General features: G+C 44.2%; 1 protein-coding gene, 5 long non-coding RNA genes, 1 other non-coding gene and 1 pseudogene across 11 annotated transcripts, besides 1 other annotated feature; 6 read left to right on the top strand and 2 right to left on the bottom strand.

The window, feature by feature from the left end:
* Positions 1-33,834: 33,834 nt before the first annotated feature.
* On the bottom strand, positions 33,835-149,036 carry Hmga2 (high mobility group AT-hook 2). Of its 2 annotated transcripts, NM_001347170.1 has the most exons (6): positions 148,520-149,036; positions 145,819-145,905; positions 135,231-135,281; positions 47,235-47,267; positions 43,193-43,292; positions 33,835-36,863 (listed from the first exon to the last, which is right to left on the bottom strand). In NM_001347170.1, the coding sequence occupies exons 1-6, from the start codon at positions 148,628-148,630 to the stop codon at positions 36,856-36,858; spliced, it is 390 nt and encodes a 129-aa protein (NP_001334099.1). In that variant the 5' UTR covers positions 148,631-149,036; the 3' UTR covers positions 33,835-36,855. The 2 variants fall into 2 exon arrangements, with proteins under 2 accessions (NP_001334099.1, NP_034571.1); NM_010441.3 differs by lacking the exon at positions 43,193-43,292.
* On the top strand, positions 36,701-59,475 carry 1700006J14Rik. The gene is made up of 7 exons (XR_003948966.1): positions 36,701-36,883; positions 42,442-42,591; positions 43,824-43,871; positions 54,632-56,027; positions 56,300-56,423; positions 56,660-56,793; positions 59,304-59,475. It is a non-coding gene; the product is annotated as an RIKEN cDNA 1700006J14 gene (long non-coding RNA).
* Gm40783 lies at positions 36,923-41,273 on the top strand. The gene is made up of 2 exons (XR_872121.2): positions 36,923-40,370; positions 40,858-41,273. It is a non-coding gene; the product is annotated as a predicted gene, 40783 (long non-coding RNA).
* 9230105E05Rik (RIKEN cDNA 9230105E05 gene) lies at positions 62,090-65,360 on the top strand. The gene is made up of 3 exons (NR_040626.1): positions 62,090-62,196; positions 62,333-62,565; positions 63,451-65,360. It is a non-coding gene; the product is annotated as an RIKEN cDNA 9230105E05 gene (long non-coding RNA).
* Mir763 (microRNA 763) lies at positions 120,558-120,677 on the bottom strand. Its single transcript, NR_030434.1, has one exon. It is a non-coding gene; the product is annotated as a microRNA 763 (primary transcript).
* On the top strand, positions 123,571-135,759 carry Gm51785. Of its 4 annotated transcripts, XR_003948969.1 has the most exons (4): positions 123,571-132,726; positions 133,174-133,250; positions 133,551-133,671; positions 134,982-135,759. It is a non-coding gene; the product is annotated as a predicted gene, 51785 (long non-coding RNA). The 4 variants fall into 4 exon arrangements; XR_003948967.1 differs by having other exon boundaries at positions 133,174-133,671; XR_003948968.1 differs by lacking the exon at positions 133,174-133,250.
* A 51,974-nt stretch (positions 149,037-201,010) lies between the features above and the next one.
* Gm34952 lies at positions 201,011-210,612 on the top strand. The gene is made up of 3 exons (XR_380876.2): positions 201,011-201,181; positions 206,634-206,740; positions 210,103-210,612. It is a non-coding gene; the product is annotated as a predicted gene, 34952 (long non-coding RNA).
* Positions 224,525-226,164: an enhancer, noted in NCBI's record as "VISTA enhancer mm569". NCBI's record gives its function as "enhancer in: neural tube[6/11] | hindbrain (rhombencephalon)[6/11] | forebrain[7/11] | branchial arch[5/11] | genital tubercle[7/11]" and the evidence as "EXISTENCE:transgenic organism evidence [ECO:0001131][PMID:17130149]".
* Positions 278,109-278,201, top strand: Gm24298 (annotated as a pseudogene).
* The last annotated feature ends 10,157 nt before the right edge of the window (positions 278,202-288,358 follow it).

Genomic DNA, 288,358 nt, shown 5'->3' on the forward strand with positions numbered 1-288,358 from the left:
ATGTGCTTCTTGTGGCTGCCACACCGAGAGAGAACACAGGAGCGCTGACTGCAAACAAGTATCTCCATGTGTCAGTGTGAGGGAGAGGAGGCCTGAGGTGCTAAGCACCGCCATCGGCATCCCAGCTGCACGAGAGCCCCTCCTCGGATCTTGGCATCCACAGCTGATATCACATTAGTGGATGGATGCTCGTTGGTGTGATTTCCCATAACAACAACACACAAGCCAATAAGGAGCATGAAAACACTTTGGCAGCTGACTCTCGCGACTCCCAAGCAAACGAGTGCAGGACTACCTGCTTGCTCTCTAATAGTATAAGCTTTGGAAGTACTCCTGAGCTAGCAAACATGTCTCGAGGGCTCAATCAGTTATGTCGAGGGGGTGGGGTAGGGAATCACTTAATTTTATGTAGAAACTCAGATGACAATATCTAAGATCAGGTCACACTGTATTTCCTCCAGAAATAGCAATTAAAGTAATAGTGTTCTTATAACGATGGTTATGCTTTAAAAAAAAAAAAAGTCATTGAGCCCAGCAAGATGGCTGAGCAGGCTACACAAACCTGACCATCTGAGTTTGAGTCCCAGAACAAGTGTGAAGGTTAAAGGAGAAGAGACCTGACCCCAGAGTTGCCCTCTGACCCCTAGGACCCGCCCACTGACCTCCATGATGCCCACGTGCACACTGTGGCACGTGAATTGCCCACACCTTCCTTCCTTCAGGTTTCTTTTAAATATAAAACAATGGTTTGAAACATCAGGCTAACCCGAAGAACTGATCGGAAGGACACCGGAAGCGTCCGACCAATTGCTGAGGTTGCTTTTTCGTTCTACGGAATCGTTTCACCGGCCAGTGGTGGGCACTGCAGGCAAGCAGGGTGAGCGAACTGGGCGCAAGGAAGTTGTCAGTGAAAGCTGGATCCGTGAGTATTAAGATGCCCCGTGTTGAGGCAGATTCTCATCTTTAGGCTCCCTTTCCCATAGTTGACCTCCCTCACCCCATCCTTTCTCAGCAGAAAACCTGAAGGGCTGAATTTCCTCTGGACCTCCCCTTTGACCCTCCAGACTTGAAAGCCTACCTCAGACTTCCACATCTCCTGGCCCTTGTCCTTGCTTCCTGTTGCTTGCGTCTGCTTTGTCTCAGGTCTTCATAGTTGTGTGTACAGCACGGTAAATCCTACTCCAATTCCTGATTTCCCCCTTAGCCTAGCAGGTTTGGGTTGTGGATCTTTGACCTTGAACAGTAGCCAGACACACACAGCACTGCACTGGGTGAGACGGGAGGCCCTGGCCTTGCAGCTGGACTAGTCTAAACAAGTCAACTTCACACGATGGAAAAGTTGCCTGACGTCTGTGATTGTATTTGGTTTTCCTTTTGGTGGAATTATGGGGTAGCTTAGTGTTGTTTTAAAAGTCATTAATTGAGAAATGCTCATGAAAGAATAAAATCAACGACTTTGTATCTTAAAAAAAAATAGCAAAACACTAACAAACACTAAATAATTATAAACCCCAAATGGAAAGGTAGACCTGAAGCAAAGAGAAAACACGGTGACCGTCATACTGGGGTTCCCTTTTGTCTAGATGGCACATTTGTCTATTCTTCTTGATAATTCGTTTATTAAAATATAAAAGCTTGGGGGTTGGAGAGATGGCTCAGCGGTTAGGAGCACTGACTGCTCTTCCAGAGGTCCTGTGTTCAATTCCCAGCAACCCCATGGTGGCTCACAACCATCTGTAGTGAGATCTGATGCCCTCACCTGGTGTGCCTGAAAACAGCTACAGCGTTCTCATACACATGAAATAAATAAATAAATAAACAAATAAATAGGTAAATAAAAATTTAAAATATAAAGGCCTAATTTAGAGGCAATGAAATTTACCTTTTGAAGTATAAATTTTTTATGAGTTGGGTAAAATCTATGCTTTCTAGCAGTCACCTTGACCACTGAGACATCATTTCAGACACTCTGCCTCATATAACTCCCACCTCACTTGAAATATAAAATAGTTCTATCGTGTCCCTCATCACTATGTCTCTTTGTAGTCAAATCCCCCCTTCATCTCCAGCTTCAGGCTGTTCTATAAAATATGTGAGTGCTTCAACCACATACAGTTGCCCTGGGGTACTCCATATAGGAAGAACTAGAGGAACCAACAGAAGGAAATGCTGATGCCCTAGTGGAAACGTAACTTTTATTTGCCTGATACACCCTCTCCTGGCACTGATCTTAAATAGCTTTTCTCCTGGGAGTTGGGCGTATCCTACCTTTGACTCATTCTGTCAAATCTTTCTCTGAGTCGTCACTTTTTCTTCCCCTGAAGCAGATGTCATTATTTGGGATTAAAGACATGTACTAAGGGCGTGTCTGAATTCCAGCCAATCGCACAGACCTAGAAAGTCTTTGGATGTGATCAGAGCAACCATGTTGCTGGCTTAAAATTCCTCTACACTCTGAGAACAAATGGGAAAGAAAATATTTTTCTCTGATCAAAGGACATTATACCCTCTGCTAGCATGAGAGAAAGGCAGCCAGGATATTAATGTGCAGGTAGAGTGAAATTGCAGTCTCCTTACATAGTTCTTAACAGTTTAGTTCTTTCTTTCCAACTACAGGCATTTGACTGATTTTTGTGTCTTTATTGCTTTGTCTAGGACAATCATGTTTTTAGTAGAAGTATTAAATGTGGGTGAGGCGAGTGATGTAGCTTGGTTGCTAATGGCCAACTGCGAGAACATGAACACCAGCACTCCTGTAAAACATTGGTGTGCTGGCTTGTCCCTGTAATGGATCCCTGGGCCTTGCTGGTGAGCCAGTCTCACCTAAACAGTGAGTTTCAGAGAGATCCTGTGTCAAAAGCTAAGGCAAAGAGTGATGGAGAGAGGTGGCTGATGGTGCCTTCTAGTCTTAACACACATGTGCATACATGTTTACACATACATGTATACCTATGTGACATAATGCGTGCACATATACACATGAACATATATTTGCCCTCTCTTTGTCTCTCTCTTTCCCTGTTTCTCTCTGTCTATGTCTCTGTCTCTCTCTCTGTCTTTCTGTCTCTTTATCTAATCTCTGTCTATCTGTCTCTTTGTGTCTCTCTGTCTCTCAGTGTCTTTCTCTGTCTCTTCCTGTCTCTGTCTCTCTGAGTTTCTCCAAATAGGGTTTATCAGTGTAGCCCAAACTGTCTTGGAACTCACTTTGTGGAACAAGCTGACCTCAAATATTGATCTGCCAGCCTCTGCTTCCCAAATGCTGGGATTAAAGGTGTGCACCACCATGCCCAGGCAGTTTCTCACTTGTAAGTGTTACATTAGCTACAAGTTTTTCATAACAACCTTTTACCAACTGATGGATGAATCCATTTATTCCTACTTTTCTCTTTACTTGTATTTTACTTATTTGTTTATTTAGTGTGTAAGTGTGCATGCACATGTGTGTGTGTGTGTGTGTGTGTGTGTGTGTGTGTGTGTCTGTCTGTCTGTCTGTGTGTCTGTGAGAAAGAGAGGACAATTTTTGAGAGTTGTTTTTCTCCTTTGTCATTTGGGTTGTAGGGATATTACCACAAAATATCACAGTCTATGTAGTGGAAACAACAGAAATGTATTTTTCTAGGCATCTTAGAGACTAAAAGCTCATGAGCAGGGTGTCAGTTGCTCAGTTTCTGAGGGTCCCTCCTTGTCTTGCAGCTGAGTCTTCTCTGTGTGCATGTGCCTGCTCTCCCTGTGTCTAGATCTTTTTAAACGAAGATAGCAGTTTGACTGGATTAAGGTCATTCAGATACCTCATTTTAACCTCATCGCATATTGCACGAATTTACAAGCCAAATAAAGTCATATTCTGAGTTACAGATTAGGGTTTCAATGCATAATTTTAGAGAGGCCCCAGGATTCAGGCCGCCAAAGCATCATTAGCTGTTGTCCCTCTAATGTCTTCAGTGTCCCCCAAAGTCTCATGTACTGGATGTTTGCTCAACCAGCTCTGGGAGCCCTTTTGTGTGTTGTGGAACTTTTTAAAGGATAGGGCTGGAAAGAAACTTCAGGGCCCAACCTTGGAGTTTTTAAGTTCTGACATTACTAACTGTAGTTTTCTCGAAAATCTGTCTTTCCTTACTAGGCTGCTCATTTCTGTTGCTAACATTTCCCTGTGTTGCCGACTTTGCTCCATGTCCTAAGTTGAACTAAAGTGCTCATGTGTAATCAATCCTTCAGATAAGTGATCGTTTTCACTAGTTAACTTTTACATCTTCCTGCTGCCTTTATTAATTTTGGTCCCTTTGAATCCAGTGCCTGAGGAATCTCTGTCCTTTTGGAGGCGCCATGTTGCCTTGCGTTCTCATATTGCTTGCATCTCGGTGTTGCAATGGATTAAACTTGTTGGTTTGGATTTCTCTTATAATTCAACGTGGGCACATTTTTAAATTAAAAAGATACACTTATTGATTTTGTGTGCCTGAGTGTTTTGCCTGTGTGTATGTAGGAAGGCGTTGGATCACCTGGAACTGGGAGTACATATTTTTTGAACCATCATGTTGGTTCTGCGAATTGAATTCTGAAAGAGAATTCAGTGCTTTTAACCACTGAGTAGCTTTAATATCTAGGTTTTATTAGCTTCATACAAATCATTATGGAGTTTCTTTCTTCTCTAACCTCCGGAACTGAAGGACTTACCGGAAGATAGATATATCTTGGAAAGTTTGGTCAGCTCCTTTGGCTCTTTAAACCATATTGACAGTAGTTTAAGATCCTTTGTTTTATCTCTCCTTCTGTCTCCCTTTTTCTTCCTGTTTTGAAGAGTTCTACTACCTTGCTGCCACAATCTCTTCATTCTTTCCTGGGAAGTATGTAGTTCAGGTTGCTCTGAAATTTTTCATCCCTCTGCCTCAGCTTCCTGAATAACTAAGCTTGTAAGTCTATATAACCAGGCTAATGATTTAAATTTGTGATTTTTGTCTATCTTTTGCGAGCTTAGTAATTCTTCTTGATTGAGTAAGCTTCAAAAAAATTGTATTTGGCTCAGGGTATTCGACATGAAGATAATAGACCACCCAATCACATGCCAATTCTAATAGTGAGTGTTCTTAGTGTGTGAGATATTAAAAAGCACAAAGAGTGTTGGGCAACTGACGAATAAGTACATTCCATTTTAGGGGTACACCTGCGATGACACACGTCCTTCAACGAATTCACACCTCCTAATCCTTCCCACACAGTTCTACCAACTAGAGACTAGACATTCACAGAGATATGCCCATGGCAGCCATTCTCAGTCAATCCACCACAGATGGTATCAATAATTAAGACAAATAGTTACATTCCCTTTTTAAGAATATACCCAAACTTGGGAAGCGATACATACAAATGATAAAGTAGTTGTTGTTTGGGCTATGAAAGCGTATCAATGACTTTGACACTTGGAAAATGTACACCCACTCCTACGTATATATAAATAGTATGCTCCATAATATAACATTAAACAATCAAAAGATTTTCTATCACTTCCCAAGTCACAAGAGAAATACTCATTACTAATAAAGCGGGGAGCGGGGGAGGAGCATACCAAATGGTTGTCTAGTGCCAAGCAGTCAGCCTTGGAAAGGTGCATGCCAGCAACATTGTATAGGCTCTACAGGCTGTATTTGGGAGTATAGGTGTATATACATATATGCATGTAATTACTGATAAAAAGGGACTATAAATTTGAAGGCGAGTGGGGAGTTGTCTTAGTTAGGGTTTTACTGTTGTGAACAGACACCATGACCAAGGCAACTCTTATAAGGACAGCATTTAATTGGGGCTGGCTGACATGACAGGTTCGGAGGTTCGGTCCATTATTATTGAGGCAGGAGCATGCCATTGTCCAGGCAGGCATGGTTCAGGAGGAGCTGAGAGTTCTTCAGTTCTTCATCTGAAGGCCACTAGGAGAAGACTGGCTTCGAGGCAGCTAGGGTGAAAGTCTTAAAGCCCATGCCTACAATGACACACCTACTCTAACAAGGTCACACCTATTTCAACAAGGCTACACTTCCAAATAGTGCCACTCCTTGAACCAGGCATATTCAAACCACTACAGGGGTGTGTATGGAGTGGTTTAGAATTAGGAATTAATTTAAAATACAATCTCAAAGAAAACCTAAGATTGTTGCTTCAATGGGGTAAACGTGGTAGGATTTGATGCTAATAATGGAAATGTTGCTTTTCAAGGGAACACTGATCTTACTGAATTTTTTTTCTGAGCGTAGTTGTCTACCAGTACTGAATACTCGCCTAAAGACTTGGGTAGTGACATGAAGACTTTTGGTTGTTGAATGTTATTTTATGGAATATGTTCTTTAAATATATGTAGAAGTCAGTATACATTTTCCAACATGTTTTCATAGTCCAAACAACAACTATTTTATCTTTTGTATGTATCGCTTCCCAAGTTTGGGTATATTCTTTAAAAAGGGAATGTAACTATTTGTCTTAATTATTGATACCATCTGTGGTGGATTGACTGAGAATGGCTGCCATGGGCACATCTCTGTGAATGTCTAGTCTCTAGTTGGTAGAACTGTGTGAGAAGGATTAGGAGGTGTGAATTTGTTGAAGGAGGTCATCACAGGTGCCCTTTGAAGTTTCAGTGTGAGGCCTAGTCTGTGTCTGTGTCTGTCTCTCTGTCTGTCTGTCTGTCTGTCTGTCTGTCTGTTTCTACTGCTGCCTATAGATGAGGATGAAAGATCTCAGCTACTACTCAGAGCGCTGCCTGTCTGCTTCTTTCCACGATGTTCATGAACTAACCTTCTGAAACCATAAGCAAGACCCCAATATAAGTGCTTCCTTTTATATAAGTTGCTTTGGTCATGGTGTCTTCATAGCAATAGAATGGAAACTAAGATGCCATCTCTTTCCCAATCCAAAAAAAAAAAAAAAAAAAATCTTTTACGAGGCATTCTGCAGTCAGTTGATGGACTCAACAATACAATCAATAATTCAAGTTCTTTCTCTGATGGTCGGCCCAGTTTGTTAACTTGATTGAATTAAAGGTTGGCCAAGACTAGTGAAACACACCTGTGTGGGGGTGGGGTGGGGTGGGAAGAGGTGTTTTTAGATTATTTACAGGTGGAATAGTGGTGGAAGGGGGGGAGACTTGTTTGAGTGTGGGTGGCACCTTAGACAAGCTACTTCCCTCAGATGGAAAGAAGTTTGAGGAGGACACTGTGTGTGCGCGCGTGCGTGTGTGTAACCTCTCTGTTTTCTGAGTGAATGACCTACCCTTGCTTCTGCCACAGTCCTCGGGCACCAGACTTCAGGCTCTTTCACCTTCAAGCTTAGTAGTAGCTGTGACACTCAGGGAGCTTCCAGGCCTTTATCCCCTCTACTGTGACTGCTAAGGCACCTGACTTCTTTGTTTGGGTAGCTATGTGGTTCTCTGTCTCTCTGGAATGTAGGCAGTCATGGTAGAATTATCTAAGACAATCTAACAAGCCCACTTTTATGATGTGTGATACATTCCATGGATTCTAGTCCTTTATAGACCCTTGCCTGGTAGGCATCCTCTCTGCCATCTCTCTCTCTCTCTTTCTCTCCTCCTCTTCCTCCTTCTCTTCTTCTCTCTTTCTCTCTCTCTCTCTCTCTCTCTCTCTCATCCTCCTCTCTCTGCTGTCCTCGGTGGGTTGGCTCTCACTCAGAGCTACAGTTGGAGAATGGATAGATTGTCTTTCCCTGTCTGTCTTCTCAATGTAGGAACCTCATCAGAGCTGATTGACTAGGAAGAGCTCATGATCCCATTCTTAAGTCAGTCACTGGGCAGATGGGCTTAGACCGTGATTCTTGGTCACCTTCTGCATAAACTCCAACGTTAAGTATCTTGCTCTGTGAGTTTCAAGACAGCCAGGGCTATACAGAGAAACCCTGTCTCTGAACCCCCCCCCCCAAACACACACACAAAAAAAGTATCTTGCTCTGGGAGCAGTACGTTGAATAATGTAGCTACTCTGTACAGCCGTTGAAAGCACAAGGACTGGCATCCATGCACAAAGCTCGGGTGGGAGGGAGACAGGGTTAGATGCAGGGGCCATGGTTCTCCAACATCTAGCTTAGAATATATCTGAATGTGGAGATGGAGTCAACTATCAGTCAAACACACAGACATATAGATGAGATTGGCTGCCTAGAACACTCCGCATTCCCAAGCCTATCAAATGCAAGCATCCAGCTGCTGTTCAGGCCAAGTCCTGCAGCCTCCATTCCTCCTCCACAGACACCCACAGGCACTCTGCTGAGGCAGTGTCTGAGTCCCCAGATCACTGACTTCCAGGTGACAACATGAAAGGGGGTGTTAGTGGCCATATGTCCTGTTCCCCACCCTGTCCTCTGCCTTCTGCATAGGAATCAGAGAGCATGCCCCAGGCTTGCGCTGGGAAACTACCCCTCATCAGGAAATACCCCCACTTCTGCCATGTGGGCTCTCATTCCCTTCCTTTGGGGCTCGAGCTCTCCTGCTACACTCTTGTCTGTCTTGATCATGGTGTTAAATAAATCTCATGACTTCATGGACAGTCACTGCCTCTGTGTCCTCTGTCACATCTGAGACCTTTTATTAAAGTATGGGGAACTTGTGGCAGGCACAGGAGTTGGGCTAGGAGAAAGGGGCTGTGCTCCAAGAAATGCTTGGCCCCAGGCTTAGTCTTTGGCGTATTTGAGGCACACAAGAGGAAGAACGGCTTCACAGGCTGGTCACCAGGAACCTGAACATGCTTTTTGTTTTCTTTTTTTTTTTAGATTTATTTATTTATTATATTTAAGTACACTGTAGCTGTCCTCAGACACTCCAGAAGAGGGAGTCAGATCTCATTACGGATGGTTGTGAGCCACCATGTGGTTGCTGGGATTTGAACTCCTGACCTTCAGAAGAGCAGTTGGGTGCTCTTACCCACTGAGCCATCTCACCAGCCCGCTTTTTGTTTTCAAATACAAGAATTCTACAGCATCCCCTTCCTTGGAGGGGCACTTCCACAGTTCAGGACTATCTCTCTCTTAACTTGCAGCTGAGGCAAAGGCCTCTTTACTTCTGCTTGGGTAAGTGTGTCAGTTTTCCATTTAGGGACCACTTGAAGTTGTCTTCCCCAAAAGAATCCCAGTGTCTTAGTTAGGGTTTCTATTGCTACAACGAAACACCATGACCAAAAACAAGGCAGGGAGGAAATGGTTTAGTTGGCTTACGCTTCCAGGTCATAGTCCATCCCTGGAGGGAGTGCAGTACAGCACCTCAACAGGGCAGGATTTTGGAGGCATTTTCTCAATTAGTGGTTAAGGATGGGAGGGCCCACTTTGGGTGGTGTCATCCCTAGGCTGGTAGTCCTGGGTTCTATGACAAAGCAAGCTGAGTAAGCCAGGGGAAGCAAGCCAGTAAGCAGCACTCTCCATGACATCCGCTCCTGCCTCCAGGTTCCTGACCTGTGTGAGTTCCTGTCTTGACTTCCTCTGGTGATGAACAGCAATGTGGAAGTGTAAGCCGAATAAACCCTTTCCTCCCCAACTTGCTTCTTGGTCATGATATTTTATCCAGGAATAGAAACCTTGTCCAAGACAAACTGGAAGTGGGGTATTCCTGTGACAACCTGACCATGTTTTGGGGAGGACTGTGGAAGGACTTTGGAACTTTGAGCTAGAAGAGCCATTGGGTGTTAAGAGCTCTGTGGAATGTTCTGTAGGCGTATGGAAGATAATGTTGAGAACAGTGGAAATGATGGAGGCTTGGCTTGTGAAATTTCAGAGGTAAGATTAAAGACTCTTATCAGGGCTGTTGCTGTTTTGATTGTGATGATTCTGTGCTTTTGGTCAGCTGGGGCTGTGATTAACAAGATACTAGAAGTACTAAGGGGAAACCCTTGCATTAATGGGACGATTGATGCTGGTTAGCTGGAGCTAAGAAACTAGCAGTGATTAAGAAGAGACCAGCATCACTAAGGTGAAATCATCTGGGCAGTGTCTGAGAGCACAGAGAAGCTGTGTTCCAGAGGCAGCCACGGTTGTACCTCATGTTGGCAGCCAGACTTGGTACTGTGTAAGAGTCATCCAGGTGGTACCGGTTTTGAAACATGAAGGGGCAGCACCTGATGCTTGGCACTATGAGAGGCCAGGAGAGGCCATTGGTGAAGGTGCAGCCTCTGTGGCAGTTGAAGGCCCAGGACTGAAGGGGTCATACAGAGAAATTGAGGCTTAGCACCATGAAAAGAGCCTATGAGAGGTTGCAGCAGAAGATAGCAATGTTTTGGAGATGCTAACACCATGAGATGACCACCAAGAACAGCAGCAGCAGTGGAGTACAGGCAGCTGGAGCCTAAAAGACAGTGTGTGTGCTACAAAGGGCAGGGCTGGAGAAGTGACCCAAGCCCATGGAGGAGCCCAGAAGATCATGAGTGGATCCCAGACATTGGACAGTTAGAGTTTGATTTTGATTTTGGATTTATTTATTTATTTTATGTAGAAAAGTATAACAGTGTAACTCATAACTGATGGTTGTGAGCCATCATGTGGTTGCTGGGAATTTGAACTCAGGACCTCTGCTCCCTCCGGTCCACCCCACTCACTCTGGCCTAAAGATTTATTTATTATTATATCTAAGTACACTGTAGCTGTCTTCAGACACACCAGAAGAGGGCATCAGATCTCATTAAGGATGGTTGTGAGCTACCATGTGGTTGCTGGGATTTGAACTCAGGATCTTTGGAAGAGCAGTCAGTGCTCTTAATCACTGAGCCATCTCTCCAGCCCTTGATGTTGTTTTTGATTGTGACCGTGCCCTGATATTTTTCCCTCTTGAAGAAAGAAAGTATTTTAGTGGAATCCACAGTTAAGATTGTAAAAAGATTTTGAATTTCAAAGGAGTTTGGATATTTTAAGGAATTGAACTTTTAATATGTAAAGACTGTGGGACTTTTAAAGTTATTTAGATCTTGGGAATGATTAAGAAAGTAAGGTTTAGGCTTAATAGTGATGTGCTTGTGTGTCTAGTTGAAGAGGGATCAGTTGTACTAGCTGGTTTTGTGTATCAACTTGACACAAGCTGGAGTTATCACAGAGAAAGGAGTCTCCCTTGAGGAAATGCCTCCATGAGATCCAGCTGTAAGGCATTTTCTCTGTTGGTGATCAAGTGTGGGGAGGGCCCATTGTGAGTGGTGCCATCCCTGGGTTCGTAGTCCTGGGTTCTATGAGAAAGCAGGCTGAGCAAACCAGGGGAAGCAAGCCAGTAAGCAGCACCCCTCCATGGCCACTGCATCAGCTCCTGCCTCCAAGTTCCTGCCCTGTGTGAGTTCCTGTCCTGACCTCCTTTGGTGATAAACAGCAATGTGGAAGTGTAAGCTGAATAAACCCTTTCCTCCCCAACTTGCTTCTTGGCCATGATGTTTTGTACAGGAATAGAAACCCTGACTAAAACATACAGTCTTGGATGAGAAATAAGAAAAGAACCTGAGCTCTCACAGCATCGCTGGTATCGATTTTACAAAGAGATTCTTTCTGCCACAGTGTTGCTTCTGTTCCCAGAACTTAGGAGCCAGCAGGCAGGAGTTGTCCCCGCCCACACCCAAGCCCCTGCATGCCACTGGCCTCACTCACAGCTCCTGTGGGCTTGTTTTTATTTTTGTTTTTAAAACCAGGACAGTAAAGTTTCAAAACATACTCTCTGAGGCAAAATAGCGGCAGGAAAAGATTTGTGCTAACAGAGTCAGGCAGGTGGCGCAGCTCATTAGACCTCTTACCCACAGCAGGATGCATATTTGAGAATTACCAAGGTTTTTTTTTTTTTTTTAGAAAGAAAAGTGCACAACTTCATTCTTGTGGTTTTTGCATCCCAATTTCAGACAGGCTTGGACAGATTCTCCCATCTATTCCTAAGTGATGGATCTGAACCGGGTTTCGGAACTTAAGAGGAGAACAAAGACAAAGACAGAAGGCTAGGGAAGATGTGCCGCACCCCAGGGACCACCCAGACAGCCACAGGAAACTGTTGCCACTCACCTTTCAATCCTTTTCAGTTTGTGTCATTTCCAAGGGGGTTGGCGGCAGATTGTAGGAGGCTCCAGCCTGGGGCAGCTTTGGTACTGCAGTGAGTAGCACCCAGAACTGATCCAAACAAGCCCAGCCCTTTTTGTTCTGAGTGTTCCTTGCAAAGTCTGAGGCTGAGTATTTGAACAGTTCTCTCATTAGTCCATGCTGTCAGCCCTGTAAAGAGCCACTTAAGACAGGCTAACTGTAAAGGGTAGGGATTTACTGAGCTCACCTTTCAGAAGAATAAATTCTTGTTTTTTAATTGGATATTTTCTTTATTTACATTTCACATGTTAGCTCCTTTGCCGTTCCTGCCCCCAGAGACTCCCATCCCATACCCCTCCTCCTGCTTCTATGAGGATGTACCTCCAATCCTCCCACCCCACCCCCACTCCCACCTCCCTGACCTCGCATTCCTCTACCCTGGGGCATAGAGCTTTCATGAAACCAAGGGCCTCTCCTCCCATTGATGCCTGACAAGGCCATCCTCTGCTACATATGCTGCTGGAGCCATGGGTCCCTCCGGGTGTACTCTTTGGTTGGTGGTTTAGACCCTGGGAGCTTTGGTTGGTTGATATTGTTCTTCCTATGGGGTTGCAAATCCCTTCAGCTCCTTCAGTCCTTTAAGAGCACAAAGCAGGCTCTGGTGAGGGCCCCCTTTGGTGGTGTCATGCATGGCAAGTGGCAGTGTGGGAAGAGGGGAGGAAACCCATGATTACAGACAGGCCAATGGGAATTCATCTGAGTGGTACCAACCATAGAGTTTTCCAATAACTCTCTTGAGAGAACTACTGGAGACTCAGGAGAGAACTTTAGTCCTTTTTCAGGCCGGTACCCTCAACTGTCCTGAGGACATCCCATTATCCAATCTCTTCAAGAGTCTGCATCCCCTTCCAATCCCATGGCCCTGGGCCAAGCTTCTAGCAAGAACTGGGGCCCCACTGATGTATCAAGTTTAAAACATGATGAGCATCAGACAGAAAGAAAAAAACCATGAGTTAGGTGCAGACAGCAAGCAATCGGCCCGGAACAGGTTTAAAAACAAGGTCAAGAAAAATGCTCAGAGTGTTCTGGAAGGAGACACAGTTCACATTGGCAGTGTGGTGAGAGGAAAAAGTCTACAGAGTCCATCAGAGAAGCAAATCTTAATGTCAGAGATGACACAGTTGTACCTACACATGCATTAGGTCATATGGGCAAACTCGGATATAACCCTGTTGTCACAACAGTGTCTTGGGATTTGTTCCCTGATACTGGCAAAACAGGGTGTGAAAGGACCAAAGGAGTAGCCTCAGAAGGCACAGATGTGTGAACACATTATGTAGGGAGACAATTCTAGAGGATGGCCATTGAGTCAGGAGAAAGAAGGAGGACCCACTGACTGGAAGGTCTGTGATGGGACTTTGTCCTCACTGAGAAGGAGAAGGACTTTCTTTGAGTTTCATCAGAGAATGATTGGTGTGTTATGAGCAGGGTGGCACTCATCCTTTTCGGGTTTCTTGGCCACATTGGTCTTCTCAAACACTCCAGGCATCCCCCTGTCTCATCTGCACTTCACACATGTCAGATGCTGACACTATGATCTTTCTCCGATGCCTCCCTGCACCAATATTAGCTTATTAAAATTGATTTCCCTTCCCTTCCATATAACAGAACCCATCATTCCATGAAGCTTTTGTAGAGGCTGATTGATTTATTTTACTAGTTTACTGGTGTGTGCATGTGTAGGTGTGGATATGTGAGTGCGTGTGTGTGTGTGTGTGTGTGTGTGTGTGCACGTATGTGTGTGTATGTGCGTGTGTGCGCGCACGTATGTAATGTGTATGTATGCAATGACACTCACAGAGCTGACTTCAGGAGTTCATTCTTGCCTCTCACTCTGTTAGAGCAGAGTGTTTCTTGTTGAGCCCACTGTGCTTCGTATTACAGGCTAGCCGGCCTGACCATCTCTGGAGCTAGTCTCCTGTCTCCACTTCCCAAGAGGGAGTGGGGTTATAGACATAAGCCACCATGTGTAGCTTTTTTTTTCCCCTTTATGATGTAGATTATAGAGTTAGGACTCACCATTTAGCTTGTGCATTTTTACCCATGGAGACATCTAGCTTCCTTTACCCGTAGCTTTATGTTGTGGTTGTTCCTACAGACATCTTAGCTTCTAGAAGCTTCTAACTTCTAGTATTAGAAAAAGCTCATTGTGTCTGATAGTCCCCACATGCTAGTGTTTAGGCAAACAAAAATTGACTTTTCTCACCACATAACCCATTGGTTCATCAGCTCATGGTTATTATTTGTGCCACAGAAGAAGAAGTATTTTTTTGTTTTATGAGACAGGGTTTCTCTGTGTAGCCCTGGCTGCCTTAGAACTCCCTCTGTAGACCAGGCTGGCCTTGAACTCACAGAGATCTGCCTGCCCTGCCTCCTGAGGGGAACGCTGGGATTAAAGGTGTTCTGCCTCCTCAGCCAAGGGAGAAGCACCCTTTAACACAGATTCTCACGTCACTGCCACAGTGCGGAGGACAGTCTTTTGTGCACTGGCCCTCAAAGCGTCTGCCTGAAAATGACACACAAAATTCAACACCTCAGTCATTGGTCATAACAAGTCATGTTTAATGCCACAGAGGAAAAGCCATGTCACCACACACCCAGTAGACAGGCCCAGAGACATGTGGCAACTGCACCAAGCTGGTCATAGTACAATAGATAGATTATATAGTTATTTCATTATTTGTCTCCCTCCCCAGAATACACAATGACTTTCTGTGTTTCCTATAGTTTTCCTATGCTGGGAGTGTGTTTGCTGTGCAGTCCGTGGTATGCAGTAAGCACTTAATAAATACGTGTTGAATGATTGAACACACATCTGAGCGCTCTCTCCAGACTGTAACTCCTCCAGGGCATACACAGTGCTCATTTATCTTGGCTTCACCTTTCATTTCTGGACAGCGTCTTGGACCTAAGGGTTCATTAAACATCATCTCAATGGAAAAACAAGCCAGGGTGGAGGAACACACTTCCTTATTTTTCAGAACTCTAGAATATTTTCCAGTTCAGAGAAGACTGGAAACAAAGTAGAATAGTGAAGGGAGACAGGAATGCAAAGGAAGAAAGAAAGAGAGGGGGGGGAGGGAGGGAGGAGGGGGAAAGGGGAAGAAGGAGAGGAGGAAGGGAAGGGAAGGAAGGGGGAAAGGAAAGGAAGGGAAGGGGAGGAAGAAAGGAACGCAGGGGAAGAGAAGGAAGGAAGGGGGAGGAAAGGAGGGAAAAAGGATGGGGAAGAGAAGGGAAGGAAGGGAGGAAGGGAAGGAAGAAGGGAAGGAAAGGGAGGAAGGGGAAAGGAAGGAAGAAGGGAAGGAAATGGAGGAAGAAGGGGAGGGAGAAGGAAAGGAAGGAAGGAAGGAGGGAAGGGAGGGAAGGGAAGGAAGAAGAGAAGGAAAGGGAGGAAGGGGAAAGGAAGGAAGAAGGGAAGGAAATGGAGGGAAAGAGGGGGAAGAAAGGAAGGAAGAGCAGATGAGCGAATGAGTGAACAGGGGACAGGCTGGAGCCTTTGAGTGTAGAGTGAGTGTGGAGAACTCATGTAGACCATGAGGTCATCTCAGTGAAGATTTCTCAAAGGATGCTTGCTGCCTGCCCTTAATTAACACTAATTTACTATGCAAAGCCTTCCATGCTCTTTAGCCCTTGTCTCTGACTTCAAGGGCAGGGGGCAGTTTGAAACCCAGAAAGCTACAAGGCTCTTGGAGATATATTAATCAGAAATCGATCTTCCTTGATTTGTATTGGTCTCTTTGCCAGTTAACTTTGAGTTTCTCGATTAATCAGAAACTTGACCTCAGGGGAGAACTCAGCAGCGGTGACACCGCAGGGTCCAAATGGGAGTGGGGAAACTGAGTCACCATTTCATGACTGAGAGAAAACAGAAGGGAGGAAGATTGACTTTGGGTCATGGTTTCTTAGCACTCTCTAGACCCACGATTCTCAACCTTCCTAGTGCTGCGACCCTTCAATACAGTTCCTCATGTGGTTGTGACCCCCCAAGCATAAAACCATTTTTCATTGCTACTTCATAACTGTCATTTTCCCACTGTTATGGGTCATCATGTAATTACCTGATATGGCCTTGGGCGACCTCTGTGATGACCAAAAGGATGGAGACCCATAGGTTGAGACCCATGATTCTGTAGGCATGTGTATGTAACACAATGGGCAGGTGTCGAAGGTCTGACTCCTCCCTCATGATCCTACCGGGAGGTCTGGGGTGGATGGGCTTCTGTAGAGGAAGGAAGCCATTAGGGACCATGTCCTTGATAAATATGCTGGGACTCCGGCTCCTTTTAAATGCCCAAAAAGCATTTAGGAGCCAAACCATAACAAAAGCAAATGGAACTCTGAATCTGAGGTGTGTCATGATGGATTGGAAAGAAAGTCAGATTTGCTTGCCCTGGAGGCTGTTGGCAAGCATGGCCACTGTTCCCTGCTGGCCTCTGGGTCTCATGTCTGGAGCTGACCCCCGAAATGGCCTGAGCAAGTGAGTGAACCCTCAGCCTTGTTCAGAAGTCCAGTGTTCAGACAAATGCATTTGCCCTAATGTCCCAATTTATGAATTGGAAACGTCATATATGTACCTCCCTGCTACGGAGAGACATGCCCAGACCTATGGTTTGGAAAGAGCTTCCAGGCATTTGGGTGGGCACATGTGTATGGAGGCTAGAGGCTGTCTTTGGCTGTCTTTCTCAAATGTTTCTCTACTGTATGTTTGACACAGGGTCTGTCGTGGGGTCTAGAGCTAGCCAAGTTGGCTACACCAGATGGCCAGTGAACTCCGTGGGAGCACTGGACTTACAGACTCACCCAGACTCCTTTTTCTCACATCCTATAGCAAACGCCTGATCCTAGTGATGCCAACTTCAAAGGAACTCTTCAATGTGGTTGTGTGTGGCGTTTCTGTCATTGGTCCTGTCCTCTCTCATGGCTACTCTACCTCTTAGCTCATCTGCTTCTCTTCTTCCTCTACTACTTGGTCCTCCTAAAGTTTGTAAGAGCTGGTAGTCAACCTCTTAAAATTTAAGTAGCACCCTGTCAGCCCTGCACCTAAATACCTTCAGTAGACATACTACTCCAAGAATCCAATCCATCCTACTTGAAGTCACGAGCTGTCCTCCATTTGCCTTCTCTCCTCACGTCCTACCTGTTGGTTGCCCTCGATTCACTGTGATTCACACACGTGGTCCCTGACTGTCTCTCCAATATTCCCGGCACACACCGCCTTCCCATTAAGCTCTTGTTCTCCTCCGCTCTTGAAAGAGCAACCCCACTGTGTTCCTTTGCTTTCTACTCTCACGTTCTCTTGGCCCTTTTCTAAAACATAACAAAACCAAACCAAAAACACCTTCCTCATCTATTTCTGTATTTTACATTATATTTATTTAAGATATTTATCAACGGGCAGTCACGTCCATCTCAGAAGGCCGGGGCCCCGCTGCCCCTGTCCACAGGGATCAGTAAGAGGGACAAAAGAAGCGAATGAGTATTCATTTCTGAGCTGCCCCCACCACAGTCTAGAAACCAAAGCTCTGGTTTTGTTGAAGAGGCCAAATAGGAGTGATTAGCAGCTCAACAGCCTGTGAGAGAGACTGCTTGAGAAATAATGACCACAGAGAGAAAACAGAGTCACAGAGAGAAAGAGCGAGCCCTGAATACCTAATTGGAGCACTGGCATTTTCAGTTGAGTGACCTGATTCCTTTTTCACTGGCCCCTGTGGTTCACGGCCCCAAGTGTCTGACACATGTGATTGTTCTGTGCTGTGTCACAGCATCCTTTCACAAAGATGCACACATCAAATTTCACCGAAGGATGCAACTTCTAAGGAGAATTGCCCCATGAAGGTGGTAGTAATATGTTAATATTATGTTTGTATAATAAGATACAATAAGATAATAATGGGTTAGTAATGAGTCGAAAACTGTATACCAAGTACCACAGAAAAAATAACCTTAGGAATTAGCTAATCACATGCTTCCCCCTCAGAGCCTCCTCCCCGGTCCTCAGCTTTGTAGCTCTCTCAGCTTCTCCCTGCTAGACTGTCTTGGGAGAAGCTATAGCCGCCTTTTACGAAACCCTGTGCTTCGGCCAGGATTTGCTTTTATTCCGGGGCTTATCCATCTTCCTCTCTGCTGCCTTGACCTAGAATGTTGTTGTCCAGTCTACACCAAAGTGCAGAAGCAGGAGTTAGATGAGGAAGGGGAGAGGAGGGAACTCCACAGGACCGTCCGGTACCCGGCATCCCAGGAGCATCAGTGTAGCCCAAGGGAGATACAGCAATTCCAGATTCAGACTCTCTTGGAGTTTCTGCTGGGGTGAATGGCAGAGCCCTGTCCAGGACTTGGTGATTTCCAGGCAATGGATGATTGGGTCACACGGAGATACTTGTGTGGCGTAGTCCTCTGAACAAGTAAGAAAGAAACATTTTTGTACACATCCCTCTGGAGCCACACAGGGTGCCGTCAGATCTTTTTCTCTATTTTGCATCCAAACTCTATCAAAAATGGTGCTCTATCAAGCAAATGGAATTCTGAAAGGGTCCCAGTAATACTGAAGCCTGCAGCCCAGGCGCCTGTCCTCAGTACAGAGAGGGCAGGGGAGGGGGAGGAGGAGGAAGAGGAGAAAGAGGAAGAAGAGGACGAAGAGGAGGAGTTGTTGAGGAATGGGACAACCTTGTTATTTTAGTTAAAATTGCTTTCTCTGTTTTTGAACCTGGGGCTTCTTGAGTTTCCCATCCAGATAGACCATGGATAACTAGGTGTTCAATAACTGGCGAAGATGACCACCGTCTCAATCGTAGCAATGAATCGCTCCTAGCTTGTAATGAGTCGGACTTACGGGTGTTACTAAACACACACCGTGTCCGAATCTTCTTTGGGCTAAGTTCTTGTGTTTTCCAGACATTGCTAATTATGATGACAATATGGTCTGTGATGAAACGTTAATTAGATCATAAATGCTCAATAAAATGGATTGGTTTCTATAGTCCAGAAGAAGGTGGAGTCCTATGGAAATGGGACAGGGACAGTTTTATTTGGATACCACAAAGGCTTCAGAGCATGTGGCACAGCCCAGAGGAAGCAGTGATAATATTTCTTAGGCTAGATGTGGAGGCAGAAACAAACTCAAGAAGCTGTTAGGACAGAGGTTCTAAAGAAGTGTATTAAACAGTCTCCGAATCTGTCATTTATTTATTAAATCATTCCATCCGATATCACCAACCACCTACTATGTATTGGACACAGTAGGTGGGAATGAGAATATAGAACTGGACAAAATAAATGCATGTCTGACCCAGGGAGCTATAGAAATGAAGACAAAACTACAATGGTAAGCATGATTGTGAACTAGAACCATAAACAAAACAAAACAAAACAAAACAAAACATAGACGAGCATGGTAAGAATAACTTTAGGGACTGGAGAGATGGCTCAGTGGCTAAGAGCAAAGGCTGCTCTTCCAGAGGTCCTGAGTTCAAATCCCAGCAGCCACATGGTGGCTTACAACCATCTGTAATGGGATCTGATACCCTCTTCTGGTATGTCTGAAGACAGCTACAGTGTACTCACATACATGAAATGAATAAATCTAAAAAATAAATAAAACATTTAAAAAATCACTTTATGCCCCGGGACAGCTAACATACTCTGAGGTGTTCAATTGGAGATATTTGAAGGGTGATGTGGAAAGTTGGGAGAAATGTGGTCCAGGCCTCAGGCATAGTGAGGATGAAGCACTTGAGGTGGAGAGGAGTGAAATGTCCCTGGAGGTGAAAAGGGTTGCACTATATTGAGGAGGGTGGTGGCCTAAGAAAGATTTGGTGATTTGGGGAAAAACTGGAGCATTTGAATATTCATGTATGGGCAATAGGAAGCTGTTAACAGGTCCCTCCATCCCTTTCTTCCTTCCTTTCTTTCTTTCTTTTTTTTTTTTTTAAATAAAACAACCTTATTCTAATTAACTCACAAATAGAATCATTACACAGCTGGCTTGAGAAAACCACTTAAAAATTTTTGCCTAGTCCCCAACTCTACACACATTGTCGAACTTCAACCCAGTTAGAATAGCCATTTTGGATCAATGGAGCTTTGCTTAGGAATTTAAGGTCTTCCCTATCAATTACATTTTTAATTAATTGATTAATGTTCATGGCTCTTGTTCCTTCAACGCCCAGAAAGCTGAGTTTACTTATTTACCAATGGGGGGAGGGAGACTATGACAGAGTTGATACTAGAAAAAAAATTACAGTTTTCTATCCTCTTTGATGTCTGACTGATGTCTCTTCATCCTTATCTGACACTACTCTCTCTTGGTCTTTCTAAATTTTAGACTATACCTGCATTTATGCATTTTTACATATATGCATGCATACATTATAGACTAGGACCTCCAGACAAAGGAGAACATGCATCTTTGTTTTAGTTTTCTGAGTTTGGGTCACTCACTTGGCATTCTGCTTCATGCCATATTCCTGCAAATCCTACGATTTCCTTTTTCCTTACAGCAGAATCATATTCCACTGCGTGTGTGTAGCACACTTTCAGTATACACTCCTCTGTTGATGGACATCTGGGTGGGCTCCATCTCCTTGCTGTCTGTCATAAGCTGAATAGAAATAAGTGTGTATCTAGATATTTTCACTATAAGGAAATGAAAATAGCAAAAGGAAGCTAAAACATAGCAAACAAAGGTTTTAGGTGGCATTGTATTCACTCTGTCCTGAAACTCCTTGTATCTCTTTTATCTTGCTAAAGGGTAAATGACCAAGCATCCATACAAAGGAAAACTACCCAGGAATACAACAGGAAGTCAACAAAGTGGATACATTTGTAAAACATCACCAAGGGAAGGAATCCAAACTCAGAAGGGATAGTAAGTAGGAGGGAGTGGGCAGAGAGGGAGGGAGAGACCCTGGTATAGTCTTTTATCAAGTCTCTTTAAGCAACAGCCCTTCTGAGATGTGTCACAGGGAGATCAGTGAACCGGGAGTGAGGAAATCCAGATTCCAGTACTAGACAGTGACAACCATTGGCTCAATATGTGATTTGACACAAATCACTTGAACCTTTGGTACCGCAGTGTCCTACTTAAAATGTGAATAAATGACCCGGTCTACCTCGTGACATCTTAAGATTATAAAAGCCAAATGGAAAGGTTCATGGAGGTGCTTGTGAAAGCTGTTTCCTTCTGCCTCAGCATAGGATCTCTTTCTAACTTAAATAGCTTTCTAATACTTAGGAACCTCTGACTCTGTGTAGCAACGCAAGCCGCAAGCCTCATGTGCTTGGTGACTTAGAATTGTCACACAGTCCAGCTGGCTGCACTACTACGGAAACTGTTATGGAAGTGGACGTTACAGAGGCTCTGTAGGAGTACCCACGTCACCCAGCTAACAACAACAGGTAAAAAGCAGAGACAGAATTTCCTACCACCTAACCAATAGGCCCCTGGTCATATTCTTCATGCTATTTCTGCTTTTCTCAGAAATGTTTTCAATTTGGAACTATCGTGTCCAACTTAGGGTATTATATGTACAGACAGAATTATAGTGCCCATGGCTATGCTTATTTTATATATATATATACATACATAAGACATATGAGAAAGCCAAAGACCTTAAAACTCAATGGTTTGGATCAACCCAGATATAAAAGAGATGGAAAAAGTACAGTGAATGATATCAGTATTCTTATTACCTGACTGACAGCAATTTCAAAAGCTCAGGGAAAATAAGGATTGCTTATTTACACAATAATGTGTATAAACTGAAGATGGCAACTCACTCTGGTCTCCAGAGTGACTGGTATGCTTTCTGGAGGTAAGTGCTGTTTATTTACAATATCCTTTGAAAGAAACTGTCGAAGCCTTAGCCATATTTTTGAACCACTTTCGATATGCCCCGTAATTTCTGATATACATTTTGTGGTTGTTTAGATTTTAAACATGTTGTGATTTTCAATGTCGTTTCCTCTTCTTTTCATGAGTTGTTTGTAGGCACAGTTAACTCAGATGTGAATCAAAGTGTTTCTCCCTCTGGACTGTTATTGTTGGTGTCATAAGTGGAGGGTGAAGTGGCTTTTAAAGCTTAATCTGTATGTAATCGAAGTATGGAGAAATTTTGAGCTTTCCTTTGTGTCGTGGTACATGGTCATTTTTAATCAGTATTTTGTATGTGCTTGTGTAGAGAGTGTTTTTGAGTTTGTAGAATAAAGGGTTTTCTACCGCTGTAATTGGAGAGCTTAACCCATGATGCTTGGTCAGCAACCAAACAGCAATCATCAACCTAGTGAGTGGGTGGAAACATCTCTGTCCCTGGTTCAAGTTGTGGAAACGTGGTATCTTTCCTGAGAACTTTTAAATATGGGTCCTGCTTTCACTGTGGCCCCAAATCACTTCTTCTAAAGCGGTGCTGGGCATTGTTCTTCAGCATATGGCTGTGCATCCAATGGAGGATGCTGCTTGGTCTGCTGAGGTCCGTGGATGCCTCTGGCTCCTGCTCCCTGCTCCCCAGCCCTTAGCCTGCTGCTCCTTAGAGAGTGGACCAGCATCCACAGCCTGGATCATCCAGACTTCTCACTGCTGTTAACTCTTTCCTGGCTGGGCCCAGCTTGGTTCTCTGCCTTCTGCATCTCCTCACTCCAGGCCAGACACCATTTGTCACATCTTAGATCATTGCAGTCCCCCGGTGACTTCATATCTGTTTGGCCACTGCTAACTATGTCCTGTTGGAGCCACTGACTTTTCTAAACTGTCCATCTTAGCGAATCACTGTCCATTGAAGTCAGAGGAGACATCTCACATTGAGTATTTGGTGCTGTGGTCTAGCTCTGTTTTCCCTAGCTCTCTGAAGTACTATCTGTGATCATTCGCATCGCCTGAAAAAAAATCTAGGCCCTAGCCTTTTTGCAATTCCCAGTGAAGTTCTATGCCTTACACCTTAAAACATGATGTGTAATATTTTATAACTTTGGCAGTAATAACATTCATTTACTTTTTAAAAGATTTATTAAGCTGGGCGTGGTGGCGCACTTCTTTAATCCCAGCACTTGGGAGGCAAAGGCAGGTGGATTTCTGAGTTCGAAGCCAGCCTGGTCTACAGAGTGAGTTCCAGGACAGCCAGGACTATAAAGGGAAACCCTGTCTCGAAAAAACAACAACAAAGATTTATTTATTTATTAAATGTATATGAGTACACTGTCGCTGTCTTCAGACACACCAGAAGAGGGTATCCCATGACAGATGGTTGTGAGCCACCATGTGCTTACTGGGAATTGAACTCAGGACCTCTGGAAGAGCAGTCAGTGCTCTTAAGTGGTGGCACATGCCTTTAATCTCAGCACTTGGGAGGCAGAGGCAGGCGGATTTCTGAGTTCGAGGCTAGCCTGGTCTACAGAGTGAGTTTCAGGACAGCCAGGGCTACACAGAGAAACCCTGTCTCTAAAAAACAAACAAGCCACTGAGACATCTCTCCAGCCCCATATATTTACTCTTTAAATGGGGAAGACAGTAAGGTAGTTTAGTGACTAAACGTACTTGACATACAAGCCCAGTGGCCTGAGTTTGATCCCCAGAACACAGGAGGAGAGAACCAACTTCATAAAGTGTCCCTCTGACCTCTGTGAAAGGTGTGTCCATGCACACACATCATGCACAATACTAATAAGTAAACTTTATGTTTTGCAGCGTATTGTTTTAACACAGGGTCTAATTCTATAATTCTACAGCAGTCCCCCTGCCTCAGCCTTCTCAGTGCCAGGATTACAAATGTAAGCTACCAGAACCAGCTTTTGAAAGTAGTGTTTACATAATAATGGAATGATGGAAAAGAGATTACACACACACACACACACACACACACACACACACACACACCCCATCCATATGTGCTTAATTTCTTGCCATTGTGACAAAACACCCAAGGAAAACAACTGAAGAGGGGTGCTTTCTTTCAGCTCAGGATTTCACATGCCCAGTGCCCACAACTGGCCCTGGTTTCTGGGTCTGTGTTGAGGCAGTGCATCAGGTGGGAAGGAGTGGTGGGGTTCACTTCATGGTGGTCACCACTTCATGGTGGTCAGGGAGCAGAGAAATGGGGCCCGATCGATCATAGGGCAAACCTTCTGATTCCCCCAGTGACTCACTTCTTCCAACCAGGTCCTGTCAACTAGTTTCTGCCACCTCCCAATAAAGCCATCAAACAAAGACTTGGTTAATGTGTTTGTCAGGTCAGAACCTTCATGATCATGTGACTTCCACAGGGTCCCACCTCTGACCACTGCACAAGGCACCAGCCTTTAACATATGAGCCTCTGGGGTGGGAAGAATAGTTTATATAAACTCTAATACTTCATATAAACTCCACTCTCCGCACCACACACAGTGAGAGAGACAGAAAGCTAGAGAGAAACAACGACAGAGAATGAGTAATATCTATTCATCTCTTGATGGTCATCTCAGCTGCTTACATGGTTTGTCCACTGTGAATCCTGTCACAGTAAACACGCGTGCATCGATGTGGTGTCCTAACTTGCATTCCTTTGGGTATTTTCCCAGGAGTGGTATGTTTGGTCCTATGATATGACTGTTTGCAGTTTTTCAAGCAACCACAGTATTTTACTTCTATTGTGGCTGTGTTACACACTCAGAAGTGAGAGTTTAAGTAAACCAGCTTCAAGTGAAGGTAGAAGATGTGTTTTGTTTTTTTTTTAATTCCGTAACCTTTCCTTACCTAATTTCATTGTTCTTCATTTTGTGTTTGGAGAGAGCCTCAAACTTGTTCTGTGTGTTTGTTTATGGAGTGTTAATTGTACCTAGGATAGGCACTCAAATTTTGTAACCCTGGGGCTATAATTACCAGTTAGCTATCCCTTTAGGTGTCTCACCTACTAAAACACCACACACACACACACACACACACACACACACAGAGAGAGAGAGAGAGAGAGAGAGAGAGAGAGAGAGAGAGGGAGAGAGAGAGAGAGAGACGGGGTATACATACATGTTTGTGCATGTGATGGGGATTATAATAATTAACACTTCTCAGATTCACGTGTGGATAGTTACTGATAAACAGCAGATCAATGAACACATTAATTTCTTCCTCCTTAGACCCCATCAGAATCAAGATTAGACGATGGGATATATAAGTTGATGGGGGCCAAAGGACTGGAATTGAAACACATACCTCGCTAGGGTATGCATCAGACCTAAAGGCCTCTCAGCCTGCATATGAGTGGAGAAGGCAAAAGCAATCAGGAGGCTCCCAGGAGATGGAATTCCAGGCCCAATTGTGATGAGACGTAGGCTCAGGTCTAAAATCAGGGTGTTCAGATGGCTCCATTGACTGACAACTATTTATTCAGGCGTATGGCAGCAATGTCTGGGAATGTGTCTCAAGCGAGGGGTTCAGGTGACTTTTAAAGAGCCCCAAAGTCTCTAAGGAAAAAGACTTCCACATTCCATTTCCATGGAGAGTTATCAAACCAAATTAGGAGAACCTCCCAGAGAATGGCATGCAAAGATTAAGGTAGGAAAACACACAGAAGCCAGGCAGAGGGGGCCCATGCCTTTAAACCCAGCACGTCGAAGAGAGGACCAGGCAGATCTCTGGTTTGAGGCCAGCCTGGTTCTACTGAGTGAGTTCCAGGATAGCCAGAGCTACACAGATAAACCCTGTATCCAAGAGCAAACAAACAAACAAACAAACAAACAAAAAACACACAGCAGAAAATCCAGGTGCTCAAGAGGATAAAGCATCAGGGTCACCATCTAAACCACAGGGGAACCAGAAAGACAGATGGGAGACAGCAGAGGTGAAGACATTAATAAAGAAACACAAGAAAAATGTCAAGATTAGATAGAAGCTGCTCAAGTACTAGTTTTTTTTTTTTTTTTTTCTGCTTGTGTCTTCCTTGTCAGTGTCTGGCACATTGTGCGTGTGCGTGCGCGTGTGCGTGCGTGTGTGTGCGTGCGTGTGTGTGTGTGTGTGTGTGTATTCGTGTGTGCGTGTGTGTGTCCTGCATCGTGTACTTTTCCACTGAATGTGTGACATTTGACTTGCTGTGTGTTGTGTCTTCGTACTTCACCTTCCCTACTGGAAGAAGGGCATCTTGAAGGTGTGGTCCATCACCAGTTTCTTTCCCAGTGTTGCCCTGGAACATCGGTTCTCAGGCCACAAGTAGTGTCTTTAGCCCCATCTCTCTCTTCTGTTCCTCTGTTTATTTTAGCATATTTCTTTATAGAGTCTGTACTGCCCGCTTTCCCATCCAAGTGACAGCTGTTGATGGCTGAAGATTCCAACTGTATACTTCTATATAAAGATACCTAACTGATATAGGATCAGCCTCTAATTCAGTGGTTCTCAACCTGTGGGTCCCTGAGTTGAGTGGTGTCAGCTATGAAAGATGGCTCGGGTGTCCTAAGCAGTAGCAGGTTAGGTCTATAATGGAGAGGCACGGCAGCAGTCACTGGAGGGGACAGATACTGAGCTAATAACCAACTCAGTTGCATCTGAAGACTAGCATGGAAGTTTGGGCACGGGAGGAGGCAGGCCACTGTTGCTTCTCATTATAAGATTTTTTTTTTTTTTTTTTTGCAAATGGTTTGCTTTCTTTTTCTTCGCCAGATGTGTGTACTGTTGCTTTAAAGGGTGCACACACCTTTGACAACACTGTGTGTGCATTTACTCTAAATATGTCATATCAACAACAATATCAGCTAACATCTATGGAGCACTTATCACAGGCTAGGTGTTGTGCTAAGCTGCCTATGGATTATTGAAGAATATACTACAGATCTGTCCGTTTGCATGCACGGAAAACATCTGGATTTACCCTATGTAGAAGAAAAACCCCAATCTCCAGATATAAATATTCAGCGACATAAACCCAGCTGAATAAGTTCTGCTCATCAATCCTTACAACAGAGGGAGAGGGAGACTCTGTAGGAGTCTCTGTAGGAGCGCAGACAGTCCTGTCAGTGGGAGATGCTGCAGTAGAAAGTCCAGAGAAGGAGAGGAAAGCCGTGCGTGCGAGACTTCATTTGCAAACGTTTGTGAGTGCCATCTGTCTGCCTCCCTCCATCTTTCTCTCGCACAACCAATCAGCTCATCTGGAGGGTACTGACCTCCGTGTCAGGAATCCACTGAGCTCGTCATAGGTGATGCAGCTTCTGACACCATCTCAGAATGTTAGCTCTGATCTCCCCAGCCTGTGCTAGCTTGTGCCTACCACAGCATGGTCATCTGCTGGATGTGGTTGCTCGGGAGCACTGGATCTCATGGCCGTAGTGGTTCATTCCTCAGACAGCCTGAGAGTGTGATTTAAATAACGCTACTTGTTCAAAAGACATTCTTTGGCACAGTTCTTTTGCTTGGAAGCATCTGCTGTTTACAGTGTGGATCTGTTGGGGGATGCCCTTCCCTGCCTCGTTTCTCTTTGTGTGGCTAACCTCTATTCCATCGTCCATGCTTCCGTCTGTGTCCTCCCCACTAGAAATCCACCCTGTCTACATGGACATTCTGCACTCTCCTCAGCTCCTGGCACACAGTACTGACTTGTCACCTCACAGACCTACAGCCACCGCGTGTTTACTGTTACATTTTGTGTGGACACAGAAGCTGGACCGGGCAGTAGTTTGCAATAGTCTAGAGGTCTTTCATTTTTTGACTTCTATTAGCTATGAATTCAGAGAATGGCTCTAGCATGCCCCTCTGGATAGAGGGGGCTGGAGTGGCCACTGAACCCAGGTATGTTTCTTCCAGCCTTCCTTTCCTGATTTTCTTTTCTGTTCTTTTTTGAAAAGTTTTGTTTATTTTATGCATATGAGTACACTGTAGCTGTCTTCAGACGCACCAGAAGAAGGCATTCCATCTCCTTACAGATGGTGGCTGGGATTTGAACTCAGACCCTTCGGAAGAGCAGTCAGTGCTCTTAACCTCTGAGCCATCTCTCCTGCCCCCTCTTTCCTTATTTTCCTTTACCCGTTCAGGATGCTATCTTGACTCTGATTCTTTCATACTCTATCTGCACATTATTCCTCCTGGCAAGACTCTTAGTCTGCCTGTCTACAGCAGTGCCAACAGCATGATGGGTGACATTGTTCGTTCTCATAGTTTTAGTTACAAGCCATTCCTTCTTGACAGATGCTTATTTTCTTGTTGTCTGTGATATCATCCTTCTTGGAAAAGGGTCTTAGGGTTTCTGTAGCTGAGATCAAAACACCTTGACTAAAAGTAACACTGTAAGGAAAAAGTGTATTACATTTTATACTTCCACACCTCAGTCCATCATCAAAGGACATTAGGGCAGGAAAATGGAGGCCCTGAACTGATGAACAGGCCATGAAGCAGCGCTGCTTACTGGCTTGCTCTCTAAGGCTTGCTCAGCCTGCTTTTGTATAGCATCCAGGGCAACCAGTCCAGGTGTGGAACCACACACAGTGAGCTGGGCACTTCCACATCAATCACAAATATGGACCAGCAGTTTGCCTACAGCCCAGTCTGTTGGGGCCATTTACTCACCTGAGATTCTCTCTTCTGAAGTGACTCCAGTTTGTGTTGGGCTGACATATAGAACTAGGCAGCACAGAGATTCTCTTGTGAGTGGTCCGAGGGATAACTCCAATGGGTTCTAAATGGCATAGACAACATGCAGAGGTAAGAGTCCTCTTTCTGTTTCTGTTTGATATTTTGTGGAACTTACTGTTGGATGGTAGTTCTGCTAGCCCTGGTTTCGTGATTGCCAGAATGGGGCTCAGTGCCTGGTACATAGCGGGCACTTACCAAACATTTGCTGGGCATGGAAGCAAATGGGCAAACGCCATTGCCGCTAGAGAGCGGTTCTGCTGTAGGTTTTGCTTGCTGTCCCTGAAAAGTGAGCACTTGGAGGGAAATTCTGTTTATTTACGACATCCTTTGAAAGAAAGAGTTGAAGCCTTGCACACATCTTGGAGCCACTTCCGATATGCCCTGTAATTTCTAATGTTCATTAGTGGTGGTTTTGATTTTAGGTAGTTTGTGATTTTCAATGCCATTTCCTTGTCTACTCATGAACTGTGTGGAGGAGCAGGAGACAGAGCCCATAGAAGGCAATGGGGCTTGGGGAGTAGCAATGGCAATGAGGTTGAAAACGAAGCAGAAACATTTTTGAAGTTTTTGAAGGTCTTGAAGCTGCGAGTACTACATCAGTTAGGCAGCCAGGACAATGTGCTTTAGGGGTCTGGACGGGCAGCACATATTCATTAACTAGTGGAATTGCAGGTTTTATCTTTCATGGCAGTGTGAAATTGGCCAGGGAGTCAGCTGCACACAATGGCTTTATGGCTAAACGCATCCCGTCGTAATAAATAATAGCCATAGATCAGCCTGCCTAGTGCCTGATTTAAGAGACAAGGCCACAGGGAACTCTATCCAGCCTATGGATTTGGAGACTAAGCTGGAGGCGAACGGATAAGACCCTGAACCCCGGGCGAACAGGGGGAATCCTGCAGCCAGCAGGCTTGCTGCCATTAGCCCACCCACTGAGTATGTCAGAGCATGTTACTACTCTTCTTGGGTTCGTTTCTCAATGGGTTATCCATCCAGGTTACAATGCTCCCTCCGTAATGCAACTGAAGATTTCCATGTGATAACACTAGGGGGTGGTGTGTGTGTGTGTGTGTGTGTGTGTGTGTGTGTGTGTGTGTGTAGATTAGGGAGGCTGTCCTTTCAGTGGTTCTCCAAGAAGCCAACTTTGAAAGTAAGGAGGAAAGGCTAGCTTAGATAGGAACCAGGAGGATAACAAATATCATGTAATACTTAGGCCAAACTCTTAGAAGCATTTTACTTGCATTGACTTATCTAATTTTACTAACATTTGATGACGTAGTATGTAAAGGAGTGACTGGAGCAGGCGATTTGGTCTAAATGATCAAGGGTGATGGTTAGACTTCAGTCATCACCTTTGTTTTGCCTTTTTTTTTTTGAGACAGGGTCTCTCTGTAGCCCTGACTGTCCTGGAACTCACTCTGTAGACCAGGCTGGCCTCAAGCTACCTTCCTCTGCCTCCTGATTTTTTTTTTTTTTTTGAAAGGTATTGACTCATGTACACTTCATTATCAATGTTGTCCTTGTTCAGAGCATGACTTGGCACAATGACACTCCATGACAACTCCCCTTTTCCCTCTCATCTCATCACCTAGAGATGCCCATCTCTAATCACTTCATGACTCCTCAGCTTCGGACCTGTCCTAGATCTGACTTACCAGCTCAGCAGAGCAGCCAGTCATGGGTGCAACATGGCTGGACAGGAGTTGTGATCCTAAGGAGTCCAGAAAAAAAAAAACATGGTGTGTAAAAGACTTCTGTTTCTTCCCATCTTTCTGGGTTCTCAGGGCAGCAGCCACAGCTGGACCTCTATTTACCCTTTAGCGTTCATGGTAGTTTTCTTTGAAGGTAGCTGCCTCCGTGTCCTGGGGAGGGTCTGGTGGTTCACGGTTTTTGAGAGTTGTGATTTCATGTTTCCAAGAATATATGTTTAACCTAAGACAAATGCGGCCATGGGATAGAAAAAATCTTGGCGAGAAAATAGGTGATCAGATGACAGGACGAAAGAGAGTGGATAAATGGACAGGTCACATAGGCACAGCCCCACACTAAGCCTCAAGCTTGGTTAAATTCAGGGGAATGAACCGAGGCCCCAGGAAAGCTGGTTTAAGTAAAGACAAGATCTCCACTGTTACGAATGGGTAGTTGGAAGCAGCTCATCGCTGCTTTGAGTCAGGCTCAAAGGAGTAAGACAAGATTTCGAGTATTGTCAACTGGATGCAGAGGGGTTCTTCACACCAACGTGAGGTTCTCAGAGGCCATGGTGGATGTTGTGATAAGGAGAACAGAGGAATGCCTGCCTTAGAATGGATGAAGTCTTGAGTGCGGAGGCCCACATCTACAACAGATTGCAAAATTTATAGACAGCTGACACAGGAGCCGTAGCCCCTGCCTCGACTATGGTCATCACCTATGTGCATCACACACGTCAGAATGATCGTGACTAAAGGGGCTTCCTGCTCACTTTGAAGGCAGACTTTGTCTATCTCAAGAGCCAATGCTCAAGGATAACTTTAGTCTTGCTCAGTTAGGCAGCCATGCTGTACAAATGAGCCTTGAAAAGCAGCTTGTCCCTTGCCCTGGTCTCTTAGGCTTCTTAATCTCCCAGGTCTACGAAGTTTTATTGTGGTCTGGTTTGCATCCCAGGCTTCCACTAGGTGGATCGCTACTGATTTTCTTGTTATTATTCTGTTTTTATTTTTATTTTTTTTGTTTTTCTGAACCACCTACCATTTCTGAATTCACCAGATAGTTGAGCATTTCTGGCTCTATTGAAAAATATACTTCCTCCCTACATCTCTCACACTAGGTGGTACATTGGCTGTAAGTCACTGTCTATGCTAACGTAAGATCTCTTCTGTGGTCCCTTACACTCTTTTCTAAGAGGGCTGGTGACTTTTTTTTTCCTAGTACCAATGGAGAGTACAGGATGCATTCAGTTTTTACAATACCCTCAGTCTCCTTGGAATCCGCTCATTGATTTTTGACACCATGAGCAAGGAAAGAATCTCACTTAACCTTTATTGCCCCAAACAACATTAAGTGCACACAAGGTCTCACTGTTGCTGTGTTGGCTGATTTCTTCAGGACATGATTCTTGGAATTTACAGGTAAACTTGAGTTTCTTCCATATATCCATCATGAATGTGTTTTCATTGTGTGAAGGTAATTCTTTAGTTGAAACACACCTTGTTTCAGAGGTCAGTCACTAAGCCTCACAGCTGGATATAAACATCTTAATCATGCATGTGTCCTCATCTGGAGGCCATGGCTTCTTCCATACTCTCTAGCTGCAAGGCAATGATTCACTTTTCGTTTGTTTTAAAGTAGTTGCTTGTTAGATGCTTCAAAAAGGAGCAGATTAAGTATGGGCTGTGTCACATGCACTGGGCCAGTCTCTGTACTTTGGGGCTGAACTAATGGCAAAGTTAAGCCCTTTAGGAAGAATGGCTTTCATCCTCTGACTCCTTGCAACTTCTTCCCTGCAGTTCACCTGATCCTTTTCACATAGGGTCTGCACTGTAACTATTCCTATATCTACACAATGCTCCCAGTTATATCCTGAAGCAATACATCTTGGTCTGGGACCTAGTACAGCTGGGCACTCCCTAAATATCAGCTGTGAGAATGGATCTGCGAATGAAGGGATACATCTGATTTAAAAAAAAAAAAATCTCTTAGACAGGGTGCGTTCTTGGAAACAACCTTGCCTTTGAAGGAGCCAAATGAAATTAGTAACTGTGGTCGTAGCTCCAACCAGAGGCAATAGCTTTCTGAAAAGCTCGGGACTGGAATGTAGAGATGACCTTGACCTTAGTGAAACCATTCTGGTTCTGTTGGTCTGGTAATGGTTTCTACAGAATTACAAAACCGTTGTGTAGAACCTTTGTGGCTTTTGTTTATTTATGTCACTAACCCTCTGTGTGTTTTCTCCAAATGTTACTTCATGGACAGCTGGCTTGCTGGTTCCTTTTTTCTTTTACTATTACTACTACTACTACTATTGTTGTTATTATTGGGTGTGAGTGGGTGGGGGCATGGTGTGCATATGGTACTGTATAGTGTGCACATGGGTGAATGTATGTGTGTACATGCACAGAGGCTCGAGGCAGATGTCAGGGGTCTTTCCTTTATTACTTTTTACTGTTATTTATTTACTTATTCTATTTTTGAACATTATAAATTACTTTCAATCTATGGATAGTTTGTCTGCATATATATCTGTGTACCACTTGCATACTTGGTGTACAAAGAGGCCAGAAAGACGGTATCACCCTAGAACTGGAGTTATAGGTGATTGTGAGCCACTATGTAGGTGCTGGAAATTGAATCCAGCTCTTCTGAAAGAGAAGCCAGCCAGTTCTGTTTACCTCTGAACCGTCTCTCCAGCCCCTCCACATCATTTTCTTGTGAAAGGGTTTCTCTATGTAACTGATGCCCACTGATTTGGGTAGGCACTGGCCAATGAGCTTTAGGGATTGGCCTGCTTCCCTGCCCCCCCCCCCCCCCGAGTTCAACCCCCAGGCTGGGTTTACAGGCATATGCTACTATGCTCAGCCTTTTCAAGTTAATTTTTAAAATTCTATGTGTGTTTCCTGCATATATGTATGTGTACCACGTGCATGCCTGGAGCTAGAGTAGGCCAGAAAACAGCACTGGATCCTCTAGAATTGAAGTTACAGATGGTTGTGAGCTACCATATCAGTTCTGGAAACTGAATCCAGGTCCTGTGTTTGAACTGCTGGGCCATCTTTTCAGCCCACGGGTCCAGCTTTACATGCGGGTTTTGGGGGTTCAAATTCAGGCCCTCATGCTAAGGGGGCTGACATTTTACCGACTGAGTCATTTCCCTGGTCCTACCCTGTTTCTTTACACAAATGTTGAAGGCACTACTCCTAAGGCTGGGTGGTTTTAAATTACACCCTTTTCTTCCTTTACATTCCTTCTCAGCTGGTTTTTGGTAGAATTCAACATCAGACCAGCCCAGGTAAGTTCAGGCGTGTGGTGCTGTAAAAGAAGTAGACTTTAAATCACATTCCATGTCAACTTGTGCCCAGAGGCTTGGAGTACATTCTAGGGTAGACCAGATGGACTCACTAGCCTCCCCCTCTTGTTTGGAACCAACTTTATTATTTACTTAATAGAAGTGAGACCAAGAAAAGGAAACTGAACACACACACCACGGGGCCCACAGAGGCTGTTATGTTTATTGTGCAGACAGTGATAATCCACTAGAGAAGGTATTGCCACAAGCAAGCCGTCCAAGTACAATCACAGACAGCGACTCTACACAAGGAACAGAGAACGAAGTCAGAGGGCACACAAAGGAACGGGGAGAAAGTTGGATGCAGTTAATCGTCTTGATAAGTTTCTCCTGCAAACATACTTAGCTTGCAGAAATGGTAGAGAAGTTAGATGTCCAGTCTTACTTAGCTGTGACCAACAACAGTAAAAAACAGTCTTATAAAATTTATCTCCCACAAAAATAAACTATATATATAAAAATTTTATGATGTTCTCACTGTTCCATTGGACACAAGCCTTTTTTTTTCTCTTTTTTTTCTTTTTTTTCAGTATGAAAAATGAGGTATACTGGGACTTAAGAGGTAGTAGTGTGTTTTGATTGTACAACATACAGGAAATAAGGAATAACTTCATCAGAGATGGAAATTGCTCGGTGTGCCGAGTCTGGCCAACACGAGAAGCTGCTTCAGTTTTTATGAGCTGGCCAAAATGAGGTTTCTGTAAGGCCCATCCGAAGACCCGGAATGAGAATCTGATATTTATAAGCCACTGTTTATTTGATTATTTAATGCATTGTTAACAGTCATGTTGAATTTTAATCTCTCCATAGCTCCTTTGGCGACTCACAACAGTGAGCCATCTGCCAGTCTCAGAGCGGCACGTGGCCTTTGAAGTAACCTCCCTGAAAACAGCTGGAAGAGACATGGTTGTTTGTTTGTTTCATTTGGCTTCAGTATTAACTTATACTGACACAAGCCACTATGAGAAACTACCTCCTGGCCCAGTGGGTAACACTCTGGAAAGTCAGCACACTTAATAGGAGAGAAAGGCATAGAAACTCTACACAAGAAGCGTCCAAAACAAATCTGCTTGAGACATTTTTTTACAAAAATCACATTGTGTAAAATACATGAAAAAATATCGGTCAAGCATATTCTTCTAGGCAACAAATCTTAGAAATCTATTTTTTTCCTTTTTCATTGCATTAGGCAAAAGGCTGAGCTGGTTGTAGCAAAATTTCAAGTTTCTTTGAAGGTTGGCTTGATTTTAATTCATTTATTTTTGCAAAAGTATGTAAAAAAATTGTGTTTCTATCAAGTGTCTTTTACCAAAAAAAATGTTTCAATGAGGGAGAGGTGAGGTTTGAGCTCCTTCAAACATGGGGGAAGGAAATCAATGAGTGATATAGGCTGCAAGTTCGTTCCTTTGGAAGTGTGGAGGTAGTTCCTTGCAAATCAGGAAGTCCATTTGTTTCAATAATTCATTTGAGGTACAAACTTGGAGACTTATATTTGAACACTACAGATGTGTGTGTGTGATACAAAGTAGTGTCACTGAAAAAAAAATTCTCCTTAAGAACCTAGGAGCAACTTGACTCAAAACTGTTTCAAATTAATGTAACAATCTAGCAGGAAAGCTGCCACAAGCATTTGTAACATTTTAATTAAAAAAAAAAAAAGTCATAGAAACATGCATAGCCTGCTGAGACGGAGTAAGAGTACAGAGAAGAATGGTCGAGAACTGGGGATGGCTGAGATGCCGACCCAGTAAGGTTTGGTTTGGTTTTGGTGGGCTTTTTTTTTTCCTTTCTCTTGCAGGGCTTGTGTCTAGCAGCGTGTAACAAGTGCAGGGCTGTAAATTCACTGTAGCATTCAGAGGTAGTATTGAGGAGTGGGGATTATTGCATCTCTGGCTAAAAGTGCAGCGTGAATGCAGAGATGGCAGTCCGAACCAAGATAATGCACCTCGGCTAGCCATCTTATGTCAAAATGAAAGGTGTTACAGGATGTAACACGCAGGCTTCATCTGAGGTAAGTGGTACTGCGGTCTTTCACGGACACTGGTACACAATGAAGAACAGGGAATATAGAGAGGAGAGAGAGGCGAGGGAGAGAAGGGAGGGAGAGAGGACAGAGAGCGGGAGCTGTTTTTATTATTTTTTTTTAAAAAATAGTGTCCTTTATATAGCAAAAGAGATTTCGGTTTCGCTCCTCCCATGTCATCACTTGGGTGGGTTCATTGGGTACTGTTAACCTTTTCATTAAATTCCAAAACAGGATCATTTTACTCAGCTAGTTATCTCCGATGCTTCAAGGCTGACAAGTGTCATTTATGGCTAAGTGGCTTTTGGCTGTGTAGATTTCCCGAGGCGGGAAAGAGAGCTTGTGGGCTTATCACTCCTGCTGCTGTGTATGAGTCCATAAATGGAGGAGTCAACGGTTCTCGTTTACTTCCCTTTTTGAAAAACAAAACAAAGCAAAAAACGAGCATAACCTATTCTGGTTTGCTAGCTGTATGAAAAGATACACCAGCATTTTGTCTCATTCAGAATTGAAAAGTAAAAAAAGAAAAAAAAATCAAGTAAGTGTCTACAAGATTATACACAAAGAAAGGAGAGTAGTGTCTAGTTCTCATCTTTGGTGTCCTAAGCAGATTTTCTATGATCATGGTGGGGGTGGCATCTGAGTGGACACAGAGTCACACACAATGCTTTTCTTATACGAATGCCCCCGGTCACCAGGGTGCCGGTTTAGGGTTTGCATGTAGTGACTGATTAAGCCCACCACAGAGGTTTTCTTCAACCACACACCCTTGCTTATCAGATCCACAAACTATTAGTAAGTTAAGGAAAAAGAAAACAGTCATTAAAAGTTGCATTGTTAAACTGTGTCCCCCGTGTTTACAGCAGTTTTTCACTAAACCTGGGACTGTGAAGGGATTACAAAGTGATTAATATAGTCCTTCTCAAGGTTATGCGATTTCGCCCACCCCGGCCCCGCCCCTCGCCCAGCCCCGCCCCCGCCCCACCCCGCAGGAAGTAGAAAGACCGTGGCAGTTAAGAATAACTGGTCACTGCAGTGTCTTCTCCCTTCAAAAGATCCAACTGATGCTGAGGTAGAAATTGAATGTCGGCGCCCCCTAATCCTCCTCTGCGGACTCTTGCGAGGATGTCTCTTCAGTCTCCTGCAACACACGGAAGGCAGGTGGGTTAGGCCTTGTTTGGGGAACAATGCTTGCCCAGAGTACCACTCCTGTAACCAGGAGTCGCCTGCACCACGCTGAGCTTGCTTAAGCGGAACATGGTGGGGGACACTGCCTGACCTCTATTCCCAGGCACTCAACCCGTGTCATTGAGGAATCAAGGGGTTGTCTTTTTTCCTGGGCTGTTTTTTGTCACTGTTGACTTAAGGCACCATGGCTGCTGGTCAGCAAATTCAATTGTTTACCGTCAGAAGTAGCCTGTGGGGTCTCTGGAGACTTCACTCACCAAGAAAGAGTTGGTTTCTCCCCATGGTGTGCCACAGTCATCGGGTTTAAAAAGCTGCTCTTGAAAGTCAACCCACCCACCAAATGTTGGTAATGGTAGCTGATGCTATTTGAACTTTTGCTAGTTGATGCTGTTTGGGCGTTTGCTAGATGTGTGTGTGTTTTTTTAGATGGGTTCCTTAGTGTACAGACAAACAATATACCCCTTATATATAAGGCAAGTAGGGGCAGGTTTGGGTCAAACAGGGCTGGTATACAACTCCTCAGCCAAGGCTGTGGGAGAGCGACAGCAGACCCATCCTGCAAGTACATTGCTCCTGAGAGCAGTTTCCTTATTTTTACATTTATTAAAACACATTTTGAGGCAATGGGCTAAGTTTGACATAACTGTTCAATCTCAATACTAAATCCGTCAACATCAGGCAAACATTTAACGGTGGGCCAGCCAAGCAGAGAAAACCTAATATATATGTTTTCTCAGGGCCTCTCGCCCATATAAATCTAACTCCACCCCAGCCCCCCTTTCCCCTCATTCCTTATGGCTCTGGAATTTGTTGGGGTTCCTGCAAGCTGGTGTGAGCTACAAAGTTCTTTTTAACTTCTGCTTATTTAACAAACCTGCAATACCTTTCAGGACATGGGCGGTAAAGCGGAGCTAATAAACATTTCCGATAAAGAGTGTCGTTAGTGGGAGGATGATTTTTATCAAACGCTGCCGGCTGGCTCCAAAGACGGCATGTGAAACAGATCTGGGAGAGGGGTAAACATTTACTCCAGCAGCCAATGAAGCCCCTTTAAGAATGGCCAGCTTACAACAGCCTTCATACTTTAATAGATTTGATTTTCCACATGGCTTCATTTCGTCTGGGTGGCTAACTGACACAATTTATACCCCGCTTCCTTTCCCAGGTCACTACAGTATACCACTCAGTAAAGTATGCCTCAGAGCCCGTCTGTGCTACACAACCGAGCTCCCATTCATTAGTGTCTGAAACACTTCAGCTGTGAAGGGGTTCCTAAATGTTACCATGTGTGACGCTTCTTCGAAATCATAGCAAATCAGGGGAGGGGAGGGGAGGGGAGGAGAGAAGCCTTCATGGCAGGAGGCTCATGCCCTCCCATGAATTCGAGCACGTGCACACACACACACACACACACACACACACACAGAGTCGTGGAGCCTCTATCCTGGCTTGCTACACAGCCCACGACTTCCTTAGTCCTTCACAAGAGGTTTTAAGCATTCATTCTCTTCCCTTAAAGACCGAGGGAGCTGTAAATCCCAGGAATAAACACACATACAAATGAATGGATTGCAGCTTCGGAAGCAGAATCGCAGCGGCATCCAGTCACGGGAGCTCACACCGACTTTGTTTAGTCTGCTTTTGGTTCTGTGGGAAATGTGGAACGCATGAAGCTACCTCCCTTCGCCTCCCAGGCCCCGCCAAACTGTGGGCTTCACATCTTGACGAGGCAACAGGCCATGACCCCGAGATTCTCAACGGAGTCCTGGTTAGAAAGGAGGATGTAGCATGATCAAAGCCATGGGCAGGCGAATGAGAGACAAGCCGAGGATGGGGCGCCCTCTGACCCTGTCTTTTCACTTAATATTTAAATTCCTGAAAGTCACTAAACTGTTTGGCAGATCCCTCCTTTGTCCCCTCCCAAAGGACTCACTTCCCCTTATGACAGGAGATATGGACTCACTTCCCCTTATGACAGGAGATATGGACTCACTTCCCCTTATGACAGGAGATATGGACTCACTTCCCCTTATGACAGGAGATATGGACTCACTTCCCCTTATGACAGGAGATATGGACTCACTTCCCCTTATGACAGGAGATATGGACTCACTTTAGGTTGCTCCTCTGGAAGAGACCACAGCAGAGGAGTAGGTAGCTGTGTCCCACCTCACCCTCTCACAGGGAGCAGATTTAATGGGATGAAGTCAAGCGGAAACCACCCCTGGATGGAGCTATGATTATTCCGTTTCTATCAGCTTGATAGTCTTCTTTCTAGAAACCTAAGTACTTGAAGATCATAGCACGTTCTCAGGCTATGAGCTTACGGGAGGAGACTTTGCGCCAGATGGAATGTCATCAGCCTTGCGGAAGGTTCCCAGGAGCCTTGCTGGACCTGAGCGGCTGGAAATCCCAATAGCCAATCCTCTTAGTTACAACTCAGCTCCAACGGGACAGTCCCTTGATTCTTTTGCTTAGCAGCTCTTAACACAACACGGAGAGTGGCTGTATTTATGTCTCTTTCCGCTGACCTTGAAATTCTTCTGCTTCTAACTATCAATTAGGATTGGGAACTTAACAAGGAGCTCAGGGTGGGAAATCTCACTCCACTAAACGTTGGGTGGCAATGTGGCTCTCATAAGTTTGGCACGGTGGGTTTCTCAGAGGTTTAGTTAGTGGAGAGCGTATTGCTTGGCCTAGCCTCTGCTGGCCTCCCCCCAAAACAATGCCAAGGTTGGCCAAGAGAGTGATACTGGTAGGGTGGGTAGCTCTTTCCAACTCTCACCTTTCTAAGTGACCTGGGTTTTTGCTCCGTGTGTGGCTCTCCCCACCACCCCCACCCCAGGGTGTAAGCAACTAATAGAAGAAAAGAAAAATCGAGTTGGGTACAAAGATATGGTTGTAAAACTGACTCTAGTCCTCCTTTCCACTAAACCTACAACCCATGGCTCCTGTGCTGTGCAAGGGACAGACAGAAACAAGGGGTATCTGGGATAAGTGACTGTCTCTGCTGTCCCCAAAGGGATGATATGGCCACCACAGAGATCAACATCTAGGCTCAATCCTCTTTAGTTACTTAGCAGATGTGGCGGTGGGTTCTGGACCATAGCTTGCACCTCTCCAGATGTTTCTAAAGATGGCTTCCCATTTGCCACCCATTTCCCAAGGAGCATTGACTGCTGTTAAGTTCCCATGACAGCCTTGAAATGCTAAGGAGATTGACATAGTGTGCCTGAGAGTTGCACACACCTCATTAGGGGCTGGTTAATGGACTGGGGAAGCCAAATACCAGCGCTCTGGTCAAGGTTTACCTGTTCAGAACGCAGCTTCTGGAATGTTACGCTAAAACTTTTCGGACTTTTCGGAGCAGATTTGCATGGGGACGTCACTCAGTGAATGCACGAGACACTAAACATGTCCCTGCCATTCACTGCTAATTAGAACAACCAGCATAAAACAGGTGGGAGGAAGTCAGGGAACTATATTTTTGTTATAACTATCAGTTAATTGCACTCATTCTGCCCTGGTTTTCTTTTGTACACATGGAAGTCTGCCATCGCTTTGGAAGCTTGCTGATAAAACCCCAATATGTCCCTCTTTCGTGTTGGTTCGGCACCATGCTCACACCTTTGGGCATGCCTTAAGTGACTTAAGGGGATCGCTTGGTGCTCAGAGTGAACTCTTGGTGTCTATTGGTACAAGCAAGGCTGTGAGCCATATTAGATAAGAATGGAGCTTGGGGCTTAAGTTGGGGGGGGGGGGTGGGGGTGGAAGAGTAGATAGGAGGTCTGTAGTGGAAGAGACTTCCTTGCAAACTTGGTGGCAGGTGACAATATGAATCTTTGTGTTGTGTATGGTAAGGAGGGTGAAAAATCACAGAAGTTCATACTGGTTGTAATAAACCTTTGTATATTTTTCTTTTCTTTCTGTTTTTTGTTTTTGAGCAGGTTTTGTTGGCTAGTTGGTTGGTTGGTTGGTTGGTACAAGACTTTGGCTGCCCTCAAGCTCAGGGATGGAACTAAAGGCACGCATTACCACTACCACCTGGCTGTATATGTCTCTCCCCCACCTCCTCTCTGTGTTGTGTATGTGTGCGTATGTCTGTGCACATACATGCATGCACAAATCTGCATGTGCATGGGCAGGCAGAGGTCAATGGGTATTTGCTAACCTGCTTGCTATAAGAATCTCCAATGACTTATGCCCTCTGAGGCTGTCATCAGCAGGCTACAGTGCCCACTGGACCTTTACCGGAGTTCTAAGGGCCTGAGGTTTGTGTGCTAAGCGCTTTAGCCGCTGTGTCCTCTCCCCAGCTCTGCCCTGAGTGCCGACTCTTTGAATGAAAATACTAAAAAAAAGTCAACAATCGTTGTAGATAGTATTATTCAGTAATTATTAAGTAATTAGTATAATAAGTATCATGCTACTTAATTATTATTAAGTAGTAGTATTAAGTGATGATTCCACAGCTACGGGAGGGTTCGGTGACCCTTTCCTGCCAGGCAGCCCATTCTGTTGGATCCACTGAGGACTGGTTCACAACGGCCAGGCTTGACAGCTCCTTGCTCTTCTCTATACTTAACGTGGGTTGACAAGCGCAGACAATTATTTAGATACGTGATAAATTTGAATTTGATCCAGCTTACATCAAGGTGAGGAGAGAGGGATGACCATCTGTGATGTGAGCAGGAGGACCAGCCAGCACTGCTCTTTCTTGGGCAAGCTAACTCATACAGCTGGGAAACTGAACTAAACAACAATAACGATGACGACAGCAAATCTGTCAAGTCCAGAAATGCTGAATTTGCCTTCCATTGAGGTTTGGAAATTGTCCCCTCCATTCAGGAGCTACTTTATTCTCTGTAGCCAACCCCAGCCTGGAAGCAGCGGGCCTTACCTGCCAATGCTCCGTCCGGAGCGAGGACTGTGGGCTAAGCTAATCACTGCATCTGTTTAGGGTTAACAATCAGGACCATTTTTCTGTGCTCCCCCTGCCCTTCGCCTCCCCTCCGCTGCTAGGCCCTCCAGCTGGGGTACGCACTGGTTTCAGCCTCGCTCTCTCCTTTTCCCTTGACCTCTGCAATGCCAGGGGTCAGAGGTGAAGTCAAAAGAAGTTATTTCCTATACAGCAAAACATCGAAGCCTTCGATGGGATCCTTCGTGTTTGCCACTCGGTCCAAACATTTATTGGCCCACAAAATGTTTTACCAGCTCGGAGGAATGTGAGCAGGGGAATAAGTCAATCAATGCTCTTTATGACTTAGGCAAATAAATTACAGGCTCCCAAGGGAGCCGGCCGGTGACCGTAAGTCTGATTTATTACGAACCGTTTACGGCATTTTGGCCAACGTACCATGTAGATAGAAGGTGAGCACTGGAGGGAGAATGCCTTCGTCCTCCCTCCTCCTTGGTCTGTCTAGACTAAAAGCACCCAGTAAACATGCCTTCTTTGAGAAGGATATGCTGGCTACAATGTATCAGCTTGCCTGTCCCCAAACGAAACCTCTCATTCTGCTCCAAACACTGTTTAGGTTGTCTGTCATGTAAACAGCCTCGAAAACCACCCTTGAAGTTTCTGTGAAAACATTCAACATCTTGGAAGGGGTGAGCGCCACAGGACAACGGGGTTTCCCAGGATTCCCTCGCCCCTGCGCCACACCACACGTGGAAGATCCCCACAGGTAAGAAGTCTGTTTCGAAGTGGAATGCTTTGTTTTAAGCCGTTCAGAAGCTGAACCGTTTTTAGTTCTCTTGATGGGAAGTTGAAAAGAGAAGGTTTATTCCTGTTTCAGTAACTCAGGGGGTGCTTTCAAATACTGAAAGAAGGAATGCTGGGAGAAATTAAACAAAACAGAGCCAAAAAAAAAAAAAAAAATCCCCGTTTTCCCTTTGATAAGCAAAGTCTGGATTATATATAAGGGGCCACTTGTAAGCATGATTCAGTGTATCTGGGAAACAGTAGGACACAGAAAAGCTAGCGGGGCTTTTTAAGAAAGCAGAGCTAAAAACAACAGGAGGAAAAACCGTATCTTCTGTCAATAATAATAACATGAAGAAGAAAAAAAAAAAACCCTATCACTCTTTCCTTCTAAAACAAGTTTTCAATATACGTGGTGAGGACTTATTTCAAATTGCTGAAGACTTTGCCGATTTGTAATCAGCTAGTTTCTAAGCATTGCTTACTTTAGGACTTTAAAATACAGAGTAGAGCTTCTAGTAAGCTTTGTTTTCTGTGGTTTGGGCATTTAAAGGGGGGGGTCACTGTGAACCCCGCAGGCTTACCCATGAGAGTGGAAGCGATGAGCTCCTGCCCATAAGGATTGTGGGGCAGACTTGAGGTTTGTGATTCATGGCACCTGGTGCGTTCTCCAAACTCACCCCCCTGCATAACAGAGCTTGCTGTAAACTTTTATAAACACATGTGCTTACAAACACAAACACAGATGTTGAGAGTTAGCATCAGGCTGAACTTGCCCCTCACAGTGACCTTACAGTGCTTGCTAGTCCCTATCCAGGGGACTGCAAGCACTCTTTACCAGAGAGCATCTGTAATCCAATATTCATGTGACATTCATATAAGGAAGGGTGTTCTGATGGCTTTCATCTCAATTACAGGATTTAGCAATTGCTATACAATTCCTCTGATTTTTTTTTAAATCTTATTTTTTTTTAAATTTTAAAACATTAAAAAATGCAATTAAAACACGAGGTGTGTGTGCGTGGGGGGGATGTTTTTGAATTAAAACTTTTAAACATTTTAAAAATGTAAATCATGAGATATGAGAAACTTAGCAGCCAAATAAAACGAGTTCTAATATAATATCCTCCTTGGGTATTCACATAATTATGCATTTCTCATGCTTTTTCTTGTGAATTAGGGAACAATAATTATTAGGCCATTTTTGTTTCCTAGATGGATACACAGGACAAAGCCCAGGGATGGCCAGAAGGAAACACTCAGGTCGTATGCATGACTATCTCGTTTTACATGTGACACACTTAACTGTGCTAACTGCCACCAGCTCAAGGCGTGAGCCCGAGTCAGTGCACACTGTCCCAGGGAAACGTCATCTCTCTCTCTGTCTGTGTGTATGTGTGGAAGGAAACAGATGGAAAGGGAAGAGAGCATTTAGCTCTGTAAAATTTACATTATCCTCCACGAACTTCCCTGTAGTACCCATGTTTACATAACTCATCACTGTGCCTCAAGACGATATAAATTAGATACTCCGATGAGCTGTGTTCTCCTCGCGGCTAATTCTGTCTGAGCTGCTTTCCTTTAAAGGGAAAATCTGAAGAACGTCTGTAAAGACAGCCAGATAGATCAGTGACGCCTATTGCCTCCCCCGTGACTTCTTTTAGATTCTGATTCCCTGGTGGGTGTGCGTGTGCGTGCGTTTGTGTGTGTGTGTGTGTGAGAGAGAGAGAGAGAGAGAGAGAGAGAGAGAGAGATTTCACTTATATTATCCTTGGTACTTTCCTTTACAGACACACATTAGTGATTTCTACCTATGAGGCAATTGCATATATATATATATATATATATATATATATATATACACACATATATATATGTGTGTGTGTGTGTATATATGAATAAATGTATAGACATGTATATATTGCTATATACACAAAATATATGGGATGTATAGTATATCTTATTCTATACTATATACTGTATACTATATTCTATACTATATATACTGTTTACTATATACTATTCTATATATAGTGTATATAATATATACTATTATTTTCTCTCTCTCTCTCTATATATATATATACATATATATACATACATGTTTCTATGTATATAGCCTACACTGTAATACTCCACTATTGCACATGACTTCCCCTTCACTATAACATGTCTCTACTTTCCCTTACTCCTGACTTTACATCTGCATTGACATTCTGTGGTCATTTGCTCATCCAACAAATGTCCGAACATCTTGCCACTTTTTTTCCTTTCATCACTGAGCACGTTTGTTCTTGGACGCCCATCGGGATCACGTAGACGGCTCATAGAAAATAAATACCCATGCGAAGGTCTCCAAACCAAGTCAACAGAATGGATGGTGTGCGTGGCCAGTGCTCGTAGGCGTTTTGAAACACGTTCTCTAGGTCTGGATTGCAAGTGTATGCCAGTTTCCATGGTATTAAGGCTCTCCCGTAAAGAAACAGAATTCAAAAGAGATGCTCACAGCTGTCCCGGAGTTTAGGTGTTTTGTGTAAGCATATGTTTCTTCTCTCACTGTGGCTACGGTAGGAACCTCACCTCTGCATTTCACCCTTCTCTTAAAACATTGTTTTTTTTGTTCAGTGCGCCTTCCCTACAATCCGAAGAGTAGACTCGGAATCAATGCTTGCAAACCGCACAAGGTTATTAATCTCTAGACTGTGGTACATGCTGAGGCCTGTGATATCCTCTGACTCAAATATACAGCACCAGTCCTTATCCAGCATTTTTCGCATTTTATTTAGTTATACGACACTGGATATTTTTAGTACTGGTCAAATTGTGCTGGGTTTTTAGGTTTGGGACAACAAAGTGATTTTTTGATGCTGCTGTCTTATCACAAATTTGCATTTATCAATAACAATGCATGTACATATTTTAGTCACTCCCCCTGTATCCTTATATGTCTTTGAAAACTGTACTTTTATCCCAAGCAGTAGTGTTAGAGGAGCGCACGTTGGGGCTGCCTGCGTGGGTTTTGTCTAAGCAAAGCACCATTCTTTTGAGAGACAACTTTCTAGGGAAACCAACATCTCTATGGCTATTTTTAATTATGTAAAGGGGGGTCTACATGATGACTTAAGAGAAAACCTCATGACCCATGGGATTATTTAGTGACTTACTTTAATAGGTTCTACCTTCGTGTTCTGCATGTCTGTTCAAATCCAAACGGGAAGAAAAGAACAGGAGCTCCCAGGTGCTCTGCAAGCCTCTGCCACTGAGTTGTAGCCTAGCCCAGGAGAGGGATTCTCATACCTCCTTAGTTTACATTCTTGGAAATTGTGATTAATTTATACATTAGTTATATCTTCTTAAAGATCTCTGTCTTCAACAAACACAAATCCTATGCTTTTATATATACACTGTAGCTTAGACAAGGATCTTCAGGTTCATGGACCAAAAGAAGTAAGGGTACTTTTACCTCAATAGAGTTAGGTCTTTTCTTTTTTCTTTTTTTTTTAAAAGCAAGATCTGAGAGTTCAGGAATGGGAAACATTGACATAATTCCCAGTTGATCACCCTCACTGGAGGTGTTTTAGGATTTCACAGAACAAGTCAGCGATCAGCTATTTTCAGTCATATTATTAAGAGTCATTTACAACTAGTAAGTTATGTATCAAGTCAAAGGGGCTACAGGTGGTCAGGAGGGAAAGACAAAACTTAGCAGTTAAGAATTGGTAAAGCAGCCAGGCGTGGTGGCGCACGCCTTTAATCCCAGCACTTGGGAGGCAGAGGCAGGCGGATTTCTGAGTTCGAGGCCAGCCTGGTCTACAAAGTGAGTTCCAGGACAGCCAGAGCTACACAGAGAAACCCTGTCTCAAAAAACCTAAAAAAAAGAATTGGTAAAGCAACCCCATCATGGTGACGCACACCTTTAATCCCGGCACTCGGGAGGCAGAGGCAGGCGGATCTCTTAGTTCAAGGCCAGCCTGGTCTACAGAGTGAGTTCCAGGACAGCCAGGGCTATGTAGAAGAACCTTATCTTAAAACAAACAAACATACAAACAAAACCAGAACTTTGTAGAAAGACCTTCTCTCAAAACAGACAGACACCAAACAAACCCAAAAGGAAAGTATTGGTAAAACATACAATAAAATTAAAATATTTATTTACAGCCCTGACACAGTTTTATTTTGTACATTACTGATGCTTCTTTGACACCAAAGACCCTGATGGTTTCCTGTTGTTCACGGATTTGTTTATCTGCACACAAACATGGCCGCCCTGCAAGTGGACTCTGGCACTAGAAGTCGGCATAGCAAGTGCCTTTACCGGCTGAATTAGTTCACTGGCCTTGTCTGGAGTTTGTAATAATATAATCTCAGACTATCTCTATCTATCTATCTATCTATCTATCTATCTATCTATCTATCTATCTATACATACACACACACACACGCACACATACATACATATATATAATTCCTGGTTCTGAAGGATACAACAAATGTTCAATGCTTTTTCGACATTGTCATAATCAGAATAAGAAAATGCCAATTAAAGGCTTGGAAACCTTTCTCCATATGTATTTTGCTTGAGTTTTTTTTTTTTTTTGAGAATAATCACAAGGGGGCGTGTCTTACCTGAGCAGGCTTCTTCTGAACGACTTGTTGTGGCTGAGGGAGAAACAAACAAAAGAAGTGGTGTTAGTTTGCAGGGAGACCCAGGGAGGGAAGAACCTGAGTGTTCAGTGAGTTCATTCAGTGTGGCTGGGGACCTGCAAAGCAAGGAGAAAACTGAACACCCCGGAAGTTCATCTAAGTTAGAGAGCCTCCACATGTGGAGGAATGACAGAATAGGGTTAGTACTCATATCGGAATAGGCTTGCTATAGGAATAACTTGGTTTTAAGTCTGCTATCATAGAACTGGAAGAGTTGGAAGACTCTTTACCAAGATAAAGCTTACAAACCACGAAATTCACTCATTTGAAGTCAGTGAATTGAGAGGAATCTTTATTACGCAACTGGTGCATAATTAGCGCCGCAACCTAATTTGAGAACATTTTTAAATTTCCATAAAAGAAACTTTGTATCTATTTGTAGCCACTCCCCATGGCTCTCCACTTTCCTAGTCAACCTCCTGAGCTTAATTTAGCATCAGTCTGCCTTCTGTTACCTAAATTGCCTTGTTTCAGACATTTCATAGTGGAAGAATCATGCAACAGGTGCTTTTGTGTCTGTCTGTCTGTCTGTCTCTCTCTCTCTCTCTCTCTCTCTCTCTCTCTGTTTCCAGGTGAGGAGGGAAAGTCATATGGTAATATTTGAGATATTTGGATTTACAATCACCATGGAAACACACCCCTGGGTGTGTGTGTGTGTCTGTGAAAATGTTTCCGGAAAAGTTTTAGCCAGAGAGAAGACCCGCCCTCGAAGTTGTCACAGCAGCATCCCACTGTCTGTGTTCCAGACTGAAGTACGGAAGCTGAGCAACCACGCTCACCTCTCTGCGCCTCCAAACAGAGAGAGTAAAGCGGCCAGCTGCCTCGGGCTCCTGCCGCCCTCGTTTCCCCAGCCACTACGGAACTGTGTGTCCTTGAACCGTACGCCCACCTACATCCTTTCTGCCTTAATCTGTCAACCCTTTTGTAACAACTCCTATGACGTCAACAGTTAACTGGTTTGTATGGCAAGCAGTACTCCCCCATGTTACTTATCTGGATGCTCATTGGTTGGTGTCTACTTGGGCTGTTTCCACCTCTTGGCTACTGAGAGCATCTCCTGTGAGCTTTCATGGACATATTCCACCACGGTAGGCTTTCATTCATTGTGGGTCACCTAGGAGCGGTGTTGCTGAGTGGTAATGGCAATGCTCCACCCCCACCCGACTTGAGCAGTGGCCGGATGGCTTTCCAAAGCAGGCACACTATTTTATAGACCCACCACTGGTGCGGGAGAGAGTGTTCTAATCTTTTCCCCACGGATGTGCCAGCGCTTGTTAATCGTCTGTCGTTTTTTAAGTCTTGACTTCCAACCGGGTGGAAAGTTAAATGCCAATTTGAATTCCCCTCCTCACTAATTACACGAAACATCTTTCAAGTGCTTACTAAGTAGTCATCCATTCAAATGATTTGCTCATTAAAAAACAAGATGAAACAAAAAAAAAATTTTTTTTTCCAACATTGAGGCCTCTGCTGGCTACATTTTTGTCAATTTGACGCAGGTTAGGGTCATTTGAGAGGCAGAAACCTCATCTGAAAAAAATGCCTCCGTAAGATCAGGCTGTATGCAAGTCTGTTAAGCTTTTTCTTAATTAGTGATTGTTGGGGGAGAGCCTAGACCATTGTGGGTGGTGCCATCCTGGGCTGGTGGACCTGGGGTCTATAAGAAAGCAGGCTGAGCAAACCATGGGGAGCAAGCCAGTAAGCAGAGCCCTCTATGCCCTCTGCGTCAGCTCCTGCCTCCAGGTTCCTGCCTTGTATGAGTTCCTGTCCTGATTTCTTTCAGGGATGAACAGTGCTGTGGAAGTGTAAGCTGAATAAAAATCCCTCCCCGCCCCCGCCCCCCCACCAAGCTTGTTTTTGATCATGGTGTTTCATCACAGCAATAGAAACCCTGACTAAAAGACCTAGGGGTCCTTCTGCTGCTTTGGATATAGTCCTTTCTCAGATCTATAGTTTATTTTCATATCTATATCCATAATATCTATTTCCCCTTTTGAGTGAAACTTCTGAGATCTCTCTGCAGCCTGAATTAATTTTCCAATCAAGCTCCAGAAATTACTGTTATTCTTCAGTGAGACAAAAGACAGATCTGAAGTCCCAGACCTTTGCTAACTCACTTCCTGACAGCAGGGTTGTGTCTGATTATAAGCCCTGTTAATTCCATTTACACATTCCTGAAGTTTGCAAGTATAACCGAGCCACCTTTGACTTAGAGATTCAAGCCAAAGAGATGAAATTGCTCCAGTCCTTCAGAGACACGGGAGGTGGGTTAAACTCACTGTGTTCGGAATACAGAATGTCTGTAAGGGAGTGATGTTTTTCTTGGATCTTGAAATCATTATATAAAATTAGCAGAGTATTTTTTTTAAAAGATGGATGAGATTTTAAAAAGAGATATTTTCACTGTTAAAAAAAAAAAAGTCTGCCTCATGACTTTAATTCACAGCAGAGATAACAGCATCAAAGCCCAGGTTTTGAGATGTTTCCTTTTTTCCCTAGGCTGACTTGAACCCAGGAAGCACAGTGCGCTTCACGCCTCTTAGGAGTCAGAAGTGTGTGCCGAGAGAGTGCTCATTTTCAAAGGGTCGCTTTTAAGTCGAGACGGCCTTTCTTCCTCTTTTCCCCTGCCACTTACACCTGTACTTCTCCTCCCAGACCGTTTCGAATGCACACACATTCTCGAAGGCTGTCTGGCTCCGACCGCTCGTCAGCCCCCTCCTTTTTTGGCTAAGGAGCTCCATTCATGCGAGTCCTGAACAGCGCGTCTCAATGAAACTCCGAGAGGGCTGCCAGCTCGCCCAATTTTCCATGAATTAGGTCCTGACACTTCAGTGAGGAGAAAGACAATCTCTGAACTTTTGCCAGCCTTGGCTCCCAGCCTAGTTCATGTCACAGACCTTCTCCCGGCTACACTTAGACACAGCACTTCTTACTTCTCAGGCCACCAAACAAACAGACCCTTGAATGCCTTCAACGCGGGTTGCGGTTAAGGCCGCTGGGATGTTTTCCCAGCCGTTGGCACCCATTTGCTCCAGACTGTGCCCAGAAAGTTTTGTTGTTGCTGCTGCTGCTGTTCTTCTTCTTGTTATTTTGTTTTGTTTTTAGTTTTATGAATGGCTCTGGTCAGGAAAAACAGACCAAATCATAATATGACCGCCATTCATAAAAACAGAAAGGAAGTAAACTGCCAGCTGGATGCTTTCTGGGCAACAAATCGCGCCCACTTCTTTCTTATCTGCCTTGGAGCATCACTTAGCTCAGAGCTAAGTGTTGAGACAGGGAAGCAGACACACACTGGCCACTCCATCTTCCTCAGGACTGAGTGATAACTCTGCTTATTAATCTCTAGAGTGGATAGCTTTATGTTTTCATAAATCTTGATAAATATATAATATGCTGTACACACACACACACACACACACACACACACATCCTACAGAGAGGTAAAAATCCTTTATCCCTTGTCAAGGAAGGTATACTCCTCGTTGTTTTTATTTTCTCACCAGGAAACTAAGGCATAGAAACTTTAATCTCCCTGAGTTTATTTCTGAAACGGAAACAAACTGAACCCATTCATTCTCTCTCCTGAGGAAACCCCTTCACGTCCACAGACTAGACAAAGCAGTCTAGTCCAGGGCCAGCCCCAACGGAACAGCTGTGCTTTCTGGCCTACTTGGGGGTGGGGTTCACTGTGGGGGCCAAGCCCTGCTAGGTCAGCTCTTTCTTAGGGGCCGATGCCAATAGTCAATGATGCCAATAGTCAGTAGGAGCTGTCGAGGCCCAGGTAGACCAGTTCCCTCAGAATCTTCTCCTTCTAACAGTGGGAGATCTCATAATGATTGTTTTCCTGAAGAGGCAGCAACCTGTTTCAACTCCAATGGTTCTGTTTCTACTGAGTGTGTGCACACAGCAGGCTTGCTCAGTGCGGGCAGCTGGCTGGTCTTCAGCCTCTCCCTGCATGGAGAATTCACCACAAGAGACTGAAAGAACTTATTTGGGTTCCCTTCATTTAAACTTCTTGCATGTGAAGTCTAGATGCATGGGTATGTGTGGCATATATATGTTCACTGGTATGTGCACATAGAGTCTGGATGCATGTGTGTGTGCACATACACGTGGAGTCTATGTTCATCTGTGTGTGCACATCCATGTGTGTGTGCGCACATGGAGTCTAGATGCATGTGTATGTGTCGAGACACAGTTGTATCTGTGTTCACCTGTGTGTGTGTGTGTGTGCACATGCACATGTGTGTGTGCACGTGGAGTCTAGATGCCAGCGTCGGGTGTCTTCTTCCTCAGTAGTTCTCTGTCTAAATAGAGTTTTTTACACTTACATATTTTATGTCTGCATTCATTCACAGAGGCTCATGTATGGCTGCCATCACATAGATAGGAGTCCAGAGGACAACCTGTGGGGATTGGTTCTCTTTTACCATGTGGGTTCCATGGGACTCGGACTGTCCATCTTGACAGCAAGTAGCCTTTATTCACCAGCTACATGCATTGCCAGCCCTCTTTCTGAGACAGGGACTTTCAGTCAGCTTGGAGCTCACTTATTTGGCTGGGCTGGCTGATCGGCCCATTCCAGGAATCCATCCATCTCTGCCTGCCCAGCGAGGAGTTAGGGTCGTGAGCCAACATACCTGGCTTCTATGTGATGCTACTGGCCCTGAAGCTGGGACCTACCTAAGCTTGTGCTTCAGTTGCCTTATTCACCAACCCATCTCCCTGGACTCCACTCCAAACTTCTAAAATTCAGCTCATGAAGAAAATAACCTTCACCATCGCCACCAAGAGCAGCATCGAGAAACTTAGAAGAAATGCTTTGTATTAATGGGACATGATCCTATCAAGACAAGGAGGAACCTCTCTAACCTTCAGTGTACTGCTGCACAGGTTAGCTTATCCAAGGCTAGGTCAACCTGAACTCAAAGCAAATCACTGTCTTAACGTCCATATGAACAGCTTGGGGTCTGAAGCCCATGACACTGTAGAGCAGATATGAAAAAGGAAATAGCATATTTTGGGGATTCTGAGAGCCATGAAGCAATAGGGCAAAGTAATTACACCCACACCCCCACCCACACCCACACCCCGTGACACAGGGTCTCACTATATACCTTTGGTTGGCCTGGAACTTGCTACGAACACCAGGCTGGTCTTAAACTCAAGAGATCTGCCTGCCCCTACCTCTCAAGTGTTGGGATTAAAAGCAGACACCACCACACCTGGCATATGTACGGTATTTATGAGAGGAAATAGTGTGGTTATTTTCATTATATTTTACTTTCCATAAAAGATACAGAGTCAATTCTTGCTTCATTGACCAAAAACATTGTTTCCGGTCTTACACTGAATCATGTAACATTTTATATTATTTACCTATTTTTCTAGGGTTTTTTGGGGGGTGGGTGGGTGGGGTGATGACAGGGTCTTATGTAGTCCAGGATGGCCTCAAATTCACTGTGTAGCTGAGGCAGGTTTTGAATTCTACCATGATAATGGGCGTGCTGGGTGACATCACACCCAGCTCTGAAATGGCTTGAGAGAGTCATTGGGCTACCTAAGTATTTCCTAGAACAGGTGGTCACAAAAACTGAATTTTAAAAGCTGAATGAATCATAGTTTTAGGGATAACCTCCCACGTTCTCAAGATCTACAAAGGGATGGGTGGTTTATGAGGTAGGAACCCGGTGGCACTCACCAGACCCCTCTCTCTCCTAGACCCCAAGATCCAGTACTCTCTTCTCGGCACCGGCGTGCGGCTGACTTCAGCTGCAGAGCCATTTTCCTTGGAGGAAGCTTAATATTCAATCCAAGCTATTCCCGATCGAGTTAGCTTACGTCGTGAAGCATTTTCAACACTGGTGGAAGTGAATCCTTCCTTTTCCACATTCTCACGCATCCTGGATGCCTTCTTGTTGGTCCTTCCCTACTGTTCTGTGCATTCGTGACTTTTTTTTTTTTTTTTCCTGAATCCGTGAATTACGAGGTCTCTGTCCCTATTTTAGAATAGGGACATGTGGCTGGCTGGCTTCCCAACTTACTCAATTCCAAACCCAAGTGGAACTTTATGTCAACCCCAGAATTATCTACCTCAGCTTCTCCAGCGGGCTCTCGGTCACACAACAACTACGACGAAGTTTTAGCTTAGGACTGTTTAGCCTTTTCTAGGGACATAGGTCTGAACCCTGCTTCTGCACGTCACCAAACAAGAGCATCTTTAATTATAACTCAGGTGAGGTAATGTCTGAGGTGACTTAATTTTGTGTTTCTACAGCCCAGATGGGAGCAGTACAGTACGTATTCAATGAAGTGATTTAATACACAGGGGCCCGGCATAAGTCTCACAATGGCTGTCTGAAGTAGGAACATTGAGTTTCACACGAGTAGGTGAGGTGACCTTCAGGAAGCTACAAGGTCACTTGTTAGGAAGTCCCAGCTCTGGCCCAGAGTACCTAGTCTGCGTCCCCACTAGATCTCTGTACCACATGGCCCCAGAGGGAGGCCTTTTGGGTAATCATTCCGCTTACCCCCATGCATTTATTTATTTATTTATTTATTTATTTATTTATTTATTTATTTATTTATTTTAAATGAAAGTCAGTGTTTTGCCAGCTTGCTTGAAAAGGCATCATTTAAAGAATATATAACTAAAATATTTCTGGGACAATCGCTTCATGAGGGCAAAAGATGACCAAATGAGAAAACTGTATTTTAAAGTAACAATTTTTTAAAGATCAGGATTAGGAAGAACGTCTCCAATATATTTTAAGGGCAAATCAGCACTAGAAAAACCAATCTTTTATGGTAACTGTTTGGCTCAGAAAAGTGTTTTTTGTTGTTTTAAGTTCAATATGTCAAGCCAGGTACACGGGTACATGCTTGCAATCTCAGAACTAGGGAGGCTGAGGCAGCCAAGATCCCGAGTTTGAGGCTAGCCTAGGCTACATGGGAAGGCTCAAGTGTTTCACAAATCAAATAGCATCTTGTTTCTCCTTAGACTTCGAGGAAAGTAGACATCAAATAGGCTCTACCGATACCCCTCTTAATCCTCGTCTATCATAATGTTAATTTTTATTCCTCTTTTATTCCTTTCAAACGCTAAAGTATTCAGATAAGGCTGCAGATGCAAAGGTACCTGGGATAAACGCTAGTTACTCATTCCCTTGTCTTATTTTTTTCTTGTCACTCGCTCTCATATTTGACTATAGAACAAATGAGAGCTATACATTATTATGGTGCATACGACACAGGAATGTAAGACGTAGCCTCAACAGCGATGGAGTTTATAATCTTATGTTATGTTTTATTGGCAGGATGAAGATGCTGGCCTTCTCTACGGATGCTGTACAGGTTCCCGTACAGCCCATCCATCTCTATCTTCCCACTGTTCTCCCCTCACTCCCATGGCTCCCTACTAAGGAAATTCATACATTTCTTGCCTTTAATCCCTTGTCCTGAGTGGTCTCTGTGCTCACCGCCTGATGCCGTTGGGACTGTGACCACCCACGATACTCAATTTTCACCCATGGTACATTGCTTCGCTACACGGAAGAAGTTATTTAGAACAGCTCATTTCGAGCCTGCTTATACATACAATGTTTATGCATATTTACATCAAGGCATGATTACTAGTCAGAGATCTCAATGCTGAGCATTTCTTGCCCAGCTGGAGAGAGCGCTACGTTCACAGCTCAAAACAATCCACGCCCCTAGTGCAGAATGAGATTGGCCGCAGAGACTCGGTCCAGCCACCTGACCCAGCCTGACACATTTTTGTCTTCTGTATGGAACACATTTTCAGAAAGGTTTCTATGTAATGTCTAAATCCTCTCATTGCCTGGAAGAAAATTTTTCTTCTCCAAAGCAAAAAAGCCAAACCTCTGTGGCCTGAAATGTCCAAACGTTGAGATAAAATAACATTTTCTTCTTTTTAACTTGATTCCCTCAGGTATTCTGTTATTGTAATAGAAAGCTAACACACTTTTTAGATATGATTTTATCTTTTATATATCTCTTTATCTTTTTTCTTATAAGTCAGTTCATGTGATGAAAGCTAACAAGAATTAAACCAAGATATAAGAACCTAGATAATGAGTTCTGATGAGTCTCAAGTAAATCAAAGAAAATGACTGTAGGCTTTTAGGAATACAAGGAGACCCCAACTCCAACTGACTAGCAAGGATATAAGTTTTTGAATATAGCCAGCGCCGTGATGATACACCTTCCACAGTGGTAAATTCTGGGAGTCAAAAGTTGCTCAGAGTCCGTCTTTCTACCCTGTTATCTTACGTCCCCCTCCCTTCTCCCCCTCCGTCCCTCCCTCTCAGAACCACAAGAGTGAGAGGTGTTGATTTAGTAATGAAATGTTCAGCCAAACAGTGGTTCCCAACCTTCCTAATGCTGCGGCCCTTTAATACGTTCCTCATGTTGTGGTGATGCCCCCAACCATAAAATTATTTTTGTTATTTCATAACTGTCATATTGCTACTGTTATGAATCCTAATATAAAGGTTTGATGTGCAGGGTATCTGACATGAAGCCCTCTGTGAATGAGTCATTTGACAGCCCCACCACCACCACCACCACCACCACCACCACCACCACCACCACAAAGGAGTCAAGACCCACTAAGCCAGAGGACGAAAACAAACAAGCAAGCAAGCAACACTAACACACTCTTCCTTCATGCTGAGCAAATTTCCCTGTCAGGTAACTGGACCAGTTCCAGCAAGTTAACCCATCCCCGATTCTTGGAAAAAGATCACTTTGTGTCACCAAACCAAATGACAATAAGGAAGGGAGACAGAGTGCCAATGGAGTTTGGCTTCAGTTAATTTGGCTTCCACTGTGCTGGCCTGCCCGTGGTGGCTGATGGGAACCCCTTCCTGGCTCTGAAATCAACTCGCACAGACTTTCCCTTGGATGTTGCCTTGCTCTGTCCGATGAGGCAGCAGCACAGTCCCTCTTTCTACAATGTACAGGCATTACCTGCTTTACCTTACGGTGAGATGGCTCTCCTGGCTCGTCTGAGCTATCCCTGGAAACTGCTGAGTGCATTCACTTGGTCACGGACTGAAGAGTGAAGGAAGCCATTCCTGACACCCAGTGAGTGACAGTGCCACTGCTGCCTAAATACTGGCTGTGACTCATTGTCCCCTTCAAGGAATCCCAGAGATGATGGGTAGTAAATAGATAAATAATGCTAGCCACACTCAATCTGACAGTGCCGCCAGGCTTTTCCTGGGAGCCAACCGGAGTTCTGCTCAGTTACACTGAAGAGCAGAACCCCAGGGCGCGCAGGGGCCCCTCCGAGAGGGCAATAACCGCTCTCTTTGTTTTAGGATGCTCTTCCGACTCCCTGTCAGTTCCGCCAGGAGGATCCCAACTATATGAACAAGCTGTCTGTTGAAATGAGATGCTTGTCTCCCTACAGATGCAGTGGTGTAAAGTCCTTGGCTCTAGATAACACGCTTTGGTATGTCTGGGCTTGCTGCCACCTATGTGTATGCACCTCTGATCTTGGGAGGGAATGTCACTGCTGTAACATTTTTTTTTTAAATAAATTTGCTCTTTCAGGATGTGGAAGCCAGTCAGTCAGGTGGAGCTATTACAAGGCAGCCTTTTTGGGCCTTGGGGTGGGGGAGGGATTCCCTCCAAGAAATTTAATATAGTTTGGAGGTTACAGTCTCCTGGTACCTGGGGAGTTCTGCCAGGAAAGGACTTTCAAGATAGCGTTATAAGATACGGTTTGGGAATAAGATAGACCAAAACTGGGGTCTGGGACTCACTCTACGCAAGGAGTTGCATGACTTCTTAAGCAGTTTAAATGTCACTTTCCTCATCGGTGTAACATGGATGCCTCGCTGAATTGTTGGGGGTAACTAAATTAGAAGTCACTAAAGTGCACAGAGCAACTGCGGGCGGTAGGAATGTAATAAACACCACTTAATAGCACTGGGGTGGGCTGCGCTGGTAGCAGCAGTGGCAGCAGGGGCAGCAATAGTGTTTATGATTTCATTGTTCAATATCAAAGACCTTGGTGGCACCCTTGGGAGCGATCACAGGCCTCTGCACTATGCACTTGTGGTGCACACGGTCCTGTAGTTTGCCGGTCTGTCACTGGAGTCTTGTCATTGTGGTGGCCTTGAAGATTCTGGCTTCCAGCCTTCCAGGAATATCCTTGGCCACCAAAACAAGAGTGTTTCGTGTGCTTTGTTCAGCTCCGCCCCCAAGCCCCACACAAGACAATGGAAGTTTCCTTTGTATCGTGTGATTTAAAGTTCACAGGCACACAGTTCACAGAGATGTTATCTAGACTGACTTCCTTCATCCACCACTAGCATGGCTATTTTAAGTACCTGATTAGTGGATAGAGCTGCCCTCCCCAACCGATCTTAAGAATGGGGGGAATCATGAATGGAGTATGCACGCACGCATAACACACACACACACACACAGACAGACAGAGAGACGGCCCTTGCATTCACAGTTGTCACAGGAATCATGGTTAATAGTGGCTTACAAACTACCTCTGACCCATGGGTTCTGTTTACCCATGGATCTAGTCAGTAAACATTGAAGTAGTATGTACTGGGCATGGATGAGAATTCCTTAAAGCTTTTTCCTAGTATTGCTGTAATATGACACTGCATTAAGAAGGTAGCCCCTTAGTACTCAGTGGCTGCCTGCAAGGCTCAGCTTTAAGTCTTTCCTGTTCTCCTACCTGTGAGGCTCTGGGGAGGGGGAGGGAGGGGTGTTTCTGGGAAAGAGAGGCAGTCTTTAAAGGCTCTGGGGAGGGGGAGGGAGGGGTGTTTCTGGGAAAGAGAGGCAGTCTTTAAAGGCTCTGGGGAGGGGGAGGGAGGGGTGTTTCTGGGAAAGAGAGGCAGTCTTTAAAATGTACCACTGTAGGGAATTTCTTTAGAAAGAAGCTTGCAGTTTATTGCATTTGTGGATGGAGAGATGGCTCAGCCCTCAGGAGCACTTATTGCTCCTGCAGGGGGCCTGGGTTCAGTTCCCAGTACCCCCACCAGGGCAGCTCACAACTGCCTATAACTCCAGTCCTAGGGGAGTGGACACCTTCTTCTGTGTTGCTTTCTGCTGGGATTCCTGTAAAGGGAACAGCTCTTTCCCCCAGTCTGCTCTGCAGTGCCCTTAAGTCCTTCAGAGAACAGCTAGTTGCTTAGTTGCCTCAGAGTGGCTGGGTCTCTCTCCTGACACCTGTATGGCTTTCTCGGGCTCCTTCAGGAGTCAGCTAAGAGGGTACAAGTTAGTCCTGTGACAACTGCCAGGCTGCAGGGTAGGGTGTACATTTCCCAGTCCTTCGCCCGATATGTAGATCACATTCACTTACAAAGCTCCGAAGCGCTCCCCAGTTTTGCTCAGCATGCATCTGTGCACGCTGCATGGCACTGGGGAAAACGGGGGCATGACGAAGCATGATTTGGTAAAAATTATAGGGGCCAGGGTTCTTCTGAAGGCACGTCTTGCATTCTCCGGTTATGGCCACCACATATTAGATAGTAAAACACAGGAGTGTAAATGTGCCGGTGGGCTGCATGGAACAAACCATTCGGTGGCATGCGCTCCAGTAGTTCTCTAATGAGAAGCCAAAACATCAAAGGATAAGAAAGATGCTAACACTAGTAAACAATGTGACCATTATTATAATGAGGAGAAAGGACTGAGCACAGGAAATGGCCACCAGACTCCTGCAATGCTTGTTTTACCCTCTCTGTGACTTTTGAATGCTCAGAAAGCCACCACTGTTGAGAAGCTGTAGCCCGCTTATTTGGCTGTGTGGGGTAGCAGATCGCCCAGAACGCTCACTTATCTAAATCAGGATTGAAAATGCTCATAGCACCTTCTCTTTAGGAGATGTGAGGATTCTCTTCTCTCGGAAGGAGTGCCGTGAACATATAGGTAATTTTAGAAACCATGTGTGAGAGAAGAATTTAGGCAGCTGACAGATACTTTGAAACCATCCAGGAATAACAGTGCAGCTCAGATGGATGTTGGAAAAGAGATACTTAGAAACCATCTCGGAACGAAGAGGCTGCTCAGATGGATGTTAGAAAAGAGGCTGAAGGATGGACGTGGTGGTTGATCCCCAGGGTCAGCTGGACTGGAGCTAGCATCACCAGGGAAACGTACTTCTAGGTGTGTCTGTGAGGGTATCTCCAGAAACCTATAATGGGGAGGAGGAGTACTCTCAAAGTGGGTGGGCACCATTCTCTGGGCTAAGGTCCTTGGCTATTCAGAAGGAGGAAGAGAATAGGAGGACCTCTCCTTCCATCTCTCGGTAGCAGTCAAGACAGTTCTCCTTCATGGGCCCTAAGCTGTTCCTTTCGCTTGAGAACCTGGACCCCCAAAGACAAATTTCTACCGAGAGATCAAGAAACAGTTAAGGAACGAGGCTAATTAACGCAATATTTAATTAGCCGAGCCAAGGGCCAGAGACTCAGACAAAGCTCAGTGTCTTGGATTTGTTAAGCATTTTAGTCTGCTACTGACGGTGTCAATCTTCTCCCATCAGCTAATAGGTCCCACATTCAAAATTGTAGAGGGGATGGAAAACTGTAGATGTTTAATTGGCAATTTGTATGCTAAAAACGCTGTGAGCATTTGGACACACTTGGGGATATATGGAGACCTCCCTGCCCACAAACACGTATATTCATAGACACATAGCTATAAACTCAGTTAGCTCCTGGCTCCCGTTCTTGTAGCCCTTGATAAACAGGGGGGTTATAATCATATAAAAGGTCTTTATAGGAGTGAAACTCTTTCAACATTGGATTGCTTTATATAGTTGGGAGACGGCGGTTTAGGAGGAAATAAAGAAGGAAATTCCAAAACGTGAATGGTATTTAAACCTCTTAAATTTTTTTTTTCCTTCAAAGGAAGAGAAAAAAAAAAAAAAAAAGAACAAAATTATGTTTTCCTATCCAGCGCAACGGTATGCAGAAGGACCATGGGCAAAACAGTAACTTTGCAAAGAATAAATAGAAGAACTCAGTGCCTCTCACCCCTTTCATGGAACATGTGGGTAAAAAAAAAAAAAAAAAAAAAGGAAAATGCAGTAACTATAAAACAACCTTTCTTTGATGCTGAACAAAAAGCAAGCTTGAAAATTTTAGGGCTACTGTGCAAGTGAGTGAAAAATACAGATGTCTTTCCCTCCAGTGCAGCTCCAGTCTGCCATCTTAGCGGCCCCATGCCTAACTCTGTATGCAGATGGTAAATATCCAAACACCCAGTTAACAGCAAAGCTCAGCAGTAAACCTTAAAAAATATACCTTTTCCCTTCTTTTTTTTTTCAAAGTCTCAAATAATTAGGGCGCTCCCTTGTTCAATATCATCATTCTCGCCCTCCCCAAGTTACAAAATTCAAGGTGATACATAAGAAAACTTAGGTCATCTTTGTAAAAAATTAAGATACTGATTATTCAAAATATAGAACTTTGATGGCGTCTTCATTTTCCAAAGTCAGTTTCTAATGTTGATTCCCCCAAAGGATCAGAAGCAATATATTAAGGAAATACCACCTAATACTTGGAGCTTGCCCAGGAGATTTGCATTTCCACGTTTCATTATTTGAAAGGAGGAAATGGCAGGCGGCTTAGCTATTCCAAGGCACAGAGTCCCAGTGGCTGCAAAGGAGCTGGCAGGAGACACAGTCAGGGTCCCTTTGGGGGCTGAGTGTCACAGATGTTGTAATTTCAGTGGGCAAAGGCAGAGTGCTTATATGAGCTCTGGTTCCCCCAAGTTCTCCACTGCCCCCGTTAGAGCTGGAAGTGAGCCAGCCCTGCAGAGGGCAGGTGTGGGCACATTTTTCAGTCTTTTGTAGACAGTCCCGGAAGGACAGAGGTGGTAGTCTTGGCCATGCGCTTTGACTTAACTCCAAGAGTGAAGAGGAACAAATTGGAGAACGCCCGCCTGTCTAGAGGTCAGTAGACCCCTTTCAGAGTTTTATTTACAAACCAAATAGGAGTGAAGATAGATTACTTCCTACTGTCCAGCCACAGGAAAGAAGCGTTTGTGCAGACATTAAGACGTACATCAGAGGACAAAGGAGTTCCTGGAGGCGCCTTTGTCTTAGAAGCATTCAACTAGGTCAGGACTCACAATACCTTGGGCTCTGAAAATGGTCTCTGCCAGTTTAGCTTCTCTGAACTGTCACACACACACACACACGCACGCACACACACACACACACACACACACACACACACACACACACACACGTCCACCTTTCGAGATTTCCTTCCACCTATGGGCCTTACTTACTGTCACAGAACAATTTCTGTTTCCTACCAAACGCCATACACTTTTGTGCCTGCTGCGACATCCTGACACTTTACAGAAGTTCATTTAATGGATCAGTGACTTACTCGGGCAAGGGCAGACAGCCAGTTTTGCTGCCGGTTCAGTGACTTGACTGAATAGTCTCCTTAAAGTCAACTTTCAGCTGAGCTTTGTATAAAGTGGACTCGAAACAGGTATTCCCCAAAGTGCTCGACAGAAATGACTTGAAATACCTCGAAGATTGCTTTCCCAGGGTGGATTAGCTATTTCAGTACACATCCTTTTAGAAAGATCTAACTGAAATCGATTTTGTTTTTGTGAAAAGGGAAAAAAGAGGAGAGGAGAGGAGAGGAGAGGAGAGGAGAGGAGAGGAGAGGAGAGGAGAGGAGAGGGGAGGAGAGGAGGAGAGGAGGAGAGGAGGAGAGGAGGAGAGGAGAGGAGAGGAGAGGAGAGGAGAGGAGAGGAGAGGAGAGGAGAGGAGAGGAGAGAAGAGAAGAGAAGAGAAGAGAAGAGAAAAGAGAAGAGAAGAGAAGAGAAGAGAAGAGAAGAGAAGAGACGAGAAGATCAAACCAAGGTGAGTCTTTAAATTTAGCAGCATCTTCCCAGGATCTGAGAGGAGGTAGGAGAAGGAAAAGAATATGATCAAAATGCACAGCATCAAACATTTTTCTCATTCAAAACAATGACCAGTGTCTTCCATTCGTCTTCAGATGTGAAGCTCTGTGGTCAGTGAGCTCTGAGAAAGAACAACAATCATCACTGCTTTCCATAGCCAGTGTGTGGCGGGCACCACACCTCCACAGGGAAGACGGGAGACCTGAGGTGGCCTTGTCAGAGTCCCTCACAGGGCCCCCTGCCCCGACTATGGACACAGGAAATGGTTCCAAGAGCAGAGAAGTGTAGCCCTTGTGGGCTCAGTGTCCAAGACTATACAAAAACTCGGGTAGGTCCCTGAATGTCTTGATTTAGGTTCTACAAGTTTGCTGTGCACGGTCCAAGTTTAAATTTTTAAAAATTCAGAAAATGAAAAAGCTTAAAGTAAAGGAGGGGCTGGGTTGTTTGCTTGGAAGGTCAGAATGTTTGTGAGTGTGACCTGTTGGGAAGGGAGGGAGGGAGGGAGGGATAGAGAGAGGGACAGAGGGAGAGAGCAAGAGGGAAAGAGAGAGCAGAACTGAGAGGGAAAGAGAGAGTGCTGGAAGGGGGGAGAAAAAGAGAATGGGGTCAGGGAGGAAGAGGAGGATATAAATGAATGGAACCCAGTGAGTTCTAGGGTCTAAGTGCAGAATCAGAAGACATTTGCACTGATCTAGTAAAGACATTTGGAAAGCCCACATCACAAGGAAAAAATCCCAGCTTCTAACTCATTTTCTGCTCCCAAGTCTCTCGGAAGCATTAAGCAAATCTCTTAAGTTCTCTGATTTACACTTCTCCCGTGCAAATGTGCAAATGGAGATCACTTTCAAATTCTGCCAAGTACAGCTTTTTGTTTTTTAATTACCAAATCTCTCTCTTACCTGGCCACTTCAAAGGGCTGGTTGTTTTCAGTGTGCTTTATATACTGAGCAGCAAAGCAGGAGTCATAAGGTATACAAGCTGTTTGGGGAACACCCCATGTCCATACAAAATCATGGCCCTTTTAAGGGCCTTAGATGGTACCTCACCAGACAACATTTTGAGAAACTGTCATGTCCCCCCTCCACCCACCATGGGAACCACATTCAGTTCCTCAAAGTATGGTACCTGGTAACCATCTTGAAGTGAGGAAAGAGGAAGCCATTTGTAAAAAGTAAATTTTTTTAAATTTAAAAAAAATTTTTTTTCTTTTTAGGTCTGGATGAGAAAGGCCAGTTCAAAACCTGTGTGCTATGTGCTTCTTTTAAAATTAGTGACAGAACTCAAACGTGCTGAAAGAGAGCCACAGAGCAGCGCAGTTACTCCTGTAAGAGAAAGGAACCCTGGTGATGCTCACTCAGAAACTGCCATGACACACCTTGTTCACATTGCAGTCAAGCAGCAATATTAACCACAGTTAACAGTGGCCAGCGGTGACCACAGCAAGGGCTAGAGGCAAGAAGACCTTTGTTTTCTTTCTCCTGGCGCTGCAGCTAGTGGTCCCCCAAAAGCCCTTCCTTTGTGATCTTTGTAGTAAATAAGACTATAAACCAGCGTCCGAGCTGATTGAAGGTGGGTTTAAAGGGCAAGAGAAAATGGTGGTTGTTTAATGATTAAACAGACACTTATTACTGAACATTTCGGTCGCTATCTTTTAAAGTTTTAAGTCACTGCCCGTACGGAACGTGCCAACTGTGGGCAGATGGGAAAAAAAGAAAGAAGGGAAAGAACCCGTTCACCTTGTGGCACACACGGAGGTAAACGGGTGCTGCCGCCTTAAATCTCAAGGGTGAGCCCCGCTCTCCCGAGCCTCGAGCCTCGGAGGAGCCCTCCACTTCTCTCCCTACCTCCCAGGAATTGATTCTACAAAGTTAAACACGCAATTTGTAAAGCTATTGAGAAGTAAACTTGTCCGCAGTAACTGGAGGAGTTGCCAAAGGCTGATAAATCTTCAACCCAGAGGAGGAAACCCCATGCTGCTCGGAAAACAAACGGCGCCCTGGCTGCAGGCCGCCCCTGTGGCTGCAAGCAGCCCTGTTGTTCCCCTTTGCTTGGGAATTCTAGGGGCGAAAATTCACACTTAAAAAATTCAGCACTTCCTTAATAAACAGCGTGATTTAGTGGAGATGCTGATGGTCCTGGGTTAGCATCCCTGAGAACGGAGAAATTATTTTGGGCTGAGCAAGTGCTTAATGAGAATAGAGGCTGTGTTGCTCAGAGTTGATCATATATTATCCTCTGTAATTTCTTCCCAAAATAGACTTAATGGAAAGAGGATGCATAATATCCCCCTTCTCTAAGGAAGCGCCTCCCCACCCCCCACCCCCACCCCCTACAACAGTCTTTCTAAAAACAGCTTTATGGGCCTTCAGTCAATAATAGCTCTGTTTCAGCCCCTCTCACATCTTACTTCCGCCATGCAGGAACTCATGTGGCGACAGACACATTCACCTCCAGGTGGCACAGAGCTGAAAACGCCCAGGGTCTGCAGCTCATGGCCTCCTGCAAAAATCTACCGGATGCCACATGCCTCGATCTTCACCTGAGCACTTTATAGTGGTTTGCATTTAACTTCTCTTCACTCCACAAGGATAAAGAGTGAAGAACTGTGTGCCAGCCTAGGATTGATCTCCTTTCAGGGAGCAATCGCTAAATGCCCCTACTGGGTCTGATGCTCAGACCCAAAAGGCAGATAAGAACATAGGCACAGAGTGGGAACTCTGGCGTCCAGACTGCTTCAACTCAGTCTCAGCCACGCAGGTGAGATTGGGGTCGGGTGACTTTCCCAAGGACTTGGAAATGAACTGTTCTAGGGGGTCCTGTGTGTGTTTCCCTCAGTGTAGTTCCGAAACCACCAGTAGGGCATTTTCTCCAGCTGCTCAGATCTAACAGCATCCTGAAGGCGGATCCAGTCCCGGTGATGAGTTGTGATGACTTGTGTAGGAATGTTTTGCAACTTTGTAGACACATTCTAAGTACAAGGTATAACCTGCTGGTAGTTAGACTCCAAAGCAAGGTGGCAAAGGCTATCACTTAGAACACACCGCTGCGTTTATATCAGAAACTGCAGGAAAATGTACCTTTGAGCAGTAACATAATTAATTAAAAGAGTTAGAAGTTTTTTTCAAAGGATTTTTAAAACTTCACCTTTGGGATTAGGCGCCCTGGGAAGACCAGGGTTTAATAAAAGACAGTGGGCGGAAACTTTCAAGGAGAGCCTTCGAGGAAGCTTCTGGACGTTCTCAGCGGCCAAAGATAAATGACATTCTTTCTTTCTTCTGTTAAATTTTTACCTCAAAACACATGGTTTCTCCCTTCTCTGATACGTTTATTGCCAGGGCCACTCTAGAAATCACACAGGATGGTGGGAAAGTCACAGAGTGGGGGGAGAGACCTGTGCCCAGAGACCTGGAGAAAGTTGAAAAAGAGGAAAGCAGAAAACACACTTGTAGGGAGTGAAAAAAAAAAAATCTATGTAAGAATAAAGTCTGGAGGGTACAGAGGGCAGGAGAAAGTCCATCCTGAGCCACCCAGCCTTCTCCTCTATCCCAAAGCGAATACCTTCTGCCAAACGACAGATTTCTGACTAAATGGACTCAGAGGCCTCTATCCCCCCCCCAACCCCGTGTGTGTGTGTGTGTGTGTGTGTGTGTGTGTGTGTGTGGTGTGTGTGTGTGTGTGTGTGTGTGTGTGTGTGTGTGTGTGTGTGTTGTTAAAGTAGGTGAGGCAACTAAAGGGACAACTAACTGGTAATTATAGCCCCAGGGTTATAAAATTTGAGTGCCTGTCCTAGACGAAATAGGCATCCCATAAACGAATACAGGGAAGGAGTTTGAGGTCCTCTCTCCAAACACAAAAAGAACAATGGAATTAGGTAAAGAAAGGTTAAGGGTTTTTTTTGGGGGGGGGGGGGAACCCTTTTAATACCTTCCTTTGAAGACGATTCCCTTAGAAACTCATTTCTGAGTATGTAATGCAGCCACAGCCTGAGAACCTGCACCTGTCATCCAATCCAACAAGCCACTCCTGGGAAAAGACTCTAAGGAAGGCAAGTCGGGACACCGTGCGGATGCACGTGTGCTTACTGTGGACAAAAACATGTAACCAGCGGAGATGAGCATCAACAGATGAATGGATGTTCCATATTCTCTCTCTCTCTCTCTCTCTCACACACACACACACACACACACATAGGGTGGTGGTATCTCGGTCTCTCTGTCTCTATCTCTCTCTCATACACACACACACACTCACTCACTTACACAGGATGGTGGTGGTATTGAAGAACTCAGAACTTGGCTCAGCTGTAAAGAATGGAATTATGTAGAAAACTGGATGAAATTGAAGATCATTGAGTTAAAAGAAAAGAGCTAAATCTAGAAAGACAAATATTACAACAATCAATCTATTATCTATCAACCATCTATCACCTATCATCTATCTTTATATCAATCCAGCTGTCTGCCTGCTATCTATCTATCAATCTATCTATCTATCTATCTATCTATCTATCTATCTATCTATCTACCTACAATCTATCCACCTATCTCTCATTTATCTAATCATCGATCCCTCTGAGCTTGGAAGGGGGACTGTGTGGGAGAAGACAGAACTAGGAGAGGGTGGCGAGGAGAAGATGCCATGTGTTCTCTCGTGTGCAGGTCTTAGGAACTCTCTTTATGAATGACCATACTTTTATTTACTGCTTGTCTTTTCCCTGACTGGGCCCACGTTTGCCAGTGTGCCACCCAGACAAGCTTGCTACCGTCCTTCCAGCCAGTGGGGGTGTACAGCTTAACCTCAATTCCCAACTGGGGAAACTGAGGAAGGAGTATGGGACTCCACTTCCCAAAGCCAGGCTTAGAAGAGCAAGATGGAAATACACATTCCAAGCCACGCCTTTCCCTTTTCTCCTGCCCGCCCCCTCCTCTTTTCTCAAGAGCATGCTATTATATTTTAGTATGCCCTTGATATTTTCAAAGACTTGGCGTATCCCCAGATTCCCAGCCTCTAAATTCATGAATCCAGGAAATATTTTGTTCAGTATATGGATTTCTTTTGAAACCATATTACTACCTAGAGGCACAGGTTCCCTGTACATACCCGCACCAGGAGTCAACAGTCCTTCTACGCAAAACCAGGATTCATCATCGTTCTCTTAATAGCTACTTTTACAACGAAAGTTTAAAAGGTGACTTTTGTCTCCTGAAGGGCGTTACTATGTAAAACTCAAATTAGTGACTACCCTGAGCTCTGCTGAGATGTGCCTACCGGAAATGTGTTGAGTCATAAATGAAATTATTTTCTGCCAAATATGAGCATTCAAGAGGCTTAACTTCCTGCCTGAAAAAAAACCCAACAAATTACCAAATGCCAGGGACAGCAGGGTCCGTCTTTAAACACTGAACGCCAGTTGCCTGAAGTGTGGTGCTTTTTGTAAGCTGTTCTGAATTCTTTGCAGACGTGGGGTAGGTAGTATGACAATGTTAATCCACCCATGGATGAACAGCAGATCTGAAAATCCTCTAATGAGGCAGCTGTATTTTTATTTACTATTATTATTAATTATTAATAATATAGCTGTTTTACCATTAACATCATGTGTATGACCTGTGTTTTAGTGTTATCAGTGGAATAACTACTTTTTATTTTTTTAATTTTTTGAGAGAGAGGTCTCTAGCCCAGTCTGGCCTTGGATTCTCTCTGTAGAAGAAGAGGATGGGACTTGAGCCTTTGGCTTTCCTGCCTCTGCCCCCTGAGTACTGAGTACACTTCCATCTCCTGAGTACCAAGTATACTACCAACTCTTGAGTACTGAGCACACTACCACACCAGGGTCATAGGCATCTTACTCCTCACTAGTTTAATGATGATTTTACCTTCCAGGGTTAAGAAAATTAACCCTGGAATTAACAGATGATGGAGAATGACTGGTTTATGCTTCAAAATAACATTTTTGGGGTAAACATTACATTTCTATTTTATTTCACGTGCAGAGTTTATGCACCCCTGGCCCTTCCTCCTTGCCCTCCTCCCGGGGAAGGGAGTCAGACCATCTGCTCTCACGTCTGTGGAGTTCTTCCGAGTTGCTAGATCGCTTGCCACATTGCTTGATGTGTTTATCAGTGTAAGTGACACAGATGGGCTACTGTTCTGTTCTGGAAGCCAGTCTATATTTTTATAGTCTTTTCTGTCTGCTGTTTGCGGGACCTAACCAAATCTCTCTCTCTGTGGAGTAAAGTTTCCAAAGGGACATGGCTGCAGAGTTTATGAGGTCTGAAAAATACTTTTATCTGATAGCAATTGGTTCCAGTAGAAAAATTCTGTTAGATGAATCAAGACTAGCTCTACCTCTCCCTTTTCCATCCTGTTAAGAAATTTATCACAGCGGTACTCTTCTTCTTCCACAGAAATTGAGTATATATTAATGGTAATATATAGATAACTTGTATTTATATATGAACGCTTACATATTTATCATCTATTATGTCCTCATATACATACACATAAATATGTATACATAAGGTATATGTATACATGCATAAATATATTAATTTATAAATATACACATGAAAATGTATGTATATTTACACACACACACACACATACATATATGTGAAGTTTTCCAAGTATCCAGAATAAAAGAGACCTTGTAGACAAATTGTTGCAATTGCCCAAGTTCAGAATTAATAAGTGTGTATACTTATCTCCAAAGCCCCCCCCCCCCCCTTCTCGCATCTCTGTAATGCACCTCTTACTGTACAGCCAAGCTCCCTTTACGGATCCTCAGGTTGTACAATTAAATGAACATGTGATCATCCTTGAACATCTTTCAAGACAGACTCTGTTGTTAGATCACTCACAAACAGGGGAGGAGAGACGAAGTCTATGTCAGATCTTTCCGTTTTCAGTGATCAGAAACAGTACTTTGCGGAGCTGACTCAGACGATTTTGCCACAAGCAACACACCTAATGCCTCCTTTGGAAATGATTTACTTAGAAAAATCCCAATTTAAAAGCTTTGCCTCTGAAGGGGGAAGAAAAAAAAAAGAGTGCTTTCATTTCCCTTATCGAAACAGGGAGTTCTCCCTGATTAATTTTCTGGGTAATTATTCACTTTTAGTAATTAGTGAAAACATACCTTGCTGTCAGCTTGTCATTCAGTGTATGGATAAGTGCTTAGGTAGCCAGCCTCATTAGAGTCTACAAAAACACTCGGGAGTAATTCGTGTCTCCCCTAAGAAGCTCCAAGTCCCATCAGAGAAAGAAGAAGGAAGAAGAAACAGATACATAAACGAACCAAAGGTCCAATCCATCTATTAAGATGGCGGATCCGGGATCCGCACAGACCAGGGAAAACTTGACGCTCTTTCCTTTCCCTACCATGCCTTCTTCCCTCAACTCCATTTCTCCTTTGTGCCTAACACGTTGGATCGCTTGGTGATGTTTACAGGCAGGTATTTATTTATCTCCTCTTTCATGAAACAAAACCAGGAGCCGGATAGGTAGCACGTCACCTGCTTAGTGCAGGTACTCAATTACCTCACGCAGCCATTCATTAAACGGAGTGCTACGCCACTGTGCTAGGTCACGTGACAGATCCATCGCTTAGATTCTGCACCCCCCACCCCCAACCCCGCCTCTCTGAAAAACAAAACAAACAAAAAAGCCAAGGCTCTTGGTTTTTGCCCTTGGCTTTTATAGGAAGGTCATCAGGCGTACTCTAAGGACCCGCAGCGATAGGATGGGTAAGCAACAACATTCTCGGGTCCTCCGTGGTCAGGACAAGGCGCTTGGCCTTCTCACTTCTGCTTCCTTTCTGCAGTTAAGTTAGCGCTCCCGAGGCTCATCCAGGGGCTGCTCGTTCATCTCCTTCTCCAGATATTCCCTCGGTGCACCCACATGGATTCAATTAGCACCCATCACAGATGAGCCCCAGACTCCTATCGCCAGCCCTGACCTTTCATCCGCTCTTCAGGCCCATATTTCTTAACGTCTACAAAATATGCAGAGGAGATATTTCACTGCCATCTCCAACAGACACATCAGGACCAGATTTTACTATCTCTTCTCCCAGAATTGCCTCAGTTGTTACCCCCTGCCGGTTGAGCCCTGGTGCCCAAGTTCTGGGGTCAGTTTCAGCAGCTCCCCCACCCCCGCTCTTCATTCTCTCCTCTGTACCCCTTCCGCAAGACTTCGGTGAAGACTCTCTAGCTCTTTTTCTGTATTATTTTTTTCAGGTGTGTGTAGGGGGAAGAGGCGCGGGGGAGGGGTAAAACAGGAACTTTCTGCAGTCTCGGGTTGGCCTCAAACTACCAGAGATCTCCCTGTCTCTGCCTCCTGAGTGCTGGAATTAAAGGCGTGCATCACCCTACCTGGCCCTTCCAGATTTTTAAAAAGTTCCATAGCCGAAGAACTATTGTAGATATTAACTGTCTCAAAGCCTCAAAGCCACCCTCAAGGACAAGTCATAAATAAGTACATTTTCTAGGGGCTCTGGATTGAAAGAGAGACCTGGAACACTTCCTATCACGTTTTGTCTGCTGACTTATAAAGCATAAAGGAATGCTTTACGATGAAATCATATGACAATTTATTAGCCTTTACTACTTACTTAACTCAATGGTTTTTAGGTTATTGTGTTCCCAGGTACCCTCATGCAAATGTGTTGAGGCGCTGGCCTCAACAAGCACAAGAGAAAATACAGGAAGAAAAGTCCAGACAAGGTAAATTTAAGGGCACTGCAAGCTTAGCCATCAAAAGACCCATCTGTAAGACATTAAGATGTCAGGGAGGTTTTCCTTGTCTCATCTTCACATTTCCCGATTCTTCATTTCCACCTCTTTCTAGGCTTTTTGTTCCTTTGCTTCCAAGCTGTCTTCTAACTTCTGGAGATCAATTTAGGAGTGCCCGTGCATTGCAGGGAAGAAGCCTCAGTCAGCCAAGTCTTAGAGATTCACCAGCCAGCACAACTGATTCGACCAGCCTCTGAAGAATGGGACTCAGTCTTCAGCCTCCTCTATCGGAGGAGGAATGTCCCAGGCTCAGGAAGATAGCCCCCCCCCCCCCCCCCCCAGTCCTTGTAAACACAGAACTCTCCTCTCGCTTCCCATAAAAACTGCCGTGTGTTCTGTTACCCAGCCGCTCTTCTCCCTCCTAGTGCCTCAGCTCAGGCTGCTGAGACACTCACTCACTCATGTGGCAGAGGGGGACTATAAGCCACACTGACACAAGCTCTTGCCAATCCACCACTCGTTAAGACTCTGTTAACACACTTCAGTAAAGTCTGTTTTATGGAATCTCCAGTTGCACAGTGTAAACACAAAGAGAGGGGAACTCCTCAAAATATGCAGCTCACAGCGGGAATTAAAAGGCTCACAAAGAAACAGCCAGGTGTGGCAGAATTGGAGCTACCTTGAGTAAAGGAGGAAGTACTATTTATAAGTTGCATGGCAGCGAACAGATACAGGGGAAGGAAAAGGAGGAAAGGCTGGTGTCATGGGGCGCTGGAGAGGCAGGAGCAGCGTGTGTATGTATTTTGAGCATCTTATTTATGAAATTAAATCACACCAGAGCCAAGACTGTGGTTACTACAGGTATAAAAGCACCTGAAACCCTGCCCAGCCTCTGTGTTGTAAGCTGTCTTCCCAGGCAAACCTCCATGTCTGCCTCTGTAGGCACCTTTGTCAGCTTTGCCAAAGAGTGCCACATAAGATGGCTGTACAACTGAGAGCGAGTAACTTATCCTAAAATGAGACCCAGTGGGTCCCTGATGTTGAAAAAGACCATAAATAAAGAACTAACTTTGGAAATTCCTCAAGGTGAACATGAGATAAGAGAATGATCTAAAGATGTCAACACCAGTTAAGGGACTGCCTTGAATACTGCTCTTCTTGAATGGCGATCTCTAGGAGGAGCATGTGTGTGTGTGTGTGTGTGTGTGTGTGTGTGTGTGTGTGTGTGTGTGTGTATAGATATGGAAATAGCATCAAAATATCTACTAACAACAACAAAAAAAAACCTGGGAAATAATTAAGGAGGTGTTTCAGAGGCGATAGGCAAAAAGAATTATTTGAAAGTCTCAACCCTTTATTCCGATCTATGCCTGTAATGTAGGAAACTGACCTGGACGAGGAGGAGAGGAGGAGGAGGAGGAGGGGAGGAGGAGGAGGAGGGGAGGAGGAAGGAAGGGAAGCAACATTTATCACAATATTGAGAGCAAGCCAGGAATGCTACATGCATCAGAACTTCTGGCAAGGCCCCTGTAAGATAGTTCTCATCAAGCCCCACCTAGCAGACAAGGAAACTGCCATTCAGGAAAGTTAAGGGCTCTGACTGGGGTCAAGCAGCCAGTGAGTAATGTGACTCTGATTCAGACTCAGGTCTGACTCTGAAGCCCATATTCTTTCAATTATACCACGCTGCTTATTAAAGGGCTGAATACTACGCCTTGTGAGAAAAAGCTAAAGGGAGTTCTATAACTCATGTTGGACAAAAAAAGACTGGAAAATGATATAATGATTTTGAAGTACTGTCTAGGAAGGATTAACCTAAAGGATGGTAACCAGCTGTTTTGAAAGCTGCTCTGAAGAAAGAGAATAGGAAACGGGCTTCAGCCGCCACAGCAAAAAGAGAAGCTGCCTTTCCAGAAGGCTCCCTTGCGCTGGAGTTAGTAGCTGAGGAGAGAACGCCGCTGTGGAATTTTCTTCCTGTGCAAGTCAAGATGGCTGACCCAGAAGAGAGAAAAAGAGGAGTTTCCCTACACGGAGAGTATTAAATGAAGAAGTGGGCAAGAGAAAAGGGAGAAGAGGAAGTCTTCCTTGGAATCGCAAACCAGGACAGATGATGAGGGAAAGGGGCAACTGGAGAAAGGCTGGACCGGCCATAATGGCAATTGTGATCACAAATAGAAACAGAAGCTGTAAGTCCATCTAGCCTAGAGCTGTCTCCTTTGGTAACGTTCTTCCATGCAATCAGGAGGGGCTGAGTTGGACCCCAAGCACCGCATAAAGCTGGTAACAGAGCCTCAGCTCATAGCAGTCACTGAGACCTTTGTATGACTCCGGGATGGAAGTGCCATTCAGGCTATAAAAATCAGCTGTAGACAGCCCCGCCTGCCAGAACTCAAAGGCCCAATCATCAGAGTCCATAATAGTTCTGGGAAAGTCCAAAACTGTACTAACCTTACATTTTAGCTTCTGTAGTTCCTCTCCTGGCTAACGGCTCTTGTTAACTGAAGTCCATCAACTCAGAAGACGGTTTTCGTGCTTAAAACCACTCCCTAAGAAGGCTCAGGGCTATACTGCCATCCCGAGCGCCCAGTGTAGTCGATGGCTGGCTAATAAAGATGTTCTATTGTCTTACACTCAAGTCAGAGCAGTATTCTCTGGGAAATAATCCGCAACAATAGAGGTGCATGCTGGTAATCTTAGCAACGGCGAAGCAGAGGCAGGAGGAGCCCTGGCAGGAGAGGCTCACAGGTTACCATTCTAACCGAATCAGCAAGCCCAGGTCTCATTAGGAGACCGTCTCAAAACAGAAGGTGGACAACGCTTGGGGAATGATACCTCAGGTGAACTAACCCCTGACTCATACATGTACACACATGCACACACACACACATGCATGCACGCACACATACACATGCACACATATATATATACATGCACACATACATATACATGCACATACACATGTGCGCACGTGCACACACACACACACACACACACTCACACTGGAACATTCCCAGAGAAAGTCTGGAGTAACTAACTGTGCCTATAGAACCTGCTTCTCCAAAGATATTTTCACACTATATCTTCATTTAAAAGGGAGAATTTAAGAATGGTCCTGCTTCCACGCAAGAACTCATTAAAGCATTTAAAGGCTAACTGAGCACTTGAGGGCCTTTTTGTACTCTCAAAATAGTTATTTTTTTTTTAAACTTGACTTTTACATAGGTTTAATAACATTCACATTTCAAACACTGTATTGGCCCATGGTGTCCCACTAAATATCAGACATTATCCTAAGACAGTCTACATTTCAAGGCTTGTGAAAGCTGTGACCCAGTCAAGCCAAGGAACCATCTAGCTAAAAACCAGCAGAGCTGAGGTCCAACTTGAAGTCCTTGAATGGATTTCAAACCCAATATTTCCCTGCCCGTCCCCCTCCCCGGAATTTTAGCCTATTCTGCCAAGTACTCTGTGAGGGCTGGCTGCCTGTCAACCGCACCATGTTGGCTCATTTTTCTAACATCCACGTGAATGACTGTAATTCTATAGATTGTTTCCTTGGGTGGCTGAAGAGCTGATAAACACAATGAAGAATCCCAAGGAACAGAGCCACAGAGAAGAACCCCACATCCTGGCCACTGACGTCATCCTGCACACATACCAATGAGACGAGTTTTGGACACACTGAGAACAATGTCTGAGAGCTCTGTTCTTTGTTGAAACCTACTCGGCTTCCAGGGAACATTCTTTCCTTCATTTGCTTATTCATTCGTTTATTCAAATGTAACACAGATGAGGTCACAGGGTTGGGTCTATTTTTTTTTTTCTGTGTTGAAAAGTTTTAAATTAATGTTCTTTGCAGAAAACTAATTCCTGAATATAGAAATGCACCAATTTCACTTTGATGTTAATTTTTTAAAAAGCTCATTTAGCTTACGAACACAAATAAAAATAATTTAAATATCCGTCACTTGCCTTTAGAATCGTCTGTGGAGGGTGTCGAGGAAAAGAACAGAGGGGTGTTCAGGGCTTTAACAATGATCAGAAGAGAAGAGAGCTTACTGAGTGACTAGATCAGGAATCAGCATTGCAAGCCTGCTCATGAGAGCTCCTAAATGTGTATATACGTACACATACATGTATGTAGTGTATGCGCATATATATGTGATCATATACACAATATATTTGTATGTGTATAGATACAAATATACACGTGTGTGTTGTGTATCTATGCATACATACACCTATGTGCATGGGTGTGTATATGTGTGTATACATGGGTGTCTGTGTATTGTATGTCCATGTGTGTGCTGTAGCCCACAGAACATAGTCTTTAGTAACAAGATAGCACTGCAGTTGCCTCATTCCCCTTTGGTCACGATCGTAAAATAATTTGAAGCATGAAATTGTTAATAAGCATACAGCAACACATAGTGAATCCCAAACCTTTACCATCCTCTGTGTCACTGTTTTCTCAAAGATGCCCTGGGTCTGTGTGTGTGGAGAAATGTGGGGATTCTTTATCATGTAAGAGACCTCACCCTCACAAATGTGACAGAGGAAACCAGGCGAGAAGCTAAACAGAGTTCCATTTGCTGTTGATGGCAATTCAGATGAACCAGTGCTCTTTGGAGTCTTGTCTTTGGGAAGAGCCAGTGTTAGCTGTCATTATTTAGCATGGAGTTGGCCATGCTTAGATAATAGGAGAATCAGATGCAGAGCTTAGTGTGACTGTGACCCAGCCTGTCTCCTGTGTTCTCATCGTGCTGTCACTGCCCAACTTCCCTTGGACCTCTGCCAAGTGGAGTGCCAGCAGAGAAGCCACTCTGACCAGGTCGTGGAAGCTAGCTGCTCCATCACCTGCTTCGGGGAAGGCTGGAAGTCTAGAGAGGTTCTCAGGAGCCCGATTCTCAGAACAACCAGCCCCATTATTAAACCATTCTTTAATCTAAAAGCTAACTTTAATGTCAAGTGTAGATTTGGTACATTTGTTAGTCCAGCTTTTGAATATCTACTTTCTGTGACAAGACCCGGATCGTCCCTGCATCCAACTGTGGGGCCCGGAGGCATTTTCAGTAACTTTAGTTGGCCTTGAATGCTATAATTATCAAATATCCCAAGTGTGTTGGGTGTACAGAGGGTTGTTCTAAAATGAAGGGTTCGAGGGGGTTGGGGAGGGGGATGAATTCAATCAAACTGCTTCATGCACATAAGAAAAGTTATAACAACCCCATTCTGTATTTTAGCGCACATTACTGAAAAGAGTGAAATGCTGATGAGTTGTGTGTCAGGACACAGCACTGTGTCTTAACGTCCTAGGACTGGCCATTCCTGAAGTCTGTAGGGGCTCCACTGAGGAAGAGAATAGGGGTCTAGAGAAAATTACCAAGCAGTTCCCCCTGCTGCTGACATTCAGTGACTTGTCACTGCTACGCCTAGTCTGTATTTCAGAAACTTGAGCATTGAATTCGGAGCTTCCAAATTTAATGAACCCAGAGAACAGCGGCTCCGCAGCCTTCATCTTTAACAAAAGGGAAAGCTGTGGAAAAAGGAGTCTCTAGACACCAAGGAGGCCAGGTGAGGCGAGTGTGTTTACTGATATAGCTCCCCTAGCCTCCTCCTGTGATCTCTTTCCATTTCCCTGTCTCTTCTTCCTTTCTGCCCATTCTCACATATCCTCTACTCTCTGCTGTAACTTTAATTTACCCTTTTCTTTGTCCTACTGAGTGTGGATAGACTTCACCATCAATGCCCAAAATGCAACATGTACAGTCTCCAACCAAAGGACCTCAGTGGGCTACAGAGGAGTCACACGGCGAGTCTAGGGAATGTGAACTCATGAGAAGGGTTGAGGCTTTCCGGCCCAACGCTGAGTGATCGCATGTTCTACCACAGATGTGGAGGCTAACGTCTTGGACCTACCATAGGGTATACCGCTGTGCTGAATGGACTTGCACACAATTCTGTCTCTGAGTCTCTGCTCATGGATGCTGTACTTCAGTATGACGTCTATGTGGACAAAGCAGAGGCATGACTTCATGCTAGAAGCACAGTGATTTGGTTAATTGGGTCAAGGAGCCCCATTTTTATGTCATTACCTTCACCCCTCTCCCTCTTCCACTACCCCCCTTCTCTTCCTTCCTTTTCTAAAGTTTTTCCCTCACATGAGAATTTGTCACTCTTAGCCTAAAAAGGGATGTGAGAAAATTTGAATTTGTCTTGCCTGTGAAGGCAAAATTCAAAAGATGCCTGTAGAAAGATTAAACAGAAAACTAGGGACGCTAAATATTCTGCATAAGAGGAACACATCTGAGATTGGAAAAAAAAAAATCAATCCATAGTTTAAATTTCCTGCCTGTGGGGCACAGCACACCTTACACCCTCTTAAATGCCACAGGTAATATAATTTATATTAAATGGGGCAGGTCCCAGCAGAAATTTGTACTGGCGCCAGGCAAAACAATTACTTTGATGTGAGCTTTGGAAAGTATTGTGGCTTATACAGGTATGGGATTAATGTGCAGACAAACAGAAGGCTTGAATGTACATTTTGGAGTTAAAATGATTTAGTTACTAACACGATTACTAAGGGTAGTACACCAACAAATTAAAGTTAACCTCCTTTATTCACTTTTAAAAATTAGATCAACAGTTTAAAAGTAAGAAAACCTCTAGGAGTTTGTAAAGCTACAGCTCCCTAGAAAGGAAGCAAAGCCAGCAAATGTGTCTAGAGAGAAACCTTTCAGAGCTGATGGCAGGATATGTGTTGTAAAGGCAATTACAGTGGAATTCAGGTGGGGCTGCAGTATATCAAGATTAGCTCTGTAACAAAAAGACTCTTGCTAGAGTTTGATCTTGTTGCCGGAAGTCCTCCATCTGCGTAAGGAGTTGTGTTTCAGAAGTTAGGTCCTTTGTAAATTGGCTATTTGGAAAACAGAATAAACTCCTATTGAAATTATGATGGTAATAATAATAATAATAATAATAATAATAATAATAATAATAATAATAGTAAGTCTCCAGTAAGTCCCAGAGAAGTTGCTGAAGATGAAGAGTTCTTTCTAGACAGAGGCAGACATGTATGCAGCACAGAAGAGCGCCTCCTATGGATCAGAGAGCTAATAAACAGCAAAGCAGAGCGCCTCCTATCAGACAAGAGAGAGGCTACAAGGAAGTGGCACATCAGAGTATTTCTATATACAGTGAAGTAGAAGACAAAGAAGAAAGGATGCTGGGGACATATCCCATATGTAAGGCACGAGAACAAAAATTTAAAGTGGTGGTAAAGACCAAAGACACTTGAATGTATGGCCGAGACCAATGAGAGAACAGAGAGAATGAACAGGGAAACACTGTATCTCTGAGATGGCCCAGCAAAGAAAGGGCTGACTTGTGGCACAGCCCTGGGGGTGCCGCTCACCTGGGAGCATCCACAGTCTGGACGCAGGTTTCCATTCTTACATAGAGCAACGTGAAGGCAAGGTTCTGGTAACCCAAACAGTGCTTTTATATTACATCATATTTCACTATAAAATAAAGCAAGTTCTTCCAAAACTATACCAAATTTTACTTTGCGTGACTGTTTAATCTGGCTTTTTTTTTTTAAGCACCTCTATAAAGTAAAGCATTTCAATTCCTTTAAGCACTCTAATATCGGCAGACTGCAGATACAGCACCGGTTTCGCTTAAGATCGTAAGAATCGAGACATTGGGTAGAGGAGCAGCAGGCTTCCTCTGATAACAGAAGCTAATTGGACTGCTGAAGTAGCACTTAGACCCAGAAAGCAGAAAAAAGATGGGGAACTGTGTTGGAAAGGATTGCATTGTTAATTGTTACATTGTTACTATTCAGAGCAGCTGTTTAATCCCATGCCTACCACACGGGAGAACCATCGGGTCACAGCATGATTGTTACCTAGTAACATCCTTAGGAGAGAGGGAGAGTAAATAAGTGCGTACGGGTCCAATAGATTCCTGTTAATAACCAATTCCCCTAAATGCTGTCTTGCCACTTTAATTTTCTGCTCTTTGTTCCCAAACTACAGTCTTTCATAAAGAACTCACCAAAGTATTCCAAGGAGGGCTACAGAGGCTCTTTTAGTTTTGGTAGCATCCCCACCGGTGGTTATTAAGTGCGGAGTGCTACCCTAACTGGGATGAAGACTCTAAGGCTTGGGACTCCCCGATGTGAATCTTTCTCCTTTTCTCAAAGACAGAATCCTGGTACTCCATTCAGTCATCTCTGCTCCTGCCTTGGTAGCCGCACAGGAAAGTGCTAGTTAGCACTGCCTGGGTCCTGGCATGTTTTAGTTCATCAGTGACTGTGAGGGAAACTCAAGTTGACAAGATCCCTGATCTTTAATGCGCCCAGCCATCACAACACTCTCATCTGATGTTGGTCAACTGGACTGGCTTTAGACAATGGATTTTCACCCTAAGCCTATAATACCTTATAGATAGGATTTTCTGCCTTCAAAGAACTTACAGTCTAAACAAAAGAAAACGTAAAGCCCTTACTCTACAGAACTGGATGTCTAACATAGTTTGTCATTTGGGGTCTTCTTGAATGCCCTTCCCTTTTTCCCACACTTGCCCCTTAGCCAGGACCACCAATGTAATCAACATCAAACAAAAAGTACCCTCAAAGAACGGGATTTTTTTTAGTTGAACCACCTCATAACTCTGAATCGAAATGCTAATGGGAGCCTGGAGTTGCCTTCTCATTGAAATATAAGAAGCCAAACCATCCGAAACTTACCAAGAGTGCTCTGCCTATATTATTCCCTGCAAAAGCCACAGAGCCCACTAATAATAGCACAGAGATGTATATAAACACTCAGTAACGACTCGCTGAGCTTCTGTGGGCCCACTTGTGTAGGAAAGGTCTTTTGAGGGCATGTGCAAGACAGCAACAATCTGTATGCCTGCAAGATGCTATCTTCAGAGGCACTGACCCCTGTCCCCCCATGCAACCCGCTGACAGTCCGCCTGCATCGCTCACAAGACTTCCAAAGGAAAGCTGAAAGCTCCCTCTAGCCATCGTTACATGTGACCTTATGGCGACTTCCTGACATGAGATTAGCCTCGGGCTGATGTCTAAAAAGTTCAGTCACTATAAAAACTGGTTTATTGGATGCAAAAGAGAATTAGGACTTCAAAGCCTCTTACCCTGTCAAATTAGATTAACATATGGAGTGGCGGCTAGGCTATGACTGGTATTCATAGCATCAGCTCTTTGGTAAGGAAGGCTCTGGCTGAGGGTTACAACAGCTTGTTCACTGTCTTAAGTGAACTATTGCTGGGATGCTATAGTTTCTTAAATGAGTATCACATGAGGTGGGATGTGCATACACTAAAACAGGAAATGTAAAAGGTCAAATGCCAAGTTCCATGTAACGTGAAATGCAGATTTTTCTGAATGAGTTCGGTTCCCTATTGCACGGTGTGAACCAAAGTTCTTTACTTCATAGCTGAAAAATGTATACTAAAATATTATCTCTGACTTCCTTTGAGCAGTAGGATTAAGAGAAAATTACATTTTAATCCTTGTGTTTTTTTATGAATCCTCCCGGGAAAGTGGACTTTTAACGAAAAATACTCTAACTGTGAGTGCTAACAGTTCTGTGTGTGACTAGGGATGAGCAAACATGTCCACCCACATTACTGACTCTCTGCGGATATTCTAGGAACAACTGTAGGCAAGGACCAGTGTGCTCACGACGTGTGTGTGTGTGTGTGTGTGTGGGCTTTGAAATGAGCTACTTTACTGTTTAACTTCTATTTATTTATTTTCCCTATCTTTCAGGTCGGAAAGCTATGCTAATGTGTAAGCAATGCCTTACATCAGTAACAATATTTCGTTCCCTGGTTTGGTTTCTAAAAACAAGTAGTTCACACCTAGAGCATGGTGCCAGAAAGCTTGGTGAAGAAAAAAAGAAAAAAAAAAAAAGGTAAAGAAAGGTTTCGGCACACAGACCAAAGCCTAAGACAGGGACGGTGCCCAGGCACTTTATACAAACAGGATGAGCAATGCTGTTTGGTCTAACGGAATACTTCAGAATTGCTAGTTATATATAATAATAGATGTCCATCTTAATGTTTATGGTTCATCCCATCATGTATACATCTACATACTAGTCATTTTATCATTTTTTCCCCAAACCATCAGAAAGCCAATTCTCTAAGAAAGGGTAGGGCATTCATTTCAAGGTCTGCTATATGAGCTGGTTCATCTGCAGTTGAGGTAAAGAGATGATGTACAAGCCCCAAGGCCTTACACATGCTGGACAGATAGGCACTCTGACACTGACTATGTCACCACCCCTACTTAAAACGTAAAAAAAGAAAAAGATGCTATTTTAGCTCATAACTTGTCCAAAAAACAGCTGACTCTGCTACAGAGTTATATATAACCAATCAAGATAAATCACTGGCGCCGTCAGACTAGCAGATAAGCGAATCCCCAAAATATCAAAATGATGGTTGAAACTTTGAATGGACGGCGTCATTCAGAATCATTTGAGCAATAAGCTAGGCATGTCAGATGATCCTCTCTGTACTTTGTTTTGCCTATAAAAGAGTAACATTTAACGACTATAAGGTTAGAACATCAACAACAACAACAGCAAAGACCCAGCTATTGAATGGAGTGCTGGGGCTGGCCCTGCTGTCTAGACTCTAGATGCTTCTGGCTAGAAAATTAGGATGAAGGCACAGCCATACATTGAAAGGGAAGGTTTGACTAGGGAGCTGTGGTTGGCACCAGAAGTCTTTTTAAATGAAATGCCCCACAGCCGGCCACAGGAAAATGAGTGTAAATCGGAATCTACAGTGTGGCTTTGCTCACCAGCACACTGACAGACTGGTAGAAGGCTCTCAGTTCAGACCGTCCTCCAGGCCTCTCAGCCCGCCAGTTCTGTGACCTTGGACAAAGTCTCTCCGACTTGTCATTGTATATAGGCGCTGCTCTAGCCCAGCGCCTTCTTGCCAGACAGAGTTAAGGATAGAAAGTTCTAGACGAATAAGTGGGGCTTCACGCCTTACAGGGGCTTCATGCCTTATAGAGATGTCATGACTACTTGCAATTATCACTGGAGGATGGGTCCTTTTTTTTTTTTTTTTTTTAATTTAGTGTTGCCGGCCATTGTGACTCCCCGTCCTTCAAATAAATAGAGCATCCTCTGTTCATTTCTAGTAGGAAACCAAGCTCCTCTAGGCAGAGAGCATTCGAGTGAATCAGTCAGTGGTGAGCCCCATTTTAATACAGCAACAAAAAGGAACAGGATTTGTGACCTGCACGCAGTCTGCTTGGAGCTGTGACGCAACTGTAGGTTTGTGCATTCTGTGACTTGACCAATATTCATTCTTAGAATGAAGGAGCATTGTCACTGGAAGGCAGATGACCCTTCTAGGTCCACCCGTGCAGAGTGACAGGGCTGCCAGAAACAGTGCGCTTACCTTTGACCTAAAAGATATTCACTCTGACATCTTAACCAGGGGCCCATGTTCTGCCCTGCCCGCCTTAGCCACGTGAACATGCTCATTTCTGTGAACGCTCTTTCCAGCCTGTTCTACGAGACACCTACTTTCCCCAGCTTGGATCATTGATTTTTGCTGTTAGCAGTGTGCTGCAATTTATGTGCATGAAAAGAAAATGACAAGAAAGAAAGAAAGAAAGAAAGAAAGAAAGAAAGAGGAGAGGAGAGGAGAGGAGAGGAGAGGAGAGGAGAGGAGGGGAGGGGAGGAGAGGAGAGGAGAGGAGAGGAGAGGAGAGGGAAAGGGAAAGGGAAAGGGAAAGGGAAAGGGAAAGGGAAAGGGAAAGGGAAAGGGAAAGGGAAAGGGAAAGGGAAAGGGAAAGGGAAAGGGAAAGGGAAAGGGAAAGGGAAAGGGAAAGGGAAAGGGAAAGGGAAAGGGAAAGGGAAAGGGAAAGGGAAAGGGAAAGGGAAAGGGAAAGGGAAAGGGAAAGGGAAAGGGAAAGGGAAAGGGAAAGGGAAAGGAAAAGGAAAAGGAAAAGGAAAAGGAAAAGGAAAAGGAAAAGGAAAAGGAAAAGGAAAAGGAAAAAAGGAAAGGAAAGGAAACCCTCTCTTTTCCTTTCTTGTGTAGTACACGTCAACCATAGATGTATGTGTTCAGTGTGGTGTCATGGTCTTGGGCATTGCTTTACTGAAGTGGCACAAGTTTCAGGTGTTTTGTTTTTTAATCAGCAAAGCCACTGTTTCCAAACTCTGGGGTTTGTAGGGAAAGAGATAAAACAACGTCTAGATTAATGTTGATGACAATACAAAACAAATAAGTGGCATTCATTGTGATAACTCCCACCCGGGTGCCTCTTGCCTTAATAACGAGGTCTGGATACAAACGCTGAGGTCGAGGGATGTGAGTACACTCGAAGCATTGCTTTCTAGCCTCTCTCTGTGATCACACGACCTGACTTAGACGACCACGGCACTCTACAACACGTAGCTATACAGTTTTGAACGGCTACCGGGAAACGGCACACTGACAGTGTGCACGGGGACAGAAGTTGAGGGAGACGTTGGATTCTTCGTACGACATGCTGTGCTTTTTTGATAATGAGGCAGCATAGCATCAAGATGTACGTCCACAAACAAACAAAACAAAAAAACAAAAAACCGACTGTATGAGAGAGGAGATGCAAGCATGGTTGTCTCCATCCAAATATAAGTAAGAAGATGCAGACACACACAGCTGTCTGCCCCACTTCCCCGTCTCTGAGCAGCTGCTCTCACAGTGCACTATCTACCACAGGAAAAAGATCTGGCCACCCAGCTGTCACTTGGGTTTGTTCTCACACTTGTTGAAAAGCATTTCCCCAGGCCCAATGTGTATTCAATGATAACATACAAAAGAATATAACTTTTTTTTGTTTGTTTTCTTTTTAAGAGGTTTTAAGAGGTTTTCTTTCTTCGCAAGAAAGTTTTTTTTTTCTTTCTTTTTTTTTTTTAAGTCAGAGTGATAGAGACTTGGGTCTCCTCTCTGTCATATTTTACCAGTAAGAAGCTGTGCTTCTATGGGAAAATGAAGATATTAGAATCTCGAACATGAAGGCCTCTAAAAGATTGGTTTTGAAGACTGGGGCTTGTGTAGAATCTAGTGTGTAACAGCCACTTTGCCTCATTGTCCTGTGCTATGGGATGTAACTTCAGGCTCTCATCAGCCTTCACAGCATCTTACTTCTCTTAACAAACTGAGACCAGCCTGGTACCTTGCCATTTATTTATAACAGGGAAAACAAAGCAAAGCAATAAATGACAAACAAACCAAGCACCTTCGAAATCGGCTGATCCATATTACAACTAAGCATTTGGGGTTGATCTGGAAGCAAGAGCTGTGTCTTGATTGTGTGGAGTCAGAGTCCAATAAACAGCTCGCTTTCAACAATTAAGATGAACACTGGCCATTGGAGGTACTCCAGAGGCCAAGACAGAAGGGTCAGGAATTTGAGGTTAGTCTGGCTAAATAAGGAAGACCCCATTTGAAATAGAAAGAAACCATCAGGAAATTGATAATCTTTTTATGAAAAGTTAATTCACATCAGTTTGAGCTGTTCTTGAAATATGATTTTGGAGGCCTTCCATAAAATACTTGGTTTTATACCCAGTATATTTCTGATATGTCAGTTCAGGTAGGTTTTCCTAAATGAGAATAGGTTTGTGGAGCTGCCCCTGCCCCCACACACACTTGTGTGTGTGTGTGCATACACCTATGTGCACTAGTATACAAATGCACATATTGTACACTTGTGTGTAGGTATGTGCACTGCTGTGTGTACCAGTGGATAGTTCATCTTATGTATGTCATTGTGTGTATATTATACACTCATTATGTATGTGTGTGTGCCGCTGTGTGCGTGCACATTTTCACATTTTCACCATATGCATGGTTTTCATTATATTTCAAAGGCTCCGCTGGTGTCCTTGGAACAAAAGCTAGAGTCAACAAGAACTCTGAAGGATTTATGGATTCAGGTCGTAGGCTTCCATTGTCTTCTGTTATCTAGTAAATGTTTAACACCTGGCTCTCTGGGAGGAAATATAAATGTGTGTGCACATATAGATTTATGCCAAGTATATTGTAGGTTTTGTGAAGGAGTGCAAACATTTTATAAATAGCAAAGCATAATACTTAGTAAATTCTGGGTGCTTGTGGCATCAGAGTTAATTGCCACATTCGTGGAATTTGCTATTAATTTTCCATAATCCCATTACCAATAATAACATCATAAATTATACCACAAACAAAATGTTTGACTGATATTCAAATCAACAAAAATAAATAGCTCATCTCGTTAACAAATTAGTACAACTCCAACATGGACTAGAGCTGACAATTTTGCATTTAACACATTAACACCAAACAGGAGGAAAACCTCCAAAAAAAAAAAAAAACCCCAAAATGCCATTAAGTCAGAAGTTTACTAAGTCATCAGTGCTGTGTCTCCTTTGCTAAATCACAGCAGAGTCTTTGGTCACTCCAGGAATCCTAACTGCTTTTATGCCATTCACAATGCATGTGATATGAGCACAACGTTACAGTTTAACAGGCATGGTTAAGATGTTCCTGGGACTTTCTTAGACAGCCCTTCAAAAAACACTAAGTTCTCTCAGCAGCATTTGCCAATGTCTGAGGTGTAAATGTTCTAACTGTGGTGGACTTCATTCTTACAACCTGTCACCACTGGCCAGGGCTGGAGAGAAATGGGCAGCAGGCGTCCTACTTACAATGTCTTCTCCAGACAGATGTGACAAACAAGAGAATCCTCAGATTGGAACTGAGAGCAAAACAGAAACATACTTTGAAACAATGAGCTCTGCCTATTGCTTTTCTAATTAACCTGATTTCATTATAAATTGATATGTCAATATGTGAATAATGACCATGTTATCAGCAAGCTCACAAACTTTCTGAAATGTTAAGAACTGGCTCTAAGTTAGCTCTCTGACACAAAACCAAAACCCAACAAATAAACAAAACACCCTTAAGCTGTGGCCAGTTTGGGTGTTGCTAGCTTTAGAAGTGGATTTAATGAGTCTCTGAACTAACGCCTAAGAACTAACGCCTCTATTATAAAAGCTTAGCTAATTCTGTTCTTTGTCTTTCCCAGACTTCGGAAAAGCAGGATTGCTAACTGTAGTCCTCAAGACTGTGTTGTTTGCTTTAGCTGTAACCCCTGGTCCGGACTCAGGCCTCTTTGGCGCTTTGTATCCAGTACCTAGTAAGCTCATAAGAAACGGCATGGGTCTGATTCCTAACCTACTCAAGGCTCTAGTTCCATAAACTCTGATTAGGAAATAGACCTCCTCTTACTTGAATACACACCTTGGAAGAAGAGTTTGGAGACAACTACCTGAGAGAGTTAGTTAGTCTTGGTTGCTGGCTTGATTGAATCTGGGATCAACTAAGAGCTACACCTCTGGGCGGGGCTGTGAGAATGTTTCATTGAAGGCTTAGCAGAAGCAGCATTGCCCAGAGTTACTTCTCAGCGCACAACTGTAAAAAGGTCTGGGGAAATTCCGCCATGCCTTCGCCTGCCCACCTTTGCAGGTGAGCGCATCTACCCTGTTGCAGCTGCTCTGGCTGCCACATCCATCTCTGGCAAGCAAGGTAACAAAGCCGCTTCTCCTGCCTCGCAGCATAGACTGAAGTCCAGTGGTCCTCTGGGAACTTTCCAGGCCTTCACTGTGAGGTTGTACTGCTGAGGTACCCAGCCTCCTCAACTGAGCAATTCTTCTCTGTAAAGCCAGCCACCACTGTACTACCCAGCCTGCCTCTGTAAGCTGATCTAAGAAGTCCCCTTTGCAATAGATATTCACTCTCCTCGAGGTTGAATCTCTGACTTATTTATTGCCTTTGGTGTGACAATGAAACGGATGCCTCGAGACAGTCTGCTCTGCTAATTATTCTCATTGGGTCCAACACATTGAAAGGGAACATAACACATAGTAGTTCAGAATACAGTAAAGCACAAACTAGAAAAGGCAGAACAGTGACTAAAATAACCCCAAATCACTTTCACTGTTAATAGACTTTCCTACACAACCGCCATCATACTTGACTTCACGAGTGGCAGAAACTCTAAGCATCCTGAAAGTAGTTGCGTAGGTGCGCGGGCGCGTTTACAATGTGACTTGGAGAATTCACAATGAAGCAGAAATTCCGAGCCTTCCCAGTGTGCAGTGGGGTCTCTGTAGCCAGGAATAAAGCCATTGTTTCCCTTTAGAAGGTTCAGGCTCGGTAAGGCGCGGTGTGTAGTGAACCAGGCCGTTCTCTAATCGGCATCCCCAAACATGGCGCATGCCCCCCCTGACGCCTTACACCTGAACTCTGCTGGTCCCGGGATAAGCGCAAACACTCCCTTTCCTCTATCGTGGCTTCCAGAAACTCAGAAAATACCCTGCGAGAATCGTATCGGGCAGTAGATATTCCAAGGTGTACGCGTCTCGTGAAAGAAAAGAGCGCACACGTGCGGAGCAGACCCGTCATGGGTGTTGGGGAGATGGCTCAGCGGGTAAGAGAATTTCCTGTGAAAGTTAGAGGACTTGAGTTCAAATCTCCACCACCCACATGAGAAACCGGATATAGCCGCAGCTGCCTATGACTCCAGTGACGGCAGAGGAAGTGGTAGAGAGAGACGGGAAGAGTCAAATCACTCACCAGGCTGCCAACATAGCCCAAACAGCCAGCACATTCAGTGAGCAGTCCTGTTTTTAAAACAAGGCAAGGAGCAATAGAAGAAAATACTTCATGTTTTCTTCAGGGGCGCGCGCGCACACACACAAAAGCATGCACCACTCCCTCTGCCTGATATGCTAAAAAGAAGTCATGGGGGGGGGGGGAGTCCCTTCAAAATGTAGATACAATGCAGAATATATAAACATTGAAAAGGGCTTGATCTCCAGTGGACCGTAAACTACCAAGAATAGTTGGAAATATTTGGAGGCTGAAGAAAAACTTTTAAGTTCTCACAGATGATCTATATGGAACCTGACTTAGAAACTTAAAACCGAAATCATTTGCCAAGCAGGATTGTAATGTAGCATCCAAGCTCTTTCAATACCTAGTGCCGGGGGCTCCACTGTCCTCGCTGTTAACTTGGAAATAACCCAAATGTTATTTTGCAGGCTGGCTAGGAAGACAACGGGTGAGAATCGGGGTTGGACATTTAACATATGTGAAAATTGCCGCACGGGGATTACCATGCGTGGAAGCAAAAGTGAAGCCTTTGAGGGACAGCCATCAAGTACATCCATTAGCCCAGAGTGTGACATTTCAAGTAGTAAATGATAAAGAGACTTTCAAATGTGATCCCCCAGGGAAGGTAAATAATGTTCTCCCTAGCACCTTTCCAGGACTTGGTATAACTTAGTTCTGCAGGACTCTTTAGCTACTCCCTGAGTCTGTTGAGGTGGATGGATAACTAATTTTCATGGAGAGCAGATGCTAACACTAAGTCCATGGTTTACAGTCGCCTATACTACGCAAATTACGGCAACAGTATTCGCCAAAACTTAAAAGCCAGAAAGACAATCAGCAAAACTACTCTATGGAAGAAAGCCATGTTCTCCCCTGTGCCTCGCACATCTGTGTATTTAAAAACTTACCTAGACAAGGACTTGGGGCTCTAAACATCATCACTGTCACACGTCAGCTCAAAGGGGGTCTGCCATGATGTTTGTTAGCCACAAGGAGGATGAGGTTCCCGAGGAAATAGCCGTGTTAACGCAGGTTAGCCTCAGCCACTGGTGGGAACGTTGCAGCATGTAGGTGTGGTAGCATCTGCACCCACCAAAATACCATTGGGTCGACCTAACACTCCCTTTGAATTTTTAAACTCTTTTCTTCGTGCTTCCTGCCTTTCTGCTCTTCAACACTTTTTTTTTTTAAGTCCTTTTGTCTGGGACTCTAGTAGCAAAAATTAAACAAAAAGGGGAAAAATGTTAAAAATAAAAATAACCATTAGCCTACTTTGAACTACACCCCCCCCCTCCCCAGAAACATTAATGAAATAACACTTTCCTGGAAATGTAAGCCCAACCACTCATGTTCTACTTCATGGTACTGGCTCTTCCCCACCCCCATCAAAAAATGATGCTGCAGCATCTCATATTATCTCGAATGGGAAGACTATTTTTCACCGGTTTTTATGTTTTGTTCCCCCACTACAGTAGAACCCAGCTTCCAACTAATCAGCTTTCCACTCTTCTGAGAAAGAAACAGGAATGAATGTTGTCCAGAGCAAGGACGGTGAAGTCTGATACAGGCAGCCCAGCCAATGGCGAAGCTGACTGAGCAGCTCCTGAGGCCACACTCTTGTTCATCTCAACTACAAAGCATCTCCCAGCAGTTAAATGGCAGGGAATACAGAGGTAAGACGCATAAAGCAGAGGCTTCGTGCTGCGTTCCTCCAATGATGTTCAACCCTTTAGGAACATGCAGATCTCCCTGCAGGCCGTGGAACTATTAGGTATGGGTTTTAGAATCATCCTGTTGCCAACAGAGGCCTGCGATTTGGTGATCGTCTCGCCGGCGGCAGCTGGGTCAGGAGATCTGCTTCCAGAGATGGTCGTACAGAATACCCAACCAAAAATGTATATTTGTAAAAATAGAGGAGGGGAAAAAGACTAAGGGGAAGAATGAGAGAGAGAGAGAGAAAGAGAGAGAGAGAGAGAGAGAGAGAGGTGGGGGTGGGGGTTGGGGTGAGGGTGAGGGGGCGGGGAATGCACAGTCACCTCCTAACAACAGTCGCGTTGTGATTCCTCTGGTAATGTTACCCAGGTTTTGTTTATCATGAAAAGACCCCATTAATGCCTCGGCCCCATGAACCAGCAGACCAACTCCATGAATGGCACCTATCAGAACCCAGGGTAAATCCAATGATTAGAGGGAATTTGCCAAAGGGCCTTTCTAGCTGAGAGAAATGCCTACTCGGGAGAGGAATGCAGAAAATTCCTGGGCACACAGGCCCCTCTTTGTTGGCAGCCTGGTGGTATGCTGAAGCAAATAAAGGACAAAAATGGGATCTTAGATGCAGTGAACATTTGAAGAAAATGGGTTTCAAAGACCTCCTTGAAACATTCCTTTTAACCTCCTCCCAGGAAGGGAGAAAAAAAAATCCTGATAAAGATGAATGACAGAGACCTTCTACCCAAAGCACCCATTGATAGCACAGCATAACCTTGGCCATTCTTAGTTGCAATATAGCCTTAGTAAGATCTCCCTTGTCCTGCTGAGCCTCCTAGTTAAACAGTAAACCAGAGTTAAAGCTTTACAGATAGGCACACACACACACACACACACACACACACACACACACACACACAGAGCGGCTTTCCTGACAGAGTACACTGAGATTTATCGTGACATGAAAGCAACCAGCAGGAAAGCAGAGGGGTGGGGGTGGGGGAGGGCATGTAAGAGCAGACTGGGTGTTTTAACCATTTGTAGACAAAGCAAGAAAGAGTGTGCTGAACTATCACGACCATCCAAACACATATAAGCAACCAGAAAGAGAATCCGCAGGCAGACTGCCGGGTAAAGGAGGGGAGGGGGCTGCACTGGACTTTACATCTGTGCACAAGAGCAGTGTTTGTGAGTCAGAACCCAGAACACCAGTCAGACATAACAGGCTTACACTGGTTTGCCTGTACAATGGCCCAGGTCTATGGGAATGCTGCCGTGCCTCACTCAGTCTGCGAGCCCAGGAAAACAAACTCTTGGTTTTGTTTGGTGGGAAGCAGCTAGCAGTGAGAGGGGTGAATCAGAACCTCACACAATTCCGTTTGTTGTTTGTTTGTTTGTTTTAAAAACAAGATTTAGGTAGTCCCTCAGCAAGTTACTTTGTATATCTGAGTTTCTCATTTTTCAGAAAAGGACTCCCCCCACCCAACGCCCCCCACTCCCCAGCTTCCTAAGGCCCAAACAATTTTAATGACTTTTCTGCACAGTGTGCCCCTAAGTGCAATACGTTTGCTCATAACTCTTGTTATAGACTTATTTTATGTTCCATTTTAATGTCTGCTGGGCTGAGAGGAAGCACAATAATAATCACGTAATTCTAGTTGAAGGTTTCCCTCCCCTCTCTCCCCGGCTGAAATCTAATAAAATATTATTTATTTGTATCTTCGGAGAGTCGTTCACTAACATTTTTCAAATCCATAGGAAAGGGCTCGCAAAGGTGGTATCTTTATTACTTTGTGAATGCCTTTCATTTTACTATTTGTTTTAAATGCCTTTTTACTGGTACCAGTGGATTTACATTACAGACCCGGAGGAGGATGCTATTTGGGGTACACACAACAGATGCAAACCTTGGGTTGTGTTTCTCAGTACTCACTTCACGGTTTGCTATATAACCGTATAAAACCCTTCTCCCAGACTCTCCTTGCAAATCACCATGTGCACAGAACTGTGGGGTTATTGTGTCCCTGTTTATGGCTACCCTTGCCCTTTCTAAGAGTTACCCCAATAAGTCTCTACCTGGGGGTGTGCTCCTATAACGTTTATCCATCTGCACACCAAAAGAGTGAGCGCTCAGTCTGCCCTTTGTATTATTAAACATGAAGTTTTGCAAACGCTAATGAACACAATATTTCTGCAGCAGGCAATAGTGGCTTAGGAAAACGACTGACAAACCCCTTTAATGCATTTAACAAATTCCCTCCCAGGTCTGGGCTGAAATAGCTTTATTACTAGAGTGTTCAAGGATAAAACCCTTAGTTTTGCCGACATAAAAGAAAAATCCATTTGAAAGAAACGTCCAGAGAAGGAAGGCATTTAAGTACAGCAGAGGGTAAATGTTCAGAATGACCCCAATTCAGATACCTTATAAATGGAGGGTACCTCTCCACCACTCCGGAGGCCTCTGAAAGCCTGCCAAAGGCATAAATCCTGAACACATCTCCTAAAAGATAAGAAGGAGCTTGGAAAATGGATCATCAAAGAAACATGCAGGGCCAATAAAACAAACCACACACACACACATAACTCTCGTTCGCCAGATCCCTCGTTCACAAACGCCGCAGCAGACGGTTAGAGTTTTAAACCTAGGCTTTGCAGCCGGCAATCTGATTTCCTATTTAAGTCTGGGTCCTTAGCATGCTGAAGTAAATGCAGGTACCCTTATACCATTACCATCACCAGGGGTACACCAGGCTCAGGCTAAGTTGGAAAATAGAAATAATATGAATTGAAAAGTCAAAAAGGAAGAAAGGAAGGAAGGAAGGAAGGAAGGAAGGAAGGAAGGAAGGAAGAAAGAAAGGCAAAGAAGGAGGGAGGGAGGGAGGGAGGGAGGGGGAGGGAGGGAGGGAGGGAGGAAGGAAGGGAGGGAGGGAGGGAGGAAGGAAGGAAGGAAGGAAGGAAGGCAAAGAAGGAGGGAGGGAGGGAGGGAGAGGGAGGGAGGAAGGAAGGAAGGAAGGAAGGAAGGAAGGAAGGAAGGACGGACACTAGGTATCATTATGTACGTGTGTTTTTATATTTTGAGATCACTTTAATAAATACTACAAGTCTTCAAAACTCAACTAAGATTACATCATAGATAGCACTTTAGCTAGTGAGATGTTTGTAAATGGTTTGGTTTGGTTTGGTTTGGTTTGGTTTGGTTTGCCAATTCTGGGCAAAACCTCGCACAAGGGCCTAAACTAGCTGCCCGCCTTGTGAGAAGGGACTCTGCGTTAGGCGTTGTATTTATTTCCTTTTTGAAGACTTGAACCACTCGCATCTTAATCGCTCACCTTTTGGTTCATCGTTGTCAAAGGAGACCAGATGCCTTCTATCCCTTATCCCCTGGAGGGGCTTTGGTTTGCAGTTCTCTGTAGGCATCACTACTCTGGGACTTTTGTTGAGTCTCATCCTGACTGCTGGGGTCTTTGGGAGCCACTAGTTTGTGACCCTGCCACCTTTGCAAGAACGAAAGCCTCAGGAGAGAAGGATGTTTTGAAGACAAATCCTACTTTACAGATAATCCAAAAAGGATTAAAAATGGTTTTTTAGATTTACCTTGTTTTACGTGTAAGAGCATTTTGCATGAGGTGTGCGTGTGCACCATGTGCCTGCGTGCGTGCCTGCATGCCCAGTGTAGGCAGAGGTCAGAAGAGGCCGTAGAATCCTCTGGAATTGGAGTTAGGGATGGCTGTGAGCCAGCATGTAGGTGCTGGAAATTTAACTGGAGCTTTCAACAACAGCAAGCACTCCTGACCTCGGAGCCGTCTCTCCTGACCTCGGAGCCGTCTCTCCAACTGCAAATTTTAATGCTACCTTTTATTTTTATTTTTTTTAAAGATTATTTTTCCAAGTGTTAGGCTTGTACTTTCAAGGAGGAAAAAAAATTTAAAAACACATGGAGGAAATGAATCTTACAACAAAAGAGGAGGCTGTGTTCTTTCCCAAAACATCCCTTTGAGCTCTTTCCACAAAGGGTTGAATTGTGGGCTGCCCTGTCACCAAGGAACTTGTCATGAAACCAAATGCCTGGTATTTTAGTTGTGACCACACCTTGTGAGAAGACAGTCAAAGTGGCTGTGAACAGAGCGGGGCTTGCTACGGTCCTTGAAAGATTCCCTGTATTAACAGCAATTAAAGAGTTGAGATGTAATTTCAACCCTTCGTGCAGGGACCCTGCCTCACCTTCAGCAGGAAATGGGGCCTGAGTCAGTGGGGCATGGCTATAATAGGAGCCTGGGAGTGGGGTGCAGCGGAGCCATCAGTATAAATCTGTCATAGACACACTCGAAGAGGAAGAAGGGCCTCCACACACTGTGGTCTTTACACTTTCTGATGCAGATACTGATTTATGGCGCACGGGAAGCAGAGAGCCTTTGAGCCTTGGGAATCAAGGCCATTTTGTAGGTTTCCGCCCGTCCCGAAGAACTACACATTTATAATTGTGCTTAAAGTCAGACTCCTTCCAGCCCCAGGAGGCAGCACCATTTGGTGGAAATAAAACTAAGGACTTTTCCCAACAGCTGGCCGGTCCTAGTTTTAAGTTTTAACAACAGGATGAATGGATTTGGAGCACCGTGGAAGGCATCGGAAAGTATTATGCCAGACTTTCAGAGACCCTCTAGGCCCTAGCTACCCTGTTCCCATGTATATCAGGTTCATTCCAAGACAACCAGCCCCACTTTGAAGAGTTCCCGGGCTCTGTTACCCCATATCGATGACTCGCTCACGGAGATAACTTAAAATTAATCCAGCTGAGACCAATGTCTCTGAAAAACTGTCTCCAGAATTTCAGGCAAGGGGAGAAAGAAGAAAGAAAGAAAGAAAGAAAGAAAGAGAGAGAGAGAGAGAGAGAGAGAGAGAGAGAGGAAGGAAGGAAGGAAGGAAGGAAGGAAGGAAGGAAGAAAGAAAGAAAGAAAGAAAGAAAGAAAGAAAGAAAGAAAGAAAGAAAGAAAGGAAGGGAAAGGAAAAGAAAAAAAGAAAGAAAGAAAGAGAGAGAGAGAGAGAGAGAGAGAGAGAGAGGGAGGGAAGAAAGAGTCAGCTAACAATATATGAAATACCAGCTCAGAGTTAGTGTTAATTAATTAAAAACACAGTTTCAAAGTACCCCTAATAGAAGACTTCCTCTATGCAGTGAGTATCTGATACAGAGAACGACTCAAACATTTAAAAAAAAAAATCACACTCAGGGCGACTCTCGTGGTGCTGGCAGGGCCAAGTTCAATATTTTCCCTGTGAGGCATGCCTGTACTATAAAAAGAATGTGATGTTTGAAAACTAGTGTCTCTGCTCCGGGCTGCCATTCAAAGCCTCCCCCTAGCTCGCCAGCCACATTTCAAGAGTACAGTATGAATCACGATCATGTGATGAGCCCCTCCTTGCCAAATTCTTTCATGCTGCTACCACAGTGTGTTCCCTCTTAGGTCTCTGCCAGCAGCTCCTGTCCCTTAGCCAAGACCATCATCGTGAGTACTGGTGGAGAGGCACAGAGCCCTTTGCTCCCGGCTCCCCAGTCAGGAGACACGGAGGCGCATTCTTATAAACGGCTGATCTGACAGGGGCGAGGGACAATTGAGAGATGGGGCAGAGAAACAGTAGCAGAGAGGATGAGATGCGCAGAAAGCGGGTTGCCGAACCGGGAAGGTTGTCTCTGTCAGGCTGGCACGGGATTGGGTTCCTGAAACTCAAATCATTGAATTCTCCTGATACCTCTATCAGGGGAATCGCCACCGACTTTCGGTGGGGATACTGAGGCCTGACACGTGACATGCAGCAGGCCCACAGCAAAGAGAGGCGGAGAGGGCTGGAACTCTGACCTATCCAGGCATCTTACCTATCTCGACTGTACTCCTGATTCATCAGCTCACAGTTGGAACATCTGTCAAGTCCTTTGACCATCTTGGGCTGCCTACAGGTTTAGGGTACCTCTTTCAACGGGACATACCATATGTTGGCAAGTATCTGTCACCCAGATGAACAATCACAGGGTCATTCCTCCACAGTCCTTGTCACAGAACCATTCTTAAGCCTTATTGTCACCCCAAATGCTACTCCGGGGTCACCATGGAAACCAGGAGTGTATGGAGAAAAATATTGTCCTTTTTTTCTTTTTTTCACATGGTGAATCACTTCTGATGGAGCCACTCACGGTTTATCCTGTCCTTACCACGGGTTTCCTCTGTATTCGTTTATTGCTGTGGTTAACTGCAGATGGCTTGCCAGTTTTCTGTGAGTCTTCTGTAAGCCTGGCACTATGTGGAGCCTCAGGAGGCAGACATGAATAGTGAACCTGGGATGCTCTCTGGAGTTACAATGCCTGTTTATCCCAGCCTTTCTAAAAGGCCTGTTAGGTCCTAGGGTTTGGCATCAAAGCAGTGTTTACATCAGAAAGAAGCAAAGGGCAGATGAAGGAGCTGAAGGAAACACAGAAGCAACAGTTGTGTGGACCTACCCACCGCAGCCTGAGCTGGGGAGAAACTCAGTATTTCTATTCTGCACGAGGGCAAAAATCTGTGTGGAAGTATGGAAAAATGATGGCCCATGTGCCTCCTTTGAGACAGCTGTGTGATACAGCTGTTCCCCGTCACCCCCACCCCGCCCCCATCACCCTACCCCAAGGTCTATGTTTCACACAGAATGTTAGAAATGTACTAATTTGGAACGACACCAGATGTTAGCTTTGCTCTTTCCCATTGACCAAGTCATAAGAACATGTTCCTAAAAGAATAGGAAGGATTATGTAAGGACTCTAGCCCACGCCTACGAACATATTCTGCCCACTTCACCCAACAAACATCAGTTATACAGCAAGGACATCTCAGGCTTTGCTAAGGGCTGGGTACCCAGAGATGTGTAAACTATGGTTTCTATCCTAGGGGAGCTGAGATTACTAAGATTGTAAGATATTTTAAGTTCACTATTTCAGTTGTACCCTATGCCTGATAACTACTAAGTCTGCAACATATTTGGGAGGGTGGTATTTGGGCAACTCTCCCTGGACTAAGTTGATTCGTAGCTAAAACCAGCCCACAGGGATTTGTTTCTTCCCGCCTCTGTGACTTGGTGATGCCACTGCTCTGTGAAGCCTTACCTATTGTGATGATTATGAAAAAAATAAATGTAGGTAGAACAGAATGAGAAAGGTCATTTGGATTTCCTTTAGAGGGGAGAGCAGAGGAAGTTTCCAGGGTGACTGGCCACAGAAGTGGGTCGAGAACATAGAAGCAGGTGGTAAAACAGGACCCCTCTGACGCCCAGCTGCCCTGCCTGCGCTGTTGCTGTTGGCCATCGGTGACTTCATCTCTGTGTCTTGCTTCTTTCAACAGTAGGATGAGGCTGATGGCAACGCTTATCTCATGGGATTTCTCAAAGGAAACAAATCCTCACAAGAGGCCCGGTATGTGCTTTCCCATGACCTAATCCACTTCCCAACTCAGGTTTGTCAACAGCCACCTACCCACGGCTCTAAAGTCACAGGCTGATGGGCCTGCCGCTCTGTCAGCTGCAGTCCTCTGCCCCACTCCCCGCTGGCCTTCAGTACTATGTTTCATAGCATCCTCAGACCAGAAGCGTCTCTCTCTCTCTCTCTCTCTCTCTCTCTCTCTCTCTCTCCAGCCCATCTGCTTCTATCCAGAGGTGTGCATGTTTGAACTCTCACTGATTAGGATGCGTGTTTACTATGTTAGTAGTATGCCGGTTGCATCATGAGCCTCCTGTGAACTACAGCAGCTCTGAGCATCCATTGCTCTGTCCTAGCAAGAAGTGCAGAACCACACTGGAAGCTTGTGGTATAAATTCTTTTTCTTGGGGGAGGGGGGGTGCGGTGGGGGAGGGCATATGGATTGACTGCTCTTCCAGAGGTCTTGAGTTCAATTCCCAGCAACCACATGGTGGCTCACAACCATCTGTAATAGAATCTGATGCCCTCTTCTGGTGTGTCTGAAGACAGCCACAGTGTACTCATAATAAAAAAAAATAATAATTTCTTTTTTTAAAAAAGTTCTTTTTTGGCAGGGGGACTTGGGGGGATGATAATAATCCTGTGTTCATTCCACCAAATTTTAGCAAAATCCAAATGACCTAGGGGCCTAGGAAGATGGCTCAGTGGCTGACCGTCCAGAAGACCAGGGTTCTAGTCCCAGTACCTACACAGTGGCTCAAAACCATACGTAGCTCTGTGAGATTCCTGGGGGTCTGACACCCTCTTCTGGCACCTGTAGGCACCAAGCAAGAATGTAGTGCACAGACATGCATGCAGGCAAAACATCCATACACATTAAATAAATAAATAAGACTTAAAAAAAAAATCCAAATGAGAGAAATCTTGACTACCCAACTACCTATCAGAATTCTCAAAGTCATGTGACAGATACAAATATGAAGTATGGGACTGAGTGGTACAACCTGGCAGGAAGATCACAAGTTCAAGGTCAGCCTAGGCTGGAACTCAGGGCCAACCTAGTCAACTTGATGTGAAAAGATGAGACCCTGTTTCAGAAAGATGTTAATGAGCAGGGTCAGTGAGGCGCTCCGTGGGTAAAGGCTCTTGCTCCCAACTCTGACAATTTGAGTCTGTCAGACAAGTCCCAGAGCCCACATGACGGAAGGAGAGACTCGATCCCTGCAGACTGCCCTCTGACCTGCACTGCTCACACACACACACACACACACACACACACACACACACACACACACACGTAACACCGTGAATTCAGCCACATGCCCGAGTTGGGTTTGAATCCACATCCCCTCCTGTGACCTCTATGTTGTCTTGTAGCCAACTGATGCCCTGCAAGAAAGGTGGATTGAGAGGATCTCCCTTCTAACAGATACAGGATGGACGAAGGAGCTGAAGGGAACACAGAAGCAGCTGTTGTGTGGACCTACCCACAGCAGCCTGAACAAGATGATGGCAGGAGGGACAAAGGGAGCCTGAGAGCCTTCACCTCAACGGACAAGTCAGTCGGAAACAGCCTAAGAGCAACCTTTGCAACCCTGGCTCAGCACCCCAGCTTCTCCACGGGTCACCCTTTCATGTTGCATGCTGCTTACACAACAGCCATGGGGTACACGTGCCACCCATGCTTAAGAATCTGGTCTTTTTCTTAATCAATGCAATCCAGGGACTCCCCTTCAACAAGGGTAGTCTTGTGGCACGCAACTTGACATTACCCGACCACGGGGTTTTGAAAATGTACTGTTAGTCACCACTGTTCTTATTATTTCTGTTATTGTGACTTGAGGCAGGAAAATATGGAAGGGGCAGCCAGCCTTGCAAATTCCAGCCATCTCACTTATTCCCCAGGAGCATACACCTTCCAGAGACCAGGGCACAGGCAAACAAGGGAATGAGACACACATCGGCTCATGTGACAAATCGCAGCATTTGCCAGATGGAAGAGAATGAAAGCTCGGAGGAAAATATTTTGTTTTCAATCTACAAGGATATTAATAAAAACTCAAGCCCAGTACTGTGGCTACAGTTCCCAGGGAGAACTGTGCTCTGCGGCCAAAAGAGCAGAACAACAGACTCTTGTGTCTCTGAACTGTGTATCTCGTGATGTCATTGAAAACTCCACGAGTCATCACAGCTGCCTGGAAAGCATGGCTGGCTCGCTTCAACCTGGGCACCAGGAGAGAAAACCCGAGGACGGATTTCCGCGGCAGAATTTGTAATTAAGACACAGTAAAGCCAATGAATGCAGTTTGACCCGTCATAGGACGATTCAAAAGCAAAACCCTTTTTCCGGATAAAAATCCTAAGAAACTGCAATTAAATTAAAACAAAACTAAATTTCCCATAGGGCCAGAAGGGAAGATAGAGAAACATACACACTTCATTAAAAAAAAAAAAAGATGACTCTCAATGCAAATAGAATTCATGGTACAGACAGAAGAAAGGGGGCAAATTATACATTGGCAGCATCTAGAAATCCAATCCCAGAAGGCTTGCTCTGTTTGTATTTGACACCACTGGAAGAAAATTCCCATTTGGAAGCCACAAGTGGTTGATGCTTTAGGTCAGCATTTCTGCTCCAGGTGCACTGTGAGCCACTTTACATACGAACGAACTTACTGGCCTCAACAGCCATTATGGACAGTGTTATTGATTCCATGGGGGCAAGTAGCCTGGACAACAAAGCCAGAGTCTGAGAAACTGCTTGAAAGCAAGAACAAACAAGACTGGCCATTGTTCATTGCGCTGTAGCTGGAAATATTTACAGTTTTGAAGGTATCCCTGGCAATAAGGGCACCCAGCCTTTAATTCACAGGTGACAAAAAAAACAAAACAAAACAAAACAAAAAAACAACAAAAAAACAAAAACAAAAACCAGGGTGCAGAAGTATTCATCTATGTCACACTTAGAAAAAAGGCAGAGATTAAGAGGCAACCAGGATGTAGCACAGGGGCTGAGAGCACAGGGTACTCACTGGTTAACACACCCCCCCCCCAGCTTCTCCTTAAGTTACTGAACCGCTAAAGCCCTGCCTTCCTTCCCGTCAGGGCGTCTCACTGGGCTGTAGACATCCAGTGAGCTACAGTAAAGCCCTCGTACAATGCCTGGCATCCAGGGAGGGCTGACGATATATCCGATGCTGTTACATTGATCAGTATTCAACAAGTCACAGGTTGGTTTCTGAGAGACAAAACACTCTGAGAGCCAGGGGATTAAGTTTCTTATGTCTACGCAGTCCTTATCCCCAAGGAGACAAAATTTGTATTAGCAATAGCGTTTTGTCCTAAGGTACTATTATTCACCATTGTCCACCTTGATCTTCATCTTCTACCCCTAGGACAATCCTTCCATCCTCAAGGAAGTGTTTTCTATCTAAATATCACTTTGAACTTGAACTTTGGAAACTCCTAGGCGCCATCATTGAACGGGAGAAGTCTGAACACAGACACTGTTGTTTACCTGTGTCCTCCTACTTCAAGCTGGGTTCTTCATGGAAACAAGTAGGCACCAGGCATGCAGTCACTGCAGCTCATATGTGAGGAGGTCAGAGGACAGCCTCTATTACATAGGCTCAGGGGACTGAACTTGGGTCATTTGGTTTGGAGGCAAGCACCTTTACCAATTAAGCTATCTTGCCTGCCCAGTCACTGTGATCTCAATTGAAACGTATTCCTTAAGGGGGTGGGGGAATAAAAAAACGCTACTCTGTCTTAGAAAACCTCTTTTAACTGAGCGGATACTTAACAATTCCCTGCCCTTCTTGTTACACCTGCAAAGCAAACTCAAGTCTTACTGGGGACCCAGCAACGCTGACCGGAGGCTCCAGTGATGGGCACAATGCCACCTTCTTTGTTTACACTTTCTCATTCAGTCCATACGACCCTTAAAAACTATGACTGGCTCCCCATCTTCCAGATGAGATATAAAGATATGAGATATGAATGGATTAAAGCACTCTGTCAAGGTTACTGAATCCTTATCAACCGGCCTATTAAAACTTAACATTAGTAAAGATGGAGCCATTTTTACTCCAAGTTGGGCGGCTACCCAGATGTGCCTTCTCTGGGCCTCAGTTTCCCAACCTTGGGAAGATTCAACCATGCTCCAGGTTCTCTTCCAGCCTCAGGCTTGGAGCCTGCTGCAGCTACCCTCAGAGAGGGCGGCTTTGTTTTGAGTGCTCAGCTGCTCTAGCGGGGGCCACCCCGGGCTCTGCCCTGTTTTGTTTCTGCTGCTGGACCCAGTACAGACACAATCCTGGCAGCCAGCGGCATAGCGGAGCCGCAGAGGCTTCCTCCTTCCCCGAACTGCTGGCCGTTTCAGTATGAACCAAAAGGGTGTGCAGGGGCCAACTGGCACGACTGCGCAACTAGCAGCAGGATTCTCCCGGGAGCCACAGAAGCGCGGGCACGCCTTAGGCTCAGCTCGCTGCAAAGGTTGCGTTGGGCATGCAGTCATCGGCGGGGTCTGTGCCCGCTTCCCTCTGGGCAGAGAAGACGGCTTTGGTGACAGGCTGATTACTGGGAGGGAATGAGGCTCTGTGGTTCCATGCCAGCAGCTGACCGCCCAGGGACAGGAGATGGAAATACCGATCAGCAAAAGCCACATCCAAACCTCACAGCCTGGACCTCCGAGTAGGCTGCAGAACCAGCCCTGCCAGACGCTGCCCTCAAGCCATGTCTGGGCCGAGGGAAAGGCTACAGTTGCAGGAAGGAACGAGGGAGGGTGGCTGTACCCTTACGAGCTCTGTGAAGGAGTCCCGGATATGGAGCGGATTCCCGGTTCCTTCCCCTCCCTGCCTCTCCCGTGGCCTAGGACAAGGCTGAGGTCTGGACTGTTCCAATCCTAACTGGATTGTTCAGCGGAGGATCGGTGGGAGTGGTGTTGTGTTTTGTTTTGTTTCGCTACAATTAAGGAAGATTGCTTCATAATCCTTTAAATGTTTTTAGCCAAGCGTTATTTGCATAGCCTGGCCAGCAAACACGTGATTAACACTGCAGAAAGAGAGAAGGCGAAGGGAATGACAAGGCTCTGTGACTCAGGAGGCACAAACAACAACATCTGCACCGAGGAATGAGGAACAGGGACAACTGTCTCTTGCACGAAGAGAACCCAAAACTTGCAAACTGGGAACAGGCTGGGACAAGGAGAAGCTGTGGAAATAGGTTGGAAGAGGCCATCGGTGCTCGCCTGATTCCTCCTTTTCCCTGTCTACCCTCCGAAGGCAAAGCGTTGGATGCCCGTAGCATCTTCAAAACGGGTCCACTGCCCTAGTAATACACGGCAGAGACTTGGTACCATCCCAAACTCCCAGACCAACAAGAAAACCAGCTATGTTTGTGTGGAACTGTATGGAAATTACCAAATGCAGGAGCGTGGCTTTAAAAGGAATGCTGTCATCAATATTTACTGGGTGATGTTAGATCACGCCAAACATCAGTGTGGAAAGGCTACACTACACGGAGGCAGTTAGGATTAATATCACTTCTCAGAAGTGCAATGAATGAGCTGCCACAAAGCCCCAAACCTGATGGTTTTGTTTTTGGTTTTAAAGTAAAAGAAACCTTGGCCTCAAGATTCAGAGTCTTGGAACAATGTCTTCTCATCAAGGAAAACTCATTTCATATTCTCCAATGAGAACTTGGAGATTGTCCAACTCTCAGAACTCTCAGGCTACATATTCATTCATATTTCTCCCCCAACCCCTCTGTGTGTGTGTGTGTGTGTGTGTGTATGTGTGAGCGCGCCTCTCTCTCTCTCTCTCTCTCTCCTATTTCTGGCCAGTCCTTTCATACAGCCATGTCTGACACCCTATTCAAGCCTTGGATCCTCTCTAAGCTTACATTTTCTTATCCTTAATGTTTATTAAACTTTCTATTTTCCCACTTAGTTCTGAGATGAACTATTTGAACTCAAGAGTTGAATGAGATTGTCAGCGGCGGCCTTCCTTTTAACCTTTAAATACCAAGGGCAGCTCAGGCTCTCCCAGAACAACAGTAGTAACAAGATAGTTTTCAAACCGTTTTCCTAGCTCTTTTGGAAAAAGGCAAGCAAAATAACAACAAAACCAACCAAACAAAGGGAGAACTAACTGAACCAGGAAGTCTTAGGAGTGAGGCGAGAAGGCAGTGCCACAGGACAGTGGGCAGAGGTCTTAGCAATCTGCTCTGGACTGAAATGCTCTGCGGCTGAGTCCATTTTTCCTCTGGAAAACGAATCTTCCTGGGATCTTATTCTGCAGTGACCAGGAGTGACTGTCAAAGCTCTGTGAATGGATTTCAGGATGTGTGAGTGGCACCTCCCAACTTTAGCTGGCTACTTTTTTTTGTAACCACTTGCATACTTTTGGTCAACCGCTGTAAAATAAACAGTCCTTCCCAAATGTTTTTGTTGTCTTTGACAGCGCAGCAATAATTCACTTGGAATGCTGAGGAATGGAGTCGCACTAATTGCGTTGGGAGGCTGGCTTTTATGATTTCTACTCATCAAATTGTTTTCATGTGAAGAGATTCCAGAGCATAAAACATTCTGGAGATGTGTTAAAGTTTACAGCTTCACTCCGAGTTCCCATCGAAATACCTAGATGTGGACATGTGTGTATGTGTGGACACGCACCATGTGCATAAACAAATCTATATGCACACTGAACTTATATCTGAAATGATAGTCCTCTAAGACATTTAGTGGTTTTTGTATTTGGGCTTTTGTTTCAAACTTGAGAAGTGTAGCTTCTAAATTATGGCAATTTTTATCCATGCAAATGAGGGTTTAAGTTAATATTTATTCCTCCTTGGAAAAGTCTGGAGGAAACATGTCCTAACATGCTTTATGCTTATTTAGTTAATACTCTTGGTCCATTTTCTCTGGATCATATATATATATATATATATATATATATATATATATATATATATATATATCAAGCATAATATCATTTATTCAAAAGAGCTTGACTTTCCCTTGGAGTTGGGATTATTGATATAGGTTATTGATGTAGATGTATAGAACAGAATAAATTATTCTCCTGTGTCGGGAATGAAAGGAAATAACTTGAGAAACCCCACAGACTCTGTGCACTATTACCCAGGATACTTTTGTGGAGGGCAACGTTTGCAGGAAGAGGCTGAAGTCTGGATGGTTTTGCAGTTGTATCTTCCAGCCTGAACAACATGACTGGAGCCTTACAGTTCCTGATTGGCATGGGGAAAAAAAATCTTGCACTGAATTTAAACGCAGAGGCTGGGAGACTCGCAGGCAAGTCATCACACCTGTGTTCCTTCACAGCCATCCACCCTCAATGCCTGGGCTGGCATGGGCTTCTCCAGCAGAGAGCAGTGAAGCACCACAGGAGACTGCAAGCTAGGTGCCCCACCAAAGTAGAACCAGCAGGCCTAGCAGACTCACAAAGCAATTGCATTTACAGATCTAAAAAGTAGATACCTACACACACATACAATTAATGCACTGGAATTATTACATCATCACATATATTTAGGTAGTTACCTATTAATGTCCCTTGGAAATAAGGAAGATAATTGGAAGGGAAAGAAGTGTTTTTCTGAAAGTGGCTTTCTCTTTTAATTCTGCCATCTCACAAGGCTGCCTGCCCATTTACTACAGTGTTCTCTCATTTGTATTCAGGATCACCTAATGGCTGCTCTTGACTTCCCCAGCACCTACCTTTGCAGATCTTCCTGCATCCTTTGCTGACAGCACAAGGAAACCTTGGGGGATGAATGGTAAAGCAGTGCGTACAGGACTGGAGGCAACACTGTTGCAAAAAAAGATCCATTTCTGGAAGACTAAACCTGGCTTTCAATGGCTGGAGTTCAAATGGAGGTGTGCATGGGCAGGGCATGGGAAGGCTGCTTCCAGGTGAAGTGATTTACGGCATTAAAACCGGACTTGTTTACAGTGTAACACCACACGGACTTGTTTACAGTGTAACACCACATGGACTTGTAACAATGTAACACAAAAGGGTACCTGCTACGCAAATCCCTCACTGCTAAACCGGGGTGGGGCAGTGCCTTGCCATAGGGGGCGCCTTGTAAGTAGGTTATTCTTCCAATCAACAAGCCCCATGACAGAGTATGAGTGGCACAGTTGCGCATCACTGCCTTGAACAAAAACAGCCATTGTCCCCAAAGGACGCGGGAGGCTTTCCAGTTCCTCCGATGTGGCACACATGATCTGATCTGTTACTTTTCTCAGGTGCAAAGAATGTAATCTTTTTTCCTCTTTAAAGAAAAGATATCAGGGAGGAGATCTAAAAATCCAGATGCATCATTCACTTGCTTTACTGACGTGGGAGATAAGACCATCTGAAAACATTACACACAAACTTTTGGCCAGTCCCCACGCCAAAACCGTTCTCCTCTTCCTTGTCTTTCAAAGCACTGGACTCAAACCCCAGCCTCTGTATGCAGACTGCCAAAATACAAAGTGGAGCCCGGGGCCCTACACGTCAAAGGGGAGAGGGCAACATGGCGCTGTGCCCAAAAAGCACGCTGGAGTGCTGAGCGAACGTTGCAGGAACCGGCTCACATCAAAAGTTACAGCCCTGAGTTTTAGTCTTCCCAGAGACCTGTGTCATTCGACCTTGCTTTGCAAGCCCTGCTCAGCCATTCTATCTGCTGGTCTTGAAGAAAGCCACTCCCTCCCTCTCTGCCCTCTCCAATGTCCTCTGAGGAAAACCTCCCAGCAAAAAAGAAATATCTCTGGAGGGCAGACAAAGCTTCAGCTAGACTCAGTCCACCACAGCTTCCTGCAACTTGAGGCAGAACTGCAGGAGACACAAGTCTCCCCGGGTCAGCTGCCTGCCACTTTGTCTTTTCCCAGGGGTTTGTTCAGAAAGTCTCTAACTAACTCTTTCTTTCTCCCCCAACCCTGTTTTTATGTTGTTGTTGTAGTTCTCTCTCCCTCTCCCCCACCCCCAACCCCCCCCCTCTCTCTCTCTCTTTCTTATCAGTTCAAACAAGAACAATGAATTCCTCAGGCCCACAAGAATGTGACAAGGTGTCACCAAAGGCAACCAGGAAGGTGATGTATGGCCCATACAGCTCCCATAAATCACTTCACAGCCAGAGCTACAAAGAAAAAGCCAGCCACCCATAGCTGAGTTTGAAGCCCTCAAACCCTGCTCCAGCTCCAACGTCCTTGAAGAGGCTCACCTGTATAGACACACACACACACACACACACACACACACACACACACACACACACACACACACACGCTCACACAGGCTCACCCAGGCATACACAGCATCCCAAATTCTTTCCCTGCTGTGGCAAATACTGCACAGACACCGTGGAAGACTATATAATTTAATGGGCCTTAGGGACATGTGTTTACACGGCTTCCCTAAAGGCTGCCTGGGAAGTTCTATTTGAAACTTTAAAAGTTTGTAAATGGCAAAAGCATTTGTTCTTACGTCACAAAGTGATTTTCTAAGAACCTTGGGACTTCAAGTGGTGAAAATGATCCTGAGGTTTCAAAAATCATTCTCCAAAGCCCCGGAGAAGCATGAGTTCCAGGCTAGCCTGGGCTACATGTCTCAAACAGCTAAAACCATTCAGAAGTAGAAATTGTTTTTGACTGCTTTATAGTGACAAAGCGAATAACTGAAAATTACCAGTCTAGGCTCTCCTACTAGGCTCACACAGGACATGGGTTACTTGGAGGAAAAATTTAGTATGTTGTTGCGCATGTACGGAAATGTGAAGTGGACTGACGTCATCCATTACAACCTTATGCAAAGTAGCCTATGGGAAAATGGGTGTTTTCTGCCCACATTTTAGTATACTGAGTCCTGCACTATGATTTGGGATGGAGCATGCAGTATCCATTTCGAGGCAACTTAGAATCCATTCTGTGGAAGCTATGGTTTAGAGTTCCTAATATTTTTTAGAAAGTACCTCGCACATACAGTTAGGCAGACCACAGCCGCTAGGCAAACTATTTGTAAGCACTTAATGCATATGATAAAGTGAATTGTAGCTACTGCATCCCCATAAAACATACTTAGAAGAAAAAATTAAAGATTTTTCCAAAGAAATAGTTTTGTCAAAAAAAACTATAGGCAATAACAAGTCCCTCCCTAATTTCCACACTGAGGGAGACCAGAATCAGGCAGAAAGAATGCAGTACTATTTCTTCCCTCTAAGTACTTTTAATTTGAATAAAATATTCCAAAACGAGCTGGAGAAGCAGAGCTGAGTGCATCCCTACTTGCTAACCCAATTTATTCTCTCATGACAATCAAAACGTTTCAAAGAAAAGAGGAAGTGGAGACGGAGCCTGGCTCCCACATCGGCACTTCAGACTGCCAGCTGATAGTGGTCTTCATGTGGAAAACGACAAAGGGAACACATGAAACTGTGTGGAAGATTATTCACTCTACTTAGTGGGCTTTGAACTCAGGAACCAGTGGTTATTAGACACCGCAGTTTCTAGTGCCGGTAAATAAACCTCCTGAAAGTAGTGTCATAGATTAATCCCTTGCCTCCAATGCCCAATTAAATAGTGAAATAACCTGGCTACAGGTGTCGTTAGCACAACCAAAGAAGGATGTGGCATGACACAGGAGCGTTGTGCTCTAGGCTGAGAATGGATGAAGAGAAATTCCATCTGGGACTATACTGAAGGAATTATTTTTTTGTAGTAACTACTGAATGCTACTTAGCATGGGAAATTCTTTTGATCTAACTTAAAACAAAACACAACTACGGTTTGGGTATCAGGTTACACAGTAGTTCTAAAAAAAACGTTATTACTGGGGGGGGGCAGGCAAAAGTCTTTCTGGCTGGCTGGAGGAAGGTGAGGACCTACGAGTACATGCAAATCTGAGAGTCTAATATTTCTTCAGTGGGGGTGGGGTGGGGGTGGGGGTGACTGTAGAAAGGCCTCTTGCAAAATGCGACTCTGTATTCTTGAGGAGAGGTGACACACTGGAAGTGGAAAAGAGGGCATCAGGGCTGGCTGTTTATACACTGCTCATATTTTTAAGACTCTCTGAAAAGATATTAACCTTCATATTGTTACGTGAAGGTCCAGGATAGTGGACATGTTAGAATTACAGTCATCTACTAATCATAAGGAAAAAAATATCTTGCCCAGTTTTCAGGGCGTCTTGAGGGTAAATCTGGACAGCACCTGTTAGAACATCCATCCACTCAGAGCATCCATCCACTCAGAGCATCCATCCACTCAGAGCATCCATCTACTCAGAGGACCCAGCTCTGCGGGCCACCTGGACTCCACTCCAATGAAGGTAGCTGCGCCACCTGTGGGCATCTTAGGCCTCTTTCTGAAAAAGAAAACTAAGACAAAAACTTAAACTAAAACTTCAGGTGGCTTGCATCCCCGTTGGCAACCTTAGATGTGCGTAGGACAGTGAATTGTTCGCACTGGAAAGATGGTTAAAATTTCTCATGCCCTTTGACATCCTCAGGGACCTAGCTGTATGCCTGCACTCCGTGTGACCAAGAGTTTCCAACCGTATATAATAAATAGACTTATGTACCTGTAAATGTGTATTTTACATATGCATTAGCCTGATAGATTATATCGCCTCGTTACTGATGTGCATTTACTCATTTTGATTTCAAATGTGAAAGAAAAATATTTTTAACTTTGTAGATAATAAATGGATTATATGACAATGTGAAGGGTAGAGCCTTACATCCCTGATGTATCAGTAACATAGCCCAAGACCCAACTCCATTTAATAGATAATAAAGGAAATCTGAAATTTCCCTCAGAGTCTCCTGCTTCATTATGACTGCACTCACGCATAAGACGTCAATGTGTCAAAAGTACAATAGGTGTATTGTGAGGTAGAACATAGTGAAATCTCACTTCTTGTTTGCTATTAATTCGTTATCTGTCAAGCTGCCTTACGGGGGGTACTGTCTTTTTTACTACAGTGACCTTTATAATTTCACAAGGGTAGGCACCGTGCATTAATCCCTATTTACAGGGTGCATCTTAGCCATCTAGTAAGACAATCTGTCATTACTGTCACTGTTCTATAAGCGTGGGCAAATTCCATGAGCAAGAGTTGGAAATGGAACCCTGTGCCACCCCACCCCCCACCCCCAGTCTTCACTGTTGGGTCCACGATGACCGTCTGCTAATGATGGATGTTGCCAAGTCAAACCGAAGGGATGTGCTAGGCACCACAGAAGTGTAGGCAAACACTCAGGGACACAGAAGATGTGTCATACATGATACATATACACGTTATATGGAGATGCATAACTTTATGTCCAATAAGGTACTGAATTTCTGCCAAGTCATCTACTTTTTCCAAGGGAAGTTAAGCTTATCTTGATAAATGCGATTCTCTGACAGCGACACTGAAAGATTTCTCCCTCCCCATAATGATTGCCATCCTCCAAGATGAAAAGCACATCTAATCCCATAACTGCTGACATCTATAATTAACTTGACTCAGGGCCATAAAGGAAAGAGAAGATACCGAGAGGAAAGAAGGCTTTTCTGCTGGGGATCTGTTGTCACGTTCCCACGGAGCCATTCACTCCTAACATACCTGGCACCGGAATCCAACAGCCCTGTCATGTGGACACAGACCCAGAACTTGGACACAGTCATCCCGCAGATGTTTTTCATGGTAAACACTGTGCTCTGCACACCAAAATCAAAGATCAATGAAACATAGTGTCACGCAGGAAAGGTACATTGCTGAATAGTCACAGCACAATGTGATATGTGCCCTGCTTCAGGCGTGTGTCGACTGCCTTGACAGAGAAGATACGGGGTATGATTCAAAAAAGGGACTGCCATATCGGAACTGGGTTTTGGGAGATAAAGTAAGATTTGTTCTGATGGAGAAAAGGGGGTAGAAAAAACACAATCTGACCATGAGTGGGAAAGAGCCCATGCAATATGGGGAAAAAAATAAGATAAACCAAGACTATTCTTTATGAATAAGGAAGTATAACCTGCAGCTAGTGGGTTGTAGGAAACGAGATCAGAAGGCAGACTTAGTGCTATATCAACATAAATTGTTTGGACCTTTATCTCTGGGGAGAATGGGAACCATTGAGAATTTTTGCTAGGAGAGATGACGTTTCTGCTTTGACAACACTTGAGCACTATCTGGGGTGGACTGAGCAGAGAAGACCAGAGACAGAGAAAGCAGCTACTCAGAGTACAGTTGAGTGGGCAGAGTCGAGAGACCATACAGAGAAGGGAGGAAGCGTGGAAGGAGGAGGAGGAAGCTGGAAACATATGGATCAAGGCATACCTGGGAGCGCTGGAGACAGGAGATGGGTCAGCGGTGGCCTGGTGGAAGAGGACACCATCCAAGCTAAGAACATAGGCGTTCAGATGCAATTAGCTGAAATATAGGATGTGGTTGGAGCTAACTCAGAGCGAATGCATGGAAGGAAAACCAGAGAGGGTCTACCTCCTAAATAATAGAGCAATAAGCAATAAGTGCACAGCAGCCAGGGTGAGAAGAACATATCAGACTGTCCGGGCAAGAAAGGACCCGGAGCTTAAGCATTTGTTCTGGGATCCAAGATGGGAAACCATGAGATGGGTATTTTAGAATAGATATTAACAGGGGACTGGGGAGTGCTCTGGCCTTTTCAGTGTGAAGTGTCCACAAAGCCTCATTTAATCTGTGTTCTGTCTGTGAAGGACGAGTAGAAGCCTGTGTTCTGTCTGTGAAGGACGAGTAGAAGCCAGCATCACACTCTCTCAGGAGGGGAAGACACAAAGAGGCAAAGAGGAGCTCCCATTATTACTTTTTGCTTCCCCTCCATGACACATGCTTTCAACCTACAAAGAGGAAGTTGTGCTGACTCCTCTTGGCTATACCCGAACCCTGAAAACTCAGGAATGTTCTGGTGTTCAACTTCAAGTCTGCGATACCCATAGAGCCACATTAGGTTGAGCAAGAGAGGTAGGCCCTCTCTGGTTAAGTGTGTCATTGAAATCAAAGGTTGTTTCTCTGTTTCTGAGCCTTCCTGGGTGATTTTCACAGACCCCAGCAGCCCGTTTGACATAGCTCCATGGAGCTGGTCACACCAGAGTGCAGACTAAAAGTGCCTAGAAAAAGAACGTGCCCTCTCACCTAGAGGGAAATCCACACTTTCCAAATCCCCACAGGAGGAGAAGGAGAAGGTGATGAAGAAAACACACCTCTACCTCATTACCTTTTGGCTTTGAGAATTTAGACACAGACCGCTCAGAATCCCCCAGAGAAGGGGAAAAAATAATAGCTGGAGGCAAAGCCAAAAATGTCTCCTGCTTCTATTAATGGCCTTAAATTTATTTTCCATCCACACACTAGAGGAAAGGATGCATTTAAATGGATTTAGAGGCCCAGGAAGAGACACGGAGGCAGGTGTTGGTGACCATGTTCTGTTGTCAGATAGTAAATATTTTAGGCTTTGTTAGCTAGATGGTCTCCACGACACACCCTACCTAACTTCTGTTACCACAGAGAAAGAGCTGTCACCAGCAACACAGGCACAAACAGGTTGCTAATTTTTGTCAATACAAAAACTCATTAACATTTTCACGTGCTAGTTGTTTTTCTTTAAGTCATTTGCAAGCACAAACATGTGCAGGATAGACGTGTATTTTGGAGGCGGAGAACACAGGGTCTTGCCCCCATATACCTACCTACCCAAAGACCTCGTGAAATAATTGGAGCTGCAGGCACTGAGCCTGTGCACCACGGAGCCTAGAAACACATGGTTTTAAAACTGATTTCTAAAGCACAGAACTGGTACAGCAAATAGTCTATGTCTGGGTCTCTAGACCGTGGCTGATAATTCAGGCTACAGGTTTACAGTTTTTCTAAGCCAAATTCATATCGGTTTGGTCATTCCCTTGCTTAGAGTCTTTAATCATTTCTCCTTGGCGGTGCTGGCCCTCCTGACCTACTATGGAAGCTCCCTTTCCATGCTCACCCCCATGCTATGGCCCTAATTTACGCTATCCAAACTACGCTTGGGGAAACTTGATGGTACACATCCTACACTTCTCTCTACCGCCATTGATCCCGTGCTACCCTTACGTGAGACGCATGCCTTCTCTGTGAAATCCCTCCAAAGCTACCCCATTAAAATCCCTTTCATCCCTCAATGCTCAACTGAAGCACTACACACCTCCTCCGAGAAAGCCCCGCTTGCATTACATGGCTGGGATAAGAGTCTGGTAGATGGCAGCTTATGGCTCACATCTTGACACATAAACTAAATAACTGCCTTGTGTGACTCTCACAAGGCTTACACAATGAGATGAGACAATGTTAATAAAGCCCACCATGGTGCTTGAAATACAGCTGGAGTTCAAAATAAATAGAAGCTTCATCTTGCCTATCCTTAAACTATAAATCTTTCTGCTACAAGCCATGTTTGATTTACTCGCACAAAACTTATAACGATCTGCATGTACATATTATATGCTTAATAAATGCTTATTAAATATAAGGTAGATATTAAGAACTGTGCCATTTATTTTGTAAAACAAAATCAATGGTTTTAATAATAATGCTAAATGTGAAAAGGGCTAAAACACAAGATTCCCTGAATTTTTCAAGTTGAGTTGGCTGTATGGTGCAGAAAAAAAATCATGGCACATAGGGGTTATACACCCAGAGCCAGGAGTCAATTTGATTACTGTCTAGCTTGTGTTTCTGTACAAGTTACTTATAAATTCTGACATTCTGTTTCTTCTTTCCTAAGACTCTGAATAAAAGGTCTTAAAGGAGCATTCTGGACTATGACACTCCTTTCTATTTGGTAGGTTCTTAGTGCCTACAGATTGGGAATTTTAAATAGGACCCATTTATTTTTGCCAGCCTCGTGGAACAACACTCAAAACAGCACACGCCTGAATGAAATGGAAACTGTATCTCCCAACCGTGATTTTATAATGTAGAATCAGCAAACTCTGGATCTTCCCCATGGGAAAAAGCCAGGTAGCTGAAGGAGCTCTCCTACGACATCTGAGGATTGATTGATCCAACGCCCAATACCCTCTTCTTCAGCAAACAGCAAGAGCGAACTTGAGCCATGACATCTGACCAGACTGAGATTCCATCCAGCTAGCTTTCAGTGTGTGGCTTTCAATGTGTACTTGACTCTTGAATAAGGTCCCTGAAATACAGTCGTAAGAGTTCTTCCGTGTCTTGGTCATGACTCTCATCCTTCTGAGTTAGTCTATGGCCTACCATCTTCCCTTTCCAGTTTTGACCTGTGAAGGTGACAGTGATGGGGATGGTACTCTCCTATCTTGAATGATGTACGTCCAAACTAATGCGGCCCAGGCTGCATTCCAGAAAACAAGAACAACAGCAACAACACAATCAACCTCAGCCTACGTGGTATTGAGCCAAACGAGTTGAATCCTTAGAAAACTACCCCTAGCTACAGTCTCACCAAGTGCTCCATAAGTTGAATGTTTCATAAATAGGTTTCGCCTCGGTGACCAAGGAAGTGCAGCAGTTTAGGAATGCCAATCTCTTAAAGCACACAGTACAAAAAAAAATAATGATATTCCATGAGCCATGGATATGCATGCACTGTGTCAACTTGCAGTACCAGGGAATCTGTGACACTGGCACAACTCTTAATTTAGTTTCCACCGCAAAATGCCACGGTTCATAACAGCCGTGCATGGTGGCTACTCAGCTCTGGAGGCCAAAGTCTGGGTGGTTACAAGTTCAAGGTTAGCCTAGATAAAATGGTGATTTCTTTTTAACTCAACAATGAGAACAAAGCCGAATTATGAACCAGTAAAGGCAGTCACTGAACTGGCAACTCACTAGCACTGACGTGAGCATTCTCTTCGGATCTAGTGGAGACTTCAGTGTTTGATAGATAGAAATAGATATGGTCTAGGTTATTCTGACAGCTCATCCTTGGTTCTTTAGCCATCTTTTGCGATGTCCCAAAACTGGACAAGAACCATGGAGAAGAGAGCGATGGCCTGTATAGTATCTAGAAAAAATAAACTCACATCTCGCCTTTTCTCCATCTCTGAGGTAAATGGGACTTTGGGCCCAGAGGGTGTATGTAGTGTATCACCTCAGCGCTCTCTTTGCCTTTTCGTGTTCAGACACTGGAAGTAACTTGACCCCTCTCCATCCTCACTGGACAGCTGCCAGAATGAGACTCGGCTTTCTTTCCCGTGTGCTCCGGAAAGCCACCTACCACTCAGAGGGACTCTTTGACATGCTCCCGACTTGAAGGACAAATGAAATTGGCATTTTTTTTTTTTTTAAATCTGAAGGCAAAACAAAGGAGTCAGAAACACGACACCGCAAGACCGGGCACTTATCTGTCCTCCCAGTGAAAAAGGAGGCTTGGGGCTCAAAGGATTCTGCAATTGCATTTCCAGGAGCGGTTTAGTAGATTTCTCCCCCTCTCTTTGTGGGGGTCAGCCACAGGAGGTGACTGTCTGTCCCTTCTCAGATGCAAAGATTCCTTTGTGAGCAACCCCACACAGGGCAGAGAGAGAGAGAGAGAGAGAGAGAGAGAGAGAGAGAGAGAGAGAGAGAGAGACTAACACAGTGTTCCTGACATCTGCTCTCCTTGGGTGTCATGGTCAGCGGCAGATTGGGAAGCAAAGTTTTGTCTTTTCAGCAACATGGTACCTAAAGCTAGTCGTTCGAGCATTTGCTGAGTTCTGCTACGGACAGTCTAACAGGCACAAAGGGAATTGCAGGGACATGTGAGACAGGGAGACTGCATGCTAGCTCTCCAGGGGCTCTTTGCCTTACAGGTGAAAGGTTAAATATATTGATTCCCATCTTTTAATTTTTTTCAGAATCCCACCCAAACTTCTCCAGCCATCCTTCCTGGCCAACTAATGGCTCTCACCTCGACTCTGTGTCCCCACAAGACTTAGGTCCTCCACTTTTCTATTGTTTGAACTTGGCAGCAGTGTTTTTTGTGTGTGTGTGTGCATGATCCAACTAGTTTCTCAGCATCAGGGGGACGGGCTTTCCAGCTTCTTGGTCCCTCACGTCCTTCTTTGCACAGTTGTTACTTTTGTGGCTCTAACACTATACATACTTACTAAGCGAAGTCTTGGTGGCCAATGCTGAGGACATCTGCTCAGATGCCACTCCAAGTATGTCCCGGCTCTCTCCCTCACAGATTAAGTTCCTAAAAGTTCCCTTTCCTGACAAGGCTGTCCGTGTGTCTATCCAGGAGCAAAGGTGTTCTTGCCTGAGCGAACCGTGAAGAAAGGAACCGCTCAGAGCTACAGTGGGTTTGACCTATCTTTGTTCATTACAGAAACAGGACAGGTCCATGTCATTGGCTACCTTGAGAAATGTCAGTCAACAAAAAGGGCGGGCCCTTGAACCTGTCACCCAGTGCTTAGCTGGCATGATGTAAACCAGTGGGCTAGGTCAGCGGAGGACTCTTCCTATCCAAACTGTTCTGTTTTTGTTCTACACAATTTAGAAACCAAAGAACCCACCAGATCTCATTCCTTTCCTCCCACCCTCTTCCTCTTCCTTCTCTACTCTCCCCAGATACAACGTGGGTTCAACCGGTTGAGGGCATGTGACGCCAACCAGTGTGGATGTACATATGTTTACACCTCAGGCTCATGTCATCCATTTTACAGATTATCACTACTTACAGGAAATATGGCTGCTCACATTAATGGGGATTGTGAATGCTGCCTAAAGTTTGTGGTGAAGCACGTGAGGGGGAAGAAGTGGAGAAAGATAATAATTACTTCATTTTCAAACCTCAAATAGGTATACAAATGTCCCAGAGAGAACAGATATAATGGATCCGGTCTCCTTTTCTTCAACCCTGACAATATTTATAGCATATCCTTGGGTAAATTTCTTTAGGGTATATATACGCTTAATTATTACAGTACTTTACACATATAGTATAAAAGTTCATTCTCACAATGTCAAAAATATGTAAATGAGCTACCGTACATAAAAGGTACCAAGATATTTCTAGTCACTTGTGAACAACATTAAGAAATATAGATGAAATGCTTCATGATGCGATTTATTATGGCTGCGATTTAACCCAAATGGTTATATTGCACGTAGGCTAAATGGAAGCACAAAAATTCATTTGTAATATGTTCTTGGAAAAAGAGGGTTATAGTCACACTGCAACATTAACGCTACTTGAATTCAAACCATTTTTCCTACTGTATTAAATATTTCCCTGTGTTGGGAGCAAGATCTTGAATAGCGAAGCTGGTGCTGTTCACCAAATGAAAACAGTGAGCTTGTGCTATTCATAAAACAGCTGAACAACCACGTTGGTAATAGAAGACCTCAGAGAGCCAGCAAAAACAAAACCAACAAACAAAAACCCACCATTGTTTTCTTAATAATCATAATTCTTTTTTTCCCTGTGTGATTTTTACCTGCATAACACTACTCAAATAAATTGACAGTTGGACCCCAAATTACTGTCTTGGCTGCTACGTGGCATTCTGCAAATCTCTCAAAACCCCTTACTTAAGTCTGCTTCACCCCCCCCCCCAAAAGCACTTACTTACTCTCTAGAGTGTTACAGGAATTAGGTGTCCTGGAGCCCACAGCGCCTACGCCTGGTTAGCAGGTTGGAAAGTAATAAGCACAATGGAAAGGGAACCTACTTGGTTACCATGGATACCTTAGATCTGAAGAACTCCTATTTGGGGTGCTCATCAGCCACTACTTGCACAAAATCCCTCACGCTGCCTGGACCTGCATGCGGTCATAAATGTTTAACTGCATCCGTACAGTGTTCTCCAAGTGCTCTGAAATGGCACAGCCATGCTGTGGGAAACCAGTCCTTCCCCTGGTGCATCTGCACTGCCTGCTACCCGTCCAGAGACCTGAAGGTTTTATTTGGCCATCCGTTTTGCAGGACTGAGCCATTTCTGCTAGATCGCTACAACTGCTTAGCTAGAATCAGCCCCAAGATTAATTTCTGCGGCAAGTCAATTCACCCTGGGATGCTACAGCTTACAAAAGGTTTAAAAGCTCTCCCCGCACTGTAGGGGCTCCAACTCTAGTAGTCTGGATAAGAGGGGCCAGGGAGACTAGTAAGGTACATAGCCTTTACCTAGTCACGTGAAAGCTTCCAGGGCATTTCCTCTGCATGAATCCCAAATTACAACCGACTTTTCTCAACATCTGACCCATGCAAAGGAAGTTTCAGTGATATATATAATATATATGCATACATACATACATTACATACATAGACATTAGATCTGTGAAATCTAATGATCCTTGAAGCCAAAGCAGTTATCTTAAACTCACCAGAGACACATGTTAGCCCTCTTCCCAGATGTTCATTTTATCCTACAGGAGGATGGTACAGGCGACTTGGGAGACCAGGCCTTACACTGGTGCCCTGTTTTGGCTTAACGGCTTTAGTAAACCAACAGAAACACTTTGTCCCATAAAGATAATTGCACAACAAAACTTTTATCTTTTCCAGATGGCAAATGGGATGTCACTCAGTGTGACTTAATGATCTGGCCCCCACAGGACTCTCTCTAGATTCATTTGCCTGCTCCGCCAGAGTGCCTACTCGTCGACCGCAATAGGGAGGCTAGTCTCTACACTAATGAAAGTAAGAGCCAGGCTGTTGTCAGGAGCTGGGCATGGCTGGAGAGAGGCGTAAACAGGGGCGTGGCTGGAGACGATTGGTCATCAGGGACAGCTGGCAAGATTGTTTATGTCCTCTACATTCACCATCTCTTTCCTCTCCATGGTCTATGGTTGCTCTTGTCTTCACCATTCTCTTGGGATCTTGACCCACAGCCACAGTTTGACTCTTTCACCCGTGGCCCCTGTTTTAAGTCTTCAGCTCGGCCCTCTCCCCTAAACTCCACATATATATCTAGTTGGGTGTGTAAGCGTTGCTTCTCCACATAACCCTTCATGTTCATTATTTTTCTACAGAATTTTTTTTTTACCTAGTAGGTATAATATCTGTATCTTATTTCCTAGCAAACATTTTCCTTATTTTTTTTTTAACGTCCTAGAATACAAGTGACTTCTAACAGCTAACTTCCTCCATACGTGCACCATACTGGTTATTTTAAAATAGTATCTTAACGTAATTTCAGAAATGCTTACTTTTTCCTTATATAGCATAGTCTCCATGTTTGCTGCAAGATTCTGAGAACAGATAAATATCTAGTCCCAATGTACTTGAAGTCGCATGGTGGAATTAGGAAAATGCTTGTGTATAAACTGATTCTCTTCACAAAATAGGTTGGCATGGTAGCATATCAAGTATAGTTTATTCAGAAAAGAGTCACATATGTCTTTACTGAATTCACTCTTTAAGATTTTGTTTTCCGGGATAGAAAGATGGCTCAAGAGTTAAGAGCATTTGCTCTTTGTTCAGAGGACCCAGGTTCAATTCCCAGCACCCACAGGTTGACTCACAACCATATATATAACTCCAATTCTGGAGACTTTGACAACCTACCCTCTTCTGGCAGACACACACAAGGTACTCAGACAAAATACCCATACACATAAAATAAAACAAAAACATTAAAAATTGCCACAGATGGGCTGGTGAGATGGCTCAGTGGGTAAGAGCACCCGACTGCTCTTCCGAAGGTCCAGAGTTCAAATCCCAGCAACCACATGGTGGCTCACAACCATCCATAACGAGATCTGACTCCCTCTTCTGGAGTGTGTGAAGACAGCTACAGTGTATTTACATAAAATAATAAATAAATCTTTAAAAAAAAATTGCCACAGATACACAAGGTACTTAAATCATGCAAATGGATACATTCATGGATGATCGTAGACAGAGGACACTGAAAATAGTGTTTTGAAAAGGAAAGAAATGTACTTTCATAGTGAACTACATTCATGGATCGATGAACAAAATATAAAGAAGTCTGATTTGCCAAACAGGAGCTCAGTTTTGTCCTCCGTGATCAGCAAATATTTTTTTTTCCTGTAACTGTCGGCTTCCTCTACTCAGTTACTGCCTAATGATCTGTTGAAGTGATACCATCTCCTTCCCGGTCCGCAGAAGTGCCCTCCCCCACCCACATGACCATGCTCCATCTTCTAGAGCGGCATCTTATGCCCGTGACCTTGAACAAAGCCTAAGCGAGAGAGCCTGGTCACTCTGTCTTGAAAGATTTCCTTTCCAACATCTGCTGCTTCCTATTTTGCAATCTCACTTGCAAACAGTGGTCCTCTTGTCATAGATATTTATGTGTCTACGTGTCAGGAGCCAAGAGATTAGCGAGAGCAGCTACTCTTTGGGGTAATTGATGACATAACACTGCAGAAATACATTTGATTTTTTGTTTTTTGTTTTTTGTTTTTTTAAAAAACTTTTAATTGCATGGTTTTAAGAAGCCATTTTGTGAGATTTGAGTAGACCATTGTGTGCTTTTCTTTTTCTTCTCCATTCAATGAATTTGAACACAGAAGCTACTATTTAATACCTAGATATTAAACACACACATACACACCCAAACCCTCTATTCAAGGAGCATGGGGACAATCATAGAGGAGTACAGAGACAACCATAGAGGAGCACAGGGACAACCACAGGGGAGCACGGAGACAACCACAGGGGAGCACGGAGACAACCACAGAGGAGCACAGGGACAACCACAGGGGAGCACAGAGACAACCACAGAGGAGCACGGAAACAACCACAATGGATCATGGAGACAACCACAGAGGAGCAAGGAGATAACCACAGGGGAGGACAGAGACAACCACAGGGGAGCACAGAGACAACCACAGAGGAGCACGGAAACAACCACAATGGATCATGGAGACAACCACAGGGGAGGACAGAGACAACCACAGGGGAGCACGGAGAAAACCACAGAGGAGCACGGAGACAACCACAGAGGAGCACTGTAACAACTACAGATGAGCACAGGGATAACCACAGGGGAGCACGGAGACAACATTCTGACTCTGGCCTGGCTTTCAGGTGGCTTTGCATTAAAGGATCCCCCTTACTGCAATAGTTAATAGACTTTTTTAAACCCTTAGAATGCTGAGTTTTTAGGCTGTATGTTACTCTCTCGTGGATTCAAGACATAAAGGCAAAAACATAAGGATGCCTGTTAAATATCACAGAGAGATCGAAGAAACCCAGGAAGGTCCCTATGGGGGTGGGAGTTGGTCCCCCCCCTTTTTATTTTTGGAGGATTTTATTCTGGAAGAAAAATAATCACCACACACACACACACACACACACACACACACACACACGTCTCAGTCCTTCAGATCGTATGTAAAACCTAAGTGTAATTTGCAAAGGATAAGAGAAGCAAGTTAAACACTTTATACTTTCAAACCTCAGACCAAGATAGGATTACCAAGCTAAACGGCTTCCTTCCTTTCCTTTCCTTTCCTTTCCTTTCCTTTCCTTTCCTTTCCTTTCCTTTCCCTTTTTCCCTTTCCTCCCTCTCCCCCCCCCTCTCTCTCTCTCTCTTTCTCTTTCTTTCTTTCTTTCTTTCTTTCTTTTTCTTTATGGGAAAGAATGGGTAAGAACAGTCATAAAACATATAGATTACTGGGGGATGAGTCAAATGACCCAACCTACACACTCAGTCTCTTGAACTGGTGCATACTATTGGAAAGGACATCAAACCATAAAAATAACTCATATGTCTGTTATGTTTTTCCATTTTAAGCTTATAATAGCAGTAACGACCTCAGCAAAAGACATTTCCTTGGAGTTAATGGCTGGCTGGGAGGCAGAGCCGAGGGCCACTGGTTCTTCCCAGCTGGTCATTAATCCCCAGGAAACGCCTGCACCTCCATCATTATTGCTAAAGCACCATTACAGAAATTTCTCACAGTTCCAGGGTACGGAAATCTGAGGCTACTTTGCAAGCCCACGGACTTCATGGGAGTTAATAGGCCACCACTGAGCACAGCACACACGTAATTATCAAAATGACAGAAGGGAAAATATTGTTCTCCCAGGTCTGTAAGATTATAGGGAATGGGGACTAGCCTTATGGGAGGGGTAGGGTTGAAGCTAAACCACATTAATTTAAAGGCAGAATAAAATCGCCTATATAAAAATCAGTTTAAAAAAAAAAAAAAGACAAGGCAGTTTACTCCTATTACATAGTCTTAAAATATTTTTAAAAGATACAAATTAAGGTTCTATATACACTTCTTCCTAATCCAATAATGTCATATTAAAGAGAATGGTTATAATAAGGAGAGAATTGTATACAACCGGTGAAGTTTAAGGGAATGAGTACCTTTGAGAATTGGGGGATATGTTTGGGAAAATTCATAGGCATTCACCATTAAATATTCATGCAAACATTTCACCCTAGACTTTCTGCCTAGAGAAGCAAACCAGAACCTCACTGACCTGAAGTTCTACTTTTTGTCTTAAATAGAGGCTTAGCATATGCAAACAAGTGCCCTGAAATTTGGAAATCACAGACACACTCTTAGTGTTCCGCACTACCGAATTTAGATAGCTTTTTAGAAATTCCCAAGCTTACAAGCTTCATTAAAGACAAAAATTAGACGCTTTCAAATCTATTCATTCCCCACTTTTAAAACACTGGGCCCAACCACCAGTTCAAAGGAAGGAGGTAATCTAAAACTCACACCCCAAACAGCCTATAAATCTTTCCAACGTGTTCTTATAACAAACTGCAAATGTTGGCCACAATGCTTTAGATTTAATGAAACCCCTTGTACGTTCTCCTGGTGGGTTACAAATACCTGCCTTATTCTAAGTGAGCTTGAAGCTGAGGAGGCCTGGCACAGGTGACATTGCATCCCTAAGAAGATTTCTTGAAGTTCTAACTCATGTTGCATCTACAGGAGTGAAGCCTTACTTGGGAACAGGGTCTTTGAATTCATAGTCAAGATAGGGTTACTAGGGATCCTAAGGGGGGAGGGGCGTTTAGAATACAAGCCTGCAAGACCTCCCTTGGCAACAAAGTATACAGAGCATGGCCACACCTTAACAGAGTGGGGTGCCCAAAAACTAAGGAACATTAATAATTATGAATGATCAGGAAATTGATTCTCACATAGAAGCTTGTCGAGTATACGGCCCCACACCTGTAATGCCAGCATTTGGGAGGCTCAGTAAGATCACTGCAAATTCAAGGCTAACCTGGGTGAAGATCTTGTCAGAAACAGGAGAAAGAGACAGACAGACACAGACACACAGACACACACACAGGACGGGGCAGGGGGACAGAAAGAGGCACGCAGAGAGAGAGAGAGAGAGAGAGAGATCATGCATTACTGGCTTCTGGAGAGCAGCATGACCCTGTAAAAACCCAATTTCTACTTCCCAGAAATGTGAGAGAGAGAGAGAGGGAGAGAGAGAGAGAGAGTTTCTATTGTGCAAAGGCACCCAGGCATGCAGTACTTTGTTACATCAACCCTCAGAAAACGTAATACAGGACTTGGGGATTGGGGTGGGAGAGGGGGAACCAGGGCCAACATTACAAATGGTAATGGAGGAAAAGTCAGAAAGTCAGGCCAACAAGTTGAAGCCATTCATTAGTTAAGGGGAAAAGCAACGGACTGGCAGTCAGGAAACCTGGCTCCCGTCGGGATAATGACTGACGCTTGCGACCAGGAGCTGGACACTTAATTGCTCTCTGCTTTGACACTGTCATCTGCAGAACATGAGAAGCTGGGACTCCATAAGCTACGGACCAAATCCAGGCTCCTATCTGGGGAAGCGGAACACGAATCAGAGCAGCATTTTAATGCTTTCACAGTTTCCAGTTTTGGCACCGCGGGGTGGGGGCGGGGGCCTCAGTGACAGGACACAGGAACACAGCTGCGTCTTCATCTGCCACCAGCCAGGTCCGCACCGGCAGGCTGCACACATTCATGTGAACCCGGTAAGAACGGAAGAAGCCTGCCATGAAATAACAGCACGCTGCTCTGGTACTGGTTTATGGATGTTTGAAATGCTAGGTTTGCTTGCTTGTTTGTTTCCGTTACTAATATATAATAAATATATATAATTAGTTAAATAAATGTATATGCATATATATATTTGAACATTATTTGTCATTAAGAAATATTTTCTTGGGGCTGGTGAGATGGCTCAGTGGGTAAGAGCACCCGACTGCTCTTCCGAAGGTCCAAAGTTCAAATCCCAGCAACCACATGGTGGCTCACAACCATCCGCAACAAGATCTGACTCCCTCTTCTGGTGTGTCTGAAGACAGCTACAGTGTACTTACATATATTAATAAAATAAATCTTTAAAAAAAAAAAAAGAAATATTTTCTTAAGCTGGGCGGGGTAGCGCACACCTGTAATCCCAGCACTTGGGAGGCAGAGGCAGGTGGATTTCTGAGTACTGGCCAGCCTGGTGTACAGAGTGAGTTCCAGGACAGCCAGGGCTACACAGAAAAACCCTGGCTCGGAAAAAACAAAAACAAAAACAACAACAAAAAAAAAGAAATGTTTTCTTTTAAAGTGCCAGTAGGAATAGTATTAGCCCAAAGAGGAAAAATAAAATCACTCTTGTAGAATACCATGGAGTAGGGATTCAGGCTCCAATAGGGCACTGGGTATATTATTCTCTATGTATCTACATATTCTCTAAAGGGCCTGCATAGTAATTACTTATGGAGATGGTTCATTATATTCAGGTATAATCGCTGTCATCTAACTACTGAAACCCCAGACATGACCAGTAGAATACAGAGGGTCTTTCCATTCTAAAGTGGTAACGTCAGGCTAAGGCTTTGCTTCAGGTGTACGAGTGTGTGCGAACATGCATGCATGTATAACATATGTGTTCTGCGCACATGCGTGTGTGTGTGTGTGTGTGTGTGTGTGTGTGTGTGTGTGTGTGTGTATGCACGTGTGCACATAAAAAGATGCATGTAGGGAGACCCACGGCAGTGATAGTGTTGCCTACTGCAGGTGCTCCTAACAATGTCAAGGTGATGAGGTTTGCCTGCAGTCCACGCTAGAGACTGGGTTAGATGATCACGGTACAATTAAGAGGGTAGTTTGCCCACCAAATATCTCTTTATGTGGACACATCTATCTATCTATCTATCTATCTATCTATCTATCTATCTATCTATCTATCTATCTATCTAGATTTGAGGGTTGGCAATCAAACCCCAAAGCTCTGCACCTTCTATGCCCATGATTAACCACGGAGCTACATCCCCAGCTTCTAAGTGCACGACTTTGAAGACAGACTTGAACGTAACCCAAAAGACAAACAGGTACTCAACGAGGCGCGGTGCGTGTGGCCTCAGGAAAAGCAGGTGTGTGCTGCACTTCTGTGCCAGTTTCCCTCCTTGGCCTCTCAAATTGGCACGACTCTTAATGCAGTAAAGTAGAGCTTACTCCAGGCAAGTCAGAAGCTGTGTGCCAAGCCCACCTATGATTCTGCTTGGGCTAGCCAGCTATTCATAAGAAGGAAATCTCAAAAATCACCCATACAGCCACAGGTAGGAAACACGGGCCCCTCTGCCAACGCTTGACAGCCAGGCCACGTTCTAGGATATTTAAAAGACATGACGTATCTCCATGTCTGTGGAAACTGGCGAAGTTGAAAATTCTCAAGTAACTATTTTAAAAGACGGCGCTTCTGGTGATATATTTCTGAACCTATACGTGGGATAAAAGTAGTTCACAGCATCATCTTTACACAGACACACACAAATAATTACATGCAGAGCTGGGAACCCAGAGTATGATAGCTAGGAGGTTTGGTTAACAGCAACATCCTAGTTGAGAGAGTGTCACTACAGTTTATACAGGCCAGAGCATCATCGTTCAGTAGTAGAGGCTTTGGGCTGATCCCCAGAGCTGCAGAGAAAAATAGGAGAGAGAAAAAGGCACCAGGGTGAGGGAGCTGGACAAAAATATACACGGCATTTCTTACAACTACATGTGAGAGTCTCCAGGAAGACAAGGATTGTCTGGCTGAATTTTGGAGGAACAGGGGGAAGAAGAAATAAAGGCAAGAAAGCCACTTGAACAAATATCCACAGGCAAGACTATCAAAAGATTCTCTTCCAACTCAATGCTTTCCATATCTAGGAACCTGGAGGAATGTAGAAGGCTTTTCTACTTGGGGGTATGTGTGTATGATGTATATGTGTGTGTGTTTGTGTGTGTATGTGTATATGTGTGTATGTATGTGCTTGTGTCTGTATTTGTGTATGTGTGTGTATTTGTGTATGTGTGTGTAGGAGTGAATAAAACACAAACAATATAGGCAAAACACAGGATGTCTCAGAAATGATACCAAATCAGCTATTTTTTTTAATAAAATGTGTTCTCAAATGCCATGATATTATGCAGATCTTAGAGATGCTGCATTAAGTTAAAACTCATTCGTCCCGACAAAAATCTTTTTAAGATCCTTTAGCCCAATTATAAAGCCAGAGCAATGACCTTTCCTGGGTTGGCTACCTGGGACTGTATCCACACACATTTGCCTCAGCTTTCTCATGGGAATTCCAGTTGGGGGACCTAGGGCTGGGGGGGGAGGGGGGGGGGTTGTGCTCACATTTGAGGGTTTCTACTTCAGATCCCAAGAGAGACAGAAAAACAAGTCAATTTATTGAGTGTTCACTAGGTGCCAAGCACTGTGCATTGAGCTGTCCAGACCAGGAAGGGTGGGCCCCGTGTGTGGTGAGGATACAGGCTCAGGCCCCAGACATAACATCACCCTACCACCCTGCCTGTTCCCAATCACTGGCTTGGGAGGCCAGAAACAATTCAATGATTCAATGACTAAGGTCACGGACAATCATGAAAGAAAAGGCCTCAGGGAGGCAGCCCCCAGGACTCTCTTAAAGACAGCTGCCCCCTGACAGCTGGTTCTCCCAGGATGTAAGAGCATGCAAAGAGACTGCAGGAGCACTGAACCAAATTCTATTTAGAATACCCAAATGTATATATGATCAGGGCCGAAGTTAATGCGAAACAAGCCTAAGTTGAGTAACCAACCCCCTCAAAAAATATATATGTAGAGGAAGGACACTTGTTGTGTGAGCCCTGGCTGTACAATTAGTGGCTTTCAAATATAGAAGCAAGAGCGCTTACAAATATTCTTTAAGCGTTACGGTGTTTAGCACACTCTCTTTTATCCCCAGTTTTAGTCTGGGTGGATTCAGCTGAAGGATTCAGTTTTATCGCAGGTCTCCTCAGCTTACCAACCTTCTTCCTTCCCAACCTTCCCACTTAAAGAATATGCCTCTATAGACGTGGCTATACCTTTTTGTCTGGAGTCCCTACAACTGTCTGGTCACTTTCACTCCAAACAACCTTTAATGGGCCAAGCCGTTTCCTCCTCGGTCAGATATGCCTACATGTTCTAGAAGAATGTGACAGCTACTACCTCAGGAGGTGAAGTTCTCCAAGTCTTCCTTCCCACGTTCACCACTCATCTCTCTCATTCCCACTAACATCACTTGGCCCTTTCTAACGCACAAGTGGCACCTCCAGTGCCAGAACTTTAACCTTCTAATAACAAATGCAGATGGAAATGAAGTATGAGTTAATGCTGCCTAACTTGGGGGTGGGGAGGCTGTAGAGGTGGCTAAAAAGCTAGGGACAGTGGCTGTTCTTGCAGAAGACCTGGGTTTGGTTTCTTTGCACCCACACGGTGGCTCACGACTCCAGCTCCACGGGATCTGACACCCTCTCTGGCCTCTGCAGGGCTCACAAGGCTCACAAGGGGAAGTCTACCATGCATGTGTACAGGCAAAAAGATCCATGCACATGAAACAAATACCTTCGATGGGAAACAAGGGTGAGGGTGAAGATTTTGAGCAAAGTTTTGAAGCTTACATGGGTGACGCAACCAAGTCCATTCTTTTGTTGTACAATAGTGTTTTTATGGTTGAGACTTACTAGCATCTCTTTAGGATTATATGTGTTCCAAGAGTTGTAATTTAGGAGGACACAGAAGGAACAACTGTCATCCCCAGGTATGATATGAACAGGTTGGACTGGAGAGATGGCTCAGTGGTTAACTAAGAACACCAACTGCTCTTCCAAAGGTCCTGAATTCAATTCCCAGCACCCACATGGTGGCTCACAACCATCTGTAATGGGAGCTGATGCTGTCTGATGCTGTCTTCTGTCATGAAGGCTTACAGGCAAATAGAGTGCTCATGTACATAAATAAGTGACTCTTTAAAAATTAACATCCAAACCATAAAGCTAGAAACTCATTAGGTCAGAAGCCAGCCAGATAAAATTTTCACTTCAAATATGTATCAGCAGATTGGAAAAAACGAGACTTAAAAATGCCTGGGATGTTATGTGAAAAGGGAAAACTAATTTGATGCATACCCACGGCTTTTAATCACAATGACACAAGTCACACCATCCTGAGCATCCCTTGGGAAGGAGGCTACTGCACAGGTATCAACAATGGCATGTCCCAGATACTGTTGTAAATATTTAAGAGATCTGCCTGGGAAAGATGTGAGATGGACTCATGGTACCTGAGCACAGGTAACCAGCCATGTGGCAAAATGTAGATTAAAATGAATGGCTTATTTTAGTTCTGATTAGTCAGAGCAGAGCCTAACTATATGCCCAAAGTATTTATAAGTATATCTTGAATCTGAGTCTTATTTCTCGGAGCATGGGGCTGGAAGGAAGAACTTGGCATAACTTCTACATCCAGAAGAAGAAAATTAGGTTCATAAATGTATACACACATACACGCACACATACAAACACACATGCATACACACACACACACACACACACATATATATACACACACACATATACACATACGTATATGCATACAAATATGCATACATGTACACATATACACACACACACACATATATATACACACATACACACATATATACATATATACACATATACACACATACACACACATATATATACACACATACACACATATATACATATATACACATATACACACATACACAAACACACACACAGGCTAGCACTTGAAGAGTGTTAATAAAAAATGCTTTCTGCATTCAACTACCTCCCTATAAAACATTGGTAGTATACCCACTACCTCTCTACATCCATGTAAATTATATAAGATGCCCATGGAAGATTTCCCCCCCTTTTCTTTAATGTCATGCTAGTACTAAAGTGTATCGGTAAGGGAACGGAACACAAATAGGGCATTGGAATGAGTTTCTGTCTACAACATGAGAAACTACCTTAGAAAACTGTTTTGTGAGGTTTAAACCAACAGTGAGTTCATCTTTTGGGAGATAATCCAAAATTGGGTCAAAAAGTCCTTTCAAGGGGCTGAGCTCAAATCTATTTTAGAAAGCAGACTGCCATTTCCAGAAGTGAAGAGGCAGAGGCTGAAGTGACACGAGGCGCAATCCTTTGGGGGCCTGTGAAATAGACCTATCACCAACTTACCAAGCCTCGAAACGTAAGCTCGCATTTGAAACTAATTGGGGGCAGTGCTTTAGTGACTGCAGGTTGTGTGCACTTAAACCCAGCACTCAGGAGGCAGAGGAGGGCAGATTTCTGAGTTCGAGGCCAGCCTGGTCTACAAAGTGAGTTCCAGGACAGCCAGGGCTATACAGAGAAACCCTGTCTAGGAAAAGAAAACAAACAAACAAACAAACAAAAACCCCACAAACCGTCAGATTTAAGAGAAATCGAAAAGCCGAAGAATGAATGCCCACCTACATTCAGAGAGCTTGCTTTATAACATAGAACTTATGTACAGTAAAGAAAAACTGCATTCTAGATGCTAAATATTAAATATTGCTTTGGCCTGAAATGGAATAAATGCCAAGAACTAGAGCGAACGTATGCACGCTTGCCGGACAAAGCTGCTCGTGTATGTCTTCTCCTCACGGGGCTCCTCACACCAATGAGAAAGCTTTGTCGTGTACGCATGGGCCTGGCGGCTGGCGACAGTGAGTGACTTGCTATCTGAGCCCAGGCAGGCTATTAATGACTCTGTCTGCTCAGTTCTCTCCTGTCTCCAGTGCTACAGGTCAGAGGTCAAACATACAGGCCTATGTGCTCACCTGTTCACACACATATATATATGTATTCATCACGAGCTAGGATCTGCATATGAGAGAGAACGTGTGATTTTCTTTCTGGGTTACAAGTCCATCCATATTCCTGCAAATTCTACAACTTCATTTTTCTTCACAAGTGGATAATATTCCATTGTGTTAAGTGTAGCACACTTTCAGTATCCACTCCTCTGTTGACGGACATTTGGCTTGTTCCATCTTGCTATTTTAGGTAGAGTGGAAGTAAACGTCAACTATATCTACTGGTAAGACATGGAATATTCTTGTGCAACAGCTGGGTGGTGTGGAAGCTCTGATGGTTTTTTAAAAGCATATTATTATTGAAAGTTTTTAAGGGAAAATAAATGATCTTGTATTTACCAATTCCATTTAGCTGACTTCAAAAAAAAAAAGTTATATATCAAGGTTGTTTTGTTCCCTCTGACCCCCATTCAACCTTAAAATTGTCTGCATTCTGACTACTGGATAACTCTTCCTAAACATTGAAGTTATATTTCAAGTTATATTTCAAGGCAAGTGTTGTTACAATGGGTACAAGTTTTTCAAAAGGAAGCATACATCTGGAGAGTAAAGAAATGGAAATGGAGACCTTTTCTGTCAAGTAGATTTCCAGGTTCTTCAGCACATGGGTGCTTAGAATCCTTGAAAGGAAACAGTTTCCGTTGGTCTGATGAGATCCAAATTTATTTTGAGTTAGTATCTCCTGCTAGGTCCTCAAATCATCACTTATGTTATGAGATGGCTACAAAACAGGCAAGACAAAAACTCCCTTCTTGTTGATCTAGACTCTTCAAATGTGTGACTAACAAACGAAATGACATCACTTTCCTGTGTGCCGCAAGCTCTTTTTAATAAAAGTAAATGCCCCTGGAAGGAGGCGAAGTGGAAATGTATATTTTTAACTTAACATCCTGCACACACCCCATTGCCAAATAAAGACTATCAGCAGCCAAGGAAACAGCTGGGACTGTTAGTGACTTTCTAGTGACCCTCTAAAGTCGGCACCTGATCCTTGGGTCAGTTTCTGGGTCAATTTTATGATCTCCAGAATATTTTTTTTCCTTTTGAAAAAAGTAAGCATTAATTTCTATTAAGGTGTATTTTTCTCTCTTGAAAAGGTTCTAAAAATAGACCAGGTAAAGGCACTGCTAGTCTTCGCCCTCTTATTCCATGTGCTATTCCCTTGCTTCTCTTCTCCCAGAGGCCCTACTGGCCTTCCTAAGAAACATCTGGATGGTATGCTTCTCAAGTGAAGAGAGCATCTTTCCTATTTCCTTATGTTCCTGAGCCTGAATCCCACATTCTCAGATGTTTTCTAAACATTTTCTGTCTCTGGACCAGTTCAATGATAAGCGCCTCTTCAAGGCAAAATGGAGACACACAGGTCCTACCTGAATGTTGTGGGTAAGAGAACTGACTACTGGGATGATACAGATGCTCTGAGAACTAGAACTGTCAAGTTTCTACACGTACATACTAGGTAAACAGCATACAAAGTACTTCTCAAATTAAATTAAGGCACAACATCAAACTTCTACTATAAAGAGAAAGGGTTTTGGCATCAATGTAAAAAAATTTTCCCTGAGTGTGAACAGACATAAAACCTAGTTTAACATCACCAGTAAGCAAGTCTTAACCTTCATGATAAGCAATAGACACACGCTGAAGACTCGGTACACCAAGGGAATGTGGTCAGCATGGAGTGTGATTCTCACTGGGCCTCATGCTGTGTATAATTGAAGTGCAGGCTGTAGTTAGCGTTAAGGGGGGAGCATGCCAATGTGTTAAATATGATCTCTAATGTTTACCAAGCACCACACCTTGGGAGTTGGACTGAGCCTTCGCACACTTCTCACTTAACACTCACACAAATTCTGAGACTCGTACCTTGTCCAGAGGAGAAATGGAGCCTTGGGATGATCACATAATTTGTTTAAGATGATACTTAGTTGAGTGGTGGGTCAAAAACTTGAACCCCCAAGCCCCCCAAACCCTGCTCCTTGGCCTTGGCTATGAAGGAAATGTAAGTTCTGTTCTCTCACTTCTTATTTGCATACACAGAGACTGAAAATCCAGAAAACTATCAAAATTATAAATCTGCAAACTATTCAAACCAGCAGCAGAAGAGACCAAAGGAAGCAATGGACAATAGTGGTCCTAACCATCTCTAGTCAAGATGCTCATGGGGTCACTGGACCCTCCAGAGTCCTTCTAGCCATCTCTAGTTAAGATACTCATGGGATCACTGGACCCACCACTTCCTCATCCTTTCTAAGGGGCAGAGCTCTCTTCAGGTTCACACATTTTTGGCAAACCAACTCTTGATTAAATACCCAACTACTGATCCTCATTAGATTAAACGCTCTTTTCCAGGCAGGTTATGTAGGTTTGTAAGATTAACAAGACAAGGGTGCGTATCTGAGGCCAAATTTATGATGCAGCATCTGAGAGGGATCCAACACTTGTCATGATTGGTAAAATACCCAAGGAAGGAGTCAAGGCTGAGAACAAGGGTCATATTAATTTGAATGGGATGGGCAGGGAATTCTGTGGTGCAGTTTAAGAAGCAAACAGCAACAATAAACTAATGAAAGCCTGTGGGGAACAGCCCAGTCTGTCAGGGAGGTAGATGAGGGTCCAGATGGGTGATAGTCAAGTGTGCGCACGCGCGCGCGCACACACACACACACACTGGTAAATGAAGGCTGAAGACGTGATCTGTGTGTTCCAGCAGCAGATGTGGGGGTGGGGTGTCTACTGAAAAAGGTCAGTTGCTACTTTACTCCAGAATTTTGTTGTTGATAAGAACACATTCTCGGTTAGAAATCCTCAGCTTGGCTCCACCCCATCCTGACTACCACAGTGTACTTTTCTCTCTCATTTCCTCTTCCCCATTCCTTAATTACACACAATGTAATCAGTGTGTGTGCACAAGCATATTGTTCTTTTTTTTTTTCTTTATTTCTTTAACTAAATGACATATGCTCTTTTTTGGTCTCCATCCATTGGAGATGGTCTGGGGAGAGTCATGGAGTTCTGTGAAAATATTCCCTTTCGCTACTGGTAGCATGCCCATCATAGCACCCATATCTTAGTAATCCAAGTGGGCTGTTTTGCTCTCATTGATTCAATTAAAAATAATCTCAACAGTACAGAACTACCTGCCTACCTTGTTTACTTGGAGAACTTTAATGTTTTTCACTTATTATGGAAACCAAAGCCAATCTTGTAACTTTTCTGTATATAAATGTTACAAGCGTGATGATCTGCCTTGAGAAGGGGTAAACTCCACGGGAAAAAGAATGGATCCTGGAACTCCCTTTGAGTCAAGCGTCTTGTTTTTTAAATAAACTTCTTGTTTTTAAAAAAAAAAAAAAGATTCATAGGATTTTGTTTTTTCTCAAAAGAACTTTAAAACAAAACCTCCAAGAATAAAGGGAACAAACAATCTGGTCTCTAAGTCAAATACGAAGACAATCCAGTGAGTCCAAAGCTGGATCTCCAACTCAAGGACATCGGTGAATTCAACTGTTGGAAGAGGAGTCATCCCTGCATAGAGCACAAGCCCGTTTCCTATGGGGACTGCTGTGGTTTACTTCTGCATACAAACTTCCCAGGAAGTAAGGCCTCGCTATGACTGATCGCACAAGTCACCAGCAGAAGATATCCAAGCAAAGAGGAAACACGTTGTCTAGAAAAAATATACCATTTCCTTTGATTTCCTCTCCTAAGTGGAGGGACTCTTCTTCCAAGACCAGATCAGGGACTTGCTAACCACAAAACATTCCATTCTTCCAGCCAGGAAAAATGAGAGACCAGGTAAGTCAATGGGGTGGGGGGGGGGTGGGGAGGGGGAGGTGTCACACAGCTGTTCTCAGGAAGCCAAGGTCTCCATGGCTGATGCTTCCAAAGTACTTCTTACCCAGCATGAAGATCAGATGTTTACAGTCTAGTTACCCTCCAGATAAACAAGAACCCCTTAAGAAAAAAAAATTAGCCGGGCAGTAGTGGTGCACGCCTTTAATCCCAGCACTCGGGAGGCAGAGGCAGGCAGATTTCTGAGTTCGAGGCCAGCCTGGTCTACAGAGTGAGTTCCAGGACAGCCAGAGCTACAAAGAGAAACCCTGCCTCAAAAAAAAAATTTAAAACCTATTCAATTTTAATTTGTTTCATGTTTAGTAGAAACAGCTTTGTGAGCCACAAAGGGAGAGGTCTCTGAAGCACTGGGGTAGGTTATAATCAATTCAACCAATTCTGGACCCACAGAATGTTTCAGAGAAGAGCAGACATGACTAAGACCTGTGGAGGTTGACTCAAGAACCTGAGAGCGTACTCCAAAGGTGGTGGGTATGAAAAGCAGGGGGTTACTTGCCAGAAGGTATTTGCCTAGTTAATTTCCTCTGTAACTGCTTACAGCTTATTTCATTTTAGTCTTACTAATCTTGACTTCAAAGATCTTTGACTGACTATTAGAAAAAGTATACAGGTCTTTCTTGTTGTGTCATCAGCAGGACTAGGTGTGCATTCAGAGTCCAGATACTCAGGAAATATCAGGCAGGCCTGCAGTTAGCCTGTATGACTTAGTGACATGTCAGCACTGGGCTGGCTACAGTTGAACAGCAGTGGTATTTTCTGATTTCCAGGAGCAAGTTTCTGATTCCTTCCCAGCAACTGAACCGTGAGTGCTGATAAGAAGTCGGACACCATCAGACTAGAGAGAGAGACCATCAGACTATAGTGTGAGCCATCTGGGGACACTCACAGGTATGAACAACTTCCAACCAATCAGCTAGACCTGGAGTTTAGAAGCTTCCAAGTTCTAAGCCTGGCGCTTTAGAGGTATTGCTAAATGCTAAAGTCCTCTTAGCTACAGCTTCTGACCTCTCCATGTAGAGCTTTCCTGTTCTATCCTGTCCATCCTCCCCACCCAAAGAACAAGAGGAGCATGGTGAAGTAGCTTGTTCACACCAGGGAAGTTGGTTAACATTTAAAGAACAAACTTACTGGGCAATGAGTAAAAAAAAAAAAAATGTTCCTTTATGTGGGGGGTGGGGCGGAAGGATTGGAGAGAGTCATAGCAGACATAGAGAACAAATGGGTTGTGTAAACTGTCCTCAAATATTTAAAGGCTTAGTGTGAATGACATTGGAAGCAATTGCTTTACATATTTCAGGGGTTAGGCATAGAGATGATGGGGGGCGGGGGGAGTGGCGTGAAGATTCTCCACATCCTGAGCATTTGTGGAAGAAGGAGGCAGCCTAGGGGGCTATTGTTTAAGGCCCTGGGCTTTAGACTGAAGGATGGCCCCGTAGATACAATTTGGCGAGAATTCACTTCTTGGGAAACAGTCTAAATAAAACGCATTCACTTTAAGGTTACATTGCAGCACTGAGATGTTTTTAATCTAAACATCATCCCTGCTTCCTTGTGCTAAGAAATCTAATCCTAACACATGTGGGAGCAGAGGGGGAAAAAATACAAGATGAATAAATTAAATGAAAGAGAACACCAAAGTATAAATAGAAAGCCATGCAGAACTTGGGGAGAGAGGGCCGGCAAACTAACAGGGGAAACAGCCCAGAAGAGCAGGAAGGAACGGTACAAGGGAGGGCAGGCACAAACTGGGGAAATGCTTTGGGGGAGGGGAGCAAAGAAGCGAGGCAGACTGGCTGGGGCCAGAGCAGCCAGCCACCTTCTTGAGAAACAGCTTCCTTTGCCTTGGAGACGCCAGTGGGAAGGACATTCCAGGAGAAGGTGGGTAAGGTCCCCTGGCTCCCGTACCTCTCTTGTCCCTAGGCAGGATAATTATTAAAGTTTGCTGGGAACACTGGAAATTACACCTGCTTCCTGAAGAAGTCAGTGTGCTAAAGAACACACAGAGACCACCTAGAAAAGAAGATTCGACCAAAAGGAGAGGAAACCAGAGAGAGAGAGAGAAAAACGTTTCTGAATAATGATCTCATCCCATGTTCCCTCTGAGTGTTATCGGCATCAGAGGCAACTTCTGAGGGTTCAGGATACCTTTGACTCTCGTTACCCAACCCACACACAAATCATCTTTGTTACTCTTTAAGGGAGATTGAAGACTCCTTTGGTGTGGCAAGAGAAAGGAAGGAAGGAGGAAACATGCTGTGAAATTGTGGAGCCGAATGGTAAGGAGTTATCATAAGTCCCCCGGGCCTTGGTCTTACAAGGCTTATCAAGTCAGAAATTACCAAGTCACACCATCCATGAGGAAAACAAAAACAAAAACTATTGTTTTCATTTTAGCTTTTAAGACACTCTTTTCCTGTTAAGCACGGGAACTATATCTCCTTACTCACCCATTTCCTAGGTCTGCCTCTTGGCCGTTTTTCTCCAATGGTCTCTGCTTTCTGCAAAATGAAAAAGAAAAAAGAAAAGAAGAAGCCATGTAGTCTCCTGCCTGGCATTGTTTACAAGCACTGTACCAAGGAATACATTCCCAGCTAGAATGGTCCGGACTGCAGGTGAGGCATCAAGAATGTCTTAGCAACCTCCTTCTCTTGTACACTTCATTCCTCTGGTTTTCGGTGGCTGCTGCTTCTTCACTGTTTGCTGCATGCTATAAAGAGGTATCTATGCAACCCCTCACCATAAAAGACTCCCGCGGAGTGACCTCCTCTGAAATTCATGAATATGCTTTTGTTAAATCCATTTCGCCTTTGTTTCTGATTATACAAAAGAAATATTCCCACATCCCATAATTTATGCAAATTAGTATTTTACAGAACGAACATTCCCTCAGTGGTCAAGACACTCCTTTTGCAACCAGTTAGAAAAATTGATGTGGACATATTAATTTTAAATAATAAAACAGTTCTCTCTGCATTATTATGGAAAACAAGCCTGAATGTAAGAACTAATACATAAACGCTTTAATATGAAGCAGTAAACACCTGCCAACTACCAAATGACTAATTTCCTGTTCTATGCCCAAAACAACCACCTGCCAATCATCCAGCCTATAAAGTAGGAAGAGAAATGGAGGGAGGTGGGGCAGAGAGAGGATGAGAAATAGAGGGAGGTGGCGAGGGACAGAAAGAGGATGGAGGAGAGAAATGGAGGGGTTGGGGAGGGACAGAAAAAAGATGGAGGAGAGAAATGGAGGGAGGTGGAGCGGGAGAGAGAGGATGAAAAAACACCAGTGAAAATCACCAATCACAGAGATTTAAACCACGGCTGCAGAAAAATAATTGATTATAGATTGGCATTATTAACAGTAATTCCACACTCAACATGAATTTGACATTAATCCATTTCCTCTTGAGTTTGCTTCATTGCTATACTGAATAGATTTTTTTCCTGATATTATTTATATTTTATTCCAATTTTAACATTCATAAAGTAACTATTAGCCTTAGCCACCCTGACTCCAATCCCTAAGTGCATCAATACACACACACACACACAGCATCTACATTCTTTAAGAAGCACAAGTTTGAGGCTGGAGAGATGGCTTAGTGGTTAAGAGCACTGTCTGCTCTTTCAGAGGTCCTGAGTTCAATTCCCAGCAACCACATGGTGGCTCACAACCATCTGTAATGGGGTCTGATGCCCTCTTCTAGTATGTCTGAAGAGACAGTGTACTCATATAAATAAAATACTTAAAAAAAAAAAAAGAAGCACAAGTTTATACTTTTCTGAAAAAAAAAAAAGCTAAGAACATACTGCTGTATAGAAAAAAAAAAAAAATCCAAGACCCCTCAATGCAAAAGTGGAGGTAGACTGAATCAGGACAACTTGTTTTGCAATTTAGTTTTGTTACCTGCATGAAAAGCTAGTGGATCTTGATACAGTGACACTAACCTTCCCCCTTCAAGTTAACAAATAAAGATAGATGGAGAGAGAGAGAGAGAGAGAGAGAGAGAGAATGAATCTGAAGATAGGTAGCTGGCTTAGGTATCCAGCCATAGATTAACCCAGGTTCATAATTAGCATGAGCTTTTTATGACTATAATGTCATCTCTGATTTAATTAAGCATTTAAAGTACTCTGGTTTAAGTTAGGCACACATGTTACTTTAATCCTTATAGCAGCCTTCTAACAGGGACATCATCATTTCACTTTGCAGATGAGCAATTAAATCCTAGATGAGTTAGGTCATACATAACGCTAATGAGTGATGGACCAGAGATTCGAACTCAGCTGTTTGACTCCCAAGACTGCTGCTACCTTCTTACCAGTACTTGAGAGGGATCTGTAACCAGAGCTGGAGAGAGGGCTCAGTGGTCAAGAGTATTGTCTGCTCTTTCAGAGGTCCTGAGTTCAATTCCCAGCAACCACAGGGTGGCTCATAACCATCTATAATGGGATCCGATGCCCTCTTCTAGTGTGTCTGAAGAGAACAACAGTGTACTCATATAAATATAAATAGACTTATCTCATTTCTAACAGAAATTTCAGTAGCTTTTAGGATCTTTAGCTAACTGTAAGATTTGGGTCTGCCAATTGCTTCTGGCTTTGATCACGGTCAACCAAGGATTTCTTTATGGTCAAAGTTCGAGCACTGCCTCACCTTTTAGTCATGACAGCATGGATTTTAAGGTAAGTGAAGGCTGGGGACAGCCAGAAAACCACAAACCCTTTTCAAATTGTCCGCTGCATGGTTGAAGGTATCTCGTTTTATAAAGCTTAGGTCCAAGACCTTTCTCTGACATCATAGCTTCATAACCTGTTCCTGGAAGCCTTAATTGGATTTCCTCAGTAAAGTAGAGGTAAACTTAGCTTTGATGGGGACATCAAGCTACCTGAAAGTGCCCACCCCACACAAGATGCTCAAAAATGTCTTTTCATATGTAACAGGATAGAAGGCTTGAGGCAAAGATTTCCTTCAAGCTGGTCCAATCCCACAGGCAGTTGATTCAACACAAAACTATTCCAGTATACTCGACTTTGTCTCCTCTAGAAGGAAACTTTACTACAGAAATGCCTGGCTGTGTACAGTGAGTTGTAAAGGCGCAGAGTCCCCTGGGAGAGAGCGTCATGTGAGCTCATCTTTGGAAGCAGCTTAGAGTCCACAGTTTACCCAGGAATGAATTACAGGAACATGAAACACAGGAAGCCTTTCTCATTCCAACTGGGGTGGTCCCCCGAGTGGAGGGAAAGCTGTTATTAACCTCGAAGGTAGCAGGGCTTTATCAGGTATTTCTGTTTAATTCTTACATCCTAAGGACTGCGATGTGACCTGGTTGTATCTGAAATCTACTGAAGAAAAGGATGGGGTTTGGGGGGGGGGGGTGTTTTTTAAAAAAAGATCTTCCTACATTTTACAGTCTGAGAAAACAGATCTCTCAAAGAGGGGAGTGTGGGGGGAGCCTGGCAAATAAGATAAGTTTTAAACCACTATGCCATTTACAAAAAGCCCATTGAGAAATAAATTTCATACCATTAAGGAAAGGGCACAAGATGACGGTTATCATTCTGACTTGTTAAAAGTAAGTGCGTTCCCCTGGTCTGAAAGGCTGGTGTCCCATGTAAACTGAAACCCTCTCTGAGATGGCATCTAGAAAGAACACGCTGGCTGCTGCTGTGTGGCCCGAGCTGGGAGGCTCGCTTGTTCTTTAAAGCCCACATTACGGAAACATCCTGACCCAATCCACAAAGGCTGCAAAACAAGCTGGGGTTTAGTTTGTAAACCTGAGTAGCTCCAGGATAACATTCAGATACTGGGAAAATCGTGCCTTGAGCAGGCTTTTGTACGTGTCTTTAACGCTCACTGGGGCACACTCACTGGGGCACACTCACTGGGGCTCTCTCTTTCACAGAAGGCAAGCAAAACCCTGAGGGTTACTTGGTTTAAAGCACCAACATATACAACTCTGTAAAGGCGATTATTTACCTTGCTTTCTCTGGGATAGATTTTTGTTTCTGTACTCCACACACATGGATAAGTGAGACATGACTAGTTCTAAGTGTTTTTCTGCTGTTATAGAGGGAAAGAGAGCCAGAGTAGGCTTTCTGCCTTGGAGAAAACAAAAACTTCAGACTTACCAGCACCATGACACTGGCATCCACATTCCCCATACCTCAAGGTGCCTTCTTCCTTGGCTGCCTTCATTATATTATATCCCTTATGCCTTGGGAAAGCGCATAGTTCAGAATTGTATCCTAAATTTTAAGTGTTTAGAAACAAGTCCATGGAAGCCTGAGATGACACTAAATGGGAGATGTAACTCTTTCTTTAAGAGGTGCTGGTACTCCAAGCCTGTGGTTTATTTCCTTATTTAAAAAAATTAAAACAGAACATTTACCTTGTGAACATCTCCCTTGATTTGGGGAATGGTGATGAAGGTTGGTGCCGATATATTGGAGGCAGTATTTACTGCCTGTTTGTGAAAGGAAGAAAAAGAGAGATGAAGGGAGGAAAGAGGTGGGAGAGGTGGGGGAGGGAAAAGGATGGGAAAGCAAGAAACACTGTGTGGGGGTGGGGTGGGTTCCCTACTCCCATCAAACCTCAGGAGCTTGGTAAAACTTTAAAGCCATCTCTTATAGCCTTTACATTTGACACACAAGGAAACATTTGGATTATGACAATCCCCAGACCTTATGGGTTATTTTGGGGCCCAGGGTCTCTGAGCATTAGTGGCAAAAGACACACGTTTCTCTGTCTTCATGTCTTGGAGGCAGCCACACTTGGATTTTCTCACACGTTTATTTCAGTCTGTTGAGTAGTTAAGGAAGATGAGAGACATCAACGCTGTGGTTGGTACTGTATAAACACAGGGCAATCCCCAGAAATGGAAAGATGACCTTCAGAGGGGTTTGAGGGCATGTGGCAGTTTACCATTTTGAATCAGGTTTATCATTTGTGAAGACCACAGTGATCTTCACACTTTAAATGACCAATCTATTTATGAGGGGCCCAGCAAGACTGCAGTATTGAACAGGAACTCAAATGTAATATACCACTTGTACTTTTAAACACTGCCCTTCCAGCGAGTCCCTGCCAAGTCTGTGGGTCTCCAAGAACACTTCTACTCAAGTAGGGCAGCCATTCCCTCCCCAGAGTCCCACTTCACGGGACATTCAATGATGTGGCGGACTTCTACAGGGAGTAGAACTTGACTCAACCTGATGGAAAGTCCAAAAATGTCTTTTCTTCACAGAGATGGTCTCATATACAAAACGAAATGGCCAGAGGCAAGGGTGTGAGAAGGAATTTTAGAAAGGGAAAAAGACTAGGAAAGAACATCTTAAAGAGGAGAAAGAAAGCACCCTAGGATAAATGAGTAGTCACAACAAAGTATTTTCAATATTCTTATATTCCTATTAAGAAATGAATGAGAGCAGAGGCTGGGAAACAAGAGTCTAATACAAGTCTAACTTCAGGTCAAGCTTAGACATTTAGATAGCTATTCAATTTTTACCATTCTAAATTGTCTCATTGTATGTTTCTGTTCTAGTGTATGTTACCTACGAGCCAGGAATCCCTATTTCAAACTAGTAAGTGTTTGAACACAGAAAGAGAAGTTAAAACAAACAAGCAAACACGGCTGCATGTGAAAGAGGCTTGTCTTGTCTTCTGATATCTGCATTTCATTTTTATTAAAAAAAGATTTAACCAGGCTTGAGTGTATAAAACATAAGGACATCTAATCGAAACCTAGAAAGGTGAACTCTTTCAGGTTCTCTGTAATAATACAAAACCTAAAAGGTAAACGCTTTCAGCTTCTTAATAATAATAAGCGTGAACCAATCTACACTAGCATTGAATCCAACTGGACCAAACATTTGGGCTAAACATTGGGTAAAATCTCATTTCAGCATTTTGATAACCCAGTTCTGTGGTTTCCCAAGGTTAAGTACGACCATTTTAAGTCTTGAAAAGATACAATTCCCATCATGCATTGCACGAGTTCTCCTGCTATTATTTCGCTTATCTGCTTCCACATACATACACAGTAACTTAAAAACCAAAGCTGAAATTGTAGGAAGAGTTCTCTCCTCCAAAGCTGGAGACTTCCCTACTCTAAACTGACTCCCTACCTCTTTTGCCACCAGATAAAATAGCAATGACATAAATAAAGGTTTACAGGAAAGCTGGGGGTATAGTCCAGTGGTCAAGTGCTCTCCTAGCGTGTGCAAGGTCTCTGATTTCACTTGGGGCACTAAAAGATAAACAAAGAAATAAATGGCAGAATATGCCATTCAAAATTGTTCAGTGTGTGAAACTATACAAGTAAACATAAACCAGATTTAAAATATTGCTGGTTCTCTGTTCACCCTTCTCTCCGGGTTAACCGAGCACAGGTACTCGGGTAAGAACTTTAGCACCCGGGGTTCCGAGTTTAGTTTCCACCCCATGTAAGCTCCATGGTTCCAAGGTGAACTCTGGAAATGGCAAAAAAGAGTCCGCTCACAAGACAAAGCAGGTTTGAATGACTTAAAACGGCATAAAATGTTCACTCCGTCTTTTCTTAACAAAGAGCTGAAAGGCAATAGAGTCCCAGTGTGGAGCCTTCAGTCTCCTCTGCAAAGTGATCTGTTTAGACCCAGAGAGAGAGATGGGCCAAAGATATAGGTCAGCTAAAGTAATGGGGGGTGGGGTGGGGTGGGGGGACGGCTCTGGAGGAAAGAGGTAAGAGGGCTGGTAGTTTCCAGAGAAATAGGAGTGTGGGTCTCCCTGGCATCAAGTAACTGGATAAAATAACCCTGATATATCCGAATCTCCCCGATTTGTATCACATTCCAAGGATGGTTTGATGGCGGTGTCATGTAGAACTTATAGCTGCATTAAGGCTTTTTCTTCCCTGGCAAAGTGAAGCTTTAAAAACTGAGTTTACTGTTGAAGTAAGTCAACGCCGAGTATTAAGAGGGCAGAGGCAATGGCTGCATACTCCGTCATGCTACCTGCCTTCGAGAAGTGTGCTCTGCTGGGACCCCGAGTCTCACACAAGAACTTACCTGCTTATTAAAACACACAGCGATCACATGAAGTCACACTAGTGCTGTAGAAACTATGGGCTGGAGCCTTATGGTCATCCCCGGGGTCATCTTGGATGAATCAGCAAAGACTGCCTTCAGTCCCTCTCTTCCATGGACTTCAATGCTCTAAAGACACTCCTTTCCAGGCTGGAGAGATGGCTCAGTGGTTAAGAGCACTGACTACTCTTCCAGAGGGTCCTGAGTTCAATTCCCAGCAACCACATGGTGGCTCACAACCATCTGCAATGGGGTCTGATGCCCTCTTCTAGTGTGTCTGAAGAGAGCAATGGTGTACTCATATACACTAAATGAATAAATTTTTAAAAAAAAGAAAAAGAAACTCCTGTCCTCATTCAGCAGCTAGCCTCTGCAGTAGATATGAAATGGTGAGTAAGCCCCACCTTCCTTATCTATTCTTAAACTGTCATTGATATTAGTAATAGTGGGAAAAACAATAAAACCATCACCTCCAGGAATTTGAATGCTGTGGACTCAGTCTACAGAGTACCCAGCTAGCCTCAGGGCTTGGTTCCATGATGTCTGAAGATGGAATTAAATGTTTATTCTGAGTGTGTAATTCAAAGTGTACAGACTTTGCCCAGATGCAACTTGCATTCTATGCTTCGTTCTTAAGTCTGGCCATTGCACTTCAAGTCAAAGGGGGTGGGGACGAGGGAGTGCCAAGCAAACCTCTGAGATTATGAACTAGGGTTTCCTCATGCCTGAAATCTTTTAACATTCAACACCCTCAGAAGGGCTCAAATTTTACCGGCTTTGAAGCTTGAAGCTTAGTTTGATCTGTGGCCTGAAGTAGAGATTTTAGTGTCAACGCTCCAGCATTCTCTCCTGATTAAAAAGGAAGGACAAAATTCTAAACACAACATGAAGGAGGTGAAAATACGAAGCATCTCCAGTAAAGCCCCACCACAAGGGGAAACCAGAATGCAAAAGGCTAGGAGACACACCCACAATCTCAGGCAAACCATTTAGTTCAGAAGACGTCAACTTCTAATTCCTTTTTATTAAGGGTACATCCAAAGTGGAAGAGTTCCCAGGAATGACTAGCATGGACATACAAGGGTCAGCCATGGAATTAATTTTGATGGAAGAATAATTATCATCTCCTCCATACATTCTAAGCACAACAAATTGCCTTTTCTCAAATTTGTTTCTTGTATGTGTCACACAAAAATCAACCCTATTGAACTTTAAAGGACAGCTAATTTGCTAACTGTTCATCCACCTGGTCTTGCAGCATTCTGCATGTATCATCAAGTCTCTCGATGGTAATTTTCTAATGAGCAATTTTGTTTTCAAATGCCCAAGGCCAGATGCTTGGTCCAAGCATAAATTTAATTTTAAAAAAGGTTCCAAAAGTGCAAGAACATTTAAACAGCATCCATTAGGACTCCAGCGTACACTACATCTCTCCTTATTTGAAGGTTTGTTTCTCTCAAGTACTTACTAGCTCTGTGTGTGTCTATGTGTGTATGTCTGTGTATATATGTCTGTGTGTCTGTGTGTCTGTGTGTGTGTGTGTGTGTGTGTGTGTGTGTGTGATGATTCCCAGAGTTCAGAAAAATACTCACTTCATTAATCAAATAGAAGGCTTTCTCCCATGTATTCAGCTTAGTCTGGTAATGTATTTTCATCTTGTATGTTTTGAACTGCATAACTCTTTCTAAAAGGTCATTCTGCACCCTGCCCTGTTAGAATGCAGGACACAGTTGGTAGTCGTGTGTATAAAGCCATAGGAGAATCTCCAATAAAAACATCTGGAAGTGAAACACCTCAAAGTTATCCATTCCAGAGATGGCTTATCAATGTCCTCAGTCTCATCTTCTCCAAATGAAGTGTGATTTATAGAGCTGAAGAAAAATAACACGTACCTCCTAGGCTAATGGACTTATTCACATTTGTAACATTTATTTTACATTTGTAAACTGTTACATGTGTAAACTGTTACAATCTTACATTTTAACATTGTTAACATTTGTAACAGAAGTATGCTGCCTGGAAGATAGAAGGATTTCAGAGAAAGGTCTTCTATGAGGGGAGGGGGATTTGTGTTCTAGCAATTACCCAAGTATGTGTATGGACAAGAGGAATTACAGGAAGAGGGGCAGCCTAGTGGGGCCAGCTGTAGATACTTCTGGCTAAAGACACTGAAAACCAAACAAGCTTGGAAACGGATACGCTTTCTCTGTTTTGTTTTGTTTCCTTATATGTTAAACCAGGCACAAGTCTTACCATTCCTTTTGTCCACACTAAACCTTTTAAAGTGAAGAGGCCAGGATGAGACCACTCCGACCTATTCATTCAAGGGAAAGTGTTATACAGGGACATCAAGAGGATAATCTACCTTCATTCTTATATTAACTTTCAGATCATGTATTTGTGGTGAGTTTTAAAGATGCCTTAACTTATATTGTGATGAGGCATTTTCAGAGTGATTACATCATATTTTAAATATCTACTGATTGATACCAACCAAGACCCACCTGTACTGCCCCTGAGGACACAGGTAACTAAGTGTCACAGAAACATAACACAGAATCTTTTGGGTTTCAAAAAAGTCCTATTTTAGTTCATTTGTAAATAGAAGAAAGGGAAACCATTCATATTAGGAATATCAGATTATGTATTATTACTTAAATAACAAGGTTATTTAGAGACAACTGGGGGATAATTGGTTAAACATTCACTACTGATCTCAACTCTAAAAGGCAATTAATTCAAATGTTAAAGAAATCTGCTCTTTCAACTCAGTCCGACCCTGTTAAAATAAAACAGCCAGAAGTGATAATTACATCCTAAACGACTTTTCTACATCACTGGTGTCTATGACAGGAATGGACCACTGGGAAGCACCCCATAGAATGTGGTTAGTGCTACCCACCTCAACACAGGAAAATACACACAGGAGTTTAATTCCCCAAAGATGAGCACAGACTCTTTTTACACAAATGATATAGATTTCAATCCATTGAGAAGGTTTGTAGGGATTTATTTCTAATACTGAACCGTTACTTTCTATTACAATGCATACTTAATAAGATGCAAATTATTCTCTCTCTTTTTTTTAATAAAGGCCAAAAAGTGACATATAGTCTTCATCATTTCTCTTAATAGGCATTTACTATTAGGTAATTCCTCTTTTTGCTACCACACACGACCAACATGAAATGATTTTAAAGGTGTAATCTAAAGTCTGGTTTTTTGTTTATTTTTTTTAAATGATTGTCACACTTAACTGGTTTCTATTACATTCCACCACCACCACCACCACCACAAAAAAATATTAAATAAAGCAAGTCTTTGTTTTTAATACTTAAAATTGTCTGAGAGCACAACAGTTTGGGGGAAATTATGATACTACTATGCAGATCTGACCCAAATAGTATACTTATCACCACATTTAAGGCTGTAAAATTCATGAAACTCTTTTCAGTAACCCGTAATTGGATTTCTTTTTAATTAGCATCTATTTGGCAAGTACTTAACATTAATAGGGGGCGTGGCTTTGAGTCATCATGTAAATAGGCACTGAATAAATTAATCTCAATTATGTTTTCCCCAGAGGAAATTGCAGGAATATCACCACCTGTCAAAATCTCCAGCTTTGATTTATTCTCAACTAGCTCACCATGGAAGTAAATATTAACAATATCATTTCTGCCCCTGTCCCACCCAGCCCTCCCTCCCCCCATCCTCCCCCACCTCTTCAGGTTTACACTGTTTGATGGCTTTTTGTTTGTCTAAAACACTGTAGCGTCAAGAAGCTTTTAAGCTAAGCCTCAGCACAAGAGGGAGGGAAAAAGGTTAAGACCCATCTAACAAATACAGGAAAAAAAAAATGTCTTGGGTTACCCAGCTGAGACCAATCCTCATATTGTAGATTTAGAATGGAAACTTTACATGGAAGTCATTGATAACATTGGAAGAACTTGACATGAGAATTCTCACCTTCTGGGCTGCTTTAGAGGGGCTCTTGTTTTTGCTGCCTTTGGGTCTTCCTCTGGGTCTCTTAGGAGAGGGCTCACAGGTTGGCTCCTGATTGTAAAGAGGAGAGAAAAGCTGTTGTGGCTAGAGCGGCTGAAAGAACTTCACCCTGACTCTGGCTGTGCTCTCTGCCTGGACTGCTTCACCAACCTGCTGGAAGTCATTCGAGAAGGATGGTGGTACAGCCTTGACAAAAGGGGACACAGAGCCGTAGTTTGAACACCAGTGTTTAAGGAGGAAGCTACTCTACATGTGAAAACTGGATTATATTTCAAAATCAAAAGGATGGCAAGCCCCGGGTCAAGCTGCACAGTCTAGAAAAGCACATGTTTTTAAAGGTACAAAGTAGAATCTACATAATAAACATTTTATATGACTACTGCTACGTATTTCTAAACAACAAAAATTGTCATAAATAGATGGAAAGATAGGAGAGAGAGAGAGAGAGAGAGAGAGAGAGAGAGAGAGAGAGAGAAAGCATGGGCTGCAGTCACCTCTATGTGCCTGTGTTCCAGGTGGTTTAGGATTCAACCCACACAGTCTGAGTGAAATATTGGAGCGATTATCCAAACTCTTCAGCTCAGAATAATTCCACACCCCCTAAAATTTCCAAATAATTATGGTAAATCTGAGGTGGAAGGTTTTGCTTGAATTATCTAGATAATTGCTTCAATTCTCCACTTCCTTTTGGAGAGACAGGCATGATCTTCAGTCGAAATTTAAATATCTTTTTACAAAAATAAACATGTTGTCCTCAAACCTTTTTTTAAAGAGACTTTTGGGCGGGAGGGGGGGGGTGGACTGGAAAGAAAAACGGGGTAGTGGGGAGAAAAATCCAAGTATCTGGGAAAGAGAAATTGAAACAGCCACGAGGTCACCAGGTATATTAACGTTTGACTTTATTGGGTGCTAGGCTAAGTAGCCAATACTCAGGCAATTAAGAAAAAGCGATAGATTTGCCGCGGACGCTGAACGTCTCTCCGGTGAATCATCTACTCTCGTTTCATTCAGATTGGGTGCTTAAACGAGACTAATTACAACTCCGGAGCGTTCTCCGTGGAAGTTCGCAAGCTAGAGAGCGGGGGAGGGGGAGAGCGGAGGGGGGTGCTTAGAAACTTCCATTGGACACCAGCGCCAGTGGGCACTTAGAGCAAACACATCGGAAACACATTTTTCTTTGTGAACTCGGCCTTCACTCAAAGGTAAAAACTCCCAGCCGCCTCCGGATCTCAATGCGTTTTCCTTTAGCCTTTGGGGGAGGGGTGCGATTAGTAGGATTCAGAAAACCTGGGTGGCTGGTGGGAAGCAAGGGGGTAGAGCGGAGACTTCCTGGGAGGTGTAAAACGGGATCCCAAAGCACTGTAAAGTGTCGCTAAGGGCAGAGCGGGAAATCTCGGCGGCCTCTAGATTAGTTTGTTTCCTTTGATGATTTCCCAAAAGGTACACTCCTTGTTTTTCTAAAACACACCAACAAACTTTCTTCGATTTCCCACCTAGCTCTACGGGGGCAATTTAGGACTATTTTCTAATCCGCCTATTGGCCCGAGGGAAGCGATTTAAAGCAAAAGAAAAAATGGGAAGTTTTTGGTTTTTTTTAAAGGCCGGGAAGGGAGTTTTACTGTTCTCAATAGACGCGTCCTTAGGCTTGGAAATTGCTGCGAACGTCCCAACCCCCTGCCCGCCCGCCCGCCCGCCCCCGGCCCTGGGCGCTGCGCACAACTCTGCAACAGCCGGCTTGCACTCTTAATTGGTTGCATCCGCAGACAAAACCCTCCATTCCGCGGGGTCCTGGGTGCCCCTCGACCGTCCCTTCCCAGCCCCCAGCCACTCGCCCAAGAGGAAGCTAAAACTTGGGCTGCTCAGAGGAGCGGGATCGAGGAGCCAAAGAGGGACCCGACTCCTGGCGGGGAAGCGACCCTGGCTACCGTGCACTTTCCTTCCAGAGCTCCCTGGGCGAAGCGCGTTTCCCGGGCCCGCGGGGGCCTGGGATCCTCCGGGATCCTTTCCCCGCCAGCCCCGGCGGCTGTAGCAGCTCGGCAGGCATTTAAATATCCTCGGGAGGAGCACCAGGCGGGCAGTCGGCTCCGCACGCGTTCTTTGTCGGGAGGGCGCGAGCCTTGGGCCATGGAGTGTGGGGAGGGCACCGAGGGGGCGGCCGCGGCGCATCAGCCTCCTACGGGAAGGCGGCCCCGAGAAGCCGGAGAAAGCCGCGGGTCTAAGAGCTTCGGACTCGCAGTCCTGCCCCTCCTGAACTCCCCAGTCCCCCCAGTCGCCAAAGCGGCTGACAAAGCGACGCTTTTATTCTTTGGGACCCCCGAGGCTCGATGCCCCCCCCCCGAGCCACGCCGCGCCGCTCCGGGGCTGCGCACAATAGCGAAAGTCCCTGTCCACGATTCGCGCGACCCCACCTCCACCGGGTGGCTACGGCTCGCCGCGGGACCCCAGCTCTTGGAGCCGGGGAGCGCGGGTACCCGGAGAGACTGCGCCGCGCACTCTCCAGGGGAACTCGGTCTCCCGCCCCACCTACACCCGGGTGGCAGGCGGGCTAGCTTGCGCTGCCGTAGCCGCTGCGCTCCCGCGCTCCGGTCGCCCGGCGTGTCGCGGGGCCCCGGGGGCAGAGGCGTCGCGGGTGGGCTGAGTGGCCCCTCCGCGTCGGCGTACTGACTTGCTGCTGCTTCCTGGGTCGGCCGCGTCCTCGCTTCTGTGGCACCGGGGCGGCAGGTTGTCCCTGGGCTGATGTGGACGGCTGCCCGGCGCCCTCACCGCGTGCGCTCATCCTGCCTCCCGCCGCCGCTACCACTGCCTCTACCGGTACCGCCGCTGCAGCCGCTCGGCCTCCGCCGCCCCGAATCCGCCCAGCACCTTTCGGGAGACGGGATGTAGAGAGCTGGAGAGGGCAAGAGCGGCGAGAGCAGGCGAGCTGGCGAGTGCGCCGGGGACTACTGCTGCTGCTTAGGCTGCCGCCGCTGCCACCATCAACACCGGACGTCCAGCGGCTGCCAAAAAGAGAGAGGGGAGGAGGAAGAGAGGAGGAGGAGAGGAGGAGGAGGAAAGGAGGAGGCGCTGCGGGCAGTGGGTGGCGGAGGTAGAGGTGGAGGTAGGGAGAGGAGGCGGGAAGCGAAGGAGAGGGAAGAGTTGGAGGCGGAGAGGGTTGCTCTCTCCGCAAAGGCTCGGGAGTTGCGGGTACTGGGACGCTCGGCAGCGGCTTGGAGAGGGAAGAGACTTGGAGTGAATTGTGTCCCTTGAAATGTTAGGCGGGGAAAGAATTCCGCCTCCTCTCCCCCACCCCAGAGGGAGAGAGAGGGAGGGGGGCGGGAAGGAGAGACAGAGACGCAGAGAGCCAGAGAGAGACACAGAGAAGAGGGACAGAGACAGAAACTCAGAGAGAGACAGAGACAAAGAGACAGAACGGGACAGAGATAGAGACTGACTAGTGCGGTCAGAAACCGAGGAGAGAGTGGAAGTTTCTGCCAGGATCCGGTAGGGCGCCCAGCTCAGCTCTAGCAAGGAACAGAGCAGTGGGTGGCACCGCGCCTCCTCGGGTGGCGGGGTCAGGCGGCGGCACTGCACAGATGCAGAGGGACAAGCTGCTGGCCTCTGCGCTCTGCACCCGGAGCCCAAGTTTTGCCCGTGCTGCAAGTTTTCAGAGTTCCTGCCCGGGATTCAAGAGGGATGAGTGTGTGCGTGCGTGTGCGTGTGTGTACACGCGCGCTCGCACTTGCGGAGGGGGTGGCGGGAACGGGGAGTGCCCACCTCTGATCGTGGGCGGATAAAGGGGAGGGGGCTGCAGGAGAAGCAAGAGGAGGGGGCAGGCCAGGCGGACAGCCGAGCCCAGGCGCCTGGCCGCGGGCCAGAGGCAGCGTTCGAAACACAACTGCCTCGAAGGCGGCGGCGCCCGGTTGCCACCCGGAGCCCCGGCTCACGTGCTCCCGCCAGCAGTGGGGTTAAAAAGACAGGGCCTAGGCTCTCCTGCCGGATCGCCGCTGGAGGCCACCCCTGAGCGGCTGTCCTAGGAAGGCGAAAGAAAATGACTATCTCAGAGTCACCCTGGAGAGCTTGGCTTCTACCTGTGCTTCCACCGAGGGTTGCCCGAAGTTTCCGGAAGCATTCAGGGTCAACCGCCGCTGTCTACTATTTCAGCCCCGGGAAAAGAGCGACCAAGGAGTCGGAGCGCCCCTTGCGACCCCCCCCCCCCCCCCGCTCCACTGAGAAATGCCCTCACCCCAGAGTGCACGGGCCGGCGCACAAACAAGCGTGCACAAAGATACACGGGCCCACGCGTGTGATCGCAGACAAGCTTGCACGAAAATTCATGTGTGCGCGCACACACACTTCACTGGCAAGCAGGCATGCAAACAAACCCGTGCTTAAGCACACACTACCAGACACACGATGGTGCCAGTAAGCACATTCGCAACAAAAGCACACACTTGCACACTATACACAGGAACACCGAGTGTGCCAGCTCCTTTATCGAGGTCCCCTCCCCCAGGACTGACTCCTGGAGCAGGCGCTGCACCCCCGTGCTGGGACGCCCATAACTCTATGGGATATTACCGATCACTTATCCTTCCACCGCACCAATTGCCTGAAGTTTGCCTTCATTTTAACCTTCTCCCTCAGAATTCCTTTCTGCCAAGTCCTAATTTTATAGCCTGGGCTGTTTCTAAGTTATGTGAACACCATCGTGGCCACAGTCAACTTTTTTGAAAGGCGTAAAACGTTCTAAAAGGCACCTCTTTCTCATCCTTGAATAACACAAATCTGAAAGGGGGAAGAAAGAAAATCTTAGGGTCAGATTTTCCCACATCGCACCCAAAATTGTGTTGGACTGACTCCAGAATAAAAATGTTCACCCAGTGAAGTTTTTTTTTTTTTTTCTTACAAAGATACGGAACACCGTGGAATAAAAACGCCTTCTTTACAGCCCTAACGCCGGGATCTAGGCTCTGCCAGGTTCCGTTGTACTTGAGGCACGTGTAAATGTCTGCTTGGGCGCGACTGTGCTGATTGGTCAGCGTTGCCGTTTTAAATCCGTTTCCAGCTGCCCTTTGCAGAGTTGGGACACTTCTCTGTACATAGAGTGCTCTGCAGGAACCGAGGGCTGGCGTTGAGTCTGGGAACGCTTAGCTCTGATGGAGAGGAAGAGACCCCCATACCTCCAGATGGAGCCCAGCAAATGAATACCGAGGGAGGGGTCTAACAGGAACCTAAGGTTTTGTCAGGGCTTGGCTGAAAGATGGTATCTTCATCAAAGGGACTGAAATTTCACATTCTCACGAGTGCACTGACATTTCCTAGCTGAGGAGTTTGCACATTTCCTCTGTGTGTGTGTGTGTGTGTGTGTGTGTGTGTGTGTGTGTGTGTGTGTGTGTGTGAGAGAGAGAGAGAGAGAGAGAGAGAGAGAGAGAGAGATTGTACATTTACTCTTTGATGCGTGCATTTTACACATGCGCATAATATGGGCTTCTGTTTTGATTCTTGTTTGATTGGCCAGAGGGACAGACTAAGTTCTAGGAAATGGATTTAAGCAAAAGTCACCCAGGATTTCAGTCAGCTAATTTTATGCTGAGAATCACATTATCTCCCTAGATTTGTATTTGTTTGTTTGTTTAAGGTACAAATGCTAGCAAGCATGAGATTCCAACCCCGGGTCGGGGTGGGTGGTGGCAGTGGAGAGCTTTGAACTGTTTTGTTGTTGTTGTTGTTGTTGTTGTTGTTGTTGTTGTGTGTATGTGCATGTGTGCTGGTTTTGGGTTTTTTGCTTGGTTGGTTGGTTGTGTCTTTTGGTTTTTGTTTTGTTTTTCACAATAACCTAGAATCTAAGAGAATCACATTTTTAAAAAGGGAAATCCAGCCAATTGTTTTCATTCCATTTTGTTCTCAGATTTGAGCTCTTTTGAGTTTATAGAAACCAGGATATAAACAAGTTTTTCCTTCCATTTTATCAAGTTAGCCTTATACATTGTTATTCTTTGATGCCTATAATCCTTTTAAGTTACTGTATAGTTTTGTTTTGGGTTTTTTTTTTTTCAGGCAAAGCATAAAACTTTGTTTTTATTTTTTAAATTATCAAGATTTTTATTATTGAGGTGCTATCTTTATATACCAGTCTTTTAATTAAGCTCAATGGCTATATTTTTTTTTGTCTTAAGGAAACATTTTTTTTTCTCACTCACATTTGAGAAGTTGAATCCCCAAATTTAGGTTTCTCAATCCTTTATTCACTTCCCTCTCTCTGTAGCATTCATTCCAGGTTGAGCTTTTCTGCGTGAAATCCCTTTCTCCTTCACCTGCTGTCAAATCGGGCATCAGCACCTTGGGTCACATCAACAAGTTTTCTACTGATCTGGGATGTGGGATTTAGACTGATGTTTAGCTCAGGCAAGCGCATTAGTGGTTGGTGAAACCCAATGAGAAGACTCAGAACTCGGTTTAAAAAAACAAATAAGATAATATAGAAAATTTGGGGCCAAGTACTTCTCATTTAATTCTGTGCACAAACATAATTGCTCTAAGATCTCCTGCCCCATGCTTTATAAATTTGGGTGCACCTGGGCAATGGTGGCACATGTCTTTGATCCTAACACTCAGAAGGCAGGCACAGGCAGATCTTCAAGGCCAGCCTGGTCTATAGAGCAAGCTCCAGGACAGCCAAGTCTACCGAGAAACCCTGTCTTGGGAGAATGTGGGGAGAAAAATAAAAGAAAAAGAAAAAGGAAAAAAAAAATTCGGTGCTGAGAATTCATAATGTCTGCTACGGTATATCAGGCAGAATCATTCTCATTTTAGTAAGACACTTGATACAAGGTATATCCTAAGTTTGCAGGCAGTGCTTGTTGATAGTGGGTCACAAGGAGACACTTTTTAACGCAACTGATCTGGGATGAATTTTAGCCCTAGCTTGACAACCTGTGTGACATTTAGTTCCCTCCACTTTCCTCATGATTATATGAAGATCGCATCTACAGTCCCAGAAGACAGATAGCATGTCCACTGCCTCATCGCTGTTTCTGTCTTGCTCATGTTGTCTAGATGTTATTTGGTTCATAGCAAGCTTCTGGTGATTATTCTTAATTCATTACTAAGGCAAAGGTCATCTTTTTTTTTTTTTTTTTTTTTTTTGGTTTTTCGAGTAGCCCTGGCTGTCCTGGAACTCACTTTGTAGACCAGGCTGGCCTCGATCTCAGAAATCTGCCTGCCTCTGCCTCCCAAGTGCGGCAAAGGTCATCTTAATACAATGTTATAAAATATACCACAGAGGTTAAGAGAAGTAGCCTGTAATAAGATGTCTTCAGTCTTCTTAAAGGAAGGTTCGGCTGTGATGAGGGAGGGGATCAGGGTTCTCAAGACTTCCCCAACATTATGTTTACATCTTAATATATTCCCATGTCGAAAATAGAGTCTAGGCTTCCTCTCAGAACTTACTGAATTCATTATGAACGCATCTTAATATATGGGATTATTATAACCAGGTATTTGAAAGTGACTCTGTATGCGGTGGAGAAAATGTAGCTGATATTTACTAAGCCATTTCATACATATATAAATTTACTTAGAAACAGAACAGTCTTTCTCTCTGTCTTTAGGGGCTTGCATTATCGTTTTGCTGAAAAGCATTTCGAATGTTTAAAACGAGCGCATTTGCACGGCTCAAACCCAATTGTGTTTCTTTGGGCTTATTATTCAGTGAACTGTAGAAAGGCTTACCTCTGCTGGCTTCCCTATAGATTCACAATGAAAGACTAGGTTGCTACCAAGGTAGGCTTTTGGTGGTGGTGACACAGTACATCATTGGAGATTACCAAGCAAAGTAAGTTTGTTTTCAACAAATGTTGAGTTTGAGTGCATTGAGTGTATACCGACTTGACTTTGCAGAAATGCCACCTGTCTTTTGTATGTTATCCAAAAAGACACTTGAAATACATAGTGCTGAATACTTCCAAGTGTTTATTCTCAATATTCTTAATAGTTTACTCAAAATATATTTATTGAATGCCTAACACGTGGTACTGGCAAAAGTTATGGAAGGAAGATAGATTTTTCTGCCTCATCTTAACAGATGAAGCCAGACTTTTGAAGCTCAAAGAAGAAGCGACTCCTTGTTGCAAGTCCGAGGATGGACAGGCAATATGACAGGGAATGTGAGCCGTATTTAGAAGCTGGGGGCAACTTTATACTAACTCCCAGCAGGGGCACACTGACCACTGTTTGTCAACAAGGGTTCTCCAAACAAGAAGTGGTCAGTTCTCCCAACAGCAAGAATGGGTTTGAGATCAGACCCACCTCTTCCCAGAACCTTGAGGAAAACTCAAAAACTCAGTGGGTTGACGTCACAGGTCACAGGGACTGTCAGCCATTGGATAACTGACTTCTGACTTACAAAATGGTAAGCTAATCACTCGCTAATATATCAGCCACTTTGATTGTTTGTTGTGCACGACAGGGAAGAATTAAAGTGATTTGAAGCAGTTACTTGAACGTTTGTGTTGATGAGTTGTGCTCCCTGCAATAGTGCCCCTCCTCCTGTAAGACCCTAAGTTTCTTTGAGCCCATAGAGAAGCTGTAACGGGGGGTGGGGGGGGGAAGCACTGTCTTGATTTACTTTTACTTTCTACCCCTTCCAGCCTCATCTCCACATCTGTTTACTCCTAAATAAAATGAATCCCTGCTTCAGACTCTATTGTCTATGGCCCAACTAAAGCACCCATCCTTATCTATGGAACTCTTAAAGCATATTGGTAGCCAGCATGGTGCCATGCGCCTTCAATCCCACCCAGCAGAGGGTGGGAAGGAAGAGGAGGAGGAAGGCAGATCTCTGAGTTTGAGGTCAGATTGGTCTACAGAGTGAGTTCGTGACAGCACTGTGTAGTAAGACCCTTTCTCAAAAAAAAACAAAACAGAAGGAAAAAAAAAAACAAACAAACAAAGGCACACTGGTAACATTTACAACACCTCTGCCCCAAAGTGTGGAATCTCACCCATTTTTATCCTAAATCAAAGCAGCAAAGCCAGGGCTGTGGGACTCTGGGAGCTGGGAGCTAGGGAAAGCTACCCTCAACTCAGGCATGGAATTCCAAATCTTCCCAGTCCCTGCATTTAAACCAACCCAGGGTGGTGGGAATTGGGACAGAGAGAGGACATGTGTTCTCCCTCACTTACACACACACATACACACGCACATATACACACCACACACACATACACACTACTATACACACACATGCACACACAGACACATCACACAGGCACACACATACACCACGCACACATATATACACATACACACACAGACACATCACACAGGCACATACATACAACACACACACACACACACACACACACATATATATATATATACATATATATACATATATATATACACACACACACACACACATATATATAGAGACACATACATATCACACATGAATGCCACCATATACACACATACACAAGTACACATCACCATACACACACACACACACACACACACACACACACACACACCAGTTTTTGTCTGGATCATTAGGTATGGAATCTGACTCACCATTGTCTCTTAAAAACTAGATTTTATAGACACAGCATTCCAATTAGTAGTCCCAAATTGGAAATAAAGTAGAAACCTCATCTTGCTTTTATCTGGGATTTCCACATATTCAGGAGTATCTCTTCCACCCCATCCCTCATCCTTATGGCTCTGCCTTCTTGTAGGCCTTTTGTTGTCTGTTCCACACTCAGAGCCTCTCTGTTCATTTTAGATGGCTCCATCAGCAGTGTCCCTGATCTAGCCTTTTGTCTCATCCTTTGTAAACCCACCCTCGTGTCATTTCTACAAGAATCTCTTTTTAATAATTTGCTGTTGTTTATTTTGATGCAGAGTCTCAGTGGAGTGAAGGCTAGCCTCCAACTCGAGTCTCAGTGTAGAGCAAGGGCTAGCCTCCAACTCTGTGTTTTTCTTCCTTAGTCTTGTTCTATCACACTAGGCTTTGATAAGTTTTTCACCTCTTTTTTTTTATCACAAATATAACTGAAGATGCACTGATAAAAATAAAGGAGTTAGAAAAGTCCTGGGAAAATATCTCATTGTCCTATTATGCTGAGATAACCCTGAAACATGTCAGCCCTTCTAGAACTAAGTGAACAAATCCAGGTTCATGCTGTACTTCTGATCTCATAGCTTGTTTTCATCTAGATAACATGCTGTACATATTTTTCATATTAATAAATATTCATATACAACGTTACTTCTCATGGCCCGGCTGTATATATTCTAATTTACATATAAAACAGAACATGTAAAACACAGCACCTGGAATTAAGTAAGCATTTAATGGCGGTGCTCATGACATCCTTGTGGAGAGTTAAAAAAATACGGCTTGCTTGTTGTAGGTTCCTTTGTGCTGACACTGACTTCAAAGGCGGTCTCTTTTATCAGCATCCTGGTACAATTTTCAAATTTTCAGATGTCCTAGAGGCAGAAAGGATCACTAACTCTACCAGTGCTCAAATTAAGAGTCAAGACTCACTCAGCCAACCATAATACAATCTAAGAAAAAGAATGTAGTGTCTATTATGGGTTTCCAAGGATGGGGGAAGTCAGCGCGCCAGCAGCAGCATCGCAGGAAAGAGACCTACAGTCTCTGTCGTTACTCAGAAGATTGAAAAGCCGATCCTAATATGTATTTCTGTACACATCTATGTGCCTTATGGAAAGAACACTCATGGTATTCAGATGGGAATGTGACCAGCCGTAAAATGCAGTGTCCCCTGTCCCTTTGGGGTCATCAGGGGAAACAGAGGCAGAAGTCTTCAAACAGTCTTCTGCCATCGCTCTTTAAAGAGAGAATTCGGCTAGAAGGGATCCAGCCCTGTCCTTCGATCTCTTCCTTATTTTCTTTCTGTTTCCAGTCAGGAATGCAAACAAGATAACTAGAGCTCCAGAAACCATCTCTGAGATTATGAAGCAGCTACACACAGAGGCTGGTGAAGAAGCAACACAGAAAGCAAATTCTGTCCCGCCCACATGTGGGGTTACTATCCCAGCCCTGACCTGGTGACCCCTACGTGAAATTTATGAGCAATGACTTTGATCTTGTTTGAGCCACTTCTAAATTCTCTTGGAATCTCCAGTCTCCACCAGCTACAACTAAATGTAATTGCCAATTGATAGATTCAGGCGCTGCATGCTTGGCATAAGTTATATAACATTGCTGATATTTTTTTTTTCTCCCCTTCAACTCATAAATTTTATTTTAGAGAAGTCTCAGGAAAATAGCAGAATTGAAGAGAAAAGCTTCCGTGTCCTTTCATGCACACACAAGTTGGTACCAGTGTCAAATTTATCAGTATCCACAAACGTATGTTAATGCATTGTCAGTAAGAGAGTTCAGCCTCCGACACTGATGTATGTACGCTATGTTGTTGTTGTCCCCAAATATGTCCTTACAAATATGTAAGGATGTTTCCACCACAATACTCTTCTGCAGAATAAGTTTCACTGACCAAAACTCCTCTGTGGTTCTGCCTAGGCAGCCCTCTCTCCCCAGTAATCCCAGGCAACCATACGTCTTTTTACTGTCTGCTCAGCTCTGTTTTTTCTAGATTTTTGGATTTTCTTCTATCACTCAGAAGCATGTAAGAATTTTCCACGTTGCCGGGCTGTGATGGCGCATGCCTTTAATCCCAGCACATGGTGAACCAGACTGTTAAACACACAGCATTCAAAGTGTTAGAGGAGCCGGGCGTGGTGGCACACGCCTTTTATTCCAGCACTTGGGAGGCAGAGGCAGGCAGATTTCTGAGTTTGAGGCCAGCCTGGTCTACAAAGTGAGTTCCAGGACAGCCAGGGCTACACAGAGAAACCCTGTCTCAAAAAACCAAAAAAAAAAAAAAAAAAAAAAAAAACAAACAAAACAAAACAAAAACAAAAACAAAACAGACAAAAAAAAAACAGAACAACAAAGAAGAATCTTCCATGTTAAAAAAAACAAAAAACAAACAAAAAAACAGAACAACAACAAAAAAGAATCTTCCATGTTAAAAAAAAAAAAAAGCCTTCCATGTTTTCTCATGACTTGACACTGAATAATATTCCATTGGCCTAGAGGTATAGATATGTGATATTTGGTCCTTTTGCAGACTGGATTATCTTTTTTTTTCTTTTTGCTTAAAGTTTGGGCAGTTGTGAATACCAGTGCTTATCTTAGTCCCAGTACTATTGTCGGGAAGAGGCACCTTGACCAAGGTGAGTCTTATCAAAGGAAAACTTTTAGTTGGGATTTGCTTTCAAGGGCTTAGTCTATTATCCTCTTGGGGGAGGGGAGGGGGAAGCAAGATACAGGTATGCAGGTAGGAGGGGCACTGGAGCAGTAGCTGAGAGCTACTGATCCAGAGGTGGGGGAGGGGTGGAGGGCCTGAGGAGGAAGAGGAGGAGGAGGAGGAGGAGGGAGAGGGAGTGGCAGAGAGATACTGGGTCTGACAGGGTCTTTTGAAAACCCAGTGATTCACTTCTCCCAACAAGGCCACACTTCCTAAACCTTCTAATCCTATCAAAAAGTTTCCCTCCCTGGTGACTAAGCATTCAATTTTATGAGCCTATGCGGGCCATTCTTATTTAAACCACCACATTCCACTCCCTGGCCTCCATGGGCTTGTAGCCATATCATAATGCAAAATGCATTTAATCCAACTGCAAAGGTCCCCATAGTCTTTTTCAGCTTCAGCACGGTTTAAAAGCCAGAAGTTTGGAGACTCAGGGCAATCCCTTAACTGTAACCCCATGTAAAATCAAAATCAGGAAAATAAAGCAGATCTCGAACTTCCAATATACAGTGGCATGGAACACACATTACCATTCCAGAAGAGAAGAAAGAGAGTACAGTGAGGAAACACTGGACCAAAGCAAGAGGGTAAACCAGCAGGGCAAACTCCAAAGTGTGCATGTCCACATCTGATGTCAAAGCATTCTTCAGTTCACCAACCCCTTCCAGCTTTGTTGACTGACTGTCTGCAACACACTACCGTCTCTTGGGCTTGATCCACAGGCTGTCTACAGCTTCCCTTGGCAGGTATCCTGTGACTCTGGCATCTCCAACATCTTGGGATCTCCAACACAATCCAGGCTCAACCCTCATCGCTTCACACAATGTCCTTGCTGAGGCTCCATTCATTGCCACCACCACCCCACCCCACCCCCAACGGTCACCTGGCCACTGCGGCTTTCCTAAGTCACAGTCACAGAGGGAGAGTCTCAACTCCTTCTTTATATCCTTGACTCTCAAGCCAGAGCCATGTGGCCAAAGCTACCAACTTCTACTGCTTGCTAGGGCTGAAACTTGCCACACACACCCCCCTTCAATTATACTTACATCATCTCTTTGTTGTTGGTTTCATTCATTGCTTAAACTTTCCTTTAATTCCTTTTTTACAAGTTGGAAGCCTAGCTGGGCCCTGATGTCACTACTTCCTTTATGCCCTTTAGCATCAGGCTTTTCTTTAAACTGTTAATTCCCTTGAGCACAGAACTGACTCCAACAAAACACTTGCCCATGCCCCCTTTCTCCTCAAACAGTACTGTTTGCATTTTCCTTGCTGTTTGCTATGCATATAACACAGTCAATCTTAGGCTGTCCTGAAACCTTCTCTGCCAATGCCATAATACAAAACTCTTTCAATTTAGCCTTAGGCAGATTTTAAGGACAAGGGCCAAAAGCAGCCACATCCTTTGTCAAAATATCACAAGACTGATTTCTTTCTTTTTCTTTTTTCTTTTTTTTTAAAGATTTATTTATTTAGTTTATTTGAGTGTAGCTGTTTTCAGACACACCACAAGAGGGCATCTGATCCCATTATAGATGGCTGTGAACCACGATGTGGTTGCTGGGAATTGAACTCATGATCTCAGGACCTCTGGAAGAGCAGTCTGTGCTCTTAACCTCTGAACCATCTCTCCAGCACCACAAGAATGATTTCTAATATTGGTTCCCCTCTGGACTCTTTTGAGCTGGACCCCAATAATTCACATTGCTCTCAGCACTATCTCTGCAGCCTGTGACAGCAACACCCCACTCCTGGTACCAAATTCTGTCTTAGTCACTATTCTATTTCTGTGAAGAGATGCCATGAATAAGGTAACTATTATAAAAAAAGAAGCATTTAACTTGGTACTCACTCATCTTTCCAGCCCCCTGCATTTATTTTGAGACAGGGTCTCCTTTATTTGCACAGCTGGTTTTGAAACCATCCTACAGTCCAAGAATGCTTTGAAGCTGCAGTCTTCTTACCTCAGCCTCCCAGGTTGCTAGGATTGCAGGTCTGTACCCTCAGTTGTAGGTGAATATTGAAGCATACATAAGTTTTTTCTTAGACACCTGTGGGGCACATGGACAGTGCCACCAGAGAGATTCGCATAGATCTAGGGAGGTGGAGCATGCTCAAACCCTGGAAATCTCAAACTTGAGACCAGCAGGAGTGGAGCTGACCCCCTTTCTATTTCCATGCCTGCCTTGGAGCACGTTAACCCAGAGACACCCCCCCCCCCCCCCAGGTAGTCACAAGTATTCAGTCACATAGCATAGTACCTGAACCTCTCCATGCTAATGAGGTCTCTCAATACCATAGCTTTCAGCCAATGACTGTTTTCCCTCCCTGGATAGTCTCACAACCCTCCCCCAAAACTAAATAACCCTTGGTTCACCTCAAGCCTAAAGGAGCCACATAAAGAAGACACCCCTCTCCCCCTCATTTGCTCCCAACCTGACCAGGATCCTGCTGGCCAAGGACTCTGCTTAACCCCTTCCTGGCCTGGCAGGCAGCAGCTTTTGATACCACAAAGGGAAGAGGCAGATTGCAGACCCCACCCATTCTGGGCTTTGCCCTGCTCTCACCAAGCCATTGTATCCAGTCACCCTGAGAGAAGAGGCAGAACACAGAACCACAGACACCTATTAAAAGGAAATCAAGAGCCCCGCATGGTGGTGCATGCCTTTAATCCCAGCACTTGGGAGGCAGAAGCAGGCAGGTTTCTGAGTTCAAGGCTAGCCTGGTCTACAGAGTGAGTTCCAGGAGAGCCAGAGCAATTTTTTTTTTTTTTTTTTTTTTTTTAAGATTTACAATGAGTAATCTGTCGCTGTCTTCAGATACACCAGAAGAGGACATCCAATCCCATTACAGCCGGTTTTGACTATGTGATTGCTGGGAATTAAACTCAGGACCTCTGGAAGAACAGTCGGTGCTCTTAAGGGCTGGGCCATCTCTCCACCCCCCCACACCTGAAAATTCTTAAGTAAAAGCGTCATGGTTTGAATGAGAATCGACCCCACTAGGCTTGGGTATCTGGATGCTTAGTCCCTAGTTAGTGGTGCTGTTTGGGGAGGTGTAGGAGGTAAAGTCTCACTGGTGGAAATACATCAGTGGGGGCGGGCTTTGAGAGTTCATGACCTCCACCTGCTTTCAGTTTGTTCCCTCTGCTTCTTACTGAGGTTAAAGACGTTAGGTCTCAGCTTCCTGTTCCTGTCACATGCCTGCTGTGCCTGCTGCTTGCTTCCATGCTTCCCCACCATGACACTCTCTTATTCCTCTGGAACCATGGCTCCAAATACAGTCTTATATGTTGCCTCCTATGTTGCCTCCAGCATGCCATCCCAGTAACAAAACATAACTAATAAAATCCTCCAGGACAAACACTTAGCCCTCCATGCTGAGAGTTCCATATCCGGACATTCAACCAACAACTAATCTTATTTATTATCTGCATAGAATACTTTCTTCTTGACACTATTTACAAAGTGGCTACATCATGTCAGGTATTATTATTATAAGCAATATAGAGATGCTTCAAGAATAGTAGAAGGTGTTTATAGGTCTTATACAGCATTTTATAAGGGACTTGGGCATTAGCAGATTTTGCATCTGCAGGAAGGTCCAGAGAAAGTTCTTTGCAGACACCAGGAGGCAACTATGTGTATCATAGGTGACTACTGCCTGTGTCGAGTGTAACACAAATTATTGCCAAAGAAAAATCTGCATATCTGTTGTAAAAGGTCCATTACCACAGGAACTGATTGTAGCTCTAGGATGGAAGTCTAAGTTGTAAACAGGAAGTACTGATAACAACAAACAAATGAGTACCCACTTGTTGTCAAGCCTTGCTTTGGATGTAGGCCAAAGGTTGGAGAAGAACAAAAGGAGAAAGAAGGAAATAAAAGTATGTCAGACCTGGATGGGGGTTCCAACTTCAAAACGCTGATCGAGTGGCCCAGAGTTACATGTAGACACATCACTATAAGGTAAAGCAGAAGGAAAGAGGAACCGCCGGGTATGTGTTGAACACGGGGACATGGTAGACTACTTGTGGGTAATGGCCCTCCAGAGGGTCTTGAAGGACAGCTAGACACAGAGATGGAGCAATGGAATTTGAAGCAAAGGGAGGGCTCTGAGGAAAAGTTGCTGAAGTGCAAACCTGAAACCATGCAGCAGAGAGGTTTGGCTTTTCTGTTAGGCAGCTGGCAGCTGGAAGCAATTCCCTGCAGATGGCCCTCATGAAGCACCGAACCGCCAAGCCTGAGTATAGAGATCTCCCAAGTTTATAGGAACAAAAAGAGGTGTTGAGCTACCTACACATGGGTAGCACTGAGGAGTTACTGTCACTGGAGGGCTGAAGAAGGAGAGGGAGAAGTCATGCAGAAGTCAGAACCCTTGAGGAGGAGCTGGGCTGTGAGCCCAGGCTATGTTGGGAGAAGCCCAGGCTAGGAAAAATTTGTGACCAGTGTCCGAGAGGAGGCTCTAGAGAAGGGACAAGGTGAGAAAAGGACCCTGATCTCCTCTCCTTTCTTGTCAGAGTTCTTAGGTCATGCTTCTATTGCTCAAACTCAAGGACAGCCACAGTCAAGGTACCCTGGATAACTGAGACCACCAGTCCGGGCCACTAAATAATCAGTTCTCAACCTGTGGCTCGTGACCCCTTTGGCAAACAAACCTCTGTCTCCAAAAATATTTACGTTACAATTCACAACAGGAGCAAAACTACAGTCCACGGGTGTCTCTGCCTGCCTTTCTCTTTCCACGCTCTGCGGGTGCTCAGCCTCTTCCTCTCGCCTAGAATGGTTACCTCATCTTCAAAGTATGGCCACTCCACCTCAAGTTCAGCAGCCACGTGCTAGACAAAACAGGAGCAAAATAAGGAAAACAGACTGGTCCAGAAATCCACAGCAGATTTTCACAAGGTCAGTCTCAGCTCCAGATGAGAGAGGCTGCAAAAATAAAAAATAAAATAAAAAAGTAAATAAAATATAAAATGTTTTACTACTCTGAATAAGTTCAGTTGGAATTTGTTTGCTCATTGAGATAAGGTCTTGCTTGCTCTGCAAGTCAGAAAGATCTTCAACTCTCTCTGTAGCCCAGGCTAATTCACATTTTATGATGCCCCTGCCTTAGCCTTATTGGGATTAGAGCCATGTGCCACCACACCTGATTGAGAATCTGTCATTTGAATATATATATACATATATATACACATATACATATATACACGTATACACGTATACATATATACACACACACATATATGTGTGTATGTATATGTGCATATATATACATATATGTGTATATATATGTCTGTGAGCTGGGTGTATGTACATGTGCTCCTTCACATACTTGGGGCACACTTGTGTGTACAGGTACTCATGTGCACAAGCCTGTGGAAACCTAAGACTGCTGCTGGATAGCATCCTTAATGGCTTTCACATTTTATCTGAGGGTCTCTCGAGGTGTGGAGCTTAGCCAGTCAGCTTGCTCTGGGAATACCCCTGCCTCTACTTCTGCTTGCTGGGGTCACAGGTGGACACCAGGCCTACTCAGCTTTTCTGGGGGCCTTGAGAGTATGGACCCTGTGTCTCACGCTTGTCCCACAGGTGCTTCAGTGATTTTTAAAGAAAGAAGTCAACAGATAAATTCTGGGTAGCGGCTAGCAATGTTTGATACAAAAGAACAGTTTTGGTATAATCCAACACTCTCGTTTTTAATCATTTCAGCTTCTAATAATTTCAGATTTTAATATAGTCTCCCAAATGGAGACCTTGAGGAAGATGCTACTGGGGGAAGGGATGGAATGTTTGAGATCTAAGATGCCCTGAAGTTTGAGTGCAATAATGAGTTCACCGTGTTAGTAAATAGGAAGCAAGATGCCATTGAGACAGAACTGAGCGGGGAGGGAAACTGGACTGTTGTTTTCAATAATTCACTCCCTTCCTCTGTAAAATTACACTCTCTTGCTCTTTCACTCTGGAAGCCAAGCTTTGCGATACTGGCTGTATTGAAGTTGGGTTTGGTGACAGGAAATTTTTGGACAGCAGTTGGAAAGCAGAAGTGTCATGTGCCAGATCCAGGCCACAGGCTGTTCCTGCTTGTCATCTGAGAGTGGACACTCCACCACGTCAGAAACAGTCTCAGTCCTGCAATGAAGACACATGAAATAATATCAGAATGGATGCCTCGCCCTACAGAGTGAGGACTGGGTGCCAGTGGTCGAAGCCACTGGGCTTTGTGGTTGCTTATAATGCTGTTTGAGGGAAGGGCCATTGGTTCCAGTACTGGTAGTCATCTTCCGGAGCACAGGGAAGTGATGTCACTCCCACTAGGATGCTGCGCTCCCACTAGGATGCTGCGCTCCCACTAGGATGCTGCGCTCCGATCATAAACGCATACGGCGGAAGTGTTGCTGAGGGCACAGGGCCACTGGCGCATTGACATGTTGCTTCTTGAGATGTGATACAGTTGCTTGAGGAAACAAACTCTCATGAGAACCTTAAGAGTACAATTTCCACAGGGCTCGTCCTTAGGGACCTCAGAGTCAGCTCGAGACAACCCCAAGTCCAGTTCTCAGCATAAAGATTTATTTGTCTCAAATGGACAGAGAGCAGGGAATTAAAGACAGAGGCAAGAGTTAGAGAGAGATGGGGAAAGGAACAAGGGAGAGGGGAGAACGGGAGCAAGGGGAGTGTAATGGTATATTAGTCCAGGGTGGGGGTGGGACATAACAAAGGACTGCCTCTGGATAGAGAGAAGACAGCCATGACCCATAGACAAATGTTGGTTTATAAAGGTGAAAGGGGAAATCACATGTTAGGATGAGTTGACTAATTTTAATTGGGCACGATAATTAAAGTGGCCAAAAGGGGGCTTTTGATGGTTGGACTTCAATGCTTTGATAACTGGACCTTGGTGGTCAGCCTCAGGGGGAGGAAGTGGCCAAATAAGGGACTAGCCCTTGGTGGCTAGCTTTAGGAATGTCATCTAATGGCTCTTAGCAAGGCAGAGGGAATAGAAGAAGTGCAAGGCTTTCCAGAGCCATGTTTGTCATGCTCATACCAACTAGAGTTTCTTCACTCAGCATGTCTATTCATATTACATATCATTTATGTATGTGTATATAAACAAAATGTAAACATCCACACAACCATACTGGCTAAAACACGGAAAAAGCACAAACATAAAATGTTCACGATCCGGTAACTGGAAAAATAAAATATCTGTCCATTCACGATATGGGATAGTACTCAACACTGAAAAAGACACGAAGCACTGGCATGCGCTACAACATGCTACAACCGTGTATGATTCTTGGAAAGAATATGCTGAGTCAGACTCTGAAGGATACTATTGTAAAATTTCATTAATGGGTTAGTGGTTAAGAACACTTACTGCTCTTCCAGAGGCCTGGAGTATCCATGTTGGACAGCTCACAACCATCTGTAGTCTCAGCTGCAGGGAATCTGAGGTCTGACCTCTGTGGCCAGTGAACATAGACTCACGGGCCCAGACGCATGCGTGCACATGCGCACATCCACCCCTCCCCCCTCACTCATATTAAATCTTTTAAAATAGTCTATTTATGTAAAATATCCAGAATTGCCAAAAGTACTGGTAAGGAAAGTCTATTCCTGTTCTGTGAGGAACAGAAAGCAGTGAAGAGCAGCTGCTGGCACTCAGACCTTCGCCTTTCAGAACGAGTAAAGGAATTCTACAGCTGGTTGTAGTAACGATTTCACAACTGTGAGTACACTAAAAACTAGTGAACTGGGCGCTCTAAACAGGCACATTGTTTGAGATGTAAACGGAATTTTAATATAGTCATTTAAAGCAGTGAACAAGGTTGGCCCTCCCTCAAGGCACCTGCTGTGACCTGGGACTCATCAGAATCACGCTGTCTCTGTCTCGCCAGATCTGGACCGTGACTAATGGGACACTAGACTGAGAAGTCGGTGTGATCTCTGTCCAACAGTGGTCAGGTTTTCTCTTCGTGATTCCAGGTGGCACTTTGGCCGGCTGTCCTCTCCAAAACCCTTCTTCAAATTTCACTGCAACTTTAAGACTCTTGGGAAGGACCTTCCTGGGTACTGTTTGTGCTGTTATAAAAACACAGCCAGGACCCCTCCTCTCATTTGCCCTCTTCCTTTCAGTTCTGCCTTCCCACCTGCTACTACTCAAGGGTGAAGAATTCCCTCTCTGAAGATGAAGCAGTGTTTGAGGTACTGTCTTGGTACATGACAGAGGAATGCACCCGGACTTGGGAACTGTTCATGGTAAAGAGCCTTACTCCCCCCCCCCCATTTTTTTCTCTCAGCAGCAAGAAGCAGACTAAGAAACTTGCCTGTGTAGGATAAAGACAGCTACTCTTGGCCTTGTTAGGTCCGACTCCAACTCAGTGGTTTTCAAGTTCCTATAAATTGTCTCCTCTAAAATGAGCACACACTCTACTAAAAGAAATCCCCACTGTAGAACATTCAAACAATTCAGAAATATTTGGACCCAAACATGAAAGATCCTCTTTCCCATCCTTTCTGTTTTGTATTTATTTTTCTTCTCAGAGGCAACTATTAGAAACAGTTGATATATATTCCAGTCCTTTACTTTAAAAATCTACATATGTATATTTATACAGGTATATATCTCTGTCCACATTCATATCCATTTTAATATCTACATCTTTGTTTTAGGAATGAGATCATACTATAGACATTGTTTGGGAACTTACTTTAAAAAAACAAAACAAAACAAACTTATATGGTGATTTGAATAAGAATGACCCCACAAGCCAGGCAGTGGTGGCGCGTGCCTTTAATCCCAGCACTCGGGAGGCAGAGGCAGGCAGATTTCTGAGTTCGAGGCCAGCCTGGTCTACAGAGTGAGTTCCAGGACAGCCAGGGCTATACAGAGAAACCCTGTCTCGAAAACAAAACAAAACAAAACAAAACAAAACAAGAAATCCTTAGGGCTGGAGAGATGGCTCAGTGGTTAAGAGCACTGACTGCTCTTCCATAGGTCCTGAGTTCAAATCCCAGCAACCACATGGTGGCTCACAACCATCCTTAATGAAATCTGACACCCTCTTCTGGAGTGTCTGGGGACAGCTACAGTGTAGTTACATATAATAAATAAATCTTAAAAAAAAAAATCCTTAAAAAGTGCAGTTCAAGATCACAACATGCCTTCACAGTAACTTTGTTCAAAGACATGGGCTGCAAGATGACTCAGCAGAAAAAAGCACTTGCCACCAAGCCTGATGACCTAAGGCACCCAGAACCCACATCCTAGAAGTAGATAAGGGACCCCTCCAAATTGTCCTGTGTGTGCTCCACTGCACATATATACACAAAATAAATAAACACGCATACACAGGTATATATTTCACTCCTGTGTGTGTGTGTGTGTGTGTGTGTGTGTGTGTGTTTGTATGTAAAAACAGACACAGACATAGTTTACCTTGGAAATGACCAGGACTACAAACTTATAGTTTCTATTTCTGTGTAATAGCTGAAATGTAAGTAAGTCTACCTAAATGGAAACAGATTAGAGGTACTATGGAACCATAAGCCAAAATAAACTCCTCGCCCTGTAAGTTAACTTGGCCAGGGTGCTTTATCCTTATGTGATATAAGTGATTATTCCTTATGTGAACTTAAAGTCTCATCTATATTTAAGATAAAACACCAGCACTCGGGAGGCAGAGGCAGGCGGATCTCTGAGTTTGAGGCCAGCCTGGTCTACAAAGTGAGTTCCAGGACAGCCAAGACTACACAGAGAAACCCTGTCTCGGAAAACCAAAAAAAAAAAAAAAGAAAGAAAAGAAAAAATAATATAGAACCACACTTGGTGAGATATCATTCCTATTTCTTGTCCAAACTGCAAACTCTTTCCTTGAAATCAGATCCTTTGTGTCTGTATTCTTTTGGGGGTTTTGTTTGTTTGTTTGTTTTTGTTTTGTTTTTTGAGACAGGGTTTCTCTGTGTAGCCCTGACTGTCCTGGAACTCACTTTGTAGACCAGGCTGGCCTTGAACTCAGAAATCCACCTGCCTCTGCCTCCCGAGTGCTGGGATTAAAGGAGTGTGCCACCACCAACCGGCTGTGTCTGTATTCTTTGGCCTCTTCCTATGACTCACTGGAGAGAGGCTCAGAGGTTAAGAGCAAGTGCTGTCCTGGCAGAAGACCTAAGCTCAGCTCCCAGCACCCATGTCTGATGGTTTACAACCATCTGGAACCACAGCATCCAGGGAGCCAATGCTCTTTTCTGGCCTGCCAAGAGCATTTGTAATCACATGAACATACTTACACCCAGAGTTACTGGAATACACACAATTGAAAAGTAAGAAACCAAAAGTTAAAAAGAAAACTGTCCCACTCACCGTCCAAAGTGTAGCGCCAGGTCAGAATACATGAACTGCTTTTTGTTTATTTTAAATGCTTCTGCACCAGGCTGTGTGTAGTGGGCACCTGTGGTGATTTACAGGAGACTGGCCCCATAGCTCACAGATGCGCATGTTTGATCCCCAGCAGCTAAGGTGTCTGGGAAGGATTAGGAGCTATGGGCTTGTTGAGAGTTGGCCGAGAATTGGCTTAGAGGTTTCAAAGGCCAACAGCAGGCTCAGGGACTCTCTCTCTCTCTCTCTCTCTCTCTCTCTCTCTCTCTCTCTCTCTCTGTGTGTGTGTGTGTGTATCTGTCTGTCTGTCTTCATCTCTGTTTCTCTCTGTCTCTCCTTCTGTCTCTCTGTCTCTGTGTGTATGTGTATATATCTGCCTGTTTGTGACTTCGTCTCTGTTTCTCTCTCTTTCCTGTCTCTCTGTCTTTCTTTCCTTCTGTCTCTCTGTTTCCATCTCTCTCTCCCTCCCTCCCTCTCTCTCTCTCTCTCTCTCTCTCTGTGTGTATGTATTTGTCTGTCTCTGTCTCTCTGTCTCTGTCTATCATTCTGTCTCTCTGTCTCTCTGTGTGTGTATGTATCTGTCTGTCTGTCTGTCTTTCCTGTCTCTCTGTCTCACCTTCTGTCTCTCATTCTGTCTCTCTGTCTCTCTGTCTCTCTGTCTCTCTCTCTCTCTCTGTGTGTGTGTGTGTGTATGCCTGTGGATCAGGATAGATCACTTAGCTACCTTTGCAGCACCATGCCTGCCTGAGAGCTGCCATGCTCTCCACCATGATGATAATGGATTAACCCTCTGAAACTTTAAGTAAGGCCCCAATTCAATACTTTTATGAGAGTTGCCTTGGCCATGTGTCTTTTCACAGCAACTGACCAGTAAGATGGCACCTTTAACTCTTTTTTATCACAGGATCAGCGTACCCCCAATTCTCTTTTGAAAATTTACACAGTGTAGAAGACCCGTTTTTCTAGTTATCCATGGGGAGTATGTGTCAGTCCATAGCTGGGATGCTCAGGCTGATGGTACCAAACTAAGATGGGAATGCTGAGCCCATAAGGAGTGGCACTATTAGGAGGTGTGGCTTTATTAGAGTAGGCATGACCTTGCTAAGAGTAGTGTGTCACTGGAGGTTTTGAGGGTCAAGCCACACCCAGCATGGTATTTCTCTTCTTGCTGTCTGTGGATTCAGATGTAGAACTCTCAGCTACCTCTCCAGCCCATGTCTGTCTGTGTGCCACCACACTTCCCACCCTGATAATAATGGACTAAGCCTCTGAACTGCCAGCCCCAATTAAATGTTTTCTTTTGTAAGAGTTGCCTCTTGAGGACACAGAGGCCAACCACAATCTGAAAACTGGACATTGAAACTGTAGGTCACGGAGAGACCGCAGTAATGAATGGGGCTGACTTCAACAGTTTCCTCTAGCTTGCTTCTCAGGATAGAAGTTTAATATGTCAGATATTGCCTTTTTGTCCATCACTTGTGGCAGAGCTATAAGTATGTCACCCAGCACCACTGGACACTAAAAGCTTGAGGCACCAAGAACAGGTGACAAGTGGACAATGGGTGATGTGTTTGGGAACCTGAAGTAGCAGTGGATTAGTGGCACCTGCATGGGTACCAGCAGCGTTCGGATGCCCAGATGCCTCAGAGTAGCCTCTTGGTGTGGACTGGAGCATCCCACAGGCTTGCGGGTTGAATCTGTCTGCCCTTGATTGGTGGATTGTATCCGGGCCTGACCCTATCCCCTCTGCTCTCAATCATATATGTGTGTGTGTGTGTGTATACATATATACACGTACATATATACATATATATATATGTGTGTGTGTGTATGTATGTACATATATAATTTATATATAATTTTTAGAGATCTATTTATTTTTATTTTTTTATATGAGTATTTGTATTCTCACTTACAAACCCATACATATTTATTATATGTATATTATATATATGTATATATATAACTGTTATATAAGATCTGTTTATTTTTATTTCATTTTATGCATACGGATATTTCGCCTACTTCTACGCATGTGCACCACATGCATACCTGGTTCCAATGGAGGTCTAAAAAAGGCATTGGGTCCCCCGGAACTGTAGTTATAGACAATTGTGAACTACCAGATGCATGCTGGGACCTGAACTCAGGTTCTCTGCAAGAGCAGCCATTGCTGTTAAACCACTGACTCATCTCTCCAGTCCTCTTTCCCCTGTATCTTAGTGTGTTTTATTTCCAGAAGCTGCTGGCTATGACCTTGACTCAAGAGTCATCCAACCCAGCCTCTAGAACTGACCTTTGTTTTAATGCAAGGACATCTGTGAGTCCTAGGAATCCCTTTACTGAGCCAGAGGTCCCATGATCACAGGGCCACACTGGGGAGTCCCACCCACTCCTCAGGCTGTACCTCAGGCCTAAGCCATGCAGAGACATAATCTCTGCTTCAAAGTTCTCCTGCAGGGTGAAGCCAAAACTAGCTTGCTTACCATTGCATCCAGAAAGGACTCTCTCTCCTCCTCTGCCCTTTCTGGTTCATCCTGGGGCTATTTAATCAATCCGCTGTCCCTTTCTGGTTCCTTCTGGGATTATTTAATCAATCCCTAGAGGGAAAACCTTCTGGGGTTTGCATTCTGAGAAACTAATGCAAAGCATACAACCATAACAGACAAATCCTTATAGAAAAACATTCTCCTTTTATTGGAATCAACATGTTAACTCTTTTTTTTTTCAGCTCAGTATAGATACCTGCATATTCATGTACAAACATTAATATGTTGTTTAAATAAAACCAGAATCATGGAACTGCCCCAAGTTCTTATCCCTAGCTTTCTTGTAGTTTTCTTTTTAAGATTTATTTATTATTATACGTAAGTACACTGTAGCTGTCTTCAGACACTCCAGAAGAGGGAGTCAGATCTCATTATGGATGGTATTGAAACACCATGTGGCCGCTGGGATTTGAACTCAGGACCTTTGAAGAGCAATCAGTGCTCTTACCCGACGAGCCATCTCTCAGCCCCTCCAACTTTCTTCCTATAGCCACTAATTGACCTTACATCTGTTTGCTCACTGGCCTGCCAGATAAGACTCATTCTTTACTTTCCCTTTTGTTTGTTTTGGTTTTTCTAAGACAGAGTTATTTCTGTGTCGCTTTGGATGTTCTGGAACTCACTGAGTAGACCAGGCTGGCCTTGAACTCGGAGATGCTTCTGCCTCTGCCTCCCAAGTGCTGGGATTAAATGCCTGAAAGTACCACCCTATGGCCCTTTTTATCTTCTCCTCCTCCTCCACCTCTTCCTCTTCCTCCTCCTTCTTCCTCAAGATTTGTTTATTTTATTTATATGCATACACTATAGCTATCTTCAGACAAAACAGAAGAGGACATCAGATCCCATAACAGATGGTGTGAGCCACTATGTGGGTGCTGGGAATTGAACTCAGGACCTCTGGAAGAGCATCCACCTTTAACTGCGGAGCCACCTTTTTTTTTAATCTCCAGGTACCCCCTTTATCTTAATGATTCAGAAACCTATTTGTGAATGGAATTAGGCCCACCCAGCCTCAGGAATGATCTGTAACTCACTTAAAATAATCAGCTCATTTGGGACATCCTCAAAACTGTGTTTGGTCATGGGATGATTGCAAGAGCAAATCTGACCATGTGGGGTGACAAATTCAGGCACTTTGGCTTAAGCTACATGTGATGGCTTATATATGCTTGGGCCAGGGAGTGGCACTATTAGGAGGTATTGTCTTAGTGGAGTAGGTGTGTCACTGTGGGTGTGGGCTTTAATACTCTATTCCTAGTTGCCTGCAGATGAGTATTCTGCTAGCAGCCTTCAGATGAAGATGTAGAACTCTAAGCTCCTCCTGTACCATGCCTGTCTGGACACTGCCATGTTCCCACCTTGATGATAATGGACTGAACCTCTGAACCTGTAAGCCAGCCCCAATTAAATGTTGTCCTTAAAAGACTTGTCTTGGTCGTGGTGTCTGTTCACAGCAGTGAAACCCTAACTAATACACTACAGTTCTACCCTTTTGTGACAGAACAGAATAAAAGGCCTAGCTTACAGCTCTAGCCAGCCAATCTGGGAATAAGAGCAGAGAGGTTCCTGGGTCCAAGGGGTCATATAATGACATCAAAGGGGAAAAAAAAATGAAAGAAGAATGCACTTTTGAACACTAAAAAAAATTAGGTCATGCAATTATATAATCCAACATATCTCCCTTTGTATATCATTTGTGTATGTGTGTGTTTGTGTGTGTATATGTGTATATATATGTATGTGTATGTGTTTGAATGTGTGTATGCATGTTTGTGTGTGATGTATGTATATATGTATGTGTGTGTTTGTGTGTGTGTTTGTGTGTGTATGTATGTATGTATGTATGTGTGTGTATGAATGTATGTGTGTATGTGTCTATGTATGTATGTGTGTGTTTGTGTGTGTGTGTTTGAATGTGTGTATGTGTGTATGTATGTATGTGTGTATGTGTGTATGTATGTATGTGTATATGTATGTATGTACATGTGTGTATGTTTGTGTGTGTATGTGTATATGTATGTATGTGTGTGTTTGTGTGTATGTGTGTATGTATGTATGTATGTATGTGTATGTTTGTGTGTGTATGTGTGTATGTATGTGTGTTTGTGTGTATGTATGTATGTATGTATGTATGTGTATGTTTATGTGTGTATGTGTGTATGTATGTGTGTGTGTGTGTTTGTGTGTGTATGCAAGCAAACATGAGCATTTGTCTGTAGATACCTGTAAAGCCTAGCGTTCCTCTGGAGCTGCCTTCCTTGTGATTTATTTCTCTTACGGTTTTTATTTTACTTTATTCTGTTGTTTATGTGCTTGTGTGTTTTGTACGTATGCGTCTCTGCGCACCGCACGCATGCCTGACAACTGTGAGCCACTGTGTGAATGCTGGCAATTGACGCTGGAGCCTCTCAAGAGCAGCTGTCTCTTAACCCCCGAGGCGTCTCTGCTGCTCTTCCTTGTGTTTTGCAACAGGGCTGGCCTGGACTTTGCTGATTAAGTGAGCCCCAGGGACCCTCTTGTCTCTGCATCCCAATGCCAAGCATGTGCACTGTGTCCATCTTTTCTATGTGCATTCTGGGAGTCAGACCCACCTCCCCAGGCCCCCAACCCCCCCTCACCCCCCCATGCTTGTGTGGCAGGCCCTGAGCCATCTCCATGGCCCACATTTGCTGTACACTCAATCTAGTTTATGCCTCTTCCTTTGTGGTACTTTGAAAGGTGATACTGCACGGCCTTTGGTGTTAATCAGCAAGTAATTAAACACTGAAATCATGTCCTGCCTCACTATTTATGAAAGCAAGCAGCTGCTGGGATACTTATTAAAGATGCCAGTTTAAAGGCCTTACCTGTTCGGTTGGAATCAACCACTCGCAGAGGAATCTGTGATATTTTATACCTTTTCAATAGTCTCCTTTTGCATACATCTTCCTATCATATGCACACAGCGCGCATCAGCACTCCTGCGCTCAGATGAGCAATCACGGGGGTGGGGGGGTGGGGGGTGGGGGGGTGGGGGGGTAAGGGCGGGGAGCTCTGCTCAGGTGACAGAGCAACTCAACAGTGCAGGCCACTGAATTCTCCCTCAGTGACTTGGCATCCTTAACATTTCAGGATCAAATCCTGCGGTTGCAGTCTTTGCCTTAAATCACTTGTTTGCTCAAGTTTCCATTGGCGGGGAATATCATAAAATTTTATTGATAGTGACGTGACATATTATCATTTTACAAACGAAATGGCCTCTTACCAATTTGACTTCACTGGAAACTCAGAAGGGTACACAGACATTCCCAGTTTAAATTCTAACACATGATAAAGATATACAATGACTCAGGAGACGGCCCTTTAACTTGATATGCCAATTAGACGTGATTCAAGTTGATATCCCACAAGTTATGCGGTTATTTAAATCATGTAATGTTCATCTTCAGACCTGTAGTCTAGTCACATATGCAGGCAAGACTCCAGAGGGTAAGCTGTGCACACAGCCGTGTACTTCGAAGTGGAGAGGGCTACAAGTGTCAGAGTCCTTTGGCCTACAGATCTTACTGTCACGTAGTCACAACTCTCCACAGACAATTACTCTAAATACAGTGTAGTGTAAAGCTACGAAGTAAGAGGTAGGGAGAGAAAATCACTATGCCCAAACGAAGAACAGACGGTCAAAGGGAGAGAACAAACTCTGTGTAGCTACGTGACCTCAGGGATTCTATCTGGAAGACTGTGAAAGGATCAGAGTATGGATAGAGAGTTGGGGTGTGGTGGGGCGGGGCTGGGGGGGGCCGCTCTGAAGGCCAGTAAGTGCCATATAACTGCTGTGGTTTGGGTGTGGTTTAAGTATCTTCCAGACACCATTGTGATTTGAAAGCTTGGTCCACAGAGTGGTAGTATTTAAGGACCATTTGGGGTATGGGTCCCACTGGGAGGTCTTTGGGTGGTTGGGGCCATGCTCTTGAATAGTAGGTATCCTGTGGCCTCTTGAGTTTTCTTTCTTTCTTTTTTTTTTTTTTTAAAGATTTATTTATTATTATATGTAAGTACATTGTAGCTGTCTTCAGACACACCAGAAGAGGGAGTCAGATCTTGTTATGGATGGTTGTGAGCCACCACGTAGTTGCTGGGATTTGAACTCTGGACCTTTGGAAGAGCAGTCGGGTGCTCTTACCCACTGAGCCATCTCACCAGCCCTTGAGTTTTCTTAAAAGAGTTTCCTTAAGAGAGAGCCTGGGCCCCACCACTCTGCCTCTTTGTATGAGCTGTGATTACTCACCTCCACACACACCCCTATACACTTTCCCTTCAGTCATTTACCATGAAGCCCCACCATATTTAAATGGATGCAGGTAACCTGCCCCTGAGCTTTCAAACTGTGAATAAAAGAAAGCTTTTATTTTTGTTAACAGCCTGTGGTGATGAAAGTCATTGCACCCGTAGACGAAGGCTAAAGGGTTTTCATAGGAACTCATATGATTGGACTTGGGGGTTTAGGGATTTTCGTGTAAGAATTACACATAATGAATAGATACAAGGCCTTATCAACAAGGAGGGGACAAATAGTATCCTTTTAAACATGCATGGCTTTACCAATACTGTTATGCTGCTAAATGGTACATCTGCATGAATGTGGGAACTGGCAGACATGGAAGAGATGATCCTAAGCCAAAACAAAGGAATCTAGCCCTTCTGTGGAGTCCACAGTGGATTTGCTGAGAGCACAAGACAGTTCTAGGAGGAAGGGACTTCCACCACTCCTGGGACCTTGCGGATGGAGATGGCAAATTGGATCCACCTTTGTTTAAAGCCATCAAGTTGCACCACGTGTTTATAAATAATGCTTTCATTATGAGCCCCATGGCATGGGAGATTTAGTGTAGCAGCTCGCCGAAGTCAGGGTCGTTATTGTCTAAGATCTTGAATTCTTTTAAAAGTTGAAACGGAAAACTAGACTACGCATATCTGCTGCTTGGAGGATTTATATTTTCCTTTTGTTTGTTCTTCAACGCCGTCATTCTTCTCATCTGCAGACTATTCCATTTCAGGACGTCCTGGCACGGAGCCAGGCACCCTGTCCTGTGAATCGCCCTCCCCCTCTTCTGAGAGGGAAGAAGAGGGGGAAAGCAGAGGAAATTCTGTCTTACTGAAGGCCAGATCCTCCCAAATAAGAGAAAATTGGGTTAGGATAAATATCATTATAAAGACTATCTCTGGTCAGTCCAAAGTTTTCTTGCTATAGAAGGATTGTAGTTCCCCGATCTCTGCTATGTGAATATAGGCAGCATGCACTTCAACTGCACATGAAAGAAACTTGGGGTGCACTCAATCTCTGCACACCTTACAGAAGAAGGTGGGCCTTACAGAAGAAGGTGGCCCTTGGTCTTCTTGCTGCCCAGGGCTGGGTGTAGACTGCGGGGGGGCAGAGAATACTTTCAGCTGTTCCACAGTGACTAGGCTGAGGGTTTCCCATGCCATGGGGCTCCTCTGCACTCCCCTGTCCCTTATTGGTCAAATGAGCATATATCTGTATGTGGTTAAAAGTGCACCAAATACTTTCTCCAGGAGCAGTCTGATTTTAATAGTTAATGTGGTACCTTCCACATTGCAGATATCCTCCAGGCCGGCTCCTCCCTCCTTACCGTCTGATTTGCATATCACCTGATACTGCCTCTTCTTCTCCCTTCCTCCTTTCTCACTTTTCTGTTTCAGTTATTTCAATTATAGCTTACTTAATTTCTTCCTCTATCCCTTTTGTGTTATTGTAAGCTATTCCATATCACTCGAATTAAAGGGAGTTACATCGAGATTCCAGTGGCTCAGGAAACCAAGCGCCACTCTTAGGAAAAGCTATATGTTGGCATGTTGTCACGGTGTAGATGGTTTCATTTTAAATTGCTCTTAAACTCTAAATTGTTAAGGTTGACATACTTTCTCAAGGAAATCTATCTTTTGGAGGGCACTAGGGGTAAATTGAGCTGTTCATCCGTAAACATGAGACTTCCAAGGCCACCCTGGTCAATTGTTTCTACCAGCTGAAGCCAGTGCACGGCTGCAGGGGTACCCATCTCCTTCAGGAAGCAGCTGGTGAAAAAGCAGTTAGATTCTGTCTTCTGTAGCTGTAACTAACATATTCTGACAGCACTGGGGACAAAGACAGTCTGGAGGGCCACACTGAAAATTCCCTCTGTGTATCAGTTTCCTGGGGCTGACTGTGTAGCTCAGAGGTCAAGAAGCCCACCTTTTCTTCCGGAGGCTCGGAGCGAGAGTACTGTCTGTGCTTCCCGTCCATCTCAGGATGGCTACGGGCGTCGTCTCTTCTTCATTCAGGCTTTGTCTCTATCTCCACACTGCCTTTATGCTCCTGTACACTAAACATTCCCTTATCTGCTCTGTTAGACACCAGGCATTACAGTTAGGGCATACCCTGTGGTGGTCTGAATGGGAATGGCCCCCATAAGGTTCTGTTTTTGAATGCTTGACCATAGGGAGTAGCACTATCAGGGCATGTGGAAGAAATATCTCACTGTTGGGACAGGGCTTTGGGGGTCTTACACACTCAGGCTCTGCCCAGTGTGACACACAGTCTCCTTCTGCTGCCTGTGGATCAAGATGTAGAACTCTTGGCTCCTTCAGCACCATGTCTGCCTGCACACTGCCATGCTTGCTACCATGATGATAATGGACTGAACCTCTGAAACTGTAGGCCAGCCCCACATTAAATGTTTTCCTTTATAAGAGTTGTCTTGGTCATGGTGTCTCTTCACACCAGTAAAACCCAAATCAGAAGGTAAAAGACATATCTTCTACCTAGTTTAACTTCATTTTGAGACTCTTAATTATATCCAGATAATACCATTTGCAGGTTTGGTGAGTCACAGGAATTAGTGAAACAGGGAGTAATTTGTAGTGATAGCTTAGCATCCAGGGACACACTCAATACTGATCTCTGCACATATACACCTCTCCATCCAAGGCATACTACACTCTAATAGTTTTCTGTTAACCTTCCAACAACTCCTCTTTTATTGTCTGACACACTGGGCCATAATCTTGACCAGGGACAATGTACCTACCCAGCTTGGGTGGCTTCTAGGCCCATACACAGGCATTGTTCTTTGAATAAAATTTTAGGGAAAATCCTCTACTTACCATCATATGCCTATGTATGACCAGGAATGCATGTGTATATGATCATGAATGTATGTCCATGATCATGGATGCATGCATATAGTCATGAATTCATGTGTATGATCATGAGCGCATTATATAGTCATGAATGCCTGTGTATGGTCATGAATGCATGTGTATGACCATGAATGCCCATGTGTGATCATGAATGCCTGTGTATGACCATAAATGCCTATGTATGATCATGAATGTGTGTGTATGTATGATCATAAATGCATTGTATGATCACGAATGCATATGATTACGAGCTGAAGCCTCATGAGAGAAGGCAAGCACAGTGAACACAGGCTCATACAACCCAAGCCTAGTAGTTAGAACAGAAAGCCACACACTTTGTCCTGAGCTACCAACTCCTGGTAGACTCACAAAAGGAAGCTTCAAGAAACAAGCCAGGGCTCCTGAATAAACCTCACTCTACCCACTTCTCTGGGCAGTGTATCTGCCTTGTGTCTCTGCTTTGCTTCCGAATAAGAAGCCCTCTGTGCTTTCCTGTTTGTGTGCACATCTTTGATGGTTTGAATAAGACACCAAGAACTTGGAAACATTTCCTGCAGACAGAGATCACTGCCAACATTAAGACTTGGGTGGATCCTTTGGGGACTGCCTCAAAACAAAAGCATTCAAACCTGTAAAACCACGCCAACACAGAGACAACATTTAACCAACAGGACAAAAAGCTTGAGCTCTAGAATTAACTCGCAAATTGTCCTCCAACAGATGAGCAAATACGTGCCTTTGTGCTCATAACCTGCCTGTCTGTAACGATGGCTGGTCACAATGTAAAAAGCAACTGACTGTGGGTATCCATCCCATTTACAACACAACCCTTACACTCAAGGAGCATCATGGAGGAGGGGTCAGGAAGACTGTAAGAGCCAGAGGACCAGGACATCTCTTATGAGATGGTATCCTCTCTGTATGATGTACAGCGACACCCATGAAGTCGTCATAATATAGCGACCCCAGCAACACCCACACAAAGACAACGCCGATTCATATCCCAGTGTGGATGGGGGAAACTTCACAAGGTCCCAGCTCTAGATGAAGAACTACAGGCAGATAATGCTAACACACAGAGAGAGTCTTTCCATCAATGAGCCCCTGATAAATTATCCAATCCCAAAACACATGTTCCTAAACACATATGCACGTGAACAGCACAAGGATTTTTATTTATTATGTGTGCGCGCGCGCACACACACATACAGAGTAGAAATGATGTAAATCCAGTACTTTTGTGTGAAATTATTTTTGAAAGTAATTGTTTTTTGTTTGTTTGTTTGTTTTTTTTTTTTGGTTTTTCGAGACAGGGTTTCTCTGTAGTCTTGGCTGTCCTGGAACTCACTTTGTAGACCAGGCTGGCCTCGAACTCAGAAATCCGCCTGCCTCTCTCTGCCTCCCAAGTGCTAGGATTAAAGGCGTGGGCCACCACCACCCGGCTTGTTTGTTTTTTAAAGAAAAGCTAAATAATGAAAACAAGAGGTTCTTCTCCTGAAGTCCTCACAACACAGCTGCAGCCTCTAGAAACCAGGCAGAGGAAGTGATGTAGCTCCTCAAATGTTTCATTAAAAAAAAATTTTAAATGATGAGAAGAGAAACAACAGAAACGGCTTCATTAAAAATCATCTTCCAGTCAAGAACCCAGCTGTAAACGGGTGTGGTGGAGCCTCATCACACAGGGAGACCTTGCATGAAAACAGAAGAGAGAAAGAAAGTATCAAAGAAAGAAACAAAAAAACAAAAGGAAGAGACAGAGGGAGGGGAAAGGTAGCGTGGGGGGGGGGAGGGAGAGAGAGAGACAGAGACAGAGACAGAGAGAAGAGGAAGAGGAAGAGGTGAGGAGTGGCCATGAAGGAGAGAGGGGGAGAAGGAAAGGGGGAGGGGGAGGGGAGAGGGAGGGGGGGAAGGGAGGGGATGGAGAGGGGATGGGGAGGGGGAGGAGAGGAGAGCTGAGGCAAAAGGAAGGAAGAAAAGTCCCTGCTGAGTTAACTGGGGCTTGGTTATACAAGTCCCAGTCCAGAGAAAAATAGAAAGGTAAAATTATTCAATACATCAGTTTGTCTGGGGAGGAGGATGGTTGAGACAGTGTCTCTCTATGTAGACCTGGTTATCCCACTTGCTGTGTAGATCAGGCTGGCCTTAAACTCACAGAGACCCTCCTACCTCTGCCCCTCAAATGCTGGCATTACTGGCATGTGCCACCACACCTGGCTGATCCAGTTGGTCTAAAGAAAACCAAATGATCAGTTTGAAAAACCAATCTGCCAACATCATTGTTTGAAGTCCAATAAAATGGTAGACTTCATTTAGTTATCAGAAGATTTGCAGTAAAGAGTAACTAGTCCGCCTTGCGAACGTTAAAATCATACTTTCCCCTATTTAGGACGGAGGCTGGCATCTGCGAGTAGCTTTAAGAGATGAGTATTTTCTGCGAGCAGAGCAGAGTGTACAACTTAATTACGACTGGTAATTACACAGGCCCTTTTCACTGCTGGTTTGATACATTTGCTTAGTGGAATGCATGTGTGTGCTGAAGGGCAAAGCCTCACCCACCTATTTATTTTTGAGATCTCAGCTATTGACTTTGTACACAGAGAGGTTCTTTGAAAATCAAACACTTCAGGAAGATAACTCGGTGACCACCTTTTATCTTCGGTCACAAAGCTGGAGATGGGGGATGACGTCTTACAGTTACTAGGGCAACTAAGCCTGAATGTGGGACTTAGTTCTCGGTGCCCACATTTAACTATAATCACAGCATTGTGGGCAACCAAGGAGCGTCTCCTAACCTCTACCACTTCAGGTGCACTTCAGGTGCCCATTGCCTCTGCTTCCTCCAGTTTGGCACAGCAGCAGGTCAACAAGAGCTTGCTATCATCTGGCGTTATGTTGATGGGACTTTAATGGGAAAACCCTAGCTTGAGTTATTGGTTATGCAGACATTCTGAGTTACACATATGTACTATGAGAAACATAGAGTGTGGGGGGGTGTTCTTATAAAACCATAGGATGCTTTACTGATCCAAACACTAGTGCCTGGAAAAATGCCCATGAAATGTGAGCCTTATTTGAAATATGTTTATTATGTTTAATTAATGTGTACTCCCATTGAATGCAGAGAGATCTGTGCCTATATTTTTAAAAGTACAGAATAGGGCCCAGATGTACCACAAAATTCTTGCAGGAGGGATTTTTTATTTAACTAAACTGTAAAGCAAATATCTAACATGCTTGGCTCATTAACAATAGTTCCTTTTATCAGAATTAATAGTCTACATATTTTCTTTGGAAACAGCAATGTTGATGTTTATATGAAATGCAAACAATGATGTAATAATTCCCATTTTTTCCAGTATTTCCACTGTGATATATTCATTCTTTAGAATTTTGTGTTATCTCAGCTAAAAAAAAAAAATTTAGGATAATACACGCCATTGTAGTAAGTGAAGCACATTACAGACTTAAGAAGCAGAAGCTAAAAAGCCGTACATGTACATCGGATTCTTAGTTCTTGACAATGATTTTGTAGTTCTTAGACCACTGGTGAGTTACTGAAAGACTCAACTTCTAAGCAAATTTCACAGATCTCTTCAATAAATAAGTGTATATGTGGATACGAACATTTGCATGGTGTGGAGCAAAATTGCAACCTTTGCAGAATATGGTCTTAGCAACCCAGAGAAAATTATGAATAGGTAATTCTAAAAATCTGAATCAGCTTCGTAAGAAAAGAGAAAGATGAAGTCAATTTAAGCATTCTTCTTACTTTAGCCCGCTCAACTGAAAACTTTAAATCAATCAAGGAAAGTTTCGATGAAAAAAAAAATCTTAGGATAAGACATCAAATTACAAACTGTTGGATGGAAACGGACAATTTTAGTCTTTTTAAAAAATATTTATTTATTTATTTATTTATTTATTATATGTAAGTACACTGTAGCTGTCTTCAGACACTCCAGAAGAGGGTGTCAGATATTATTACAGATGGTTGTGAGCCACCATGTGGTTGCTGGGATTTGAACTCAGGACCTATGGAAGAGCAGTCAGTGCTCTTAACTTCTGAGCCATCTTGCCAGCCCAATTTTAGTCTTTATTTTATCACCAGCTTTTGTTAATGTATCGCTGTGTGCAAAACACATGCACATTAGCTCACTGGTTCTTTGACGTAGAGTCCTATACTTTATAACAAACAGCCAACTCGGAAACTCAGAGAAGTCTTTCCCACCATCACGGCTCAGATAGAAGACAGACGCCACTCTCTTAACCACAACCTGCATTGTGCCTCTAAAGTGATTCTCACTCCTAATCCCCTGCTTCCTAGACCTCACCTGTGCGCTGAAATGTCACCAGGAAATGTTTGCTCTGGGATGCTAAGAGTATATTCTGCAAACGTCGCAGTATTGTCCCACACCGTGCAAATATTTTCCTTTCCCGTTGAAACAGACAGATGTCGAGAGAAATGGAACTTTATGTTGTTAAAATATTTCAGCAATGCACTGTGGAGCCAAGTACTAAATAGCCAGGATGGCATTACACATATTTTCTTAGGAATCAGATCTTTTCAGGAGGTCATAAATATTTAAGCATAAGCATAGGACAGGATAAAATGCCAGAAAGGATAATTCTTTATTCTGTGTAGTTTTTTTTTTTTTCTTTTTCTGGAGCTGTTATTATGGAATCAAACCTATGGTCTTCTGTAGATGAAGCAAGCAGTCTTTGGATTGAGCTAATCCCCCTGCCACAAAATCTAAGTGGATTGTCAATTGCTACATACGCACTTTTATTTTGAAATGTGTAGATATAGCCTTTGACCTTGGTCTTTCTTTCTTTCTTTCTTTCTTTCTTTCTTTCTTTCTTTCTTTCTTTCTTTCTTTCTTTTTCAATCTAGATCTTAACATTCGAGAAGTTGAACGCTCAAAACCTTCGATAAGTCTAGTAAATGTAGCATGTAAAAGGAGGTATCCACACTGGTCACTTTCTCATGTTCTCGCTCAACTCAATTCAAGGATTCCCAGTTTGGAGCAAGTTCTCTCTTACTGTAACTGCTCTGGAATTAACCAGTGTGGCTGAAATGATTAGCTTCGTAAGTGTTCATTCTTCTCTCACACAACACGATGGCCTGTCCCTTAGTTGGCCATATAGCCTTCTGGAATGAAGACAGGATTTTTTAGTGTCTCCTGTGACTTTCTGAGTAATTCTAGTTGTACTGCTAGTCTTATGTCTACTAGACACAAGGTAGAGTCATCTGAAAAGAGGGAATCTCAGTTGAGAAAAATGCCTCTATAGGAACCAGCGTTAGAACATTTTCTTAATTAGGAATTGATGGACAAGGGCCCAGCCCATTGTGAGTAGTGCTGCCCTGGGACTGGTGGTCCTGAGATTTATAAGAAGGCGGGTTGGGCAACCCAGAAAGCAACATTTCTCCATGGCCTCTGCATCGGCTCCTGCATCCAGGTTCCTGCCCTGTCTGAGTTTCTGTCCTGACTTCCTTTGGTGATGACCAATGATATGGAAGTGTAAGCCCAATCAACCCTTTCTTCGCCAACTTGCTTTTTGGTCAGGGTGTTTCATCAGAGCAATAGGAACCCAGACTAAGACACTAGTCCAAGGTTTGTAAGTAAAACTGAGAATACATCGAACCTCTTGGTGCCTGTCTCACATAGGCTAGACTGGGGGCACCCTATTGAGTTTTTCTGCCATCATTGAGCAGAAAGCTCTCTTGAACTTCACATAGATGGCAGGGCCTGGAAGGAGGTTAATCTCTGATAGGAAAAGCCATTTGGCCAGGATCAACTAACTACCTTCAGACTGCACAGTCATAAGACCTACACTGGCCACTTCTTTGTGGTTTTGAGCCTAGCTAGAAATGACTGAGCTTTCTCTTCCACCTTGTTCCCAAGTTGTTAAAACTGCCTGCCTTCCTGCTGCTACTGTCTATCTATCTATCTATCTATCTATCTATCTATCTATCGATCGATCGATCGATCGATCGATCGATCTATCTATCTATCTATCTATCTATCTATCTATCTATCTATCTATCTATCGATCTATCTATCTATCTATCTATCTATCTATCTATCTATCTACCCAGCAGCCAAACCATCCTAGCTGAAACACAGTACAACTTAATAACACATCTGATCATCTCTGTTTCTGGTTTCCATACCAGTTACTCGCACACTTTAGCTTTAAAATTCTCTCAAATAAACTCAAGTGATCAGAACCTGGTTGACGTGTGACATCTTATAAATTTGCCTCCCGCTTTGCCTTCCATGCCTCTGCATAGCACAGAATCGTCTTTCTTTGTTAGTCAGGACAATTTTAGTTCACCAGATAGTTCACTACCCATTGAAACACCATCATTAAATACATCATGTGCCTGCTTTGACAAGTGTTTGTTTGTTTGTTTGTTTGTCTGTACTGATATAAACAACCTAGGAACTCCTTCGTGAGCAGAAGCAGCTCTGGTGTTCTGTATTCTCTGCTGCTCTGGACAGATTGGGGGTGTTCAATTGGCCACTCTTAACCTGAAGGTGAAGGTGAGCCTTGCTTCTGTAGGTCCTCGGTGGTCACTGAGCTCATGGCCATGAAATCCTTCCTTAGTGGAAGCGTCAGTGAGGATAGAGGCCAGGCAGAAAGTCATCCCGTAGCTGGGCCCAAGCCTTCATGACATCTGAAGACCAGAGGAGGCACGATGCTTGCTTAGTCTTGACTAGGATTGGTTGTGAAGACAAACTGCAGCGACCCAAGCTTCATTCAGTCAAGTGTTTACTCGAGTGCAATCAACTGGTGGCTCTGCGTCACTAGTCCTGCCTTCACTCTGATTTTTTTTTTTAAAAAAGCATGTTCTTATAGCATTTCCATGGGGGTTTTTTTCTTTTTGTTTTTTTTTTTTAATATTTATTTATTATATGTAAGTACACTGTAACTGTCTGTCTTCAGGCGCTCCAGACGAGGGCATCCAATCTCATTACAGATGGTTGTGAGCCACCATGTGGTTGCTGGGATTTGAACTCAGGACCTTCAGAAGAGCAGTTAGTGCTCTTAACCGCTGAGCCATCTCTCCAGCCCCACTCTGATTTTTAATAAACCAACCATTTATTAAACTTTGAAAGATGCTAGGTATGTTTGCTTATAACTCTAGATGTAATTTGTTTGTGATGGATACAACAACAACAACAAAAAAAAAAAAACAATAATCGCTGAGTGCTACAAATTTTAAGTAAAATTTCCAGCATTTGAAAGTTTCCGTTTTGAAGTACTTATAGTTAAAAGTCTTTTTTTTTTTTTAAGTGGTTGAATAGCTATTTCCTTCTTGGATGGCGAAACAAATTTTCCTTTCACTTAAAAAAAAATCACATTTGAGAAGCAGCCACCAGGGACACTTGGAAAGAGACTTTTTGAGAAGGTTCCAAGTGACTGAGAGAAGAGAGTCATAATGGAATTTACACCACAGCTTTTATTCTGACAGAGGGGCTATTCATCCTATGGAATTCCTTTAAAGTCACTGACCCGAACAATATGCTTCTGAGAATGTTTTCCTGCTTAGCTTAGAAAGATATTATTATGTATCTATGATATAATCACTAGGAAATGCTCCCTCTGGACCTGCGTTGTTTCTCTAATTATCAGAGCCGATTGCGGAGTCGATAGACCTGGCTTGCTTCAAGGGGCAACAGGAAAGTCGATAGAATCTTTTAAGGAAATTGCAAGTCTTCAGAATAAAATCTGCTGTAACGGATAACGATGCCATTGATTAAAGAACAGCCCGTAAACCCACCTTCTTTCTTTCTTTCTTTCTTTCTTTCTTTCTTTCTTTCTTTCTTTCTTTCTTTCTTTCTTTCTTTTTTTTTCTAAATGCAACAGGCCTAAAATTATGGGGAGAGGGATAAAATAATGATCGCTGTAGTTATTTGTGATTTTGATCTCAAGACAAATCTACTTTCAACTCTAATCTCTTATATAAATTACCACTTGTCGCATACTTCTGTGAACTAGCTAGATGCACCTCCTCTCCCATGGAACTGATTTAAGGCTAAGGGAAATGATGGCGAGGGCAAGCATCTAACGCCATGCTTAGCTCTGTTTCTGTTCCTTTCAGCCGAGGTCCCGTATAATCCTGATGCACTGGGCAGTAAATAATCTAGATTTATAATGCAGCCATGAGTTTGGTTGTGAAACTGACAAGTGGTAAGTCCATAAAGTTACCCAAACGATAAAGAAATCGCAGGCCTTAATTGTCAATTAGGTCTACTCGATTATTCAAACTATTTAGGGAAGATCACAGGTTAGGGTAATGGGAAACAGCTGGTGAAAGGGGAATGTCTGGTCATTGGGTTTTGCAGTGCGTTTGGCTCTTATACTTGAAAATTAGTGCGCTTGGTGGTCTAGAGATTCACTTGGAAGAAAGAGACGAGTTCTTTAAGGAGGCTATGTCTCTAGTCAGTTCGTCCCTGAACCCACAGAGAGCAAAAGGTATCTGATTTTCCTTAATTGGTGGAGAGCCAGTGCTTTCTAGAAACGTCTTTGTGAGGACTGGGTTTCAGAGGCTCCCTCCCATGCAAAGTAAGCAAAGATGATGGAAACGTCTAGGGAGCGGTAGTTATGCAGACACAATCCTAAGTGCATGGATCTTCAGCAGAGGCTGCTTACAGACAAAACCAGCCTCCGAGAAACAGTTCTGCAGACGATGCGGACTAGTGGCTATGCGGACTAGTGGCTATGCTGACTAGTGGCTATGCTGACTAGTGGCTATGCTGACTAGTGGCCAGGCACTTTGGCTCCTTGAGAGTCACATCTGCCCGGATAAAACAAAATCTTTACTGTAAATTTTTTTGAGAGAGAGAAAGATCTGTCCCTGAGAAATTCTCAAATCCTTTATTTTACGTAAAAATACTTAATTCTTTTTTTTTTTTTTTTTTTTTTTTTTTTTTTTTTTTTTTTTGGTTTTTCGAGACAGGGTTTCTCTGTATAGCCCTGGCTGTCCTGGAACTCACTTTGTAGACTGGGCTGGCCTCGAACTCAGAAATCCGCCTGCCTCTGCCTCCCGAGTGCTGGGATTAAAGGCGTGCGCCACCATGCCCGGCTTAAAATACTTAATTTTTGATTTATGTTTGCTAGAAATTAATTAACAAGGCACAATGAAATAAACTGAAATGATAAGGCATGAAGTATATTTTTATTTATGTATTCACTTGTTGGTTTATTTATTCATTAATTTATTTTTTGGGTTTTGTTGTTGTTTTTGTTTTGTGTGTGTGACAGGGTATTTCTGTGTAGCCCTGACTGTCCTGAAACTCTGTACTCCAGACTGATTTCAGTCTCTTGAGTAGATGAGACTAAATTCATATAGGAATATCTGTCTAAGAAGAGGAAAGGCAACTATTTCTAAGAAAAAAAAGTGACATTTTAGTAGAACAAAGATGTTAGACAGGACATTTAGATCAGTCAGCCTGTGTGGCTTGTTGAACTTTGTAAAATTCGAGACTTTCTTCTAATTCTAAGTACAATTTGTTTGTAATTGATACAACAAATATTGTTTGACAGGTTTTTTGGTTTTTTTTTTTTTTTTAATTATGTTTTTGGACAGACTGTTTGGTTTTCAAAGTTTTAGTTTATAGTGCCTGGAACTCAGAGAGAATCATCTGCCTCTGCCTTCTAAGGCTGGGATTAAAAGTGTCAGTCCATCACACCTGGGAGGGGAGGGGAGGGGAGGGGAGGGGAGGGGAGGGAAGGGAAGGGACAAAACCAAGATTCTAGAAAGGACTGCAGTGTTAACAGACATCTTTTGGGAATATACCATCCAGTTCTAGAGTGGATTATAAAGATAAACCTTTTCCGTTCTGCATTATCTATTTCTATCCACGTTTTTCCTACATTTAACAGTTTATCCGGCTCATTCTGACTCAGGGCAGCTCAAGGCTACTATTACTGGAAGACTAGACCATCCTTGATCGTGGGGGATCATCTAGATAGTGCACCCTGTAGCTGACTCCTTAGTTGTTCATCCCATATGCAGGATTTAACGCCTTGGCAGGGATTCTGGGACTATGAGAACTCTCAGAAAATTCAAAGGAGCTCACGAAGTTAGACATGTGGAGATCTGTGTACACATACCAAAACTTCCACGATAGTGTGAGTTGAAGCTTAAAAATGTAAAGAAATAGACATGCCAGAGTTGGTGTACGTCTGGCTAGAAAACAATCAATCCGCAGGAGGCCTGGGGCAAAATACCATTTCCTAAACATCAAAGGACATGCTAATGAGGAGAGTAACCATATCCCTAAGTGACCCTTGCCTGTATGCTGAGCTAAGGATGGAGATACCATTCCCTACAGTAATGAGGACAATGAGAAGCCTAAGCAGGACAATAACCAGGATGGAAAGCAAAGCCATACAGGTAAGAAGCAAGATCTCCTACGCAAAGCATCACAGAAACTGTTCCCAGAGCAGAATCCCTATGGGCAAAATAAATGGGCAGCCAACAACTCAATCGATAAAAACAAACGGCATGAGGGATGACTATCAGGAGGGTGGCAGCAGTCACCTCGTAGATGCTTTTGAACCTGAGTCAGTTTCTGATCCTGGTATCCAAGGACTAAAGAAACCAAGTCCCCAGAAAGAGCCCCCTGCAAGGTGACAGCTCACACAGAGCCCAGGCACCAAGATCTGTACGGACTGGAGGCTACCCGATGGCCATTTCTCCGGTTTCCAAATATATTACTGTGAGATATATACATGTGATAGCTGGCTGGCCCCTGACCTTCACTGCTGGGCCTGCTGGGTCAGAGTATCAAAGAGCTGGAGAGAAGCCAAGTGGAACTGCCCGGAGCTGCCACTCCTTCTCAGCCAAAATAGTAAATCATAACTAATGTCTCTTTCCTGGGGAACGATAGAAATTAGGGAGGGAAGGAATTCCGAGCTCTGTATCCCCTCCCGAGATCCATACATTCCTGCCTTGTTCACGTGGAACTTGGCATTCTGTTTCATTTCCTCAGACTCCAAACTGAAAAGATGGCTCCTAGTAACAATTTCATCAAAGCCATTATAGCCATATTCCATTTGGGAAAAAAAAAAAATCCATTAAAAACTCCCCAAATGGAATTTTACCTAGCTCTAAAGGTCTTCTAAAAATAACATCAGCTAATTGTTTTTAACATTACTTGCCTGAGGCTGGGAATGTAGCTCAGTGGTGGAGCACTTTCCTTGCTTGCAGAAGGCCCTACATTCAGTTCCTAGTACTGTAAATAATAGAGGTGATGATGATGACAGCGACGACGACAACTATGATGATGCTTCTGAGACAGTAAAGCTTTTCTTACAGATATTTTACTGTGTTGTCTATGTGTGTAATTGCTTTAGTAGTCCTGGTTTAATATTTTTAGTGCATGGTGGCTTCGCTTTCTTGAACGTGAGATCTAGGCTTGCAGAGCATAAATCAGATGCATTAGACTTTCGTGCAGTTTCTGCTTTCCTAACCTAATTCTCTTTCAGGGACTTTCTGTGAATAACTCTACCATGTCTCCGAGTTCAGGAAAATGAGAACAGCTTAGGATGTTCAGTGTTTAACCAAGTTATCCTTTCCAAAGATGACTGAGGCTCTGCTGTTTAGAGAGAGTTTGAAATGAACAGAACTTAAGAAATGATTCTTGTTTCTTGTTTGTTTGTATTTGTTTCTGGTTTTTTTTTTTTTGTTTTTTTTTTTTTTTTTTTTTTTTTTTTTTTTTTGAAACAGGGTTTCTCTGTATAGCCTTGGCTGTCTTGGAACTCACTTTGTAGATCAGGCTGACCTCGAACTCAGAAATCCGCCTGCCTCTGCCTCCCGAGTGCTGGGATTAAAGGTGTGCGCCACCATGCCCGGCGAAACGATTCTTCAGTGGGGTAATTCACCTTACAAGGGAAACGTTTGTGTTGTTGATGGTATCGTCTTCCCTGACACTTTCCAAAACAACTTGTTCTTTGGACAGATGACAACTGACCGTGGAGTCATTGTGGAAACCATAGATCCCCCTCATGCCCCTGTGTGCTTCCATCCTCCAATGCGACACTTAGTAGGTGACAGTGGGAGGAAGCAGACTCCGGTAGTCAATCAATAGGTCTGACTTCTCAAGTGTCCCATAAACGTGCACGGGTGTGCCACACTCCCTGGTACTGCTGAGCCTGCCCTACCCGTAGGAAGCTTCTTTAATGGCGAAAGCCGATCAAGAGGAACTGGAGACCTTGACTTATAATGACCTCCATGTCAGTCATTTTTGCTTCTGATCTGTAAACACAGAAAGGGTGTTGACATTCTTTGGGTGTTAACATAATGCTTATTATCATTTTGAATTAAGAGTGGACTGAACTCTCATTCTGGGAAAGGCCTTGCATGGCCTCCTTGTCTGGGGATGTCACTGCAGGTTCTACATCCAGCCACTGTTGCAAATGAGTTCTAGTGGAGCGTTTGAACAGCCATTGAGGCTATTTCATGAAATGGGGTTTCTTTCCTTGTTAAAGTGTGTGTGTGTGTATATGTGTGTGTGTGTGTGTGTGTGTATATGTGTGTGTGTGTATATGTATATGTATATGATGTATATGTACATGATGTATATGTATATGTATATGTATATGTATATGTATATGTATATGTATATGTATATGTATATGTATATGTATATGTATATGTATGAGCCCCAGTAGGAAAAGTTAAATCTCTTCAATCTCTTTTACCAAGAATTCCCAGGCTGTGTGGACTGTGCCACATTCTAGACAAAAAGCATCGATGGTAATTTGAAAGACACCAGTTTCTTGGATTCCGTAGTTGATCATATTTAGGTGTTTAGTTTTGCTTTTTAATGTGTTGCTGTGTTAGTATTTAGACAGCCTTGGAAAATTATCTTCTCTTTCGTTGTTTGCAAGCCAACTGACCTTTGTTTTCCATCATTTCTTGGAACACAGATTAACTGAAGATGGCGTAGACTTGCTGCCCAACTGTAGGGTTTTCTGAGGAGGACTTAGTGTTTAAATCCTAAATTTAGTCTATTCTTACTATAGATTGTTTTTCTCCCAACAGTTCCACACTGACAAATGTGAGTTATTTCCCTCATTCCTTTAGTAATAAATGAGGAGTTTCAAGGACTGAATGCAGAGAGTCCAGACATGGGCTAGGGATGTAGCTCACTTGGTAGAGACCTCTTCTTGCATTTCAAAAACCCAGGGTTGGATCCCCAGCACCAAATAAAACTGAGCCTGGGTGCAAGCCTCCGACCACAGTACTGGGAGGGGTGGAGGCCTTAGAGACATTCTTGGCTATAAGTCAGTTCTAGGCTGCTCTCAACTACATGAGATCCCATCTTAAAAGGGGAAGGGGGGTAGCATCCAGATGCAATTGGTTCCTTAATTTTGCATCAAAAAACTTCAAAGGGCACGAGCTCGTTATTCTTATAAGTACCAGGCCCAGAGCGTGTGTTCCTAAGCTCCAGAGAGTCTACATGTGTCTTCTGTGGAGATTCCTTTTAGGAAGTTTGTGTTGAAGTAAAAATCTAACTTTTTTAAAAATATGTATATATAAATAGAAATTTTCCCGTTTAAATTAAGGGTATGATACTGGGAAACCTGTAGCTTTGATGTTTTTCAAAGCCTACTCTTAATGGCCATTCTTAAATATTTTAACCTCCCTTTGAGACCATCACCCACCAGAGGTAGTGGGAAAGAAAGGTTATTATGATAGAAGGGAAGTGAATCTGTTTAGAAATTGTTCTTCGGAGCACATTCCATCTGCATTGCCAGGAAATCAGCAGTTTGGTTCACAGGTCAGGAACAGCAGCTCCATCCACTCGCAAACACTTCCAGTTCAGAAGAGAGACCAAGAAGTAGTGAAGAGCTAGGTGTACAAGCAAGCCTTTCTCACAGTCCATTGACTTCTGTTTATGCTCCCTCCAAACATCATGTGTGTCCTCCACGGTCTTGCCTCAGCACATGAGTCTGTCTCAGCTGACATCACTCTGCCAATCAGCCCAAGTCAGCGGAGGCGCCAAGAAGCCGCAGCACACCACCAGAAGTTTTTTGTTTTTGTTTTTGTTTTTTTGGTGCATTTCTTGCTATGGAATCATGACAAAAGGTACTCAAGTATGAAATGTAAAGCCGGGCCGTGGTGGCGCACACCTTTAATCCCAGCACTTGGGAGGCAGAGGCAGGCGGATTTCTGAGTTTCAGGCCAGCCTGGTCTACAGAGTGAGTCCCAGGACAGCCAGGGCTACACAGAGAAACCCTGTCTTGAAAAATCCAGAAAAGAAAATAAAAAAGAAATGTAAGGGAGACCAATACAAATTCGTGTCATTAGTGAAGAATCCTTCATCATGTGTTCTTTCACGTCGCTTTAACAGAACATTCTTTCACCTCTGTGTCCTTCAGGAAAACATTCCTCTACATGTTTGCCCCAGCAAAACACAAACCAACACGACTGACTTTTTTTTTTTTTTTTTTGGTTTTCGAGACAGGGTTTCTCTGTATATAGCCTTGGCTGTCCTGGAACTCACTTTGTAGACCAGGCTGGCCTCAAACTCACACAACTGACTTCTTAAGAACCCTTAAGTTTCCACTCCAGAAACCATCTCTGTTAGTGCCTCTGTAAGCCCAATGTCCGTCATCTAGCTTTTCCTATCGTACGGGGAAGTAGTGGGATCTTCCCAGCCTTTGGCAGCCCTACCCACAGTGAAGCAGAATGACCCTAGATTAATCATTTAATGGCCGAATGGGGCTCAGTGGTTTGTTAGAACTGGTGTTTCCCACTGTCATTATTAAAATGTAACTGACATATAACTACAGCCAGATGGATTATATTGAAAAGAAAGATTATAAATACAAAACAAAACAAAACAAATCCAGTAGTCCCCTATAGCCATGGGTCCTGAATTATGTTCTAAATCTATAGGTTTAAGCAAACTTGGGCAGAAAAAAAAATTAAATTTGTACATACCAAATATGTGCTGACAGATTTTCTTATTGTTCCCTAAACAATACAGCTATGCCAACTGTTTGCACATTTGCATATAGGAAGATGTCATGGATTATGTCGTTTTGTTTTATAGAGCAGATTTGAGCATCTTCAGAGGAGTCCTGTAACCATTCGCCAGGGTCACCCAGGGATGGCTCTATTCAAAGACCATCATCAGCATCACTCCTGGTCCTTGCACTTCATTGTGTGATTACCTTCCTCCTGAGACCACCTATGTCAGTCCCTATGTCCGGGCATCTTACGATGGTGTGCCCTTGGACATTTCTTCCCACTTCTGCAGCCATGACCTCACCTCACAGTCTGCAAGCAGCTGTGGTACGAGTATTTACACGAGTGGTTCTCAGCCTGTGTGCTGGGCCCCCTTTGGTAAACCTCCATCTTTACAAACATCTACATTACAATTCCTAACAGTAATAAAATTATAGTTATGAAGCTGCAATGAAAATAATTTTATAGCCAGGCAGTGGTGGCGCACGCCTTTAATCCCAGCACTTGGGAGGCAGAGGCAGGTAGATTTCTGAGTTCGAGGCCAGCCTGGTCTACAAAGTGAGTTCCAGGACAGCCAAGGCTACACAGAGAAACCCTGTCTCGAACAAACCAAATAATAATAATAATAATAATAATAATAATAACAATAATAATAATTTTATGGGTTGGGGGTCACCACAGCATGAGGAACTGTATTAAAGTGCCCCGTGCAGCATTAAGAAGGTCGAGAACCACTGATTTCCACAAAGGAGACTTGCAGATAAAACACAACAGGCTCTCAGACTCCCAAGATTGCTCTTAAACATTTACTGTCTCGGTGATGCTAAGGATCCTCTCTTCAGAGCTGTAAGGAACAGTGTGTGTAAGCAAGGTGAGCTAGGTCAAGTCCATCTAGAAAGGATGCTTCCCAAGATTAATAGACGCAGGATGTCCAGCCCAAATGTCTCCCCCTCTCTGGTGCTTGCAGCTCCTGGGACACCAAGTTGGTTCCTCTTCACAGGTATCCACCCTTAATACGTTTTCAATTGCAAGGCAGAGATTAGAGAAGGAAGTTCCCACAGCTGCAGATTGATTGATTCCTTGGCAGCCCACATCATAAATGCTTTCACAAAAATGCCTCACCCAATCTTTTAAAAGGCTCTGGACTACATTTAATGGACGATGAGAATAATGACTTTTAAATATGCCACTGCACAATTAGGCCACTAAAGCAACTGGGACAGTCCGGGATGCACTGGGCGGGAGAAATAATACAAAAGGAAATATAGGAGAAAGTAAAATAATCTACAGGAAAGAAGGTGGAACTCGGAGGTCAAAATTTGCATTTGTACCGTCATCTTGAATAAATGTGAGTGACTGTGTAAAAGAAACAAAGAAACAAAAAGAAACAAAGAATTGCCTTTCCCTTCTCAATGGGTGGTATACCCTTGAGCAGCCCAGGATTTCTCCATTTTTGTTTCTCCGGAGGGATGTAGGGAAAACCTAGTGGTATCATTGTTTCTCAGAAATGAGGGCGGTGCAAGGAGCTCTCAGACCCCCTGTAAGTGGAGCATCTTCTGCAGATGCTAGAGGGGTCTGTGGAAATATGAGCACTTAAAGAAATGGGACACCAAGGCAAATGCTAAAGGGACAGAGGAGGTGTTGAGTGGAGACAGCCTCTCTGTAAGTTTGACTTCCCTCATGCCTGACCCTGTCCTAGGTTGTCACACATCTTTATTCGAACCTGAAGTGTGGTCACCATCTGCACTATAGAAAGTGTTCCTGTATAATAGGCACGGCCGCTCTACATATAGCCAGCACTCTCTCTGCTTATGTCTCAGATGTACTGTGCTAGTTACTAAACACAGTTAATGGTTAATACTAGTTAATCCTACTCTGAAATCCCCACTGTTCTGAATCCCAAGTTAAAGTTTCAGGTGCTAGTCGGGCAGTGGTGGCTCACGCCTTTAATCCCAGCACTTGGGAGGCAGAGGCAGGCGGATTTCTGAGTTCAAGGCCAGCCCGGTCTGCAGACCAGAGTTCCAGGACAGCCAGGGCTACACAGAGAAACCCTGTCCCTGGGTATAAAGCCCCTGGATCTGAACTCCAACACTGCAGGCAAAAGGTGTGTCTCCTCTGGTAGTTCTAAACCCCAGGAGGAAACTCTTATCTGAGTACCGTTGGTTCCTCTTTACAAATGAGTTTTCTACAGTACTAAGTTCAAACCTGATGGAACAGGATAAAGCCCCTGGATCTGCCCCAGGTCTGCTGTATACCCATCTCCACAGTCAGGAGGCTGAGACGGGCAGGTTGCAAATTTTAGACCAGTCTGGGCTACTAAGATCCTTGTGAAAACAACTTCGGGAAGAAAAGGAGAAGTGGGATTTCTTACTCCCTGACCTTGGGTCTTACAGAACCTAGAAGGTTCTGTAGCAATAGAAGTTAGTAGTTGAGACAGCCCTGGGGCTGCTTGTATTTTGATGCTAATTCAGCTCTCCTGGGAGGGGCATAGAACAAGGCTTGAGTCAGTACATGTGTGAAGTCCTGTGACTCTTCTCTGTGCCCCCACCTTAATTTGTAAAATAAAGGCTAAAACTGTGATTGGGCAGGAGAAGGGAAGGTGGAGCTGAAAGGGAGAGAAGGAGGAGGGGGAGGAGAGAGAGGGAGGTGGAAGGGAAGTGGAGCAGAAGCACATGGCCTGGAGAAACCGCAAGTTCTAAGGGGTCTCATAGATGTGGAAGATGGTAATGTAGCGGTAGATCTGCCTAATCTTGGCGTGCAGCTTGTATTCATATTAACTGAGTTGTGTTCTCTTTGCACAGGCCTACTTGGGTTGGAGATTTATAGCGAGAGTTAGTCTTCTATTGGAACGTGACAAAATCCCACAATCCAGGTTAGCAACACCTATGTACCACATTACAAGTTCTGCAGGTCAGACATCCCTGAGCGACTTCCCTCTCACCAGGCTGGAGAAAGGGCGTTGGCTGTGCTACTATCCTCTGAAGCCCAGCTCTCGTGCAGCCTCACCTTTGAATCCAGTGAATAGACAGCACAAGACCAAATGTTCTTTGTTTGTTTTTCGAGACAGGGTTTCTCTGTATAGCCCTGACTGTCCTGGAACTCACTTTGTAGACCAGGCTGGCCTCGAACTCAGAAATCCACCTGCCTCTGCCTCCCGATTGCTGGGATTAAAGGTGTGCGCCACCACGCCCGGCTAAGACCAATTGTTCTTGCGGCCTGTTGGTCGGGGCTCATTGTTGGCACCCAGTGTCAACTTTGCTGGCTAGTCTTATGTCAACTTTGACACACCAGCTAAAGTTATCTGAAAGGAGGGAACCTCAATTGAGAAGATGCTGCCATGAGACCCAGCTGTGAGGCATTTTCTTAACTAGTGATTGATGGGGAAGAGCCCAGTCCACTGTGGGTGGAGCCATCCCTGGGCTGGTGGTCCTGAGTTCTATGAGAAAGCAGGTTTAGCAAACCAGGGAAGCAATCCAGTAAGCAGCACTCCTCCATGGCCTCTGCATCTGCTCTTGCCTCCAGGTTCCTACCCCGTTTGAGTTTCTGTCCTGACTTCCTCCGATGACAAACAGCAATATGGACGTGTAAGTTGAATAAACTTTCCTCCCCAACTTCCTTTTTGGTCATGATGTTTTATGCCAGCAATCGAAACCCTAAATAAGACACCAAACTTGAGGATCTGGGCCTGTGTTGGCAGCTAATTTCTCCAACAAAGTCAGCGATGGAGCATTCATTTCTTGACTTCTGGAGAGTATAAGCTACGGTATTGCCACCCCAGGAGCAATTATCCCATTCCATTTCCAAGTGTCACTTACAGTGGATCCCACAGGGTGTAAGCACTATATGCATGGTACACAGAGAGAATCTTGGAGTTCTACACAGAGTTCCCTGGGAGACTTTACAGTGCTAATGAAAGACTCTGAAAGGAGCCCCTCGCTCAGGCCTCAGGACAATAGCGGACACCCAAGAACTCACGACAGACCGAGCTTGTTGCAAACCACATGAGGCTTTATTCGGGGAAAGCCAGAGCTCTGGGGACGACTCATATCCCACACAGGGGGTAGAGGAGTCGACCTCGAGGGGAAAGAGGTCCCAGTTTTTATAGGCCCTCAGGGGGGAAAGGAGAAGGGGGAGAGTAGGGGATTTCCAGATCTAAACAATGTCTATTCTCAAGAAATGGGTATGGGAGGGGTACAAGGAAAGAGTCTGGTGCAGGTGTAGCAACTCAGGATTGGCTGGGCTGTGGTCGCTGGGGAGATTTTCTGACTCTTTCTCAGCAACCAATATCACAAACACCTGGCAATGGGCTTCATCAGTGGGGACACACATGGGTTCAAGGAATGGTCAAAACATTGGCAGACATTGGTTCAAGGAGTGGCCAGAGCATTGTGCACCTCTATTTTTCTAAATCAGTGAAGCTAGTTCTGCTAACACTGACGTCTATCTTGCCAATTTCAGGGCTTCTGTGTCCTTTTACATTCTGCCAGGATCCTTCACTAACATCTGGACAGGAAGCACCTTGCCTCAGCACAGCTAACTGCAGCGTAGCAGGGTAGATCCCTGGGTCTCCATGATCTACTTCCTATAAAGCAATAAGCCACCACAGTCCTCACGCATTAATTACTCACGCATTAGCAGTAAAACAGAGGAATGATAATAATATAAAAATAAAATGACCAGCTCAACTGACTTCGCTACACCCTCCAGGGTCACCTGTACTGTCCTCGGCCCAAACAGTCCCGCTCAGTAGGGGTCAGTGATCCCATTTAGCGGGTAAGCAAGCCCAGGCTGCTAAAGATCTCTGCTGTAGCAAATGTACACAGTGAAGAAGTCGCCAAATGCATAATTGGGATCTAAGCTTGTGAGGAGCTATCCTACCTGAGAGCTACCGGGGAGGGGGAGGGGCAGAGGGAGGGAGAGAGAGAGAGAGAGAGAGAGAGAGAGAGTAATTCATGAAAAAGGAATGCAAAGAATTTCCATTTCCCTCCGGGAGAACGCTGGGCCCTTTACCCTCAACAGAGAGTTCTGATTTTCCAGGTTGCAATGGGCCAGGATTCCTAAAGTGAGAGAAAAGGACTCCTAAGAGTATTTTGTGAGTGGGGAGGAGAGTGCACACACAGTGAAGTTAGGGATGACGATCAACTTCTCTGAGACTTGCTGCTAGTTTATACAGACCACACTAGGAAACATCATTGTTTACATATTTCAAAAATCTCAAAATCAGAAGAAGCAAGGTCAATGGCACCACGATTCTGCTTTTCGAGTTTTCTGAGTCCATCTTCCCACTCCTCAGGGGGTGGTAAGCCTACTTACAATTCCTAAACTGAGAAATGATACATACCATGGTTGGGAAAGCTGACTCCGTAGGTCGCCATGGAGGCCAGGAGATGCAGTCACTGCCTGGACAAACATGGTGCCACGCAATCACGGTTCAAGTTTCCACCTGGTTTTCTTTGGTTTCGGCTTCATGCGTTGTCTGAAAACCTACTCAAGTGCGGGCCCAAGGAGGCAGCGGGGCAACGTGACTGACAGGACTTTGGAAGAAAGGGCGTTAAGAGAACTGGTTTCCTTCTTTAAAATTCTTTGAAAGTTTAATGACATGCTGTTCGTATTTTTAAATTTTTAATTGTGTGTGTGTGAGAGAGAGGGAGGGGAAGAGGGAGAGGAGGGAGAGAAGGAGAGAGAGCGTGTTGTGATTGTGTGTGGGTATGTACACATGTGTGGGTGCCATCTCCAGCGGGGGACTGGTTTCCTTCTTGTGTTGTTGTGGTGGTTGTTGTTGTGGTGGTGGTTGTTGTTGTTGCTGTTGTAGTAAAAAAAAATGACATCTGTCTGGCAGTTGAATTAACAAAACAAAAAAGTTTCGAAGATCTTGCTCAATGTTCTAAAGTGAAAAAACAGAATCTCTAAAGCTACATCAATAGCAGAAAGTGGCTGGAGCCGAGTCTGACGACCTCCTCACACCAACAGCCCAGAGAGAGTCAGAGAGAGCTCAGTAGCTGAGTAGCTGGCATCTCAGCTAAAGCTCTGGAGGATGACACCAAGCCAAGAACACTCTTATAGGCTGAGATAACTCAGTCCTAATCAAATTAGACACTCTCTTGCTAAGCTGTAAAAACCTAACTCTACAAAATGGCACAGGCTTAGTGACAGGCGGCAGGCAGATACTAAGTGACCGACCACTCTATTCATTTCCCCTCTTCTTCAATAACAATATTAGGACATTTTGGCACAACAGTGTATCTAGCCGAGACTGTAGCTTCTAGCCTCTCTTGTGGAAAAGTTTAGACAATGAGCTACAAAGGAAATTCTTTGCCAATATTTTTTAGGCTAGCTATTTAAAAGGCGAGGATGGATTTGGGAACGGCATCCTACTTACTTTCGCCCTGACCTCTTCTTCCTGCCTGGATCTAAAGGCAATGGCTGGAACACCAGCAGCCATATTGGGTTACCGATGACAGACATGAGTCAGCGTGACAGGGTAGAAAGACAAAGAGGCACTGAGTCCCTGATGATGTCACAGAGCCTCTGTATCGGCTCTGGGCTGAACTTGTACAGGACTTCCTATACATGAGGGAATAAACCCTTTACTAGTTAACCTTTCTGTCAGAGCTCTGTTACCAGCCAGTCAAAGTCAATTTGTGCTACTGTCAGCAAAATAATTGATGGTGAAAATAGCCCAAGGGGTCTGAGACAGCATTATAAAACATAGCTAGATAAGAGAGCAAATAAAACAAGAAACTCATAATCATGATAGAATACTTGGGCCAGAATTTCCTTCTATCATAGTCCACCAAAGACAGACAAAGGTGTTTTCTTTAAGACCTGGTAGAAGGCTCACAGTTTTAACTTAATTTAGAAATATAAAAGTGCTTTCTTGTACATGCATAAGGTAAAGTAAAATTCCTGTTTTACAGTGATTTCTAAAAGAAGAGGAGGAGCGCTGGGCAGTGGTGGTGCACGCCTTTAATCCCAGCACTCGGGAGGCAGAGGCAGAAGGATTTCTGAGTTCGAGGCCAGCCTGGTCTACAAAGTGAGTTCCAGGACAGCCAGGGCTATACAAAGAAACCCTGTCTCAAAAAAAAAAAAAAAAAAGGAGGAGGAGGTGGAGGAAGAGGAAGAGGAGGAGGAAGAGGAAATAGGCAAGGCAGGGCAAGGCAAAGCTAACAATTCTTTCATTCTGACTGGGACACTCCAGGAGGCACAAAAGGACACAGAGGGTGTTGCTACCCAAGGCCATCCCTTCTGGAGCAGCAGCAGTTCTGTGTTGGGCGAAGCAGGAGTCTCTCTGGAACCCTGCAGTTCCCCTCTCTCCTCTACAGAAGGGCTGGCGCAGTAAAGCTTCAGTAGACCATAGCAGATTTCCCATGAGACACTGCACACTTGAAAATCTTCCCCCATCATGCTGCTTAGAAGTTGGTCATCAGCACAGTGACCTTGACGTAGAACCTACGTCCCAAGGAGCCAAAAGATGGGCTCAGCCCAGGTCTGAGATCTTATGGAGCACCTTGCTAGATACAGAGCACCCACCTAGAATTCTGAGAAACGACTCCTGTCTTCTCTGTAGCTTGTGTGGCAACACCTAACTGGCCCAGCTGTTTGTAGGAATTCATGGCTACAGCCAGGATCTGCCGGAGCAGAGTCTGCCTGGCCTGGAGGAAAGGCACTCAGAGAGCCCAGTAGCCTGTTTCCTACAGCATGACCTTGTTTTCTACTGTGTGAATCTTCTTGCAGAACAGAGGTGGCTCCTCTGGGAAAAATCCAACATCACTGAATAGACTCTAGGAAGGCAGATGTTGGCGGAGGATGACGTGGATGGAGTGACTGTATCATTGGTAACTGAAGCAAGTCTCATCTGGACTCCATGCCTTGGACTGTAAGCCCAAGGTGGGCACCACATCTGCGTACTTCCCAGGTATTCTATCCCACACTGGAGCTGGACAGGGCTTTGTTTCACTGGAGACCCAGAGACAGAATTTTCACCGGGACGGGAGGAAGAGGCTTTTGCAGGGTGTAAGGTCTGGGGTACAGAGCCTCCCCCAGTAGTAAGCAGAGCCTGTAGCTGTTTAAACTGTTGTTTTTCACACTTGGATCATCAAGGTAAAACCTATAGAGAATGCTGGGGCGGAGGTGGGGGTATAACTTTCTATCAGAAGAAAGGTTCTGGGTTGTGGCCCTTCTAGGTAGGAGAGCAGAAGTGCACGCATGATGCATGGGATCACTTAAGGAGAAGTTCTTGTGAAAAGTCAAGGCCTGTGTACGTACTCTAGAGTCAGATGTGTATGCACTTCAGGTGTACTGCAAACCCAGCCATCTTGATCCCATTTGGAAATTGTGGACTTTATGAGTAAAACTATATCAGCTGGTCTGCTCTCAGTCAAGTCTCTTTGCCTCCCTTTTATCCCCAAAGCTAATTCAGGTGTGCCTGTCCATAAACCACAAAATACAGTACCTTGAAGCCTAATCATGACAACATATAAATTAGGGGGTGGATAAACTATATTTTCAAAATATTCTGAGAGCTAACTTCCAAGGAGATGGACAAAGCTGCTGCTTTGAGCGACGGGGAGCTCTCCCTCAAATGGTGCATGGAGCAATGGGGAAATGCTATTTGAAGGACACAAATTCGTTTGAGATACCTTTGCAATGAGGCCATTCATTGCCCACACAAGTGATCTGATATGCTAGGGACTGGCAGTGAAAAAAAAAAATCTATCACATTGGGCTATTGAACAGAGTTTGCCATATGCTAGGTGGGAGGTGTGTGTGTGTGTGTGTGTGTGAGAGAGAGAGAGAGAGAGAGAGAGAGAGAGAGAGAGAGAGAAAGAGTTTGTGTGCACATGTATTTCTGCTAGACTAGCTGGCCCAGAGAGCCCCTGGGATCCAGGGTCACCCTGTCTTGGCCCCATCCCCAGCTCAGAGGTCACAGCCCAGTTCAGAGGTCACAGGCCAGCATGGTAATAAATGCTGGAGATCTAAACTCAAGTCTTCAGGTCTGGTCAGTAAGCACCGCCTCTCTAGCCCCAGTGCACAATTCTTGTAAGTAAAATTGATCTGTGGAAGTGACCAAAGAAACACTGACCTCCAGGATAGTTCATGCAGAGCCCATTGTGCCCTGGGCAGTATGTGTTTGGCCATTTAATAAGCACTGTCCCAGGTGCCAGGCTGGGTGCTGGGGATTCCAACCCCAAGTCAAGGAGGTACTTTCCAGTGGTCCATTTATAGGTACTCATTCACACAGCTTGCCAGGCAGGCGTTGCGGCTTGTGCCACTTCCTTCAGAGTAGGCAGCTTTGGTAGATGACCACCAGTGGCAGCTCCAGGTCACCCCAGCTCAGCAGTTGGAGCACAAAGACTGCCTCAGCAACCGAGGGTTTCCTTCATATTCTCCAGCAATCATGGCTACTGAGAGATTATGACTTTAAGTTATACTCTGCTTCAACTGGAGATTCTAGAAGCAAATATGGAGAAACAGTGTTTTTAACCTTTTTTTTTTAACCTAGATATGTGATTCTCTAGATAACTAAATGATCTCCCACAAGGAGTTCCTACAAGGTTCACAGGTTGATCCTCAGCAGTGAAAAATAAAATGAAGTAAAATACCAAAAATAAACAAGAGAAAACAAAAACAAAGACCTTTAAAACTCCCTAAGAGAGTCTTTCATTAGATTAGATCAGATGTAGAAAACGAAAAGAAGTATTTCTTGTTTATCCCCTGACTTAGTTAGGGTTTCCACTGCTGTGAACAGACACCACAACCAAGACTATTCTTATAAAGCACAGCATTTAATTGGGGATGGCTTACTGGTTCTGAGGCTCAGTTCATCATTGTCAAGGTGGGAACATGGCAGCATCCAGGCAAGCATGGCGTTGGAGGAGCTGAGAGTTCTACATCTTGTCCCAAAGGCAAACAGGAGAAGACTGACTTCCAGACAGTTAGAAGGAGGGTCTCAAAGCCCACCCCCAAAGTGACACATTTCCTTCAATAAGGCCACACCTACCAACAAGTCTATACCTCCTAAGAGTGCCGCTCCCTGGGCCAAGCATATTCAAACCACCACATCCCCTATGTGTTGACCCAGGGATACTTGGTAAAGAAATTCTGCAAGGTATTTGTAACCTGAGAAATACTCCATCCTTCTGTGAACAAAAACTGACACCCAAATTAAACTGAGTGTATGAAGTTCCCACCGCAAGAAATGGAAGAAAGCATTGGGTGGCACACTCTGTACTTCTCCTGACAAACCACCTTTCCCTGAAGCCTGAAGCATAATGTCTCAAGACAGCACAGGAGATTGTCTTCTTCCCCACAGTTGTAGAAGTCAGAGCTGGTTGGAGGAGTATACACATCTTTCCCAGGGTTCCAAGTTGAGTGTGTTTCTCTGGCACGTGTCTTCAGAACACTCACAATGCAGAACAACTGAGAGTGGAACAGCTGAGAGAGATGAGACCTTTGTCCATGGAACAATGACATTAGGGTTCTAGCATCTGTTGTGCCAGCAAAGAGCATCCTAGGATAGTTTTCTGGGCCTGTGGAAGATGCTTGGCAGAGTCAGGGAGTAGTGCTACAGGTGAGGGACAGGCAGTTCTACCCTAGATGGAGTTTGCAGGGTAAGCAATGAGCCCAGCAGAGATGTTGACTAGGATAGAGAGATTTGGGTGTGCTTAGAAAAAAAACCCAAAACCCAGAAAACAAAACACCAGAGGTTTTGACCAGCCCTTTCTTGTTACTTTGTTTCTTGTTACTTTGTCTCTTGTTACTTTGTTTCTTGTTACTACTTTGTTTTGGAAATTGTTTTTCTATGAGAAGACAGGCATTGAACTGCTTTACCTCCTTTATGCCATGGTCTTCAGAAAGGCGCATCATTTCTTGGATGAGGAGCTACAGTGCCTCAATGCTGACTGTGAAAGTTCTGTCAAGTTTGTCTGATCCTGAGAACCAAATTGCTGATAAGGAAACAGGTGGCCTGGATGGCAGCCCATGTACCCGAGACAGTTGTCTTCTTCCTTATTTGGTCCAGAGCTCAAGTGAGAGACCGTGGATGTCTTTACTTTGCTAAGGAATTGGAGCCACTGGAAATTTACCCCGGTCTCGTGATTTTCCCTGTAGCAAGGCACAGACATGCCTATTTGACTCAGATAATACACCAATAGACCAAAGAAAGGATTGCCCGCAAATCGAGCTTGGTGGTGAATCTACAGATTCATTGGTGCTACTTATAGGAGCATGGCTGAGTGTTTACAAGAACAGGGGTGAGTCAAAGACAGTCACATCGAAAACAGAGACCATCGAAAACAGAGACCATCGCATCTTCTAGCATTTAGCACCCCAAGACCACAATTAGCTGGGGATTACAGGATTAGATGCAGCTGGCAGGAGGTGGGATGCCAACTACTAAACCCTTCTCTTCTGTACCCTGCCTCCTCCTGCCAGCCAGCTGCTTATAATCCCACATGACCCTCCTTAGCTCCGTCTACATGGGAGTGCAGGCTGAGTCTCAGAAGGTCTTGTGGAGATAAATCACAGCTACTTTGATTTCAAGATGACACTGCTATGGACTCCTTTGAGGATGGGGGTCCATAACAGCTCACCATCCAAAAATAGGAAGCAGCTTCCTGGCTTTTCCTCAGGTTTAACCATGGAGTGTTTATAGGCGGGTGGCATCTAGAGTCGAAGTTAGCTCCATTCCAGCTCACAGCCCTGACATGTCTCCCTTTCATTACAAACATCTTCTATAGGTTTTTTTGTTTTGTTTTGTTTGTTGTTTTTGGTTTTTTTTTTTTTTTTTTTTTTAGAAAAATGCATATGGCCTCACAAGCTTTCTTGTTTGGTTTCTTTGCTTTTTCTAGTGCTCTTCAGCCTTTTGGTTTTGTTTGTAGGTAAGATTATATGTACCTATTTGTAAAGGATAAACTGTCCTGGTTAGGTGGTGGTGGTTTTTGTTTTCTTTTGTTTTGTCACCTTGCCACAAGCTAGAGTCATTTGGGTAAAAGAAACGTCAATTGAGAAATCGCCTGACTGAGTGGTGAGCAAGCCTATGAAGTACTTTCCTGATTAATGACTGGCATTTGAGGGCCCATTCCTTTCGAGTGGTATTTCCCTTGGACCAGTCGGTCGGTGGTCCTATGATATATAAGAAAACAAACTGAGCAAGCCATGAGGAGGAAGCCAGTAAGCAGCACCCCTCCATGGCCTCTTTTGGTTTCCTGCCTTTAAGTTTCTAATTTGGGTTCCTAGCCTGAATTCCCATCCTAAGCCTTACCTCCTGAGTCGCCTTTGACCATGGTCTTTATACCAAGCAATGGAAACAATAACAAAGACACTATCCAAGGTAAAAGGCTGTAGCAGTAGAGCTATGGGAATGTTGATTGCTATTTAAAAGAGAAAAAAAAAAAACCTACAAAGTTACTCTAAGGAGAAGGCTTTGATGAAACTGTATTGAGAAAGGGCTCTGTTTGAGAGAATTACCTACGCTAGAGACTGCATTTGACAATTCCCTCCAGACCCCAGAATGCATCTCATCTGGGCTCACAGATTTGCATGTTCAGATATTTCACATCTTCTCTTACCTGTGTTGACAGAGCATACACTTGACAGAATAATATATTTTTGAAAAATGATAAGATGGCAAGCAGATGGTCAGAACCTTGAGAAAGGAGATCTTAGTAAAAGATGCTTTGTGAATGCAGACTGTGCCTCTGCTTCAGGAAGGCTTTAAGAAACATACTCGGTTTGATCTCCAGTGGAGGTCTCGAAAGAGCTGAGCTCAGTGACTGTTGGAAGATACTAGGTGGCTTCCTCCATCTGAAACAGTCCCTCCCTTCCAAACAGGAGGGAAGAGAAATGTAGAGAAGTTCGCTCGACTCCTCCCTGCCATGTGTTCCTATTGCTACCCAAATCATGGAAGTGCAAAAGCCTTCTGATCCCAGAGGCCTGAAGCAAGAAAGGCATGGGATTCAGTCTTGCAAAATCAGGAAACAAAAGACAGGGACTAAAACTAAGGAATTTCTTTCTGTGTCCCTGGTATTTACAGATGGACTGGTTAGTGAGACATGGGCATTCTGCACTGGTACTTGCAATATAAAAATTTAAAAAAAAAAAAAAAACATCCTTTCTGAGTTTAAAGCATATCACAATCTGTTCAAAACCCTGAAATCTGCTCTGGTTGCCAAGGAAACTTAGTCAAACATCTTTGAGAATTTCCTGTAAAGTGTTTTCTTTGGTTGATGCCCATGTCCAAATGAAGAGGAAACCCAAAACAAAATTGAACAAACAAAAACAACGTAGATCAGTGATTTGGCAGAGGCATTTCATGGCTTTCATTATTCAGAGAGTCCTTTCTACTGCCTTCTCCTTATAATTTCCAGCTGCTACCACTGAGACTATCAGAGAGGAGATGCTGGCTTATTGTCACATACTGTCAGATTCCAAAGCGATCTGAATGCCGTCTCTGACTCCTGCTCCAGTTTCTAAGGTATGTTGTCCGAGGAGCATTGGCAAATAAGGCATGACAATTAATTGTCTTACTCTTTGTTACCGTATTTGGGGATGGTTGGCCGCTAGGGAAGTGGACCGTCCATCTTTGGTGCATATATATCTATTACTTTCTTCCCGTCTTAGGAGAGACTACACCTGCATAAAAAAGTATCCAGGAGATGGAAAGAGCACTTACCACACAAACACTGGACCCTGAGTTTGAATCGTCAGGTAGAAAGTACCTGTAATTCCAGTGCTAAGGAAGCAGAGACAGAAGGGTCCCCAGGGATGCTGGCCTAGCCAAACTAGTGAGCTCCAGGCCCAGTGAGGGATTGTGTCTCAAAAAGTAGGGTAGAAATGATGGAGGGACATCCAGCATTGAACTCTGAGGCCTCCATCTACATGTCTACACATCCAAACACACTTATACATGTACATGAACACAAACACATACAGACACACACACACACACACACACACACACACACACATGTATCCACTATATTCAAGTAGATCTGTACCATTTAATTTTAATTAATTTAATTTAATTTTAGCTTTCTTCTATTTTTTACAGTATTATGTATCTTACCCACTTTTGCATTTTTCCCAATTTTTGAATTACCTTTTATTTTTATTTTATGTGTGAGAACATTTTGCACATATGTCTGTCTATATACCATATGCATATAGTGTGCCTCAGGAATCCAGAAGAGGGGATTAGATCCCCAGGGTTTAGCATTATAGAATATTATGTGGGTGCTAGAAATTGAACTTGGGTCCTCTGGAAGGGCAGGCAATTTCTCAACCACAGAACAATCTTTCCAGACCATATTCTTCCATTCATTTTTAAAGCCTAAAGAACTTTTCTTTCTCTAGAGTAAGTTGCTTAGCAGCTAACTTTGCCCATACATAAATTTCTGTTATGTTATTCACTTGTTGGACAAAACGGGCCTCATTAAATGAGCAAATGGGCCATTGGGCCCATTCATCTATAGACAAATTGCTATGATGTTAAATAAACTTTAGAGTAATGAATTATATAGTATAACAATACAAAGTATTATATGTTTTCTGTTAAATAATTCTAAAACCTATAAATTGTCTCCCCAAAATTTTCTTGTCTCCAAGAGATGCTCATCATACAGTCTGAGAAACTGACTGACAGTGAAATCAGCTATCAATAAATATTAAGTACCTAACTTTAAATATGTTATTATACACATCTAGGTGAAAAAAGAGAGGGTCTATTTTATTTTATTTTATTTTATTTTATTTTATTTTGGTTTTTTGAGACAGGGTTTCTCTATATAGCCCTGGCTGTCCTGGAGCTCACTTTGTAGACCAGGCTGGCCTCGAACTCAGAAATCTGCCTGCCTCTGCCTCCCAAGTGCTGGGATTAAAGGTGTGCGCCACCACGCCCGGCGAGGGTCTATTTTAAAAGGTATGCTGAATACTCATTTTATTCTTACAAACAAGACAAAATATTCATACATTAGCGGACGAGAATGACAAGGAAACATCCTGTCTTAGCTAGCGTTTTATTGCTGTGAAAAGACACCGTGACCTTGGTAACTCTTACAAAGGCAAATATTTAACTGAGTCTGGCTTTACTGAGGTTCAGTCCATTATCATCAAGGCAGAAAACACAATAGCATCCAGGTAGACGTGGTGCTAGAGAAGGAGCCAAGAGTTCTACATCTAGATTGGCACAGGAAGAGAGAGACACACTGGGCCTGACTTGAGCATCTGAAACCTCAAAGCTGGCCCCCAGTGACACACTTCCTCCATCAAGACCACACCTACTCCAACAAGGCCACACCCACTCCAACAAGGCCACACCCACTCCAACAAGGTTACACCTACTCCCAACAAGGCCACAGTTCATAATACTGCCACTCTCTATGAGGCTATGGGGACCATTTTCATTCCCTCAGAACATGGTCACAATGGCAGCTCCTTCTTCCTGCAGAGTTGTGCCCACAATCTATTTCCAGTGTGCATGAATGAAACAAAGCCTCCCCCTAGAATTTTTTTTTCCTTAGCAGGTAGGATCTCTTTTCATTTTGAAGTCATAGGTATTTTTCTCTATATGCAAATCATTTTAAAATTTCCATATGTATTTCTATTCTACGACTCACAGATGTTTGTTGTGATTTTAAACTCAACAGGAGGATAATTTATATTCAGTGCATTCCTAGTATGGATGCTTGAAAAATACACCAAATGAATATTTCAAAATGTATATATATATATATATATATATATATATATATGTATATGTATATGTATATGTATGTATGATCATCCTAAACAGTACATCTGGGATCAGATGTCTTTAAATATCTACTTTTGAATTCCTTCATGTATTCAGGGAAAGTCTGGCTCAAGTTAAAAGACCAGGTGACTAGTGAGCCAGCCAAATGAAGACCTACAGAGAATACAGGAGGCTTATAAACCTGCAATTTCAAAAGATGTCTTTTCTATGTAAAATGCAGTCCACGTTCTGAGGGATGCCAAGAGGAATAACTGGCTGTAAGTCTCAGCCTCTGACATTATACACAATTTCTCAGACATGCGAAATCTGAGATCTTAATTACATGGGAATACTTTTAAAAACTAATCAAAACATTGAAGGAGATCCTGAGGCCTGGGGACAGAGTCCTAAAGGCACTGTCCTCCAGGGAGGGCACCATCTCTCCACTTCTGTAGCGGTGTGTTGAAGGTTACCGGTCAATAAATAAATTAATAAAATGTTCACAAAATTACAAGCTTCCATGACTAGAGGGCAGTTTTTCCACAGAAGGCACGGATACTATTTTACAAACACGGACAAGCGAAGCAGGCCAATTATGTGACTGGGTTTCTTTCTGGCCCTTGTTGTTCTCAGTATCAATGGGCACGGCTTGTTTCCATGGGCCCCCTTTTCAGTGTCTTCAGAGACTAGTCAAGATTGGATGGGTGTGTTGCAAGTGGAAGTCCACTTGAGACTGAGTGTGGTTGGAATTGGCAGAGCAGAAATGCCTGTTTTTAATATACTTCCTGCAACCTGTGCGCATCTGTTGCCCCGTCTTTTCCCTCCAAGCTTCGCTTTTGAGAAGGAAGATAGATGTCGATGTTCAGGTTTTAAGTCTTTACAATGCAGGGTTCTAAGAGCCTGGACATCAAAGTCTAAACCCCTCCATATTCATGTCTAGACACAGAGTTTCCTCAGTGGATTTCGTCATTGACAGTTGCCTTAGAGCAGTGGGGGCGGGGGTGGGGGAGGTCAACAGACAATTTTTGCAAAAGTTCAGAAAGAGTTTCGGGTTTTATGGGCTGCAAGATCCTCATAGCAGCTTCTCATACTGCAAACAACCACAGCAGGGAAGACTGAATGTGGCTGTATGCGATGAAAAACCCCACTCCCAAACTCAAGTGGCGACTTGGATTCAGCCACCCTTGGTTGGCATAATCGGCAATGGAGTGAATAACTTCAGCAGAATCAGGAGAGGAAAGCTAAGATCAACACCTGCTTCTGTCTTCTCCACCCAAAGGGCTCAGGTACGTCATACTTTTGTAAGAACTAAGTAAAAATCATTTCCCACTCTCTAATTTCCTCTCCTTTTGCCAGTCCCAACACCAGGCAAAAGGAAGACACAAATAGCCACCCTGGCAATGACATACATGTATTCTGGATAGTTTTAAGGATAAGCAGACACCCTGTGCCTGATGAGGTAAGGATGCTGTATTGTAAGTCGGTGGCACCTAGTCACAGTCAGACAAGAAGATGCAGAGACACAGGATCAGGAAGTGAAGCGGTGCTCAACTCCAAGGCCCTCTTGGTAAAGCTGATTTTGGAAACAGAGGGACACATGGCTAGGTATAAGGCGCAGACGACATGGATTTGAATGGTTTTAGCACCTTATCGATTCTCTGACAATGGGCATGGTTTCTACATTTTCTTGAGCCTACTCTGCTTTCCCAGTAAAGTGTAGCTAATATTTATTTATTTTTCCAGACTGGTAGAAGGTTTATGGTCTACAGAGTACTTAGCGTGGAGCTGGCACACAAGAAGCCCTGACATTCTAGACTTGACTGGAGGAATAATGGATGCTCTGTTACAGAATTTTGACAACTGTTTACTCATTGGAAAAATCTACAGCCTAGGCCACAAAAGCTGGGATTTTTAAAGAAATGACTATTTCTTTGGTGTCCCTGTATTTCTGAGGGGAAAAAAAAATGTCAATTGCTTCCATCTTGCTAAGTAACAGTGAAGATCAATGCTTAGCAAAAGCTGTTGAGCCTCCCAGCAGTTACCGGCTTCGTTCTTCTGGGTTTGCGTTCTCTGAGTTTGGACTGCTTAATTAGGGTTGGGACTTGATTTGGCCATGTAGGCTTCCCCTCAAGTGAGAATTCATGGGCTCTGTCACCATAGAGTCCAGAATAAAGTCCAGTTTTGTTCCAACCCAGTCTTCAAATGATTGGTAATGAGAGAGAAGGCCAACGTATTCCCCCCTCCCCACTTTGAAGGCAGCCTGGGACCACCCAGGAGCTGGCCTCGCTGGAGAAAGTAGACGCATGTTTATGTAGGAATCCGAGCTGTAGAGAACATGGAACACCTGTGCTCTGTGGGCTTCATGGCCCCAATTAGCTTCTGGAAAGAATTCAGGGTAAAAACTCCTTTATGCAATGCCCGCCCAGTGCCTCCATCCCGAGCCTTCAAATGGTTTCCTCAGTTCTGTGAACTATGCATCAGTCAGTAATAGCTCACTCACCCAACCCAACGGAGGGCCATTCAGAAAAGAGACTTGACTTACCAGAAGACAAGAATAGAGTGCTTGCATAGGAAGCTGACAGTAGGGTATGAGAAAGGATGGTCAGAGTCTAGAACCATTCATGATGAAAACATGGAGCAGAAGGGAGGACCTACTGGAAGAATGGAGGCAAGGATGTTCCCAAGGGAGGGAAGGTGGTTTTTGACAACACTGTTTTATTTAGGAAGCATTTCTGAGCACCCAGATGTGTAAACTAGTGCTTTCTTAGTTCTGACACCTAGAGAAGACTTGAGCATATGAAGATAAACACAGCAATGGTTTTCCTTTGATACATTTGAAGATGAGATGGTAAGGTAAGGATCATACTAGGACACTCTCGATGACAGTAATGTGTCACATCAGGGCACACTGAGTGAGTCTCCCTGTTAGCTTCAGCTGTCAACACGACACAGTCCAGAGTCATCAGTCTCAACTGAGCCGTTGCCCAAACCAGATTGGCTGTGGAAACACCCGTGGGGAGGATTGTCTTGACAGTTTAGCTGATATGAGAGGGCCGAGTCCCCGGGTAGGTTTTCCTGAGCTGGATGTGGAAGCTGGCTAGACAGGTGGAAGCATTTGTCTATAGTGTCTGCTTCAAGTTCTCGCCCTAGCTTTCCTCAGAGATTGCCTGTGGCTAATGAGCCCATTCCTCTTCAAGGTACTTTTGGTCAGAGTGTTCTATCACAGCCACAGAACAGACACTAGAACAGCAGGTGCTACTCAGGGAAGGGAGCTTGGAGCAGACAATACTGAGTCTTAAGTATCAATCATGGGAATTATATGGAAGAAGGGGGCATGAAGCAGTTCCAGGCAGAAGGAACAGCATTTTTTAAAAAAAGAACAATCAGAAACACAGTGATGCTTCGACTGGTTTAAAATACTGTCATGGAGGCGGGGATGGTGGCACGTGACTGTAAGCCACCAGGGATACAGGGACAGGAGAATCAGTTACATTCATCCTCAGCTACATAGTGAGCCAAAGGCCAGCATGGGTTATTTGAGATCCTATCTTCAATAAATTACATTTTAAAAACTAAAACACTACCACTAGTGGTGGCTCACAGAGCTGTCAGCAAGGTGTCCCATTTGCTGCAACAACACATGGTCTAGGAAGAATCAAATTCATGAATGTGGAACTCTGTGATGACATCAGCAACACACTTAAATAGTAAAAAAAAAAAAAAAAAAAAAAAAAGACAGTAGAAAGGACATAGTAGATATTTTACAAGTAATTGTAGAATAAACAACTCTTAACCGTTGTTTTTTGTTTGTTTGTTTGTTTGTTTGTTTTTGGTTTTCGAGACAGGGTTTCTCTGTATAGCCCTGGCTGTCCTGGAACTCATTCTGTATACCAGGCTGGCCTCTTAACCATTTTTATATACATTTCTTTATTTTGTGTGCTTGTACTCGCCACCTCCCGGGTATAGAGTTCAGAGGACACTTTGTGGGAAACTGTTATCTCCTTCCACCATGGATCCCAGGAATCAAACTAAAGATGTCAGGCTTTGCAACAGATGTCTTTATCACACCGAGGCATCTTGCAGGCTCCCAAATCAACAATCCTTAGCATGGCATGGTGCAGAGGCACAGTGTGGTAGACATGGGCACACACACACACAAAAAGCACATATGAAGGAAGATTTCCAGCTGGATATGCGAGTGCATGTCTGTAATGGACAGCTTGGGAGGATGGAGGTTGGCAGATCGCTAGTTTGAGGCCTCACAGCAAGATACTGTCTTTGAAAGCAGAGAAGAGGAGAAAGAAAGGAAGACTCAGTAATCTCCAGGGAGGAAAGACAAGCTGCTAACATGTTGCTCTTGGTGATGAATCTGCTGACATCTCCTGCTCTGCTTTCGGAATGCTGAAATACTTGCAACTTTACAGCATACTCCAGTTGTTGCGAACTGTAACTCAACAATAGGAACAAGTTGCCAAATGGAAGTTTTGGCTGGAGCCACAGACGTGAGCGCTCAGCTTGATGGTGTGTGTATCATCACCTCCGTCCGGGCAGTTTGATCAGACCTGGGATTTGCACTTAAGGACACGTGTTCAGATCTGTCGTGAGGAGAGAGAGGAATGAGAAGAGGCTTCACCTAGCAGCCACGTTCTGTGGGAGAGTTTTGAAGAAAGGATGATATGTGGGAACTGCCTCAGGAATTCTAATGACCACCTTCCAAACACTTTCCCAGTGAAGACATCGGCGAGCGCTCCTCATTCAACTTCAAGAGGCAGGCTTACTCTGGTGGTACGTCTGTCTTTAATCGAACAAATAGAATTATGTGACCCCCCTGCACAAATAACCTAATTTTTAAGAGAAAAATGCAATTACACAATGTAGGCCACACCTCTAACTACTCCACTTAATGAGAGCCTGTGAGCCCCACATAAGCTTGAATTCCTTTTCTCACGGCCATTTCCCCTTCCAAGCATGAGCATCTAGTCTACAGGAATACCACGGTAGCCATGAAAAATGCATTTGGAGAGTTATGACGATTGAATTTAGGACTTTGCACATGTTAGGTGTGTTCTCTACCAGTAAGCTATGGATCTTGCTCTGAAAATAAAATCCAATTTTTATCCATTTGTCTCTAAGATATAAGTTGACCAGCATCTCAACTTTCAACCGAAGAATCCGTGATCAGTTCCAACTGAGGACGGGACAGACGTTGGCGGAAGAATGAAGGGCTGGAAACTCTTGGTCATGTTCACCTACCTGCCTCATGTTGAGTTTAGGAGCAAATTTCCTGTAGAAGAGGCCACTTCTCAGCAGAATCACAAGGGAAGAGTTCCAGGGAGCTTTCTCTAGCTCAATTTGAGGAAGAAGTTTCTAGCAGCTCTTTGAGGGAAGTTACATCAGAGCCTTCCAACTAGGGACAAGAGGGTGATCTTGCATTGCAGATGAGACGAGGGCTTTGGTGATAGCAATGGATTACTGAATCTACTTAGCCTCTTGTGATCTACAGTACAAAGAAAACCTCGCCCTGGATCGGAGACTTCACTAGCACCAGTTTCTGTCTGTTCAATCCTTCCTTCATCTGGCGCTTTTTCTGACCTTTCGAGACAGCTGTTTCTATTAAGAAAGCAATTCTCAGTCCGTCCCAGCTCAAGTGCCGTAAGTAGACAGTGCATTGTAGCTGCCAAGGCTGCACTTCTAACAGTGGCTCCATTGCCCTTAATGCTGTTTCTTCTTCTTTCCTGGTCCTTGTTTTATAAGGAACTTGTGCTTTTTCCTGGTTTAGGTGATTTTTCGATAGGTAGTTTCTATGCCGATATTTGAATAACCAGCAATGTCTCAGAGAGGAGAATCAGGGTTAAAGTCACAGGGCAGAACATAAGAGAATAGACAGAACTTGGTGATTTGATGCAATCACCTCTTTTCCTTCTTTCTTGCAAATGGGTAGTTTGGGCAGAACTCAGCAAGGATAGCTCACTCAAATGCTGGTGATGGCTTCTGGGGACTGGACCCTCTTAAAGGTTACCCACCAGTGATTGCTATGGGCTGATAGGAGGGACCACAACCAGGTCTGCCAGTTGGAACCTACACGGGGCTCTCTGCATGTGGCCCCAGAGATCTCCTCTTGACTCTCTGGGGTTCAGGAGCAGTGTTCTCAGAGAATAAGGAAGAAACTAGATAGTCTTCAATGGAACTGCCTTTTGAAGCCACAGTGTCACATCTGCCATGAATGTAAGACCTGTCACTTCTGAGGTGGGAACATGAAATCCTGCTTCTTCATCAGAGGAGTGTCAGCATCAAGTCGTAAAAAGGTTATATGGCATGAGAGATCCTACAGCAACCCTCTTGGGAAGTAAGATCTACCATACAATGGATGGATGGCCAAAAAAGAAGGCTGGGAACACCTGTCTGTCTGTCTGTCTGATAAATTACCTTTCTTTTTCATTTATTAGTGAAAAAAGAAAAATAAATTTTATTAGTAAAAAATAAATGAATTTTTTTCATTTATTAGGCCCATATTTAATTGGGGCTGGCTTACAGGTTCAGAGGTTCAATCCATTATCATCAAGGCAGGAGCATGGTAGCTTCCAGGTAGAAGGAGATGAGAATTCAGCATCTTGTTCTAAAGGTAAACAGGAGAAGACTGGCATCTTCAGGCAGCTAGGAGGAAGCTCTCAAAGCTCACGACACACTTCCTCCAACAAGGTCACACTCACCAACAAGGCCACACCTCCAAATAGTGCCACTCCCTGGGCCAAGTGTATTCAAACCACCACTCCTTATTTATGACATTACCCTTAAGTGTATAATTTCAAAATCTATTTCTTAGGAGGCATGGTTAACTTACTAAGTATATGCAAGGCAGTTAAAGTGGGTACCTGAGTTAAGGCCAAGTGCCTGTGTGGCATAAATGTGACACACTCTCTGCTAGGACCACACCACGGAGCAGAGCGATACCACTGTCAGCGCTCATCTGTAAAGTTTTCTTTACTCTTGCAGTCAAGCATAGGCTGAGGCTTTGTACTCGCCGGAACAGAACAGGTCTGCCACCCACCCGGCAAGCATGCAAGTCGGCCCAGGTGAATGGAGAAGGGATGTTCCTCCCTCATCCCCTGTCTCTTTTGTCCCTTGCTGAGTCTTCTTCCACTGGGACAAGCATTTCTACAAAACTTACTCTTGCCGTAAAGTGCCCAGTCAATTAGGCAAAAGAACCAAAATAGACACTTGCTCCATAAAGCAGTGGTTCTCAACCTGTGGGTTGTGACCTTTTCGGGGAGGGCAGGGGGGCTCAACAACTCTCTCACAGGGGTAGCCTAAGACCATCAGAAAACACATGGGGGTGGGGGGGAGGCGGCACTGGAGAGATGGTTCAGTGGTTAAGAGCACTGACTGCTCTTTCAGAGGTCCTGAGTTCAAATCCCAGCAACCACATGGTGGCTCAAAACCATCTGTAATGAGATCTGATGCCCTCTTCTGGTGTGTCTGAAGACAGCTTCAGGTGTACTTACATATAATAAATTAAAAAAAAAAACAATTAGGATTCATAGCAGCAGTAACATTACAGTTGTGAAGTAGCAATGAAAGTAATTTTATGGTTAGGGGTCACCGCAATATGAGGTTGAAGGGTCACTGTGTTAGGAAGGTTGAGAACCACTGGTCTAAAGAAACAAAACACTGCTTTGAATCTCAGCCTAGCATTGAGCAATGGTTCAGCAGTATAAGAATATGTGTGCTTGGGAGTGTACATGCGCAATGTACACTCCAGAGCTTCGAGGAACAATTTTAAAAATCGCATTTGGAAACGTTCAGATTCCTGGCTTCTTTTGGTTCACTAGAGTAAGAGAAGAGAGGAAAGGAGGTGGAGGGAAGAGGGAATCAGAATGCGGGCTCCTCAGGTCTGACTGGAACTCTCCCCAGGTAGATACATTGTTGCTGCTGTATCATCTCTGAATAACACTAATGATCGTGGTGAGCAGCCTGAGTCTGCTATAACTTCAAAGCTTCAGAAATGCCAGAAGAACTAACAGGGAAATATTCACAGGACAGCTTCTTAGAAACTCATGGTACTAGTAGGAACTATAGCCATTTACAAATTGTTCTCTCTCTCTCTCTCTCTCTCTCTCTCTCTCTCTCTCTCTCTCTCTCTGCTTCTTTCCTTTCTTCCTTTCTTTCGTTTTCTTCTTTTCTTTCTTTCATGTATGTGAGGGGGATAGTGGTTTGCATATAGGTTTTAAGACAAAGTTTCTCTCTCTGTGTAGCCCCATTTGTTCTGGAATTCTCTATGTAGACCAGGCTGGGCTTAAACTCACAGAGATCCTCCCATCCCCAGTGTTTCCCTAACAGCGTCTCTGTGACAGGGAACTTATTACTCTTATGGATCCTTTACAAACAGTCGGGGAGATGCGCTCAGTAAGGCTGTGGCGGCTGTTACAGTGGCTTGAACCAAATGCTAGGCCCGTGGGCTACTCTAGACGAGTCTTAGCTCTTTGTCCCTCATTCCTGTCTTGACTTGTCTGCAACCTTAAACCCATCATCAACCCACCACACCCCCAACACAGACACACAGACACACACATACACACACACATACAGCCAAAGTGCATGCTCTTCAGGATTTCCTGGAGAGGGAACTGCTGAGTTCTGCAGGCGAGGAGGTGGGACACAGTGCTGTGCCTGCGCCTGCTCTCTGCAGCCCAGTGCAGGGCTTCATCTGCGGAGACAATCCAGGTTGAGATAGATTGAATTAAAATTCTATAACAAGTAGAATTCAAGTTGACTTCCCTAAGGCTCAGGGACTGAAGAGTAGGTTTGTGTCTGCTAAGAGCAATTTAGTCTCCCACCTACCTCGGAAATATTTGGGACTGTAAACTGCTTTAATCATTTTTTTTTCAGGGTCAGACGGAAGACTGGCAATAAGCATAAATTTAGTTTTTTTTTTTTAAAAAAAAAGGGGGGGTAGGGAGAAGAGTTTACCTGCAAGAAAGGGTCATGACTTAAAATCCCAGTGGTCAGTGGAGTCAGACCAATCGCACACCTTGGGAACCCAGAACATTAATCTGTCTGGCTCATGGGTATGAAGTGACTCTCTGAGGGCCGGGGGACAATGAGGTAGACAGGAGTGAGGGGGATGAAGCTGGATTTGTGAACAGAGATAGAGTGGATAAAGAGGGCAGGAATTATGGGTTTCTGTCTGCTGAGAACAAACAAAGGATTTCTGGTGAGATGGATTCGGGCACAAAAGAACCCAAAAGACCAGGTGACTCCTGGAGTCAGATAGAGAGGGCTGTCCTTACCTTCGTGGTAATATAAGGGTTTAGTTTTGGTGCTCAGAAATTGATGGAGTTCTCAAGCAGACATTCCAGTGTGAGCTGCATCAGTCTGGGAAAACGGATGGTGGTACCAGCAAGCATCCCCCCCCCCGCCCCAGCCCCCAACAAATATAACTCAGGGTGGTCTCTGGGGGCTTCTGGTAGCTGGCATGCCTCCCAGCTAAGCGTCAAGTGTCTCTGCCACCTTGGCAGATGCACAGGAGCTATACAAAACTGGGAAAGCGCTGGGCTGCCAGAAAGGTCATGCGTTCCCTACAGAGAGCATGTCCTGTCTCTGTAAGGGTCTTCACAGATTTTTCTAGTTCTTTTCAGGTACCCAAAGACCCCAGGCCTCCTTTGGCCAAGCCCAGTCAAAGCTGGCTTCAGTGAGTTGTCATTTTCCACAGTAAAGTTGAGACACAAATTCAGAAAATGAGCTCCTTGGACAGTTGTTTCTCATTAAAATTCTTACCTTAAAGATCTAAAGCATGATTTCACAGTATGTGTGATCTCTCTCTCTCTCTCTCTCTCTCTCTCTCTCTCTCTCTCACACACACACACACACACACACACACACACACACACACACACACACATACACACAAAACCTAGCAAAGAATTGCAGAAACCTATTACAGACTACAAGGCCTGATGTTGTTTTACATAAGGACGAATATCCTGGGTTTTACCCAGGAAGACAGCAAGAAGGTCATCTGGATAAGAAAGTGAGGGTTGGGTTAGCCAATAAAGATAGTGCCGCGCCTGCATGGGAGCAGAGGAGACATTCCTGTTCCTTGTCTCTAGGAAGCCAGCATTTAAGAGAATCCAAGCCATTATAAAAAGCATGAGGGGACATAAAAGAAAATCCTCCAAACTTAAATCACAGGGCTTCTGACAGAACACTGCCCCAGAGGATAGGCCATTCAGATGTCAAGAAACCCTCTTGTTTCACATCAACATTGGAGCACCTCCTTGCTTTCAGGAGGAGGCAGGATGCTCCAATGGAGGCTGTTGGCTGACGCGTCGCTCACATATACTGAGTTCTCCTGCACTGGCTTCTGAAAGAATTCCTGGTATAGCCCTGCTGAGAATAACTTCTATATAAACACTATAGAGAAGGTAGGATAGCCAGGCCTCCTGAAGAAGGAAACAAGGGAGGGGAGAGGGCAAGTTGGGTGTGGTGCAAAGGCCAGGCTGGCTCATCTCAGCGCTCTGCTCTCCCGTGACAATCAAAGGGTGTCACTCTGGCTCATCTCAGGGCTGTTCTTCCATCATGGCCGGATGTCACTTGGGCTTTCCGAGCCAGCTAAGCACAGAGGCTGGCTCATCAATGAGAGGAGAACTTACAATTTGCTGAGACCTCAACAAATCTAAGTCCAGTGGCCGGGAGTTTAGAAAATGGTGTTCTATAATTTTGGAGGGCACTATGTGCCCCTGACAATACGGAATTGTTCGGATCGTATGTTTCACCAGAACCTTGTTAGACTGGCTTTTTGTTTCAACCGTGTGGAGGTGCTCTTCGGACAAAAGTGTTCGCTCTGTTTTGTTTGAGGGCGTATCAAGGCAGCAGCCAGTACCAAGGTCACACAGGGCCTCTTGACAGCTTGTGCTTGTGTTCTCCTTCCTCTACCTGATGAAATTCTCACATAGCTCACATAGTTTGGGCACAAGAGTTTTGAGATATGCGATGGAGACCGCCCTAGACTGGTCTCCAGGGGACAAGGTATATCTGCTTGTACAACGTACTCCTTCTTCCAAGTCTTTTGGAACGGATGGTCTAATTCTGGTTTTGACTAGTATACCATTTATTCCTTTCATCCACAAAATTCAATTTGTGATTCTATATAAATCTTACCTATTATTTTCATAGGGTTTTGAAATATAATCAGTTCTCAGAGCCTTGTAATGACTTGAATAGCCACTCAGGGGGAGGAAGGGAAATGTTTAACCTTTGAACTTAGAGACTTTGCTTTTATTCCAGACTCCAAGGTGTGCAAAGACCTCATCTCTTCTATCTAAGTAGACATTTCAATTGGCTTTTGATTTTAAGTGAATTATGGAACTTCCAGGAAGTACGCTCATTTCTGATATCTCCCAACCAGTGATTTCTATATGGAATAGCATATATTTTAAAAAGAAGTGAAATACTTTATAGCTAGATGGCTATATTGGCCTGGACACAGGCTGCAGCTTAAACCCAAGTGAATCTTTCTGTAATGTGGCAACACCCTGAGAAGTAAACGCACTTTCTGACGTTCTCATTTGAATGGCTGCTCTCGAGAGCGACAGCTCCTTGCTTAAACCACTGAGAAGCAACTGCTTCAGAGGGAGACAAAGATGGTCTTATCAACACCAAGGTGCTTGAAAACGAGTGAGTCCTGCCATTTCAAAGGGCAAAGTCATTTAAACTCAAGCTAGAGAACATTTATCGGACAGGAATACTTGTTTCCTATAAACAAATCTGAAATTAAAACACCATTTTTCTTTTTCTGTCTTGGCAATGGCTCTGGAGTGGAAGGCTTTTTTTTTTTTTTTTTTTTTTTTTTTTTTTTCACCTTGAAGTTCATGTTTGCAAAGATTTTGAGAGTTACCTTTCTTACTTAGAGGTGACTTTAGTCTGGTATAAATCTTGACTTATTTAGTTGTTCTCAAATGCTTTTAAAAAATGACAAGAGGGAGCACTGCACACACCTGTAATTTCAGCATTCGGGGGTCAGAAGGTAGGAGGCCAGCCTGGGCTACATAGCAAGATCCTGTCTCAAAACTAAGCAAAATAAAAATAAAAATAATTTTTAAAAAATCCCATGGTACGGTTGAGTCGTGGCTAATGCCCCTCCCTCTTTTAAGAACTTCTTTCACAAAATCAATGTGCTCAATTTGGTATTTCAGTGAAATGCTATTTGGTCTGTGTGTGCCACACAGGGACACCACCAGAAATCAACTGATGCCTTACAGGTGGTGAGAATACTTTAGATGTAGCATTCTTCGTTGTGGTTGACATCTTTCTGTTTTGGGTTTTTTTTTTTTTTTTTTTTTTTTTTTTTTTTTTTTTTTTTTTTGTCTTTGTTTTGAGACAGAGTTTCTCTGTGTAGCCCTGGCTATCCTGGAACTCACTCTGTAGACCAGGCTGGCCTCGAACTCATGGAGATCTGTCTGCTGTTGCCTCCCAAGTGCTGGGATTAAAGGCATGCGTCACCAGACCCAGTCTGTGGTTGTATTTCTCATCGCCTTCCTATCACAGCAGCCTTGAAAGCATTTTAGGTCATGTTTGAAACAGCCACTTCTGCTCCTGCAAAAACCATATTTCAGTAACAAACCAAAAACAGTTATTGCCGGGTGGTGGTGGAGCACGCCTTTAATTCCAGCACTTGGGAGGCAGAGACAGGCAGATTTCTGAGTTTGAGGCCAGCCTGGTCTACAGAGTGAGTTCCAGGACAGCCAGGGCTATACAGAGAAACCCTGTCTCGGAAAAAAAAAAAAAAAAAAAAAAAAAAAAAAAAAAAAACAACAAACCAAACCAAAACAAAACAAACCCAAAAACCTTATTGACAGTCTTACTTTTTAAATTAAATACTTATTATATTTACTCATGGTGGACATTAGGCTAGGCGTACCACTCACAGCCTTTGTGGGGATGTTAGAGGACAGATTCCAGAGCTTGGTCCTTTCTTTCCACCATGTACATCCTGGGGTGGGACTCAGGTCATCAAGCTTGGTGGCCAGCTTCTTCACCCACTGAACTACCTCACAGGCCACCAACTGATTTTAATAGTAACATGATACAATACTGTAAGTTTTGCTCGACCCCACACTTGATTCTAAGAGCTTTCTATGTGTTTTTGTATCTAAGTCTCCATATTTCCCCATAATTCTATTACCCACCTACAAATAAAGACATGGAAAACCTCCTGAAGTTAAATAACTGAATCGGACAGTTAGTAAGTCGCAAAGCCAGTAAGTTGCAGACACAGCTGTTGGGCTAGCTCTAGGGTGGAAACTCAATACAAAATGAATAAGGAAACAGTGTTTTGTCAGCAGGAGGCTCAATGGGGATGACACAAAAGTAAAGAAATAGGGTGAGGAGGGATGGGAAGACAGGGCAACATCAAGCTGAAAAGGCCCAGTGCTCCTGATCTTTAATATACATGACATGGTTGAAGGCTTTCAGCATAGAGTAGTGGGGAGGGGGTGGGGGCTGGAGGCAGGAGACAGGGGGCTGATGCTATATAGCAGGCAGGAATCCTTCGTGACCAAGCCTTAGAGTTTGGTATAGACTATAAACCAGAGGTAGTCTGAACTTTACAAATCTGTCCTACTTGAAAAGTGTTGGTTTGACATAGGGAGAGATTTCCTTTGCAGGAAATTAGGTGGCAATTTAGAAAATAGTCCAAAATGAACAGAAAACCATGAAAGGGCACACAGGTTTACCCCCATTGGGACATTCTACTGAACCATGGTGCTTTCAAAGATTGGAACTTGTGGTTACAAAATACTAAATTAAAACTGCGTATTTCACACCCCAAACTGAGCGGAGGCGACCGTCTTCTTAGTGCACCCAAGGAGCATATGGAGAGAAGGGCAAAAGATGAAGAAGACACATGACCATCCACCTCAGCAAATTCTACTTCTGGGAACAAAAACAAGGGGCACAATTTCATACGAAAGTCAGGAGCCCACCTTATAAGAGCTGTTATTACAGCGTTATTTATCTATTAGTGAATGGGATATGAGTACTAACTCATCGCTTGGAGACTTGTGTACTTACTCAGAGACAAAATAAAGACCAATATTGCCTCAGAAGAGATACGTAGAAATCCATTGCTAGATGAAATAAATGGTCTTGACTATCAACCTCTTACAGGGGTCTTTTTTGTTCAGGAATACTGTCATGAACTGCTCTTCACTGTTCTGTGTTGCTGCTAAAAATTAAATTTTCCTAAAAATGTAAACTTATAACTTCTGTTCATACTTTAAATGAGATATAATTCTAATAACTTATTTTGCTGTTTTATTTTGGTTTTTTGTTTGTTTTTTTGTTTTGTTTTGGGTTTTCTGTTTGTTTGTTTGTTTGTTTGTTTGTTTGTTTGTTTGTTTTAGACAGGGTCTCTCTAGTTTTGTTCTGGAACTCAATATGTAACCCAAACTAGCCTTAAACTCATGATCTGCCTGACTCTGGCTCCTAGTGGCTGGGATGAAAGGCACATAGCACCATGTCCAGCTGGGATGATCCTAAGTTAGTCTTTTCTCTTTTGCTGCAACAACAACAACACAACAAAATACCCCAGGCTGGGTATTTTATAGAGAAATAAGGGTTATTTGACTAAAAGTTATGAAAACTGAAATCCCAAGATCAGGCAACTTCTTTGGTTTGGGCTCTGAGGAGCCTTAAGCTCGTCACCTCATGGACGGCTGAAAGGAAACGCACGTGGGAGAGGGAGCAGTTATATGATGACATAGGAAGCTAGACAAGATCAGGACCACAACTCATCTCGTCAGAACTAACCAGGGTTCCACAAGAACCACCTTAACCTAGCAGGTTTTGAGACTGGTGTCCCAAAGACCTAATTACCTCCAGGTAGGGTCTGCGTACCCCCATCCACATTGGTACCGTAAGGCCCAGGCACCACTGGACGACAAATCCTGTGTAAGGCAGAGCAGTTGATGTCTTCCACCTTTGAGCAATTCCTGTCCAGTTTGCTCTCTTGCTCACAGCTCAGACTTTCATACCAGAAGATCACCAATGATTCCTCAGAGTGAGGAAACATTGTTAGGGTGGAGAAAGCTGTGAGCCTGAGTTGTTTAGTGGCAGTCTCAGGGCTTCTGTGTTCTCCCTTGTATGTATAATATGTATCTTAGTGCTGCCGACTAAGTTTAACCTATTCCTTTTAAAGGACTCGAAGTTATGCTGAGACACGCCCCCTCCCCGTAACCCCCCCTCCCCCATCTTTTCTTGGAGTGTTTTACCTACAGAAAACCACAGCCAATCAAAATGCTGAACTGTGGAGCACAGCCTTAATATTTTTAAGTGTGTGAAAAAGAATGTTTAGAGAGCCTCATGCAAAAAGCTGTTTCGCTTGAACTCAACATCTCCAAACACACAGCCACAGTTAGTTATGCACCGGGAACACACCATCACCCTCCCCGAAATCTCACACTGTAGTTGATTATAAGTATAAATCAATACATGTACCCCGCAGATCGATGGCGAAGAGCCTTAACGATTCCCGCAAAGCCGCCTTTATAGAGTGGAGGAGAATACACAGCTGACAGGGAACCGCTGGGTTATGGCGACCACCCAGGTGGTGCCAGAAGTTGGAAGTAACCCTCCTCCCCCCTGCCCTCCATCAACGCAGCTCAGAACGAATTGGCTTTTCAGGAATGCTGAGAGAAAAGGAAAAGCCGGCCAAATCTTCCCGGCAGAAGTAGTTCCGATCCGGGGATTAGAGTCTGTCAATTAGGGGTGTCCGAATGGGACGGAGGGAAGAAAGAAGGAAGTGCTGCTTAAGTGTCAGGGGAGACTCTTATTTATTTTTATTTTGATTTGATTTTATTTTATTTTTAGGAGGGGGAGCAAGCGCTGGGAACGATTTTTCTTATTCTGCTTGGAAAGGAGTCAGTCCTGATCCAGATTTCCTTCCGGAAGAAACGAATCAAGGACCTTGCTGGCGGAGGGTTGGGAATGGGGGTGGGGGACAACCCTAGGTGGCCCGAGCGTGGTACGGCCTTGTCAGAGGCTATTGTACGGCTAGACCCAAGGCCGTTTCGGTACCCACGCAGCCACTTGCAGGACCGAGCGTGTCTGGATGAGCCAACTGGCCTCCCTCCGCGCCGAGCGCCCCAGCCGTCTGCTCTGCGCACGGGGTCAGGGGGCCCGCGCCGGCAGGGGCGCCTTTGAAGTCTCGGCAGCAGACTGGGTGGGAGATGGATGACCTAGGAGGGACAGGGACGAAGGGGCCCAGCCTGGTTCCCACGATCCGCGGCTCGAGGGGCCACCGCGCAATGCGGGCCGTTGCTGGGGCAGAATGAGAATGAGAGCACGTGGGTGATCTCGGAAAATGCGCGCGCGGGGATATGATCCCTAAATGTGAGCCAGGAGATTTAGCGCATGACGAACCCTAGGGAACGCACAGAAGGCGGCCACCACCGGGAGGGAGGAGGCTGTGACTCTAGGTAGCCTCGGTGAGAGTGAAGGTGGTGTACGTAAGAGGACCCGGAGTAGGATGGAGAGTGTCCTACTGGTTAGGGGGTGGGGTAGGTGTACGTCAGGAGAGGGGACCCGGCAGCGTGCGGGCTCCATGCTGCTGTGCAGATCGGTGTAGCCGTGGGTGCAAGCAGAGAAAAGGCGACCCCGACAGAGGCACGGGGCCCCTGGCCTGGACCGCTGGGCGGCGTCTGCGGAGCATCTGAGCTCAGCCTCCGGGAGCGGGGTTGGAGGGACTAGTTGCAGAGCAGCGACGCCAATGAAGTTGGTAACTTTTTCCCAAAGAGGAAAAAGAAACCGCCAAACAAGGGTCCCCTAGAAGGGTGGGAGCAGTGGCCCAGTTGCCGATAGACTCCACCCCCTCCAGACTCCGCCCCCCTCAGACTGAGGGGCGCCCGGCCTGCAGCCAATGGGCAAATCTACGTTAGGCGTGACTTTGTGGTTCGACCTGAGCCAGGCATGGAGCTGGCTGGTTTCACCTAGTCCAGACTTTGGGTCTGGAGAGAGCTGAAGGTGCTGACTGGCAAGTCAGGGAGCCTGCATCCTCCCGTGGCTTCCTCCAGCCTTTTTGGACATAGATCATAATCTGCCCAGAGACATGTTAGGTAGAGATTACATGCTAAAGGTTCTCCTGAGAGAGAAGAAGCAGTGTTCTCTCTTGCCCTAACTTACTTCTCAAGAGCTCCTCATGTAAGTTTACAAACACATCTGTTCAAAACGGTCAAATATTTGTTGACCTAGAAGTGAAAGTGACACAGAAGGGAAGAGATTCGGGATCTTGGAGGGACAGGATGAGATGAACAAGAAAGGGTTCTGAAGGTCGCCTAAATCATAGCCCCCTTACATTGTGTTTTCCTCTTCATGTTCAGGATGTGATCTTGGGGTGCAAGGTAATTTGGATTCCCTAAGTTATGGTGGTGAGGAACAGAGTATCGAAATGAAGGAAGAGAATAACGGAACAAGTTGCAATAGTAAAAACAAAAAGATGTTTAAGCGGATACATGGTAGGGGGACATTCACAAAGTCACTTTCTGTGGTCTTCAGACTCAACTCACATCCTTGCGTTTGTTGTGCTAGAACGCAGATCTGGATCCTGAGGTAGCTGCAGGTAAAGGTGGGTTGCTGGAGGTAGTGGTAGCCCTAAGGGACCCACCTGCTGTAAGTGTGCTGTGCTGGTGGGTGGCACTCTTGTTTAAAGGTGAGCTTTTGTTTAAAGTTCTGGGTTTGAATCCAAGACCTGGTGTAAATGGCTCTGTGTGTGTGTGTGTCTCTCTGTCTCCCTCCCTCCCATCCTCTCTCCCCCTTCTTTTCTCCTCTCAATTTCCAAATTAGTTCACATTTTTTCTTCCCTCTCACCATGTCTACTAACTTCTAATCTCTGAACAAAGGGAAGCACTGGCCAGCTGACTTTATTTGTTGTATATAAAAGCAAACAGTTGCTCATCAGACAGTCTGTCTCAAAATAACTTTATTTGATGAAAAACGGTTGATTTGTAGCAGCAAATATATCTTTTTTTAAAAAATATTTATTTATTTATTATATGTAAGTACACTGTAGCTGTCTTCAGACACACCAGAAGAGGGCGTCAGATCTTATTACAGATGGTTGTGAGCCACCATGTGGTTGCTGGGAATTGAACTCGGGACCTTTGGAAGAGCAGTCAGTGCTCTTAACCTCTGAGCCATCTCTCCAGCCCCAGCAAATATATCTTATCAAAGACACTATTGTCATTGAGTGTACTGGTGCCATGGGATTGGCTCAATGGGTAAAGTGCTTGAAGAAAAAGAAGAGAAAAGGAAAGAAGAGAAGAGAAAGGAAAGGAAAGGAAAGGAAAGGAAAGGAAAAGAAAAGAAAAGAAAAGAAAAGAAAAGAAAAGAAAAGAAAAGAAAAGAAAAGAAAAGAAAAGAAAAGAAAAGAAAAGAAAAGAGCTGGGTATGGTTTGGCCTGGTTAGTAACCCCAGAACTGGAGGGGACAGTGATGGGAGGATTTGTTAGTTGCCAGCCAGGTTACCTGAAATGATGGAGCTCCAGGTTCCGTGAGAGACAGAATCTCAGGCACTAAGAGGAAGATACAAGATATCATCCCCTGGCCTCCACACACAACGCAGATGGTACGGATATAATCACTTGACATTAATGTTAAAACAGAAACATGTCGATAATGTTTACAATATTATAACTGGCTGAGGATTTGAAATTAAGCCGCATGCTCTTTTTAAAAACCAGCCAGAAGGTTTCCACTACTCTACCCAAGACCATGTAAGAGATGAGAGGAGAGATGTTACTTTCTAAGCATCGAATGGGGACATTTCCCATGGTGTTGCAATGAAGCCTTTACCCCAACTTGCTGTCTCAAAAATCCGTATTGTAAGACTATTAGTGAAAAAACAACTTTTTACAAAGTGAAGCAACAAGCCCCCTCCGCCCCCCGATTTTTATCCTCCTTGCTCAGCTCAGCTCATGGATCTTATTTATAGCTCCAAGCTATACACAGAGATCATCAAATTCCGTATTCCCTGTCCTGCCATAGAGCCATTGCTTCAGCAGGAATGTTGGATAGCCTTGCTTACTGGTTTCTCTGGCCCTCCTCAACTCCCTCTTCTCATTCCCATAGAGTAGGACTTCCTCAGACCTGCCAACAAATAATGACAGATAGACTTTTGAGTAGTTTATAGCTTAGGTCTTTTAGCTAGGAGGTCTCTCAGTCGGCTATGCAGTTTAACCTGACTAATCTCAGCACTACACCCCTACTGGTGGCTATCTCTACCTCTCTGCTCTGGTCTGGTCCATTCACCTGCTAACCCCTGTGTCCCTGCATCTCCTGTCTTCTCCTAGTCTCTCTCTGACTCTTTGTGTCTCTGTCTCTCTTTCTCTTTCTCCCTCCTTCCCCCTCCTTGGAAATTCGGCCCTCCATTTCCTGCCCATCAGATCCTTATTATAGCCAATCAGATACAATCCCAGATTGCATCTAGGCTAGTGAGGCAAGATGGACATTTACAAAATATGAGGCCAGTGGTAACAATATCAAGATCCTGACAGCATTTTGCTCTCTGCCGGTACAGAATTAACCACTGGCCATGCAGAGGCACATCTTCACACGACACCCCCACCCAGTTCCTTCTTCCCACTCTCTCCATACTTTCTCCCACACAGCCAAGGTGACAGTATTTAACCGTAAGTGGATTCTACCACTTTCTCTTTCAAAGCTCTCTCTCTGTACCTTGGCCTGTTCAACCCCTATCATGACCGTCTACCGACCTTTCTAAATTTCCCCTGGGTATTTGCCCCTGAGCTCCTGGTGTTCTGGTTTCTCTTGCCCACGCTCTGTGTGACTGGTTTATCCTTAGGTTTCAGCTTGCAGGCAACCTCAAAGAGGGCTTTCCCCAGCAATGATCTACATCCTCTTAGCACTTTTTCATTTTGCACGAGTTCCGGTTTGCTACTTTGGTGTTTTTTTCTCAGAGGGAGGTATCATTTCATCTCTCTATATTCAGAGTCTAGCGTAGTCTGCGCCTTCTAGTCAATACCAGTTAACTAAACGCACGATGACCAAGCTGTGATGGCAACCATCTCAGTACTGGGCTTCACTTCGCTTCTGATATTTCCTTTGGCATATGAGCCTCAGTCTGTCACAGGGATCTCACTATGGGCTACCCCTTCTGTTGTTGCTATCACCTCTGTATTTACCCCACCTAGAACTCTGACAATCCTGCAGGGTTTCTCCCCTTTCCAACACAGACCCAATGTCTTCAAGGCCTTGCCATTCCCTTTAATATTCAGGATCGGTGCCTTTCTTCCTTGTTCCCTGTCCTTTAGGAGTCAGAACTTTCTAGTGCTGCAAATGGCCACTTGTGAGTTCTTTTGATCTTTGCAGACAAAGTCCACGGATCTTCTGAGGGCCAATGCCCTGAGCATCGGCAATCCTGAGTTCTAGAGCTTCATGGTACCCAGGCTCCCAAACTTAGCTTTCAAACTCAGAGCCTTATAGCCCTGAGTTTATAAAATAGAGACTTATGGATCTGTGGTGTCATTTTCTCTGAGATGATAAAAACGTCCTGGCTTAAGTCACTTTAGGGAAGGAAGGGGTTGTTTTGGTTCACAGTTCCATGAGGTGGCCCATCATTTCCGGAAAGTCTTGGTGGGCGGGGCTTAAAGCGATAGCGTCCATCTCACCCCCAATCAGAAGCAGAGAGATAAATGCTTGTGGTAAGATCATCTACTGTGTGTGTGATTTGAGTACACAAGTGAACATAAGTGGAGGCTAGAGAGTATCAAGTATCCTTACCTATCACTTTACACTTCATTCTCTTGTTTGTTTTTTTTTTTGTTGTTGTTGTTGTTGTTGTTGCTTTCCGAGACAGGGTTTCTCTGTATAGCCCTGGCTGTTCTGGAACTCACTCTGTAGACCGAGCTGGCCTCGAACTCAGAAATCTGCCTGCCTCTGCCTCCCAAGTGCTGGGATTAAAGGTGTGTGCCACCATGGCCTGGCCCTTAGCAGCTCTTTGAATTCTGACAAGTTGGGGGGGGGGGGTTTGCTCCTCACAATCCTTGGTCATGCAGCCACGTCTTACCAGCCTCTCAGCCTCAGTGCCTCAGCTCTCAACCATCTCTCCCTTCACACACTGACCAAACTCCGATCTTCTTGCAGATTCTATCGTTGGTTGTTCTCCAAATGACATCCTTGAGCCATCTCTTAGTGTTAAGGCTCAGAGCTGCGGGCAGAAGACCCTCACCTCTCAGGGGCTCTTCAGTTTAGTAACTCTGATATTTGCGCATCAGAGACCTCAGCCTCTGGGACACTGGAGCTCAGCAACAGCGTCCTCACTGCTGCTTCCAGGGCCCAAGGGCTTGGGGTCTGCTCTTCATGGCTCTATCAGTAGTAAAGACTGGCAAGCAGGAAAATGCCATTTGGAAGGAAGCTTTATTGTAACCCAATGCTGGAACACAAGAGGAGAAATGACATTTGTATACAGCTAGCAAAGGTCTGGAAGCCCTTGTGTTCAGATCGCCATTTCACCAACCACAGTCCTGTATATACACGGCTTCCCGGTTCTGCCAGTCACAGGCTCCTAGATATGCCATTGGGCAGGTGTTTACCTTCCATCCCTACGTGAAAAACTGGAGGGTCATCCAGAGTTCACTAAGGTTTGTTTTACCTGGGGCGGAGTCTTCCAAAGCAGATGAAAGGTGCCTGCAGCAGTTGGGCCTAAAATAAAATCTTCTAAAGCAGGAATCGCAGCTTCTGCAGCAGCTGCGGCTGGGCCGGGCCTCCGAGCAATCAGAGAATGTTCAAATAAGGGAGCAAAGGAAGGAAGGGGCAGCTTCGCTGATAGCTCCCTCCATGCTCAAGGCAGCCAGGCATGAGGGAAGGCTCTGTCAGCTGTCATTCAAGGGGCCAAACAGCTGCTTTCTGCAGCTTTGCTCATTTATAACATCAAAGGGTACTGAGGGTTAAGCCAAGAGGTGGGACCAACATTATCAACATTACTGGGTTGTACTTCACCTGCAGCCAAATACTCCTAGGGACAGCTTGGCTCCCCTGAACTGTCTGTCTCCTGGTTGGTTGGGTTTTGTTGCTTGTTTGTTTATTGTGGTTACCACTCTGGTCTCTGATAATTGCTATAGTTTGGGTCTGGAGTTCTCCAAAGGTCACGCATTAAATGATCAGTCTAGGGCTATGGCACCATCGGGGGTGGGGCTGGGGGGACCTACTAGGACCTTTCAAAGGTGAGGTTTCTGGGGTGCAGCCTAAGTTTAAGGAAGTTGTGCTTCCTTTTCCTTTTGCTTCTGTGTGACCCCGAGATGGCCAAGCATTCCAGGGTGTGTGCTTTTACCCAGGTCACAGGTCCATAGCAGCAGGGTTAACTAACCACTGACTGAAACCCCGGGGGAAAAAATGACTCAAAGTAAAAATTTCCTTTTTTGAGTTGTCTTGCTCAGGTATTTTTTCATGGCTAATAGAAGTCAGGCATGCAGAATAATGTCCCCAATGGTCCTCCACAGGCCAGCATGCCCCTCCCTTAGAATGACACACATGTCCCTACCTTCTGGAATGTTTTCCCTCCAGTGTCTACACATTTCACTCTTTCACAGTTTTAGCTCTTTTCTCAAAAAACTTCTTTCCCAAAACACCTTTTTTGTGGTAATTTGAATAAGAGTGGCCACCATGTTTGAAAGCTTAGTCATTAGGGAGGGGCACTACATGGTAGGGATTAGGAGGTGTGGCCTTGTTGGAGGAAGTGTGTCACTAGGTGTCACTAGTTAGGGTTTTATTGCTGTGAAGAGACAACATGGTCCGGACTACTCTTATAAAGGACAACGTTTAGTTTGGGGCTGGTTTACAGTTTCAGAGGTTCAGTTCATTGTCGTTATGGTGGGAAGCATGGCAGCATTCAGGGAGACTTGGTGCTAGAGACGGAGCTGAGAGTTCTACACCTTGATCGATAGGTTTGGCCCCATAGACTCCTGTGTTTCACAGGAAGCGACACTATTAGCAGGCATGGCCTTGCTAGAGGAAGTGTGTCACAGTGGAGTTGGGGCTTTGAGGTCTTAAATGCTCAAGCTATGCCCAGTGTGAAACACACAGTCTCCTCCTGGCTGTCTTCAGATCAAGATGCGGAATTCTTGGCTGCTCCAGTACCCTGTCTGCCCGCATACTGCCATGCTTCCCGCCATGATAATAGACTAAACCTCTGAAATTGTATGCCTGCCCCAAATTAAATGTTTTCCTTTATAAGAGTTGCCTTGGTCATGATGTCTCTTCACAGCAGTAAAACCCTAACTAAGACACTAGGGTTGAGCTTTGATGTTTCAAAAGCCCAAGCCAGGCCCAGTGGCTCACTCTCTTTTCCTGCTGCCTGTGGATCTGGATGTAAAACTCTCAGTTAGCTCTCTAGCACCATGTCTGCCTGCATGCTGTCATGATTCCCATCACGGTGACAATGGATCAAACCTATGAACCTGTACTTCAGCCCCAGTTAAATGGTTTATTTTCTCTTTTTCTAAGAGTTACCATGGTCATGGTGTCTCCTCACAGCAATAGAACATGACTAAAACCTTTTTTCTCCTCTGTTCTCAGCACCCCAGCTTGTATCCTTGACGGGCGTGCAGTCAGGTCTCTATGGTCCCTAACTTTTCTCCTTTGCTCCACTATCTCCTCCTTCAAGCAACCCTCACAGTTCTGCTGCCCTGGTCCTTTTTCCCTGAAACACTAGACCCTTGGGGCTTACCACACACCATATTGTGTGCCTCTCTGTACTTTGGGATCCCAACCTCCAGGAATTTTCCGTTGCTTCTCACTTAACTTATAAAATTCCCACTCCTCTTTCTAGAGCCAATGTAATCCACAAAATTTCACTGAAAGGAAATCTGCTGTTAAGAAATCATGCTTCAGTCTGTCCACTCACACTAATTCATATCTATTTCTATTTTAGCATCATCACTTCTGGCTGCAATTGTTTATTATCATTGTATTGAGTACTTGATCAATACCATATTAAAGGATTTTTAGATAGTGCTCTTGCAGAAGACCCGTATCCAGTTGCCAGTCCCCAGATAAGATAGCTCACGACCATCTGTTCAGTTGTTCCAGGGACCCTCAGACCTCTGGCCTGTTTAGGGCACCTGCAATTATGTGAACTCTCTTCTTCCCCAGACACATATATTTATTAAGAAGGTAATAAAAATAAACCTCCTTAAACAGTGGTTGATTCCTGACTGGAGGCTGTGTCCGACTGCCTCATGCTGCCGCTACTGTGTCTTCTGGCCATTGTAAACTGTAGCCTCTCAAACTGTAAGCCAAGATAAGAAACTCTGATGGTTTGAATATGTTTGGCCCAGGGAGTGGCACTCTTAGGAGGTGTGGCCTTGTTGGAGTAGGTGTGGCCTTGTTGGAGGAACTGTGTCACTTTGGGGGTTTTGGTCTTCCTAGCTTCCAGGAAGTCAGTCTTCTTCTAGCTGCCTTTGGAACAAGAGATAGAACTCTTAGTTCCTCCTGCACCTGGCCTGGCCACTGCCATGCTTCCTGTCATAATGATAATAGACTGAATCTCTGATCCTGTGAGTCAGCCACAATTACATGTTGTCATGGGGCTGCCGAGATGGCTCAGCGGGGAAGGGTCCTGAGTTCAAATCCCAGCAAGCACAAGGTGGCTCACAATCACCCATAATGAGATCTGAAGCCCTTTTCTGGTGTGTCTGAAGACAGCTACAGTGTACTTATTTATAATAATAAATAAATCTTTGGGCCAGATGGAGCAGGGCCTGAGTCACTGGGGTTGGCCAGAGTGAGTGGGGTTGACCAGAGCAAGCAGAGGTCCTAAATTCAATTCCCAACAAGCACATGAAGGCTCACAACCATCTGTGCAGCTACAGTGTACTCAGATACATAAAAATAAATAAATAAATCTTAAAAAAGAGTTGCCATGGTCATGGTGCCTCTTCATAGCAATGAAACCCTAACTAAGACACTCTCTTTTGAAACAAAGAGGTGGAATGGTAGATTTTGTTTTGATTGTTTTGTCACAGCAAACGAAAAAAAAATTTCATACCAACATTCCCATTAGCATAAAAACAAAAAATATCAAATATGATATTTATACTCCTGAACACCAATGGGATGGCTACTTTGTTTTTCAATTGTCCTCTGTCTCAGTAAAAAGGAAGGTCTGCTGATCTGGGTTGGCACATGCCTTTAATTCCCAGCACTTGAGAGGCAAAGGCAGGCGGATTTCTGAGTTCGAGGCCAGCCTGGTCTACAGAGTGAGTTCCAGGACAGCCAGAGCTACACAGAGAAACCCTGTCTCGAAAAACAAAAAAAAAAACAAAAAAAAAAGGAAGAAAGAAAGAAAAAAAGAAAGAAAGGAAGAAAGAGCCTCAAAACCAAATGTATGTAATATCTAACGATGGTCACAAACATCAACACTTGATTCCACTCAGTCCCTGCTCACCCTGGAGTGTAACGGGGAAGCCAGCTTGTCCAGTCTGAGGTTCCTGCTGAGCCCTTTGACCAGCCTGCCTCCATGGGTGACATAGAAACAGCAGCTTTGAAATGTTCTCCATGCCCAAATAGTGTGGAGCTCTGGGGACTCAATTAAACATTTGCTCAAGGATTGGAGCTCATTCTGAGCAAAGTCCTAAGGAGCGTTTTGGCTCACCCTCAAGATGGCCTGGTGGCTACCTCTGAGGCAATCTAGGCTGGTCCTTCTGTATAAAAACACCGATGTTGCTGCTATTAGAGAGAGCTACGTTCTAGCCTTCAGAGCCCACAAAGCTATCCTCTATGATCTAAAAGTGATATGATACTAACACACTGGGCGCCCGCATGATTTAAAAACGTACTTGGATTTTATCAAGACCATTGAAGAGACTGTCTCTAGGAAAGGCAGAAATACGGTGGCTATGTTATTACTCAAGGAGGACCCAGATAATCAGGATAAGTTGCAGAGACTCATTTGACTCAAAGCTTGTTTTTTATGGAAAGCCATGACAAGAAGCAGGGCTGTAATATAACCTTTCGCTTTTCTATAAAAGTACTGTTAGGGAGTTGCCCGCTACACACCCCAATGTCACTTCTAGGTGTTCTAGATTGGAAACCCCTTCTGTAGTTTCTTTTCGTTTAAAGATGGCAGTCTTGACTCCTTCCACTGGTGAGAATGACGTCACTTAGATCGTTCTCCTCTTTGCCTTGGCTGCTGAGAGTCTCAGACCCAAAGCTGAAACCGAAACTCACCTCAGCATGACCATACTTAGATTTGGCTCATTTCAAATTTTCATTCAAATGAAATTCAAATTTCCCTTTTTCCTTTTTCAGATTTCTATTTTGATTTGTTCAATTCATTTTTTGAAGGACATCTCCAGTCGTAGACCACCCAGATGCTTTTTGGAAAAAATCATAAATAGAATATCTTTAGCTTATAACTCTTAGCTTCCTCTGACTGGGACATCTCAGCTTAGCTTCATTGACAAAATCAACCCTAAGGGCCTACAAGATGGCACAGTGGCAAGGGTGCTTGTGGCTAAGCCTGATGATCTGAGTTCAATACAGGACCCCATATGGTAGAAGGAAGAAGTCACATCTACCAGTCTATACACACACACACACACACACACACACACACACACACACACACTCACACACACACACACTTACTCTCACACATTCACACATACTCACATACACTCACACTCACTCATACACACTCACACACACTCTCACACACTCACTCACTCACAAATACTCTCTCTCACACACACACAACACACACTCATTCACACTCACATACACACACACTCACTCTCACACATTCACACATACTCACATACACTCACACTCACTCATACACACTCACACACGCTCATACACACTCACACACACTCTCACACACTCACTCACTCACACACACTCACAAATACTCTCTCTCACACACACACACTCACACACTCTCACACACACAACACACACCCATTCACACTCACACTCACACACTCACATACACACTTAAACACACACTCACACACACAACACACACTCATTCACACACACTCACATACACACTTACACACTCACACACACTCTCTCTCTTTCTCTCTCTCTCTCTCACACACACACACACACAGGCACTTGTACTTATATATGGACACAAGAAGGGGGGGCAGGGGTTAAAAAAAGAAAATGACTCCTAAAATGAGCACTTAAGAAATTTAAAAAAGAGTTTTAAGCTGGGAAAGGAAGGAAGCACAGTGGAAGTTGTAGAATAAGTATATAAATAATAGACTTCCTCTATATCAGGACCATGTTTTATAGAAGAGCTACCTTCCATAAACTTCCCTTCCATGGGACCCAGAACACCTGAAGTTTGGTCAGACTTGGTTTAATGCACAGCAGCCCTTCAGCTGGAAATAATCTCCGAGGCTTTGTCTCCACTCCATGTGGAGGTATCGGGGCTTTTTACCCCTTCTATTGGGAACCTTTTCCTTTTCTTGCCTGTTGCTAGACTGGATGATCTCTGAGGGCAGGAACCCTGGGTTTCTACACATTCTAGAAATCCTCTGACTCGTTGCTGCTTCGCTCATCAAAAACAGGTGGTTCAAATTTTCATTGAATGAGAAGCCACGCACTCTTCGCTAACTAAATAAATGACGTTCCTTGGAAAGCTCCCTTGCGTGTGGTACTCACTCTTTGGATCTGCTGCACAGGTCCATCCCTCTTTGTAGTGTGGAGGGCTGGATACTTGCCCAGAAAGGATACCAAGATCTAAGAAGCCTGTGACATTCCTCTGGGGACTTTGTTCTCGGCTGTGATAGCTGTAAACCCAGTTCTTTCCGTTCCTCTCCGATTATCCTGGTCGTTAATTTCCCAGCCTAAATTGCCACAATTATTTGTGTCAAATGATGTGAACTAACAAAGTTTTGAATTTGGGGATGCAGTTCTAGAAGACGGGATTTAAACTACCGATTTGTTAGAATGTCATGTGTGATTTCAAACAGGCATTTATGAAAAAAGTACAACTCTTCTGGAAAAAGTTATCAACAAACTTCCACTCTGAAGTTAAAAAAAAAATCCTAGTAGCTGAATTCGCGCTGCTGGAGAGAGGAGAAGGGAAATGTGTGTGTGTGTGTGTGTGTTGGTGGGGATAGGGGAGCCAGGGAGTGGGGGGGAGGAGAGATGAGAGAGGGAAGAGCAGGAAGAGAGGAGAAAGGAGAGAAGGGAGGATGGAGAGGAGAGGAGGGTGAGATTAAGATGGGTCTATTAAGCTAACCCTAAGCACACACATACACATATACACAGTGCTGTTTATGAATAGGCACAGTGCATTAGTATTCCTTGAGTGAGCTGCATGGTTTTGTGTTTAAAATAGCTTCTGGGTTCCTCCCTTCCCTCCTGCGGAGTTCCAAGTCTGCCCTCTACCCACTTAGGTCCTGCGCCAGGTGAAGACACCAGCAGACAGGCATGTTCTGCATTTCTCTGCTTGTAGCAGCGGGACACTCTAGGCTAAGTGGCCCGCCTGACCCCTGGTGCCTCCAACCCACATACAGCCCTGGGGTCTCCATGCTGTGCTGTCCTGTCAGCATGAACGCTGCACGCTACAGAAAGCTTCATTTCCACTCTGGGAGGTGGTGCGCAAAGAGGCGTGGGATGCAGGAGCCAAGATGGACGCGGGGAAGATGTAGGGGCCGGGCTGATGATGAGGGTGAGGGTGGGGCGAAGGTGCGGGAGCATGGGGGGGTGTTGCGGAGTGGCGAGGATGCGGGTGACTTCTGGAAGATGCTGGGAAGGTGGGGAAGAGGTTCAGGCCACTTCCTCACAAGCTCTAGTCTGCCTTTGCGCAGAATGCTTTTAACTCAGCCACATCTTATCCCCTGAAACAGGGTGGACTTTAGGGGGGATATTCAGAGATGCTACGGGCATTTAAAATTATGACTGTAAAACAACTTTGCATTAATGGATTGTTTAAAAAACAACTGATCAAATCACAAGGAATCTAACTTGCTAGGAGTCTGACAGTTTTTTGGTGGTCCCCAGGTGTCCCCAGATTAGCCTGACAGTTCTTTGCCTAAATATAAAAGCTGCCATGCTGGGAGGAGGTAAATGGTGTCAGAGAATTCATACTCAGGAGCTGCACATTTGATTCGCATAATAGGCAAACCGTAGAGACGACAGGTTATTATGTGAATATAGACAAGTTGTTACATAAAATATTTTGATACCGATTGTTTTATTAGCCCTTTGCGGCTGCTGCAGTTTCCCCAGGACTGACATGTTAAACAATACTCAGTGGGGGTAAATAAACCTGAATGGTGTAAACTAATTGTCTGTCATATAACCACAATTTTATAAGAATTATTAACATGGTTATTCCTCTGGGACACTTACACAGAAAGGGTTTTTTATTCCTGTCACATTTTTTTTCCCCTCACACAGAAAAATATGCTAACATAAAGTCAATTTGAATGACACCCAAGTCTGAAAATTGATCCTACTGGTGTTTAAATATATTTTAGATTGCTCTGTTCCAAGATCCTTAGGGAATTTCTGATGCTTGTATGCCCTGGCTTGTTAAGCATAACTGCATTTTTTCAAAGTTAAGGAATATGTTATCATTAATCAGAATCCTTTAAAAAATATATTTCATTCTAGAGAGATGGCTCAGCAGTTAAGAGCACTTATTGATCCTTTGGGAAACCTGAGTTGGGTTCCCGGCATGCAGTTCAGCAGTTGACAACCGCCTGCCAGTAACTCCAGGTCTAGAAGACCTGGCTCCCCCTTCTGGTCTCTCCGTGCACCTGCATACATGTGGTACACATAACCGATTAAGGCCCACACACCTGCATATAAAATAAAACAACATAGTAACATTTTTTAATTCTTCACTAAAAAAGAGAGGTGAGGATTAAAATTTTATTTTGTTAAAAAATAATAAATCCTGTTCAATTACTTAGTTACTTATAGATACACATTCTAATTGTAATAGTCACAAGCCTATCAAGTCAAGTTGAGAAAAAGAAGCACAGAGACCCCTGCGTCCTTTGTATTTTAAGTAAAGCTTTAGTGACAAAACCATTTCAAATTCTTAAAATATGTGTGTGTGTGTGGTGTTTTGCTTGCATGGATGTCTGTGCACTAAGAGCATGCCTTTTGCCAGGGGAGGTCAGAAAAATCCCCTAGAACTGAAGTTACAGGCTGTTGTTAGCTACCATATAGATACTGGAAATTGAACCTGGGTTCTGTTGCCAGAGTTTCCAGCGATTTCAAATGCTTGAGCCATCTCTCCAACCCCGACAAAGCAAAAAAAAAAAAAAAAAAAAAAAAAAAAAAATGCTGATGGGGACCCTAAAAGTGAGGAATGACATCACCATAGATAGATAGATAGAAGGCCAGATTATACGTTCATAGTCTGTATCCAGATCTTCTTCTTCTTCTTCTTCTTCTTCTTCTTCTTCTTCTTCTTCTTCTTCTTCTTCTTCTTCTTCTTCTTCTTCTTTTGAGACAAGGTTTCTCTGTGTAGCCCTGGCTGTCCTGGAACTCACTTTGTAGACCAGGCTGGCCTCGAACTCAGAAACCCGTCTGCCTCTGCCTCCAGAGTGCTGGGATCAAAGTTGTGCACGACCACTGCTGGCTCAGATCTTATTTGAGTAGCCAGAGCCTTACCTCTAGGGTGAACTGGACTTGAGGGATGGAGGATGGTTAAAAAAAAAAAAAAAAAAAGAAAAGAAAAGAAAGGAAGGAAGGACTTAAAAGAATGTTAATTTATGAAGAACAACCTAAGTTCATCAAGAATCATACATATTAAAATCACAATAGCACAGAAGAAGCAATCCCACCCACACACCAGTTTTGATCTCTTTCTGGACACCAGTTTAGCGAACAATATATCTCCTAATAAGAAGTGAAATTCAGAAGGATCCCCAGGCTGCGTGCTTCTCCGGGGTGCAGCTTCCTGTGCAGTCGGCACAGCCTGCCTTTAGCTTAGAGCTCAACTCAGCTCCAGGAAAGGAGACCAGGAGCCTCTAAGGCTTCTCAGAGGAAACATGGTGAACCAGACTGTTAAACACACAGCATTCAAAGTGTTAGAGGAGCCGGGCGTTGGTGGCACACACCTTTAATCCCAGCACTCGGGAGGCAGAGGCAGGCAGATTTCTGAGTTCGAGGCCAGTCTGGTCTACAGAGTGAGTTCCAGGACAGCCAGGGCTACACAGAGAGACCCTGTCTCAAACAGACAAACAAACAAAAACAAAAAACCCCAAAGTGTTAGAGGAGTTAGGTTTATAACCCTGGAGAGGAGGTTGGAGAAGCATAGTCCCGGAGAGTTATTTAAGTCATTCTTAGAGGACTGGGGTCAAGCATGGCAAAAGATTTAGTGTAAAGAAATGAAATTTTAATTGACAATGGGAGAGATGCAGATGGCAGATTTACCCCAGTCCTTGGTATTTTCCTTCCTGCATTTGGATATTTAGAACTGTCAGTGAAGGCTGAATGCAGGGTCCTTCTGCCTGCTTGCTGTACAGTTCTACTTGGAAAAAAAAAGTTAAGTATAGCGCATTAGGATAGGATTGCTATTCTTCCATTGGAAACTATTTCTATAATTTTTGTATGACTAGTCTGCCATCTACTAACTTAGATTGATTGGATATAAGTCCCTGAATTTCATTATCATAATCTCTACTTTCATAAACTGTCTTGATTATAAAAGTATTGCAGTGAAAGTAAAGTCACACTTTTTATTGTGTGTGCGTTGGTGGTGGGGGCCGGGGGAGCGGGGCATTGGAATGTGTGTGCACGCGGGAGCAAGCGCCCTGTGGAGGGCCGAGGCATCGGGTTCCCTTGGAGCTGAAATCACCAGCAGTTGTGAGTTGCACGATGTGGGTGTTAGAAACTGAACCGTGGCCCTCTGCAAAAGCAATGTTCCCTTGGCCACTGAGCCAACTCTCCACTGCTAATATCATATTTTAAAAGAGATAATGGTTACTAAAAGAACCCTTCTGCACATTTATATACTGGGTGATGGCTTTCTAGATTGCTCATTGCTGAGTTTGATAACTTAGTCCAACATGACTAACAGATCAAGAACGTACCTGTGAGTGTGTGTGTGCGTGTGCGTGTGCGTGTGCGTGTGTGTGTGTGTGTGTGTGTGTGTGTGTGTGTGTGTGTGTTGTATTCGCATGAATATGCCCGAGTTTGTATATGGGGAAGCCAGAGGAGGATACTGAATGTCTTTTCTATGGCTTTGCCTTGTAGACAGGGCTTAGCCAGTGAGCTTCCAGAAACTACCAGTTTTCACCATCCAATTCTGAGGCTATCGAGATTTTTATGTGATTTTATGTGCCTGGATTTATGTGAGTTAGTGTGGGGATTTGAACTCGGATCCTCATGCTTACACAACAAACAGCCTTCCCTACTGGGCCACTTCCTAAGTCTCCACACTTGCCTTTTCTTGTACACTTTTATTTTTGCTTTTGAAAAGTTGAGTGAATACAGTCTTGGAGAACTGCCTTTGCTTAGTATGCTTAAGGTGTTAGTTGGATGTTAGACATGAACAGTAGGTTCCATACTAAATGTCCCCAGGGGCCCAACTTAGACTCCGTGAATCAGAAGACTCCAGAAATCATAGTTTCTACGAGTTACATAAATCAAGACACATGTCCCCAAACATGAGAGTTCTTGCACGGAGAGCTGAGTGTGTGTTCGTTGTTGGATAACCAGGCAGAACAGTGGTGATAGAGTGTTTAGACCACCACAGGATGGGTCGAGCTGACGACTGTCAGTCATTCTAATTCCCCAGAGTTCAGAGCTCAGGTGATGTCCTGGGCTGGGGTGTGGGCTTTTCTGACCCACGTTTATTAGCTCATAGGGGCAAACAGAATCTTGGGCATCTTAAAGATCTCAGAGTTCCAACTTCAGAATAACTTTGAAATTCATCAGCCATTTCTTTTGACAGCGATGCATGTACCAATGACTGTTATGCTTGGAATGTAGGTACAGACCATGTCCCCCGAAGACATTTCAAAAGAAGAATATGGCCAGCCTTCTGAAACCAGGTGCCATGTTCTGGAACCAGGCTGGGAGCCTGTACTGGCTAATTTTGTGTCAACTTGACACAGGCTGGAGTTATCACAGAGAAAGGAACTTTAGTTGGGGAAATGCCTCCATGACATCCAACTGTAAGGCATTTTCTCAATTAGTGGTCCAGTGGGAAGGGCCCTTTCTGGGTGGTGCCATCCCTGGGCTGGTAGTCTTGGATTCTATAAGAGAGCAGGCTGAGCAAGCCAGGGGAAGCAAGCCAGTAAAGAACAACCCTCCATGGCCCCTGCATCAGCTCCTGCTTTCTGACCTTCTTGCGTTCCAGTCCTGACTTCCTTGGTGATGAACAGCAATGTGGAAGTGTAAGCTGAATAAACCCTTTCCTCCCCAACTTGCTTCTTGGTCATGATGTTTGAGCAGGAATAGAAACCCTGACTAAGACAGAGCCCCAGAAAGATTGTATCCACACAACCCAAATGGTGTTGTCAGTCACCCTGGACTCCAGGATTTGAGTTAGACTGTTTGTGTGAAAAGGGAGAAGAAGAAATAAGAATGGTTGTAAAAGTCACAGTGGTGGCCCTTAGAAGAAGAGCAGGCCTGCTTTTGCCATCCTGGTAAGTGACTTTGTTTTCATATATCTTGAGGTTAGTGTGGCCAGGGGAACCTGAGCTTGCAATCTGCAGCAGGGCTTTGGGCATAGACCTAATGACAAACAGCTAAGGGCTAGCTGAAACTTCCCTCTGATGACTGGCTTCCTCCTCTTCTCCCACCTTTTCTCTGAAAAGCTCCTGTGTTGTGCAAGCCTGGCATCATTAATCATTCCTTTTTCTTTTCTTTTCTATAAAGATTTATTTACTTTTTTTAATATATATATATGTGAATACACTGTATCTTCAGACGCACCAGAAGAGGGCATCAGATCTCATTACAGATGGTTGTGAGCCCCTGTGTGCTTGCTGGGATTTGAACTCAGGACCTTCAGAAGAGCAGTCTCTTAGCCATTGAGCCATCTATGCTTTGGTTTTCCCTCTGCTGTTGGGGCACACAACGGCTTTCATCTTTGCTCTCCTATTGGTTGACATTTTTATTTCCTTATTCCCCTCTTTTCCATCGTTGTCTCTCTGGAGTCAGGCACGATAGGAAACCAAAGGAAAAGCAAAATTGGCAGACGAGGAACTGAGTGAAAGGGGAGCTGAGCCTGAATGGAAGGAAAGGAAGAGATGGCCAAGGCTTATCAGCCTCACCGAGTTTCTGGGGAAAGGTATAATACACACTGTGGGGTGGAACAACAAAGGACCATCCTGTCAATCACCTCAGTGCCATTTGGGGAAAATGCAAGAATCTGAGGCATGTGTGCACATCAAAAACTCGATCTTTCCTAAATTTCCGGGATAAGCCAAACTGATCTGCCGTATCAATCCACACTTTTATTTCTGCACTTTTCTGTTTTAGGATATTCTATCCTCCCCTCAAAAGGAGGTTGCTCAATTGTCTCTCATTTTCAATCTATATTAAAATTTGTTGTTTGATTTGTTTTATTCAAGATATCTTCATCTTCTCATGTATAATATACATAATTAGATTTTTATTTTTTTTTTACAACGTCGTGCATATTTTTAATTCCCCGTTGCATGTCACTGTGTCTGAGGGGGCACACATGCTTCATTTCTCCCCCTCTTCTTCCCCTCCCCCTCCCCCCTCCCTTTCCCCCCTTTCCCCCCTCCCCTCCCCCCTTCCTCTGCCCCCACCCCCATAAATCTCAGTTTCCTCTACATTCTTACGGAGGAGAACTGTGAATGCTTTTCCTTGTAGTTCAGTTCTGAACTCTAAGCCCTGAGCCTCTGTACATTATCACAACCCCGAACTCCTTGCAAATGACTCTCCCCCTTCTGACTGAAAGATAAATGAAAAGAGCCTTAGAAAACTAAGGCCGGCATTTTCACGGGTGGGGGTGGGGGGTGGTATGGACATTTCATATAATAAAACTTGAAGGCAGGAGAGGTCGTGCCACCCTGGCTGCTGCTGCCTACACAAACCATTCACCATTTTTATCAAGCTTTTCCATAAATGTGGCTTACTTGGGGGCACATTCTTGCCCTTTTGGAGGTGAAGGGAAGGATCAAGTTAAAAACCATAAAAAATCCTGAAGTTTCAGTTTTCATTCTTAGGATTATTGGAGTTCGAAATAATGAGTCCCAAAATTAAGGGTGCAAACACTTCGAAAACCAAAACCTTACTAAAATATGGGAAAGGAGAAGGGGACTCAGCTCATGTTACAGGGACCGGGTCTCCGATGTTGCTGTGCTCTCTCTCTCTCTCTCTCTCTCTCTCTCTCTCTCTCTCTCTCTCTCCCTCTCCCTCTCTCCCTGGGAAGTTTATCACTTTACATTCCTGCATATCTAGGAAAAACAAAGCCACCCATCCGAGGATAGGAGCATAAGATAGGAGGTAAGGAAGGCAGAAAGTTTCAAGAAGTAGGTGTTAGTTTAAAGTGTGATCAGATGTTTTATAAAACTTTATACACACACACACACACACATATGCATATATATATTTCTTTTTAGAACTCCACAGAAAGCTTTTCTAGGAGAGGAATTGTATAGAAAAAAATATTTAGGGGGGAAAAACCAGACCAAATAAATAAATAAAACCCTAGCTTTAGGAACTGCCTCATTGGGGGGGGGGGGGGCAGATCTAAGACACAGAAGCATACTGACAAACTAACTGGTAACTTTTAGTTCTTAGTTTATCAATTCCACCTAAAAGAACATTGAATTGAAATCAACCCTACCTTCATTCAGAATGCAGGGAGCCCTGCCTTAGAAAGATCTTCATCTGGGAGACTTACCAACTAATCAAAGAAGCGTACCAAGATGTGGACCAGACACTGAAGGACTGACGTCATTTAGCACGTCCTTCTGGTGGGCATCTTTGTTTATCACAGGATGTCCCACAAATCCCTGGGATTCCCTGAAAAGTGAAGATTCCCACGGGTAATTGTTCTTTTAGCTGAGAGCAGCCAAATCCTGTTAAGATGCTAAGTGGTCTCGGTGCCAAGAGGAGAGCATGCATCTGGAGAGATGAGCATCAGCTTGGGAAGATCTTAGCAGGACTCTGCATCTTTATCTGTTTCTTCCCGGGAGATAAGTGTCCTTTCCTTGTTAATGAAAATCAGCTCCACTTAGAAATCAAAACAACCATTTGCCAGCCAGCCAACCCAGGTACCTTGAGATATCTAAGGAAACAAGCTTCCACTAGACATGGTGATCTCAACTGTCTCCTCAAATACCCTTAGAGCTGTTTCGGATTCTATCACTAGACGTAAAACAAAACCCAGAAACACAAGACCCCATCCAACCGCTTGACTTGTTTGTAACCTGTACAGATACACTCACAAACAATAAGCGCACATGCAGACGTCTGGCTTCCGAGGTTCTAAGAGTAGATGCCTCTGAGTCATTAGGAAAAATGTTACAGGCAGGTCTGTCTTAATAGAACATGAAATAAAAATCTTTGTACAATTCAAGGGTCCATGCTCCACTTGTATAAAAACTGATAATAAATGCCGAAGTCTCCTTGGTTCACTATCGAATCATTTTAAAGGTTCTGCGTGCTCTTGTTGGGGATTTAATAGAATGGGTAATAAGCTGATGTGGGACCATGGAAGTCACGGTATAATAAAGATGGAGCAGGCTAAGGGAGGGCTGGGTTTGGCTGTTTGGACCATGCTGTTCATCAAAATAGTGGCACTCACTCTCAGTGCAAGCAGCGCTGAGATGATGTATTGTGTGGCCCATCCTGAAGCCTTGTTAACCGCCCATACCTACAAACCTCAAGACTTCAGCCACATCACACGTCAGCCTGACATTCGTCTTACTTCTTTATTAATGCTCCCGTACTATATCAGCAGTGTTCACAATATCAAAATGCTGCCTTGGTACGAATGTAGCGTTCACATGCTCATAATCGAAGGCGCTATTTTTCAAGTCATGAAATTGTCACCTTGGTTCAGTTTAGGCTTGCAGGCTGAGCCACAGGACCCTTCTTCCAGGTGACTGAATGCCAGCCACACTGCTGACAGAATAGGTCTTTTTATTTTTTTTTAATTTTTAAAAATCATACGTCTATGTGTGCTGATCCGGCATGCACATCTGAGTACCATGTGTGTGCAGTGCCAGTGGGCCACGTGTGTGCAGAAAGGCAGTAGGATTCCTTGCGGCTGAAGTCGCTACCATGTGTGTGTTAGGAATTGAACTCAGGTCCTCTGGAAGAGCAGCCAGTGCTCTTAACCACTGAGTCATCTCTCCAGCCTTGTGTATATGTTTTAACAATGGAGTTCAGATGCAGTTCACGAAACACCTACAACTTGCGCCTCAGGAGCAGACGTACCTTCTTACTCTCTAAGTTATGTTGCATCTTCACACCGTGCAAATAGGCATTCGGTGATCTGGCATCCATCTTAACCACTATAGTATAACCAGAATCCTCTCATGTCTCCAAGCAGAAGCCACATGAGACTAACAGGAGCAGTTTAAAGGCATAGCCTAAGCATCTCCCTGGCACCTCCTTTACTATACCATCCCATACCGACTTGTGCCCATTTCACAGAAAAGCATGGCAAGGTTCGGGGTAGCTAACTAATATTCCAAGTCTACTATAGACACATATACTACAGACCTTATATATGTCTATGCTTACTCCACCAACACAGCCTTTCTCATTTTGACACCCCACCACTTCCTCCTCTGTCCCGCCCCCCACCTCCTCCTCTGCAACTCCCCCACCCCACCCCCGGTCTCCTCTGTTCTTGTCCATGTGAGGAGCATCTGTGAACTCCACTTAGACTCTTCTTTACCCCAGACTCTGTTCTGAAAGGTTCATTTTGTGCCTGGAGTTCAGAAAGGACCATGAGAGGGAAATAGAGATGATGTAATGCCTTGAAATTGTTGACTTTCACAAGTACGTTCGTCAAAACGAGGCATCGCCAGTGCTTTCATCCTGGGTGACCCTCTAGTCCCAGTTCTGAACCTTTCTGGCTGATTTCTTGTCCACAGCTCATGGTTTGGTTCTCTACATCATGCGTGAGACCTGTAGCATATCAGAAGCGACGGGGCAGGAGCCAGGACTGTGGCGCACACAGTATGCATAGGGGCTGTGCTCTCCTTAGGTCCCTGGGGGCTTCCTCAGCTTCTGAGGTTGTTAGGAAGTGGTTTATCTGACTGTATAAGACACAATTCTATATACTAGGTTCTGATAAAACTAAACTATTGGTTACACTTGAAATTTTAGGAGAACTGAGCATAAATGGTATTTGATGCAATTGGGGAAGGGATTTGGAGGTAAGGTGGTAGATAGCAAACTCACTGTACAGGAGAATAACATGTATCTCCAACAAATGACTAGTGGAGGACATCTTAATTCTAATGAAGATGTGAGCATTTATATTAAATAAATAAAGGAAAAAAACAAACAAACAAAAGACCTCTGCGTCTCCCTGAACCTATGTCCCATGGATAGAGAACACAGATTTATCCTTAAAATAACTGTAGTCTAAAAAATAATCATTATTCAATGGGGAAGAGGGGAAGGGAGGCGGGGGACCAAAATAGAGAGGTGATAAGAGGAACGAACCAGATGTGACACCAACCTTGATTACAAAAGAGGGAGGAAGGGAGGGAGGGAGGGGCTTGGACACAGGGGACTGAGCTGCCTGGAACTGTACTGAAACTATGAAAAAGCATCCTGAAGCTTCCAGAAGCTGCTGGTGGAGACAGCTGAGCTGAGCCCCTGGAAATGCTCCATGCAGGAGAGCCACACCTGGAGGTTAAAATTCTTAGAAAAGGAAAGAGATCAAAGGGGGCCAGATGCCCTGTGTGGGGCAGCGTGCCCTGTGAGGTGTGGGCTCGGGTATTCCAGGGAAGGATGCTTGGCTGAGAGATAGATAGATCTTGGTATAAACTGGGAAGCCTTCCCGTGATGAAACTGAATGAGAACCTTTAGTGTGTGTGTTGGGGGGTGGGGGGAGGAGTACACGGGTACCTTCCATCCCTCACTGAGAAGCTCCACCGTTGGTCCTTAGTCATATATAATTTAGGTTTCCAAGTTCTCCAGACACACGGAAGTCATACAGGTTGTAAAATGGGCTTTGTAGTCTGTACAAAATAACCCTGAATACAACCTCTAACCTAACACTTGAGTCTTCTCTATCCAAACACTTTTTCCAGAGGCAACCACTCTTAATATTTCTAAATGAATAGCGAGTTTGGGCAGTTGGGCACCACACCACATACATGCACTCTATTCCATATATAATACATATGTATTCTATATGTCAACAGTATATAGATCACAGCCCTCTCACATTTAAGTTCATGTTGGTCTGCTTCATCCTATCAAGGAGTGCATATGACTTCAAAGTGCCCCACTATTGTGATGTATTTAGCCATGTCCCTGACTGACCCCATTTGTCTTCGCAGACGTCCTTCTCATTCATTCATTCACCAAACTTTAAACATCACTCCCGGCATGTCAAACATGCAGTGCGCCTGAAAATTCAAAATTGACGCTGTCTGTGCTCTGCTGGCCTTACCATCAAGCAGACATACTTGAGATATGGTTGTATAGACACGGTGATGAAATAGAAGACAATGAAAGCCACCTTAAATCCTGCCGAGTCCGCAGCAGGGGGTGGGTAGTAGGATAGGAGTAAATAAATAAATAACCAGCTTGCCACAGCAGATCAACACTGCACCAGGAGCATAAACAAAGAGCCACAGGAGTCCAGAGGGGCAAGCCGGTTCCCAGCAGGGCTTTCCTGCCTGGGTCCAGGCCGAAGTCACCAGACCAATCTTTCCACAGCAAGCCTTTGATCAGGTCTCAGCTCTGCTTGCAAACCTCCTGTGACCCTTGGTGGCCTGGCCTCTTCCCCCATCTGCTGCAGAAATTACTGCGGTGACATCACTGTCTCTCACTAGAATGGGGGCCATTGTGATATGGTCCCAAAGCGCTCTGGGATTGCTATTACAAGTCCAGGGTGTGAGTTCTGTCTCTGTCACTTTTTCCTTGGGTGATAATGGCCAATCTACCAAAACTCTGAGATTTACAGTCCTCACCTGTTAGCCGTTGACACTGTGCAGCTCATACATTTGGTACAAGGATTAAATCAGATGGTACAGGTGACAAAAATTTAAATGTAAATTATTTTACAAGTATCATATTAATTTACATATATAAATATTAATATATATATACATGTGTATATATATACATATATATTCCACAACCTATTTGATCATGAATTTACAAATATGCTTATATGCTTATCAGTAGCAGTTACACCTACACACACACAAATGGAGGCTATGGATCTGTTTTAGATTCTGAAAAGTTGGTAGGAAATTGAGAAGAAAATGGGGGAAAAGCTTCCTAGTCTTACGGAATTCTGTGAAAACAAGATAAGGTTTTGTTTGTTTGTTTTGTTTTGTTTTGTTTTGTTTTGTTTTTAAAGCCTACAGTGTGCTTGTAAAACTGCAAATTATCCCATATGCCTACTAAGCAGAGAAGCTGGTAACCACACAGAATAGGCCTGGCCAGTGAGTCACCGGGCTAGGAGTGTAGAGGGATGTAGAGATCAGAGACGGTCGGTTTCTCAGCTTCCTGAGAGATGAACTGATTGACTGGCAGGAGGCTGGTGAGGAACTGTGACTACATTGGGTCTCAGGAACTGGGGACCAGGAAATCAGCTGCCTTGCTGATACTTTGGACCAAGGTAACAGAAACCCGTTAGTGAGGTTAGTGAGGTTTTCCAGGAGGGGGAAAAAATGAGGATTTTTCATTTGATGGTGTTATGGGGTTGAGTGTATAAGCCCACTGAGGAAGGGACTAGGCAGAGCTGGGGGACATCCTTCATCCGCCTGGGATACAGTGGAAGAGAACACAGGAGGCCCAGTTCTGAAGTTGAACCAGATGAGGAAGCAGCAGCTGGGGAAGGGAGCCCCCCCCCACCCCAATTTCTCATAGGGCCCTAAGCTAAAACACTATCTAGGGATAAAAAGTGCACCCAGAAAAAAATTCATAGTGAAAACTAGACTTGGAGGAGAAGTCTTCCAGGAACAAACAGGTTTCAAGATCCCGAATGTTAGAAACAATAGGCTTGCTGATTATAATTTACTCTCAGCTGCCCTTACAGTTCATAAAAGAGTCCCTTCAAAGGCTTTGGCTTCGAAACTTTATTAGCCATGTTTCAGCAACTGTACGTCCTTGAAAGGGACCCAGATGCACTTCTGTGCAAATAATCTTCGATTCAGACATTTTACCAGCCCAAGCCCACTTTGATTTCTAATATGTTCGAATAAACAAGGCTATGCCACAGAGCTAATCTGTTTCCCAAGGATTTAGAAGTTGGAAACCAACCGTAAAGTAGATTCCTTTAGAAAACCCCAGTCTTCTGCAGCCAGATGTCTCTCGGAGCCTTTGACCAAGGAAAGCCTCCATTTGTGCTCCTCCCCAAAGGAAACGGAATCTCTCCCCATTGTCAAAACTAATCCAAGTTTCTGTATTTCATGTGGGTTTCCTCCATTCTGTCTTAGAATACACCAGCATCTCCACTGAGAACAGCAACCGAATACAGTTCCTCTTAAAGTGGTTTTTGGAGAGATGAGAACCTGTGGTGGAAATCAATTCTCTTAATATGGCATCAGTCAGCACAGAGAAAACAAAACAAAACAAAACTCCAAAAACGAATGGTATTAACCCCCCCAGTTTCAATGTGTACAATGTTTTAGCCACCTTTCAAATACTTTCCCAGAATGCTTTAGATGTTTGCAACATTTTAAAGGGCTTAGATTTTTGTCTTATGACTTTTCAGAATTAAAATTATATTATCGAACCATTTTGAAATTTTGCTACGATATGTACTGTCATGGAATAAATAGTTCAGACTCTGAATGCGTTACATAGTCAGATCGCTACGTTCAAAACCAACAAACACGTCTGATGGGAGTCGGAAAGGCAAACCCGGGGTGCGGAATCCCTCAGCATATGGAATGGAGTGTCGAGAAATTGATAGGCTTCCTGACCAGTTCATTTTCTAGCAACTGAGACTAATAGCCAATGTCTTTCTTTCTTTTTTCTTTTTTAAAGAAAAATGAAAACAGTTTCCTCTTTGGTCTAGCTGAGCCTGCTGAGGATAAAAAATGTCGGAATGAATGTGTGGCCTGTCGGAGGCACAGAACCCTCTATCTTTATTCCATATGTTCTGAAGTGAAGCCTGATGGGATTTCAGATCGTGGCCGAGATAGGAGAGGATGGGGCAACACTCCTGAACAAAAAAAAAAAAGCTGAGCTTCGAAATCCAAATCTCAGATTCGGGTCAAGTTCGCTGAGAGGTTTGCCGAGGCTGGTGGACCTCTGGGTGAACTTGCCTGGAGCCCTGAACTAGATAAGGGCAGATTTCAAATGAACCCAACATGAGTTATGGTTTCAGGTGCTGATCACGTGGTACGGTTCCTGCTGTGTTTCTGTTTCAGCTAAGGGTGAAGATCCACATGAGGTAAAAACGTGTGTCTCTTCCCAACTTTTTGTGAGTCACTCACAAACAGAACACATTAACCCTCAGCAGCTGGAGCTGGTGAAGTTCTTAGAAGAAGCAGGCTCAGCCATCGGGAGCGTCACTTCCACCCAGTGGGGGCTTCTGGGATCTGGAGACAGGGTGGAGGCAGGCATGATCTGAATATGTTTTATGTGGGTGTGGGCTTACTTCATCCCATGGCTAAGTTGGAATTTGTGCTGAGGGCTTTAAACAAAAGCTAAGCACTGGGTAGACAGGCTTCATAACCTTGTAACTGGCCGGAAGCATGGTCTACTTTTTCTGGAGAGAGAAAAACACAAAGGAGCAAGGGCTCCAAATTGGAAGGTCTGTCAAAGCCCCACAGAAGTTATGAACACAGTAACTGAGAAAGACCTGCGTGGCCCTGGTCTTCCAGCATCTGTGTCCTCTTTGTTGTCTCTTCAGGGATGAAGCTAACAGGGCTTGATGACTGTACTACGTTGATCTTGGGAGTTTTCTTTCCTCTCTTTTTCCTTCCCTCCCTCCTTCCCTCTTTCCCTTTCTCCTTCCTTTTCCTATAAACCATGCTAGCATTTGTTGACCTTGGGGGCTTCCTTCCCCACTCCAGTATAATTGATCACTAAGGGAGACCCCACTGTAGCTTCCATGAAACCAACATGGAAACTGTCCTCGTGTGCATTTCGAGCAATGATTCTCAACCTCCCTAACTCAGGGACCTCTTAGCACAGTTCCTCATGTTGTGAGGGCCCCCAACCATAAAATGATTTTCATTGCTACTTCATAACTTTCACTTTGCTACTGCTATGAATTATTTATATCATATTATAAATATCTGCTATGGAGGGTATTTAATATGTGACCCCTTTGAAAGGGTTGTCAAATGTGCCCCCCAAAAGGGTCACGACCCACAGGTTGGGAAACTCTGATTTTCCGGGCAGTTTCCACATATCTGTTTTTAAGTAAGCACCTTAGATTCCTTCCTGAGGTGGTAAGAAGACTCCTAATGTTATCTGCTGTGTGCTTTAAACCTACTTCTCCATATGTGCAGAACTGCTGAGAATCTGTAGATGCTTAGCGGTTATCCTGAGGACACAGGAGTAAGCCTACAGGCATTGCCTGAGCCTTTGAGGGACACTGTGCCATCCTCAGACACAGGAGAGAATGGCCAGTTGACTACTGTCCAACCCCAGCGCCAGCTCCTTCCAGTATGCTCATACTATTCCCCGAAGACAGGAGACGTGGGCTTGACTTTAAATCGTCAGTTCTCAGAGCCATGTCATCTCTCCTGAATTTATTTACCTCCAGATTAAAATCTCTGAGCTCTTCCAGTCCGTGACATCTTACAGTCCTTGCAGGAGTCTTGAGATGATCAATCCAAGACTTGCCTGTTCATTCTGCTCAGATGACCTTAATTAGATAGCCCTTCTGGAAACATGACTGGATTATTTCAAACCTTCAACAATTTAGTCAACAGGCCGTTAAAAGACACTTTGAGGAAGAAACTGAGTTCCTGGAAAGCGCCTTCTAAGATTTGGCTAGATAAAATGATTAATATTCCTGCAGAAGGAGGAAGCCGGCACTTGAAGCAAAGTTCAGGAGACAGCAGGAGAGCAGTTTTGTGCCACAAAGCTTTTTTTTTTTTAAATTTGTTTGATTTTTGAGTGCTGGAGATCAGATGCCAAGTTCCAGTCATGTTAAGCCAGCCCTCAGCTGTGTGGAACTATGCCCTGGATTTCAAAATGCCATTTTTAGTGACAAGATTATCACTATGTGTGGTAGTCTGCTTTTTTCTGATTTCCAAAAATGATTGAGAGGAGTTACATTCTTTAAAAAAAAAGATTTATTAAAAAATTTGTTTTGCGTGAATGTGCGTTTTGCCTGCATGTTTATTTGTGCACTGTGTTGGTACCGTACCCATGAAGGCCAGAAGAGGGTGTCTGCCCTCCTCGGCCTGACTACAGAGGTTGTTAGCCACCATGTGGGTGCCAGGAATCAAACCTGGGTCCTCAGGAAACACAGAGTAGCTTTCAAAATGCATTCACCGGCATCCTCTTGTACTGTTCTTTTGCAAAGTGCAAAAATAAATACTTTGCTTTTAAAGCTTTGTGCCATTCTGGCCCACGTGCTTTCTAGTTTTGCTCCAGTAAAGTACAAGCATGGCTGTATTCTTTATGGAGGAAAACAGAGAGTGCGGGAGTGGGGAGAGAAGAGAAGTGCCCACAGGGAGGTTTCTGTAGCTTGCTTGCCTGATTTCTCTGCTGCTTTCCTAGAATTTCTACATCCACAACTGAAATTAACAGGGGTTACAGCTAAAGACAGTAGAATAGCACACGACACGGTAGTTATGATTTAACCCAGTTGGTCAAACATCTTCAAAGTGAGGAAATACACGGAGGAGGGAAACAAATGTTCTTTATTTTTCAATGTTTGTTGCTGTATGGTGTTCCTGGCGTGTGTCCTGGTCATTGGTCATTCTGGGCTGATGAGCCTCTGAACCTGCAGTGCTCCTGGTTAATTTAATCTCTGCCTTTCAGTTTTCATAGAGACCAAAACAACCTCGGTGCTTCTCTTTAGGACTGAACCAAGCCAGGAACTGTGCAGAAGTGGCTACCGTCCTCTGCCTCTGACACTGGGCACTGTTCTCTGGGTGGGTGTGTTTGGTGGACTTTGTCCATACTGATCAGCTTTACAAAGGCGCAGCTGGCTGTGCTTCAGATGCGCTAGCCCCTTGAATAACAGCAAGTGGAGCAGCCAGTGCTCACTAGGGCACTGGGATGTACTCACTGGCTTCCATAGGATGGCTCTGAGAGTGAGCGCTGGGAGATTCCCAGTAAGAACATTGCATCATTATGGTTTATTATTTTTCTTAGGAAAGACGTAATCTACATTGAAAATTAATTCATTGATGCATTAAATCTTGGCATAAGCTTTCTCTACTTAATTCATGGGAGCCCCGGAGCAAATCCTTTTCTTAAAGAGAAGAAAAAGAGAACACACACACACACACACACACACACGGGGAGAGAGAGAGAGAGAGAGAGAGAGAGAGAGAGAGAGAGAGAGAGAGAGAGGTGCGTGTACCTTTGTGTGCATGTATGCTGTGTGAGGGTCCATATGCACTGCACGCAGGTACATGTGCACCCGTGTGTGGATATGTGTGTGGCAGGCAGAGGCTGGTGCCAGACATCTTTCTTGGTCACTCCTCACTTTAGGCAGACTTTTCATCCTCCGTCTCACTGACACCCCCTACCCCCATCCCCATGGCTGGCTGCAATAGATGTATTTCAATGAAATCCCCAAGTCGTTCTGAAGAAGCCTTGCAGTAATCTAAAGATGGGAACGCTCATGGATCCAGCTGATCATCAAAAACTCAAGAAGGACAGAGAACCTATCAGCACCATTTGTCCTCAGAACTAAATGGTAAAGCTGCAGTTGCTGAGTGTCAGAGTGACGGTTACTTCTGGCTTCTCTGAAGCTTGCACATCCATCTCGATTTTAATTCTAAAGGAGAAGGCATGTCTTGTCTGCAGCTGAACTTGACTCCACTGACCTTGATGTCTGGTGTTTCTGGAGTCCGTCCCTGGGAAGCAGGCTGGACGGGAAGCAGGGTTACCTCTGGCTTCCACAAGTTGTCACGATCTTCCAGATTGCCTCTGTGGTCAATGACTGTCCGGAGTTGGCCAGCCTCCAGCAAGCTTGTTTAGACTACTTGACGAGTTGACATAAGCAATGATTCTTCCCAGTGCTGCTGGTGTCTGAACATTAACAAGCAATGGTGTTTGATGGAACAATTAAAGAGAACAGGCATTTTCATCTTTGTTTTGGAAAGGAGCCCTCCAAACAAACCCGTGGTCTGGAAGCCCTGGGAGTAAGGGCTTAAGTGGTGGCTTGGAACAGAGGGAGGTGGGCTGTGATATCGAGGAGATCTCTACTCAGGTTCAACATAACTGGAAAGGGAAGGAAAGCTGGGGAGTTCCCAGATTGTCACCCTTAGGGACAGAAACTGCGAAGTACAAGTGTGTGGTGGGACGGACTTTCAGCACTCTGTCAGCAATTCTACATGCTTAAATTCCAAGCAAATCATTCGCAAAGGACTCCCCTACTTTTGCTAACAGCAGAATAAACAACTCTATTCAAGAGCAAGAGTTTCTCATCTTATAGGAGGTCTCTCATGATTTCCAGATCCCTGGGATGGTGTCTAGAAGGAGGGTTCTGGGAACTGGAAGGGTCCCAGGTATATCACTGGACCAGTACTGGTCTTATTTGAAGAGTACAGGGGGTGAAAAGAATACATCACAGGAGGTTGCCCCTGCCACCAAGAGCGAGCACTCTAAGCAGAAATGAAGAGGAGCGGTTCACGTGTGAAAGAACCGTTCACCCTTGTGCTTTTTCTCTTGCTCTTTTGATATCAGACAACTTAGAATCCTAAACTTAGAGTCTGGCATGTGAGAGGGGCAGGGGTGGGGGTGGGAAGGGAGTCAGGGCTTTGTGCTCTGAGATCAGTCTCTTTAATGTATTATTAAGGTAGAATTGGAAGATGAGGGCCCCAATAGTATTTTTCGTCATATAGAACTAACCACTTAATTTTTTTTCTTCCTCTAGAGATCTCCCAAAAATAAACTAGAAAAGTTGAATTTCTGAGCATCCATTATGATCTAAAGAATCATTGGTGGAACTGATCTACCAACTCAACCGCCTTCTGAGTTTTCAGAGCAACGAATCTTTAATCATTAAAATGTAATCTCTACAGAAAGTGAGAGATTCTTCACTGTTCCATTAAACCTGCTTACCTCAAGCTATTCAGAAAGCTTGGTCCACCATCTGTCTGATGTATTCAATGAGGCCAAAATGGAAACACAGAATTCTAACCATGGTTTATTCCAGATTCCATGGAAGTGTTTTAAAATAGGAGTGAGACTCACACAAAACCATCACGTGATGGTCAGGAAGAGGAAGAGATGAAAGACCTCTCTATTCCATCAACCTCTCCCTCTATCACTGAAGAAAATCTAAGTACCAGATTGCAGGGAGCTCGGCTAAATAGCAATCTTATTGAAATATCTGATCAGAGAAAACAAAACAAAGAAAGAAATGTTAGCATACATATTGATGTCAGTAATTACAGCCAGTAACAACAGTCCTGTTGGAAATATGGAGAGAAGAGTGCTGGTGTCTAATTTCCTGGTTTTAAAATGGAGACCAGTGAGGTTCATTTGCCTATATGTCTCCTGTACTCATATCTTAGAAAGTTGGTGGTCTAAATTATGAATATAATTACCTTGGCTTATGCCCAGTTTGGAGCTAACACTTCTTATCATCTGCCTTCTACATAAGTTACACATGTGCCACTCTACTGAGTGAAATAATAACACCTTCTGATCCAGGATCCTGGGTCATCTGAAAGTTGCTTTCTATAACCAGGAGATTTTGCAAGACTTTGCCAACTATGTTAAAGTTTGTGAGATGAGGCAAGGGTGGGGACATAAACCTGGATTATCCCAATGAGCCTTAAATACAATGTTACGAATTCATAAGAAGACCACTAGAGACAAAGGAAAGGCAACCAAACCAGATGTTACATTGTAGCCTCTGAAGAGGGAGGAAAGTATTGTGAACCAAGACTAGTGACCAAGGTTAGAAAGCTGAGAACAGGCTTAGAAAGCTGAGCAGTGCAAGGAGACTGGCTTTGTTCCAGTGGGCAAAAGCCCCTGCTGGCACCGGTACCAAATAAGACCACTGTGGACTTCCTGTTGTTTTCAAACAACCAAGTTTGTTATAGCAAACACATAAGGCTTACACAATCATCTTTCCTTTAAATGACTTGGCAAATTGACTCATAAAATTGACAGTTTTTCTTATAAATATGTCTGGTACATATAGGAATTCTGTGTTTCCTAAGACTTTTGGGAGTGCAGCAAATTAAGACATTCTTTTAAAACTGGTCATATCCTTTAGTAGGATATGTTCTGGCTTACTAATTTTTTTTGGCTCCACTAATTGTTGGCTTCCAACTATACCATATGTAACAAACATTAAATAGAGTATCTATTTCAAATTAGTACATTTTTTTCAATTTAATCACTTGACTTTTAAATTTTTATTTCTTGATATTTAATATTTTCCCCCATTTTCATTCACTGTTCACTTTAATAAAAATGGTTTGGTTTGGTTTGGTTTCACCCGCTGAGAAATTTCATGAAGAAATGGTGTCTATAGATGTTAAAATGTTAAAATGTTTGTTCATTAGGTGGTTTTAAATGTCTCTGGAACAACTGCATCCTTCTCATGTAGGAATGGCATATGGCCATTAGCAGATGAGTCTGGAGAAAACTGTGAGAAGATGAGCCCAGCAACCTGCACCTTTCATTACTAAGGCTCTTTGGGTGGGGACCTTCTGCCACTCCACTGATTTTTGGCTATGACACCATTAGAGGAAAGCTTCTCTTTCTTATAACATCTCTGCCTGTGTCCCAAGATGGAAATGTCAAAGCAGAAAGTATTGGACACGAAGGAACAAATCCTGCCCACCTGATAATATCAGGGAGAAAGGACCAAATGATCCAAATGCCAGCTCATCTGGCCATTCGCATTCAAACCACCACAGGTGGGGAACATCGTGCTAGGTGAAGAAATGCAACTTTACACAGTCCTGTTGGAATTGGGTCACTGGATAAATCAGGACTCTTTGGAGAAGGCCAGCCTTCAAAGGATGCTGCCACAGTATTCCTTCTTATCAATACCTGGGATCGCTTTGGTTAGCTAATACTCACACTATCCACAAAATATTCTAAATTTCAATTCCTTCCGTGATGAAAGTTCTTTTCAGGATAAAGGTGGTTAATGTGATGATGGATCTAGGGTAATCAAAACAACCCTATAAAGTCTAATGCTTTTTAAAAAATATCACCCCCTGTCATTCTTACTACAGTTTCCATCTGTATACCTGGTCTCCCGGCCCCCAAACTCAAATACTGAACAATGGTCTCCAGCACAGAATCGTTCTGAGGCGGGGCCTTCAAGAGGTGGTTAGATCACAGGACTTTTACTCCATGAATGCATTCATTCATTTGTGGGGTTATAATTTAGTGAGCTCCTGGGAGACTGTAGAAAGCTTAGGAACTGGAGCCTAATTGGAGAAAGTGTACCAGTGGGGTTGGGTCTTGGGAAAGGGGTCTACTCTTTATTACACCTGGCCCTTTCCTTTTCTCTCCCCCCACTTTCCTTCCCAACTTCAGTAAAGTGGGCAAACTTCACCGTGTTCTGCCTCACTCTGGGCTTGGAAACACAGGAGCCAAACAGCCATAGACTGTAAATGGTTTTGCCTAGGTATTTGTCACAACAACAGAAGGATAACAGAACCCTAAAATAAGGCGCAGAGGTAACCGAAGTCATCCACCTATAACATAATACCTGTTAGAAGAGGGACAACCAAGAGAAAACAACGTAATAAAAATCACGTGTGCCTCCATATGTAAATACACAGACAGAGAGATACTGAAGACACAACACAGTGGTTATACGCTTGCACTTACTCAGAGTGAGTAAGTGCAGTCCAGGAGGCCACAAGTCATCCTGTACCAGATGCTTGGTGAAATGAGACAGGAGAGTAGGCATGGGTACAAGGACCAAAGGAACTGATCGCTGGCAGAGCATCCACATGCTGGGCAGCGTGGTCTCCGATAGTCAGAAGATGGAAGTCTTCTGATTCCAGTATGGAAAAAATGTCAATGAAAAATAAATTCCAAGTCTGGAAATACTCTTGCAAGTGAGCTGGTCCGTGTTTATAACTGTAATGTCAAAATAATTCTCAATGTTATGACATGGATTAGGGAGGCAACAAAATATCAAAGAAAAATGTCCCATCTTTTAAGACACGCAAGCCTTAGATCTCTCTTAGGATGTATTTCTGTGACATCTACAGATGCAGACAAATAGGTTTTACAGTCCAGCTGAATCAAGACTGAGTGGAGCCTGGTAGCTGTGGGCATCACTTTCCAAAATGCAAATGGGTCTCACTGGGAAGGATCTTAACAAAGCCAAGCTATCTTTCTTTTGCTTTTTGGTTGGTTGTTACTCTGAAATTTCAGCATATTTTAAGAGTGTTTTAAATACTTTGTGTCTCTATGTGAAGTAACATTTAGGGTTAGGCTCAAGTAGTTGCAGACAATTTTTCTTTTATATGACTGTTTGCGGGGGCCGGGGGGTTGTCTAAAGAGTGAAGATTTGACCTCCTTTTAGAGTTTATTTACTCTGCCTTTTAAGGCATGTAGCAATCCCACTCTGTGAAAGGCTAAGGAGTATGCCTTGCAAGTGTGGAAGCTAGTGTACCCAAGCATTTCTGAAAAGGCCTCTAGGGGGCAGTACCACCACTACTGAGAACCAACAAGATGGATGCTTTTAGTAGTGTTACCATAGGCTGATTTCTACCAGCTTCTCTTGTTTCTTTTTTATTTTAATTTTTATTTGTTTATTTATTTATATTTGGTTTTTCGAAACAGGATTTCTCTGTGTAGCCCTGGCTGTCCTGTAACTCACTCTGTAGACCAGGCTGGCCTCAAACTCAGAAATCTGCCTGCCTCTGCCTCCCAAGTGCTGGGATTAAAGGCATGTGCCACCACAGCCTAGTGCCTCACTTGTTTTTTGGTTGCCTAGAAACTAACCCATTGATTCCTATCCTGTCTGAGACCCTCGTGTGAGATTACTGGCTCTCTTGAGTGGCCTTCAAGAGCAATGTGTGAAGTAGAGGCCCTGGCACCAAGTTGGAGAAGATCTCTCTCTTCATGAGATCTGGAGAACTAAGCCAGGAGACAGACAGGCTGTCTTCGAAGCAGAGCCAAAGCAGCTTGTTCCTGAACAAGTGTGGGACAAGTGCAGAGAGAAAGAGCCTATTGCAAGACTCTAAAAGGAAGCAGTGTTCTCCAGCCTCTGATGTGCCTTATAGCAAGTAATAATTTCAGAGTCATTCAGAAAGATAAAAGTCTACTGTTGGAGCCTTGTGTGCTAAGTTGGTATGTTGAGTTCAAGTGAAAGAGAACCTGTGGTTGTTTGAGTAACTCTTGAGTTTAATCTGGAAAAGTAGGCTCTGACTGCACGGAATGTTGAAGAACTGGGTAAAACAGAAGAAATGGAACCCAGCTGGGTGGGTGGTAAGAGGGGGGAGGGGTGAAGTAGAAACTGTCATTTGTCAAGAACAAAGTTGAGTATGGTGATATATTCGAGCCTATAATGTACAAAGTATTTGAGTTCTTATTAGTTTTCACTCTCTAAGTAAATCACGGGAACTAAGGCTTAATTCTTAGTGTCCCAAACAGAGGGCAAGCAGATCAAAATTTCCAGGTTTTATTTTCAGTAAGTAAAATGTTGGGGAACGGTCTAAAGTATTCCAGATGGAACGTGACTTGAAGCGGGAGGGCAGGAAGGAGGGAGAAGGGTGCGCTGTTTCTCACCTTGACTTTACATCTGTTATTACTTTCTTATTTTCCTGAAATACCAGACTTGTCTCCACAAAAACAATCCCCTCTTCATGCACACTGCTCCCGAAGTTTCCCCTCCAAGAACACAAAGAAAGCAGAAGCAGACATGTAAGATTCCTTTGTTTCTAAACCTATCACTAGGATTGATTTTATTTGAGCGAGAGTTATCCTAAACTTCAATATCGCCTTATTTTTCAACAGAGCAATCATATCACTGCTTAAAGAAAGGGGTGTGATGTCAGGGTGTTTCAGTATAAACAACAACAACAACAACAAATCTCATTTTATGTTAAGGAAACCTTACACTTCACAAGCAGCACAATAGGACTTGTGCTGAACACTCTTTTCAGGCAAGATGCAGTAAGGAACCCATTTATTTTTTATTTATTTATTTTTTTAAATATTTTTTTCTTTTTTTTTAAGATTTATTTATTTATTATATGTAAGTACACTGTAGCTGTCTTCAGACACTCAAGGAGAGGGCATCAGATTTTGTTGCGCATGGTTGTGAGCCACCACGTGGTTGCTGGGATTTGAACTCGGGACCTTCGGAAGAGCAGTCGGTGCTCTTAACCACTGAGTCATCTCGCCAGCCCAGGAACCCATTTATAAAACCTAGAAGACATCATTATTTCAATGTGTGTGTGTGTGTGTGTGTGTGTGTGTGTGAGAGAGAGAGAGAGAGAGAGAGAGAGAGAGAGAGAGAGAGAGAGAGAGAGTCAAAGAGACAGAGAGAGAGAGACAGAGAGAATGCAAAGAAACAGAAATGCTTTTAAAATGAAAAGTTAAAAAAAAAAAATCTGGGAAGCCATGCTTGCTGGAAAAACATTCTGTGGTCTCTTTGTTGGTTTGCTCGTGTGTTAGACTTAGAAAAGGTATTTTTAGTCTCTGGAGATGTTAGCCAGGCAAAGATGAGGTTTCCCATAGTGAGGCTTCCTGATGGCCAGACAGCGTTAGACAAGACCCATGATGCTATGACCCAAGTACAATAGCTACTAAGGTCTGTTTCACCTGGGTGATAACTAGCAAAACATTGTTTTTACACCACATGGGCCCATTCTCACTGTCTCCCATGTCCCTCCACACAAGCGGAAAGCTAGGTTAACCCACAGGAACGAGAAAGCCTTGTATACTTAATAAAAACCATGATTGGAAAGATGGTTTAAGAAAAGAAGAAGAAGAAGAAGAAGAAGAAGAAAAAAAGACCCTAACCAGGTTGGATAAATTAAAGCTATCCTTGCTATTTTGGAAATGTACTGTGTTTTCCTTTCCCTTAACTACAACTCAGCAAGCAGGCACACAGGGTGCTGATCTAAGCACCATGCCTCAGGCTGGGGAGAAGTCATTTATCACCCTAGGCCCTGGACCTCACTGCTTGCGTCTCCATAGACCCAATAAATCACAACTGTGTAACTGGACTTGCGTTTCTCAGTGTGCTTGTACATGCTGTTGTTGCCTTCTTTACTGGGGCAAATATCCCTCACAGTGAGTTTACACTGGGCTAGTACAGAAATGAGTATCTTTTTTTTTTTTTTTTTTTTTTTTTTTTTTTTTTTTTGGCAAACTGACTGGCCAGTTTATAAAGCACTTCCCAGTCTACCCAGTGAGTTGATATTACAATCATTACTCTCATCTAATAGACCAAGAGAGAGGTCACAGAGGTCAGACTATTGGCCTTTAAACCCATGGGAAACAATATTGCGGTGTTGTGGGATTCTAAGCTCTGACGTGTACTTGAGGTGGTGTCCGGCCAGATCCTTCCAAACAAGCCGCTAGAGCAGTATTTCTCAACCTGTGGGTTGTGACCCCTCTGAGGGCTGCATACCAGATAGCCTGCATATCAGATATTTAGATTACAATTCATAAAAATAGCAAGATCTGAAGTAGCAACAAAAATAATTTTATGGTTGAGGGTCAGCACAACGTGAGGAACTGTTTTAAAGGGTCACAGCATTAGGAAGGTTGAGAGCCACTGTGCTAGATGGACCTACAATTAATTGCATTAGAGAGTCGCAGAGAGGGGGACAGCATATTTAACTGTGTCTTATAGGAAGGAACCCAGTCTATGGAAATTTAGATGTTGTAAACTACATCTAAGAGCTTTACATGAATCATTATTATTTTAAAAAGATGGATGTGAACTCCTTCTCCATCATTGTCTGGGGGCTTAGAGCCTTTCACATCTATGTCTCTATATTTAATATGATTTAATATGTCAGAGTTAAATTATAGTTTTCAATATAATCTTGTTCATACTCAGGAAAGAAAGATATTTCATCATCTAGCTACTATGTTTTGTTTGTAAACGGTGGTTATTTTGACAGTTAAGTCGTTCTAAAGCAGTGGTTGGCAACCTTCCTAATGCCCTTTAACACAGCTCCTCATGTTATCCTGACCCCTCAACCATAAAATTATTTTCGTTACTACCCCATGAGTGTCATTTTGATGCTGTTGTGAAACGGAATGTAAATAGCTGATGTGAAGGCTATCTGACATGTGACTCCCGAGAAAAGGTCATTGGATCCCAAAGGGCTCGTGACCTACAGATTGAAAACCTCTGATCTAAAAGAAACTTTAATATTCTGAGAAGATACAAAACAAAAATACCAAAGAAAAACATAGACTTGTCTATATTCTATCTCAAATGTTATTAATATTGTTCATTTAGCTGTGTAGTGACATTCTTAGGAATATATTTTAGTTATACACAAAAGTATAAAAATAGTAGTACCCGCCAGGTGTGGTGGCACACACCTTTAATCCCAGCACTCGGGAGGCAGAGGTAGGCAGATTTCTGAGTTTGAGGCCAGCCTGGTCTACAGAGTGAGTTCCAGGACAGCCAGGGCTATACAGAGAAACCCTGTCTCGAAAAACAAAAACAAAAACAAAAACAAAAACCAAACTAATACCCGCACCCTGACCTTACCACTAAGTTTACAAAGTTACCTCACAAATAGAGTTGAAAACCACTACATACTCTCTCTTTTTGTCTCCAAGGTGGTTCTTAGTCTGTGTGAGTTGTTACACTTTTCCTACGTAAGCCCCGGAGTTTTCATTTTCCTATGACTTTTAGATCTCTTGAGATTTTTTTTTTCTGTAGTATTAAATACAGCTCTAACTTATTCACTTTCGCCACTGTGAATAATCCCGTGAAATGTCTGTGAGGTCATGTAGCATCTTCCACATAGTTAAACACCGCTGTTCTGGGGTAGCATCGTGCATGTCTCCTGTGCATGTGTGCTGGGGTTTCTTTGTACAACAACACCACAAGTGGAAATGTAGGGTCCTTCACCTGAAAGTGGAATTGCAGGGACCTTAACCCGGAAGTGGAAATGCAGGGTCCTTCACCCAGAAGTGGAAATGCAGGTCCTTCATCTGGAAGTGGAAATGCAAGGTCTTTCAACCAAGGTGTGTCATTAACTAGCCATTCGTACTGACACTTATTTTCAGACTTTGAAAAAAATGTTTCCAGAATGATCAGCACAACTTTGCATCTCTGTGGTTTAAATGCATTTTTCTAATTACCAGTACAATTGAACCACTTTTTCATAAATTTATTGACCACCTTATCTTCTGTGAACAATCTGTTTATAGTCTGTGTTTGTCTTCCTGTTTTCTTGAAATTCTCCTTACTGGTTTTGTTAAGTTCTCAGTTGTTTGTGCTGTGAAGAGCATTTGCTGGCCCGCAAGGCTTTACCCACGCGAGTTTGAATTGTTAGTATAGACCTCACTATGGGTTTTTAGTTTACTTCTAAAATAGTTTTCCTAACTTAGGAGACATGGATATTTCCCTAATCGTTTTTTCTCATCCTATTATGTTCTTTAGTTCACTTTGTTTCCTGGGAACATACGGTGTGAGGCAGGGATTTCCTGATTTTCCATCTGGAAGTCAGGGGTCCTGGTACTTCATGCCGCATTACCCAGCTCTGACCATCAGCCCTGCGTCTGCACATGCCCAGTTTCCACATATACTCCGGGATGTCTGATTTGGACTCCAGTTTATCCATCCCGTGCTAACAGCTCTGAAGCTCCTTATTGATTAGAGGTTTCTTACTCTAAAAAGTCACTCTGAAGCTCTTATGGCTCTTTGTTCTTCTTGGTAAAATTAAAGTCTACATCATCTAACTTCACAAGATCTTTTAGCAACTGATTACATCAATAATTGCATTGAATTCATAGCTACATTATAACCATAACTTATATAACTAAAATTTCAAAAGTCTCAGCATTTAACACAATAATCTATATATACATACATATACACATGAAAATGCATATACATGCATGCATACATACATACATACATGTAATTGCCATTAGAAAACCAATTCCTTGAGAATCAGAATTCTGCCTGTTTGTTCACTTCTACAAGCCGGTGCCCACAAAAGCGTGTAGGGCTGAGTAGGCAGTTTGTACTACTTTGTACTACCAACGAGTAAGCAGATGTGGGTGTGCTTCCTTGTAAACTTCATCTCTCATAACTGCATTCTGAAATAGCTTTGAAAGCACTACAGCCACACTAAATATTTTTCCTTGTAGATTCATGAAAGATAAAACATTGCTCTCAAAATGTTTCCTGTAGCACGCTCTATAAGAGCACTTTTATCACACATGTTTCCTACAGTGTGCTACACAGACATTGGACCAGGAGGAAGCTGTGCAAGGGAGCATTTGGGAAATGGCTTCATGTCGTGTTCACCTCCCAGTCACTGTGCGCATTAAAAGTCGTGCTGAGGAGACTAGTTTAACTTTTTCTAAAAGATATGTGACTCCATTTTGGCGAAAGAAAGGAAGGAAGGAAGGAAGGAAGGAAGGAAGGAAGGAAGGAAGAAAGAAAGAAAGAAAGAAAGAAAGAAAGAAAGAAAGAAAGAAAGAAAGAAAGAAAGAAAGAAAGAAAGAAAGAAAGAAAGAAAGAAAAGCAACCTGCTCCTTTCCCTTACCAAACACTGTTATTCACATTTTTTTTGTATTGTATCTAGGAAAGGGTGGGATTGAAAAATATTTAAAATATAAAATTATTTAAATCTCTTCTATTAGGCACTTGACTGTTTGTTGGGGTTCAGGCTATAAGCTGTAGGGAGCATTCATTCATAAGACTAACACACCTATGGAGGAGTTTCATAGTTATTTTTTTCTGCTATTTGTAAATCAACTAGACACAATCATTTGGCTTGGGCATTCGGATTTCCACTAACTAATGGAAAGACATTTGAGGCAGAGGAGTCTCTAAATGGCGATTTCTTCTCTTTTCCTCTGGATATGACAGACCTGTAAAACCTGTCTTCCATCTGTGAATCTGTTCCTTTCAGCCCACACCTTATTCTCACCCTTCAATTCTGATTGAACATCACTAGCTTCTGCATTGACACTAAATAGCCCTTCTCCAATTTCTGGCTATGTGGCAGGATAGCCTTCTCCAATCAGGAAACCTAGTGAAATAAGGAAATCTTTACACATCTCCAACAACAATGTGAGATTGTAGAGTGTGGAGAGCTTGGGGGCTGCTTAGCAGGAATTTGACATTGGCCAAGGACAAGGAAGTAAGCTTGGGCAGGAATCTAATTTTAGGCTAAGAACCAGGAAGTAAGTTCAGGCAGGAATCTGATTTGGGGCTAGAACAAAGAAGTAGGCTTTAAGCAAGAATGTGACTTTGGGCTAGGACAGGGAAGTAGCCTCAGATATCTTGGTCATCCTGATAAGCCCTTAGAAACAGGGATCATGGGACTTTGTTTATTGTCTTGCTTGTTCCTTGACCTAGAACTGATCTTATTACTTGCATGTTATTAAAATGATCTAAAAGCAGTTTGGGAAAAAAAATAAACCCGCCTCAGCCTCAGAACTGGCTGGGGTCATGCTACAGTGTTGTCTAATTGTCTTTTTTTCTTTTTAATCCTCACTCCTGTGCTGGAAAACCTGTTGACTAACTGAGCTGGCTTGTCAGATGGCGACTCAACCATGGAGCTCCAGTAAGCAGGGTCCAGTGAAGGACACCATAGGATATTGGAAGCACGCACAAAGGAAAATAAAAGAACGTAATTGAAATAAATTTGTGGTGTATGGGGGGTATAACTGTAGGGTATATGGGATTTTTTTCACTTTTGGTTTTTACAACAGCTCATTTAATTACTTTTTTTTATACAACAGTCATAGTAATGACTCCCCCTCCATTTTCTCAAAGACTAGCATCACCTTGGTGACTGTGTTTGATGCAATTGTCTTGTGAAGATATGACCTGGCACGTTTAGGCTTTCGTCTCCATAGTATTTAATAAAATTATCAACATAGCAAGATATGCATTAGATACATATGCTGTATGTAATTATCTATTTCGCCCACCAGGAGTTCCCCCGGAGGACAGTTTGCATCTTTCAGAAATATGTTAATCAGGGCTTTAGAAGCAGAAGAGTGGTACTGTGTATCCCACTGGATGGATGGGTGTTAGGCATGGCTGTACTTGGGTGAAATGACACATGTTGAGCCGATGTTGGTGTAGGTGTAGATGATGTAAGTATGGATACAGGCAACTGTTCACAAAGACACAGATGCAAACTTAGAACGAGGCCTTCCCTGTTGGCATCCCAGCTCGGTAACAAGAACGAAGGCCTACTTTTAGTGCTGTTTGCTTTGCTAAAAAGATACTTTTGCCGTTACACCTATAAAGTCACATGATGGACACAGACTCCTCTCATGTGTTCACTTGAGCCATGTACTTAGTCATACAATAACTAGCTTCAGATCTGTGTTCTCCTGGCTCCCTACCTTGGGGATGAACACAGATCACTAGTGTGCAACGAGCAGAGATATGTGCTATCTGCTGGGCTATGACATCTACTCGGAGAGGAAGTCCTGACCACAAAGAGGGTATCCCCCTCAGCACATTCATTATCTAATGCCTGTGTCTTATCTCCTTATCTCCGCCATTCCTGACTTATCCTTTTCTTCTCTATCTTCCTCCCCTCCACCTACCATTCCTTCCTTCCTTTCTGCCCCTCTCTCCACTGTCTTTAAAGGGCTAGGACTTAATGTGCTTGGTGTCATCAATTTCAGTGCCTCGGAGAGTTGGTGTAGAGTAAGGGTCAAATATATTTAAAGATCAGAGGCAAGAAGGAAAGAAGCAAGAAAGGATGAAGGGAGGGGAGTGGGAGGAGAAGGGAAGAGAGACGAATAATTGATATGTCTATTGTACTGGCTGGTTTTTTGTCAACTCTACTCACGCTAAAGTCACCTGAGAGGAAGAAGGAGACTCATCTGAGGAAATGCCTCTATGAGATTCAGCTGTAAGGCATTTTCTCAATTAGTGGTCAATGCAGAAGACCCAGACCATTGTGAGTCGTACCATCCCTGGGCTGGTGATTCTGGGTTCTATAAGAAAGCAGGCTGAGCAAACCATGGGGAGCAAGCCAGTAAGCAGCACCCTTCCATGGCTGCTGTATCAGCTCCTGACTTCAGGTTCCTGCCCTGCTTCAGATCCAGTCCTGACTTCCTTTGAAGATGAACAATGATGTGGGGTTGAAGGAGGAATAAACTCTTTCCCCCACATTGCTTTGGTCATGGTGCCTCATCACAGAACTAGTAACCCTAACTAATACATTCATTTTCCACAGATAGAAGGAAATCACATTTTTTTTTCCTAATGTCCTCTGTGGTAAGAAAGGCTGCAAATATGACTCCTCAGGGACATGTGTGGGATGGGACGGTTGTCTTACATCTTAGTTAGATTTCATTTCTGTATAGTCCTTATCCTGGGGGTCCAGGCTTTGGTTAGCAGTTCCATTTTCAATTTCAGGGTTATCGTGTGTGAGAGTCAGGGCTTGCTTGTCAGCTGTCCATTCTGGAATCTGATGAAGCCTTCTTGCTGCCTAATCCATAGTCATTACTCCATACAGGTTCCTTAAGATGTGGCTGCTTTAGCTAATCCCTCATAACATCAAAGCCTAGGATGAAATTCAACCTGGGAAACCCTGCTTACTTTGCTTCATCAAGATACATAGACTATATTGCTACATCTGAGAAAAGACATCATTGGCTCTCAACCTTCCAAACGCTTCAACCCTTTAACACAGTCCCTCATGTTGTGGTGACCCACAACCACAAAATTATTTCATTGCTTCTTCATAACTGTAACCTTAGTACTGTTATGAATCACAATGTAAAGATCTGCTGCTATTCAGGATATCTTCTGATATGTGACCCCTGTGGAAGGCTTATCTGACCCCTAAAGGAGTATCAACTCACAGGTTGAGAACCAGTGACACTAACAGTGGAAGGTAGGACTTCAGCAGGCAGTTAAGCAGAATCCGAGGTCAAAGCATGGTGGCTACAGCTCTGCAAATAGAGCAGAGGCAAGATAACCAAGTCGCAACTTGGGAACCTAGGAAAGGGTTTGTCAGGGAGATGGCCAAGGGTGTGAAATATGTCGGACTGAGAAAATGGAAGACAAGAGAGGGATTGAAAAAAAGAGATTGGCAATGCAACATGTAACAGACAAAACAACATGAGTGTGTGTGTGCACACGTATGTGCATGTGTGTGTATGTGAGAAAGAGAGAGAAAGTATGTATGTGAATGTATGTGTGTGAGAGAGAAAGAGAATGTGTGTGTATGTGAAAGAGAGTGCGTGTGTGTGACTGTGTGTGTGTGACTGTGAATGTGTGTGTGAGAGAGCAAGTGTGTGTGAGAGAGAGAAAAAGAAAATGTGTGTGAGTGTGTGTATGTGAGTGACTGTGGGTGTGACTGTGCATGTGTGTATGAATGCATGTGTATATCTCTGTGTGTGTATAAGAAAGAGAAAGTTTGTGTGACTGCGTGTGTGTGTGTGTGTGTGTGTGTGAGTGACCATGTGTGTATGACTGTGTAAGCGCATGTGTGTGAGAGAATGTGTGTGAGTGCACCTGTGTGAGAGTGTGTCTGTGCACACGTGTGTGCGGTGTGTGTGAGAATGTGTGCATGCATACGTTCACATGTTGATTGAAAAGTTTCCACACAGGAACCTAACAGCAAATGCTGGTCTGGTGTGACCTTGTCACTTTTCATTGTGAGATCACTCACAGCAAGGCTGGTCACTGGCTGTTTCTTCTGCCCCCCGACTAAACTGGCATGGCACACTTTGAAATATTTAACATTTCCTCCTTCGCTCAGCTCTGTTGCTTCGAAGTCAGTGACCTAGCCTTCGGGTCAGTTTCTCACTTGCTTGCTGCCCTCCCTGTCCTCCCCACAGGGTTTCCTGGGGGCACTACAGGGAGCAGCTGCTTGGAACATGCGCAGGCCATGTTTACATTAGGCTGTTTTTTCTTGAGAAAGTCATAGTTTAAACAAATGGTTGTGTCTATTTTAATCATTTTTGCCCTCTTTTGAAGTGATTTTTTTCAAACATAAGGGCTTTTTCTTTTTTTTTTTTTAAGAGTGGAGTTTTTGCATTATAACTTTGTCTGCTCCACCACGTCGCTTTTAAACACAGCTGTTACTACAATGTAAACAGGGTTTTTAAAATGTAGATAAACAGTTACTAGAGGAAGAGTTTCAAGTGTTTTTTAACACATGGTCAGTTTTTGCTTACTGGAATACTGTGGTTTGAAAGTTGGATTCAAAATACAGGTTTGATTTCACAGACTTCAGCCTATTCCATACAGCTGTTCTGGATGCCCCCACCCAAAGGCATTTCAACTTCTCGGCCAGCACAATTTTGACAATAATATCACATATTTGAAGTCATGTTACTAGTAAACCTAAAAAAAAAAAAAAAAGAAAGTTCTATAATAGTGCATTGGACAATACTCCTTTCAGGCATAAATGTTGAATGGAAAAATTATCTAGTGGACTGGAGCTAAATTACGGAAGAGCTTTTCATGGTCAACCCAAGAAGGTGAAATTCGGAGACAGAGTTGGTGTTTTGAAAGGAACTGCTGCTTTAGTCCTGGGGAGAGACAGTAAAAATATTAGCTCGTCAGTGGGAGGATGGTATGCTCCAAGGACTTCCTTCTAAGCCCATACCTTAAAAGTTTAAAAGTTGATGTTATTTTGGTTAAAGAGATTTTGACTACCCTGAGTATATTATATTTTAATAAAATTTAAACAAAGCAACATAAGTATAGCAAACATTCTCTCTCTCTCCTCCCCCTACCTACCTACCTGTCTCTCGTGTGTGTGTGTGTGTGTGTGTGTGTGTGTGTGTGCGCGCGCGCACACATGTGTGTATATACCTGTACTGGTACATGTGTGCACACACACACACACATATGTATACATGCATGTCTAAACAGAAGCTAACCCCTGTGCTGTCCTTAGGAGCCAGATACCTTGTTTTTTGAAACAGGGCCTCTCACTGGGACCCAGGGCTCACCTCTTTAGCTAGCAGGAAGTCCCAGGAATGTATCTGCCCCTGCCTCCCCAGCTCTGAGATTATGTATGTGTGCCCGAGTGTCTGGCTTTTCATGTGGGGGTGGGGATTGAACTCAGGTCCTCCGGCTTGTATGGTGAACATTTTATTAGGGGAACCATCTGCCTAATCTTATGAATCTCATGTTTACTGATGTCAGATGCAACTGTAGGTCTCCCAGGTACAAAAGAAATGTAGCACTTGAAACCAGTTAAGTATTAAAACTAGAGAATTTCAATACTTTTAGAAGATAGTATATTTGAAGTCAATTCTTGCATGAAATATACGAAAAATCTATTAAATATTCTAGTCTTATTCGTCATCTTGAAAATTACTATTTAAAACAGGACTTCATTTATTGTTTGTCTGTAATAATGGGATTCTCATTGCTTGAGTGATAATTATTTGACCACATCATTTTCAAAGATTAGTTGGCAACTGCATTTCTAGGCAACGTTACACAAAATAATACCAAAAAAATAAAATTCTATCCTTAAATGCAGTTTAGCTAGAAATAACATTCATTTAAATGTCCAAGAATAACATACAGGATTTCTACTCATATTGTTCCCAAACCACCATGTCTGAGCTACGGATCTCATGGAGGAAACCAGGTTACCGGACTGAATTCCACTCTGTTTGGCTTGGAAAAGTCGTTAACAGATTATTTTGTTATATCACACACCCCAAGGTGACCTCATTTTCAATAAAAACATATGATTTGATCCAAAGCCTCCTGGAGTGCTCCATACTTAGACACCCTATCCATCAGGCTGTGAGGAAGCCATGGTAAGGACAGGAACGAGAATTTCCATGTGTTAAGTTATACACCAGAGGGAGTCCCACGAATATAATACAAACGTACCGATATTGCCAAAGAAGAGTCCATTAGATAGTATGTGCACTCTAAGAATCACGGAGCTCAAAACAGGCACAATCCAGGCCAAATGCCAGTGAGTGCAGATATGTGGACATTAGACTATCTGTTAGTTATCATCCCTACGAATACTAAAGAGTTTCCTCTAGATGGATTTGAGAGCCAATTTTATTTAACCAATAGTTTTAAATCAAGAAACAAGGTTTGCTCAATAAAAGCTTGTCGATGTGAGAACTCCCTCTTAGGCCTAGACCTTCCACTGCGGTACAGAGTTTAGCATTAGAATACACAGACCAAACCTCAAACCCCCCCCCCCCAAAATTTAATTATATAACTGAACCTTTAAATGTTTCTATCACTGATAAACATTAATCGTGTTTCAAGCTAAACTGAGTAGCTTCCCTTCAATAAAAGAGAATGTTGATTTCTTCCAGACTCGCCTCCTGTGTTTATTTATGTCGGTAGCTGTCTCATCTGCCCTCTTAAGTCACATAAGGGAGTGAGGACGACTGGCTTCTGTTTCTGCCAACATTTCCTGTTCACAGTTCTTTTTAATTCGGTTTTACACTGTTCCAATTGGCCTGAGACAACAGTGACTCCAGGCTTTGGAAGCTGTGGTCCCCCAGAGAGCTTTTCACAATGCTTGGGGCTTTTAGGTCAAGGGATGCTGCTACTGTCCTCATGGACACTCCATTTCTTATTTGTACTTAAAAAAATAAATAAATACTGGAAAGTGGTATTTTTTCCCTATTACATCAGCCCATTGATCTAACTAGTATGAATTGTATCACCACGTATTATCTTATTAGCACAACACAAAGGGACCCTCCCCAAGTCACTACTTTCTGGCTAAAAGGAAACAATCAGTTGAGATACTTAAAAAAAAATGTTTAGACTATGTGTTAAATTGCTAATGAGAATGTAGACTCTCCTGATAGCTACTCACTTTTGGAGGTGAACCTTTTTGATGTCCCACCGAAAGGTATTGTCCTCAGGTTAGATATTTGAAAAGTTTGGAGGTCATGAGAAAGGTAAGACTCCTATGAAGATGTAACTCTTTAGCAATTTTAGCATAACCTATATCATACTCCCTAGCAGATGTTAATTCCTGCTTTTATATAAAGAGCCAGAAGTCTCCAAAGAAGAACACTCTGTGGCAAATGCAATCTGCTAGTTTTCCTGCAGTGCACCACCTACATTCCGGACCAGCTGTCTCTTCTCCTACCTAGTTTCTGCCCAAATGCGCCATAACCTTCCATCTTAAGTTAGCTGCCTACTCGTCCATTTTGCTTGAACAACAAGAGAAAGCCGGTGACGACTGAGAAGCCCCAGAGATCCATAGTCTCAGATGCAAACTGAGAGGGGGGAAAAAAAACCAAAGCTCACTCCTGGTGGCTGATGGATAACTGTTTGCACCACACAATTTCGATCATTCGGCAAAAGTGACGGAACTATAAGGGTCGGAAGTTCAAGCTCTGGCTGGGTTTGCATCGTCCCTTCATTACTGATTTGTTAGGTGACCTAGGGTAGGTCTACGGTTACTTAAGAAGTTAAGTCCTGGTTTCCTTGAGAGTTGAGCTAGCAAAAATATCTGCTCATAGTGTTATACATGTCAATTATTTAGTTCCAGACACTCAGCCCTCCAAAGCCCCCCACAGCCTTTTCCTGCCGTGGCTTCTAGAGAGGGGCACTGTTGAACAGAGGTTGTGTCAAACAGAACACAGGAAGCATTATGTGGTCTACCACACAGATGCAGGGCTCAGGTTGTAGCCTACCACACAGATGCAGGGCTCAGGTTGTAGTCTACCACACAGATGCAGGACTCAGGTTGTAGCCTACCACACAGATGCAGGGCTCAGGTTATAGCCTACCACACAGATGCAGGGCTCAGGTTGTAGCCTACCACACAGATGCAGGACTCAGGTTGTAGTCTACCACACAGATGCAGGGCTCAGGTTGTAGCCTACCACACAGATGCAGGGCTCAGGTTGTAGCCTACCTCACAGATGCAGGGCCCAGGTTGTAGTCTCTCACACAGATGCAGGGCACAGATTGTAGTCTACCACACAGATGCAGGGCCCAGGTTTTAGTCTACCATACAGATGCAGGGCCCAGGTTTTAGTCTACCATACAGATGCAGGGCCCAGGTTGTAGTCTACCACACAGATGCAGGGCCCAGGTTGTAGTCTACCACACAGATGCAGGGCTCAGGTTGTAGTCTACCATACAGATGCAGGGCCCAGGTTTTAGTCTACCATACAGATGCAGGGCCCAGGTTGTAGTCTACCACACAGATGCAGGGCTCAGGTTGTAGCCTACCACACAGATGCAGGGCTCAGGTTGTAGTCTACCATACAGATGCAGGGCCCAGGTTGTAGTCTACCACACAGATGCAGGGCCCAGGTTGTATGTAGTCTACCACACAGATGCAGGGCTTAGGCTACAGTCTACCACACAGATATAGGGCTCAGGTTATAGTCTCTCACATAGATGCAGGGCTCAGGTTGTAGTCTACCACACAGATGCAGGGCCCAGGTTGTATGTAGTCTACCACACAGATGCAGGGCTTAGGCTACAGTCTACCACACAGATATAGGGCTCAGGTTATAGTCTCTCACATAGATGCAGGGCTCAGGTTGTAGTCTACCACATAGATGCAGGGCTCAGGTTGTAGTCTACCACATAGATGCACGGCTCAGGTTGTAGTCTACCACACAGATGCTGGGCTCAGGTTGTAGTCTACCACATAGATGCAGGGCTCAGGTTGTAGTCTACCACATAGATGCAGGGCTCAGGTTGTAGTCTACCACACAGATGCTGGGCTCAGGTTGTAGTCTACCACACAGATATAGGGCTTAGGCTACAGTCTACCACATAGATGCAGGGCTCAGGTTGTAGTCTACCACATAGATGCACGGCTCAGGTTGTAGTCTACCACACAGATGCTGGGCTCAGGTTGTAGTCTACCACACAGATATAGGGCTTAGGCTACAGTCTACCACATAGATGCAGGGCTCAGGTTGTAGTCTACCACATAGATGCACGGCTCAGGTTGTAGTCTACCACACAGATGCTGGGCTCAGGTTGTAGTCTACCACACAGATGCAGGGCTCAGGTTGTAGTCTACCACATAGATGCAGGGCTCAGGTTGTAGTCTACCACATAGATGCAGGGCTCAGGTTGTAGTCTACCACACAGATGCTGGGCTCAGGTTGTAGTCTACCACACAGATATAGGGCTTAGGCTACAGTCTACCACATAGATGCAGGGCTCAGGTTGTAGTCTCTCACACAGACGCAGGATTCAGGCTGCTCACTGCATGGGGCTACCCCATTTGATGAGATCCACTTTTCATACTTTTGTGTGATACAGGAAAACCCTAACCTTGCATGGATCCTAAGTGGTACCTGTCTGCCAATACAGCATCGTCACTTGCTTCTTCACACCCTGCCACTGTGTTTTGTCAAAGGATATGTGGGAGAAGGGCAGGGGCAGGGGCAGGGGCAGGGGCAGGGGCAGGATGTGAAGGTATCTGGACCATTTACATGGCTAGAGCTTGCATTTTCTTTCCCTATGATCTTCTTCCAGCTAGGAAGCTGACTAACACTACATTAACTATTAGTCACACATTTGGGGATGCACTTTGCCTCGGGTCAGATATTCTGGCTAAATGGCATTTTACTCTGTGCTGTTCAGCCATTTCCAATTAAACCCTTTGGTCTTTCACACACACCCTAGAAAGAAATCTGATTGTAAATGTGTTCACTGCTTTTGATTTCTGGGTACCATCTCACAAATCTTGCTTTTCGATAAATCGTTCTGCTGGATTCTTTTATTGTCCCCTGAAACAGTGAGGCCTACAAGTGACTTGGAGTTAGGTTCACCTTGTAGCCTAGAATGAATAATTCTAAAGCAGAAAGAAGGCTGGGGACGTTGGACAAGGTTAGAGGTGTCACTGGGCATTAAGGCACACAAACCTGCCACTCTAGATGCCCTGCACTTCAAAGGAAGATAGCCAATATAAATTGGCAAGGGAAAATAGGTTTACTGATGGTTTGGCCAGAATTGGAGGAAGGAAAGTTATTATATTCTGTCTGTTCTTCTTTAAGTAGAAACACTTAAACACATCGTATAGAACAGAAGAAACAAAAGCCGGCGTTGGGGGTGGGTGTATAATTTGCCTCCCTCCCTTGGTGCCAGAGCGTTAACTGTTCCATCCTCTTTAGGGTCCCTTAGTTTAAGATCCCTGTTTTATAAGCAGGTGTGAGACCCAGAGTTTATCTCCAGCAGTCCAAAACAAGAAAGGGAGCAAGGGAGAAAGGAAAGAAGGAGGGAGAACATCTTAAGCCACAGTGGAGGGAGGAAGGCAGGATTTTGGTGTTTCAGACTCTCTTGAGAGCCTGACATGGTTGCAGGGTAGCTTCCTAGAAGGAGCAGTTACCCAAGTTCTCTTGAGAGCCTTATTCCCATCTTGGACAATCCTCAACTACTTCTGTCTTTCTTTTACCTCTGTTGGTGTGCGTGTGTTTATAACTAAATAACTAGGCATGGATGCCAGGTAGCTGGATTTTATGTTGTCAGTTAGTAGTTATGTTGAGACTGACAGGGGTGGGGGGGAAGAGCAGAGTTGTTGATGTCATAAAAAACAGTGGGTTGTTTTAAGTAGGTGAGTTAAACCTCATATTCATTGAGGGTTTCTTTAACTTAGCTATGGAGGCATCGACGAATGAAAGAACTAGGGGGAAATGAGCAAGCCTCCTCAGAAGCAGAGAGCGGTGGAGTGCTCATCTATGTAGGAACTTGACCCCCAGGTACACAGGACAAGTGAGCAGCAAGATAGAAGGTAGAGTCAGGGAGATACAGGAGCTGGCAACGCTCATATCCCAGAAACTCCACCCTCTGCCTCCAGGGCCTCTGTACTCACACGGGGGAAATTAGCATAAACCCTGCTGGAAAGGGAGCCAAGTAAAGGACTTTGGGAAACAGAGCCAGCCTGGGGCCAGGCTTTTCAGGAAGCTGGCTTTTTGGCACCCAGTATGGTTCCTACCAGTCCTGTGGGTTGACGTGCTGCGGGCACCTGCCGTTTGTGTTTTTCCAGCATTCTCTTCTCCTATGGTAGAGCACACACATTTCCATTTGGGGAAACCAACCGCCATAGACTACAGCATTGGCAGGACCCATACTTGATTTGATCGGAAGAAAATGAAAAGCCCAAAGATAAAATTTAGCAGTAGAGTGCCTCCCTGGCATGCTAGGGGCCCTAAGATCCAGGAGTGGGAATGAGACCCAAGAAAGATTCTCCATTTTCTCTTCTTCCGGGATGTGATTGTGACTGTCATTGAAGAGAAGAACCTGGTCTAACTTATCCTGACCACAGCAGCCTGCTGATGGCGCATGAACACCTATTCCCTAAACAGCTGTAGCTACCCTGGGTCTTGTCCTCTTTAACCCCGAGGTAGGAGATTTCTCTTTAATTATGAGAACAACCCTAAGCCTCCTAATAATCCCTGAATGATTTAATTGGCCTGCCTCAGTTTCCTGAGCTTGCAACAGAAGAACTTGAGGAAGTCATGGCTGGACAAAAGGAAAAGTGAGTGAAGCCCCTGAGAGTCGGGAGGCCTTGGATGCAGAAGGGTCGTTTAATAGAGTTTGGAGCTAGAGTGCTTCCGTGTTACACTTGGGACCCTAAGATTCAGTCTGTAGAATGGCAATCACACATGCAAATGACAGAGTAGTGATGGACTGTGAGAAGGGCCTTTGCAAACATGAAACCAGTTCATAAGCTAGTCAGGCTATCCCTAGAGGCATTGCAGGTGTGGCTGCTGTGTCACATGTGTGTCCTGAGAGGAGAGGCTCAGTTCTGACCTAAGAACATCTGAATGATAGCAGCCTACTACTCCCTGGAAAAGCAAGCCTGAGACAACCACCAATCCGGTGCCAAAGTTCCAGACAGGGAGCTAGCCCGAGATGACCACCAGTTCAGTGCCACACTGGCCTGGAGGGACAGACAACACCTGAAATGACCTCTGCCCAGAGCCATGATGCAGGAGCAGTGCATATCACTCCCAAGACTACTCCTGGGATGACTCCCAGACACTCAGAGATCCCAGGTACCACTAAGAGAAGCAAGTGAGTGGCAGAGAAATGGAAAAGAGAAATAGAGGCTGGGCAGTGGTGGCACATGCCTTTAATCCCAACACTTGGGAGGCAGAGGCAGGAAGATTTCTCAGTTCAAGGCCAGCCTGGTCTACAGAGTGAGTTTCAGGACAGCCAGGGCTACACAGAGAAACCCTGTCTCGAAAAAAAAAAAAAAAAGCAAAGAGAAATAGAAGAATGTGGGTGGGCACAATGACTTGGAGACTTGAGGAGGGTAGCAAGGAACAGACTGATGTGAATGGCTGGCAATGCCACTGGGGTCCAAGTCTGGGTCTGAGGCCCTGCAACAGCAGCAGCAGCAGCAGCAGCAGCAGCAGCAGCAGCAGCAGCAGGGGTCTGTAATTACCAAAGGCCAGACAGACATCCCTGGACTGGGCAGCTACCCAGGGACATATTCCAGGGGCTGTGCAGAACTGGCCCCACCCCCTCACCTGGGCATTGTGGGAGAGCAGGAGAGGTGACCCCACCCCTAGCTATCTGCAGTACTTTCAAGGGGGAGCCTCACACATAGCAGGAGTTTCAGGTGAGTCAGCCAAAAGTACAAGAACAGGAGAGCTGCCGCTAGCCCTCGTCTCTGGCGCAGTGGCATGGATGAGGAAGAGATATCCTCCTCCCTTCTTGTCCCTCACCATCAGCGGCAGGCAGAAGACCTGGCCCTGAGGTCGTGAGAGCAGAACTGGCCTTGTCCCTCACCATCTGCAGCACTCAGGAGAGTAGACCCCGTGCTTCACCTAGGCAGCACAGTAGAGCTGAACCTGATGCTGTGGGATGGGGGTGTGGGGAGTGAGGGGGCAGATAAGCGGGTCCGGAGGGTGTGGATGTGGGAGAGCTGTCCCTGTACCGCACTTGAGAGAGTAGGCTCTGCACCTTGCCTGGACAGCACACTAAAGCTGGCCCTGGATGTGAGGGTTGTAGGTGAGCCAGGACCTGCCTCTTGGCTGCTGGGCAGTGGTGTGGATAAGAGAGAGATGCCGTCTTCCTCTCCTTTGACATCTATGGTAGGCAGGAGAGCTGGCCCTGGGGTCATGAGAGTGGGAGAGCTGGCTATGTCCCTCGACAGCAGCAAGCACTTGGGAGAGCAGACCCTGCACTTCGCTTGAGCAGCAGGATAAAGCTGGCTGTGGTTGTGGGAGTTACTGGTGAGCTGCCCTAAGAGTGGGAGAGCCAGCTTTAGATGCCTCTCAGGGGTAGTAGATTCACGGTTCTGAGTTGGCCTAACACAATATCTACCCCATTTATGAACTGCTAGAGTACAGTCCTACAGATAGAAAAGTACAGGATCTCCATGACACAGGGCAACAACAGGATACCCAAGAGCAGAAGAAGCCAGAAGTTTTGTACCAGACCAAGGAGTCACTGCAATGAACATCTGCAATCAACACAGTGTGGACAAAGTGGGGTACTGTGGGACACACGACAGCTTCCACAGTGAGATTTTTCTTTTCTCAGTTGAGAGGTTGGAAGGGTGGAGGGAGGGTTGGAAGGAAGGGAGAGACAAGGGGGATTGGGGTGCATGATGTGAAATTCTCAAAGAGCCAATAGAAAAATGAAAAAAAAAAACAGAAAAAGATAGATAATCAGTGAGTGAGACCAGGAAGGCTGTTTAGAAAAGAAATTAGAACAGGAAGCCGTGGGTAAGAATGGCTCAGTCGTGATGGAGGGAAAGGACGTTCTACACAGAGAATAATACATGTGAATGTCTGGGGTTCAGAAAGAGTCTTGGTTCCTAGACTACGGTGAGGGACCAGGAGAATGGCAGGATAGGGCTGCAGGGTGATAGCGACCAATACCAGGCTAGACCCAGAGAGCGTAAGAGAATATGTAAACTTTGTGCTTTTTTTTTTTTTTTCAAGATTTTATTTTACTTTAAATTCTGTATGTGTGCCTGCGTGTGAAAACGTTCACCCGAATGCAGGCATCCATGAGGCCAGAAGTCACTGGATACTCTGAAGTTGGAATTACAGGTAGTGAGTTCTAGAAGCCAAATTGTTAATCCTGAGACTCACCAGAGAAAAAAGAATTCCACCATTTTGGGCCAAATTTCAAGCAAGCTTTATTAAATACTACATACTGACCAAAAGATGGACTTAGGTCAGGACCGCTCTCTGGCTGAGTGGCCTGAGACTCATGTTACAGAGGGGTGGGGGGGGGGGGTGAGGGGGTGTTTAAGAAGAAAGTATAGGCACTGTACTTTCCCAAGAGGTGTTGTTGTTTCCTAAGAACTACAACTCCCAGCATTCCAGGAAGTTACCTGGTTCTTGGGCAGGTGGGAAATAATTACACAAACCTGATCCTCTGTAAGAACAGTTTGCGCTCTGCTGAGCTATCTCTCCTGCCCACAAATTTTATCTAAAAGACCCGGCTTATAAGAGAATCTTTGAGGAACTCTGCGGGCTCCAGAATAACAATCATCAACAGGTCCAAGATTCCTCGGAATTTAGAGCAGGAACCTAGAGCAGGAAGGTGGGGCTTGAGGCTTGACAGAAAAGGTGCCAGTGAGGAACAGACAGGAAAAGGTTGGTTTGCTGTCACTCTGGGACAAGCAGCTGAGAACTCCGTGGTATGAGTTTCGGGAAAAGAGAAAAACCTAAGCTTACCGTGGAATATCTGGTCTGAGCAGATGAAGCCTGTACCCTTAATACAAACAGAAGAATCAAGGAGCAAAGGGTACAGTGTTCACGATGGAGGGGAGGATGAGGAGAGATCCATTTTACCCATAATGGGAGTTTAATATCCTTATTAGACACAACAAGATATTGAAAATATAACCCAAGAAGTTGCATATAAATATCTGGAACCCAGCCAGGCCAGTGGTGCGTGCTTTTAATCGCAGCACTCAGGAGGGAGAGGCAGGCAGATCTCTGTAAATTCAAGGCCAGCCTGGTCTACAGAGTGAGTTCCAGGCCAGCCAGGGCTACACAGAGAAACCAAGCCTCAAAAACCCAACGATGATGATGATAATGATAATAGTTGTGATCATAAAAAGAGAAAGAGCTATAAGAATATGTTCTGGAGCGGTGTGGGGGAAGGGGGTGCCTCAGCGAGCCCATGCTGACGCATCTCTTCCTCCTGAGGGCCAGGCAGTAGTGGCACACGCCAGACACACACTGGTATGGTATAGTATAGGGTTTATTTAGGGCATGGGAAGGGGAGTTAAGAGTAGTAGAGGCAGAGAAAGGCAGACAAAAGGAGAGAGTGGATAAGTGGAGGTGGGCCATGACCACGTGGAGAGAGGGAGGAAGGGAATGGAGAGAGAGAGAGAGAGAGAGAGAGAGAGAGAGAGAGAGAGAGAGGGCACATGGGGGAAAGAGGCAAGAGAGGCAAGAGTGTAAGAGGGTAAGAGAGAGGGGAGGGGCCAAGCAGCCCCTTTTATAGTGGGCCAAGCCTACCTGGCTGTTGCCAGGTAACTGTGGGGAGGAGCATATCTGGCTGCTGCCAGGAACTGTGGGGGTGGAGTTTAGACAGAATACCACCAGCACCACCGCCAATAATAATAATAATAATAATAATAATAATAATAATAATAATAATAAAACAAATATCTGGAATTCAAGGAAGAGATCAAGGCTGTAAATAAAGATTTGAGAATCTTAAACATCACATGCTATTCTATTCAGTGCCACGTGAATCTGCGGGACTCTTTGAGGGGAGGAATTTAAATAGAGAAGCATCGCCAAATAGAGAGAAGCCAAGTGACAATGAAAACAACAACTAAGGGCACTGAGAAGTGAGGAGGCAGGAGGGAAGAGGACAGGAGATGGAGATGGAAGAAGGGAGAGAGAAAAACGGGGGAGGGGGGAGAAGGGGAGAGGAGGGGATGCTGGAGATGGCAGCACAGGGTGTAGTAGGCTGCCTGTCTAGAGTGGCAGGTGTCCCCTGAAGGAAGGAGTGGCTATGCACCGTTGAGGGTTCCCAAGTGTCAGAGACTCACAGAAGCCACTGGTGACCCTGAACAGAGCTGTATTAGTGATGGGGATGAGAGCCGGAATGGCAGTTCCAGGGGAGTAGGCGAGGAGGAGGAGGCATGAGAAGATGCTGAAGGCCTGTGCAGGGAAGTCTTTGGAGAAAGTGCTCTGAAAAGAAGTGGAGAAATGAGGCGAGGGTTGCCTAGCAGAAGGAGAGATGATTGTGGATTGTTGGAGCATGCTGTTAACGGAGCCAGCTGGGGATGCTTCAGTTGGGGAAAGGCACCAGTGATTCACAGAAGTCAAAACTGCTGGCAAAGGGTTGTCCCCAAGGAACTGGGAGGGGGCGGTGTGTGAGCGCAAAGGGAGAGAGACTCCTTGCCCCCGGGAAAGCATAGAGAGAGTTCCTTTTACAAAAGAAGGGCGTGTGCAAGGAGCAGCGGATGTGGAAGTGGGCGTGTGGGCTGGGACACCTAGGAGTTGGATGAATGCCCGAAGCTGGGTGCCAGAAACCACCTGGGAAACCGGCAGCCACTGGAGAAGAAAATGACAACGGAGAGAGAAAGCAAGTTACAGAAGGGATGAGTCTGAAACAGGCATCAATAAGACACCTTTGGGACCTGAGGGTCCTAATGGGTCCTGTGGATGGAATGGATCCGTGGAGAGAGATAAAACAAGAGGTGATGTTCACTAAGATAGGCCCTTGCTTTTCTTCTCCTTTTTCTTCTTCCTCTTCTTTCCTTCTCCCCCCTCCTCTTCCTCCTCCTCCTTTTCCTCCTCCTCCTCTCCTTTTTTTTTTTTTTTTTTTTAGATTTATTTATTTATTATATGTAAGTACATTGTAGCTGTCTTCAGACACACCAGAAGAGGGAGTCAGATCTTGTTACGGATGGTTGTGAGCCACCATGTGGTTGCTGGGATTTGAACTCTGGACCTTTGGAAGAGCAGTCGGGTGCTCTTACCCACTGAGCCATCTCTCCAGCCCCCTCCTTTCTTTGTTTTAACCAGGAGACACATAAAAGGAATTGAGGGGGTTCAAAATAATGCTCAATGGAATCCAGGCAGAGTAAAAAGGAAAGTGCAAACCGAAGGGGTCGTGAATAACACACAGGGTTGCAGGGATAAAAGGGATAAAATATAGTAGAAAATTGTGGCAGGGGGATGGGGGAGGAGTGCGGGGTTGGGTGGGGCAGCACAAATCAGCAGCAAGGGTAGGAGGTCAGATTGAAGGAATGGGTTTTAGGAAATCAAAATTTATTTCAAAGGACATTGAAGTAGTTGACTGGGGTTGGGGAATGGATTTCAGGACTCAAGTAATAAAAATAATCAGACAGAGGCACAAACCCTTTTGTCAACCGTTAGATCCATCTGATCAACCCACTTGGTTTTGGTTGATCGGTTTTGAGTTTTTTAGTCACTCACCTTTCGTTTTTGTTTTGTTTTGGTTTTTTTTTTTTTTTTTTTTTTTTTTTTGAGACAGGGTTTCTCTGTATAGCTTTGGCTGTCCTGGAACTCACTCTGTAGACCAGGCTGGCCTCGAACTCAGAAATCCACCTGCCTCTGCCTCCCAAATGCTGGGCGCTGCCACGCCCAGCTGTCACTCACCTTTCTATGCCTAAATTTAATCCTATGTTTCCCCCCCTCAAGCCTGAGGGGCTTCTTTCTTTCTTTTTTTTTTTTTTTTAAAGATTTATTTATTTATTATATGTAAGAACATTGTAGCTGTCTTCAGATACTCCAGAAGAGGGAGTCAGATCTCGTTACGGATGGTTGTGAGCCACCATGTGGTTGCTGGGATTTGAACTCTGGACCTTCGGAAGAGCAATCGGGTGCTCTAACCCACTGAGCCATCTCACCAGCCCAAAATTTTTTTGGTGGAGGATTTCCTTTTTTTTTTTTTTTTTTTTTTTTTTTTTTTTTTTTGGTTTTTTGAGACAGGGTTTCTCTGTGTAGCTCTGGCTGTCCTGGAATTCACTTTGTAGACCAGGCTGGCCTCGAACTCAGAAATCCGCCTGCCTCTGCCTCCCAAGTGCTGGGATTAAAGGCGTGCGCCACCACACCCGGCTAGGGGCTTATTTCTAATCAAGCATGGGCTTGAAGGTATCCTGGCAAACAGGCAGAGCCTGCTCAGCTCTGAACGCGTTTTGCTACAAATTACAGAAAATGCAAACAACAGCAGCCTACCTAGACAGACAGGTAATAATTTCTCTTGTTTAGGAAAAGAGCGGTTTTAAAACAGGGTCCGTGACTCCTCGGCCCTTGCTTCTTGGCTATGCAACCCCAACTTGTGGGTTAGTTTTTAGCTGAGACCTGATTTAAATTCTGGGGAAAGGAGAGAGAAGAGATCCAAACTGGGCAGGCACCGGAGTCTTTGGTATCTGGGAGCTCCTGGCCCTGTTGCTCCTGGTGACATGACACTACCTTTCCCTGTAACTATTAAATAATTAAGTGATTATCCAACTCCAAGTGTTCTTAAGAGATTCGTGTGTGAATATACAAGCTGGACCATTCGGAAACCTGTAATTCATCTTTGGGCCAAGAAATGGCTCTGCACTTACTATTGAGGTCTCAGACGTGAATGTAGAACTACACTCAAGAAATATGGGTTTCACCTACAAGGATTTTCCAGCCATGTCTGAAGCCTCGCGACCTCCTCCCCACTACCCATAAATCCTGAAGCGTGACCAGCTTCTTATTGGAAGCAGGCTTTACAGGGGTTGCCACCTCCAGTAAGTTACTGAAGGTTTGAGTGCTCTGGGCATCTGAGGACTCTAAAACGGATGAATGGGCTAAGGAAGGGAGAGTAATTAAAGTACTATATATGGAAGGGCAACCACCCGACTTCAGAGGAGCCACTTAGCTATTCTGAATTCTTCTAATCTTGCTTATCTAAATAAAAATCGTAGCTGGATATATTGTCTCCGTTCCAAGCTGTTTGATCTTTGACATTTATTGGTTTCGAGGAACTCGCTTTTATTAAATTATTTAAAAAATATTTTATTGTACTCCTTGGTTCCCTGCTGTCTTATGTCTTCGTGGCGATTAATTATGTGCATTTATTGCTGCTGAATTTAACAGGTTAACCAGGCAGCAGGCCTTCAGTTGAAAAGATGTCATCCAGGAACCTACATGCCCTCTGTGAGCACTAGCTTCACGGAACAATCTATGTTGTAAGAGCATTTTCACGTCCATAAATAATCTTCCTTGCTAGGCCCATGAGAAGGATTCTTTAGAAAATGCTCTTAATACTGCTGGCTCTTTATTTATTTGTTGTTATTTGCTGCTCCTCTTCCTCCTCTTCTTCCTCTTCCTCCTCCTCCTCCATAGTAAAAAGAGGGTTTTACTATGTAACCAAGCTGGCCTTAAAGACACAGAGATCTACCTGCCTCTGCCCCTGAACTGCTATGAGCAAAGGTATACACCAGGACACCTGGGAATATTTTTTATTTTTTAAAGCTTACTATGTCCTTGATGTAGATTCTAGAAAACAAACAAACAAACACATCCACAAATAATGGACAGGTTAAGTATGCATTTATTCTTGGCCTTAATATTCCCCATTGAACACTCATTCTTTTCCTGGATAGAAAGGACAAAGGGAAGTCCCTTTGATTCATGGTGCCCTTGACATAGTTACAGTATCAGTGCTGTCATTGTTATAAATAATAATAAAAGCCTATGAAATTGTAGAATTATAAGTACTTAATTTTAATCCTTAAATATTGGTTTACATTTCGAGGTGTGTGTGTGTGTGTGTGTGTGTGTGTGTGTGTGTGTGTGTAGAGAGAGAGAGCACACTATGCATGTGGAGGTCAGATGACAACTTGTAGAATCAGCTCTCTCCCCCATGTGGGACCTGGGGTTCAAACTCAGGTCACTAGGATTGGCAGTAAGTGCCTTTAACTATAGAGCCTTCTCACTAGATCTATGCTCATAACTTCTCTTTTTATTCCAGACATGAATGACAGCATCTACTTCACTTGCTGTCATTTAACAGGAAAACAAGAAACTTGTAAGACTTTCTAATGGAAGAAATCATCCTGTGAGCAGGATTTATAATGTGGAATATGGAAACTCTCCACGAGAATACAAAAAAGTTCATGTTTCTATTCATTGGTATGTATACTCAGCCTTCTGATATTAGAATGAGTTTGAATCTTCTTCATCTAAAGTTGTGATGGATGGACAGTTTGATGTGGGAGGAGATGTAACAAGGCCTTCTCTTTCATGGTGCTGACACCGCATTTGTGTATCAAGACTAAGTAACTCAGGATATTGTTGAAAGAGAATCTAAGTCCCAGGTACAGCAAGGCTACGGAAGTCAGTTCAGAAGCTAGGAAGTAGACATTAATATGAATCTGCACGAAATTTACTGGACACCTATTTACACCTAGACACTCTGTCTAACACAGACAATATCACACAAGACAAATTCTCCTTTTATTCTTTCTGTTGTTGTTGTGTGAGAGAGAGGTATGGGAAGGGAAGGAAGAAGAGAGAGGGAGAAGGATAGAGACAGGAAGAGAGAAGGAGAGGGGGATGGGGAGAGGGAGGAAAGGGAGAGGAAGAGGTAGAGAGAGGGGGGTGTTATGAATGTGGCATTCTGTGAAGTTCCAACTTCAACACTCCTGTGTTTTTTCTTAACCACCCTTCTTCATTTTTTGAGGCAGGGTCTTGTACTGAAACTGAACTTCATTGCTTCAGCCAGGATGGATGGCCAACGAGCTTCAGGGATCTGTCTGTCTCCAACCCCTCAAGCCTGGAATTATAGACACAGGGCACCATATCTGGCTTTTATGTGGGCACTGAATTCAGGGCGCTCAGGCACTATGCCAGCAGATCCATCTCTCTAGTCTCTCTCTCTCTACGTTTTCAAGAATCCTTTCCCAAGGATTCAGGAAGGGAGAGAAAAGATTAGAATCTAAAAAATATAGAAGAAGAAGAAGAAGAAGGAGGAGGAGGAGGAGGAGGAGGAGGAGGAGGAGGAGGAGGAGGAGGAGGAGGAGAAGAAGAAGAAGAAGAAGAAGAAGAAGAAGAAGAAGAAAGAAGAAGAAGAAGAAGAAGAAGAAGAAGAAGAAGAAGAAGAAGAAGAAGAAGAAGAAGAAGAAGAAGAAGAAATATTTTAAAAATCTAAAACAAAAAAAATCTGATGTCATTTGACAGAGTTATAATGGTTACCACACTGAGTAGATCAACAGCAGAACCAAACTTTGCAGTCCTAATTGCTTTGTACAGGATGTAGGTATCCTTGGATGTACGTATCCTTAAGTTAGTCTTTAGACAACGGGAAACAGTTACCGTCCTAGAAGACTGGCAAGTCCAGCTTTGTTGACAACCCATTGGAGCTACTACCAGGTGGTTAGTGCCCACCTCTGAGTCACACAGTTCAAAACCTAGCAGTCTCAAGAAACAGTCAACAGCTCTTATCCCACCCTCAGGTGCATGCTGGATGGGGAAGCCAAGGGCTCTATGTCCTCCTGTTTGTATTAATTCAGTTCAGGAATGTCCATTTGAAAGGAATTGATGAAGTGGACTTGGGTATTTGGAAACCACTCCATACCTCATCTGACCACTAAGACCAAGACACTGACTTCTGACTGGGCTTTCCACGTTGTTTTCTCACAGGCATGTAAAACATTAAGATGTCTACTTTCGTCCCTAATGGACTCCTCCTCCTGTGTTTCCTATCTTAGGGGACAGAACACTGTCATGTCAGGTAACCAAGACTGAAGAAGTAAACTCTCTGTCTTCTGTAAACCCTTATGCAATCTGCGTATCTATTCATCCTGGGAGATATGCCCTGAAGAGGTGTATTCTAGATCTTGACACCAAGCGGTACACAAACGCTGTTCCCCTAGGGAACGTGCATTCTAGTCAGGGCAGGCAATACATGCAATAAGCTTGGCAAAGCAGCGGGATGGGTAGAAAAACCATGTAGGGGAGATAGGGAGTTCGGACTTTAAAAGTCTGTAAGCTGCTGGTCAAG

This window comes from Mus musculus, chromosome 10 (genome assembly GCF_000001635.26).
Source record: "Mus musculus strain C57BL/6J chromosome 10, GRCm38.p6 C57BL/6J".
In the NCBI taxonomy this organism is placed as follows: domain Eukaryota; kingdom Metazoa; phylum Chordata; class Mammalia; order Rodentia; family Muridae; genus Mus; species Mus musculus.

Excerpts from the sequence above, each read along its gene's own strand:
- Hmga2 (NM_001347170.1), bottom strand. The coding sequence starts at position 148,630 with ATGAGCGCACGCGGTGAGGGCGCCGGGCAGCCGTCCACATCAGCCCAG. Across the intron at positions 145,906-148,519 it reads GACCCAGGAAGCAGCAGCAA|GAGCCAACCTGTGAGCCCTC; the intron begins GTCAGTACGCCG and ends CTTTACAATCAG. Across the intron at positions 47,268-135,230 it reads GAGGCAGACCTAGGAAATGG|CCACAACAAGTCGTTCAGAA; the intron begins GTGAGTAAGGAG and ends TTTCTCCCTCAG.